This window comes from Tenebrio molitor, chromosome 9 (assembly GCF_963966145.1).
Source record: "Tenebrio molitor chromosome 9, icTenMoli1.1, whole genome shotgun sequence".
Classification (NCBI taxonomy): domain Eukaryota; kingdom Metazoa; phylum Arthropoda; class Insecta; order Coleoptera; family Tenebrionidae; genus Tenebrio; species Tenebrio molitor.
Window position 1 is genome coordinate 12,836,437 of NC_091054.1, and position 267,011 is coordinate 13,103,447.

Below are 267,011 nucleotides of genomic sequence, written 5' to 3' on the forward strand. Positions count from 1 at the left end.
CAGACGGACACGGCCGGCATATGCCCCGCAATTACATCTCTGCGTACTTCCCTACTATTATTATTGCATTAAATTATGCCTCCCACACACGTAGATTTCAGCGAATGCAGCACCTATGACTGTCCCCTCCTCGTAAATCCGGAGCCTCTCTATACTCATAGACCAATCCGGAGTATGACAGGCGTCCGGTCTGCTGAAATAGAAAGTCATTAGCGACGCGGTTTTATTTTAATTATGACGGGCACACGTAACGCCGAGGTTATTTCGCAACGTGACTTTCTTTCGGTTTCGGCCAAATTGCGAATCAAAAATAGAAATTCGGGCATGTATTGTAGTTCAAAGGCTTGACAGTTGTCGCTTGTTGTGTATTTCTGCTGGTTTCGCTTAAAATTGAGAAATTAGCGCATTTGAGCAGCTGCCAGTTCTGCTGAACAAGCAGAAAATTTGTCGGAATGCATATTTGACAAGTCTTGTGCCAGGTAGCCAATTGTGCATATTTTTTTGCACAACTTCTTTATTCTGTTCATAACTGGAACATTAAACATTTACCAAACCAAAATGTAGCTTTACGTCCTGCAAGAGATGCCATACTATCATAAAAAATGGATGACTACAACAAAAATGGTTACAAAATATTAATTAACACGGAAAACATACGTCAAACTTGAACTTAACCCAAGTGGACTTGTTTGTAATCATTTTCGATGCATTTACTAATCTGTGTAAGTTATTATGCAAGTTTCATTCAAAGTGCATTTCAGTGATTCATAAATTTTAGTTTAATGAGTCAAAACACCTACTTACCAATTTGTTACACTTAAATTAAATTGATAACCTTCAATTTATTCTTCTCATCTCAATCATTTCTGCCATGCCTTGAAGGCACCGCTTTTAGCAGATAAGTACTCTGGGTATAACAATTATGAATCAATACGTCAGATGAGGTATCATCTTGAATAACACTCTTTTGGGTATAAGAACACAACACATTTGCAGAATTAAATGTCACAATGTAAAGTTAGGTTAGATAGGATGCTCTACGAAGCATTTTATCGTAAAAAAATCGAAGGTTCAAAATGTAAACTCCATTTTTAAATTATAGTTTGACGGATCAGCAGAACAACAGTTATATTGCTATCTCTTTTCAACATAATCTAAAACAAGCTATTGAAGTCTTGTACGTATGGTATGTATTAAGTGCGTCCCACTATGCATCTCGATTTGGCATGTGCGATTAGAGCAAAACGCGAGTTGTACGTTTATTACATTAGCGATGTCAAATTTTTAGGTTAGGTTTCAACTACATTTGTAATTTTGTTTAATTTTGCTTGACATTTCCACAACGAAAAGCTACGCAGCAAATGGACAAATTCATTTGCAGAATTTGTAATTGCAAAAATAAAATTGGAATTGCGTAGAGTTCTGAAAACAACTGTTTTTTGAAAAACAAAATGAAAACGCAGGAATGAATTTGCAGAAAAACCAAGAAAGCACGAAAGAACACAACTCAAAATTGAAATTTGTAATGACATCTGTCTCAAGTTGCCAACATAAGTTTTGAAATATTGGTAGCACCATGCACTGCTGTCAAATGTCAAAAGCAGACGCAGGTCATGTTGACTTCTTGAATTCGAACTAAGCTCATCGGATTATAATTAAAAAATGGACTCTAAAATACCTTCTTAATCTTTTTTTTGTAAACTATCCAAACCACTTATTTAATTGACAGATCTCACGTATTTTTAATCGTCCAATTAAAATCGTATGAATCAATCTACCAACCGGCGTCAGTGGCCGTCTAACTATTTTGATTATAGAGAAACTCCTTGTCAGAAAGCAAAAATCTTTAGTGACGTCAATTAAGAAATAGACATTTTTTTTATTTTACTTTACGAGCTTTCGGATTCCTTTGTATTAAAACATATACACATAAACTTAGCCAAACCTAAAATATAAATTCCAAAATTCCGCTCCGCCGCTCTTCCTTTCTTCTTTTCTCGTTTTGCCTCTTGACATTCCCATTTGTATTCTTTAGGTAATAGCTTTTCTATTTTTCCCCAGCTCCGTTCCTCTATCCGTGTTTCTACCAGCCCCACTGTCTCAAATTGTCTCACGTAATCCCAAAATTCTTCTTTTTTTTTCTTAAATCTGCTACGTTTCTATATATTTCTCTCACTTTTGCCTTCTTCGTTTCTTTTCTGCTTCTGCCTTCCCCTTCGTATCTTCTCTCTCGTGTTCCCTTTGTGCTTCTTTTTCAGATCCCACTTTCTTTGTCCATTTACGTTTTTCTTTATCTTTTTTCCATTTCCGTTGTGTCCGTTTTCTGCATCACATATTCCTCACCCTACTGAAAAACCCCTAGTTCCCTTTCTTCGTTTCATCTCCACCGTACCTGTTATTTTCCTATATCCCACTTTTCTTTCTTTCCTTTTTTCTTCTTTTGCGATGGTTCTTAGTTTCTTCTGTATCTCTCGTTCTTGTTTTGTCAGGTCTCTGAATATATTCTCTGTTTCCTTGTTTTCTTTCAGTTTTCCTTTTTGTTTCATCACTTTTTCTTTCTCATTCCACTCTTCCGTTTCAACTAGTACTTGATCCTTGTTTTTGACTTGAGCTTCCTCTATGGTTTCTTTTATAAAATTTTCTATGTCCTCTTTTACCTGCTGCTTGCTCTTTCCCTCACCTTTCTATCTTTTTATCACTATTTTTTTTTTCTTCTCCTTTCTTCATTTCCATTTTTCTTTCTAGCCGTGATACTCGTTCAGACATGTTGTTTTTCTCTTCCTCCCATTTCTTTCCTCTATTCTTAAATTATTTCCTTATTCTTTCGATTTCTCTCGTGACTTCTTGGTTCTCGTTTCGCATCTTTTTTATTTCCACTTTCATTTTCTCCAGCTTTTCTAGTATCTTTTCCATTTCTGCCTGCTTTCCTCTCTACTTCAAATGATCTTGCTACGCTTAATTTTCAACAATTTAAAATTGTTATTAAATACATTTATTGTAGAAATTTGTTTGAATTATGTTACTTTAGAAGTCAACAATTACCAGCAAATATCATGGTATCGGCACTCACAAGAAAATAATGATGTAATGAAGATAAATTGCTGATCTCGTACAGTATGCTGTGATGTATCCATAAAGGAATATTTTGCTTCAATTGTTTGTCCAAAAGATCATGGAATCAAAATATTTTTTTTGCATATCGTAATGAAAGTGGCACTTTTTTACACGCAAAATCGTAGTGAAAGCAGCACTTTTTTACACGAAAATTCGTAGTGAAAGTAGTATGCACTTTTTTGCATTATTTTACTCCATCTCCTTGGAGATGATTGTCAAAGCATACCTATTTTTTTTGTAATTTTTCATAAATCCTTTTAGACCAAATTTCTCAACTTATATCGATATGCAAAAAAAATAGTGTGTACAACACGTTATGAAAGTCTCTTTTTTTCACTTATTTGCTTGATTAACTCGGGCTACACCTCGTTAATCAATCTGCGCAAATTCGTAAATAAAATATGACTTTCATAACTAGTAATACAAATAACTATGTATCAGTTATTTTTAAATTATTAATTAAAAAAATGCCATTGTTAAATTTTTCAAATTTTAGATTGCCAAGTAAAAATAACAGATTTATGTCTGGCCAAACAGTTTGATTTTAAAAAGAGTTCTTTGAAATGAGAGAATTTTTTGGTTCTAAAGTTTTTAATTAAGTTGGATTAACAACAATTCTTATCAAGATGATCTTTATGATTTCTCCTACTCTTCGCATAAAACATAGTTGCCAAACAAAATCTATTTTTTTTCTTTACAAATTGCTTAAATTATTCTCTTTCAAAAAATTCTGGTTGAATGACAACCGGTAGATGACAAGTAACATTTCATTTAAAAAATGTTGCTGTTCGTAATTTATTATGTCGCTCGATGTTAATCTCCAGCTACTTAATTCAAATTTAGTTCATGGATAGTTCAGTTTAACAAAAAAAATCAGCCTCAAGTTAGAATGATAAATCAGCAACAATATTTTCGAAGGAAAAACTTGACGACATTTTTCTGAAGCAAATTTTTGGAATGACGCCAGCGAAACAACTTGACAGCCAACATCTTCTTTTGATTCTTGCAAATTTCTTGTTTTCCTTGAATATTCGATTCAATTTTTTTCATGGAAAAAATCAATCTGAATTCATTATTACCATTTTGACGACTCTACACTGTAATGTGACAGAAAAACAAATGTCCAGAATAAACTAAAAAGTTGAAAGAATCTGTGTCTTTCACAAATTTAGCCTTGAAAGACAATTTTTAAATGCATATTGCTTGTTACAAAAATTACAACAGCATGGTTTGCTAAGTACAATCGAAACCGATACAAATTAATTTGAGACATGCAAAAAGTTATAAACAAGATAATAAATTAACGACTTTAAAGATATATAAATATGCAAATACGTTAATTATAATGTTTTGAACAATAATATTGTTAATTAGTTGTAACAACTACTTTGTTTCTTTAATTGAATGTATTGTGTTCTGCTCGATAAATTTACTTACAACGATAATAACTATTATTAATTAAGGCTTAAATGAAACGGAGACAATATTGTTACATGAAATTTCAAAATGGTGGGGATATTTAAAACAAAACAAGGAAATGAAAGGCGTTACTTTGTTTAAGTGAAAAAAATCACATAAATTATGCACTCTGTTGACATGACAGAGAAATGTATGTATTATGCAAAATGGGTGAATATCGTATAATAAAAAATAACAAAAAAAAAGTACTTAAATCTAATTATAATTATATAAATATCGATTTTTTTTTCTTAGGCTTATGTATTCACACACCAAGAAAGTGAAATGTTCGTACAATGGTCCAGTCGGAAGTCCCATAAATACACCCACTCACCTGTCAAATATGTCCCATAAAATTTGGACTTTTGCGTGGAATGTGCGTTAATTTACGACCTCCCGAATAACGCCTTGGTAGTCTTGCACTCCTCTCGGACTTGCATAAATTGTCTCAGTTTTAATCCCAGGCTCGTGTTTATCTCCGAAGCCGTCAAGGAAGTTCGAGCTAGTCAACACATTTATAGATTTATGGCCGTCTTTTACATGCTAGATAGGTATAATATTGTAATCATCCATTTATTATGTGAATTATTTGTGTGGGTCGCATGTTGTATGATTACAAGCACCAGTTGGTATTTATCTGGATGTTTTTGTAGAAATTTAAGAAATATTACACTGGTCTCGATACATAAAACAATAGTCAAGGTGAGGAGTTCCACAAAGCTCCGCCGTAAAACTCGTCGTCTTATTTAATTTTCGCGGAGGGCCCAGGGCGAAACGGCGCAACTGAACATTAGTCAAAGTGTCGTAAACCGTTTATGGGATCGCGAAATAACTACCTCTAGCTACTAACTATTGCAGCCCACGAACGAGATCGCTTCATTACAGGAACTTGTCTAAGTTAGGCTTCCAGCGGGTCTAGCACGGAGAGTGTTAAAGTGGGAAACGCTTATTATCTTCATTGTAATAATTCCAGAGCAAACACCGCCTGCCACGTAATTTAAATAATAAGTTTATTTACAGTCGTGCCATGTCAATACACGCGAAACTGGATCTAGGCACGATAGTTTTTTCTCTTTTACGGTGTACCTACATGTGTTAATTACCAAAAACTTGTTTTTGGAAACGAGATCTTGGGATTAAGATACTGTTTTTACAGTTTTTTTGTTTTTTTTTTTGAGCATAAATTTAAAAAGCAAGCCAAAAACCCACAATTTCTTAGTTTTAAGAAACATCAATAAAAATTTTGCTAATAAAAAATATCTGTACTTATACAGGGTGTCTCAAAAATGGCGCCCAATCTTTTAAGTGGTTAAGATATTTGAAGAGTAGAGTTAAATTTCGTTGTCAATTTTTTTTTCCTTTGGCTAGTTTCCAAGTTATATAGAGTTTAAAGTAAGCAAATGTGGCAACATCGGTTGGTATGCACAATCAACTAAACCAATTCTCCTTTGAGGTCAGTGTTGCAGCTGTTATTTTAGCGTATTTTGGTAGGTCATTACTCTAAAAAGAAGGACTTCTGTGTTGTTCCACTACTCAAAGAGGTCTTGGAAAAATTAAAACAGTAAAGAAATCTATAATTCATCTGGAAAATTTGTTAATAAAGGAGATACATCTCTTTGAAATCAGCATATTTAAGAGCACGTTGTACAAAATCTATTGTTCCCATCAAACTTTTGTATTGAGATTTACCTTACCAGACCTCTATTCTTTAAGACTCTTAGGAGATTGGACGCCATTTTTGACACGCCCTGTATTCAAAATTTCTTGACTGGCAAAGAACTTTTCAAGTGGAATTTCAAATACTTATAACTAATACAATATAAAATTTTATATGGTAATAATTAAAAGAATACTCCAATCGTGTTAGCCTGAAATGTATCGCCTTTCTGTTCTTTTACATTTAAAGAAGTAAAACTAGCAAAAAACTATTTACTCTTTAAGCAGTTGCTAGTTTTAAAGAAATGTTTGTGAGAGCCTAATTTATTAATTTTTCCAACGGAACCAACTCGGGTGAGTTGAAGAATCATGTTTTACCAAGACGTTTCTTCAGAATTTTTCACGAAGTTTAGTTCGATGAAGTATAGTACAAAGTGATCAAAAAGTAAACAAATCAAGAGTGTGAACTCATCTTTTGTTTTATCGAAACGTTTGTCGTAGCGTGATCGTACGTAGAGTTATAATTGTTGCTCATTGTTGTTTTATAGGTTAACAAAAGCGCATCGTTGACGTTTCTTTGATATTTCAGCTAAAAATCTGCTTACCAGTGGCGTTGCGTCTGGCAATAAACCTGGTGAATTACTCATTCTTACGAATATAAAATAATAATAATTCCAACGTGTCAAATTCATGACTTATTACGTATAATTTATTTTAAAATGGCATTTGAGACCACAAATTGTCTAGGCTCATGTATTGAACACTTATTTGCATAGAATTCCGCTACGACATGATCCTCCATAATTATGTGGACAACATCCACAGTTTCTGGAGTGGATACAGAAAGAGGTCCAACATGGATTTTATCTCTGACCTCAATTCTTCTCAGGACCCAATTTTTTATAGTGGCGTAGGAAGGATATTGATTCTTTAGTGAATATCTGCATAAATTTGTTCAACGGACAATCATTTCAAAAACAGGTAGGTAGTATATTATCGACCAATACTGGATTTTATTGAAATAAAAATTTTTGTATGACATGTTTTCTTGAAAATTATACAATCAGCAATGGGTTGAGCTTTTTACAAACAATCTTCATGGATCTATCTAATTATCTTTTAAATATCAGACATGTTTCCCTTGTATATAGATTAGTTTTTGTCGTAGGTAAAATAACAAGACCTAATTTTATTATCGGATAATTGTTTAAGTTTTACGAAAACGTTTTGCTTTGACAATTTTACGAATTGAATTTGGGCATTTTTATTGTGGTTAGGCCCGAGAGCTTTAGCTCGAGGGTTTAACCTTTGAATAAAAATGCCCAAATATCAAGGAGTAAAATGGTCTAGAGCAAAAATCTTTAATAAGTGAAAATTGTGAAATTTATCTGATATTAAAAATTAGGTCGTGTTGTTTTTGGCAACATTAATTCCAGAATACAAAGTTTAACGTTAGGTAATTATTTATTTATAATACAGTTATTCAAAACACAATTATTAAAAACAAATTTGAGAATCTGATAGGAGTAACATGCAATTTAATCACTTTTCAGAGATGAGAGAGTAGTAGGACGTTTTTATCGCGATAAACATTTTTGATTGGATGAAAGCAAACGCTCTGATCAATCCCTAGTTATTTAATTTTTCTCTTCAGAAAACGCTTAAACAGATATATAAACTGTTTTTATTTAGTCCCAGAAATGATTTTTGTAAGATAAAGAGTTCTAATATGACAGATTATTTGTTATTTGTGAAACTTGAACATCAAAATGCCCAAATAATTTACAATTCAACGAAAAATAAGATGAACATTTAGATAAACGCTTTCGTGATTTCCAGAAGCTGAAGCTTCGTACTTGGCATTTCAAACACATGCTCATACATTCCTTACTTTAGTTCAGCGAATCTATTAAGATGTCCGCTATTTAAAACACTGACACGTTCGAATCTCTAACATTTTTTCAGCCTGTTAACAGACGTCCATTAATAGACTTAACTGAATTTGGATTTTATCTAAGACGTCTGTATTATTTTTAACTTCGAAGAAGCTCAAACCCGTACAGCAGTGGTCCGATGGACGGATAAGCAGAAGCAGACGCGGGATTCCTGCGAACCCGGGTCGAGAGAGAGAGGGAGAGAGTTACAATTGCTAAATTAATCAGAGAGATACTTTCAGCAACGAAGAGGACAAAACGAATTTGAGGCGAAGCAGGAGATGGACTCGATAAGAAAAGCATTAGGTGTTGCGTGCATGAATTGGCATTTATAAACAGTGTTCGATTTTTAATGACGATGGAGAGAGATTAGCACCCTTGTCCGGTGTGGTTTATCGATCGTATCTTCGCCACGAGCATTCTGAAACATAATTCAGCAATAATTACAAGTTGTGTTGTTAACAGGAGGATTGTGCAATAGCCCCATTTCGAGCCCGCCACTGGGCTATTTTTCGTGCAGAAGCGGGAGCTTTGCCGAATGATAAAAAAATGGGAGCGTATAATCGATTCGAAGGCTATTGTTATTAAATGGTAGCACTTTACAATGGTAGCACAAGCGAGTGAACAAAAAGGTAACAAGTAGTTTATTGCGTAGGTCGACCCCGCCCGTTAGAAAGCAAATGTTGGTATAGCAGGATAATCGCAGAATCAGAGACGGTAATGTCCTTTGACACAATCGAACTGGGTTTTTCACGAGCGGGTTGAGATTTATTGCAGGCGAGCGAGAGCCGGAGGACATCCTAATGCGTAAAGGATATCCTTATGGGATTTTTTTAATTTTCGCTGGAATTCAATTTGCATTGGTCGGTGCGCGTCTGCGGATAATCCGACTGTGACAAAGTGTTAGCGGAATCTCGATGACTTGCAACGACAAAAAATCAGACGTTTTTACATGAAACAAGAAAAACATAAGAAATTATTGGTTCCGTATGTTTCAGATGATAATTTTTGTGAAGAATTTGAGGTTAAGATTGATAAGTTATGAAATCAAAATAAACGCACGCCGGAGTAGAAAATGGAAAAAAGTGGCCATTAAAAAATTTAAAACTAACACAATACATAGTTACTTCTATAGGGTTATTATAAATGATTGTAGTCCAAGTAGGCGTAAAAACTGAATGTAAAATTTATGGTTGCCGCTCCATATAAAAAACATAAAAATGATGTGAATAAGTGAGTAGGTACACACCGTTCACACGCAGGTGTTAAATTGGGTACAAAACAAATCAATATTTTTAAAATTGGTTGCAAAACAACTCAATATTGTTGGATTCAATCGTTAATTAAAAAAAAATAAATACAACTTTCATCACCGCACTTTTCACCTACAAAATGACAGTGACAGCGACAAAAATTGACAGTTCACACGAGAGCGGCAAAAGTTTCATAACATGGGCATAGCCTGCTTCGACTACAATCATTTATAATAACCCTGTATGACTAAAATGCACGTTGTTTTAGCATAATGGGAGGCCATGGAAATTTTGCATTTAATTTGGTAGTAAAGCTTTCTGTTGAATTAGGTTATGTTTTTCTAATTTTGAGGTTATAAATAGCGTCAATGTCTAGTGCATTGTTGTCAGTTTTACTAGTTTGCAATAGAAGAACACTCAGACATCGCGGGAAATTCAGCAATATGTTATGTTCATTTTGATAGGTCCGCATATCAGGCATTTTAGTGACGGAAATCAAACAATGTGTCCAACGTTAAATAAATAAATCATGGCCTCTCATTAGGGCATATACCACTCTAATTAGGGCAAAACAACGTGAACGGTGTTTAGGACTGTAACTGAAGTTTTCCATCGAAATAAGAAGTGTAAATGTGGAACTGATTTTTTTCGGTATTTAGTGTGAAGAGGAAAAAATTAAAAAAGAAAATGTATTATACATATCTACATATTTAAATTTTACAGTTAATATTTTATGGAACATGAGCATAAAATACTACCGTTTTTTACGAAGGGGAGGTTTACACACACGACCGCAGCGCACAAAAAATGTTGAAAAACTTACTATTAGATTATGATTATCATTATACTGTTAGTTGCTTTGTTGTTATTATAACAGAAGTCATTAGAATTCCTATCTGTTTAATATAAAAAATAAAAATATGCAAAGTTGTTGCAATCGTGAATAAATCTATCAATACATCCGTCTAGTTAGCTTTATTCACACGATTTTATTTCTGCAAAAAAGATTTGTTGGCAGTTGGAAAAACCAATTAACGAAGTTTTTGAACATTACTAAATGTTTTTTATGTTTTTAAACAGTAATAAATCGCATTACACATATCAGATTCTATTTACTTGTACTTTAATAGAAACACCGTAACCACAAGTTATGAAAAATTCATAATGTTATCTTAACTAACGTTATTTTCACACGGTCACTGGTCTAAAAATGGACTGATTTTCTTCAGAGTCGTTCACTTGTCACCAACAGGAAAACAAGCGTTGGCAATTTTTTTCCATTTTACTTCGCATTTAGGGTAATTATTTCAAATGAAAACCTGGGCTGAGTAGGCATTGAAAAAAGTAAACCATTAGGAACAGTGTAAAGTTTGAATTTCCCGCCGTTTGACACGAATGACATTTGCACATCTTTCTGTAATCGACGCATGATTGAATAGGTTTGTTTTCAGCAAACGATGCCCTTATATTATATTTGTTTCGAGAATAGGAATTGCTAATTATTCTATTTTTAATGTAAAACATTGCAAAGAAAGAAAAAACAGGAAGATTTTTTGTTATAAATTTTAGGTTAGTTGTCAACAGGCTCTAATTACCACTGGCAATTTACACTTTAAAAAAGCAAAACAATTGACGGGGTCCAACGCCTTCCCAGCCCAGGATTTCATTTGAACGCTCAATATAATTTTAGTAAGTTAAAAGTTTTAAAATATTTGTCGTTTCAAATTAAAAAAAAAATCTATTTTGGACTTGATTCGGATCAATTTGCAAAAACCTATTGTTGCATCGATATTAGCGACAAACGGATCTAACGTTGGAATTTAACAGTAAGAATATTTATGAGACATAAAATCAGTCGCCTGATTAATTGCACAGTGATACTTAATAGCACATAAAAAACATAAAAATTACGCTCATACCTGACTCACACTGATTTCCAAATGACGACATGTTTATAGTTACCGCCCGTTTAGAAATTCTAAGCGTTTGACATTAATTAATAAATACTTTTTTAAAAGAAGTAGATACAAAAATTTAAAAAGAATGCTGAAGCAGTTACATATTTTGTAAATTTAAGATTCATTTAAGATAAGGAAAAGGAAATCTAAAGACATACAAAATAGGACAAAATAATATGTTTTAACAGCAATATTACAAAATACGAACGAAACAGATAAAAGTCTAAAAGTCTGTGCAAACAGTCTAAGAGTTTGTCTTTATTGAATAAGAATTGATTTTGATTAAAACAAAATGTGGTAGAAAAAAAAGGTAAAACGTCGGGCTAAGACCTTATGAAGGAAAGATAAGTCAAAGAGTTACTTAGTCCTACATCTTTGTATGACTGCCAGGACGACCAGTATATCCTGCAAGTGTTTCCGAACATATCTGTACAGTTGTATCTTTTGCAGCAGAAAGTTTTAATAAAGTTAATGGACCTACAGATAATATCGGGTGTTCATTTAAATTTATCCTCAAAGTTGAAGGGTCAATTGTGAACGCACCACTCGTCAACGGCTGCAGACTAAAAACACAAACAACGCAAATAGTGAGATTAGATTTAAGTGATCTGCAATCAGTGGTGCGTTCACAATCGACCCTTCAACGCCTACATAATAAACAATCAAATATTAATAATTTTATTTATAAGCAAATAGTGGAAAGTGTACTCGTAAAATAGGAGATTATAGAAAGATTTCATAATTTGATTGTGAATTTCTGCCACTTTCCAAATGGTATCAAAGCATGTAAGAATGTTGACAGTTTAACTGTCATATTAGCGCAAGTGCAGTTTTTATAAATTTAGTTATGTAAGATTGTGTAATGTGATTGTAAGAGGTTCGTTTCATTTATCAGTTGATTTATTTTGTCTTCTGCGATATCTAATTATGACCGAACTGGTGTAAGTTTCGCTTGGGCGTCCAGCCATATTAAAATGTGAGGTTAGGTCCGTTTTGTGATGCTAATTCTAAAACATTTAACTCGTGGACGTAGTTGATAATAATTAATGTAGGTAGAGTTCGTGCTTTTTCTTATTGGTAGCTAATTTGCATGCACGAAATGCAAAATAGCTTTGAGCGTTCGAAAAGCATAGGCGGCTCGTGAAAGCTCAACACTGATTTATTTCTTTCCGGTTGGCGGTTTAGTTTGTTGTGAATTCTGAAGCGACTGCTGAAATTTGGCCTCTTCACCCGACATTTATATCTGTCGTGGTCTGGGTGACGTGCAGACGATTTAAGATGTCAACTCGGCCGGGACACATGTACACATTACGTCGTAGGCATCAAGCGCGACGCAAAAATACCAGAGAAACAATGCCCCTTTTAATAATTCATACGTCGTTGTGGCATTATTCCAGCAAGCGAGCCAAACCGAAGTTTATTAACGAAAGCACCGCGATTAGAAGGAGACCGTGGCGGTGCAAGCCGATTCGCATTAGAGAGAGGACGTCGATCGTGTTACATAAGGACTATTAAAAATAATTAGTCCTTTCTTGTGAACGCGTGCCACTATTTCTGATATAAATAACCTAATCGGGGAGGCCGTGCCGTGGTGAAAGTGTTGCACCGACTCGCGTACGACGTTTTACGAAGTGGATCTCCGGGGCTGGCAAAAAATTTCATGCTCCGGTGCCGGCCCTGCTTTCCATTGCGAGAGATGGACGACGATCGGGAACGGATAAGGGAAACGGCATGCCTATAATTGATAATGATTGAAGTGTGACGTAAATAATTTTGACATTTCGTGGTCATTTAAAATCATTAGGTATTTCATGATTTATATATCGAGTGGAAAAGGTTGGAGCACATTGTATTTCCATTTGTGAGCTATTGATACGCTAAAGGCGTTAAGTGTCCATTATGCGGGACCGTAATTACCATCTGCTACACCCAAACGTATCATCCGAGAGATGGAGTGCACTGAAAAAGAATTGTGTGTCCTACAAAAATATAAAAACAATTTACGAAAGCAACTTAAGAAAATGTAAATACAAAAAAATACTGAATTTACTGAACGGTCACAATTTCAAGAAATCAATGCACCACCTTTAGAATAAAATTTACTTGAAAAAGAGTTCTTATATTTTCAGAGATGCTAAGTAAATGTTAATTTTGAGGAACTGGTGGTTGAAAGATTTTGTTATTAGAAGAAGCTTATCGGACGCTAAAGCTGTTAAGCACAAGGAAAATACAAGAACGACAAATGACATTCGCAAATAAGTTAGACTTTAATTGATTAAATATCCTGTCGAGATTTTTGAATTAGTTTAGCTGTTTTTTAAGCTTTAATAAAAATGGCAGATTGCTCTCACCTTTCTAGAAATAGTTATTTATTTAACGAGTTCGTGTGTAATTTTGGCTTTTTTTGGCATGAGTGGACCAGTTTAAAACTCGAGTGAAACGAGAGTTTTAAAGGTCCACGAGTGCCAAAAAAGCCAAAATTACACAAGAACGAGTTGAATACAACGTTTTTTTGTTCGACGAGCCCCTTAAAGGCTCCAAATCGCTAAAAATCTTTAAAATTAGCTTGACGTTTCGTTTTGACAAGTTGTCAAATTTATCAAAATCCGTTCACACAAGCGAAAATTCTCAAATTCTGACAGTGTCGAACAAAAAAAGTAAGTAATTATATTGCATTTGTTAAGGTTAAGGTTTGACTAATTTAAGGTTCGCTTCATCACGTTGACGTGATTTATAAAACAAGCAGATTCTGGACTAAACATTTTGAGAAAGTTTTGAAATGAGAGAAATACGAGGCTGTTCAGCGAAAAGTGAGCTTCAAATATACAGGGTATTTCATGAGTGATAACGAGCCCGACGCAATTGAAAATGCAACCCACAATACATTTGCAAAATCAACGTGGATATTTATTTTTTGATTTCAAAAACATAAAACATAGTTAGCTGTGCAGTTTCGTAAATTTTGACATAAACGTCATTGGCCTGGTTAAATGAAATTGTGAAAAAACAAAGAGTTTTTGGGAAAATGTCTGCATCAACGCGCAACGGCAGAAGGATTTTTATTACATTCGCCGCAAATCGGGATCATGTCTATTTTATCATCGTTCGAATACATTTTAAACGTATTTTAACTTTATCGTCAATGTCAGTTGCGACAAATAAAATTATAGGAAGCAAAGCCATCGATGGGTTCATAATTTCATTTTAAAACAATACGATATTTAAAATAGCCGCGTTAACTTTGGAAATGTATAGTGGGTTGCATTTTCAATTACGCCGGGCTCATTATTATTCGTGGAATATCCTGTATAGAGGAATTTGCGGGACAATGTGTATATACAGAGTATATTAAAAAAAATCCTTAAAGCTGGTAATAGAAATCATCAAGTAGCTACAGCTGATTTTCTAAACGATTTTTTTTTATTTCCCTTCCTTCATTTTGACTATCTAAAGATAAATCAAACTGAGTGAAGATTGTTATCAACAGCCCTTTTTTCTAAAAGTTGACCCACTGCCTGTGACCGCTAATAATGATATAATTATTGAGACAAGTGAGACAAGTGTTACATTGTAGCACTAGTTATTTTTATTCGGTTTAACATAAAAACAATTTGAATAGTTTTCCTCAAGTTTTTTTTTTCTATATTTGTTTGCACTTGCATTTGTTGCATTATTAAATAATATTCAACTTATAAAATTGGTTTTTATTTTTTTAGCACGAATGCTTTGAAAATAATCAGAAAACGTGCGTTGTATTGCTTGCGAAGTGGCTTTCCAAACGAGGTGTCACTTGGCAAACCCTAACATTTGGAAAAAAAAAGTTATGGGTGGTGGCGCACTTCCGGGAGCAGATATTCAAAAACCATATGCGCCAAAATGTGGCAAAAGAAAAACAAAAATTGACCTGTTTCGCGATTTTTTACAAAAATCGCCTATCTCCAAGTTATGAATTTTATTCCAATAAGTTTCCATACTGTATTTAAAAAAAGTTAGGAGCTCGATGTTGATCAATTTATCATTTTTAGGAAGACCGGATTATTTTTTCCAAAACTTTATGATCATTTAAAATGATGGTGGGTGATGGTGGTGAGCACACTTAATGCACGCTGTTGACAATTTGGAAATATTAGGAGAACGGGAACGAATATGTTGTGACGGTAAATCGCAACAGAAAAAGACGTCATGCAGCATCACTTTTAAGAAGTGCTCAGTGTTGTCTTGTCAATAAATGACACCCACATTGAACATTTTTTACAGTTATAGATAAACAAATGGTTATTCCGTGAGATCGAAAAAAAAATTAGAGTGGTCTGTGACCAAAAATTTCAGTTGGAAATTCGTTAAGATTTCAATTATCAGATGTCAGTCTTAAATGTTAGGTTACTGATTTTGAGAACGTTGAAATCTTGATTTTCGTAAAGGTGTTAATTATGTGTGACCTGTCGGTTGTAAAAGAATTTCCTTAGTTAGTGCAATGAAACGATCAATATTCAAAGAGGTTATGTTGTGGGGGCTCTTATTGTCAAGGGGTTTAAATTCATGCACAACAGACACGATAGGGAAAAAAGTGCAAATCTTTTTTAAGGATAAGCTGAACTGTACCAAATGATAGATTAGTTTCTTGGGCTAATCTCCCGATGGATTTATTTGGGGTCTTTGTTCAACCTCTTCAATATTTTCAGCTGTTCTTTTTGTCGGTAGTCCAGTGCCTTTTTTGCGCAGAACATTACCTGTTTCCAAAAACATGTTTATGCATTTGTAGACTTTCTGGGCAAGTTGTTGGTAAGTGCCTTAAAAGTCCGGAGACTTTTCTTGAAATTCTTCGAAAACTAGAGGTGTCGAATAGGACCATTCGCCGTTCTCAAGTCTTTCTCCATTTCTGAAGTAACACTGCACCATGAACATTTTTTATTTTTTTGGTCTAAATTGAACATATTGTAGTAGCAAATTTTAATAGTCAATAACTAATAATTTCTTAATTTCGTTTTTTTTTTTTTTGTTAGCTCCATGTTTCTTTTTAGAATGGATTGATAAGAAATTTAATTTGCTACCTAGGCTTGTAAGTAGATTTTTGGTAATCTTCCTGTGATTTTGAAATCACTGGAAAATATTTCTTTCCAAAAATTTTATTTATGGAAAACTGAATGTAGATGTGTAACAAACTTTTTTGTGACTTCGACGGAAGATATTGAGCATGTTGGTCCAATAAAAACTGTTAATGTAGATGAAAACATTGAAATACTGGAAGACTGTCGAATTTTACATTCGCTGTTGAACAGTTAAAAGATGAATAAAAATCATGTGAGATTCTTTACACTGGTGTCGTAAAGGAGCATAAAGAATTTTGCTGCTGCACAAAGTTGTCAAACGTGATATGGGAAGCAGAATTTGAAGAAATTTCTTACACTATACAGTCCTGATCTAATTCCTAATAAAATATAAAAAAAAATAAATCACAAGCTCGAAATTTTCAACTGAAAGTGAGATGAAGTTTGCTTTGTCAGGGTTGCAAAAACTTAGCTAATAACGATTCAAAGTGATGGTGGATGTTGGCACACTAAAAATAATAATAATTAAAATGAAAAATAATCTCTTAATAATAATAATGATAATTAATACCCTGGGCTCACTTTCCACCGCGCAGCGCTCGTAATAAATGACTAGAAACGATAATCGAGATAAAATAACTTTCTTGGAAAATTGCAGAAACTACAAAAAGCCATAATCGTTTAAGAAAATAGTATCCAGGGATAAGGTATCCTGTGCTAATTAATAGACAATAACCTTTTAATTGAGTAATAGTTGAAAGAGATCGTTTTGATTGGTTTGAAGCGAAAACTGATAATCTAAAAATAATTTTAAAAAACAAAAAAAAAATACGTTCAAAAAATACTTCTTTCTTTTTTCTACGAGTAAGTACATATATTTTATGACATAAATATGAATACACTTATAGTATTTACAAAGGAGTATGTTCCATCTAAGACATTTTTTTATTTATTAATTCAGTAAAAATTTTACTACGATTATTTCCTTCATGTGTTTAGCAACCAATTGCGTGACAAATATTGACCAATCGAAACGAGAAAACAAAAAATAACCCGATAAAATTTCTCTAAAATGCACATGTGCAATAATCTGATAAAAAATGTCAGTACCTGATCTTTTTTTAAATAAATTATTTTGAATAAAAAGGATTGGAAATAATGCGTTTGGGTTCATTCTATTCAGGAAATAATCAGCCGGATACCCCTCGTGCAAAATTTTAATATCGGCATTTTTTTTTGCTAATGAACTCAAACATCCATAAATTATTCGGTCAGAAGACCAATTATTATCAAATAAAAGCCCTCGACTTCGTCTCGTGCTCTTATTTGCTAATAATAATTGGTCTTCTGACCTCATTTATGGATGTTTTCGTTCATTAGCAAAAAAAATTTCTGATAACAAATTTTGCACTTGGGATATAATATGTGATAATTTATCAATAAGTGCTTGCGTGAAAATTAAAAACTGGAAAAAATTAGCACGTGACTTCCGGTTACTTCAAATTTGTAGTAAAAATCTCATTAGAACCCTCTTTTTTCTATAACTTTTTTTGACATCAACTTCTGCAAGTCATATTTTTAGTATTTGGACATTTTTCTCGTGCTCTTTCAGAACAAATTTGCAAAGAGTAACACCTTAAAGGGTAAACTCCTATAAAGTAGCCTTGGTCCAACTTACATAATACAAGCTAAAATCGATAGTTATAAGAGAAAGAGTTTTACAATTATCTTTCGTGGTTTTAGCAACTGTTTTTGTGTTGAACTAAGTCGCCATCTATATTATCTATGATTTGTTGTTGCAAGGAGGATGATAACCCTTGTTTAGGTTAGAGAAACTGCTGATTCTTCGCCAGAAATACCTAGATAACGATCTACGCTATGGTATTTTGAAAGTCACGTGACTACAAACACAATCGAGTGTTTTTAAAGTTTGTGAAATAGCCACTGAACAATGAATCAGTCAGTTAGTTGAAGATTGTTGATTGTTTTTGTGTCGGTAGATGATGATAGGTGGCACGAAGATAGCGATCAGTGTGGGTTTGTTTATGGTATACGGAGCTTTCAACCGACTGTTGTGAGTAATCAATACATCCAAGTACAAAAAGTTATGTTTTGCTCTATTCACCTTCTTGAGTGGGCTAACAAATCGAAAAAACTTGCTTGTTACAACGCCAAACAGTGAAAAACTTATCCACACGTTAAAACTAGAACTCGAGCTTGAAAATAAACGATTTTTGAAATTTTTGATTCATTTGTGGTTGGCGTCGTATCCGTCATGTTTGAAAGTGCCACATTTCTAAGAAACAAATATTTTGCCATCATGCACCACTTTTTGGGAGATCCTTAAAAGTTGCTTTCTCTTACATCTCTTGAGATTATTTTTTATTCAATATATTATCGAATGTAGTCATTGACGATTATACAGGGTGTTTCTGAAATAGGTGCGTTAATTTTAACTGGTAATAGAACTCATCAAAAGGAACAACTTTTCTCTCTGCCATTTTGGCGAAAAACGTTGCGTAATGGCTTAAAAAACTAAGAAAGATTTTCCTAAAACCGTTCATATCTCCAAAACTAAGCTACCTAAAAACGTGAAACAACCAGATTCTCACGAAGTGGATTTTTTGTTATACTTGGGTAGATTTATTTGAATTTCGATTTCGGCGTTAAAACACGTAGTGCTGATCTCAATTAGCCATTGCAGTATTTAGTGGCGTAGGACTATTTTAGTGAAAAATCTCCAATTTTTTTTTTTTTTAATTAAACATCGTTTTTCGGCAAAATGGTAGATAGAAAAGTTGTTCCTTTTAACGAGTTCTATTACCAGTTAAAATTAATGCACTTATTTCAGAAACACCCTGTATTGAAAGATTTTAGTTTTGTCACTGGTAAGATTTATTTAAGAAATCATCGAGAACTGTTTGTTATAGATGAGGTAAGAGTAAGAGATCATATCTACTAAAATGTGTACCCTTAATTGATGACATGTCACACCAGGTACAGCAGTACATTAGTAAAACATGATGATGGTGTGCTTTTTATCTTGAGCAGTAAAACTATCGTTTTTAAATGTCTTATCTTTGGTTTCAGAAATTGAGAAAACATGAGGCGATACGAGTTTAAAGTGATAAATCTTCAAAGGGATAAAAATTTTGCGTAGAAGGTCGCGGTAAGCGTCTGGAAAGATCGCCAACACCCACATCTGGCAGCAATCACTATTATCAACATCAGACCTTAAATAAATCGCAGTCAAGGCGCAAAGAACTATCATTAAAGAGGTTAAGAAAGCTCCTGCGCAACAACCCGTACAGAATCGTTGCGATCATTTCGACGTCTCATCTCCGTTATGTTACGTAATCGGTGTGCTTTTAAATGAATGGGCGTTTGATGCATAGATTGTATGAACTTTTACGTTACGTCTGGTGTGTAATAAGTTATTGCGAACCTGGAGGCACCACAACAACAACAATCATTGTAATCCGATTACGTAGATTGAGGTCTCGGGTTCACGCCCATGATGAACCCCGTCGGGGTCAAATATTCACACACACACCGCAGGGTCAACTTAGCCTAGAACTGATTCCAGAGAAGAATGCGCAACTGGCGGAAGCTCCACCAGATGTTCATGATGCAACGACCGTCTCCGTCTTTGTGTTTCCGCCAAAGAACCAACGACGATTAAAGATGGTTGCGCTCGGAGAACATGTCATTTTAATAATCCGGCCGGAAGGGGTAATAAGGATCGGGAATATTTACTATTGGCAGGTCTGGTTCTGGTTTTTAAATTGAATAAACGCTGAAACAATTTTCAGGTCTTTGACTGGAGGTTGAAACGTAAATGAAGCGTGAAATCGTCTGTGGAAGCGACATTTCAGGACAATTTCGGCGAGGCTTTGTCTCCAAAAATCTCGAGAATCGCCGCAATGATTTTAATGAGCTTTCGATAAAAATATGAGAAATGCGAAGCTCAGACAAGAGATTTATTGCCGACAAAATTGGAAAAATATGAGAATTCGAGGAATTCGTGACATTCAGAGGCTTCTTCTTCATGTCGCCCGATTTGTCTTGACCAACTGTAAATATGATTACAGAATGGCATTTACACGAATGATTGCAGCGAGAATTGTGCAATCTATGCTTGAAAAAGACCATTTTACAGTTAAAATAATCGTCTCGGCTCTAGATAAATTACACTGAAATGCCTGAAAGCTGCATTTAAATTTCAGATTTTATACATCTAAAATTGAACCTTTCACTGAAATGTCGAAAACGTCCGTTTAAATGGAGTCCCACACTCAAAGAGGCCTAGTATAGCGTTTTGTAAACCGGTGTGAATGGTTCAATATCTTGATAAGCTCTTATAAAAGGTGTTCGCTGGAAATAGCGACATAATAAGTAAATTTTACGGCCGATTATGAAAGTGTACTCTTTGATAATCTGATAAGACGCTTTTTGCTAATCGCGACAAGCTTTAGCTTTTCGTTTAATCTGCCGGATCTTATCGGGGCGCACTTTCCCATTTTTAATTGTCGATAATCGCAGGCGGCGACGCTTTCGTTTGTTCATCCGCGGCCGCCTCGATCGTGTGCGTTTATATGGTCTTGTGTCTTATACGACAGGATTAAGAATTATTAAGACCCCGAAACACGAATATAAAAGGTCATCTTGAAGTAACGCAAAACGTTTATGGTTCAACGAGTTATTTATTTTCAGTCGTTTCATTATTTAAAGTTCAATATGAGTCACATGGGCGGCTCGAAAAGGCAAAATAACTTATTGGTAATGATGTGCCGTGTATGACACGATCGCGTCTTCTTAATCGACCACAATGGTGAGCATTTCTTACGTAATACTACCAAGGTGCACTGGGTTAAATTAGTCACGCGCAACCATGGGCCTTTGTCCAATTTGACGTGTCAAGTCACGACTCTGCAGCGTTTTTTCGGTTTAGACTCCCGCAATGACTGTACCATTAGAAAATAGCATATTTTTAGACCGAGAGGGTTAATGGTTAATTTAGCGCGAACAATAACGAACCCACAGCAGTTCCTTGCGGTAAGACCGGCAGGAATTTCGACCGAATATTTGCGGTTTCCACTTGTTGCATAATGAACGCCAGGAGGAAACAAATCCTGCGTGTTGTAGGCCTTATTTTCATTTTAGATAACATTCTGTATCGCATTATATCATTGTATAAATAGATAGCATAATGGTGCGACACTAATTAAAACGTTACATAATTCCTGACGGATTATTGTTGAAAGGAGCAGATAAGAGCAAAATCCGAGATTTCGCGATCGCAAAAAACCACATCCAATTAAGACACCTCCAAAAATTATAATTATTTAAAAAAATGCAAATGACCAACAGGTATGTTCCAATTTAATTGCCTCTTACCCAATGAAGTAGCAGTAACAGTTGTATTTATAGATAAATGAAAGCTGTGGCGATCTAACGCAGAATCCGTCGTCGATTAGAAAAAATCGCGTGCAATTAAGAAAATCGAATGGAATTTTCTGAATGGTTCCGTTGACACTTCCATCGCTAATTAAAACCGCAGAGAGCAGTAAGAAATCCATTAAATCAGGAACGGGTCGATTTCCTCAGCCGCAATGGTCGTTAACAACAGTCTAATAAGTTTAGTGAAATACCTGGTAAATATGCGGCATTACAACATAACCTTTCCAGACAGAATGTTCGGAATGCAATTTCTGCCGATATTTTGTTATTTATGCATTTCCTACTTCGCGCTACTGACGACTGCAATACGTGTAGGACGAACATTGTTTCGTGTTATTACCGGACATTATTTATCCCAACAATTACGATTTAATTGCTTGCCAATGTCGAAATGACGGTAGACGCATAATTCTGCTTAATTTATTGATACTAGGGGGCGCATCGATGGGCTTGGATGCGATTAGATCTGATAGGCGAGAATCCCACTCGGTTTTCCCGTTACACAGTACATGACTGTGCAAGCAACTTTTTTTTTTTTTATTTTGCAAACAGGAAAAGTAAAATGTTTCTTTTCATTTTCGTTGTCACTTTTCTTGCTACGAAGAAATCAAAAACTTCAATGACATCCATCCAGGTTTACTTGGGTAAATATATATTCTTCAGTTGATGAATTATCGCTTCTACAGTCAAGTACCACCTAAGACATTGCACCATTCTGTTAAAATTGCTCTGATTTTTAAAGAATTAATGCATTCTACAGAAGTTAAACTTTTTACTTTTCCAAAATCCTCCCGTTTCAAAGAGCTTGGTGGTCTTTATGGGATTTGGTACGGCGATTCAAATCTAGAAGCGAAACAACTTTCTCTGGGAGATAGCAAATTTAGTAAAAAATGCTTTTTTGCGTTGTTTGTTTAGTAAAACGATTTATTATTTGTAATTGTGAGAGACGATGAGAACATTTTTCAACCAATACTCTTATTCAGTTTCTTTAGATTATGCCAAATTTATCATAGAAACTCTTATTAGACAGTGAAAACATTTGTTTACCTCCACTTCAGATAAATATGGCTGGAGGAAAATTTTATATAAAAGCAATAAATGAAGATGAAGACACAAGTTTTCTCACATCACAGATGCAAAAATAACCAAACTTAGTGAGAGTAAAACAAGGCTGCGGCTGGCATATGAAAGCGTGTCCTGCAATTTCCTCAGGAATTAAAAGACGCAAAAATACAAGTACATATATCAAACTCTTGCATACGATATGTCCTTAAAAATTAATTTTCATTGTTTTTACAGCTTGATCAAAACAGCTTGGCACATGAAATGCGCAGAAGAGGAAACGATAGAGTGTCTGGCTAGGATATGGCTAGGGTTGTAGGTACGGTAGACTCAATGAAGCAAATCTGCTGAACATTCCGAACATGCTGTCCACTTTGAAGCTTGAAGCGTTGTATTCTGTTTATAATATTTTACCCGTTTATAGACGATCTAAACACATCGACAAACAACAATTAAGTGCGCTCCGCTAGTGGGACGGATTTATCCATCAGCCATGTACCAAGCTGTTTTTGTAGAGCTCTATTTGGCTTTCTTTCCAAAAGATGTACAACGTGATCAACAATGCAGGAATCTGTTGGTAACAATGAAAATTTAAATAATTTTGGTACCACTGTTGTCAACTTTGACAGTGTTGACAGGCAAATTTGAAATTTACCATCAAAGATTCATTTTTGGTGCAAAGAAGCCATCGATTTCATTAATGTCATCGGAAACCGACTTATCGCAGAATCAGGCGATTCAAAATCAAAGAAATTCCTTTTTGAGAGGATTTTCCTTGCCATTCAACGTGGAAACGTTGCAAGCATTCGGGACACTTTCCCAGATTCCGCATTATTATTGGACATTTTTGCATTGTAAATCAAAAATGTGTACTTATTTTAAAAAATTGATTTTTGTAATAGTTTATTTATTAAAATGGTTTTTACAGTGGAACACGACATTTTTATTGTGATGGCGTATTTTCGTACCAGAATTTATGATGTTGGCAATATTCTCCCTTTATTTTTAAATGTCGTGTCAAGTTAAAACATCCGGTCAGTGCCAATTACGAGACAAAAAAACACGAATATTTTTCAATTGTTTCATTGCCAATAGACTCAGTCATTGTTGATCACGCTGTAGAAGCGGTTTCACGTGGTGATGGCGAGAGCTTTCATATACAGGCTATTTCACGAGTGATTATGAGCCCGGCGGAATTGAAAATGCAACCCACAATACATTTCCAAAGTAAACGTGCCTATTTTAAATATACTATTGTTTTATAATGAAATTATGAATCCACGATGGTTTTGTTTCCAATAATTTTAATTGTCACAACTGACATTTACGAAAAAGTTAAAATACGAGGATTAAAATGTATTCGAACGATGAGAAAACAGACATGACCCTGATTTATGACGAATATAATAAAAATGCTTCGCCGTTGCGCGTTTATGCAGACAATAAACATTTTCCCAACACTTCGTTTTTTCACAATTTTATTTAACCAAGCGAATGACGTTTATGTCAAAATTTACGAAACTGCACTATATTTTATGTCTTTTAAATCAAAAACCAAATACATATCCACGTTAACTTTGCGAATGTATTGTGGGTTGCATTTTCAATTCCGTCGGGCTCATTATCACTTGTGAAATACTCTGTATAGATACAGCACTCAGGGACAGGCGTTATATTCGTAACGGAATGTTTCTGCTGGCCAGATTGTCCTCATCAGACAATTATTAAAGGAAAGACCTACCAAATAACTTCATTTTAAATAAGAATGTATTCAAGAAAATATGTCATGGAGGTATTATCTATTCACTTTTATTGTGACCGCACCGAAAAAAATAGTAGGCGCTGTTTAGCTGTGTGCTGCATACGTTTTCCAGTAAATTCTTGTGTGGTGCGAACGTGATGTGAAGATGTCAAAACATGACAATGATGGTAAAGCAATGATCTCAATGTATTTGTCAAAATTAATAACGGAAATTAATACCGGGTGATTTTACATGATTGTGACTTTTTTTCATAGATTGGTAATATTATTGCTGGTTATTCTACTTTTTAATGTGATAGTTGACATAAACATAGACGTCCTCGCCTATTTGACACAATTTATTAACACATAAAATGTCAAAATGACGTACAGTCGATGGACAAATAAAACTGGGACAAAAATGACAATCACATAAGTCAAAATTTACAAATTTGCATCGTTTAATTACGGCTTTATCACAAATAGGTTAACTTTGGTATGACATATTATATAGACACTGACAAACATATTGATAATTCAATGGTTTGATTTACATAGATTAAATTTTAAGTGTTCCAGTTTTATTTGTCCACCGATCGTACGTACGCCAATGTGTTGATTAAGGTACTCTCGTGTCAAAAATGGATTACTCCGTAGAATTCGAACTTTTAGGGAAATAACGTTTTTCATGTTGTGTGTAACTAGAATTTTCAAAAGTTATTTTGAATGCCTAAGGTTGGTTACTTTGAATTGACAGATTAAATCCAAATAAATATGCCGCCAATAACCAAAATTGATTGTGAAACGAAAAATCATCTATCACTTTGCGAGAAATTAGTCATTTGCAACTGTTACAATTAATTTGCTGTCTTACATTTTTGGGATATCTTTTGTTTGTCACCAGAAACCACATAGCCTCCAACCTAACCAAATTTATGGCAACCTAGTAACGAATATCCCTAAATCCTAGGGAGTAATCCATTTTTGACACGAGAGTATCAAGTCTGCCAAAATAATTTATGAAAAATGTTCCCAACTTAAGAAAAAAAGTCACAACCATTTAAAATCACCCGGTATTTGTAGTAGGAGCAACTAAAAACGTCTGATTGTGTGATCACGTCTATTGAAAAGTGGGGTTATGTCCAGGTACAGATCATTCAACGTCAAAACCTCAAAATCACCTCATGCAATTCTCAATATAAATGAAGAATGAAGGAAATGGTAATTTGGCAGTAAAAAACGCGAAAAATACCTGGGGATTACTAAAGGTAATCAGAGCTTTCAATTAATTACATTGATTAATAAAAAAATAGATAAAAACTAATCGGACAGCAACAAACATGAAGTTCAAAAAAATGTTTTGTATTGTATTGGCAATGATAAGGTGGTAATCTCAATACAATGTGTCCATGTCTTTGTAATATGTCATCAATTAGATACCGTCTGTTGTTGTGGTTATTAAAGGGTTTAATCAGTTCGTACAGTAGTTTCTTAGTCATAGTCAGGTTAAATGTCGCGTTGTGGAGGGTCAGCCATTCCTGCATTTCACGACGTGGCATTTTCTTTTTGAATTCTGAAATTTCGTACCAAAACTCAATTTTATAGATATGCGCACACAGTGTACGTCGAAAAACGTTTGCCCAAGTTGTTGTGTCAGCGAGACGTTTCTGCCAAAATGGCGCCTCCGAGAGTTGCCAACTGTGTCTGGATTTACTATTATTTAAAATTCCTTATCAATAACTTAACAACTGAAAAGTTGCTGGGGACTGGTCACAATCAAAGTGAATAGATATAAATTATTAAAATTTAGGAATATATTGGTGTTTATCCCCTAAATCGCATTTTTATTGTATGCTTTGAATTCTTGAAAACTGGATGTGACAGAGCAATTTTTTCTTCTGTGTTAGGTGTCAAGTTTATAAGGGCTATAAGAACTAGAAGGCGGTAACAGTTTCAATGATTTACTTCTTGGGATTCCAAGTGCCTTTTTTGGTTAAGAATAAGCGCATTGTCGGTGTCCTAAAACATCTTACCAACTGTACTTTGATTTCCTAAATCAACATTTACAGTGAGTCTAGATTGTGTGAAAAAAGGATCATCATGTTCGTCCACAAATTTCTGGGTTGAAACTTTCACCGGATTAGGCTTTATTTATTATAGGGTAATGGTTCTCTATTCATACACTCCCAATGTCCCAATTTAGCAACATCCCAAATCCCTCTGATATCAATTCGTACGTTTTTCATCAAAAAAATTGTTTTCAAAAAATTTCTGATCAAAATGAGTTTTTCAAAAACGAAATATTTCAAGTATATCTGTTTTGACATGTATTCTGAATATTATTATGATCGATTATAAGTCATCGTATTGATACTCGAAAAATATTGGCTAGTCTCGACAGATATTTGATACAGTTTGATCTAATACTGATTGATTAATACCTTGAATTTCTAATCTGCTAATTTTTTATCGCACAGTAGATACATATTAATATAGGTTCCAAACGTGTTTCATACATAGGTTGATTGCACAAACGTTTTTTTTTTGTTTAATTTTTATTACCATAGCAATTTGTAATTTGTGTTATCTAATAATTACCGTATTACTCATGGTGTGTTGAAAAACTAGGCTTCATCTGTTTCTCCTTATTCTCAAAGCTGTTGTCTTTCTCCGTGTAAGATTTTCAAATCTTCCTTTTGTTTTCACTTTGGTATTATGGAAACCTCAGAACCACGTGGCACTCTCCGCGTCGGGTACAAGGTGCGACTCCGACAGAACAAAGTCCTTGCCACTAATGTGCTCGCCGTCCTGGTTCCATCTTACGCATTCGTCTATGAGTTAAAACATCTCGACAGAGAAACCAGCGGGTATTATCTCCTTAGAGAACAAGGAGGATCGCGTCGTGCTGAATCTTTGACTCGTCTCGTTCCGCCCCATGAGTGGGAAGGGGTTGGAGCCTTCTTATTAGGGGCTGTACGTAGAGTTACCGAAGGGCACGGATTGCAACATCCGATATCAGGAAGGCAAGATCTGCTTGGACAGCACATGAGTAAAGCCATGAACTCTGTACTCTTCAAGCACGTCAAAGAACACAGCCTGTCGATCGATCTGACGTATGCCTTCCTGAAATCGGCAGACAGAAGGGTTCGTCATGGCATGTCAAGCAATTAATACCGAACACCTTGTGCTGTGTGTCTAAAATCCATCCTGAGAGGTCGAAAAAGGTAAAAATACCAAGATCTGATCTTCGAGCTCCGATCGTTTCATCCAGGATGCGAGGTTAGGTTATCTGTTCTGATTGTCAGAGTCCTCGGTCTTAGCAGCTGATTCCACTATGCCAAACACAAATGATATCTCACGGCAACATATTTCCTGTAATTAAAAAAAAAAACATTTTTAATGAAAACGGTAATTTTACGTACTCACAAGCGGACGAAAAGTAACTCTTTTTCTGACATACTTTTTCGGACGCGGACCGTGGCGCCATCTATTGGTCTGTTTAGTAGTTAGCAACGAAACCGACAAAACTGATCATTGTCCTGTCACCATAAATTATGTAAATAAGTATGTAATTGTATTCCAAATAGTAAATTTCCAGTTTTCTTGGCAAGCTAATAACAAATATGCACTATTAAAACAATTGTTAATATGTATTAATAGATGTATCTACATATTTTGAAAAAGGTAGATACAAAATAAATTTGTAATTTTTCCAATGATGTCTTTTGCATTGTAGTTAGTGGGGTCACCTAAAAAATTTAATATGCACCTCTGCCAAAAAGTGCCCTCGCCTGTTGCAAAGCCTCGGCTACGCCTCGGCCAGAAAACTTAGCCTCGGACAAAAGAGATGCACTGTGTGGCCTTGAAACACAAATAACTATTGTTTATACATTCATTTGAGAGAATCAATCATCAAAAGAAGATTTCTATTTTTTAAGTCACCTTTGAAATAAATTTTTTAAATCATTCAATTGCACTACTTGAACTTGATCTTGTCTGTTACCTCGAAAAAATAAAAGAGACAAGCTGTCAGATCAGAACTACCACGAGCTCGACTCACTTTTTCCTGGACAAAATAACCACCTTCAAGCACTAACAATGACATCTTAACTGTGACAAACAGCTCCAGGTGCGGTTCTGAAATTATATTTGGCTAAATGAATTGTCACCATCAATCTCGTTTTACCATTTTCGATTATTTTCCATAATTTTATGTATCCAGTTTGTCAGAAACTGTTATTATGGACGACCAAATTAGGATTTATTGACAAATTTTTGTCTTCAACTTTTTATGCTAATTCCGTTCACATGTCAAATTCCAAAAATAGTGAATTTAAAAAATGCCAAACTTTCATTCCTTTCATTTGTAAATAAATGTAAATAAATTTGTGTCGTTTACATTATAATTTTTAAAAAATACGATTATGCCTTGTCCGTTATCTGGAGTACAAATTTGTACACTAATTAAAAAAATTACCATTAGAGTTTCCATTAAAGGCGGTTCCTGTAACAGGTGCGTGGAACTATAACCGTAGTGGCGATAAATCATCCGAAAAGCTTGAGGGACTAGAAGAGTAGAAAGATCAAAAAGTGAGAAAGAAGTTTCCATCGCAAATTGCAAAACAACACTCAAATCGAGGAAGGCTGAATTGGACCGTTTAAAATATCCACATGACCATCACCTCTGATTTATAGGGCATTGTGTACACATCTCGACTCTTCACATTTTACTCAAATTAGCGAACGTCTTTGAACCGTCCGATAAAAATCAGCAGGCATTTTACGAAAAGCGATGCCTCAGAGGCACGCCGATTTTTTCTCGGTCCGCTTACATAATTTCAGCTGCATATATCAGTCAATGCGTTATAAATAAAATAATTGACCTTTGCAAATTCCGAACTAGCCTATATTTAACTGGCGGGCGGGGTCGTTATCATAGCTATTTAAACCGGAGAATATTATAAATCTCGATTCCTGCGAACGTTCGAAAAAATCCTCCGACATGCAAACAAGCGACGGTGGGCTTTGATGAATGCATCCCAGGCAGGAGTGTCCCGTCTGAAACATGGACTATTGCCAACAAATCGTATTCAAATAACGAGCAATAATGACTCCCGTTCGATCTGATGAAATATTCCGAGACAATGAAAGTAAAACCATTAAAGATGCGAGGAGTCGTGATGAACCCCTGCGGATCTCCGAGCGTTCCGAATGCCCAAAGAAATTGTTATTATTCGATGCTTACATCGGATACGTTGTAAAACGTGTCGAGATCTGTTCGTCCTTTCATTAAGCCGATTACAAAATTATTAGCGAACAAATCCTCGGTTCGTTTTGATCGGGGTTTAATTAAACGCCCCAATTAGGCACCGAGTAATGGAGATGCTAATGCAGGTCTTTATCTCGATCGGAGATCCTCCGGCCAAATTTCACGTCCAATTACAAAAGGGAAATGCTGATTTATTCAAATGATTTTCGATTAAATTATTAAAGAAACAAAGCCGCTCATTGTCGACTGGTTCCAAGGAGAAGGGGGTTACGTAAAGGCTTCTTTTTCTTAATCGACTTTCATCCATCGTTCTCCTTGGTGACCTTAATTTTTGCGTTCTGCAATTTTCATAGGACCGTAAATCTGGTCCGGTCGCGTTTCAGAACTCTTTCTGATTTGCGCCTACCTCGTGGTGGTAATAAAAGTGACACTAATCGTCGAATAAAAACCAACATGGGGCCGGCTTAGATGAAATGGATGGCTAAGAGAGAAAGACATCTGTTACCTAATTTAAAAAGCTGTCAAATTTCAATTTGCATATTTAATAGCAAGATCGTTTGCGCAAGAATTTTGATTAGGTTTGACGAGTTTTTCGAACGAGATGAAAAATTTTTATGTGGTGTCTTCTTTCGTCGGCTTTTCGATGGGATTCTTTATTGGGGTTTCAATCATCCTGGATGTCTCTTCCGGTAGAGCTCGTTAGATTATTCCCATCTATGGAAAAATTTCCAAAACAATTACAAGATTATTAATGTGTTTTTGCCTTTTCTTCAATTAGCAAACCATAGCACCCATAACAAATAACAGTTTCATTAACATTAACATTCAAACAAATCAAGTAAATTGTTAGAAAAATATAAAAATATCTAAAGCATAATTAATTATCAAAAAATATGATTAAGAATAGATAAGCCGATGTTAGAAACTCAAGATAATAATAATGCTTCATAATCTAGCAGACCTTGAAGGCCCAAGAAAGATAAATATAAACATAACTACAATTAAGTGACATAAATAATGTATCTATATAACTGATATTGTTAATGATATGTCAGATAACCACATTGGAGGTATTATATTTCATTGCATTAATACAGGGTAATTTATGAGTGATAATGAGCCCGACGGAATTGAAAAAGCAACCCACAATACATTTACAAAGTTAACGTGGATCTTTGTTTTTTGATTTCAAAAATATAAAACAGATATCTGTGCAGTTTCGTAAATTTTGACATAAACGTCATTTGCTTGGTAAAATGAAATTGTGAAAAAACGAAGAGTTTTTGGGAAAATGATTATTTTCTGAATAAACTTCAACGGCACAAGCATTTTTATCACATTCGCCATAAACCAGGATCATGTCTATTTTCTCATCATTCCAATACATTTTAATCATAATTTCATTTTAAAACAATACCGAAATTTAAAATAGCTATGTTAACTTTGGAAATGTATTGTGGGTTGCATTTTCAATTCCGCCGGACTCATTATCACTCGTGAAATACTCCGTATATGAATCTATTGAAAGTTTTGAATCTAAATAATATAAATCTTGCCAGAAGTTTGTTGCTAATTTAGTTGTTTCTAATTTGAAGTAGAAGAGAACTACTCAGTCAAGCCACTGATTGTGGTACTATAACTTATTGTTATAAACGCAGTTTTGCGAATTGTTGAAAAAGGACAATTTCCCTCTTTTCTGTGTGTTTAAAAGAAGTAATATTTTCAGAGAGAGCGTCAACAGTACTAGGGTTAATGCACTTTATAAACTGGAATTAATCTTAACAGCTGCAAAATTCTGCAACTTCTTGGTGTTAGCCAAACGTTAATCGTTGACGCTTCGTATCCGAGATAAGTTATCTAAAAACTATTCAAAACTAAAACGTGTTAAAAACAAGAATTCACAGTAATTATTTAAAATAAAAAATAATTAAATCCGTATTTAAGAGAAAAAACTCCCGTAAAATCAAAATTTATGATTTCCTAAAAAATGAAAAAATTGTTTCGGATTAAATGTTTTTTAGAAATCTACGGTTTCACTCTTTAGGGGATAATTTCAAATTTGAAGTTTTATGTCAAAGAGGAACAATAAGTAACGTGTAACGGTTTGTTTTTTTTTTCTGAGCCACATTTTATAGAAAAGCTCTAAAAATATTTGTGAGAATAGTTCCAGAAAATATTTTTCGAACTCACTACCTTTAAAATGACATTTCGCGCAGCGACAAATAAATTTCCTGCACTAGTGATTTAAAATCATTAAAAAAGCATTCGGTTTCTTGAGTATTCTGAAAATAATTTGACAAGGGCCATCTGTTCACAAAGGGTACACGACGAATCAGACATAATGTTCGTTTCAAAAAATATTGTACAAACTTCGATGCGCGAAGACATATTCAGCACATTCGCGCAAATGAAGGACTCGCTCCTTCATCGCTCGTGCCTCAAATAATGCGCTCATGCGCGAAAAATGTCGTCTCGTACTCGGTTCGTAGATAACTATTTTCTATGTTCATGCATTTTTCTCCTGATTTGCTCAAAGCATGTAGAAATGGTCATGGGAAAATAATTACCCACTCAGCGCATGTGCATCTCGTATGTATCAAGTGACAATAGTTATTTGTATCGCGCGTTCAAATGAAGCTCTGGGCTGGGAAGGCGTTGGAAACCGTCAATTGTTCTGCTTTTTTAAAGCGTAGATTAATTGGAGCATGTTGACAGCTAACCTAAAATTTAGAGTAAACATCTTTCTTTTTTTCTTTCCTTGCAATGTTTTACATTAAAAATAGAATAAGTTAACGATTCCTACTCTCGAAGCAAATATCTAAGAGTACCCTTTGCTGAAAACAAACATGTTAAATTAAACATAAACAAATGTCATTCGTGTCAAACGGCGGGAAATTCAAACTTTACACTGTTCTAAACGCTTTAATTTTTCCAACGCCTACTCAGCCCAGGATTTCACTTGAAAGCGCATATAACCAGGCCAGAAACGGCACGTTTGCGAGTGCGAGTAAGATTTGCGCACCGAGGCGATAGCCGAGGCTTCCAAATGCGAATAGTCGTAAAACAGTTTCTGGACGTGTGATACACAATTTTTTTTTTAATTTTTGCTAATCATGTTTAGCTTAAAGGAATCAAATGTATTTTTTATGTCCCTTCAGAAAAGAAAAATGTTAATTTTCCCTAAATAGCTTGCTACTCCACTGATTTTTTTATTTCTTATTTAATTTTCAAATTTCTCTGAATTAGTGCATTCAACTCGTCAACAGAAAGTAGATATCGTCATGCAAATAAAAATCTAATAAATACAAGCAAGATTTAACTGCAATGATTAATCGGCATGCTTGTTGGGGTCTGTATTTTTAATCCTCCCAAAAGTGGGAAACAAATTTTCTTTTATAGTTTCGATTAATTTTTTTTTTAAATAAAAAAAAATGTATGTTCAGGAAATATCTTTCTACAAATGCAACAATTTCCTTTTTTGTATGTTAATAGAATATCATCAACTTTCTTTGGTAAAATGAGAATCTATTCGTTACCGCAATATTTCTGCCTCTTCACTAAAAACGATTTACACTACTACTTCGAACTATAACAGTTCTTGCAGGCATCTGTGACAAGGCTTTAATTTGATATAATTTGTATTATTCTCACTATTACAATGTTGTAATTATAATTAAATTAAGTGTTTGTTTAATTCCAATCGTGCCTCTTTCAACACAAGAACAAAAAAATATCTTGCCATTGTTAATAATTACCAATTAATTAAACGATTTTTATTTATCTGTACATATTTTGATTAATTAACTTTTTCATTAATCGATTATTTGATTGATGCAAAAAATCAAACGTTTATAAAAACCGCATTTGGTGTTAATTAGATATCATTATTTGTCAGTGTTAACATTGTTAAATCGAATTTGATTGAATGATTGACGTATTTCTTGCAATTCGACAATTTTGTTAATCAATTATTTGAAGTGATTGATCCATAAATCAGTTGTCAATCAGTTTTAATCTGTTTTGCCATTGTTTCCATTATAGCCCAATAAATTAGTGTTTCAGTGACCGATTCATAATTAAAATTTTGCCTCTTCAATATTTATACACTTGATACTACAGAATGAACTTTACATAGAAATACCATTAGTGGTACTGTTGTAAAAAAAGAATACCAAGAGATTTTGTTTTTTGGGGCTACCGTTTTATTCAAATTTAGGTATTAACTTTCGACAGTTAATCACAGGTCCGATTATAGTTTTTACGACCATCTTTCACTCGTGTAGGCTTAATGGCGCTACAGAACCATAAATATGTTCGGTAATTAAAGATTTTCAAGTAGTCCACACCAGAATCAGGTTTTCTCCACCTCATTCAATCAGGAATTGGCAAAAATATCAATTCCGTCGTGGCAGACCTCCTCGTGATGGGCACCAACCCATCAACTCGTTATAAATTCGCATCAGCATGAGCTCCGCTCTTACTGAATAAGATCACTCTGCAATTAATTAGGAGGAAGGCGCGGGCGTAAGCTGTACCCATTAGCATTCGTCATTATGCTGGATTGAGCTGTTTAGCTCAGATTTACGGCGTTTGCGAAATGAACCCGAGTTTTCTAAATCTGGTCCGGTTTCATAAACGCCGGAGACTGCAACGGTGCGTCACGAAAGCTCCCCCGAAAAAAAAATTCGATGGAAATCGAAAGTCGCTCGAATTTGCATCTGTTGGTTAAAGCATTATAAAAGTGCCAATTAAATTGGAAAAACTTAATTGTGTATGCGCATGAATAAAACATTCAAGACTCCAAATCGATAGATCTCTAATTTATAGGAGCCGAGTCCGTCAGTCGGACCGGTTCTAGCTAGCGTTGAAATTTATTGGTAGAAATTAAAACGAATTCACTCGGTTAGCGGAGCACCAAGGACTCCGATTTTCGCGCAGGTCTCCACACGTGATAACGGAAAATTTCATTCGCCACCATTAAAATTTTACGAGCGCTATTTATTATTCTATTAGGAATAATTAAGCTATCGCTGCTTATATAACGCAAACGCCCATTTGCAGCGTGCCACCGGCCGCGATAACGCATTGTTTGCGCGATTGACGGACGCATCCATCAAACAAATTGGCGGATTCGGCGTTTCCATCTCCGACAGATGAGCCTTAATGATCGACACGCACAAGATGCGCCGTGTAATTTAAAAACCCATCACGACGATCAAATCGTCTCACCTGTCGACCGCTCTCGTCTGAAACGATTTTCAGCAGGAGTGACGTCGACAGGAAAAATGAGGTCGAAACGTTGCAAAATTTGACGATTAGCGCGATTTGTGAAGCCGAATCACGCACGCCATCCGGTATGGAAATCGACGGGTGCGACCCAAGGATACGTTTAAGGATCCCTCTTATTACTACACAACTATCAGGAATCTTTTATTAAATTTAGACAACAACAATGTGGTTCGAAAATATCTAGAATACAGTGGACCTATGTTAGAACCCTGAGGAACTGCTAAAGTAGAAGTTTCACTTAATTTATTACTTGCTAAGATACACAGAGTGAAGTTGCAAAATAAGACCGTGTCCAATTAAATTCCTGAATGACAATTACTGAATTACTTTGCAAAAATGCAGAGCTGTAGGCAGAGTGGGCATGATTGATCTAAATCCTGTACGAAGTTTTTGACTAATAGATTTTCCTTTGTTTCGAATGACATCACCGATATCTATTCGTGGCTCATCTATCAAGCAGACCACTTGATTTTTTTCCTCTGACACTTGTGCTACTGCGTCGATTTATATCCATCCTCGACTGCATTAATCATATTCACACAAATCTCGTTATCTGTCTTCGAATTCTTCCAAAACCGCTAATTACCCGGTCCATCAGCGTTAATTAGCGCTTGGTTGTCGACGTCACGCGTCCCCGTCCGATTGGTTGTGACGTCACTCGTCCCGCGCCAACTTCGATTTTTCCGATTTGTAGAATGAGGCGAAACGGCATTTGCATGCGGCGAGAAAGAGAGAGAGATAGTCGACTCCACAGTCTAGTAGTAAATATCGTAGGCAGGAACAAGATAGGTTATAAAATACGTAGGTTGGCAAGACTGCAATATAAATGTCTCATAAGTTGCAATTATCCTCGCTTTATATCCGTCCTCCCATTGTGCACTGTCGCCAACCTTGCTAGTTCCATAACTAATGCCCCTGGGCTGAGATTTTTTCGAGGGGATCGTGAATTATCGTTATTTTGACTTTGGATCTTCGGGTTGTATGGTCGCTGAATTTGTTTACGATAATTAACATTCCTGGGACGGCTGATTTGTTATGATTCGAGGAAGCATAGTGAACGATTCTAAATGTTAATTGGAAACTAGGTTTGAGGTTTTTTACCGAATTGATTAATTGTCGATGTTAACACAGATATTTCACCAATGTCTCAGCCATTAGGCGATATCGACGGTTACAGTCCGTTAAAGTCGTTTTCATAAATTTCTTGCTCGCGTTTCAAAAGCCTAATTAAGCCTGTAACAATTTTCAATTTTAACCATCCGGTATTTATTGTGAAGTACCTATATTGCTACAGGGTCATTATAAATGATTGTCCCATCGCAGTTGGCGTTGAAAACCCACATAAATTTTGGATGTGCCGCAGCCTCGCAATGTTAGCCAAACTAGTAAACTTGATTTCCACTACCGCCACCACTAGTCTCACTCATTTTATAAGGCTTGCGGCACATTAAACCCTGTCACCAACGCCAACTGCGATGGGACAATCATTTATAATGACCCTGTATAAACGCAACTGAAACACGCTAACTATACTTTTTAAACAAATTCTATTTGTATTCTACCTTTCTGAAACCTTTGAGAAGTTCCTTTTCTTTGCTCAGCACTCACAGAAAGCAGAAGAAGACTCCATAGATTTTTACATAGATCAACAACTATTCATCTATGGACGAATTTCAACGCTTGTCACAGAGATTCGCACAATTAGAATATTGCAGAAACATAACGTCCTTAACCCCTTCTGTATTCTTCTGCACAATGAAACTTCTTAGGTGTCATAGATAAAAAATTATTCTAGATTGTAGGGAGTCGCCTTGCAAGAGTCTTAGATTAAAACTATCTCAATTATTTCTGAATACGTATTAATTATACAGAATACAGAAATTCTAGAAGTTATTTCTATAAGCAAAAAAAGAAAGACTCTCTATTTCTTCACCGACTGTAGATCTTCTTGAACTATTCGTGTCTCTACAGAGTACAGAAGCAACTATTATCAACTTTGTTAACTGCTCCATCCCTTCTGTATTCTTCTGGATAATAGAAGTTCTTAGATGCCATAGATGAGAAAATGCTTTGGATTGCAGGAAGTTTGTTAGTAAGACTGTTGACTCAGAACTGTCTTAAATGTCTTTAAAAGATTTCTAAATACCCAGTAGAACTCCTTTCTAGAAGCAATACAGGGAGGGATGACTGTATTATTTCTTCATGAATTATGGAACTTAAAAGTTGAACTATTCCTGTGTCTAAATGCAGAAATGGCTCCGTAAGCAATCCCCTTAGTTGATTTCGTAAATGACGTATCAGCACAACCAATGGGAATAAAATCAAATCAAAGACATTCAAATAGACATTCTGGATCTATTTATTGAAATTGGAAATGTTCCCTAAACAGTGAGGGTGGCATTGAGATAGGGAATGGAACAGGTGGTAGCAACACCATAGAATGCTAGCGTTGCCAAAATTAATCATTCTGTCTTTGGATGTTGCGTTTCAAGCAGTATCTTGGCAGAGATTCAAAAATGATTCAGAGTGTAGATTAATATAAAATTCTTTGTCTTACATTTTTTAAGGGTTAACCAAAATTTTTCTAGAGACCCCAGTGGTCAACTTTTCCTGACGAACAATGGAGAACCCATATAAGACACTAAGAAGGTAGAGAAAAAAGTGGTGCTTGAACAATAGCAAATTCTAATCCTCCAGCAGCTCCACTGTCTCTGTCAGGGTTTTACATAAGCCGGTGACATGTGCGCACTAACAAGCGTTCCACATAAATATTAGTGATATGAGAGAACGTTGCCCTGCAAAGACAATCAATCTTGGCAATAGTAATTAAAGCGTTTAGCAATATTATGCCGGCCGAGCCGGGTAAAAGTAACAACACATGCGAGTGTCGATGCTGTTATGGATTAGAGCGTAGGATGAATGTGCCCCAGTTGATGGCAGCTGGAGAGCCGCGCCTTGGGCTCTTCGGCTCCGCTGCCGCCGATCGTTTCCACACACACACATGTAGAGATGGAGCACGACCACGCCCGACTACCGACCTACAAGCTTGCGATTTTTGTGGAGGAACTAGATTTAGTGCAACATGCGGATATTGCGAGCGACGACGAGGCTGCGGTCACTTTCGTAGGGCTTTCGCTCAAGGCGCGCTTTTCAGGAACACTCTCGGTTTTCAGGTGGGCAAAAATGGGAAAGCTTTTGTGGAAGACAGAAAACGTCTTGAATAAGATTATAAAGACATCAGTTAAATAAAGAAAATGTTGACGAAAAGAATCAAAGGAATTGACTAAGCCTTTTGGTCCTTTTGGTAGCGTTCTAAGAAAACGAAAAAAATTCAGTTGAAGCAAGAGGCAAAACATACTGAAGGACTGTTTGCTTCTGATAAGGAATAAGTTAAAGACAGGAGAGATAATCGGTGTTTTGATAAAAGAAAGTAATTTTCTAGGATCAACATCAAAAACTCTATCTTGTAGTTTTCCAAAATTTGGTAGAAAGCTTTTTGCTTGTTGTTAGATGTTACAGTATGCTGCAAAAAAGAAAATAGAGGTTTTGGATTCCCTAATGGGCTGTGACCTTGGAAATATTTGCGCGAAGGCGGAGCAATCTGTAAATGATAACTGAAAACGTTGACCACTTTATATGCAAATAGACGAGACAGAGACGACACTAATGTCACGTATGACGACGTTTTCCGGTCGGTTTGTAGCGGCTACTTGAAACCGATATTCGTCGTTTGGGCAGATATGACTCATAGCCCATGAGAAAATCCAAGACCTTTCTACCAAGAAGTGCCACTGGAAGGATTTTCCTTTAGCGTGTATGTATCATTAGTTGGATAAATCGTTATAAACAATTTTTTCAAGTTAATTACAGGTTTAGCACTAAGGAAGACAAAAATGGAATTTTAAAACGACCGCGGAATGTTACTCAGCAGCTACTGAACTTGCATAATAACTTATGATTTTTATACCAGTTGTAACTTTTTTCTTTCTTTGCATTTTTCTTTAATTAAGTAATATCTGCTTGTATTTTGACATAATTGTCAAATTATTCAAGCTTAACGTAGCATATTTGTTTTTATTGTTTTGAAATATTTGCATTTTTATGTTTTTATTTATTTAATAACAGTTTTTTGTGAGCAACTATTGCCAAAATATAGGCACAGGAAAGAGGAAATTGAGAAAAAATTAAAACTGTGAGCGAGTCATAAAACAAGTAGATAACTTAATTTTTATTGAGCAATTACCAAAGAGAATGGAACCTCATTATTTTGGAGTAATAAATTTGACAATCAACGAGACGAAACCATGTAATCTGTTTCAGTCTGTGGCTTCAGTGTGTTACTGAAAAAAAAAATTGCCGTGTGAAGCACAGCCACTAAATTCGATTCTGCCATAACCTTCACATCTCATTTCAGTAAAAAAGTGATTTATGACAAATTAAATTGTAATTTATCGTAATTTTGTGGTTTTCAGCATTTAATAGCCGGAAATGTCATTTGTGGTTTGATTTCGTCTCAATCGTCGTCGCCTCCTCGCTCTTCGATTTCTCACAGCGGCACCTCTGCCGTGGCCGAAAAGTCGTAACAATTAAGTCGTCTTAAGGCTCCCCGCGTGGACAAATGACACAGTCCTACCCCCTCAGCGACCTTCCGCTTATTGGTTTTATCATTCGAAGCGCCCGTAAAGAAAAGTAAGTGGCTCGGACGCAACTCGCGGGCAGAGGGGCGAAGAGGAGGTCTGGTAGCTCTCTGCGGGGGCCGCCGCCTGGGGCCAAGGCGGGGCCCCTTCGGAGATGCTGCCCTTCCTTTCACCGCGTTACACAACAATATCGAGATTGTATGTGTATGTGTCTCTTTACCGGTCCATGGGCGCCGACGTGGGCTCCTTTCCAGCAAAATCATTCTGACGAACGCAATGGGCCGCGCTAATTTTTTAACACACAAAAATGTTTTTTCTCCAGAAATTAGACAATATTAAATTATTCAAGTGGACTAAAGAAAATAGTAGACAAAATAATATCTCAAATACAAAAAATAAAATAAAAACCGTAAAATAAAAAGAATTACTAAGTAATTCCAAACAATTTTTTAACATATTTTCCAGTCTTGATTAATTACTATGACTAATTAATTAATTTGGTTTAGACGGTGTAAAATGTTCGCCATTGACAACTTGACAATTTTTGATTAATTAGAATTGTAAAAAATGTCCTAAAATTTTCTAGTCATCGATCAAGGGATTAATAAGTAAGCGTTGATCCACACCTTATGTGATTGTTTGTCGTAACCAAAAAAAAATGTACTTTTATTTCACCAACAGTTGTTTTTGGAAAGTTTTACGTTGCCAATTGAGTACAAGAAGATAAATATTTTCAAAAAAGAGAAAATTTGTATTGCTTTAGTTTCCAAAACAGTGACTAACAGGGATAATAAGAAAATAGTTGTGTGAAAATATAAAAGAAAAGCATGCATAAAATGCACAAATAAAATGAGAGTAAGAGGAGATTTTGGAAAAGAGAAGTTTTTAATTAAAGGCGAGAAAATAAATATCGATTTTAAAGTAGTATAGGAATGAGGGAAATGAAAGGAGAAAGCCTGGAAGGTACAAGGAAAACTGTAAAGTAATTAAAAATAAATTTCAAAATGTTATAAATTTTCAAAAAATCCGAATTTATGAAAAATTAATCAAATCAAGAGAAAAATCGAGGCCACAGATCAAAAACGATGGCAGATAAGTAAAAATGACCTCTATAGATTTGATTCATAATTTAGTATAGAATCCAAAATTAAATCAAACTGGGTAGGTTCCATTTAAAAAAACATAACTCTAGGGTTTTTTAAATATTGGGACACCCTGTATATATACCTACCGTAATATTTTCCGAATGTGCAGTAGAAACTCAAATGTCATCTAAAAAAAAGAAAAAGTTGATATCTTTAATAACAAACAAGTTATGGAGCTTTTTCGCAACTGTGGGACACCTGTGCATGATAACGTGTGTTCAGAAAATTGTGGCTTCATCAGCTGTCAAATATTTCGTAACACATAAAGTGTTGGACAACCATCAATAAAAATTTCAGAAACGAAATTATATAAAATCAACCGAAAACTTCAATTTGTCATTTCTCACAACAAATAAAGGTAAGATTAAAGTGAGGTTATATATCTGAAGGATTTGTCAACTAGAAAGACGACGTACGTATGGAAATGAGAGAAAACCACAGCCTGCTTGACCACAAATTTATTGGAACACTCGCCATTTTATATTATCATACTTGGCAAAATGTCTCTTCAAAAACCAATTACCAAAAATTAAAAAAATTAATCAGGTGCTCTTCTTGTTTTTTCTAAAGACTAATTCTTTTTCTGTTATTCAACTTTATTGCATTGGAGGTCATATCAGTCCCTCTTGAAGGATTTCCAACACACTGTGTTAAAAGTTAACAATTGAGTCTGTTGGAGATTTCAACGCTCGGTCGGACGCCCAGCCTGCCGAGCCGCCTCTGCCTTCTTACAAAACGGGCCCAATATTCGCAATCGATTTGCATATTATGTGGAGCTCGATGCAAATAGATACGACTGGTTGGGTGTAATGTGGTTTCTTGAAAAGGAAAGGACGATTTTGATGCCATAATTACCATTTCAAGGTGTGAATACAATTTTATTGGCTCGTTAGATTTTATTGTTTGCGAAAAATATGCGGCGACCGGTTTGATTCATTTGGACTAAATAACGCGACAAACGAATCAATTTCTGGAAAGGTTATTGAATCGGGAATTAATGAGTTTTTTACGGTTGTGAGAGCGAGTCGTTCGGGTCGAGTTTTACACCGGAAAAATTTTAATCTTTATCGTCGTTACTCAAATTGCTTGGATTTTTTATCTGGCCGTCGTGGCATCCGATGAGAAATATGCGACGGGTCGTGTTATAAATCCAACAAATTTCACATGTGCTTAAGAACTTTGGGACCACGATGCTGACTGAATTCTCTATGTGTAAGAAATTTTTAAATAGTTGGTTGTTAAGTTGATTTGTTGTAAGAAATTCTTGAAACGGCTTGAAGGGACATTAAGTTAAAAATAAAAATTGTCTTCTCTGTTTGGGCAATTTGAATAATTATTACTTAATCGTGCGTTTATCGGTTTAGAATATCCAGTCGAGACGCCTTATCACGGTTCGTCGTCCATCCATTTAATAAAGAATTAACAGAGTGGCAGATGTCCCAAAGCACCCAATAAAATTTTATGAAGCCGCATAAATCCCGCGACAATTTCGAGGAAATTTAAACAATTTCCAGAATTAGAGTCGAATCCTGTCATTGTAAAAAATTCCACTTTAAATCGAATAATCGTTTTTTCAGGCGGCTGAAACCGCCTGAAACGCTCCCATCACGTCAACTTTCCTTATTATATCATCGGATGACCGGAGAAAATGCTAATTCGCCGATATCCATCATAAGATAAAATATTTTAATTTTGTCAATAAATTAGATTTTTATTAAGTAACAAGGCGTGGCCACCGAACAGGGGGGCCATCACAGGGGTTCCCTCCAAATTAAAATGTGCATATCTGAAACGCACAAAAAATCACCGACATTATAATTTCATAATTTTAATTAGTCGAATCTGTCAAATGATAAAGCCAGTTGAGATGTGCGGTGGGCGTTGGGACTAAAAAACGTAATCCGCCGATGATTCTTAAATCTCATCAAATTTCATCGAACCGAAAGCGAAATTTACGACCGACGACGGGATTTCTAAAAATTTTGAAACTGAGCAGATTTATGTGATTTTGAACCTTTAGGACACCGATTGTATCGAAACTATGACAACAATTTACGAAGAGACAGTCCAGCATTAATTGTTTTGAAATGTTTATGGACAGACAGTGCCATTATTCACAAAAAATCGGACACTCTCACGTTTTGAACAGGTTTTTTGCTAAATTATGACGAGCTTAAATGCCGCCAAAATTAAGATGTCCCTAATTAAAAATTTTTCTTGGCCTTGTTCCCACCAGTTATATTTTACGACCGCATCAGCGCCGTCATCTCGGCCGAAAAGTGTGCACCGCTCTTCTTCGACCCGATTATTTCCTCCGTTAATGGAAGAAGCGACGCATGTGCCCATCGCAATTTAAACACTGATCGAATTTGGTATCGTCCCATCTTACGCAAGTTTTTCTATTACGGAGCAGTAGCCCAGGTTAGCTAATAAGCTATTGTATTCCAATTTCTTTCGATACGATGATGTAAAAACCAATATAGTGTCCATAAAAAAGTCGACTACTGTGAAATCAGTAGGTGTAGAAAAATTAAATTAACATATTCGAGTTCGTCCAATCATTTTATATAATAGTGTCAACTTTCAACACTGTGCTCTACTAAATCTCGATTTTAATTGGACACACTGGAGCTTATTGTAATTTAAAACGTTTCAGCTACTAAAAGTGATTTTCGTCGATGCTTAAAAGGTTCCCTGAATTATTGGGATTTAGAGAGTATCAGGTTTTATGCCGAGAAACTGAATTTTATCGACTTCGTTTGTATCAAAAGATTTAGATAAACGAATTTTATATCGGTTTTTTACTACACTACACTTGGTTAAGATAGTGATAACTAATAAATGATAATGCAGCCACCAAGAAACAATTTACGCTAACTTTGTAACGTTTTTGTAAAAGAAGAAAGTGTGTACAACAAGTACACCTTTTTCGGCCGAGTCTAAGTTTTCTGGCCGAGGCGCAGCCGAGGCTGAACAGATGAGAACAAAAGGCATTTTTAGCAGTGGTGCACATTAAATTGTCTAGGCGACCGCATAAACTACAAAGAAAAATTGGAAAAATTGCACTAATATTTTATTCTTCAACCAGTATAATTTTTTTTTGAGAAATGTGGAAAGTTAAATCCATCGTGTTTGCTTTAATATTGAGTTATAAAAGAAAAGATGATTTACAGTAGTAATATGTGTAGTAAGAACATCTACAATAGCAGATGTTAAAGTGTGCTTTTGTCTATTCAAACCAAATGGTCAAGTAGCATTTTAACCACAAAGGTAGATAAAGTAATTACGATTTTAAAACCTGACACGATTAGTAATGATTTAAAAAAAATGTTTTAATAATGAAATACAAATGCTATGGGAAAAAATTGAATATTATACACGACGATAAAATTTAAAATTAGCGTGTCGACTAACGTCTCGACGTTAAAAAAACGCTCTGGAAGATAAAATACGATTTTATCGTCTTGTATAATAAGTAACTATTATTTTAAGTCATTTTGCAGAATTACAACAAGTCTTACCATTAGATTATCGAAAAATGTTCTTTTCCAGATTGTTAGACATTGAAGGAGCAAATAATGGAGAACTATTTATTATAAAATACCATAAATATCACTGTGTTAAGAATAAAGAATATGCTACATTATTTAACTATGTACATAAGATTTAGAATCAAAAATAATTATTGTTGCGTAAACACTTTAAAAATTAGGAGTAATATTCATAATAAATATTTCCCGCTTCTATTTTAGGACAGCAGATGTGTTGAGCAGATGACTAAAAATATTTTTTAAGTTCTTACTAATTAGATAACCATTATGCTATTAATTTGCGAAATTACCGATGTATTAAAATAAATAACACATAAAATTAATGTAAATGTATAAACTAAACCTAATTTAGGAAATTTAGTTGTATATGTAATTGACAGTGGCAAAAACTAAATCGTCTTATATTAGTTAGCAAATTAAATATTACGTCACGAGTCTAATTGGTGTGTTTATCTTGATTTTTTTTAATATAATAACTGTAACACAACACAACAAAAAAAAAATCAAAATTCTAACTATCGTCTTCTCCGACAAAAACAGAATGGTGTTAGAGGTGACAAGTATCGGGTGTTCATTTAAATTTCACCTCAAAGTACGCGTTGAAGAGTCGATTGTGAACGCACCACAGATTACAGATCACGGATCGGCTGCTTAAATCTAACCTCACTTTTTGGGTTGTTTGTGTGTGCGTTCACAATCGACTCTTCAACGCCAACTTTGACAGGAAATTTAAATGAACACCCGATAGAATAATACGTGACACAAACAAAAACAGGTTTTCGGAAAAAAATGTGATGCTTTTGTTTATATTGTTGCAGATATCTGAAATTGATCTGTTTGAATAGAAATGCCTGCCAATTAAATGGTAGCCAGTCTACCGTTTAGAAAACTTGAACGAAACAATTAAAATCGAATAACAATAAATATCGCCAGATGAAGAAGCAGAACCATCACGCATCTCCATCGACTGCATAATCGGTCGATTTCGACCCACACTGGTCCGAGCCTCCGAAAATACCAATTTTTGCAGTGGGCGACCGGAAACTCCGGACAAAACCCCATCTAATCCTCAAAGCGACCATCTGACACTTACAAGCGACCGTTTCATAATTATGTTGTTAGAAAAATTATCAATTTCTTTTCGATGCAAAAATGATCCCGACATATAAATCCACTTAATGATCATTTTATTAATGAATTTTTTATCCATGATATATTGCCAGCTTTGACCTCAGCTGCCCTGCGAGCCGATGAAAATTCCTGCTATAATTACGGCCGGCCAGCTTCCTATATGTTTAAGGACTCGCTTTAATTACAAGGATAGTTTCAATTGACAGGCGTCATTAAGCGCCTAATTTAAAGGAAAAAACTTTATCACCTTTCATTAAGCTGATTCGTTTTAATTAATCGTTAGTTGGCAATTAACCGGCTTAATTAATATGGCGGCAATTAGCATTGTCATAATAATTCAAATGATATTGGGATGAGTTTTGGTATTGATAAGTGTAAAATGCAATCAATATGTCGCGGTCATTACGAACATTTAGAATATATAACTCAAGAAGGAGAAATCATTAAAAATTTAAATAAAGGAGAATTTTATAAATATTTAGGTATTAATCAATCAAATCATATTCAACACTCAATTATAAAAGAAAATTTAGAAAAGCAATTTTATTTAAGAATTAAATCTATTTTAAAATCAAAATTAAACGGTAATAATTTAATTAAAGCAGTTAATACATATGCTGTTCCATTACTGACCTATTCTTTCGGTGTTATAAAATGGTCCAGAACTAATTTACAGAACATAAACATTAAAACTAGAGTTCTTTTTACCAAATTTAGTAAACACCATCCTAAATCTGCTATTGAAAGATTTAATTTACCACGCGAAAACGGTGGTAGGGGTTTTTCAAATCTAGAAATACTGCTAAAAAATCAAATTGCTTCACTAAAAAATTATTTCCTCAATAGAGCTCGTGATAACACCTTTTTCAATGCTTTGGTTTCAGCCGATAAAGGCTACACACCTTTAAATTTAAGTGATAATATAATTTCAGACATTGTTAAGCCAAATATACCTGACACAATAGCAAATATAAAACAGAAGTCTTTACATGGGAGATACTTTAAAGAACTGGAACAACCAGAAGTTAATATTCAGGCATCTCATGCATGGCTTAAGAAATCAAATATTCACCCTGAGACGGAGGGTTTTATATTTGCAATACAAGATCGTGTTATAAATACAAGAAATTATAAAAAACACATATGCGGTTTACAATCGATAATTGATAAATGTAGGATTTGCGGAACTGAAGGGGAAACAATTGAACACATTATTTCTTCTTGCACCGTTTTGGCTCAAAGCGAATATAAAAAACGACACGATATATTCGCTAAAATTATACACATGAATTTAGCTGTTAAATTCAATTTATTAAAGAATACACAACCACATTATAGTTATTGTTAACATTATTAGAATGAATGTAATTTGTAAATTTTAAATTTGCCGCGTAAACTGTGTCAATTGTTAACCTAGAAAAGTCACTCTGCGGCATTCGTATCATGTTAGTGTGTGTGTACACGTGTTGTCTCGTCGTTTTGTTATCGTCCAACTTGTACAACCAACAACAATAAAAATCTCCCATTATTATCGGTAATCCACAAATATTTATCGATCCCGGACCCCGATCTCAACAGGTTACGGGCCCAGAAACGTCCAGCGATAAATATTTTTGATCCGTTCTTGCCGCATTGCGAAAAATTTTCCGCCTCGTGCAAAAAGGGAAAAAAATCTGTGCATCGCATCATGGAGAACGAGTTAATCCGTATACCGAAGCTGAAGGGGATCGAGAATTGGGCCGTCTGGAAGTTTCAAACTCGAGTAATACTGCAATCAAGTGATGCTTGGAGTATTGTCGATGGCAGTTCAGCAATCCCTGTTCAGGGTCAGACCATCGACGAGACGACCTTCAACCGCACTCTGGCAGCCTGGAAGAAAAATGACAGCATCGCCCAAAGAATCATCGCCACCACCGTCGAAGAGAAACCTCTCCTGCACATTCTCAACTGCAAATCTGCGAAAGACATGTGGGACAAACTCATTCAAGTATATGAGCAAAAATCTGAAACGAGCATTCACATGCTGATGCAACAGTGGTATAACCTTCAGATGAAATCTGACGACGATATCGCCATCTATGTTGCCCGACTCGAGGATTTGGCTCATCGGCTGGAAATTATGGGTGAGAAAATTCCTGATCAGATGCTTATCACCAAATTATTAATGACCTTACCACCGACATACAAGCACTTTATCAGTGCGTGGGAGTCAACGTCCAGTGATCAGAGAACTCTTGCCAATCTGATATCTCGCCTTACTGCTGAAGAATCTAGAATGAGTACAGAAAATCCAGAGAATGTAGCTTTCGCATCCACCAAGGTCAACTGGAACAAACCGGTACTCAAGGGTACCTGCAACTACTGTAAAAAACCCGGGCATTGGATTCGAGATTGCAAGAAAAGGAAAGCAGCCAACGAGAGGAAAGCAGCAGCACATCATGACGGTCGGAATGAAGCACTCATCGGGGAAGCCCTCTCAACCGTGCAGGACAGTGAGAAATCATCAGAAATTTGGTATTTGGACTCCGGAGCGACAGATCATATGTCAAATCAACGCAGATGGTTCCAGAATTTCAAGCATTACCAAGAACCAAAATTTGTCCGAATTGGCAATGGAAAATTGATTCCTGCAATCGGATCTGGAAATATTGATATACTTGCTTATAATGGAGAAAGTTGGATTCCCAAATTTCTCTCAGATGTTTTGTATGTGCCCGATCTGACTTATAACCTCTTTTCCTTAGGTGCCACACTTGATAAAGGCATCCAGTACCAATCAGATGATCGCACATGCAGATTATTTAAAGGAGGAAATGTCGTTGCAGTGGGAGAGAGAAGAAATAAATTGTTTGAGATGAAATTTCGCAGCAGAATCAGCAATCCGGAATCTCAAGCAAATGCAGCAGCATTAGTGGACTCTCTTCAGACCTGGCACAACAGACTGGCACATCAACATGCAGGGCAAGTAAAGAAAATACTCAGAAAGTCGCAAACACCTTTTGATGATCAAGATTTTCTTTGCAAAAGTTGTATTTTTGGGAAAATGCACAGACTTCCTTTTCCGAAAAGCATTTCAAGGTCTTCAAGAGTGGGAGAATTAATACACATGGATTTATGTGGACCCATGCAGGAAAAATCTTTAGGAGGAGCTCGCTACTTTTTGCTGTTGAAGGATGATTTTTCACATTGGAGAATCTTATACTTCATCAAGCAAAAATCCGATACGTGTAAAAATCTTGAAGATTTTTTAAAGAAGACTGAAAAACATTTGCCAAAGGGTGTAAAAATTCTAAGATCCGACAATGGTTTAGAATTTATAAACGCAGAAATCAGGAACATCACTCAACGTTACGGCATAATTCACCAGAAAACTGTGTCCTATACTCCAGAGCAAAATGGAGCAGCCGAACGGGAAAATCGTACAATTGTGGAGCTCGCCAGGACGCTTCTTCAGGACAGTGGACTTCCGATGAATCTGTGGGCAGAAGCAGTCAACTTTGCGACTTACAATTTGAACTGGACAGGAACGAGCAGTCAGTCCAACGTTTTTCCGAGTGAGCTCTGGCTGAATAAAAAACCCGACGTGAAAACCTTCCATTTCTTTGGTGAAAAATGTTACACACACATTCCGAAAGAAAAGAGAAGAAAGTGGGATCCAAAAGCCGAAGAAGGTTATTTTGTGGGCTACGACTTGGACACGAAAGGATACAGAGTTTGGTTTCCATGCAAGAATCAAGTCAAAACTCATCGCGATATAGTCTTCGTGAATCAGAAATATCAAGATCACCAAAGGGACAACGACAAAGACGTAGTTGAAGTGATCGTAAATCATCCACATCAGGAGCCGGAACACGAAGAGCAGGAAGCGCCAGAAAATCAGAAATTAGCAGAAAGCGAATCAGAGATGTCCGATGAAGAAGAGGATGAATCAATTCACGATTCACTGCCAAAAACTCGAGAAGAGTCAGAACAGGAGCAAGATCCCGTGCAGCAAGACACATACAGTCTACGAGATCGTTCAAAAATCCGTAATCCGGAAAGATTTGCAAATATTTCGATTTTAAATGCTGAACCTGAGTCATTTGAGGAAGCGACATCCAGCGGAAATGCCGAACAGTGGAAGCAAGCCATGGACGAAGAAATACAGTCGCTCAAGCAAAATCAAACATGGACGTTAGTCGAACCTCCGAAAAATCAGCAAGTCATCGATAACAGATGGGTCTACAAAATTAAAAGAAATGAGGACGGCAGCGTGCAGAAGTACAAGGCAAGATTAGTTGCTCGAGGCTTCAGACAAGTTGCAGGAGTTGATTACAATGAAACATTTAGTCCTGTAACCAAATTTGATTCAATTCGAATGATTTTATGTGTTGCAGCATCAGAGAAATTGATTCTTAGGCAGTTTGACGTAAAAACTGCATTCTTGTACGGAAATATAGATGAAATTCTATATATGCAGCAACCAGATGGGTACCAGGATGGAACCAAGAGAGTATGCAAGCTGAACAGGAGTCTGTATGGTTTGAAGCAAGCCTCCAGGTGTTGGAACCAACGTTTCACATCAGTACTCAGCAGACTCGGATTACATCCCACAAATGCAGACGCTTGCGTTTTTACCAACGGGGATCCGAAAAATCAGCTGATCCTTGCTATACACATCGATGATGGATTAATTGCAGCTTCAAGACAGAGCGAAATCGACAAACTACTTCAAGAACTGCACCAGGAATTCGAAATCACATCCAACCCAGTGGGCACATATTTGGGACTGCAAATCAAGAGAATGGATGACGGCTCAATATTCCTACACCAGAAAGTTTACGCTGAGAATGTGGTTCAAAGATTTAGAATGGAACATGCAAATTCCGTGAAAACCCCAGCAGATCAGCATCATCAAATGGACCCCGAGATGCACACAAATGGGGACAAAGAGACTGACAATAAACTTTATCGTCAAATTATCGGCAGCCTGATGTATTTGTCATTGGGAACGCGACCTGACATAACGTATGCTGTTAACAAAGCTAGTCAATTTTTAGAAAATCCACGAAAAATCCACTGGAAGGCAGCGAAGAGAATTGTCAAATACTTAAAAGGCACGATTAATCATGGACTTTATTTTCCAGTGAAGCAAGAGGGGCATGTCTATGCGTTCAGTGACGCCGACTACGCTGGAGACGTAACATCACGAAAATCCACAACTGGAATTGTTGTAAAATTGGGCACAGCAATCATCGCGTGGAAATCTACGAGACAGAAAATCGTTGCGTTGTCAACAACTGAAGCAGAATACGTCGCAGCCTGTCAAACTGTCAAAGAGCTAATCTGGCTAAAGCTTTTACTTTCAGAGCTCGCTATTTTTGAGAACTTCAAGGCCACGTTGCACGTAGATAACGAGAGTGCGATCAAGCTCATCAAAAATCCCGAGTTTCATCAACGAAGTAAACACATCGACGTGCGTTACCATTTTATAAGAGACAAGTACACCATGGGCGAATTCAACCTGGTTCACGTATCGTCAAAGCAGCAGCAGGCTGATATCCTCACGAAGCCGTTGCCCAGAGTTGGATTCGAAGAGCAAAGGAGGATGTTGAACGTTCGGGACATAAAGGACATCGACGAACATCACCTCCAGACCGCCGGACCATCCTAATTTATTGTTGTTTGCTATGTAAAGACATGTACAAATTTTTCATTTAGTGGGAGTGTTAACATTATTAGAATGAATGTAATTTGTAAATTTTAAATTTGCCGCGTAAACTGTGTCAATTGTTAACCTAGAAAAGTCACTCTGCGGCATTCGTATCATGTTAGTGTGTGTGTACACGTGTTGTCTCGTCGTTTTGTTATCGTCCAACTTGTACAACCAACAACAATAAAAATCTCCCATTATTATCGGTAATCCACAAATATTTATCGATCCCGGACCCCGATCTCAACAGTTATACACCAGAAAGTTGTTTGGAAAATGACAGTTACAAGTTATATTTTGATAGAACAATTTTAACTGACATTCATATTAAGCATAACAGACCAGACATTATAATTTTAAATAAACAACAAAAGCAAGCATATCTTTTAGATATAGCTGTTCCAAATTCACATAATATAACACAGACATATAACACAAAAATTAATAAATATTTAGAGCTCTCCGTTGCTATGAGAAATCTTTGGTGTTTAGAAAAAATTTCGATTTTACCACTTGTAATTTCAGCAACGGGAATAGTACCGCAATCTCTTTTTAAAAATTTAAAAATTCTGGATTTAGATAACAAATTGGTAGTTGAAATTCAAAAAGGTATATTATTATACTCATGTCACATCGTGAGGAAGTTCCTTAACATTGACACAGAACATAATACACAACAAAGTCAAAATGCGGAGGCAAGACGCCGGTAATTATGTTGATAAGCACTGCACTATTACTTGATAGTAATATCCGTAATAGTGTATGTACTCCGGCAAAATTGCCGTGCCGCCGGGTGGAGGTGGGATAGTTTGATTTCTGCAGTGTCGTCCACCTGGACCGTCATCTACTTGCGCAACCGCCAGATTTTTGCTTTCTTTAATGGCACGAGTCCGACGACTAATTAAGTGATTGACACAAAGGTTAGTTAAACCCGTTAGGATTACTTAAGCCGGCGAGTCGCCCTGCGAATCGCGCCTTCCTCCAAATCTCACATCTCCTCGCCTTATTTGCGCGCCATCAATTTCCAGCCTATCTGAAATTTGATCTGAAATTGCGAGATTTTGATACAGTCGTCACAATTGCACGCCATACATTATTAATTAATCTGAACGTCGATTAATCTCGATTCCCGGACATTCGATCTGCTTCTCCTTGTTCTCGGACCATACGAGACAAGTTTTTGTCGACGTGTGGTAAAGTAAGTGTTTTCTCACAGACATAACGGTAAAAATAAATACTGAATGTGTGTGTAACACTGTTACACGTAATTGCGCGACGCTAATTTATATTGTTTGCATTTTTTAATAAGGCCCGACCTTGCTCAGAAAACCGCGTTTGCTTGAACTTTAAAGATGAAAAAATCGAACTAGTTCTTGCCTAGTTATTATTGCATACGAAACAGATTTATTAAATAAAATAACAGAAATTATGCCCGCTCGGACACCATCTCGATGATACGAAGGACGTTGTCATACTAGCGTTTAATTGGCGTCGAAATACCACGCATGTTTCGGCTGCTATAAAATTTTGTTAACTAAATAGTAACCTTTGAAAGGCATCGACGAGCTGGGAATTCACCTCATCGGATCCACTTTAGATATTTTATTGGATTTTTTGCATTTTGGGCGGATTTTTGCTACCGAATCATCGCATTTTATACCGCCGAGAGATTAATTTTTTAATTAATCCGGGGCCACACTCGGGTTCATATACCTGATTGGTGACACCCAAGGGTACACCTTGGGTCCCATTCTATGTTCGAAAAAACGCCACACTGACCGATCTGTTAGTAGAAAGTAAGAGAAAATGACAAGGAGATACGGAGTGTTAGCATGTTCTGAAGTCGAGGTGGAACTGTCTTAGGAGGAGTAGTGCGGCGACTTGTATAGACTGATCGAGGGCAGCAGACATGCCCCGGGCAGTACCAAACGTTTAAATTGTAATCTAACATTAACTAAATTATTCCAATTTTATTTAAGACAGTAGTTTATAGCAAGAGTTGCAAATTGTTGCATGTTATATTTCCATCAAACAGCTTGACAAAAACAGCTTGGCACATGAAATGCTCAGAAGTGACAACGAGAGAGTGTCTGTAAGGCAAGGATATGGCTAGTGTGAGTTGAAGGAAAGAAAAGGTGAGAGGATGTATATAGATGAGGATTAAAGAAGTGAAGAAAGGAAAACACAAAAGAAGTTAATAGAGGTGGCTAGAGAAGAAAAAGGGGAAAATAGGATACAGGAAGATACAGATAAACGGGGAATGGTTTATATGGGATGAGAGAGAGGACAAGCTGAAGAAAATTTTTTTAGAAGAAGGACAAAAGAAGAGAAGGCGAACCGGCGAGAAAAGGTATAAAAAGAAGATTAATAAAACGGTAGATGGACCAAGAAAACGGAAACCGGAAAAGAAGCACAAAGGGGAAGGTCGTTACCAAAAGAGTACAAATGAAAAGGTCAAGGGGCAAAAAGAGAAAAGAAAAGAATTGCTACCGGGGAATAATAAGAAAAGGGAGAAGAAGAAGAATGCATGGAAAGAAAAGTGGATATAGGCAATAATTGGTGGAAAATAAAGACAGTATACATATAGTAAAGAGGTGAAGACAACAAGCAGACGTGTCGAAGACGCAATGAAAGAAAACAGGTCATATTCTCTTAGGAAGAGAGTTCAACGCGAGAATACGAGAAAGAGGAGCAAGAAATTGGGAAGAGGAGTGAGAGAATGGGAAAAGAATTGACAAGGTGGAAAATGCAGAGAGGAAGAGACTGATGGGATGGATCGAAGAAAAAAAGGTATTAAACGGGAACAAACAAGGCGAGAAGGAAGGGGAATGGACCTATGATGAAAAAGGCCTCAACCCATAACTTTTTTATTTATTACCCGATTTCAATGAGCAAAAAAATCAAAGATATGGTTTTTCAAGCGCTACTAGACAGCCATAAAATGTATTTTTTTTGGCGTTATCTTCAATAGCTAACGATGTCAACTTTTTTTTTTTTAAATAGACACGTGTAGTTTTTTAGGCTTGGTCTGGTAAGGTTTTTTTTTCTGAATTTAATGATGTATTGAAAGTTATCATTTGGTTCATAGCTAACTGAAAAAAAAATACAACATTTTTTTTTTTGGTTCAGCTTATTATAAAATTTTTAAGAGTGCTCTGGAAAACAATCGGAATACAAAGTACGATAAATGTCATCTAAACGTCAGCTTAGAAATTTTCATCTGCTTTTTTAAACTTTTTTTATTTGAGTATAAAATAACATTGTCAGTCATGCAGGATAGCAGTCATTTGACTATTATTTTATGTTTGAGTGTAATAAAAATCGTAATTCGTCAAAAACAAAAAGTTAATAGAAAAAATAATAATTATTATTATTATTATTCATGTTTTCTAAGAAAGTAATAATAAAACTCTTCAAGATTGCACCTGAAAATTTTCAAACTCACACTTGACATTTGTTGCTATTTGTATTCCAATTGTTTTTCACGGCACACATAATAAGCTGAACCACAATTAAAAATTGTTTTTTTTTTCAGTCAGCTATGGACCAAACGATAACTTTTAATACATCGTTAGATTCAGAAAAAAAAACTTTACCAGACTGAGCCTAAAAAACTACATGTGTCCATTAAAAAAAAAAAAAGTTGACTATCGTTAGCTACTGAAAATAAGGCCAAAAATTTTTTTTTATGGCTGCTTCGTAGCGCATGAAAAACCATATCTTTGGTTTTTTAGTTTATTGAAATCGGATAATAAATAAAAAAGTTATGGGTTGAGGCGTTTTTTATCAAACAGCCTGTATAGGTGGCAGGAGGGAAACAGTGATAGATTACGGAATAGAAAACGAAGAAGCATATGAAAGAGTACAAGAATTCAAAATAGGGGAAAGAGTAGAGTCGGACCATCCCGAAATAGCTTTGAGGAAGCGAAGGGAAGTGAAGGAACAAAGAAGGAAAGGGGTGGGGGATAGGAATAAACCTGTCTATTTTAATTTTTTTGGAATTGCTGTTTTATATTTAAGGAAATGTAATCATGAATTGGAAAGCCCGTAGGGCAAAATAAACCATTCTATGTAATTACCATTTTAGAAAATGTAATAACCTTCTTTAAAAGATCTTGTAGTGACAAGTTTACCAGACTTATTTTGTGCTGTGAAGCTTTGATAAAAATCAAAAATTATGGTGGCTTTTGTTCAATTATTATTTAAAGAGTTAAAAAATTAATTAGTGTTTTTTTTTTATTTTCAATTAAAATACATTTTAACCAAAGAATTTTCAAACGATTTATATTCTTAAGATCTTCAATTAACAAGTTTTAAGAATCGTCAAAAAACGTAATGGTATAAGTACCAAATTGTAAAGATACTACCTATTTAGAAATAACAAATTAAGAATCCTTCACACTTACTAAATAAATACTTGAAGCCTGAGGGTACTTTTCGGCTATTTAATTTTTTTCTACAATGTAAACAGAATTGCAAAATATTTATATAATAATTTGTTACACGAGTTCTGAATGATTAATCGCTCGTCCGGTGTTTTTAATTGATTTTTGTTTCTTTTTAACTTAACACTAAATTTTTCTCAACTTACGTAAGACAAAAAAAATGACCCATGAAATTTCTCAATAAAAAAATTCTGAGTGCGGCCAATTTAAATTAAAATTTATTTTATCAACAAGTTTACGACAGAAATGATCGCAAAACACATAAATCTCTGATTAAAAGTTTACACTTTTATATCAGGTTAACAATTTTAGTTGTTTTTAAGCGACTTCATTTATTACTTAATAAATTTTTTCCATTTTATATTCTCGTCTCATGGCCACTTGCACCTAAAGGAGTCCACCGGAGAATGCAATTACACAGTGATTTCCAAAAAATACAAAAATTTTGGTGCGTCACTCGCCGAACGACTTTGGTCTTCGTTTTGTTTTTTGAGTTTTTTATTTACATAATAATAATTACATCAATATTAATTAAAACGCCGTAACAAATTATGTGGACTAAAAAAAAATCAATCAATTAACTAGTTCAGGTTCAATCTTGAGAAATATTAATTTAGATTCGGCGCTATAAACGGAAGCCGGGCACCATATGCTCCACATCTAACCCCTGGCGAATTTTTTTGGACGGTGATGAAACCACAAGCAGACGTTTTTACCGCCTCCTACGTTGCAGATTAAGATATAAATTTTAGCAAGCCGGTATGTAAAATTATGACCACGTGCTTGGTGATGCGCTTCTGTGTAATAAATTACAAGTTATGTCATAATCGCAGTTTAAATAAAACGTTAGAAAAGAACGTCCAGGTGTGATTTTACTATTAATTTATATCGCCGGCGAGGTTTATCATTTCAATGAAATTAATCGCCTATCCTGCCCCACTTTCCTCTACAAACATCATTAACTGAACTAGTTTTGTTAATCGTTTATTAATTATTATTATAACATCGTCGAATTACAAAATTGCGATGGATAGATTAAGATCTTGAACCATTTGCGAACCTCTTAACTCTTAAATATGTTGTATATAAAAAAAAACATAAAACAGTTCTTTAATTATTAAACTCGTTTGAAATTATAGATCTGTGGGTTGAAAAAAATGCAACGATTTATAGTTTTCTTGTAGAACGAAGAACCAGCTGGTATTTATTAAAATGAATTTTTGAAGTCGCGCTTAGACAAGTTTCTTTTCTTTATTTAATTGCTTTTAGTTTCAGGAAATATTAAATTCTTACAGGCCATGACTACAGCGAATTCCAAATATTTTCAAGTGGGTTGGTGTCTGCTAGTTTTAGCGGTAATAGTAGCATACCACATTTTTCATATTTTATTGATGGGGCCCGTTCCAGCATTTCATCGCTGATATCTTTATTGGGCTTTCACGATTTGTAAGCAATCAGCATATGAATCGACTTTTCAATACGTTTTCAGTTTTTTGATCGCGATTACTGTAGCCTTCACTCATGGCAATTACTGATAAGAATTTATTGCTGTCATGTCAATCATAACATCTCATGAATACAATATTGAATTATTTATTAGGTTCGCTGTTTGTTCTTAGAGAATCGAATCCTAGTGTTTAGATTTTTTTTCACGTAGCTACAACAATGTGTGGCTACTGAGTTAAATACTAGTAGTCGATGTTTTCAGTTTTCATTTACAGATTTTTCACCGGTTTATCGCTCTGCCTTCGCGCAGAGATTTCCAAGGTCACACCCCATGAGAGAATCCAATACCTCTGTACTCCAAGGCCAGTTAGTGGTACTAGTAGTATTAAGAAATTATCTTCTATAAAGACAGGAGTATTAATTTACAATTTGTTACAGCCCACTACATATTTTATTTTACAGTTTTCCAATAAGTTATCTAAGGTAATACGATATTTTTATTAGAATTCGAGGCTTTCTCGTCGAAAACAAGATAAATGAATCTACAGAGAAATCACCGTTTTGAAAGCGTATTTAGTCGTGAATGAAAGAGAAGGTCTCCAAAAATAAGAAAAATTTGTGTATTCAGAGTAGTCCAAAATGCGTGATTTATTCGGGTTGTTCAAATTTGGGCTGCGTCCGCTTTCTTCATCATCAAGGAGAAAACGGTACATTAAGAGAATGGAAAATGTTGATGACCAAAACTTGAAATAAATCACCCAGAATCAGAAGATAAATTTCAGCCAATATTTCATTAAACGCTGAATAGAGTCCGAGCCTGTTTATCTTTCCAAACGTCACCATTAGAGAGTTTGTTGCGAATAACAGGAGTGCCATTTTTGCGTCGGAGTTGCCTTTCCAAATCTCCAAAACCAATTTCAGACCAAAAGGCGTAATAAAATCTGGCGTGGAATCGAATCAACGCTAAGTAAGCGATAATTACATAGATGAAATAGTCGCGGACAGTTTTATGTAGTAATAAAATGTAATAATAAATTATTTCTCGCCACAATTTTCCATCAAGATAATGTAATAATTTACAATCTGTTTGAATAATTAAGCTGAAAATTCAGATTACGATTGTCTTGGCTCGTAAAAAACTTGTCCTAATTAATTTCGGATAATTTATTTAGTTGGGAGTCGTCCGGAGCCCGCGAAGACAATTAAGGCGACTTTCTTGTGTCCCAAAACCGCGTAAAGAATGTCACCGAATTTTGCAACGATCTCGTTGTACCAAGTCGTCCATTTTGGGTGTGGATCCGAGGAAGTGACGCAACAGCCGATCGAATTGTGTAACGAGAGATTTTTTTCGAACAAATCCGTTGGCTCATCAGGACCTTTAACGAGAGTCAAGGCTGCAAGTTCAAAAGCTAATTTGACCATCGGAATTGGCATATTGTGCAACGGCCCCACCCACATCTCACGATCTATTACCGTTGCCCAAAATCGAATCGAGCTACTTCTTAATTGATCGCTTGCGCAAACGGTGCCATTGTCGAAGACTTGCCGAGAAAAAGACCGAAACGAGCCAAAAATTTAAGATTTCCTTGACTTTTACCGATGCTCATAAAGTACTTTTATTGCTCAGGTGATAATTGTGCATGACCACAAAGCGCGGTTTTCATTTTTATTCGGGATTTTTTCCTCTTTAATTAGATTAATTAATGCGAGACGGCTCTTCCAAGGCTGCTATCAATCAGCTGTTGGATTAATTAGCATATCAATGGGACGAAAATGCGCTTATTTATAATAAAGTGGATAAATAACGCGCATGAAACTCGTCCTTTTCATCTGTTTTCTAAGACCGCAGTCTCATTCGAAAGCTTTCAGCTTACCTAATATAGTCGGATGAAAGCTGTTGGACTTCCGTCGTTTTTGTCTAATAAAATCCACTGAAGAATTTCATCTGCATAAATATTAACAGTCCAGTTCACATAATTGCTCAGAATTTCGCCCCACGGCGTTTAATTAGGATCGATCCTTCTCCATTTGGCAATATTGCTCTTAATTCACCGCTAATTATTTTATTAAGCCAATGATAACGGACCACGTTTCCATATACAACTAACAAGAAGAATATATCAAAGAAAAATTGTTTTCGCGGCGTGGGATATTGTTTATACAGAGTTGTCGTCTTTCAGCCAGTTCAGAATTCATTAATTGTTTAAAAGTCAGAAACGAAGTTTGTTAACGTTCGCATGATTTCTTCGAATCGCCTTTGTAACGGCCGTGTTATAATTATATACAATTTGCTTAAAATGCTTTTAATAGCTGTCTGTCATGCATGCACGTCTGTCAGTGCATAAATTGTTATTTGGGCCTTTCGGGCAATAGACCCAAATATCACACACAGTGTATTTGTTCAGCAAATTAGACAATTATGTAATGATAGATACATTTTTTAACTTTTATTCTTTTAACCAAATTGAGCAGAATTAACCTAATATTTCTATTCTTGGAAGGTCCGGGCCCGTTGTCAATTTGGAAAGTCGGGGCCCGTTGTATTTTTTGGATGGTCCGGGCGCGTTGTCGGTTTTGAAATGTCCGGGCCCGTTGTCTTTTTTGGAATTCAAAGTTATTTATGCACAATTTTATTATAATTTGACAATTTTGCACAAATTTTCTTGACATAAACGTCTCTTTATGACCCAAGGACCACTTTTTGCCCGTGGACCATAAAGATATGTCAAATAAAAGTAAAAAATCTTTTAAGTGAAATTCCGAAAAAAATTTCCACTTACCTTAAACTACCTAATTCCGAATTATATACTGGGCACTCATTTCTGCCGCTTTCTCAACCTCGTTCATCATTTCGTTAATGAATTTAGAACCGAAAATTGCAACTGGCAAAATGGATACGGTTGTTTTCACTGTTCTCAAGGTTTTCTTGCCTAAACTATTGACAGACGAGAGAAATGACAAGTGGTAGATGTATACTTTAGTTGATATCCTTCTATAGCCCCTTAACAAATGAGCAAGGTTGTGCAGACCAGGGATGGGCGTCGACGCGTCGACTTTATTTGTCGACATCGACACGTCGACAATACGTCATCAATGTCATCAATGTCGACAATGTCGACAATGTCGATAAAACGTCGACACTGCGTCAACAATATCGACAATGTCGGAAATTGTAATATGTAATGTGAGGTTATGTATGACTTAAATCTCACATGCACTGTCGTATATATGCCAACAATTTATTATACAACATTCACAATTATTTCAAATTCGAAATGTCTATGAAAATCTGACATTTAAGTTGGCAATCAATAATCAATATTGTGATTTAGCATAATAAATCTATTTTAGGTTATAATTGAATTGTACTATAGCATATTATGATACGAGTCTTATAAGAAGCATTTTATCGCACGCACGGTTTTAGAGCACGACGAGCTTGCGAGGAGTGCCCTAAAGGAGTAAGTGCGATAAAATGCCTTATAAACGAGATGTCATACAATATTTTTTCTACTTTGCCACTTTTTCAATGAAAAAAATTATTTAAAATTTAAAACCGTTAAAGGATTCCACCCAAGGTCACGTCTGCGGTCTGCCGCGACACCACAGTATCCGTCAAAATTAAAAAATTAAATTTCACTATTTTTAGTATTATTATTATATCACGCCTTTTCCTATTACGATACGCAAAACAGTATCGTAATAGCATCAGTACGAACGCAAAGTAGAAAAAATCAATTACGGAATTGACAACAAAACGAATATTTAATAACGAAAGGTCATATGACGAGACCTGACGCCAAACTAACAAAAAAATATCTTGGCCTACTGCGTGTTTAAATCAATCGTGAACAGCTATTTTTTTAATACAATTGCTCCTACTCGTACTTCATATTAACTGTGATAAGTGTCATACGTAGGCAGGCAACTATGTAAATACGGAAGCTTTGTGCGGGTGCCGGGTGGCATCGGAGAACAACTAATTGAAAGCCGTCAAAGGGTCTGCAAATTGTTTTCTCGGTGTTGCATTTTTTAGGATATTTATGTGACTGAAGGCCAGACTAATAAACCGATGGGACACCAGATAAAGATGTTGGTACCGACTGTTTCATTGTAATTTTACCTTAAAAATGTTTTGCCATAAGGGTCATTTTTGTCTCATTCATAATTCTTGTCAAATCAGGTAGAAACTCCGAACCCACAGTCCTTTCCTCAATTACAGGGTTCTTTGTAAATTCAGATTTAATTGTAATACTTTGGGAAATACACCTACACAATGCCTCTCCCTGTATGTGGTGAATATTATAGTTTTATTAGATCGGCCTTCAGAGTCAGATAAATATCTTATATCTTGAAAGTGTGCAGCACAACTGCTGCACTGCTAAACATTGGATAAAAGTGTCATACTCGGCATTGAAATGTTTATTAAAGGCTTTGTTTGGGTCGGTGTTGTTTACAACAATTTGGAGCGTTAAAGGGTGCAATTTTTTGAAGCTGCCAGATGTTCGGTTTTGCCTTGAAATTTTCTACCTAACTCGAACCCGACCGGCCGCAGTCCCGTAGCGAAAACTTTTCTAATAATATAATTTTAAAACATAACGGTAAAAATGAATTTCGTATTTGGTTTCTTAAATGATAGGTAATTGTATAAATTTGGCGCAATCCTCCAACCAACCAACCAAATTGTTAATGCGGACCATGTTCGATTTGATTGTTTTGGATTTTTTTTTAAATTTACATAGAGTGCATTTAAAACCGTCACTTTTCTTAAATTTTTATTTTCGGATGTTTTCTGAATGCAATTAAAAGTTTAATTATCGGAATCTCGACATTGTTGACATTGTCGACATTGTTGACATTGTTGACAGCTCCCAATTTGTCGACATCTAGCTAATTGTCGACGCGTCGACAATGACATAGTCGACACAAATTGTCGACACCGCCCATCCCTGGTGCAGACAACATTACAACTTTGCTTAACATTTATTGCGAAGACAACCTTGTGGGTTAATGTAACAAACTTAACATTGTGATAAGATAACAGTTTCTACTTTGCTGTCTTCTGGAAATCGCTCTTCACTTGGCAACGAGCTGAGCAAAAAAATAGCTAGAACGCAGATACTACTGCGTTGAGTGACTATTTTGAGTGGTGTTTTGGTGGTGAAAATGGAAGTTAAGAGTAGCACATTATTTTTGATAGATACATATCCAAAAATTCTACTTTTGTTATAAATTTAAGAGGAGATAGAATCTACAAGAAAAAGTAAGAGAAAAAAGTGGACATCTAAGATGATTGCTTGAATTTTTAGAATTCCGGAAGAAATCAGAAAATCGTAGCTACATTGTGTATCAAGTACGAAATCAAGTCAATATCTCACGAGTGTCAAGAGCTATCACAAGAGTGAGAAATAGGACTTTGCGTACGTGTTGTGTAGACTATAGTTTTTCTACGATCATGTAAATGATTGATAAGAGTGATAAGGTAATGATAGGTTAATTTTTTAAATCAACATAACCAACAAAAAATGAATTGAACGAATTGCACTCTTCGGGAAACTTGATGATCTTTCACAATTCTTTACTTATGAAGAGTTATAAGAAGAATTGACGTGAACTTTTTAAACTGTTTTAGGTTAACTGGATGCATTATAATTAGTGAGAAATAAACCATCATGATTTAAAGCAGGAGTCAGTATACGTAATGAAACCACCTTAAGAAGTTTAAAGTTCAACACCTGCTAGATAAAGTTATAGTTATGGTCTTTTGGGATTTCTAATTGACTATTTACAAAATAATTCTACTATAAATGGCAAATATTATGCAGAACAAATTGCCCATAAGTAAATCATAAAACTAAAGGCAAATATACTTTACACATAGATTTTGCCGCTTTCCATTTCACACAACTGAAGTGACAAGGCTATATGGGAAACAGGGTTTGAACAAATTAACGATTCACCTTCCTTCCAGTCTTGACGCAACTCCCTTTTTAACCATTTTCCATTACAAGACTTGAAGAAAAATTGCAGAATTTTTCCAATTGAAAATAAGATGCGTCGACTACTACATTGCAGAAAAATCTTTCGATAAATTTTAAAAACTCGACTGTGGTTATCAACGTGTAACGACCACCAGTCTGTGGATTCGATGATTTAAAAAACTTGTAGAAAACAATAACAACTCATTTATTGCTGATTAATCATTTATACTATAAACTTTGACTTCCCACTGCAAATAGTATATTAAAAAACAAGTTTCATAAGACCAGTCTTGAAGCACCAATTCAAGTTTAAAAAACGAGTGGCGTAGCCACGAGTTATTTTAAAGAATGAGTGCGTCAAGGTCTTATGAAACGGTTTTTTAACTATTTTTTGTAATTCGCCCTTTTTAATCGTTTTTAAACAAAAATGGGATTTTTGTGGCGGTTGGTAATGTCTTAATTATAAAAGTAAAAATTTGATCTAGTCACCTTTTGTTTTATTCAAATTCTGTTACCAAACACGAATATGGAGGGTAATCAAGATAAACTTGCATGTACACCCTTTGGAATACATGAAATTGCTAAAAATACGGTCAAATTTTTTCACTGTACACTTCTTGTTTATGACATTTTCGTATAACGCTTGTTAATCACCGTCTTCAGTCACCAATAATTCGTTATTGCTCAGTCTAAACAACTGACTAACTGTAGCGATGCCGGCTCTGTCTGCAACATTCCAGGTAGGCCTCGGAGCTTCGCTTCTTTGAAATCGGTGGAATCATCATTCGAGAAGTTACTCCTTTGGGACGCTTCTGGACACGTCTCGATTGTTATTCGTAAATTTAATACAATATGTGTTAGACTTCAACATAATCGTATTGCTATTATTTAAATAAAAAGTCAAAATTTATTGAAAAGTTAAAATTTACATACATAGTTGCATTGACATTTATATTATATTTTAATATTAACTAGTCACATTTTATTACTGCATTTTAGTAACAAGTTTATCAGTTTCTTTGTTAATTGGTTAGATTCTTTAATAAATGAGATTCCGTTGATATCTATCGAATTTCATCATCGACAATTCAGAACAAAATCCAAGTTAATTTGGAATAAAAATCAGACATTTAGCGAGCACGAACAGATATTTTGCAGACAACTGGCAAGAACCAGAAAACTTCTATTGTCACTTTTTGTGGTAACGGATGCAACCATCATTAAAGACGCTCGACACGCCAAAGAAGACATTTATTACAATAATGACTAAAACGTTTTGTGCTCCATTTACTCCGCACAACTCACCCAAAAAAATGCCATCGATTTCCCCGCAATCTCCGAGAACCATTGAACGTATGATTAAATCCAGTCTTCCGCGCTATTATCTTATCTCGCCAACTAACTAGATAATTTACATATTCTTGTAGAAAGGTGGTCGTACCAGCAGCTTTTTGCCTGAGCACCAGTAAATACGATGATCGTTCTGCTTTAGTGGATTAATGTGCGCCGAGTTTCGCTCTTCGGACTTTTTGCCAGTGCTTCCATCGCATTATATGCAAAATTGTGATTGGCATGATAAGGTTGTAAATCAAGAATGCTCGCATGTTATTATTAATTACGATTGTTTACGTTTTCACGTCTAGCCTGATTTTATATAAGCGGTTATAAGCTTATTTATGGAGCATTATATGGTAATGCGCCTTCACTGTTAATGAGCAAAATTGTGCGACAACACTCGAGGGGCTTTCAGGAAAATGCGGACGATTATGGTCGTCGACAGCATCAATTTCACGCTTGCCGTCTTGACCACCGAGGAAAAATAGAACGTCATGCAAAGTGAGCTATTATGGACATGGCGGCGAGATTATTTCTTCTTACTTTGCCACAATCTTTATAGAATTATGAACAGTAATACAAAAAAAAAATCAAAATTAAAAGAATAGCAACAGTGTCTTCGGTACAATAAGTTATTTGTGTATCAAGGTCAAAAAGTTCATATTTTCCTTGCGGGTCTGAGTGTTCTGGCCGAGGCGCAGCCGAGGTTTGAAAACAGGCGAGATCAAAAGGTACTTTTTGGCAGAGGTGCACACGAACTACAAAAATTACAAATTGATTTTGTATCTACCTTTTTCAAATAGATATATTTATTAATACATGTTAAGAAATTTTTCATAGTTTTTTTTATCAGCCTGCCAACAAAACTAGAAATACTTACATATACAATTTACAATACGATTACTTACTTACACAATTTACGGTAACATGACAATTATCGATTTTCTCCATCTCGTTGCTCACTTACTAAACAGACCAACAGATGGCGCCACAGTCAGCGTCCGAAAAAATGCGTTCGAAAAAGTTACTTTTCGTCCGCACGGATTACAGATGACCGATCAGCTGTTTAATTCTAACCTCAGTTTTTGCGTTGTTTGTGTTTTTGCTCTGCGACCGATAGATGGCAGAGAGGGCAATATGTACAAACTATTCTAGACTGCAAATAAGAAGACAAGAATTTGTATAAAATCGGCTTTTTCGCGTTTTTGTGTTTTTTAAAATGTATCAGTTGCAGGAAATCATACTGCACTTTACCCTATTTTGAGTCTGTAATTATGATTTTTTTTACTCTTGCGTTTTCTCTTTTTGCACCGCGTTAAAAATGGTGTACAATTAGCGTAAAACATGTCCCAAATAATAGGTCTTGTCCGTCTGAAATTTCTTTAAAAAGAGATTGTAAATTTCTTCGGTACGGTACTTAAAGAGCAATTCGTTTTGTTGTTTCTTCACGAAAAAGTTTCACAGATAAATCGCTGTCGGTGAAATACATGGTGATCTGTGTAATTAATCCTGCCACGATCTTGAGTGTTTTCTCGAAACACGTTGTTGCCGCAATAAAACAATAACGAGCTCTCCGTGACAAATGACATTAAATGCGCCGCACTGTATAATTAATTCGGATGTCCGCGCCGAGAAAATCGCATTTTCGCAACTGCAGTCGAAAAAGAGCGTGTTGCGACATCATCCGATCGATATTGGCAATAATTGATAGGTTTGCAACACACCTGTGCCGAGTCAGATAAATTTTATTTGTTTTGTAAATGTCAAGCGATATTTAATAATCGCAAATCTGTTTCCTATATCCTTGTGCCAGGCTAATGAATTGCGGCGATTTTGCGACGTTAATGGAGCACAAGGCACTATTTCATAGATTGCCAATTAACGGCGAGGCGGGAAAGCAATGACAAAGCTGCGCTTGTTCTTTAAAAAATCCTCAATGGTCTCTCGCCGCGGCGATTATTTGGTTTTGTCGGGAAAAAATCTCACGGCGAGCGCGATTCCGCGAAGAGGATGGTTTAATTAAGTACGGTGTTCTTGTGCACTTTTCGGAAAAATTTATGCTAATTATCCGAGAAGCTGTAAATTTAAATAAAAGGTTTGTACAGTTAGGAGGTGTCACGGTGTGAGATCACGGCTTTTTAGGCTGCTCTTTGACAGGCGCTATTTGTACCATCTTTATCGGTAACAGTAAACATTTTTTATGGGACCTGGTTGTCGTGCGCCATTAAATATGGAGGTGTCTCGAAAAATGAAAAGCTGCATTTGCATCAGGAAGAATAGAAATTGATTTGTAAGAAAATAAAGAAAAACCGAAAATTGTGTAATGGAAGTGCAGACGGAAGAAAACTATTGATTCCGTTTTTGTTACATTTAATTAATAAGAGAGTTAAAAAATGTGAAACTAATTAACGCGAGACGCCTAGATAAGACTTGTGAAGAAAAATTACAGCGAGAGAAAACGTCTCAAGTGCAGAAAAACTATTTCAAAACAAAACTAAACAACTTAACGGGAGTAGATATCTAGTGAGCAAAAACACAACAAACTCGTACCACTTTTACGTAAACAACTCCACAAATGTACGGGTGAAAAAATTTTTTAGGCACCCGTAATGAACACGGTCATTTTACGTCCTCACAAGCGGACGAAAAGTGACTCTTTTTCGAACGCACTTTTTCGGACCGTGGCGCCATTTGTTGGTCTGTTTAATGAGTTAGCAACGAAACCGACAAAACAGATAATTGTATAAGTAATTGTATTGTAAATAGCAAATTTCTATATTTGTTGGCAAGTTGATAACAAAACCTATAAAAAAAATGTTAATATGTATTAATAAAATCATCTATTTGAAGAAGATGCGAAATAAATTTGTAATTTTTCCAATGATATCTTTTGCTTTGTAGTTCGTGCGGTCTGCCAAAAAGTACCTTTAGTCCTCGCCTGTTTCAAGCCTCGGCTGCGCCTCGGCCAGAAAACACAGACTCGGTTGAAAAAGATGCATTTTTGGCCTTGATACACAAATAATTATTCTCTGTTGGTACTTAATAAATTCATATTATTTATTTCTGCTATACACCCAATGACACGGCATTCAGGCCGGATTTTGTTCCAACAACTCATCTGGATTTTTCTGCGAATATCAATAAATTACCCAATATACTACGCAGCTACTTCGTAATATGCAATAAACATCACATCCAGTCCGGGGCACTTCTTCAAATCGTCGAACCGAGTCGCTACCAATTCCGAATTGATTTAATTTACTTCTTATCTTCGGATCATTAATGTCAGTTAAAATTACTGGTGTTAATTAGATTTTATTAATGTTTAAAAATATAATAAACTAATTTACGATCCAGCACTATCAGCTACTGGAAATATTTGACAGTGGGTTCGTTAACCTGACAACGTCACATTTTGTCCACAAAGTGCACTGCGACAGTTGCAGTCTCGGGGACCCCACAGGGATCTCCGCGTGACCCGTTTCTGTTCACACTCTCCCAAATGACGAAACACTAATTGGAGGGCGTGATATTTTTGGTCTGCTGATTACACGTCGGACCCGATCATTATGACATATATGGCCAAAGTAAGCGTGTCTGTTACTCATTCGTTTTTTCTTCGTTAGGATGAATTAGTGGAAGGTCATCCTTTATTTTGGCACGAAAATAAGTTCCATATTTTTCGATTAGCCGCTCTATTATTGCGATTTTTTCCAGGCGTTTTTCTTTCACAATACGTACTCCGTTCTAAAGGATTTTTTCCGTTCTTGTGAGTTTACAATCAATTTACTTCGACAAAAAGCTGTTATCTGGCTACAATTAACGCGCAATAGAAAGAATTAACGAACCGAATAAACCCGGACGATGACAACGTAATAACAACATTCACTTTTGTCCACAGAGTCGTACGATTTATGCGAGCGCACCGACAACCTGTCCCTTAATCGCCGGTCGGCTGGACGCCCGGAGACCGGAGTTCTCACAGCGGAGGCAATTGCAGGGCGCGCCTCTCCGCGTCCGGTGACCCGTTTTCACCCGAATTTTGGCCCATTGTTGGTGAAACGCGATTTCGTAAGGGTAATTAGCCGCGGCCTCGGCGAAGAAGGTCTCGCGAGCGAATCCGAAAAAACCGATTCTTTCAGTCGCGGTTATTTATTGGAATCGTTAGGTTGACAGAGCTGGGTCCCGCAACGCTTCTAATAAGCTATAAATAACTTCCATCAGCATTAATGTTTAGCATTAGAGGAAGTGGGTAGATATTATTATTAATTGCTCTCGATTATTATAATAATCACCGGTATCATAGGCGACTTTTGCAATCGTTCCGACGCAAAAACGCGATTTTTCAACCTATACAGCGGGCCGAAGGAACTGTTGCAGATCGACGCCAATCAGTACGTCTTGAGATGTTAATCGCGACGCATCAACATTAATAATCTGTCGCGGTTTGGAAATTTATGGCAGCTCGTAAATAACTTTTTCACAATGTTCAGGAACACGCACTAGTAGGAAAGACAAATTTATTAATAATGTATAAATCAATGGAACATCGAAAAAGCGGTCTTTTTACTATCTCAATTTTTCGCTGAAGTGTTATGCAACGATGGATTTTTATGGGACCAGATCCGGACTCGAGTTTGATTGATTTCGGTTTAATTACGTTCATTCTGCAGGTGATTAAAAGATAATCAATCTAATTATTTGGTTCTGAATCGGACGGAATAATAGCTCTAATGAATCTTGACGCAAGTGTCGGATTTTTTCGCTTTTTAATTATTTCGCTTTTTTGCTGGAAATCTCGTCCAGGATGGAATCCTTTTCGAAAAAAAATGCGCTCGTGAAACAACGCCCGAAGGCTAATGAAAGCGATTCAGCGACTATAATTATGTATTGTTTTAAGCACACACGTTAATTTCGCTCCGAATGTTTAGGTATTAGCCAGATCCGGATTATAATAACCGGATTTTGAAATTATCGGGAGTTATAATTAATCCTCTGTTTTTTACCGTTCCTCGTGTCTGTCGCTACGTTGTAATTTATTTTTAGTCATTGTTGTACTTGACTATAATTCCATAATTGCACAAGTGTTGAAAAATGGAGAATACGTACAAATTGTCACGAGAGACATAAGAAAAAGACACAACGTCGTTTAGTAATTAATTCCGAAGCTTAATCTTTGTCGAATTTTCCTAGAAACAATATTTCAGTCAATAATTTCATCTTTCAACAGGATAATGCACGCCTCCACACTACAAGATTTATAACACATTATTTGAAAGAGACAAACGTGATCTGCCCCCTCAGTAAATTTGTATTAAGTTGAATGTTAAGTGATCTACGACTGCGGATTGAGCAAGTTTGAGCACTGTGAGGTTCTATGTCTGAGCAATAAAACAGTGAGTCTCAAATACAATCTATTTTGGCGTCTGAACATTATAAGAATATTTGGAAAAGATATTTCAATCTTAATTTCGTATTTCAACAAGATAATGCACGCCTTCACTACAAGATTTATGATGTGTTAGTTGATCGGGACAAATGCTTTTTCTTCTTAACAAATTTGTACTTCATTGAACATGTGTAAATGATCTATGACAGATTACGGAACTTTGAATTAAAGCACCAAAAGATACAGTTTTTTTATAATAATGACCTCCCGAGGGAGGCGGGCTGCTGAGGGTTAGTTCATTGATCCAGCATTTGCCTTATCTGTGATATGTGACCTGTGCTCATATCAAAATGTGGTGGTGTAGAAAAACCCTTGAAAAAAACCACATCAAATCAGGCGGCCGTGGGATATGAACTCGGTACCTTCCGATTGCAAAGCGGCGCGCTAAGCGCTTGGCTACCTTGCTCGGTAGAATTCAGAATTATGTTGTGGGTCTTGAGTTGTGGAATATTCTGGAATACATCTCAGAACGGTATCCTTAGAGAGGAGTAATAGAGAAACTGGACGTGTAAGGCAAGCCAAATTAGACATGGTTTCGAATAGAAAAAGTAGGCCAAAGTTTAAGAAAGTAATTAAATTTTACGTTTTGCATCTAACTACTCAAACTAGCATGTTTTGTTCTTGTCGAAATAAACCAAGTTACGTTTGCTATATTTGTGTAAAAAGTAAAACAAACATTAAAGAAATCTGTTGGTAGTGTTAGTTACAAGAACTTTTCAGTTGGAAAACAAGACAAGCTTCTGGCTTCAAAGATTTCTTGTTCAAAGATGTTAAGCAACGGTTCAAGGTATTTAATAGTGCGGTATAAACTAGGAAAACATCTAAAGAACTGTAATATTTGTTTGGTCAATATCCAGCAACGTGTTATTTCTAGTACCAGAACTAGAACCAGACTCTTCAGAAAGTCTTACACCAGAGGACCACCTAATCGCTCAAGCTGAATTGGACAGTCTGTTCAGAGATATTACTAAACAGCTAGTCGCTTTACGTCCCTTTAAGTTAGCAGAGTCCCTTTGATGAGAGCTTTGTAATGGCCCCGCTGATGAATGGATTTGGTGATGAAGAGTGTGGCGATTGTTGTTTTTGTCTGGTGGCCAGTTAGCAGCTTTAACAAAGGTAATCCTTCCAAACAATGGCAAACTGGAGGAGAATGTTTTAAATCCCCACTGACGAAATGTCAAAGACGCACCTTTGTTTACTATTTTTCTTTTCTATGACATAATAAATACGGGTTTTTTGCATAGCTCCATTTCAAGTACATCAAACTCCTTTTTAAAACCAGTGCTAACCGTATTGTAAAATCTCCTTTCTCCAAATTTGGACAATTCGAATGTAATGTATAAGATACAAGAGTTTAAGTAAAAACAAATTAAAAGAAAATTTTAAAATAATAATTTGTTTCACAATTCAATAAGTTAAAATTGTCGGATAGTGTTTTCATTGACAAAAATCGTAAGCAGTTGAATTAATTATAATAATGGTATTAATTAAATTGACGTTAACAACCATAGACAAGATTACTAATTATACAAACAATAGAAAAATAAACAAGCCAATAAAGAAACGCCTAGTCCAAGTAACTTTCATTATTACAAACAGAACTTTTTGATACTTCTCCCACTATGTTAAGTAAGCAGTGACCTTCGCAAGGTCATCGATGTGAAACCTTTAATTATCACATGGGTTCCACCCTTTACTAAACTTGAAATCAGTTAGGGCGCGTCCACACCGACGCAACTCTTCCGCTCCCTGCTAGCGCCTTCTCTTTGGACGCGACTGTCAAAATACAAAAGAAGCCCGGAATGTCACGGTCGCCTCGGACCTAAGATCGCAACTGGGCCGTCCGACTCCGGTTAATTACGAAATTTATAGAAATTTAATAACAGAGTCTTTCTAAGATCCGGGACAACAATGAGCGAACCAGTTTGTAATAATTAGATACGAGATAACAATAAAAGAACGTTCTTCATTGCCACGCTTAGACAATGATCGTGCGTTGCAGGCGGTTGTTTTGTATGTGGTTGTTTTTCGAGTGGTGTGACCCCGCCCATGTCCCTCGTCAGGGTGAACTGGATCTAATTAGGCGACGTCTCCGTTTCCAGAAGAATCCTTTTCGAAAAATCGAGAGGTGAATCGAGTATAGCGTGCCGTGTGTTGACGGTAACGGGACCCAAGGCCCTGCCACGCCGAGCCCCCGGGCTAACAACTTTCCTCTCGCAAGGCCGCTCTTCACCGATGTAGCAAAGCGCCTTCCGAGTAGTTGTTCTGCTGCTGACATTGACGCACGGACACGCAACCGAAATATGTAATTACGGACCATTGCAGAAACCGCTGCACTCCAGCGGTGACGTGGCCGATGAACGTTGCGTTCTAGAGGACTTTCTACCTCCAAAAAGGGGGTGAGAACTTCGATTTCGTCTTTTAACAATAAATGCGACGCAAGTTTCTTGGATGTTTCCTCCACATAAAATTAGTATTGATTTAAATATTAACTAATAAACACTTCTTATAAAGAATTAGCACGATCTCTCCCATTTCTGTCAAAATGGCACGTATACTATACTATTCCTGGTTTAATAAGATTATACAGAACTCCCTCCTGTAGCACCAAAGCGTCTGCAGTACCAAATAAGCTTATTTGACGAATAACAGTATACACAGAAGACTAAATTTAACTACATTTAATTTTTATTGCATCTTGCCATCTTGTGCTAAAATGTACATATATACAGGGTGGACGACTGAAAATCAAAACAGCTCAAAATAGATATCTGAAATATGTTTTTTCAATTGTTTTTTTAGTTATCATAACAATTGCTAATGACAAAACCATTTTTATTTCCAATTCAAAGCGTACAAAATCAAAACCAATCTACTTTTAACAACAAAGATGACAGATGTTGAAATCATTGTGAACGATAGCTGAGTTCCATTTCCAGCAAATTTCTCTATGTTAATAAGTCAGAGCATAGAACGCATTTCATTTTAAAATTACTTTAACCTTAATTTATGTTTTGTTTTTCCAGTAATAATACACAACAAAATAATTTAGGAGGGATAATTTTTTTGTAGGTAGTCGTGACGAGATTTTATCTTCAAGCGGTCGAAAATCGCGCCTTTGTGTATCTCTACAGAAACGATTGAAGTGGCTTTTTTTTGTAACCGAAATTAAAGCACTTCAAATCCTAGGAGTTGAAATGTCCCCAGGCGGTCTTTTTATGCTTCGCCCAGTTGCCGACCTCAACTTCGTCTCGGTCTTCAATCTTTGAGCTTAGCACAAAAAGACTCACTTCTACTCCTAAGGATATAATCTACTCTTTTTAAACCTGGTACTATCGGTACTACTGCTAGAAATCTTATTGCAGTAACTTATCTAGTAACTAACAGAGCATCTAATTGATTAGTATTTCGACTTCGAAGACTTGGGTAAAAATCATAAAAACGATAATTTGTCTAGGACAATATGACGGTTGTGTCATAAATTCAGATTTTAACTGTGTCAGTTTTTGCAGCGTTTCTCATATTCTATGGAATTTGCTGACCATGCTGGAGCCTTTTTTCTTCCATAGATTACTTTAGCTCTTCCGTTGATGTAGTAGTAGCAGCTGGTAAAAGGTAATTCCATCCATGTTTCATCAAGCTTGCGTCAACATTCTTGGGGATGGTGTCTCTTTACGGTTTCACAGCTTAATATTATAACATAAATCACTCATAGTTTATTCACTCTTGCTGTAACGTTCTTGGCCTGACGAACCTCCCAAGGCAAAACATGCCGTACATTAAAGTTCAACACATCCAGGAGGTTAAGAATTTCTTTAAATTGACGTATGCACTAATTAAATTTTATTCAGTTATGTATTAATAGAGCGCGGATTTCTAGCTATTATGCCTTACGTGATTTTTAATAGCAGGGTAATTTTAAGTTCATATATATCATCTATACAGAGTGATCAACAAGAAACCAAATCAAGAGTGCTACCTCATCTTTTGTTTTATCGAAACGTATTTCTATCATGGATCAGCCGCTTTTATTTACTTGCTGTGGACACTCGTTTTGTTGGTTGCCTACCTCTCAAAAATCTATCATTAATTGCCTTTATAAATTTTTTGTAATTCATGAATAATAGATTTAAAAGCAAGTTATAATTAATTATTATTTATTATTGATTAAGGAAAAAACACACAGTTACACAACATTCCTTCATAAGGCACAATCTTGAGTTACAAAATTTTAAAAATAATTATTTTTCACAATTCTTTGTTTTGTTGTTTTCTGTAAGAAAAGTGTAAAAGTTATTATTCTCTAATTTTTGGGTAATTGAGAACTTACTCGTATCTTTTCTAGCAGTGTTTAAAACATTTAAATTACTGCAAGGTCAAAAAATAAGTTTTCACAAAAACTGCTCAAAATGTTCTCCATTGTGGTCCAGACAGAATCAAACTCGCCTCTCATAATTTCAAAAACCCTTATGAAGCTGTCAATTTGTTTAGGGTAATGTGTGGGTTTTATTTCTTGCAACACACAAAGGGAAACAAATTAATATCCTTCTTAAAAAATTTCTGATAAGTGCCATAACACAATTTAACTTGTTGTCTTAAACGCCTTATGGAAGTAGAGGAATGTTCCTTGATAATTTGTTGAACATTTTGCACCATTTCTAAAACTTGAACTAAGGACTGACCTGACTTCTTCTTAATGATGGGTTATGATTTGCTAAAATTAGGCACTATAATTTTAAGACATTGATAAACTTGTTGATAACCAATACCATCAGGTTCGGACATCTGGCTTAAAATTCTTCGGTGTAAAGGGGTACAAAGTAAGTCAGTCTTCATTTTCTTGTTTCACCCTCTTTCGAAAATAATCTAATAAAAATGCCTTCTCTTTAATGGTAAAACCCATTTTACAACTTATTCTGGGATAATTATTGCTTACAACTTCAATAAACGTCTGTAAACTTTGCCGAAATCGAAGATTTGTTTTCTAGGTTAAATCACTTAAATTGTCACCAACAACAACCTTGAATTTTGAAATGTGACAATTCAACGAAGCATCTCCGTACCAGTAGCGTAGCGTTTGGCAATAAAGATGATAATTTACTTACCCTTACAAATGTAAAATGTTGCTCTTGTTAATCTTATAAATTGTTTCCCTTATCTTATAATAATAATAAAATGAACAATTATAATTCCAACGTCTAAAATTCATAAAGTATGATTTTTATTAAATAGCGTTTGAGACCATAAATTGTCTACGCCCATGTTTTGACCGCTTATGTGCATATGATTTTGCTACGACGTGACCGATAATTTGCAACGCTTGCTCTGATTTGGATTCTTGTTGATCACTCTGTATATATAAAACTGAATGTCTGTTTGTTTGTATATTTTGTATGCAAATCTACAGTTTTACTCCGATCTTGATGAAATTTTGTACACTTGATCTTCAAAACAAGAAAAAAATTACTGTCTACTTTAATTTTACAAAAACCAAAATTTTTCTATAAAAATATTATATTAAATTAATTGAATGGTTTTTATGGATATTTTGTTCAAATCTGACAAACTGTATCGTTTGTATTTTGCTAAATATTTAACCTCTCATAACTTTATAATAAGCTTATTTCAGTTTTCATGCCATTTTATATGCTTTATTTAAAAAATTTTAAAGCTTTTTAAGCGCTTATTTTGGAATTTTTTAGGCTTAAAAATCCGCGCTCTAGTTATTAAGAAAAGTCCTGTTGTCCTTTTACTCATTCCGATAAATTAATGAAATGCCATAATTTCTCTTTTAGTGTTATCGAAAGCGAACGTATTTCTCAAATGGCCCCACTTATACATTTTTGAAACTTTTCGGACCTGAATTGGACGTCTCAGTCATCATTACCTGTTCCACAGCATCGTCACAACACTTTCCAATTCCGACGAGCTTTTACGTTAAAATGTCCACCAGTTTTCCATCTTTCAATATGCCACCGGTTTCCAAAAAGTCACAACCATGCAATACAAAGTAATTCGTTATCCGCGTGCGTTGCATAACGATTGGGTGTGATAGTGATTTGCATGAAATCGGATCAAATACATTTTTTACGACGCACACTTTTATGTAACAAATGAAAAAGAATAAGGCAAAAAACAAACAATCGTCCTATAAATGGTTTAGAAAGGACTTTATCTCCACCTCTCGTTTCGGTTTCTCTCGACGAAGATGAATTAACATAAACAAATAGTCGTACAAAGGAACGTAACACAAACAAAAATATTTATGACATGCATAAGGGGTCACCTACAGCAACACACAAAAACCTTATAAATAATTATTAGGATGACTTTACAGATCTGATAAGCAGCGACTAAATGTGCGGATGTCCAACAAGAAAAACGGCTCGAGAGAAAGGCGTTCGATTATTTCAACATTTTTCCGCAGAAACTCGACAGAGAAAAATGATGACGAGTCACCACTGGACGGACACATTTTTTTCGTTGTCTAATCTTGTAATAAATTCGTTCGCGGTTTTACTGTTTTCATTTAGAGAAGTCCATAAATCATGCTGTTTTAGCTTTCCTGTTCTATTAATTATTATGCTAATGCTCCCCGGTCGGACGCAACGTAATTCGCAACGTAACGCATTATGTCTAGTGCATTATACATGAAATCGGATTGGGTTTTTATGAAATTGAAAAAGTGGGAGGAAAAATACTCGCGGATTAATGCATGGAGCGCTGGGTGGGTTTCGTTACCTACACGATCACCCATTGAAAATTATTTATCGCAAGTGATTGCAAAAAAATCGCTTTTTCTGTTTTTGCGGTGCTGATGGAGGCGATTTCGGTACGGCACAGTTTCGCTAAATATGACTATCTAAATTTGTTCGAGATTGCATCAATGATGCGTCATATATAGTTATAACAAATGAGAAATATTCCATTAACCTTGTTGAAAACTCCACTACAAAAAACAATTTAGATTAAATAAAATATTAAGGACATTTTTTATGATGGTATGTTGTGCAAACGCACAGATTCAATTATCTTCGTTTTCAATAGATCGAATGAAGATGCAGACGCGTGATTCTTCCGAGGCTACGCCGCTGTCTCTGATTGGATCAACTTTTTTTCTACAAGCAAGCAATTTTTTCGACTGCAATAAAAATTTCTTTCGGAAGCTTTTCAGTGGGCTTTGGCCTCGCCCGTTTTACTCACTCGTAAAATCAAAACTGCTAATTAATTTTTATTGCCATTAGTGTTAAAGCAGATTGAAAAGAGAATCGGGCGGCTGCGGTAGCGCATTTTGCACATTCATACCACTTCCGCGTGCCCTTGAAGTAGACACATTTTTTGTCAGAACAAATCACAATGGACTGAGATGAAAGTAAACAATTTGGCGAAAAACGTCTTCACTCGGTGTGAAATAAACTAGCATTGTTGGTGGAAATTTCCAAATTAAAAATATCTATTTGGAAATTTTCAGGGCAACAATGATAAAATAATTAAACTAACTCAATATGAGAGAATTTCATCTAGAAATCATCAGTATATCTAGGATGAAGACTCACCTACGTAGCAATTTTTTGAGATAAATTTTCAGTCATTTTCAAAATCATTAAGGAATAAAATGCTTATGCATATCCAAAATACTAAAAATATTACATTACAAGTACTCCATTGATGACTACATGGTGACGGCTGCTACAGGGGTATCTTGGAAAATGTAAAATATATAGACTTTTTTAAAAGATACACCACCAGTAGCAACAAGCAAGAAAGCAATTTTGCGAAAGATTGATAATGAAGAAAATGTGGCTTAAAGAAACGATATCATCCAACCAAAAGTGCCTTTTGTCCTCGTCTGTTTTGAAACCTCGGCTGCGCCTCGGCCACAAGTCTCGTACGAAAAAGATGCACTTTTTAGGCTTGATACACAAATAACTATTTTGGAACCGATTTATTGATTGCTTCCTTATATCATTGACGTCTCTTCAACGATTAATAAATACATCTCGTTATTTCTTTGATTTTATTTGCTGATACAGTCATGCTTTAGCCAAAAAAAAATGTGGAAAATGATGTTTTAATTGACTTTTATGTAGAGGAAAAAGATGGTAAGGATTTTTTTTTGAGTTTTTATTGTACAGTAAAGGATGCACCGATTTTGATTAATTTAAAAAAATGATTAAAAATTTAACGAACAAGTTGTACTTTAGAAATTTCTTTGTGACACTTAAAATTTTGAAGGTGAAGAATTTGATTTCATAACATTTCTTGTTTCTAACAGTTCGAGGTGTTCCCTGTCCATTTTTAGCGATTCCAATTTTGTGCAAACGTTGCCCAATTCCGACTACAACATCATCCTTGATCCTTGCTCCTTCCTCTAAAAGTCGTGTCGGCGCCCCGAACTGTTAAAGGATTCAATTTAAGAAAGCACGAAATTCTTGTAGTACATTCGCTCCTTTTGGAAATGTCTTCCCGACCACGCCGACCATCAGACACACATCAAGCAGCAACCTTAAAAAAATAATAGCCATTTTCAAGGTATCGGCGAGTAATTGTTTTATTGAAGTACAAGACATTCTCATTATGACTATAATTAATCTTGAGATGCTAAAAATGAATTTGTTCAGTACCACACCTTGATTTTAGTACTACAGTTATCTGCTTCGCCGACCTCGAATCTTGTACACTCGACGATTAACATAATGCTGTTGAAAACGAAAGTGAAAAAGCGGCCGTTCTCAACGGAAAACTCGAAAAATGATGGACGACACCAGTCCAATAAAAATTTTTAATGGACGTTTACACGACGAACGTTGCTTGGTGTCATTTATTAAAAACGTTTTGCTAAATGGGTATGAATAAATAACGCTAATTACTAATCATATTTGAAGCGAGACTAGACAGTAATGGATCGCGCTAATTTATAACTTATTTAAATCGGAATCTGTGGAATATTCGGAATTTTTTCGCAACCAGCTTTCAGGCAAACGCCCAAAATTATTAATTGTCGAATATCGCGGTTTACGAGCGAGTTGCGTAAGGCGAGTAGCTATTATAACGCGTAAGGAGTGCTGTCTTGGGCAGAATTGATGGCGATGGGCGCGGTGCCAAGAACTCAAAACAAGATGTAGCTATTTTGAGCAATTACTTACTCTACCATAATTTTGAAAATATAAAATGACAACCAAGTGAGAAAAGGTAGAATTAAAAAAAACAAAAAACTTAAGAAAAACATCCAAAATGGCTGAAACTGAAGTTTGTGAATTTATTTAGATTTCAACATTCTAGTTAAACAGTTTTTGAAAATTTTCACTAACAGGTTTGAAATTATTTTTGGCAGTACCTATGTATTTTTTTTAAATAACATTTTGAGTTTTCTGAAACGAAATAAAACTTAAGATTTTATAATAATAGGTAATTCAGAACATTTCTATAGATTGAAATTTACACCTACATATTTTTAAAAAAATTTGACTGGACAATTTAAAATATTTTTTTCAGTTTCTTGTGAATCCTGTTTCAGTGTTTTGATGCCTTTTCCTGTTTTGAAAATGTGTCAAATAAATTTTGGGAGTCACCCAGGGCGCGCCTTTGAGTCCGCTACTATTCGCCATCCCACGCGGCATCAATTCTGTGTAGCGCTGTACTCAAACAAGCGACCTTTACCAGACGAGACGAGGATGAAGAAATCCACAAAACAAACCTGCTGATCTTCATATCTGTTACCTGAGGATATGCGTCAATCGGCGGGCGTTACCGGTAAATGTCATCTGGTTACAATTACATTTCTGCATTGTGACCTACTGCACACACCATTGGCGAAAAATACCTCGAGATTGCACCACCCGAGCGAGTTTAACTCGTCCACGATCAAGGTTTCGCTCGCAAATATCATCTCTTTAACACCGGTCGGGAAAGATTTCGGCGCGTGTGTAGTCCGGGCGGCGCTCCGGGGGGTTTGACGGGAGTCACGTGGGTGAAGGACGGGTTGCGTCACGTGGTCGATCTGGACAATGTATGTTGCTAGGTGTCACCTAAACCGCTTAGATGTTTAATTGGAGTGCGAGTACAATAAATAAAACCTTTCTAATATTGCAATCATTTAATACTGTATGATTTATGAATTGTAACGTAACGGACGTATTTTTCAGTCGAGATTACATTGCTGAAGAAACTAGATTCTATTTTGCGTCACTTGAAATGGGTGGACTTGACTCACAATTAGACTGTTTTATTATGGTAACAAGAGTGTAATCGGATTACTCCAAAGAGCAAATCGGTTTTAACTTGTTAAAAATATAAATCGCTACAAACAAACACGACCTAATTCCGACATTAGCAGAAATGATTATCCACAAAAGAACAACACGCGGGACCAGTAATGGAATTCTGCGGTATTCAGTGATGAATTTCATTTATGCTGGATGCATGATAGTCGTTATAGACTCAGAAGACTTCGTCGTGACAGATAAAATTTGTCCTCTTCGTCAAGCGTTGGAAACCGTCAATTGTTGTGCTTTTTTAAAGCGTAGATTAATTGGAGCATGTTGACAGCTAACCTAAAATTTAAAGCCAAAAAAATCTTTCTTTTTTCTTTCTTTGCAATGTTTTACATTAAAAATAGAATAACTTAACGATTCCTATTCTCGAAGCAAATATCTGAAGGCACCCTTTGCTGAAAACAAACATATTCAATGATGTCCCGATTAAACATAAACAAATGTCATTCGTATCAAACGACGGGAAATTCAAACTTTACACTGTTCTAAACAGTTTATTTTTTCCAACGCCTTCTCTTGAACGCATGATATAAAGTAGTCGATGTTTTCAATTTTCATTTACAGATTTTTCACTGGTTTGTCGCTCCGCCTTCGCGCAAATATTTCCAAGGTCACAGCCCATGAGAGAATCCAACAACTTTGATCACTATTATTTGTAGGAGAATTTTGTAGTAGGTATTCTTTATTTGGATTTATTTAAGATGACAATTTTCTTTTATTCTAATGAAATACTTCTTCGTCAAAGCCTGTGCCAAAAAAATACTTCTAACTAATAAAATCGTTGCAGTCTCTTCCATAGTGTTAATAAATATTATTTCTTTTTATCTGAGTTGGCAACAGATATCAGTAGTTTCATCTGACGGTAACAACAAGAAGTGGAGTAGAACTGAGAGGAATCATAAAGAAGAGGAATTATAGTTAGAAACAAAGAAAGACGCATCAAATAAAAATGATTTATCAATCGATGCTAAGAGTCCGAAGAGGTAAATTATTGAGGTAATAATAACGTGGGTAAAGATAAATACATCTGACCATACTTGCAGCACCAGGACGACTTTTTCGTTGCATTTTATGAGCGTGTCGAATGAAAGTGACCAGGACTACGCCACTGGTTGTGTAATTGGCGATGATACCGGAAGACTTTTCCCAATAAATTAGGGAAACGAATTAATTAGTTAGGCGACGTCGTCGAAACCAAGTCAACTTTCTTTTTTTGCGACTCGTCAGTGATCTTATCTACGTCCATATTTGCTCCGTCGAGTTAAACGAACTGATTAAAACATAAATTTTTAATTAATCATCTATTCTATTATATAAATATGGCAACATCCACATCGTCCAATAAGGCAACATGCTGGGTCGGTGAGACACTGTCCATATTCAATAACCCATAAATAACTTACGACTCGGACTGGTCGACTAAAGGTTATATTACAAGAAATATGAGCCCATAACGTTACTAAATAAAGACACGCATAACTAAAGATAGGAGGCTTGTTGACATATTGCTTAAATTTATTCAATCAGATCGATATTTATTTATGTTATTGCTTCTGTTCGTCGTTCCACTTCTCGCTATAATAGAGATGTGGCGTTGTTTATGTGGGATATTGTGCAACGGAGTGCACCGAAACGCACACCCGGAAAAGTTCGTGGAAATTAAAGAACTTTCACCGCAATTAACGGCACACGTAAATTTCAGCGCTTAATTATTATTGTGATCGCTTGGAAAAAAAAATAACACACACTTTGACAGGTTACAATCTTGACCTTTAAAAAAGCGGTTTAATGGCTCGTTCTCGGTTACGTATCTCACGCGAACATCTTTTTTACTTTTCAATTAATCGAGAGCGCGATGAGGAGACACTTTTTTCCCAGACGAAAATTAAGAAATCGCTCGTTATTCACTGTCCCTGCCAAATTCCGGGTTAATTAATGTTTTGATAACGGAATTTCTCTGGCCATTCAAGGGCCACACACCTCTCACGGGTCTGGTACAAAGGAGAAGTCGACGCGTTTGATTTGTAAACACTAGATTTTGATTCGAAACTAATGGTTTTGTTATTCTTCAGTAATGCTTGCATTTGGAGAACGGATTACAAAAGCTTTCTGTTTGGAAAAATATTGCTCAAAAGTGCTCAAGTGTGAGAATAAAACCTTCCTAGTGCTTACAACATTTTCATATCGGCATGGATTTATTGAAAACAGATTAACTTTTACTAATATAGGAAGCAATGCTTCAACTTCTTGAAATGTGTCATTGTTTTTTTCCGTAGTAACAAGATTTTGATTTGTAAGGTAAAGGGCCTAGGCTAACTAGATATCAATACTCCCTCGTAATACCCTATTCTTTAAAAATTCAACCCTATAGTTATGTTTTTACGCTACCACTGAAGAAAATATTCTACTCAGATTTTCAGGTTTTGCTTATAAAAAAATTCTGTAGACATGATTTTAATTGTTTATGTAGAAAACGCGAAATATTATATTAATCATATTGAAACGACGATGTCAAGGAAGCCCAAGATTTTTTGGCGTCATTCATTGGGCAACCATTTGTAACTATTGGAGAAGATTAATTTAATTCCTTTTTTCTTTCATACTCAGATAAATTACTCGTACCACTTCTCCGAATCCAATAAGTCGTGTGTTGACAATAACAACATTTGTAATTCTTCAAATTATCACTTCATTTTAATTAGGAACCAATCTTTTCAAAAGCCTTTCGAAATTCCTGAACAAGTAAAATTAATATTCATGAATATCCATTTTATTGCCGATGAATGAAGGTTCATCATTAATTTTATTACTGGCTTTGCATAATAAAAGCATCTTATCAAGGAAGAGTTTCCAACATTATTTCTGTCCCTGTGAGGTTAAATTTCGGATGTCCACTTTTTAAGAAAATCGAGGTTTTCATAGATAAGCACTTAGCTTTTTCAGCCCTTTTAGTAAAGTTTGAGACTACTTCTTTATGCTTTTGAAACTAGTGAAAGATGGAAAGGTCACATACAATACACTAAAAATGTCCAAATAAATATGAAAAAAATATTGTATCTACTAAAAATGTTTGAAATGGGACATTCGACCTTTTACCTCTGAGGTACCGAGCTTTAAAACGTTATTCAATATTCGTGCGCTGTCACTTTTCAGGTATTCGGCCTGTTTTGCAATACTCGGCTACGGCCTCGTGCTTCAAATTTCGGCCTCATACCTGAAAAGTAATCTGACAGCGCTACTCACATGAAAAAACTATGAAACTATTTAAATTTTTTTTACAAATACATTTAATGGGTTTTCAATGAATTAGCATCCAGCATATAAAGGTTCCATTTGTCTTCTAATTTACGTATTGATCCAACAGCTTTTAGAATTGTAATGCACCTTCGTTGACAACATGATGCTACTTGCGTCAGTTTACTTTGTAGCTAAGTAATTTAATAGAATTTAGAGAAACAAATGAGGCTATGAAGTCAGATTCCTTGGACTAGTTATATACATATATTAAAATACAAACAGATGATTCTCTCATTAGCAATTAATAATAAGTCAGTTCATTTTTTAATATATACTTAAAATATTTTACAAGAAGATGTATGTGTAAACAAATTTTTAATGAATTGGAGGCATTAAATAAAAAATAAAGATAATTTTTAGGAAACAATCGCTCACAAATATTTTTCTCCAAAATTTATGGTGTTTAGAAAATTTGTTTTTCCATGATTATTGGATTTTAGTGGTTTTTGCTCACTGAAAATAGTTAGCAAAGATGGCAATTGAACCTAGTGGTTCAAGTGGTAGTGAGGAAATAATATTTTCTCACTAGTGAGCAAAGAGAACGTTTTGAGAGTTTGTGGATACAGTGCGCCAAATATGTTGTACTGAAAGTTTTTTAAATCTGTTTTAAAACACTTTCTGAATATTAGTAACTAAAGCTTGTCTTATTTTTGACTTATTTAAATTTGTAACCTGTTATTTAGATTTCAATTGACGAAAAAACGTGAAATTGTTTGGTTGCTAAAATCAGTAAACCAATCACAAACACACAACATAATCTCTTTTGTTTCGAATTTTGTTGATCCACGTTTTGTTGTGAAAAACCGTTTTCGTGAGTTCCCTGTTGAGCTAATTTTGAAGAAGTTATTGTTTCAGTGATTTTAACAGTTATGAAAAATAGTGATGCAGCTAGGTAATGATACGTTAATATAACGTAAATTTTTATTCTTCTCATGTTTTTGTCATTTTGATTTATTTACATTAAAAAATAGTGATTTGCGGCATAATTAATTAATTCCAAACTCACACCAATTAACTTAAAATTCAAAAATGACAAAAAAAATGGAGCCCGAAATTTCGATTCCGTGACTCTATTTTATAATCATAGCAAAAATCAGTTGTACGGTTGGGGTCCTCGCCTTCGGCTCAGACGCCCAACTTCCGTACTCGTGATTAAATGCACTATTTTGCGCACTTGTATTGAAAATAGTATTTAGAGTTTGAAATGATACGTAATCTTTGAGAATTATTAAAAAATCATGAAAACGACGTGACACTGAAAGAATTTGGGCGGAAAGGTAACAATAACTGTTTGTAAGTTTCCAACTTCATTAGAGATCCAATTTTTACGAAAAAGATTATTGAATACAAAGAATCTTCAACTATAACACTTGATAATGTAACATAACAACAACGTTTCATAATAGTGATCCTAGCTACAATTGAATGTTAGATTTAATTTTTTCATTCGTTTCTTCATAAAATTTTACTAGATTTAGTCTTTGATAAACCTTCTTTGCCATATGTTTTCGTTTCCAAATATGTTTTCCATCTTTATCAACTTAACCTCCTACGCTCGCATCCATTAATTAATAATAACGAAACTGATAAAAAAAAAATAGGCGAGACCAACTTCCAAATACACACATTTTTCTTAATTTATACATTAATATATTACTAAATTTATTAATACAGGGTAATTCACGAATGATAATGAGCCCGGCGGAGTTGAAAATGCAACCCACAATACATTTGCAACGCTAACCTGGATATTTTAATATCGTATTGTTTTAAAATGAAATTATGAATCCATGATAGCTTTGCTTGCAATAATTTTATTTTTTACAACTCACATTTACGAAAAAGTTAAAATCCGACGATTAAAAGGTATTCGAATGATGAGAAAAGAGATATGATCCTGATTTAAGGCGAATGTAATTAAAATGCCTCTGCCGTTGCGCATTCATGAAAACAATTATTTTTTCCTAAAAACTCTTTGTTTTTTCACAATTTCATTTAACCAAAGCGAATATGACATTTATGCGAAACTGCACAGTTAACTATGTTTTACGTTTTTTTAAATCAAAAAACAAATATCCACGTTCATTATCACTCGTGAAATATCCTGCATATTATACCAGTGGTCCAACACTTACCATTTTTGCGATTACCTACGCGGTTTCTATTTATCGAAAAAATTTGACGCTTGGCTATGGAGAGACATACATATGGAGCTATAAGCCTGCCCCATTTATAATTATAATAATAGTTATTTATGCAACGAGTTTCTGTGGAAATTGGGCTTCTCTAATTGCCCAAGGGGCAAGATTAAAACACGAGCATAGCGAGGGTTTTAAGGCCTCGAGGGCAATTAGAAAAGCCCAATTTACCCAGAAATGAGTTGCATACAAAATTTTATTGCTTGAAACGACGTCCCTGAAGCTTCCGAATCTTTTAAAAATGGTTTCGCATTTTTTTTGACAGTTTTGACAAATTTTTCAAGACCTATCAGAAATGTGACGTTGAATGTGTTGTCTAGGGCAACGGTTCGTTATCTGCTCCTTTTTGCTTTAGGGCAGTTAAGAGGTAGTTTACAAAGGAGAAAAATGAAAATTTTACGACAGTTCAAAACAATAAATAAACAAATAAACTGATTTGATATGTATTGTGTTCGAAAGCTTTTAATTTTAAATTTTGAAGGATGAGCAAAAAATGCGCTAAACGATTAAAAGCTCAGGATTGCACTTTAGAGTTCTTTAAAATTTTTTGAGAGCCTTCGAGAGAAGATTTTGGTTACTAATTTTATGAACCAAAGGAACTTGACAAGATTTTGATTATTTGTATTGATTTCTTGATGTAAATCATTCTTAATCAGAAGAAGCTTTACTTTATAAAAATGATTAGTTTTGGGAAAAGCATCTCCAGTGGCTCCAGCTTCGCGTCGTGTATCCAAAATCAGTAAATTTGTAAATCTCGAACCGGAAGCAGTTTTTTCTTCGGCACGTGTTAAGCGCGCCTATTTTTTGCAAGAGCGTAACGAATCGAAGGATACTGTAGATTTTTTGCGACGTGCCTTATCTAAGGACCATCGTGAAAAATCCGAAACGTCGAGAGCGCCTTGTCAAGGTAATGTGATAAACACACATTTGAAAAGTGTGAAGGTCCTGGCTCTCTTTTTCTAATTCTGGCCACGCCCGTCTCAAATATGTGACAACGCTCGTATTAAGATCCAGTATACGGTCCATAAATTATGAAACTAAGAATCCACGGATACCTTTCAAGGCTATGTTTCACTTTTAAAGAAGGCTAACCAATTTACCGCGAGATGAGTCAACAAGATCTCGACCAACATAGGAAACGTTGCGTCTTTTCTGGCTTATTTGTCAACGGACTAACCGCCGGTCGGCATTGAAATTTCGCGCAAAAAAATCCCTCTAACGCTATTTTATACACATCGAGAAATCCGATTGTAACCGCAAATAATTATTGAAGGTGTGCTACTTTGTTTCGTTTTGTAAACAGCAGGAAGGAATAGGCGCAATCTCATTGTGTATATTGAAATTTTATATTAAAACGAGTGTTGCAATTCTGCGGTTTGCGAGTCGATCTTCAATGATTTGTGCTTTTTTACGCCGATTGTGGTGTAAAGTAGTGTAATCACGTTGAGAAATCTTTAGGGACGTGATGGAAAAATATTTTGCTCAATCGATAAAGTACGTGTCTAGTTGTCGGCGATTTTTTTCAGACCGCCACGAAATTGTGCAAATACGACCCTGCGATTTCTGCATAGAAAATTGATTCCCGTGTCGAATGGCGTTTCTTAACTGGCACATTTTTAGGACGTTGGCAAATTTGTGCCAAGGTGCGGGCGACACAGGGGCGGACTTGGGTTTGTTTGCCGCCTGGACGGGGAAAAAATGCGGGTTGGGCCATTATATGGAAATTATTGCGAGGTATATCGCACATTTTCCGTTACCGCAGAAATGGGTATTTTTCTATGGAATAATTATTGTCTCGGTAATGCATGTACACCCATTAATAACACGCTCTTTATTATTGCATTAAAACAACATCGAAAATGATAGAGCTGAATGTCAGGCGGTACATTCTAAACCAGTGGCGTCAGGACGAGGAATCATACAACAAACACTTGTCAGTCAATCTGTCTTACCAAAAATTTTACAACGTTAAGTTTTCTAAAATTCAACTTTTTAACAGCAACTGTATCAACACTTGAGAACGGGTTGAGCGAGGCTAAAGTATTTTAATTAATTACACAGATATGGCAACAAGAAATTTATTAAACACTGATGAAATGTCGATCTTTCACAAATTTCGATAACAACGTCTCCTTCACCAACAACTGATGTTTTTTTTTGTTCCCTGAAGACAAATAAAAAATTTCACATTTTTAAAAAAATAATAAACTGCACATGGTGATAATTGCATTTATAATACATTGCTTTCTCTGATTTGCTTTGGTAATACACTTTGTTTGAGATAAATTAAAATATCTAGTACACGGGGAAAGTTTGTAATTATTTAAACATTTATTATTTGGGTTTTAAAATAGTTATCTATAAGAACACGCAGAAAGAAACAGTAAACTTACTCCAAAAATTATGGCAACTATGTACAATTCAGAATAAGTGGCATCGCGATAGGCGTGGATTTTGTAAAATGAGCTTTATGTTATCTCAAAAAGAAAAAGAACAAGGAGAAGAAGGGGAGGGAGAAGTACTACCAGAGGAACGAGTATGCCAGTGAAGAAGTGGAAAGATTAAGAGCAAAAGGAAGATAGATGAATGTAGAGATGAGTGAAAGGGACAAAAACGCGGACAAGCAAGAAAGAAGAGAGAGAATCAAAGAATCAAGGTAAAACAGGGATTTTGAGAGGTGTATGACAGAGGAAATACCGGAGTACCCGGGGAAAAAGAGTGCAAGAAAGAGAAAAAAGATGGCGAGATTCAGATGTGGCAACGTGGAGAGAGCAAATAAGTATTGGATGGAAGGAGAGGAAGGAAGGTGTAGAATGTCCTATAAAATGGTCTACAAAAAACGTTTATCCAGACTGTTTAAAAATAATAGATTATTTTGGAAAAAACGAATTATTTTCCCAGATTCACTTTGCTTTCCGTATTATTATTTTATCGAAGGCAAAATAGCAAGACCTAATTTTTTTATTTTTCAATTTTACGAAAATTTTTGCTTTGACAATTTTACGAGTTGAATTTGGGCATTTTTATTCTGGTTAGGCCCGAGAGCTTTAGCTCGAGGGTTTAACCTTTGAATAAAAATGCCCAAATATCAACGAGTCAAATTGTCTAAAGCAAAAATGTTTACGCGAAAATTGGGAAATTTATCAGATATAAAAAATTAGATCGTGTTATTTTTGGCAAGATTAATTCCAGAATACAAACTTTAACATTAGGAAATTATTTATTTGTAATACAGTTATTAAAAAGACAATTATTAAAAACAATCTGACAGGAGTAGCATGAAATTTTAATCATTTTTGACAGATGACAGAGTAGTAGGACGTTTTTATCGCCATAAATATTACATAAATATTTTTGATTGGATGAACGCAACCTCTCTGATTGGCTGAACACGCACGTTTGATGTACGTGGGAATTAATCAATGAAATATTTTAGTTAACTTAATTTGATAATTAATATCATGTAATATTAGCCAATTAGATTAAAGGGGCAAGATGATATGCACCAGTGGAAAATTACAAACTACTTCTTATGTTGAAAAAAAAAAGCACAGTATGCTTCTGGCTACTACGCAAATGTTTTTTTTTTTGTAAATCATTTGAAAAAAATTGATGACAGTTTTGACAGATACATAAAACTTAAGGTGTTTCTCATATAATCTATTCGTTTAATTCACCAACCGAAGATCACTCAATTTCACCTCTTGTCTGGTAAGGATTATTTTTTTTATATTCGCATTAGTTGCTGGAAGGCAATTAAATAAAAAAAAAATTGAAAAAAATGTGTTCTCGTTTAATGGTTGAGCAACCAATGCTCATTAAAATTAAAATCTTTCAGCCAACAGTTGAGTTCTCAAGATTTCTTACCTCTGATAAGATTTTATTCTAATATGAATTATCTATTTTATTATGGATTGTTTATTGTTATTAGTAAGTATTATTTACCTACTCATATTTTTCTGTTTTTCTTTAACGTGTATAATATGTAAAATTTTTCGCACAAATAAACGACTAACTGATTGTTTTGTTTTAATTTATACGAGTATAAAGGAAAATTGAAGGCAATATTTTATTTCGTTGATATCCGTTTTCATTTTTCATTTTCTATTTGCTTTCTCGAATAGAAAATTTCAGAAAAACAGGTGACCTATTCCCACATAACGGAATTTTGCATAATATGACATAACGTCCTTCGAGCTCTTGTGCTATAAATAATTCCTGTGGTTTGAGACTTACGAGGAAAAAGCTTCCTGTTTAACCTAAAAATGATATCAACTATAAATTTATTGCCACGATCGTGCCAGGGGACATAAAGATTTTAATCGAATTAATAATTAGCAATTAGACTAAATTCTAACATTGTACTTGGACCGAATATGCAAATCGGTTGATGGTAGATAATACGGTGCTATAAAAATATCAATATCTTAATTTTACAAAAAAGTGAACTGGTATATTAGGAAGCCTTGAGGCGACGGGCTATCACATGGACTAATAATAACAAGACAATGATAATTTGATATGTGATAGATGATAGATTAGTAATGAGTTGACGTCAAGTTGGTTTTGCCCAGTGGCATGTGGTGTTATTAGAGCGTAATTTAACAATTATTCATTTAGGAATTTTATAATGAAATTTTGTAGAAAGTTGAATTAAATTGAAAAAAATTGTTTGCGATGTTTCATCATCATTACCGTCACTCTAGCAATTTGTTTTTTTCCTAAGAAATTCTTATTTGATTTATATCTCGTCGTAATTATAATCTTTCACAGCTCAACGGTTGACTAAAATGGAGCTTACACCTTACACGGCCGGTCGTTGATGGACTGTACAAGATCATTCTCATAAAAGAAAGCTAATATTTTAGTTTCTTGTAAAAACGTCTTGTTAAGAGTGTTAACATTTAGAAACAGACTAATTCCCATCAGAATCCGAACGAATCGTTCACGTAACACGAGAACACGAACAACTTAATTTTGTCAAATGTTAATTAACGGCGGAGTGCACCGTTGTAAATGAATTCCTTGTGAAATCTCAACTGAAACGTTACGACTGCAAACCTCTTCCAGTTTTCAAGTTACGCCCCTGCAAAAATAGAACAAGCCAAGCGATTTATGGAGCGATTGTCGGTCGAGGCACAAAAGAGGCGCACGTCGCAACCAACCAGACTATGCACTATAGAAATAAGCTTTTTACAATTCCGTTAAACGTCTTATTTACCACTGGGACTAGATTTATCTCCATTTTGATCAACGTCAATTAAACTGACCGAGAAGTGGTTGAGATATGAGGAAATGTAATACCGTTGATCGTGTCAGTTTTACCAGAAATTTTTGTTAACGAGGAATTGAGTGTCGGTTCGTATATCATAACGTTAACATCGTTAATACTTGAATTCCTAAGACATATTTCTGCCTGATTACATTTTTTATGGTTGATGAAACTTCTCTATAACGGACACCCACGGGGAATCAAAATTATCCGCTATACAGAAGTGTCCGCTTTAATTAGGGGATGGACCATAACTTACACAAAACATTAAAAAAAAACGAAAGTGTATGTGTATGAGTATTGCACAGTATATACACAGTATTTCACGAGTGATAATGAGCCTAACGGATTTGAAAATGCAACCCACAATACATTTGGCAAACCTGGATATGGACGCGGAAAATAATAGGTACATATGTATTAAAAAAACAAAGATAGTATGTACATACTATGTGTAAGTATACAACTCTTTGTAAAGTGGCGTCCGTTTTAGAGCGATTTTTGGATTCAGAAATTCAATTAAAATTGAAAAGGCTGTCCGTTATTAGGGGTGTCCGCTTTATAGAAGAATTTAATGTGAAGAAACATATGGAACGACGTCGAGAAATTAGAATTTGTCGACCGAAGGGAAGTGTCCGCTTTTCAGTGTCCGGTAAAGGAAGTTTCACTGTATTTCCTAAATAGAAATGATGCTTAGAGCACGGTTATAAAAGTAAAAAGTGAGCTGTCTGACATTGGAAAAAGCAAAAGCGCAACATGAAAACAAAAATTTTGGTGCAAAGCTTTCCTAATTACTTATCCACATAAAGGGCCTTCAAATTATTTTTATTTGGAGCAACCTATGGAAATTCAATTGTTTGCAACATTTTTCCAGCGTAGAAAATGACACAAGAAACGTCTGACATTTTAACGAAATAAAATTAGGTTAGAAAATATTTTTAATTTTTGTAGTGCATTCTCCACGGAATATGAAAATATGAAATTGAGAAAAAGCTTACTATGTAACCTGTGTAACTCCGGAGAATAATTGGTTACCTACAAAAATTACTTTACACTGCTTACAGAATTAGAATGTCGCCTACGCCTACTCTAAATATATATTTATTTGAAGGCCCGATACATAGAAAAAAGATGAGAAGCTAATTTGTAATAGTGATGTTGTACAGGTTCAAAAACATGTTTTCCATTGCCAAATATCAGATTAACATTTCTTGAAAACCATGAAAAAATTACATTCTGTAGCATGCCAACAGTTGTAATATAATGGTTTTGTCTTCCAAAAAGGATATTTCTTAGAAGTGGAGACAGCAAATGGCTTCTCTTCAGGTAGGACAAGCGCAATAAATCACATCATTGCATCTGGTTTTGATGTTTCAGACGCTCATTTGTACCAGACCATCAAAATTGATAACCAACAAGCAATAACTCATCCATTAGTAAAGAAAGTTAAAAACAATCCCGATAGATTTTAATTCTTCCAGTGATACTACTCCGGTTAGTCAATACGCATGTAGGTGTGTTGGATTCTCTCATGGGCTGTGACCTTGGCAATATCTGCGCGAAGGCGAAGCGATAAACCAGTGAAAAATCTGTAAATGAAAACTGAAAACGTCGACTTCTTTCAAATTCGAATACATACAAATAGCCAAGAGAGAGACGAAACTAACGTAACGAATGACGATGTTTTCCGGTCGGTTTGTAGCGTCTATTCGAGATCGATATTTGTCGTTTGCGCAGATATGGCTCATAGCCCATGAGAAAATCCAAGACCTCCACCTATCCACAACTGCTGGAGAGATTCTTCTGCTGAGACATTTATTTTGAATTCGAATGCTTCATAATCCAAAACTTTTAATCCATTTTGGAGTAATTGAATGGTGGAGCTAACCAGTCCGTCAGAGAGCTTGAAGAAGTTTTTAACAGGGATAATGAGAATGAGACTGCTGCCATTACTGTAATAACTAATGGTGTAATGACTCGGAATCAAGGTAATTGTAATTAGAGAGATAATGAAGATGACATTGCTAGTAAGCAGAAAAAGTGTCCCCGGAAGACATATGGATCCACAGCAGTGACCATAAAAATATCAACAAAAACCTAGTCATATTGACATTACAGCAAAATTTGGAAATTTACTTGGATTGTAATGGAGAAATAATTTTACCATTTTGATTATTATTGATTGATTTGTAATTTTGTATTTTTTTTTAATTTTTTGTAATTTTTTGTAATTATTTGTATTTTTTTTTGTAATTTTATGTAATTTTTTGTAATTTTGTAATTTGATGCAAAGAAACCATCGATTTCATTAATGTCATCGGAAACCGAGTTATCGCGGAATCAGGCGAATCAAAATGAAAGAAATTCCTTTTTGAGAGGATTTCCCTTGCAATTCAACATGGAAACGCTGCAAGCATTCGGGGCACTTTTCCAGATTCCGCATTATTATCGGAAATTTTTGCATTGTAAATCAAAAATGCTTTGTAATTTTGTAATTTTTTGTAATTTATTGTAATTTCATTTAAAACAATGCAAAGTCTTTGCTGTTGATAAATTGTGAAGCTTTTGCAACATTGTAACTAAGCTAAAGTGGGTTTTCGAACTTGAGCAAAGTCAGTCATTTTTGATGATAATAATAATAATAATAATTTATTAAATTATTATAAAATAATAAATTTATTTTATAATAATTTAAAAACTATTCGAATTGGTAATCAACGTAGATTCGCGTGACATAAATATTATGCGCTATTTTTAATACACCCTGTATAATCCAATGAATTTCGAAATTTTGCTATATTTATAGCCACTGCTGTATATAAAGTAGTAATGATATGATACTGATATTGCAAAACCAGGAAGGAATATTTTCAAAGACCTTTAACCCTTCTTAGAGCTTTTACATCCTTCTTTCTCATCCGTTTATAATGTTTTTTCTAGTTTTTTGTATTTAGCAAAGATTAAAAATAATAAACCATTGATGTGTGAAGAAAATAAAGTGGTCTGAAAGTAGAACCCTGCATTATTTTAAGAGCTGTGGGACCATCATCATGTCATGAAACATCACCATTAATCAATACTCTGTAAAATCAGTTGTACAAATAAGGTGGCAAAATTTGCAAGTTTGCATTTCATCCTGTCGATTTTTATTTGTACTAAGAAACCACAAATCATCCAATTAATTTTCACGGCGAAATTAAAATGGTGACTGTGTGTCCGATCAGGGGCTAGAACAAATGAAACGCTCCACAGAACCACATCTTGCTCATTTCACACATGATAACCTTTAAGGCGAAACTTTCTATCGCCATTATTACTTTTTGGTTTCGTGAAAAGCACCGGTTTCGGTCATTAATTAGGTCTCAACCCATCAGCCTCGGGCGCTTTTTTTCAAGTATCATCCTTGGACAAATGGTACAGATCTGTCAACGTATAATAATATATTTCACATCTCACGTGTCAATGAGTAATTTTGTGTTGCCATCATCAAAATATTTTTGCGTGCCGTGAAATAATTGTGATTCGTAATTATAGTTGTGATGATCATTGGGCAAGAAAAATTGCCGGCGATTAAATGGCCGCCGACTAGAACGTGCCATTCGTTATTGTTAATATTGTTGTCCGGAGCACTTGCGCAACCAACCACTAATAAAAATGTTAATGTGTAATTTAAAAGCGATTTATCTTTGTGATGCGTGTTGCTCTTGGGCCAACGTTTTAATTTTGACTTAGCAGGATAATTGTTGTAATTTTTCCATTTCGGAAAATAAGAGCAACCAAACATATTATGAAAGTGAAATTCTGTAAAAGGCTAATAACGCGTTTAGAAAAATCAATGATTAATGTTATCACTGCGGAAACGGTCGGTAATTTTTCGAAGGTGGCATTAATTATCATATGACTCTGGTTTTTCATCTATCAAAGTCAAATTATTTAAATAATGTGCGCGAGCGCGATTAAACTTGATCATTTATTTTGACTATTATTATTATTTATTAGTTGCTATTCGGCTGGACTTAGCGGATTTAACTGACAGGCATTAATCAAATTGTCCAACTTTGAATTACTACCGTTCTTATTCTGGCACAGAGGTTTCCTCATAACGTCCTATTTTTCTCTTAGATGCCTGTTGCAATTCTTATTGATAAAAAAAATAAGACTAGTTCGGAGGCCTTGATCTTTATTTTTAATTGATTAGCCGAGCAAATGCTTAATGAAAGAGTAATTGTAGTGGTGCCATATCAATGAGGAAAATCGTAGATACTCGTGAGAATATTTTTATTCAATTCAAGAAAAATATGGAGTTATGCGGTAACACTGGTACATTATATAATAATATTGTAATTACAATCATTAAATTTCCCATGTTTATAAACCTGTAATTGTTATTTACGCAGATTATCTGTAATAATTTGTTTTATTTTATTCTGTATCGATTGATTCCCTCGTGTACTTTGCATTTTTCATAAACAAAGATGTTCTTGTTAGGAAATGATAATTACTTGTTTTGTTCCATTGTGCATCGAAATATTCCAATCAATTTTGCACAATATACATATTTATACAGTTTTTATTTAAAAAAACCGCAACAACCATTCTTGATATATTTTTTTAACCTTTATGTATTTAAGTATCTATAAAAAATAACCAGGTTCCGGCCACTAAAACCTTGACGATTTTTCCAAAATTTTAATTCTTTGTCTCTTTGCCTTTCATTTGTAATATTTCTAAATTGGTTAGAGTAAAAGAAACATTAATAAGAGAAGAAGTTTAATAAAACATTTTGAAAATCTTTACAATTACGAGTAACAAGATCGAACGCGAAAGAGCCACGGATAAAGCACATATCAGAGAGATAGTGAGGAAAGCAAACAAGGTAGTGGGATGTTTGTAGGGAATAGGACAGAGAAAGTGGAGAGGTGATTTCAGGGGGAGAGTGATGATGTTTGAGAGCATGATAGAGGGGATGGAAGGAACAAGAGAAGGTAGAGAAAGTGCAAGAAAAATATTTGACATGGGTACTAGGAGTGGACAGAGAAACGCCAGGTTACATAGTGAGAGAAGAGTGCATGAGGAACAGGCTGAGAGTGAAAGCGGGAAAGAGAACGACAAAGTTTGAGGACAAAATGGATGGAAGGAAAGAGTGCAGGATACTGACGGAATGCTAGAGAGACGAAAAAGGACAAAGAGAAGAAGGAAAGAGAGAAGTACCACCAGAGGAACGGGTATGCCAGTGAAGAAGTGGAAAGATTGAGAAGCTAAAGGAATGGATGAATGTAGAGCTGAGTGAAAGGGACAAAGACACGGACAAGCAAGAAAGAAAGGAAAGAAGCAAAGAATCCAGTTAGTATGAGAGAAGGAATTCCGAAGTACCTCTGGGGAGAGCGAAAAATAAAAATTATGGCGAGATTCAGATGTAGGAATGAGGAGAGAGAAAGCAAGTATTGGATGGAAGGAGAAGAAAGAAGGTGCAGAATGTGCTATGAGGAAAGAGAGACAATCGAACACATGGAAAGGAAAGGAGAGAAATATTAAATGAAGACGAAAGGAAGATAAGAGATAAGGAAAAGGAGGGAAACGATAGAGGAGGAGAAGGGTGGGGATAGGAAAATCTTATTTTTGAAAATATTTGGAATTGATATTTTGGGTTTAGTTTAGTTTGAACAAATGATATGATCATAAAATGTAATGATAAAAAAAGCTGGGTCAGATGGTAGAAGATATTTTTGTATAGTTTTATAATTAATTAAAGGATATAAAACTAGCTTATCGTTTTTACGATACCTCGTGTGAAAAACATATGTAAACATTTTTATTTCCTTGGATGTTGTTAGGCTAATGTTTCCACTAAACAAGTCAAACAAGAATATTGATGTTAAATAATAAATAAATTAACATATTAAATATTAATTTAATAAAAACAATTACAATTATTATAAGAATTATTTTAATCAGAATAGAAACAGCTTGTTACAACGAAGTCGATCTTGTACTATGGAAATATTATCATTGAGCTTTCGTGCAAGGTATTTTTGAGCTTAAACAAAATTTTTCATGAGAGTATTTTCTTTATATCAGCGTTAGAAACTACTTCAAGAAAAATTTTTCGTGCGTGAAATATACTCACAAACAGGAAAAGGATAAGAACAGAAAGATTCCTTGAAATGACAGATGGTAGTGCATCCATCGCAATTGCATTTGAAGGAACGATGTTTTACCATGACCTTCTTTGAAAACGAAGAGTCATTGGAATGATATCGTTCGGGTTCACTGCCTTCCAAGCAAACAAACCTCTTCAGAAACTAAGTCATCCACCTTACAGTCCTGAATTGGCATCAAATTATCTATATTTCATGTGGATGTAAATTAATGGAGGAAATTATTTTATTCTTCTAAGAATCCGTTGCTAACAAGAACAAAAAAGGGAAAATTGAAGGGAGGTGTACTTTGTCGATAAACAAGTCAAAATGTCAAAACGTCAAATGGGATCGTGCATGTGCACAGGAGATCGGAAGATTTTTTAATAAAACGAAACCACACTTAAAGCACGTTCACGTTGTTTTGGCATAATGGGAGGCCATGATTTATTTTTTTAACGTTGGATACACTGTTTGATTTTCGTCAAAAAGTGTCTGGACTTGTCCAAATGAACATAACACGTTGCTTAATTTCCCGCGATTTCCTTCTATTGCATCATAGTAAAACTGACAACAATGAACTAGACATTGACGCTATTTATAACCTCAAACTTAGAAAAACATAACCTAAATTTAACAGACCAAATTAAATGTAAAATTTCCATAGCCTCCCATTATACCAAAACAACGTGAAACATCTAAGATTTAGCTGAACGTTCCTACGGACAAAGATCAAAGCTGCCAACCATATAAAGCTGAAACTATCAAAGATAGCTTTGCCAACTTGACTTTTTATCTAGTGGACGTAGAGTAATGAAGTCAATTTTATATATGGTTCGTTATGTAATTAGTAGGAGTAAGTGACTGTACACAAGTGATTCATGTGTGAACCAGCCCTTAATTTGGAGGCGCTGTGTAGTGACTGGTTTGTTGTTACCATTCCAAGACATTGCAGTAAAGTTTATGGCATCTCGCCATCATTTTTCATCTAGTTAAAATTATTTGCAGATCGTGAGGCTCCAGTTACGCCACTGTTACAAATCCGGTCGATTCTGTCTTTGATCCTTAGCAATCGCCTCTTTCGCAACATCTGTCACCTTTAACTCGTGCACCCGCATTTTGAAATTTAAAATTATTGTTAGCCGATAATTAAATAGCGATAATACGTTTAATTTGCTCTTACAAAAGCGACATAACGAATTTATTTATTGCATCGTCAATGAGCTCCATTGTGCCCCGACCCACTTTTTTCCATTACACCGCCGCTGATTCCCATCTCGATAACAACAAATTCATCCGAGATGCGATAGTGTGGTCGACGATCCCTCCCCGGTTTTGTCAGCGCGACTAAACAATAACTAATAACACAAATTTACCAGTTGTAATTGATTGTTAGATCTACCGTGTCTCTGCCGCCGTTATATTGAGCTGTCTGTGATTGTCAGTGAGGCTGACATGAAAAAATCGCCGACTGAGCATTGTGTAGTTCCAAGGTTTATCTCGTTTATTATCAGAAAGTGAAACCCGACAAGAGTACCAACCACATTCAGTTTTTGCCTTTTACGATTATGATCGAATCGTTTAAAATTGTCGAATCATTTCGTTTATTAGACTTTCTATGGTGACGTGTTGCCAACAACAAAAATCGATCTCGTTGCGAAACTGTCCTCGTTGGCAGCTGGACCGATGTGAAGATTTCGGTGCGTGCCATACGCGCTCTCCACTTAGAACAATAATCACCAAAGCTTCACTTTAACACTAAAATTCTAAAACGACACCGCTTTTTCTTCCATCAAATATACATTTTTCATAAAATTTAAAACTGTGACAAGGAAACTTTTACTTAAAAAAAATAATTCAGAATGTAAGTACTCTGCTAGTTCAAAACATTCCCATAATAAAAGATTTAACTTTCATGACACTCTCTAGTTAAAAGATTCGAATGATTTTTTGAAAAATCGGTACTTCAGAACTATCGAAAGTTGCCACAGATCAAAAGTCCTTGTCCTAGATCTTTAACTGTTGTATCTGATGTAGTAACATATTTTGCAAAATTTTGTTATCTTTGTCATCGAAAATATTGCTGCAGTTTATTTATAACATATTCAGAAAAGTATTACGTTTCTAAATATGAACATAAAATTAAATCAATCCGATGAATCAGTATTAATATTGGTTTTGTTTTTTCCAACTGTACCAATTACAATTAAAAAAGGGGACAAAAAACACCGAACACCGTGGGTGCGTGTCAAGCGCCCCCGCTTTTGGTTCGGGAGGTTCGGGGTTCAAATCCCTGCCCGGACTGTTGTTGGAAGAGGTTTTTTTCAAAGATTTTCGTCTCTAGTCCTGTGGACTCATACACAAGGAAGCAAATGCTGCTTTTACAGTGACCACATCCTCTGAAAGTACTCGACTTTGACAGTGTCCCACTCGCGGGAGACTTCTTTTAACGAAGGATCTCTACCGAGGGTTGAACCGGGGTCAAGTCATAATAGAGTCCAGTGGTTTGTTTAATGGGGTCTCATCAATCCCTTATCCCTTTTTTTCAATTTTTTTTTTTAATTTTCCATTTATTTCTATTGTAGTGATGTCAAATTATACTGTCAAATTTTTAAAGAGAAACCATGTTTTTCACTGTACTGTTATAACCAGGACCCAAAACTTCCCAAAGCTCTGGAGGCCCTTCCACATTTAGAATTATTTTTTTGTATCTTCTTGAACGTGTCATTCTACGGAATGTTAAAATAAATACACACGAGGACACTTGGTTTCGATATAAATATGTATATACACAAGTGTCAAAGATGTACACGCGCCAAGTAAATTTCAATGTCTAGATCGGTGTCGTAGATGCAATGTCACAGCTTTGCGACTAACGCGTTCGCACTATAAGAGGTGGTACACTTTTTACCTCCTGTGACCTGTGCAAGCTCCAGCTATGATTTGACAGGTCCCAGCATGGGACTACTTAAAAAAATAATAGATGATAATCCTTTCCGATTCCTGTATACAGTTTTATCTAAAGCAATGACAGTTCCCAACAAAAACAACATTTTTCTTTCTATCCCCCATCCCTTTCTTTTTCCATTCTGCCCTTCCTTTCGCATATCTCTTTCATCCATCCGATCTCCCGTCCGTCTTCATTCAGTATTTCTCCCCATTCCTTTCTCTCATCCATTCCACACGTGCTCAATTGTCTCTCTCTCCCCTCATAGCACATTCTGCACCTTCTTTCCTCTCCTTCCGTCCAATACCTGTTTTCTCTCTCCTCGTTCCCACATCTAAATCTCGCCATCATTTGTCTTTCTTTTGCACTCTCTCTTCCCAGGTACTCCAGGTACACCCTGTTGTATCTGGATTCTTTGATTCTCTCCCTTCTTTCTTGCTTATCTGTGTTTTTGTTCCTTTCACTCACTTTTACTTCTTTTTTACCTCCTGTGGCCTGTGCGCACTCCAGCTACTTGCGTGCGACTTATTTTTTATTATTTCGCAAAAAGCTGTCCCAACCGTTCCAACCCTCGTAAAAGTATTAGTACGTTATAAAAACTTGCACAAGTCGTTCCAAATATCGTTTGCTCCTACAATACCCACATTGTTTGATTGATTCAGACAGGGTGATTTGGTGGTCACAGAATAATAATAATTAATAAGCTACCATAATAATCTTCTTCACTAATTTAGTGTTCACCATGTCTACGAAGTATTCTCTTATTTATTGAGACAAAATGGAAATCAACACTAAACTGATGCTTCAAGACAGAAATCGTGAACACATTACACAAACATAATCTTCACATTCAAGATCAGGTTTAAGTCCTTGCAAAATTCTTCCTGAGATATGATCTTGAGTTCCTTTCACTTATCTGGGTCTATTCATGACATAGTTTTCAGATGTAGAGTTTCAAAAAATGAAGATCAAAACAGAAAATAATCAGATTCTGTGCCCATCCAAGTAAACTTTCTTAAAAAGTTAAAATTCTTACCAAACCAATGAATGCTAGATTATCTGAATTGTTGGTATCAACAGCGTAATTGCATCACATGAAGAAAGAAAAATATCGACAGCATCAACAATGAAGTGAAGTTGCATAAAAGCTGCGGTTTGCTCTAAATACTTAGTTTCATATTGTCCAATTATGAAGGTTGTCATTGCTGTCAAATACCGAAATACGCTTTTCCCAAAACTTCTTATCCTCGATTTCACGCTACTTAAGAAAACGTCACGCATTTAGTGGGACCAATGGCTTAACTTGATTTCCGGATCACAGAGTGTGCGTTAATTTTTTCCCCTTAATCGAATTTAGCTGTGCAAATCATTTCCAAATAACAGTCCGAAGAAAAGCGTCATTGCTAAATCCTCGAAAAAGATTGCTCAAACGGTAGTTTTTAGCAACCATCGCATGCTAATGACAGAGGTTAATGTTGAATTACGACTGCGGAGCAATTACGAAAAGATGATTCTATATAATTATCGACAGTTCACAAGATCCTGATCGATTTATTTTGGCGGGCACCTTCTAATGGCCGACAAAACGACTCCATTTGGCCCGTCAAGATCGCCAATTACGAATTATCCACCGTTAAGGCGAGTCCACACCGAACCACGTGGTTCATTGTCACAAAGACAAAACCCTAACTGAGGAAACGAATCGATTCCGCACACTTAAGCAAATCAAGCGAGCCAGCAAAAAGTTGACAGATCGCGGTTGGCGTTGTTACGAAACTTGACTGTTTCAAAAACGCCAACTGGATCGAGCGCGGCCTAGTCCGCGAGGCCGGATCGTGGGTGGCTGGGCTCATCACCCCTGCCAACCTCAACATATGAACATCGTACTAACAAGTATTTGAGATGCACGATTGAGTTGCATGGCTTGCCGGGATTGATTCCGGCCGCGGGATGATTAACGGGGCTCAATTCGGAAAAAGCGGCGGACTGCGAGAGCGAAGGTCGGGATTGATGAAATCGACGGAAGGTGATGGAAAAATGGCAACAATAAGGAAACTGATTGGCGTTCGTTAACCTGCCGTTACGAAATGTCATTTGCGTTATTATACACCTAATTATTGAATTCATTTAAATTTTAAAATAACTGGGTGATTATACGTTGCGTGGTGAGACGTCAGACAGTGGCGTAGAGTGCCCCCCGTAAAATATCAAAGTTGCACACAAAAAATCGAATTGTCGACACAAATTACGACCAACAACCGACTAACTATGCTTTTTGCAAACATTTAGATGCTGCATTTGTAAACAACTATTTTTGCTCTTAAATTGACTTCTTTCTTTCGATGTTAATGTGCACTTCTTCTGATCTTAATGCGCTTGTATATGGTTCTCCGACGTGCGAAACATCCTTAATGGAATTAAAGTCTCTTAAAGGACAATATGGATGTGATTGCTCAACCATAATACAAGCGTGTGCTCGAGAACACACGTAAATAAATAAAGGGAATCACTTTCGCCGTGCGAAAAATACATTTACAAGAATATGTATTACGTTTACTCAAATGTTATTGGTATTTTCAAAAAACACTTTTTAAAAATCCAAAGAATAAAAATAAAGAATGTCATGGACCAATAATGATCTAGCTTGCAACCTTTCACGAAGCTTTTGCATCTAGATAAGTTTCCGTTTCTAGAAGTATTTAAAGTAGAGGAGTACCGCCTTCTTGAAAACGATCATGCTATAGGCCAAATAATAATTATTATAAGTTTTCACTTGATTTGTGACAAGATATTTTCAGAATAATATTGTACAGGGTGTTTTTGAAATAAATCTTCATCAAAGTATCACTTAGGAAACATTTTTGGGTGCTATTGCACTACTTGGGGAACCAGCTGAAAGTCAGAATCTACCACCTTGTTGAATTGTGCACATTAACAATTATTTCCATAAAATGAGTGAATACGGTAGTGAAAGTGATAATGAAGCCAGATATTTTACAAGAATTTTTTAAAATGTATTTTCTCCACTTTTTTGAATTGAATTTTTGAATTGGTGATTTGTTTAATTTTGATAGAAAGTCATAAAATTAGAATAAATTGTCTGAGATTGATCAGAACGATCTGCTCGTAATTTATACAAGGTGATTCACAAGTAATAACGAGCCTAACAAATTTTATGATGCAACCAACAATACATGTTTTTTAATTTGTATTTTTATTGATTATTCGACATAATGATTTTAATTAAATTTGACAAATGTAATGTCCAGCATATTGACTACGAGTATGTTGTATAAAAATTAAAATATATTTTTTTTAAGTCCAAATGTAATGTTGGTTGCATCGCACATTTCGCTAGGCTCATTATTACTCGTGATTCACTCTGTATAATATTCCAGGTGGATCTACCAAGTTTAAGATATTGAAACTTCAACTTCAACGGTCAAAATGTTTTCTGAACGCAATTAGCTAATTTCGGTTAATACGTTCCTGCCAAACATAATTATTAAAGTATATTTTTTCCTGGGAGGAGGTTGCACGCGCCATTTACGAAATCCTGCAACGAAATCCGACCTCCCTATTGGTTAGTGGAATAAAGTAACCAATAGGGAGTTTGCATTTCCTGGGAATGGAATCATATTAAGCCTTGGTGGATTTATATACGAGTGCATACTCGTATATCGGGTGTCCATTTAAATTTCTCCTAAATGGCAAAAAACTGAAAAAACTCTTATTTCTGCTGAGAACTTTCTTTAAAGTGGCTCTAGGGCATTGATACCTAAAAAGCTAAAATTTTGTGAAAATGGCGCGTTTATTTTCGAATAGTGAATACATAGATGTTGGCGTATGGTGAAGCGTGCGGGAATGCTCCTCGAATCCAGAGAATTTTTCTTATTGTGGGGGTACATGAAGGACTTGGTATATTCGATCCCAATTGATACAATTGAAGTTTTAAGAGAACGGGTGGAAAATGCTGCCACAACAATTCGTAATAACAGGGGTATGCTGGAAAGAGTGGACGAATCATTACGTTGGTGCCTTCATTATTGTATTGACAATACAATTTTGAAGACTTCGTGTAATGGTTAGTGATTACTTTGATTACTTCATGAAAAATTTTACGGATTAATACACTAATTTTACGAGACATTTTGTCATTATCTTAGGTATGGGTGATTCATTACTTCATTAGGGTCAGTTTAAAATATTTATTATTAAAATTGTTTTCATTTAATATCTGCCATATGATTATCTTTTTTCTCTTCCACCCTTATCATTATAGGTCACAGAAACAGGCGCAGCAGTTATCCGTTGTGCATACAAGTGCAACAAGTGAAAATTTTCTTGCATTTGATATTTTTTTCTTCGTTTATCAGCATTGGCGAAGCAAATAATCGCCATAGGCGGGTAACGAAATTTGTGCCACATTTTTCAATAATTTTAATTGCATAACTTCAAGGTTTAGGAAAAAAATATATTCAAATATATTGCTTCAATTAACGAGTTCTATTACCAGTTAAAATTAATATACTTATTTCTGAAACACGTTGTATGTATATTGTACATTTTTAATCAAAAGCTAAATATAATTCAATTAATTTTTATTAAAAAAATTTGAAAATGAACCAATACTACGGAGTATTTTTAATGGAATCATCATCTTCCTTTCGCAAGTAAATAAGTTTCATATTCCAATTTTGTGCCTGATGCATCGTTGAAATCTCCGTTAAGATTAACGACACCGGCGCCGTTATTGATTGACGCAACTCGTTGACGTTTAGAGCACCATTTAATTAATTCCCAGCCAATTTAGGTGGAATTTTCCCATATTTTCGTAAGATAAATCGGTTCCATCCTCGAGTTATTCCAGATAATTATCTCTAATCTGACCTTTGAGAATATAAATTCGGTGTCGGCTCCGTTGAAAAATTGCTAACAATGTAAAATTTCGACGTTTCCGAGTGAACAATTCCGAGACTGGCATCCAAGACCTCACAAGTGTCGATTAAAGGTTAATTACGTTATTATTTATGAGTCGTGTTTATTGGATTAAATACATGTTCGACGTGATTTTTTCGGTGTAATCGAGTTCGGCATTGTTCCGGCTGTTGGTTTTAAAGGAGCTCTTATTCTAAAACAAACATTTATTGTGCTGTGTGGACAGCAGAATAAGGCGAAGCAGGTGGTCGAATACAATGCAATTATCATCAGCAAGATAGTTAGATGGCTATCTTGGGCTGTATGTATTCATACAGCACGCTCGATGTATAACAATTAGCAGTTTAGATAGAGCTTGTCCTGTGGAGATTGTAAATATCATAGAAATAAATTGGCAGCAGGAATTTTTTCCTGTTTTAAGTATGCGGATTAATTTCGTACCTCAGTTTTTTGTCTCTGCATTTACTGCATTTACTTTCTATGACCTTTGTGTTTTTATCCAAAAGCTACACTGATTATTTTCGGTATGTAAATACTTATTTTGCCATTACTTTACGTCGCGGTGTGAATCGCGCTTTAAACTTAGCGTTAGGCGGCTGTATCGGGCGTGGATCGTTCAGATGCATGGCGAGAGTGAAGGGTCATAATGTAGGTCAGATGTTGGCACGCGAACACCACGAGTCTTAAGCACGCGATTAGATTCTTCTGGTCCTAACACATTACCAAACGTCTTTCCTCTCTAATCCAACGACAACTCACGGCTAATAAATCCGCGATTACGGTAACGAAACGCGACCGTTTCTTAACTGAATAATTAGGGTCTGAGTCGTGAGGGCACACTGCACTGTAAGGGTCAGCTTGCAGGACCGTGATCGCAATACCGTTACGCAATCGGTAACCGCAGCCACACCCAGGGAAAGTGCCGGAACCGTAGACGGAGCGTCGCACTGTCACGTGTTCGCTTGTTGTTGCGGAAACTGGACGACGGCCTTGCCGAAAATGAGACGCACCCAAATAAAAATTGACAATAAATAATAACAACAATAGAAGCGTTAAATATTAGTTCAGGTTTTGATTTGTAAGTTTTTCGTTGATGTTTGTTTCTTTTCTACATATTGCGTAAAAGAAAAGGACAGATCTCTGAAGACAAACAAAATAAAAATCTACACGATAAGAGAGAAACGATGAAATGTTCCGAATGAAGAAAAAAATAGACACAGATATTAGATATCGTAGGGCATATTTTTAAAAGAACTACAAGATAATGCGCTCGTGCGCGAAAAATGTTTTTTTGCACTCGGTTCGTAAATAACTATTACATAGAGTTAACTGGCTCATATTTGCTATATACCTACTCCTTTCTTTACGTGTTCATGCCTAACTTCCCAAAAGATGAAAACAGATTCATTTGTTAATTATACAGGGTGCTATAGAAAAGCACGTAGAAAATTTAAACCACCAATACAACTCGTCAAAATAAGCATCATCTTTATTTATCATTCATTCCGAAAACTCCTATCAATTAAGTCATTTTACAGCGCGCTCCCCTTACGTGCCTCAAACAAAGTTGTCGCTCTGTAAAATTCGACTTACCGCATTCGACTGTAAATAGCTATTACCGCACTAGTGGAGTAAAGTGCAATGTTTGTACTTTATCACACTTGCGTTAGTAAGAAAGTTGAAATCTTCGTCTATATCGTTTATTTTATATCGTCTGCATTTTGACAGTGGTGACAGAAAAACAAAACGTGTCCAGCCTACTACTTACATTTATGTGATACTATATTTTCCTAATTAATAATTATTTCTTACGATAATAATAGCTCATAAATAGCAAGCATATCTTTTAGATATAGCTGTTCCAAATTCACACAATATAACACAGACATATAATACAAAAATTAATAAATATTCAGAACTCTCCGTTGCTATGAGAAATCTTTGGTGTTTAGAAAAAAAATCGATTTTACCATTTATAATTTCAGCAACAGGAATAGTACCGCAATCTCTTTTTAAAAATTTAAAAATTTTGGACTTAGAGAACACATTGGTGGTTGAAATTCAAAAAGGTATATTATTATACTCATGTCACATCGTGAGGAAATTCCTTAACATTGACACAGAACATAATACACAACAAAGTTAAAATGCGGAGGCGAGACGCCGGTAATTATGTTGATAAGCACTGCACTATTACTTGATAGTAATATCCGTAATAGTGTATGTACTCCGGCAAAATTGCCGTGCCGCCGGGTGGAGGTGGGATAGTAAGAACATTGTACAGGAAGAAGTAATGAAAAATATAATACATATATAAAAATGTCTCTTGTTGCTTGGCCCCAGAAGTCTGCGTTCGTGTCTTGACCCATCGTTGCGGTTCCCTAATAACTTCTTTATACGCAACGACTATTATGTAAAATGGCCGCAAGGATCGTTGTTGTTAATAGAATTTCGGCGCGCCAGTAGCTCTAACTACTTTTTTCTAGTGCGGACGCCATATTTTTGCGTCATCGTATCGACAACAGCACAAAAAAATTGCTAATCATTGGCTGCGCGTCTACATCCGTATCACGTCGAGATAACGTTGTGATACTCAAAGGCCGGCTATTAGTCATCCCGCGTTCTGTTATTATCAATCGGATTAATTGTTGTTGCAAAAAAAAACAAAAAAATCGAAACTGGTCAAATCCGGGTTAGTTCGATGCGAAAAAATTTAATTCGAGATTGTACGAGTAAAAACCGGCGTAATTCTACCGTAAACAATTATTGGGAAACAAGAGTGTTGATATCCAGAGTCGGGCTGAAAAAATTATACGGTTATGTGAGATGTCTGGGGCGTCAAGCGTGTCCGATTATTATTTTACAAGGTATTCGTGGAGCAAGGATGCTGGAAAAAATAGCGGGAATTTTTCTAAAAAATGACGGGGAATTTTGAAGGTTTTCCGCATGTCTGGCTCAAAGATGAAATGCACGAGGAATTCTATTGTGTGGTCAATGATGATTGATTCGATTTATAAAAAAATATTTCAATGATGGTGACAGTTACAGTTTTCAAGGTGCAGAAAGTGGTTTTGAAGAACTAAGATTTTTCGTTCTAGGTCGAAGCTGTTGAAAAATTTTACCAGAAACGACACAGTTTTCTTTAGAAATTTAACAGGAAAAATGATCAACCATCTCTTAACTTTAAGCTTGTAGCGTTCAAATTAAATTAATTATTTTAATACCCTAAAAAAAAATGTAAAACGCCAGAATATAATCACCAAGGTAAAGGTGTTGGATTTTCTCATGGGCTACGAGTCATATTTGTGCAAACGACGAATATCGGTCTCAAGTAGGCGCTACAAACCGACTGGAAAACATCGTCATTCATTGTCTCTCTCTCGTCTATTTGCATGTAAAGATTTTCCACAGGTTTATCGCTCCGCCTTCCGCAGATATTTCCAAGGTCACAGACCATGAGAAAATCCAACACCTCACCTAAACCAACACCTAAACTAATTATTTCACTGTATCTTTTTTAGTTAACTTAGACCAGCAAGAATTGCTATTGCTAAGTAGTTATTTATTAGAGAAAAAAATTGTTTGGTATTAGGAATTATTGTGTTGGTAGCTTAACTATTATATGTAGTTATGTTCTTCTCGGAATTGAAATTTTATTTCTTCCTCCAGTCGTAAAATCTATTAGACCCGTTAGGAAAAACGTCCGAGAGTCATTTGCGTCTATTGCCACACACAACTAGGTCACAAAGTTACACTTGACCCGCGAATCGAGACCCTCTTCATCAGCATAGATCAGCAGCTGTGGCATATTCTGTCAGGTAGCCGCTTTAAAAATGGGGTCATTCCGACCACACCTTATAATCACCGAGTGCTCTCAGCACAAAGCGATGAGGCAACTTCTCTATCTCTGTTCGGCGAGACAACGAGTGGTGACTTACGGCCCCTTCACACTTGCTCGGACAACACCACCATCTAAATTACAAATCTAAGTGGCCGCTTTATGGTACATGTTTCGCTTGTGCCGATCTGATCGAAGCGATTTTTCTCTACCTGTGTTCTTGGGCAATCCTAGCTCGCTCCCGTTTCGCCCAATTTATCGCCCCGAGGATCAACAGGAAGTCGGCGAGCAGCATCCAATGTACAGTTGTTGTAATGAGTGGAGATGTTTGAAGGCTTTCCTTGTAATTTGTCCGCAGGATGAATGAAATTAGCATAGGCGTAGGGTATGAATAATGGAAACTGCTAATCAAAGCATATCGCCTGACTAAGCATCACTTGACGACCCGGGGCTACGTATTCTAAGTAGCTCCCTAACTGTTCTGCATGTTAACACTTGGGTCAAAACGTGCTTCAATTCTATAATACAACATATTTCTTCAAAGAACGTTTGGGCAATTCTAATTCAGTTGCAACTGTAACTCATGTTTTCAAGCCTCGGCTGCGCCTCGGCCAGAAAATTCACACTCGGACCAAAAAGGTGCACTTTTTAGCTTTGATACACAAATAACTATTATAGTGCTCCATGAGACAGTTTAATTTCATAAGACTTCTTGCGTCGTATGAAAATTGTAAATTATACATTTTTGTGTGAATGAATTAATGATTGATAATTCATTTCCTTGAGTAATTAATAGGGTCTTGACTTCGCCTTCATGATACTAATTTCTCTTCTTTGATTCTGTAATTAGGAATGTAAATTAATCAGCATCAATAACCGACATGGAAATAAAACACATATCTTTTTTAAATCAGACTGAAACTTGTTATTCAACATAGCAAGAACATATCATTATCATCAAAAGAAAATTAAAGGTTTCCCTTTTTTTAAATATATTATATTTTATTTAAACAAGCAATAATAACAATAACAAAATGGTAGAAAATGAGAATTCTATTAGAGAAGTTTGTTAATAAATAATAATCATAAAATAAATCATGGGCGTTGAAAAAATTAAAGCGTTTAGAACAGTGTAAAGTTTGAATTTTCCGCCGGTTGACAAGAATGACATTTGTTGATGATTAATCGGGACATAATTGAACATGTTTGTTTTCAGCAAAGGTTGCCCTTAAATATTTGCTTCGAGAATAGGAATCGTTAAGTTATTCTATTTTTAATGTAAAACATTGCAAAGAAAGAAAAAAAGAAAGATTTGTTGGCTTTAAATTTTACGTTAGCTGTCAACATGCTCCAATTAATCTACGCTTTAAAAAAGCACAACAATTGACGGTTTCCAACGCCTACCCAGCCCAGGATTTCATTTGAACGCGCGATTTTACTTGATAAAAATGTATGTGCCTTCTTTTTAAAATTAAAAAAATGATTCTTTTTGAAAATCAATCCCTTTTATTTTCTCGAACCCTCCCTTTCCCGGTAAGATCCGGTATTGACCAACTCCGGCAAACTCCACTCCCATCATTTATCTTCCTTGGCCATACCTCCGCGGCAGCACTTAACCATTTCGATTTACTCTTGGGCAATATATCTTCGCGTGTGGTGAGCGCGTCCGATGGTTTCAACACAACAGAAAAAACCATATTCCTTGGCATAGCGGATGTCGATCTAATAAATTCTTGGCGGAGACTTGCGCTGGCTCGGCTAGTGGTAGGTTAGGTAGCGCGACTCGAGGGCAATAACCGTATCAGCATTGACCACCTACGCCTCGGCCGATAAGACGCACCATCGAGGAGATCGAAGCGTCGCCGATGGAGTCCGGCTAATGATCTAAATTACGAGATAGACCATCCATCAAATTCGTAACAGCTACCATTTAAGTAGAATTGCGGCGATTAATCAACGGTTATTTCGAGAGTTCCGCCGATCTTCTGCGAATTTTACACAGTCCTTTACAAATCAATGCAAATCAACGACATTATGCAGGCGTTTCATTATCTGGTTGGATTTCGTCGACGCCGCGACCTGGTTTTCCAGGCTTGAAGGATCTCCGGTTGGCCTTTCCGGAAAATCGCCGCTCAAAAACACTGCGTGGAAGAAAACGCGGACGTTTGAGCAATGACGACAGCTGGTTCTTGTGCCCGGAGTAATTAATAGCGGGAATTGTTATTGACGCGGCGATAAATTTCATTGTTAATGGTAAATTTTATATTCCAGAGCGCAGATTTAGTGATCGCCTCTGGCACGCCGAAGGAATAAACTGTTGACAGCAACTCTGAGAATTGCAAAATTATGAAGATATCGCCGGACTAACAAGAGGAAATTTAATTAGTCACAGAAATATGGACATAATAAGATGTCAGCATAATTTAAGAATTAAACGAAATGTCAGGGACCTTTGGAAAATTAAGCAAATTTCCGTCTTAAATTGCCGACGTTTTGCAATGTCGTTAAGTGTTTCTTCTACAGAAGTGCACCCATTTGCACAAAAATCTGGATTTATAACCCACTCTAACCACTCTATTTTTGAATTTCGTCGTTGTTTCAAAAAGATTAAATGGTTAGCGTCGTGTAATTAATTTTTTTAAATTAACTATATTGATAATAAAATTAATGCAAAATTTAAAATATTATACATATATGATAAATTCTTCTCTTCTCAGAAGTTCCTGTCGTTTTTTTTTTAATTTTAAACACTAGAACAAGATTTTTAACCATTTCAAAGAACAAACAGCAAACATTTAATATTTTATTATTCTGACGCATTCTGAGGCAAATTTAATAGTTATCAACCAGGTTCTGGTGTTTTTTCTTTTTAAATTTTTATTAACATATTTTCTTTCTATTTATATTCATCGTATTATAGAATAACACTGTACAAAAAGTAAAAACATGAAAATAGCTTAAAGATTAGGTATTTGACTTTCACATAATTTGGAAAAAAGAATAAAAGTAAAAAAGAAATCAATACGGTTTGTTACAGACGATCAGATTGTTTCATTAAATTCTCACACTTTCGACTAGACACACTAGTTGTAGTTGCGGTTAAGCAAAACCACATGTAAAGTGAAGAAACTCCAAGATCCATTATACAAAAACCCATTCGCAGTAACCACCAGGGAGCCCACCATCCAACCAAACAGTCAATTAACCGATTAACCGGAAGCCGCTCGCTTAATTTCGCATTGTTTGTCCTAAGCAATCGCTTTTTTCGCAAAAATATGATTAATATAGAAGAAAAACGGACACAATCAATAAGGAAGAGAGTCTTTTTAGCCCATTTAATAAAAGAGCATGACTGGCCGGCGGTTCAGGTTTCCGCGAAAAGGTCCGTTTCCGGTCGACCGGAAACAGTCACCGGCGAGTGGCCGTTCTGGCGCGAAAAAAACTATCTAGGACAGTCGTCCTGATGAAACGCCACTCGATATCTAGAGTGCCTTGCTGGGTGTGATAGTCACATGGCCTTGGTGACGCAAGTCGGGCTACCGCGGTGAAAGTGACTACACCCACCCCACCCACCGGCGTGCGTAACGCTCTATCCATCATCGACCAAGCTACCGGAGCCCCTTTCAAGAGTGTATCATTCCGGTGGTTGCGCAAATGCTCGAGATACAAGACAAAAGAGTGCGGACGGGGTCCAAGCCAGTGGCGGCGGCAGGGAGGCTATAAGCGAAAAGGCGAAAATAAAAAACCACAAATATAAAATACCTACCATGAAAGCTTTTCTAATTTCCTAAGCAATTTCCATTGCCATTTTGAACCTTGTGCATTTCTTTGTCCCCACTTTAAATACCATAAAAATGAACCCATACGTTACTTTTTATTTTTATTGTTGCAACAACCAGATCATGATCACAATCATATCGATAACCTACAAAAAGGTAAAACCATGAACAACCTCACATATAATAGGTAACATATGTAGCTTCAGCGTCGAATAAATTAGCTGGATCTTAATTGGTTAATTAAAACTGAAATTTACTTGAGAATGACAGTAATCTTCAGCAGACCAGAATGACTGTGCGATCCGGTCGTCTAGGTCAGTTTTCTTTCCAGTGGGTCGACTAATCCTCGTAGGCAACAGATCGCGTTGACCTTTAACTGGATTAATCCAACCATCAGCACCTCATTTTTGGCGAATACGGAAATGAATAATAAATAATTGAAAGATAATTAACGCCCATCGTAACCGGTAATTAAAGTGGGCAGCACTCCATTCAATTAAAAATTCACTTTGAAAACCATTATTCTTCACGGTTTTGGGTGTCACAACTGTTTTTCATTCCTGATCTAATCTCTTCATCTGGTGTTTTCAGCATCCCGAAACCTCCTACGTTTGATTTATCGAGTTCCTGGTGGTATTTATTAATCGGAGGAGATTTGGAGGGCTGTCGAGTCGACTCCGTTAAAAATCGCGGAAGAATACAAATGGCGACAGCGGTGGATAATGAGGATCTCTTCAATGGTACATTAATTATCGAAAGTGTAGCACCGGATCAGAAACTCCGGAAATTACAAATGAAACGCGCGATGATGGCCGGATCATCGCTTTTAACATTTAGAAATTACTAAATCGGTCCAGTGGAACGGCTTAAAGAGCGTAATTAAAGCGTAATTTCGAAATAAATCGATAAAGTATCAAACAAGAAATCGACGAAAAATTACTGGCTGTTAGCCCGTTCCAGATTTATTCAGTTACTAGCTTTTACCCGCGGCTTCGCCCGCAAATTTCAGAATGTTTTAAAATTATGTTTCTACTTTCATGTATTGTGATGATAAACGCAGTAATTTCAATATGAAGTTTGTCTTTTTACGACGAATAATTAAAACTTTACTGTAGACTACTTTTTTCTTCGACTATATAAACAAAAAGATCAATACGAAGAAACTAACACTATGATCACTTACCAATTCATGAAAATACGCCAACATAACACTTTTATTTTCAGTTGTAACCTTATTTAGATCCTCCTATTGTTTGATTGTCTCGTTTGATTTCAGATACCTGCCTTTTGATTTTTCCGGTATTAAGCTATTTGAAGCTTGTTCTGCTTCATTTAAGACATCTTCCGGTAAAACACAATCATTCAAACACATTTTGCGAAATTGCTACTTTTATAAACAACCAAATGTAACTATAACACCTGAACATATCATGCAAACGCGATTTCCAACTCGAAAAAACTGTTTTTGTGCTTAACAGCCTTAAGAATGATAATAGGGGTTGCTTTTTGTGGGTGTCAAGCGGCGAAGGTGACAATATACTCAGAGGATGAAATAGGGGTGAAGCGGCGAAGGTGAGGGTATTTCCAACTCGAAAAAACTGTCTTTTTTTCTTAACAGGGTTGAAAATGGTAGTAGGGGTTGGTTTTTGTAAAATTAAAGTAGACAGTAATTTTCTTCTTGTTTTTAAGATCAAGTGTACAAAATTTCATCAAGATCGGAGTAAAACTGTAGATTTCCATACAAAATATACAAACAAACAGACATTCAGTTTTATATATATAGATTAAATTATTCAAGAATTTGAAAATTTCTAAGTAGGAAAACTCACCCGACTTAACTCTGGGAGTTAGAGGGTGAGAGTTAGATCAAACATGTCTTTGGGAGACAAAGTTCTTTTGTTTGTGTCTCGAATCACCATTTTACCTTCGTCATTTACTGAAATTTACACAAATAAGTACCTAGTAATTACTGGGGGCTAAATCTGGCAAGTATGTGTGTTGCTTCAATATTTAAAACCGGTAGCTGGAGCGTTGTCCTGGTGTAACAGCACATTTCGTTTCAAATTTCCTTTTTTTTGGAAATTAATTTACCTTGCCATAACCTTATTTTGCTCACACGATTAATAATAGTCAATTTACAGATTTTTCACTTGTTTATCGCTCCGCCTTGGCGCAGATATTTCCAAAGTCACAACCCATGAGAGAATCCAACACCTCCAGTAATGTTTCCAGTGTAACCACCCTTAAGCAATAAAGAATGTATTATTGATCATTGCAAAGTCCATTCTCTAATTATCTATAGATGGTTTCTAGTTTCTATATTTCGTAACACACCTACATTTACTGAGTGATAATATACTACAACTAATTGTTTAATTAAAAATTATGAAAAAAATTATAGTCGAAGAACTTGCTTGTTCGATACGTATCAATTTGTATTTCTGGTTGTTAATTCTTCGCACTATAATAAATATCTTAGTTTCACACAATTAATTTGAACAAGTTAAAAAAAAACTAGAAAGTGGAGAGCCACATTTCCCAAACTGAAATACAAAATACATGCTGACTAACAAAGATATAAAAAATTTAAATTATTACAGCTGACGTCTATTAAAAATTCTACCCAGAACAATTCCTGATAATTATTAAAACACTGCTACCCAATTCCGGCAAGTGATAATTTAATATTAAATGTCATATTCCTAGAACTGACAATTTTGGCAATTCTTGTTGGTAAACAAGATGTAAAAACCAGAGACATCTCGGAAAAACTGGCAATTTGTCCCCAAAAACAACGAACCCACTCGATAACTTTCTCTGCGACGTTATCGTCGCCAGAATTATGAATTATAGACAATAAACAGTTATCAAGTCGCTGATTGCGAATATTCCGCTGAATAATTATGACAAGAGGAAGTTCATCGGAGTTATGTTAATGATAAGCGAGAACTACATGTTCTCTTTTCAACATTTAACAGAAAGTCGCCGTTGTCGTCATAAATATGCGTTTCCTGTGTTCGTTTTTGCGTTTGTGGTTACATCAAATCACTGATGAAACAGATACATTTCACCGTATAATTAACAGGTGTCGATAAAAATAACTATCTGTTATGTGGAAACGTAAATACCATAATCGCGACCATCTTCACTGCGAATTGTAATTACAGGGCGTTAAATAATGCTTCAGTTCAGTTGATTCGCGATGAAGAAACTATAGTGTCTGGTAATAAATTTATTAATTTATTTTACATTGTGATATAGGTGTCTAATATATGAGTGATTTAAATGAGTATAAACTAGTAACAAACTATAAACTAGTACGTTTATTATTCTAAACTGAAACACGTTTTTGTACAAAAATTATCGTAACTTTGGCTGAATTTGACTCTCCTAAAATTATAATTTTAAAAATTTCACTATAGTACAATTTCCGTTATTAAAAAAAAATCATAAGTAACAAAAAACATGATGGAATTGTCCTAGATTATGTACAAACAACAATGGGAAATCACACAAAATTTACCACTCTATTTACAAGACGAACAACTTACAACTATTTGATATCTTAGATTTGAGTAGTGTTGAAAAAAAATTGCGAATTACGTGCTACAATTGCTTAAGTCAGTGCAATAAGAAAGTGTTCTCAAAAATTGACAAAATTCGTGTAGGAACTTTAAAAAGTTAATGTTTTTGACTCCAAGTCTTCGTATTTACAATAAATAACACTAACCTACTCTAAATTACGTTGATTAGCACAGGTATTCAGTTCTAGTCGCACTAAGTGGAAATTTTTAAAGTCTGGTCGTTATTGTTCAGCACTTCGTCTTCGATTTTGTTCGAGGGGAACTCCTCCAGCGGCGCCTCCTCGGAGTAGGTCTCCGAGTCGTCGTCGTCCTTGCCGACGACGTCGATGACGTTGTGCGAGGGGGGCGTGTAGATCCTGGTCTGGTTGTACGGGTCCCCCGAGTACGTCACCTTGCCCATGAACGACCGGATCTCGTCGAAGCACGCGTCCTCGCGCTCGTTCTCGTTGCTGGAGCCGGGGGAGTCGGCGACGGCCACGCCGCCGCTGCCGTCGTCGGCCTCGTGCTTCTTCAGGTGTCTGTCCAGGTTGGTCTGCTGGCCGAAGCAGCGCTCGCACAGCGGACACTTGAAGGGTTTCTCTTTGTTGTGGATGTTCCGGACGTGCCTCTGCAGGTTGCTCGAGATGCTGAAGGAGCGCTCGCAGTAGCGACACTTGTAGGGCTGCTCCCCGGTGTGCGTCCGCAAGTGTCTGGTCAGGTTGGCCGAGCGCGGGAACACCTTCCCGCAGAACTTGCAGGCGTACCTGTCCTTCATCTTCCCTTGGGCTTGCTGCTGGATCATGTCGTGGAAGGGTTTACCCCCGCCGAGCTGCAAGCCCGGCCTCAGCAAGTCGATGCGATGGGGTTGGAGCGAATTCAAAAACGGAAACCTGGGCGGTCCGAAGGGTGGCAGCAGTCTGTCGTTGTTTTGGGGTTGGAAGTTGGAGAAATTCGGTCGGTACATTTCGAGTAACATGGGGTGGATGGGTCTGGGGTACGCCATCGGCGGCGTCGACATCACTTCCTTCTTCTCTTCCTCCAAATCCACAACTTCGATCTTCTCTTCTTTCTTCGGTATCAAGTCTCGAATCTCGTGCTTGATGAACGGCTTCTCGTGCGGAACAATCCTCGACTTCTTCCACCCCACACTCAAATCCAAAGGCTGTTCTCCCTCTTCGCTGCTGACAGATTGCGGCGTCTTGGTCTCGCTACTCCTCGACAAGTCTTTCGGAAAGTCCTCTTCGTTAGCTTGCTGCTGCACGCTGAGTTGGTCCCTGGGATTGGGGAGGATGTGGTTAGGTCTGGCCGGCGAAGGGGTCAGATTCGCCTCTTCTGCAGTCGGGGGACTGATTTTCGCCGAAATCGATGGAACTCGAGGCGGTGTGAAGCGCTCCTTAACTGGCGAGAATCTCTCGGGGCTCATCGTCCTCAGCTTCTTCGGCGGTGAACCTTCTTCTTCAGTCTTGAGCTTGGGCAAAGGATTGAACAGGAGAGGATTGATGAAAGGAGGAGGAGGTCCCGAGGGATGGAAAATCTGTGGGTAAGGAGAGAAATGCGTCGGGAAGAACGGGAGGGGACAGGCTGGAGGTCTGTACATCGAAAAAGGGTTGTTGCTACCCATGGGCAGTTGCTGTTGGGAGGATAGAGATGGGGTCGGGGTTGTGGAATCACAAAAGCGTTTATGTTTGGATAGAGATGTGACCGTTGAGAAGGATTGACCGCACTTGACGCATTTGATCTGCATGCGACAGTCGGCGTGCATTCGTTTGTGACGACACAGATTCGAGAATTGGGTGTAGGCCTGAAAAATACAATAAAATTAATATTAATAAATCATTTAAAATTATTCTAAAAATCGTAGCAAATTGGTTTAATATACAAGATTCTTTTGAGGACGTGAAAATTTAATTTCTATTCTTTCATTTACGAATAATTGGAATTTTCTCAGGCCATTAGTATCTTTCAAATTTATATATGGATAGTGGTTGTTAATATTGACAAGAAAATATTTATTTTTGTTTAAAGTATAAAGTTGGAAAAATTAGGTATGTCGTGGTTGCATTGTACGGAATTGCTAAATTGCACTAAATTATTCAGAATAATAGAGAATCTATTACTAATATCGACAGCATAAGCGAACGTATTCAAACTATCGGTAATGAAAATCTCGTTATTGTGTATATTTAAATCACTGCACATTTCAAAAATAATTCATAATCAGTGAGTGTTACCAACGTTGGAATGTACAAAGAAATATAATTTATCACAATTTCAGTTGATTAATCCAACATTAACAAGATCTAGAACTGGCACATTACAAATTGTGAAAACTCGGACTTAATGCAACAAAGCGAACAATTTTACTTTGGAAAGATGTAGAATTTTATTTTTTCCCCATGCCGGTACCTGTTAATTTCGGAATTACATAATGTATTTTCCTTAACAAAATCTTCTTTCTTGATCGACTGTAATACACAAAACTACTTTTGTGTCCTGTTTATACTGGCTGTCCCAGAATGAACCAGCATAATTTTAACCACGAGGTACTGGCTTCACGTAAAACTCGGAAAAATATGAAAAAAATACAATGTCAAAAAATAAAATGGCATTTAATTTTTGAGGTACATTTTTTTTACTTGCTTTAAGTCTTCTACGTTGTCCTACAACCTTCTAGGTAAAATTTCGGCACATTTTAAAAATACACGCTTGTATATCATATTTTATAAAATGTACACCAATGCGGTTTCCTGTTTTAAAGCATATTTCCTAGAACTTACTCCGCATTGGTGTACATTTTTATAAAATATGTGCCAAAATTTTACCTACGAGGGACAACGCAGAAGACTAAAAGCAATTAAAAAAATTGTACCTCAAAAATTAAATGTCATTTTATTTTTGTACAGAATTTTTTAAATATTTTTCCGAGTTCTACATGAAGCCAGTAACTCGTGGTTAAAATTATGCTGGTTCATTCTGGGACAGCCTGTATAGGATGTCTCCCAAAAAAAACCCGATTTAAGTAAACAAAAATAAAGAGGTTCTCTTTTGATTTTTTTCAACATCAACTTTAATGTCAAACAACATTTATTTAAAAAAAAAATCTGCACATCCCATTGAGGCATTTTTTTTTCTTTTTATGACGATATCAAATTTTTATTTTTCTGAAAACAAGGGCCAACTTGACACAATTAAAATGTTGCTTCAGTTCTGCCAACTTGTATCATCGTCAGTTACTTTATCGAATTAGGAATGTTTAATGTTTAACCAAAATAAGTCAACAGGTGGTGGATCTTTGATGTGTGAACAGGCTATACGTTTGGCCTGACATAACCATCTGAAGTTCATGGCAAACCTGTCATGTCTTTCTTCTTCTTCAATACCTCTTCAAGAAGCATTTTGCGTTTAACAGCAGTGAAGACAAAACACACCTCTTGTTCGATACCACCTCGAATTGCAACTTCCTGAATTGTTTTAAAATGTAACTGTTAGCATACACCAACGCTCTGGGTCCTATAAATATTTCCGATTATTCTGACATCCTGTTGGTTTGGATTAGAATGATTTTAGAAAACTAATCAATATTATGACATCATATTTTATCCAAATCTCTCTTCACAATCAGCAAAACTTAAATATACGTTCTTATCGGCATCAGTGTTGTACAAATACACATGTAATAACAAACAAAACCATCTATATTCTCAGACCCTCCTTAAATTCAAGTATTGACTCGAGATCTTCATTACTCTCTATCTACTACAGTGCATTTTTTAAGAATATTGTCAAAGCGAAGCTGATCAAACTTGTGGTTCCATAATCTTTGCAGAGTTGATGAAACGTTTTTTATTTAAAATAAAACATTGAATCTTTAATTTAACGATCGTGTTTCTGACTCTGCATACTGCATCAAAAAAATTCTCCAAACTTACAAAATTTGATGCTGTTTTATTGTAAATTTTACTGTTACTTATTTTCAATTTAAAGGCAAATGACGTCTGATGTAGACTTAATTTGGATATTATTTTTTAGTTTTTCTACTGTCACATTGGTTCGTTATGACCCATTTAATCACCTCTTGTATTCCCTTGCACAAGCTATATTTCATCCATCTTGTACTTATCAAACCTTCAAACTATTTTAATTATTTTTTTTTCTGTGCATTTGTCAGATTTTCTATAATACTTCTTTGTCTTTACATTTTTTTTCGATGACGTCCTTATTTTTATATATTTTACTTATTCTTCTTTTTTACTGCTTAAATTCTATTGTATTCCCTTGCACAAGCTATATTTCATCCATCTTATCAAACCATCAAACGATTTTAATTTTTTCCATTCTGCGCATTTGTCAGATATTCTATACTTCTTTGTCTTTAATTTTTTTTTTAATGACGTCCTTATTCTATAATTAATCAACTTAAGTACATAACATTTTTGGTTTACAATACAAAAATTTCCGATAATAATGCGGAATCTGAAAAAATGCCCCGAATGCTTGCAGCGTTTCCACGTTGAATGGCAAGGGAAATCCTCTCAAAAAGGAATTTCTTTGATTTTGAATCGCCTGATTCCGCAATAAGTCGGTTTCCGATGACACTAATGAAATCGATGGCTTCTTTGCACCAAGGGCCTAAGGTTTCAAAGGCTAAACCTTTATATATTTTACTTATTCTTCACGTTTTCTTTTTTACTGCTGAAATTCTAATTTCTTCCATGTGGTTTTTCTTTTAACTTTTTTGATAGATAATAACTCTAAGTAGTCCACTTTATTTCTTACAATAACTTTAAAATATTCATATCTGAGAAAACTTTTCAATATTATTTCCCTTAAGACCTGCGAATTTGTTCCAAAGATATTAAAATGCAGTCAGTCCATCTTTGACGTTTTTTGATGTTCACTTGCTTTAAAAAATCCATTGTGGCGATTACTTCGTCACTTTTGACTCACTTTGAATTAAAAAAAAAATCAAGTCTTGTAGTAGAGATATTTTCATATTTGATGGCGGAAACAAAAGACCGAGAAATGTCACAAATTTATATTGTCAGTGTCAAATTTCTCAAAGACGTTCGTGATTTCGACAGAAATGCAGCAAATTGGCAATAAGAAAGTTATTCATCGTCGAACTAGAGACATAATTTGTAATACGTTTGATTATATGAGAATAACTTTTCCTTTTGAACCACTGACAAAAATTGGTTTCCTGAGAATTTATTTTTTCAATCTATTTAGCGAAAATTTAAATTTACCGAGACATTCCTTTTTACGGCGTTTATGAGAAATTTGACACTGACAATACAATTTTGTGACATTTCTCAGTCTTTTGTTTCCGCCACTAAATATGAAAATACCTCTAGTACATTTTGAAAATTGGGTGGATGTAATACTGGATCAAAAGATTTTCAAAATATTTCCCTCTGATAGTCTTCTGACCCTCTGGAACGTAATCAATCAAAAACTGACGCCTGTGTCTTCTTTGGAAGAGGAGATTTGGCACGTAGATCCAGATTTTATCAAAACTGTACCATCCTCAGTCTTTTGCAAGATGCCGTGCACCCATTATAGTGACATCTGTACCAATTCTGGAGTTTGGTCATATTCTGACCATTCTGACCACTAAGCTTGAAGAAAACTGTTCACTTTTTGAAATGTTGGGCGAAGAAAAAACAGACACAATCATTCAAATAAGCTTTGATTTCCTCTTCAAGAAATATTTGGTTACGCCAGGATGCTCAATAATGTTCTTCTTTAGAAATTGCTTCGGCACCCTCTCTTCAACTGGCTACTATCAATTTTCAAAATGTTCTTATATGCCTATCAGATATCTAACCTTACATCGCATGAGAAACCAGAAATCTGTGCTTTCGGGCTCACAATGGTCGTGCAGACATTTTTCCAGAAGTATATTGGAAAATGATTTCAAAGAAAAAAAATCTATAAAAGTTTATGACTGTTATGACATAGTTTATGTTGATTTTCAATAAAAATACCAGTGTAGTTTTTAATTTTTGATATTTCAAATCATTTGAATCAAATAATTCATTGAATTTGAAATGATTGTAACAATTGAGAAAAAATATACTTATGACGGTACAATGCTTTTCACAACACAACGTACAGCGCGAATGATACATTGCTTGTTAAAGCGCTTGTGCCATTTTATCATTCAGCTGTCGCGAGCGTTTCTTTTCGGAATTTGACAATCCTCACCTTGAAGCACACCTCACACTGGAAAGGCTTCACGCTCGAGTGTATATGCGTGTGCTGCTTAAGCCCCGACGACGTGGCGAACGTCTTTCCGCATTCTGGACACGCATGGGATCGCGCGCCCACGTGATGGGTCCTTATGTGCCTCTGGAGATTACTGGGGTCGGTGAAGATCTGGAATCCGACAATCAGACCGCGCTCCACTCTAACGACAGCCTCACCTTTGGGCAGTTCTCGCAATGGTACTTCCTGTGCTCGCCGTGGATCACCGCCCGGTGCTTTATGAGGCAAGGGCGATGCGAGTAGGCCTTGGGGCAAAGGTCGCACCGGTACTCATCCCTGCGGTAGTTGTGCTTGACGATGAGATGGTCGTCTAATCTGGAAAACGGATTGATGGATGAAGTGACACGTCAAATGGCCCACTCGAATTTGAACGAGTGACGGGTTTTTTCTCTTTGATTGCCGGCGATGTCACTGCTGCGATTATGGGGAGGAGACACGCGAGGAGGCGGCGGTAATGGATCATCAATAACACTCCGAAATGTCAATTAATGAATTATTGAAGGGCAACACCGCGTGGTGTCATTCCCATTATTATGGAAGTCGGGATAATTGCTTGGTTTATGAATTTCGCCGATATTTCCGGCGCAACGAATACAAGCAAAATCCAGGCACACTTTTACATACTTATTATTCCATTTGTAATCGCAAAAAAATATTTCTTCAAAAACAGGAACCAAATTATCAAGCGTCTTTATTTTTATTGCAATTTGTAAATTGCTTGAATACTTTTCATTTCCCCAGAAGTCTCAAATTTGTTAGGGGTCTTGGATTTTCTCATGGGTTATGAGTCATATCTGCGCAAACGACTAATACTGTCTCAAGTAGGACCTACAAACCGAGCGCAAAATATCGTCATTCGTAGTCGCCGTTTTCATTTACAGATTTTTCACTAGTTTATCGCTCCGCCTTCGCGCAGATATTTCCAAGGTCACAGCCCATGAGAGAATCCAACACATATCTCTACATATACCAAAACAAGGAGAAAAGGAAGCAGACACTCTAGTGGCAACAGAGACATGTCTTACTTTCTGATTTTTTTTTAGAATATATGATGACAAACAACACATGCTTTTTCTCACTTTGCACTTTAATTTCCTCTATTGCTTTAGGATCTAAGCATACATCAGTGTCCTAGTTTCAATGAATATTTCCGATTTTCCTAACATCCTGTTGATTTAGGTTGTACTGATTTAGAATTCTAATAAGTGTATGATATCTTTCTTTATCAAAAACTCTTTTATAATCAGCATAACCTAAACATACGTTGTTATCAACATCCCGGTAACGTTGTACAAATAAGTAATAAAATATGTAAGAGCAAACAAATCTCCTGTGTTCTAAACATTATTTTTATAAATCTGAAGTGAGTATTGATTTCTTTGATATTTTTTAGCTTTTTAATTTTTTGAAAACTGTATAACTCAAAACTAAAAATTGTTACCATTGGAAGAATTTACTAAAGCTTTGACCTGTAGATTAGGAACTACTAGATGTTTCTTCAGTAGTAATCAAGACCTTGAAGACATAGTTTTTTGTCAAAACCCCTCCGCGTTCCCACTATATGCGAAGACTTACATTTTTTGGAAAACTCTTTTTGATTTCTTGCCTCGGTGAAGGGGTGCTCTGATCTGTGGATCAGGCCCATCGGTCTTCATTTAGTTTGGTAAATGGCCCATCGACCAGCGAAAAAATGAAGTGGGCATCAAGCAAACAAATATTTACCCTTAGGCCGATATAATTTACTGGGAGGACATTAAAACCATATAAAGAGATAATGAACAGGGGAACATTACTATGGCAGACTTATAAATAATAAATTGGACACGGAGTGGAGCATCACGTCACGTTTCCAATGTTGCCACAAACATACATTCCGGCCGATAAACAGCCACGATAACAGAGTAATTACTAATTAAGAGCTCCATGAACTGGGCCGATTAGCTGAATTATTAATCGAACAGGTAGACGTAATCCTCGCGGGCTATTTTAAACCCCATATTTACTCACTTATCTACGTCGTTGAACGGCTGGTCACACACGCAACAGCGCGTTTCGGACTCGTCCTCTTCGTCGTCTTCACGCTCGTCCACAGTGCCGCTATGCTGCGATGCTGTAACAAACTCACAGTCAAAATCCGCCAAAAATCTCCCCGAGAAGACTCCGTTTTCGAATTGTCCGCGCCAAATCGAGTCGCGAGCGCCACCCCCGATTTACAATCCACAGGTACCTCAAGACACACTAAACAACAAATATCAAGTCACCGTGGCATATTGCACCTCCACCTGCCACCCCATTGGCGGGTCATAGTTGAATGTTGGCGTCTCTTTTCAACCCCGTCGAAGATACGGCGATTGTAATGGTATAATTGGGGATTGGTGGGAGGTTTCCGGTGAGAGGGGGCAACGTCGGGGGTAATTTCGTTTTAACCCTCGCACGTGATTCCGATTGATAAGTGATTTTATTATCAACGGTTTTAGTCGCGACGTGCTCATTATGCGGAACGGGGAGTTTTTACGGTGGAGCGGCGGGGTGGGGGCAGATTGACCCCCTGGAATCAGCAAAAGTTATAACAAAATTTACGATTTGACCATTTTTCATTTTTTTAAACCTAGTTACTGAACATAGGAAAGTAGTAGATTATATCATTAAGAGTAGAAGTGAGTCTTTTTGTGGTAAGCTCAGAGATTGAAGACCGAGGCGAAGTTGAGTACCTAACGTTTCAATGAGAAGTTTTTTTAAAACCAATTTAACCAATAGAATACCATCCTAAGGGCAAAAAAATATTCACATTTTGTTGAATGAAGTGGTGATTTATTTTAAATTATCAAAATTGCATGAATTTTGATTTTCCTTAAAAGTTCTTGTAACTCTTGGTTTTCAATAATTTGTATATTTTTGGATTATTGCAAAAAGTTTTGAACATCACAAATATCTTGTAGCAACTTGCTCAATTCAAAAATTTTGTTTTTTTACGAGTCTAAAGCTGTAACTTGAATAATACAAAAGATTTCACTTCTGAGGGAACCAAAATGCCAAAAACCACAGATTTAGTCGAAATATTAGGATTTGTATTTTTTGGAATGACAGATAAATGAGAGAACCTTTCCAAAGGTTGGAGAATCTTCCTGAGTAAGGGGATTCCCACCCTCGGTGGTGTCCTTACGGGTTGATTAAATTATCGCCTTGCAGGGCGCCTTCCTCCCAACAGGTGTCCCCGGTTCCAGCCCTTGAGTACGTTACGGTTGCGTTCTGGTTCGGAGGCGGCACAGGTGCTCCTCGCCGCCGTCCCATACGGCACACAATTCAAATTAAAACCGAATTACAGTCGCAGTGTGGGAATTGTGTTCGAAATTTCCAACAGCCGTTAAAACTGCACCACCGACCAGAGGTGTGAAGCCGTTTACGTAACGCAATCAATCGTCGTAACACACACCATTAAGTCGTTACGGCACCGATGAGTGACTGCTCAATTTAATTGTAAGCACGGTCAAATGCAAATAAATCACAGAGTCATCGTTGTGGGTTCGATGCAAGCCCAGAAAAATTTCCTGAATAAATTCGACTAATTGGCGAAGGCTGGGGGACAATTGAGAGGTGATGGGTGGAAGATGGGTGAGGAGCGATTCATTTTTCATACCGGCCGACCTCAAAACTGTCACGTGTCGTCTTACAACTCACACACAATTTTTGAAAATCGCAAGAAAAAACACAAAACATGGCGGTTTACGTACTCAGGAACGTAGTGGTCTTCTGCATTGTGCGGCTGGCTACTTTGCCCAATTTTCATCACTACTTCAACCTTACTGATTAGATATGTGTTAGAAGCGATAGATGTGTATCTGACGCGATTAAGAAAAATCAACTTGGGTAAACAGAGACATGTTTCAAATTCAAAAACAGATTGGTCTTATCAAAATAATTACAGTATTAGTCTGCCACAGGTCTGTAAAAAAAATTTGCTACGATAATAATAACAACGACAGAGCATTAAATTGAAGGTGAGGGTCTGTAAGAATGTAAATACCATAATGTTATAGGCCACCTGTTAATGTTTAGCTTAATTTAATGTTTAATTTATTATATTATTTATTTTAATTTGTTGGCCACGCACGAGCATAACTCTTGCTTCCATATGTGTACACAGCTTCTTATTTATCATTTATGATATTACAATTTCTGTTGTAATTATTATTAATAAACATAAATAAATACCATTGGAATTATGGAAATCGATTATTGTGTTGATTTATACGGAACGTAGCGGCAAATCAAACGGTTAAAATACAGAGGGAAGTACTGCATTTCTTGAAGCAGTTTACACGATATTACTGTTAATCACATTTTACTGTCTTCAGATATGTGCCCATTATGCCATGAGAAGTGATCAAAAAGGTCAATATTTTTCACTGTTTTTTAATGATGACCAATTATATTTATTCACGTTATCAAATCAACTTGTAAAATAAGAAAACAACGCAGTGTACGATAAAATTTGGAACTGATAAATCAAGAAAAAAATTGCTTTCATTAATTATTAAAATAAAACATAATTTGGATCAGCGACGCCTTAAGAAACAGTTTCTTGAGGTCAAGGTGTTTAGTATCTATGTCAAACAAATTTTTATTTGGTAAATTATTATTATTTGATAACACCGCTGAAAATTTATCAAATGACAAATGTTGGACTAGTTGCGGTGCGTTATCAAAAAATTAGGTACTTCTGATGGAAAACACATTTTTAAATTTTGATCCTTGGTGTTTCGTTACTATTAAAAACTTTGTTCAATTAGACAATTAAAAAAAGATTATAAAAGTTGAGTGAATCTAAATTCAAAGGATCTGGAATAATTGTCCTGTTGTAATTTGTTCATAATCCCGCAGTATGTGTAAAGAACATCTCTGGGGTTTTTGATGACACCTTCTAGAAATTAAATAAATATAAGGGGGAAAAATGTAGGAAGACCTCTTGTTTTAGAATGAGAAACTGTTAACGCCTTAGGTGTAAATTAAAGAAAAAAATTTGGAAAATGAGATTAAAAAAAATGTAGTCAATATAACCAAAATTAAAATTTCAGGCACAAAGAAAGCAAAATATCCTATCGCAGTAGAAGGAAAAAATAAAGAGTAGCTGAGAAAAACAAACTTTTTGAAAATTCGCCAAATATACAGTGTGATTTTAAAGTTGTGCAGATATTTTAACCTGAAGTAGTACCTATTAAAAGAAGGCAAAATAACCCAACTTGCTTTGTACACATGTTAATGGTTTACAAAAGAATCAAAGGAATCTGTTCGTTTAGAAACCGCTGAAAAGAATCTTTGATAAAATTTGCAAAGTGATGATAAAATAGCTCCTGCAACTTATTCAGAAAAGGCTTAAACAACAAAGTAAAAAGACTGTCACTGTGAGTAAAAGTATAAAATGAAACATCAAAGAAGTTGCTCAAAATACCTGCCAGAATATCTGTTTTAACAAATTTCATGAGCGGCGTTTTGAACTCGCAGCCAAACTACAAACTGAGAAACTCGCAGTTGATTTGCAAAACGCCGAGTACTTATTTGTGGCTGATTTTCAATTTCGTGAAGAACTTCTTCTTCTGCAACTAAAATGCGATCTTCTCATTGGCGGTCAAGATCGCGCTTATTGATTTCGAAACGCCCGAAATCGCGAAGATGCTGCACAACGTTTACAAAGGTTCGTGCACTGGGAAGTATCTTTGAGGAAACTTTTCACTCTAGATTTGCCGTGCTAGCTCTGAATGTCCACGGACTTCGCCATTGATCAAAACCACATCGGTTTCCTCCAGGTTGGTGAAAGCCATTTGTGATTTAAATTGAGGTCCTTATCAAAGTGATTTAATTTTGAATTAAATGACAACAAAGAAATCTACTATGATTTTTTTGGACCCATTTTTTCATAAAATTCAGTGGTTCCCAAAGTTTTTTTGAAAAAATGTTAGCCCCTTTTCTCGAAACATGTCAACATTTCTATAAGGCATTATTGGCTCAATCGTTACCTATTGTAGAGTTCTACCACTGGTTAAAATATCTGCACAACTTTCAAAGTCACCCTGTATGTTTACATGAATTTTACTTAAAAAAATTTTCACTCGAGAGTATGTACATAATATTCATGACAAAATACAATTTTCAAAATGGCAACAAATAAAATGCTGAATAAATTTATTTCTCACAACTTTGTTGGATTTTTGGCAAAACATCTCTTCATCATCGCAGTTGCTATGATTGAAGCTTTCTGAAGTTTTGCTTCCCATAACCGCCCAGTATCTCTTCTTTTGTTAGTCAGATTGTATTTATAATATTTTAGTTGTGGTCTGTCATATTTACGTAGTAGAATATATTTTATCAGATTACCGTTTTTGCCTTGAATATTTATTTAGCCGTTCTTATCGGCCCAGGAAGACTGGTATGAACTACAATAGATTAAATCAGCAAATTCAAGAGCAATCAGTTTGTCAACTAAAAAAAGTTAAAAGCAATAAAAGGAAGTTCAAGAACAGGAAGCAATGAGTAAACAATCTGAGATTATTTGGGGACTCGAAGCTAATATTAAAGCAATCTGGATTAGCAATTTTAAAAGCTTCAAATGGCAGAATGGCAAAAGTAAAATTTTTCAACAACAATGTACATTTGATAGGTGACATTGTAAAAGCTAGAAAAACATGTTTTTTGTTCGAGACTGTCAGATTTTGAGAATTTTCTCCTGTGTGAACGGATTTTGATAATTGTCACAACTTCTCAAAACGAAACGTCAAGCTAATTTTAAAGATTTTAAGCGATTTGGAGCCTTTAAGGGGCTCGTCGAACAAAAAAACGTTGTATTCAACTCGTTCGTGTGTAAATTGGGCCTTTTTTGGCACTCGTGCCATTAAATAAACTACTATTAATTTAATAATGTATTTCACAAATATAAATGAATTAGATAAATTGATTGATTCGAAAAAGCTCTGTCTGTTAAAATTCATGATTTTATTGAACAGTAAAGCTCTGAATCTGTCTCTTTTTCATCATTTTATATCGACTAAGTTTTAAAACCATTTTAAATATTTTTCATCGCTGTCTTTAAATAGAATGGATAGGAGGTTACGAAGCATGTTTTTAAATTAATAGATTTGTATCTAAACTTATTTCATACAACAGAAAAGATGACACCGTAATCACGAGCCAACCGTATGAAAATGATAAGTTATCAATAAAAAGTAGGTGGCAACGTGAGATAAAAAAAATATTTCACCTCACCCCAATAAGTGTACATCTAAATACTAATTGTTATTATTAATCAAAGAGATGACTGTGATCATTTATGAAATCATTTTCCACCACATTTTATTTACTCATTTTTCCAACTTATGATACATTTATACATTTTACATGATTTTCTTTGTATGACCGTCCGCACAAAAAAACCATAATCACTAATCGGCGTGCATTTAGATGCAAAAAAATGGGGCAGCACGCCTCTTACATGTGTAACCCCGGCGAAGACCATTAGCGCCAAATAATAAATATGTCACAGAGGCGTACATAACAACCCCACGCCAACAATAGCCGAACATATCCCCGTAATAAATCCGATTAATCCCAGCTGCGCATTTTGCAAACATTTTAAACTGACATATCAACCCTTAAAAAACCCTCAACGGGCTGGGGTCCGCATCTCTCGACTTATTCCGAGTCATTTGAAATCGAGATGTTGACGTGATTAGCCACCGGGGGTCGGTTGAAGATTTCCATTTTCGATATTATAATTCGGCGGAAGCCGCATCAAAGATGGCGCGCTGATAGCACGCCGGTGCCATATGGCGTTGCTTTTGTTTTTAATGATGAATTAAAGGGGTTGTGGGGCAGATGTCAATTGGGGCTAAACAGTACACCTGACTTTTTAAACCGCCAGATTTGGCAGACCGACGAACGAATTTGTAAAAACGTGTGTCTCAGGGTGGGACGGTACAAGGGGGGGTGGGTCCACTCGACTGTAACAAAGATGTGTTCTTCGCTCATCACATCCGATCATTACGGTTTTGTGAGAAGTGTAGCACAAATTTGAACAAATCTAAAGTTTCAAAATTTTGGAAAAAAAGTCAAAAAAAATCTGATTTTAGTTTTCGTTGGGAAATTTGTAAAGATCGGTGATACAGTTGAGTGGCAAAGACTTGAGAAAGGAATCAAAGTGTGCGAGGAGAACCCTTTGTCCTTTACAAAGGGTGCCCCTTTGGCCGTTACCTCCGCATCTCCGGACGCAATCGCGTGTGTCTCATTAAAGCAAACGCGCCCGATACACGCGAACAGTTATTTTGATTTTTCAACGACAAACCGGAAGACGCTGACCATATCCGGCATGTGCCCCTCTTGACTCCATTTGACAGGATAATTGGCGCAAATCTGGGGTGCCCTAGACAGGACGCGACCGCTGACCGTTACCGAAATTGAAAAAAAAAATCGATTTTCTCAATCAATCTGCGACTTAAGTCTCTGGGGGAAGAAAACAATGGTCACGTGACGCGGTCCGTGTCAGCGCCTACCCGGATTACTGCGGCCATTGTGGCCCGAACCCTTTCCGATATAGTTGTCATATCGTACACGGGGCGTCAAACATTATTTATGGTAGCTACGTGTTTATTATGAGTAATGTGGTCGAGGACAGATGGGCCTAGTCATGGATCTTGCGTCATATAACACTGATAAAATGGGTTACGTCGCCTTTGGGTGATGGATGGGGGTGTTTTGCCGATCGGGACAATTATCTGGACCGCGATGGGTGTGGCGCTTCGCGCGAACTATAATTTCGGACCGCGGAGCGAGTCGGCTGTGCCGCGAATTACCTGTCTCTCTGTCGGATTTTTCGTCGGCGGAAGTGGAGTCTCCGAACATGTCCTGCAGGTTCAAGGGTTCTCTGGGCCCCAGCACCAGCTCGGTCCCGTGGGGGATGTCCACGCAAGTCTCGTACCATAGCTGAAACCGCCAAAGATGAAAAAGTGTGCGCGTTCATTTTTCAACGCCGACGCCTTCAACCTTTTGTGTTGATTTATCGGCTCAACATCACAGTCTGACGGAGAATTATTCAAACACAAGATGCTAAAGGTTACGGTTTTCGTTGTTCTTCCTCGTGGGTACGATTTTAGTAAATTTGCGAATTCTCGGTTTCACTCGTCTGCCCTGACACTGTTTTGCAGTAGTTTTTTCTTGGGCGCGGAAAAAATTTCAATTATAGCGTTTTGACCCAAGAGAAAACATGAAGGTGAACCGTGCTTTTTTAATCTAATTTAAATTTAATTATCGACGACCTAAGGCAACATTTATGCCAACTTTCGACCACAGAACGCTGTCAAACCACATGTTATTATTTCAATTACATAAAAGATTTTTTGCTACTCTTGCGGACAGCAATCAGGAAGAAAATCGACGAGAATCTGCATCAAATGCACTCTCCTACTTTTTTATTTATGGTAACTAGTCCATCGTCACCATTTAATTGTAAAACGAATTAACTTTCTTGGACTTTCATATTTTCTTCGATTTTTTGACAATTGGAAACCTTTTTGTTGGAGAATTCCACTCAGCGCCGCATTTATCACACGGAATATATGAATTGAAGATTAACTTCTTCCTTTTAAAGATACCGTGATTATGTGAGGGCTGGTTCAGTGTAAATAATACTTATTACATAGAGTTCCGATCATGACTATTATAATCTTTCGGTTAAAGCAACTATCGATTGAAAAAGAGGCTCCAGGCAAGGTTAAATGTTAAACGAATCAAATAATTATTGCTCACTGAAAACTTCCATCATAATGAGAGTTTGATGGCGCTAGATATAAATTACCGTGTTGCAAATAAATCAAGTGAAGAGAGCGCTGAAAAATCTGGAACCTTTCGAAATCGCTCCGAGCAAGGCTAAGTTGTGTGAGATAAGAAGAGATAAGATTAACACCCCAAGGATATCCCATTGTGCTCCTGATATTTATTGTGCGTAATTGAGGGGTTCCAGATCCAGGGCACGAAAAATTCAGTTTGTATTTCTTGCAAGTGGAAATTTCCAAGATTGGATGGAAATTTCCATTTTTGCGGTAGGGTCTCTCGGTGTTGTCTCTTGTTTTAGTTGAGGCGCACCAATCGATTCCCCAGTTTTAACAAAACACACTTCACGCATATCATGTCATCAAAATCTCATTTCACAGACATAAATTAATAATCACATTGTTAACCACGGCGAGTGAGCACGCGACAGCGGCCGCGAGTTTCATGAATTTTTCAGCCTTTCAGTCGATAATCGTTAGCACTTCAGGTGTGGAGTGAAAAAGTGTCGGCACTCACTTGCCCTCCTTGGAGATAATAGCGCATGTTGGCCGAGCTCTTGGTTTCGGCGCTGCGGATCAGCTTGAGCCAGTTGTGGTGCTCGGAGGAGCCGTCCAGCCATCCCCGGACCCCGTTGCCAGCCACGACCTGGAACACGTGATCCTGTTGAAGGAAGCGGATTCGATAATGGGACGCCTTTCATGTCTCTTTGCAGGATGTGCAATAAAGGGATTAAGGATCGGCCCATTAGGGTTGAGGGCGGCCGCTTCCGACAATTAGAGCCGCCGCACGCCCTTGCGGCGCCCTCGACGCGACCGGAGCTTAATTGCTGACACGCCAGCAGATTTTCGGACGGAGGCCCCGGAAGAAAGGATCAGGAGACGGTGATTGATGGCCACTGGCCCGGAAACGGGAACTCGGGGTTTGTACTCCAATTAAAAACAGATAATAAATGGCAAAATAAATAATTTATGGTCCACTTGATGGAGCTTATCGGGAGTTGAGGACCCACAGAAAGTACAGAAGTGGACGATAAATCTGGGAAAAGTCCGAATTAACAGGAAACAATAACGCACAATTACCTACACACTAAATTACAAATAATATGGTACAACGATTACTGAAGAGTAATAAAAAATTCCAATAGATAAATTATACCCTAGGAAACATACGTTTATATCAGAGAACAAATAAAAACAATTAATTACTTGAATAAAATTAGAATGCAACATAACATATGATTTTCAAGCCACTTTCACCCCCGTTTTCTTCAGCATTTGTAATAATGGAAAAATCCAAATTTATGCGGTCAAAACACATTAGTGTAGTAGTTATTCATGTATACTCGTATCTACCTTTAAATTATAGTAAAATGAGATAATTACAGTTACAATAATGATTACATTGGACAAGACACTTGGTGAAAAAAAAAAAGGTGAAAAATGCATTCAGGAAATGCAGCATTATCCTCAACAATTTTAATTTTTTTGTTCCTGTAAAATGGCAAATTACCAAATTAATCACAAAACTGACTGATTACATATCTTTATGTTTTTTTTAATAAAAATAAATACTAAAGCAAAATTAAATCAATCAGTCTTGTAACACTTTTGGTTCAGTCGAAATGAAATCTACTACATATTTCAAACTGAAAACACTAAACGTATTTGATTTGACCGTTTGCTTCAAAAAATTTAATATAATCAGAATCCTGCCAAATGAACATTTGCTGTGGAAAATTTCTAAAATTCGGATTTGGCACCAATCTACTGGACTAAAATAAATTTATTGAATAAGACATTTTCCTGTATGTAAATTAATTTTTTGAGCTTTAAATTTTTTTCAAAACAATGGCAAAATCTCCAAAATATTACTACTGAAAACTTCATATTATAAGAGAAGAAATTGTTCTGCTTCAACTATGTAACTGAAGAAAAAAATATTTCGTACACAATCCCTAATCATTTTAAAAATGTTGGGAAAATTTTAAGATTTTTTGGAAAATTTACTTTTTAACCTGTACTGCATTAGCCTTTCAGCTTTCTTACAAATGTATCTGTGCATTTTATGCTAAATTCAAAAATCTTGCAGACATATTTACAATACTAATTCACACTAAAGAAAACTGTCTTCAGATGAAAAGCTACGATCAATAATGATGAAAAATATTTTTTTGCATATCGTACTGAAAGTAGCACTTTTTACACGAAAAATCGTAGTGAAAGTAGTACTTTTTTGCATCATTTTATTCCATCTCATTGGAGATGATTGTCAAAGCATAGCTATTTTTTTTTTGTAATTTTTCATATATCCTTTTAGAGCAAATTTCTCAACTTACATCGATATACAAAAAAATAATGTGTACAACACGTTATGATTATGAAAGTCTTTTTTATTATTTGCAATTCTGCAATTCGTGAAAAAAAGTATGACTTTCATAACTAGTTGTACAAATAACTATTCTTAAAAAGTGTAGAGATATTTTCATATTTAGTGGCGGAAACAAAAGACTGAGAAATGTCACAAAATTGTATTGTCAGTGTCAAATTTCTCATAAACGCCGTAAAAAGGAATGTCTAGGTAAATTTAAATTTTCGCTAAATAGATTGAAAAAATAAATTCTAAGGAAACCAGTGCTTCAAAAGGAAAAGTTATTCTCATATAATCAAACGTATTACAAATTATGTCTCTAGTTCGACGATGAATAACTTTCTTATTGCCAATTTGCTGCATTTCTGTCGAAATCACGAACGTCTGTGAGAAATTTGACACTGACAATATAAATTTGTGACATTTCTCAGTCTTTTGTTTCCGCCATCAAATATGAAAATATCTCTAGTAGAGAGAGAATTTTTCAAAAACAAAATGTATAGATTCTGAATTTTCTTATAGGCCATGAGTCTACGTTTTCAGTTTTCATTTACAGATTTTTCACTGGTTTATCGTTCCGCCCGCGCGCAAATATTTCCAAGGTCACAGCCCATGAGAGAATCCAACACCTCTACAAATATGTATTGAATTGTTATTCAAGCTTTCTGAACTGGTCACATGGCAATGACAATTGTAAAATATTTCAATGAGGTGGACAAAATCTGGGCTCATTTTCGGATATAGTAATCCAAAAAAATCTAAAATCCGTAAACAATGTAAAAAAGACTTTTATTTCATAATTCAACTAGTCAAACTCTTGCAGCTTTGTTATGACATCATAATAATCCCATAATAAAATCCAAGTTTCATATTTTTTATTTGATTCTTTTTTTAATTTTCTTCTTTTTTTGGTATGTATAATTTTCACTCTCATTTTTGGAAAGCCATTAATAGTGTGACTAACGTATTTAAAATTTTAAATAGACACAAAGAATTTTACAAAAACATAAAATAAAAATGTTCGATGAATTAACTGTGATTAATGATTATAATTATCTCTAGTAAAAATCACTATTTGACTTAGTTACCTTATACATCATCAATTAGTGAATATTTGGCACATATTTTCACATAAACAACAACTGATTGATACACCGGTTTTAATATTTTTATCAAAAAATTGATAATTTTTACGACAGTTCATGGTTTAGTAATTGCGTCTTGCAAAACATCGACAAGTGTGTTTGTTAACAATCAATAACTTGGCAAGATCGAAATTTTAGACACCAAGATCCATTTCAAAGCGGATTAAATCGTATAATAATAAATTCGTGCATCTTACAAAACAAATCCCAATTGTATTTATTTTGAGATAAAACAAGACAACACATTGCAGCACCTAATCTTTTGTCATTGTCATCACACTCTTATCCAAAACAAAAAATAAGTAATCATCATCTGATACGTCCCCCCCTGCACAGTAGAACCGTAATGTTTACTGCACTTTCAATTAAAGAATTCAAAAACCAACCCCAACTCATCCCCTTCAAGTGATACGGAGAAACCGCAAGGCGTCAAACCCCCGGCCGCCGCCGCCGGGGTTCCTCGTGGGCCGTAACGTGCCGGGGAGTGATAATTGATAATAATCCAGCCGAAGCTCGCTCAGATTCAATTTTTATGTAGTCGTTCGGCTCGGCTGAGCGCGATCGATGCCTCGATCTGTACCACTCTTGAGGAGGGACCAAGACAACGAACCAGTGCGTGTGAATTGACCACGACGGCTTGCACACTTTCCAATAATTGTACTTTCTATCCATATTTTACGCTCGTTTTTGTCCCGATCCTATGAATTATTTAATTAATTGAATTAATTGACATTTTCTAGTCCGCGCATACACGTCTTCTGATAATTGCATTCACCGCTACTCTAGCTTTATTTATGCGTTATGGGTTTGACTGGTTAATTGCTTCGACTGCGCTTAATTTACTGCAACCTATTTATTTTGCATTTTAATATGCGAACGCATACAAAAAAAAAAACTAACGCAAAATTGAAAGATCGAGACGCCAAGTCATGCGAACGTTTACTGGGGAGATTCAAGTGGCGTGGCGCCACCTCGCGGACTCATCCACAACGATCGCGTACCTGTCACTTATCGAAGCCACCTGTTTACCTGAAGAGCCGCGCTAGCTTGTCGCGGCCAGGTAAAGGTGGCAGCACTCGACGATTGCTTACTTACGTATCTACATGATAAATGGGAGCGGAGATAAATTTGGCAAAACATAAAACAGAAGCGATTAAAATAGAGTATGCTATCGGAGAGTTGTAGCGAATTGCATTACTAATAGCACTTATTAATAATTTTAATTATGATTGTCATCAATCACGGTTTTAACTGCTACGTACGCTGTGTATTAAATTATCAAAGTGATTTATGTTTTATTATGGCAGAGACCATAAACTGATTAAATTTGAAGACACGGGATTCTTTCTGGAACTGCATAACGGTGAAATAAACATCACAATGTCTTAATTGGGCACAATAAATCAAATGAGAAAAGAAGTGTATGGGCGGGGCTGTAATTTACACAGTGTCATACAGATTTGACATCACGTGACGTACTCTTCTCGTTTTGGGTAAGATTTTGCAAAAGCCACCCTTGTCCAATAACGCCAATATAAACAGCAGATGTCACTTAACGCAGTGTAAGGGCCACCGATAACATTTGTCGCGATCCCATAAAGGTCAAGCCCATATTGTTCCAGTATGATTTATTCGTCTCGTTCTTGTGCATTACATCAGCAGCTTTGGCGCTAATCCGGCCAATAAGTTGGTCAAATCGAGTTTAAGCCGTTCGACAATTAAGGCAAGACGCCGAGGGGCGGCAATTTCGGGGGTGGGTCGTGACGTCGTCGCAATAATCAAAGTGTCGCAGCGGTTATTAGCTCGTATATCAGCAGACAGCTGCCAATGATGGCAGTTTGACCTCTCGCTGTCTCTGTCCCGACGACCCTTTATCTCCCTTTCCGGGGGCGAACCGTACCTTGTCTTATATGATCAATTATCTACTTCTTGTTTTGACATTTAGGAAATAACTTTTAGATAACTTGAGATTGAATACGGCTCCGAGCAGAAGTTGATCGTTTATAACGGGGCGAGGGTTGGCTGTTCGCGATGGATCAGCCCACCCCTTCGCCGACGACTAATTAAAATAACAAACAAGAATTTCAACAGATACGGGGCGGGTCGAACACTATTTCTCTCACTGGAGGAATATTCTACTCCAACATAGGGAATTTTCTTCATTTTAGAGATTTTTTTTTACCTCAAGAACGGATTTTTTCGAACAAGTCTAAAACAACAAACAGCAGTCTTTTCATTAAACCAAAATGGTTTAAATTAAATAGGTGACGAAAATACAGAATATCTAGTGTATATATTGACAATCAACTCAACTCGAACACTCATAGATAATACATAGCAAATAAAATTTCTAAAAACACTTTTTTGCTCAGAAATATTTCAAATAATCTTAATAGGGAAACCCCTGTGCAACCCCCTCCCAGGCGCCGTCTTAATAAAGACTCATTTACAACACGGAATTTGAGTTTGACGTCTTTTTGTGCTTCGTCTAGTTGCCTTCAATCTCGGGGATTACCACAAAAAGACTCACTTCTACTCTTAATTATATAATCTACCGCATATTTGCTTTCAAATACATTTAATTTTAATGTACGTAAAATACGAAGTGTCTATAAAAGAATGTATGTCAAGAGTCCTGTGGAACTGTGCGGCTCTATAATTTTATTGTGTCGAACTATGTCGAGCCGTTAAAGCCGTCAAATCAGATGTCAACTGTCAAATGTACAATTATTAAATCTTAGCGTCAGTTGTCAGTTCGATGTCTTAGTTGTTTAGCTTGTGACTTTTTCAGTTTTCTATATTCTAATTACATTTCATTTATCAACAGTCCTTATTAAAGACCTGTCATTAACGGACTTACGCAACCTCTGTTTTTCTATTTGGTATCACAATATCCTATAGAGCGGCAAAAATCAAAAATATTCAAATTCCACAGAACTCTTGACATACATACATTCTTTTATAGACACTCTGTACTGAACGTGTTATGATGCAAATAACCTTTTTTGTTTTCACACTAAATTTGTTTAAATTACCGTTTCTCGATAGAGACCCACTGTCGAAACTCTGTTCTTTAAGGAAAAGCTACTAGAAGATCGATTTTTTGAAATTCCTATTGTAGAATATCCGTTAATCAAGTTATCAGCGACCGTCATCGCGCCAGCATTGACCACGAAGATTAATGGAGCATTGTCCAGGGGACCCATCACGGGACGAAAATCGCCATTGTCCCCAGGAATTTTGTCACATTCACGCACCTATGCCAGTAGGTAGCCGTGTTAGAGACAACAATCGGAGGTATCTCTTTCAAAGCGGGTGTCAGTGTGAAGTGCGAAAATATCAGGCTGTCTCGTCCCTCGAAATAAGATTTCTTCAGGGCCTAAACTTGCGGAAAGGTATCGAGTAATCGGGTTATTAACAGTCGAACGCTTACATATCGGAAGCTCTTTGCCATATTGATCGAATCTATTGAAAGTTGTCCGGTGGAGGCGCCCCTCGCGGTACTGAGGGTCGCCCGGGGTTGTTCACGGCGACGACGTGTCTGGCCCGCTGTGGGCATTGACAGCTGAAGTGATGCATCTGTTCTCGCGTAACAAAAGTGACCCAAATGGAGACACTGATTGATTTTTCTGTGTCTTTTCAGAAAAAAGAATTAGTTTATATGTTTGCTAGTTTCTGGAAAGGGGATGTCTTGTCACGATTGATGTGAATGGAGATTGGGGATTTAAAAAAGTCGCAGGGCAGGTAGAGGTGCGAATTTGGGGCGAGTTTGGGGTTTCACAAAAACGGGACTTTTGCATTAATTGGCAGATCCGGAGAGATAAACTGTCGGAAAAATTTATGACCTATTGCGAAGCGCACGTACTCCTTTTATCAAATTGCCACTAACTTGATGGATTACTGTGATCGAGCAGGATTACCTACAATAATTGTGCAAATCTAATCCTGTCTTGCCTGTTTTGTCTCTACCAAATACATTATTTCCGTAATAAATGACCGATACAGAGACGGAGGTGAAAAAACTGAGTTGCCAAACAATTCTAAAAATAATTTTGAAAAAGTGAAAATCTAGCTCAGCGTCTGGTTTCATTTCAGCCGTCCATTTCGCCGATCCCATAAGTCATCAATGTTCAAAGATGCTTACTTGGAAGTCAGCTGCGAATTTCCCGCATGATTTCCCTTGATTTTTCTCGGCGAGTTCTCGCCCAATTTCCCCCATTCCGCAACACAGAAAGAAACTTCCCTCATCCACGAATAATTAATGAACTTCATAAGGTGAGTTAGGTGAGTGCAATATTAAATTTTTGAAATGTACACAGCGAGGGAACTTTTTCCGCTTCGCCTCTCGCGAAAGCAACTTTACCGCGACGTCACGGGGGAAAGCGCTCCGGAAAACTTCGCCATTTAATTGCGCCGACCAATTAGGGCGTTCGAAAAACCCCGAACACGGAAAGTAAATCACAATCGGCCGATTTTACATCGAGATTAGGGCGACAAAAGAGGATGTGAGCATGTCTAAGCCCTCGGGACGGAGCTTTGCCGTGTAGATGTCACTTTAGACACCGCGGGAGGCCTTTCGGAGGTGTCAACTGTCCCATGATCACTTATTCCCATCCGCGCCCTCATAATGTGACCCTCCCCGTTTCGATACCGTCGCCACATTGTCACAGTCTCACCAAACGGTAGCATCTTAAATTTCTTTGCCTTCGCCGAAATCTGACATAAAATGGACCGTGAATGGGCCCCGATGGTATTGTCCGAGATCGTGACGGAATGTCGCTAGTTTCTATTAAAAATCACTGGCGGATCTCGGGAGATAAATTAAGTCATTATTTTGGGGTCGGGGCACGGGGATGATGTATGCGCGACTTGGATGGATGGGGTTGTAAAAAATTTACGTCTGCGCCAGCCCGGGTGGTCATCAAAACGGGTTGTTATGTAGCATCTGCACGGAAAATAAACGGCTCATCTGACTAATTGGTCCAGTTTATCAATTATTCGAGGGGCGGCGTTCAGCCCAACATTTATAGCTGATTCCTTGGGAATTTTCACCCAGCTGGATAAATTGCGGTCATTTAGTTATTATAAATAACACCCAGCAATACGTCGTATCGAGAAGTTTTTACAGCGCATAAGAACTGTCAAAACTGAGCTTTAAGTAAATATCTGTTTATCTATGGTCCTACCGCTGATAAGTTTAGATATCACGGAGAAAATTCCTACCATAACTGGGCTATATCTAGGTTTAAACCTATTAACCCGGAATGCATGAAAAGAGTTGTTTGTATGGAAAAAAAGTATTGAACCTTTTCTGCAAGAAATTTTCTGATCAGTCATTAGAACAATAGATGAAGAGATATTTACCAAAAACATATTTTTTGTGCAACCGTACGCGAAATTAGCATTTCGCGTACCGCGAAATCCAATTTCGCGGCTGGTGCCTTAACGACGGCCGTTAAAGTAAACGTTATTTAATATTTGATACAAATCAGAAAGACTGCCGTTTAGATCGCTATCGCTGCAATTCTCTTCGGACATTTTGACAGTGAAGTAATTTTATTTGTTCATTTTATAATAATTACAAATTTTTGGGTTGCACAAAAAATGTTGTATACACCTTGGCCGCGAATTCCTTTAACATCCTCGAGATTGTTTGCGTCGGCCGCAAGCGGCCTCGGCGACAATTTTTCTCTCGTTACGTTAAGAAAGATTTCGCGGCCTTGACATACAAATAACCATTTGAGACTACTTTAGTGTTTTTTACTTGATTGGTGTAACGAACTGAATTTGGAAAATGGTGAAAAGGCGGTTGCGTCAAACAGGAATTGGCATTATGATGCAAATTGGCGGCGCGAATTTTTCCCACAGGCTGTCCATCAGCAATCGATGCTTGACGATCGAGAGGAAGTCCAGCCTCCCCTAGCTTCCGAAGACGACCTCGAATAACATGTTTGTCCACGAAAGCGGTCAACGCGCGTTCTCATGCCGCTATGACACATTTGTGACATGTTTTGTGCTTCCAATTATGTCACAATGAAAAAATATTTAGTCTCCCTTGCACATCTTGACCTCGCGTCCGTTTTCTTGCAGGGGAGAGCGTGCGCGTGCGAACCGACAGGACGAGTTATGACAACAAAAAAATTACAATACCTGATCGACGGTGAGGACAACCATCCCAACCACCACTCGCGATTAGACTAAATGAGGGCCCGGCTAATTGCCTCGCATTTATATATTCCTACAAGATTAGCCGATATGATTTATCTAAGCCAAACATGAATCGATAATGTGATTGAGGAGGCGCGATTGTACAACGACTCTTGTGAATGAATCGTCGGTTCCACCTGGTGTGGAGATGATTGACAGGGAAGTCGCCGAAAAGGGGTTTTTCTGAACGAATCTAAGGAAGATCGATAAGCCGGGATGCACGCCGATGGACCAGACATAATGCACCAAGGGCTTACGGTCTTGGGCCAATTAGGGTGTGAGGGTTTATCAGCGAAGAAGGGGGTGCAAGTTGGAGGTTCGTAACGCTGTTATCGGACGAAAATCAAAACTGCGACGTGATCGACGAGCTTATCAGCGGCAAAATATTTACAAAAGCGACGAAATTGACCAACGAGGACCTCAGGTCGTGAAAACGGAAGTTAACCGCTGACTGAGTCATACGTTTCAATGCCTTCTAATGTCAAAATAAAAGGAGGTCAGGTCCATCAATCAAAAAAATTAGTCACATTTTATGCTTGTCTATCAATTTATAATTTATCCTCTTTATGTCACATGACAAACAAAACCAGACTAAAACTTTGTTCCGTTGATTTTTTTGGATCTTGCGAAGAAAAAAACATTTATAAAATTTTCAATCTGATTCAAATTTTACTTTTCGGCTCACAGGATAATTACGAAAGTGAAGAAACTAATTTATAATAATATTAGGAAGATTTTTCGTTTCCAAAAAAATTTCCAAATTATTCATTTCAAAATTCTCTTCACTAAAAAAATATTTTCAATTCTTAGAAAGTGTAATTCTAACTTTCCGCTTCATTTTCATAAGTAAATTATAAATTTTGGTTCAGTTTCCCTCACACATGTTCAAATTATGTAACGGTTGTTCAGAAAGTAATTCGTTTGGTATTTAAGGCGTAATTGGCCTTTCGTTAATATTCGTAAGAGTCATTTTAGGTTACGTAATGATAGGCACGTTCCAAACCACAACCACCTCCAAATATGTCACTTTTTGAACACCCGTTAGCGTAATGACAAGCAGAAAAAGCGGTACTTTTACTTTCAAATGAAATAAACTACCTCAAATCAAATTTATTTAAAAAAAACTACTTAACTTTCACACTCAAACTAGTAATATGAGTATACAGTTCGTTGCAAAAAAAACGGGAACTGTCAAAATAAAATTGACACATTTTTCCATAGTGTGAAACCTTTTTTTAAAATTACTTGATAGGTATTGTCAAATAGACAATTAATTGACAAATGGACAAAATCAAATTTACATTAGGAAAATTTTCGTTTCCCGATTTTTTTGCAACCAACTGTACCTACTACTTAGGAAAAACGTGTCTTATCTACAGCCAATTGCATAATACTTTGTTAATCCTAAGTCACAAATAAAACACAAGTTCAAAATAAGCTTCCGCAACAACATTGCTCTCTGGCAATTAATTTACTTCAGAATTTCCTAATCTACCTAATTAAAAAGCTGTTAAATTGAAATCTTCTGACTTTCTAAACGTCATTCATTTTCTTCTTCAGAAAATATTGTTTTGGGTCAAAATAAATTTGAATACTTATTTTCTCAGTACTTTATCTCAAATTTAAAAAAAAATTGTGGATTCTTTATTTACAAAAACTATATTTGTAAGCGCCTATATTGAGGTGTTAAGTCATCAATGATCTTATAACGTAAATAAATTATTTTAGATAAATGGAATCAACAGATAAACAATCGTAAATACTTTTTGTAGATAGTTTCGCAATTCCAATAAATTCCAAATATGGGAGTATAAGTATGTAAGTTATATAAAATCTGAATGTTCATGTGGAGGAAACCGGGGCAACATATTTCACAATGCCTCAAGTTTTCCTCATTTCGTCGTAATTGTTTTTCAAATCGCGAAACTCCTTCCAGCGTTAATTATCTATTTATTGCGTCTATCGACAAGGCGATTTCTCTTATCTGTACCCCCTGTTGATGATCCATTTCATAGCCAAAAATAATCACTATCAGAATTCGATCTTTGCCGATCTTACACCTTGTCGGTAGTATGTTTGTCCTCATTGATAAATCAAATCGAAAACGGTCTTATCGGTGACACAATATTTATTAATACAGACCGTTTTCATTCAAGGCTTCCACTTCAATGAACCAAACCGAAAGAAAAAAAAATCTGGTGAAATCCTCAAGTGCTCGCGACACAACAACTACAAACACGTAAAATAACACTTTTGGCAGTTACGCCAATCTCCGGTTACTCGATCAATTGGGGTCGTTTCAATTTAGGGGTGCGAATTGCCAGTATTTGTATAAAGTACACATTATTTCCTAAAATAAGGGCGCAATAATCCGGTGGGGTGTGAAATTACCAGAGAAAAAATAATGCTCACCTCCCATGCGAACCGGGCGTCTTGGGGTACCCCAGCCCACTTTCCTTGAAAAGGGCCGTATCTGGTCCCTTTGGGGATGAGGCTCTTGGCGACGACGCCTTCCTTCAGCTCGACCTCGCACGGCACCGCCCCCGACGCCGCCACCACCTCCTTGCACTTGGTGTACGACAAGTCCAGTTTGAGGCCGTTGAAATATTTATCATCACAGTTGAGCTTCTCGTAGAGCTGGTCGGCCGGCTTCAGGGTGAGTTTGCTGGCGGTGTCGTCCAGGTTGTTATTCGAGGGGTAGTCGGACACCTTCAGGATCTCGAGGGAGTTTTCGAGTTGGGGTGGGACCATCGCTCTGTCCATGGAATGGTCGGTTTGCTGGTTCTGGCTGGACACTTCTAGTTCATCTTCGCTTCCTTCTGCAACAAAACGACAACGTGAATGGTTCTCTTGACAAACAAGACGAGAACGGCCCCATCGATGGGACTGCCGCAACGTACACCATCTCTGTTGTGTCAATATTGGGATAGATATGTCTCAAATCTCGGTGGAATTGCCGAAACATGAGAACTGCGGCATCATTAGGATTGCACCGGTAATCGTAGACAAACAGGCGGCTAGGGATCACTGTAGAACAACTATAAACTTGTGTTTTCGGACCGATATCTGAAATAATCAACGCAAACAAACCGTAAAAGGGCCTTTATTAGTTAGCGGGGTTGTGCCAAATTTCACGAAATCTAAGAGACTTAAAAAAATACACTCGTTATCTCAGGACCGCATCTGCTGTCGCCGCCGCCTCTTCGGAAAACAAAGCTAATCGAAATTGGCCCCAGATTCATGTTTGCAACTGATAAATGAAAGAAAGCTTGCGGAGGAAGAGGGGACATTTGCGGTACCGTGCCGGCTAGGACCATTTCCACCAATGATTTGTGCAATGCCTCTTCGCGATAACTGATTTAGTTATTTACGAACCAAGTGCGGGAAGACGATGTTCCCGCATGAGCGCATTTTTTTTAAGCACGAGCGACGAACGAGCGAGCGTCTTTAATTAATGCGTGAATGCGCGGAAGTGGCTCGTACAATATTTTTTGTACGAACATTAAATTATTTTTTTTTGTTTTAATGCATTAAACATAAACGAACATAAAGCCAATGGGTTATTAGAAACAATTGCTTCCCTTAACATTTCAATTTTTGCAAGAATTTGTGAGTTTTGTTCGAAGATATTTGTGCAATATCTACCTATTAGTGATATTAATGATATTTCTTGTACTCCTCCCGAGATTATGGAAGCCGCAAATGTGGCCATACAAAAGTTTATGAAAAATTTAATAATAATAAAATCTGGTCATTTCTCCAATTTGGATGTTGAAATTTGTACAGTGGTGTAAAGACAAAAATATCAAAAATTATACTGAAAATTGTTTATTCGCATATTTTCAAGGCTTTTCTAGCAAAAAGTCATTATGAAAATCCAGGGAAATTGTATTTTTTGAACCACATTTTATTATTATCAAGACCGATTTTTTTTTTGCATGTCTTAAACGGCCAGTATTTTTTGCAATTTTTACATTCGAGTCGATCGGGAAAAACTCGTTGCTGATTGAGCGTTGGATGTTGGAAGCGTCACTTCCACGGCTGTGAGTACAAAAAAATTATGTATTTTTAAATCAGGTTTCTCAAAAATACCGAAGAAAAATGTATTGTTTTTATAGAGAGGCATTTGATAAACTATTGTATTTTACCTTGTTTTTTAACATATAAAAGACTTTATGTCTTCATGTTTGAATAGTAATAATTAAAAAAAAATGTCCAATTAACAATTAGAAATTATTTTTAAAATTTCCGGAAAATCTTTGGTACGTGGTAAATATATGTAATAACATCGGTATACTAAATTTGGCAAAAAATCTTCATAGTTAACATTAAATTATTAGATAAAACGTAAAATGTTGATATAAATTTGCGACAATTAAAAATTTTTTTGAAAGAATTACAGAAAGAAAAATAGGGCCACGGCATAAACCACTTCAAAAACTTTGGTTTCCAATTTGCAAATACATAACACAATTAGCAACTCACAAATTTGTACTTTTCAAAAATAAAATTTCAGCACAAGTAAATCGTTTGAAAAATAGTTTTAAAAATACATAGGTAAATTTTCTTTTGAGAAAATTTTGATACAAATTTTTCAAACAGTACTTAGTAAAATCATTAATTTTGATGTTGTTTCCGAAAAACCATATAAAATTTTAATTTCACAAAATCATTAAGATAATATTGAAAGAATTATTCGTATTTTAATACATAATTAATTAAACAAATAAAATTATTAAAGCACGTCATTTTAATAAATTATTAAATGCATAATTTGTGTAAAACATATCAAATATTAAATATCGGGTGTTCATTTAAATTTTCCGTCAAAGGTGGCCTTGAAGAGTCGATTGTGAAAGCACCACTCGTCAGTCTGTAGAGTAAAAACACAAACAACGCAAAAAGTGAGGTTAGATTTAAACAGCTGATCCGTGATTCGTGGTGGGTTCACAATCGACTTTTCAGCGCCTACTTTGAGGACAAATTTCAATGAACACCCGATATAATAACAATTATAAAAAGTAAATTTTCAGTTTCTTGTATTATTCATGTTTTGGTTAAAATTGAAGACTTTTTTTAATATAGAAAGCTTCATAAAATGTTCTCCACTTGTGTTTTTATAAATGTAGCTTACCAACATTGAAAAATGAACGAATATTTTTAAAAAGCACAGTTTTTACTGGGTTACAGTTATTTAGTCGATACAGTTTTAAAAAATCTTTTGCATCTGCACAATAAGAAACGTTTTATAATTTTTTATGAAAACTATTAATTTCAATAATTATAACACCGATAGAGCTATATCATTAATAATGTTATAAATAATAATTATTGAATTAATTTTGATGTAGACTGTTTTATGAGTTATAAATGCAAACCAAATTATTTCTGGTTTATCTGCATGAAAGAAATATAAATTTGTTATTTAGTAATTCAGTAATTTAGCACAATTAGAGAAAAATATTCAAAATTCAAATTCAAACTAGTTTGCCTGTCAGGAACAGATTGAGAAATTTCGAATAACAGAACCTACAAATTTGTCTCTATAATAATTTGTCGATCCCGTTTCACACCAATTAAAAACGCAAATTTAAAATAATTAAAGGAAAATTTTCAGTCTAAAAATTCTTCAACCGTAATTCGAGCAAAATTAGCAATTTCCAATTAATTTACAATCGGCATGTAACTAGAACTCGTGAGAGGTTCATTCAGGGAGAACTATTGTCAATTAATTAATACATCGAAACCGTTACCGATTCCTTCTAATCTGAAAATCTTCATATATGGATAATGAACTTACGCTTGGAGTTTCCGACGACTGAAACTACAAAACGTAAACATATTAACTTCACACACCACTGTTTTGTAACCGAAACTTGAATTTTTACATCTTTCGATGAAGGTAAATTAAATCTCACTATCACAGCTAAAACTTGCTTACACATTTTCAAATTCCGTAAACAAATTTCTCCTTGATAACAATTTATCTTTTACCGTTCGCATCATTTCTCTTGACAAAGATTTTGCGTAAAATGAGAAAAAATGATTTGATTATGTATTTCCGTTGATAATCTAAATTCCGTCTAACGTATGCGAAAAACCCAAATTCACTCGAAAAAGAACTTATTCAATGCAAATCTCCACTTATCTGGCATTATCAGATCGGCGGCGGATTTTTGTCATGCAGGAACTTCTGCATCTTATCTGGGCATGTGAGTAAATCAAGCCCGAAAATAAAATGGCATTTCGAGGAACCGGCAGAGAAATAGGTTGCGATTTATCGCGCGATTAGACACAATATATATAAAAAAATAATCTTATCTGCGTTAGCGAGCAATTGTTTATCAACAAACGCCCCACAAGAAAAACAACCAACAACTATAAACCCTCATTGTTCCTTTGAAGACACGTCCGGCGCGACTAAACACCAAAGACAATGGCAAGCATGAAATTTTTGCGACGATGCGTACATTTCCGAAAAGTAATATCTTGTATTCATAACCAAGAGATATGAATGGGATCCAAGCCACAACAATATCAATCATTATATTACCGTGACGTCACGTCTGCGAGTCCTTTGTTGCACCTTCATTAGCAATCAACCATAAGTTAACTTTTGTAATGTAAACAAACACCTGTGAACGCGAAAATCTTAATCGAAAGCTCAGACCCGTTGCTGAAAGCTTGAAAGTGGACTTTTTTTCAGGCGAATCTAGATCGGGCACGATCCTGCGATTGTGGCCGGGTCGTTGTCCTGTTAAGATAACAATAACATATTGTTTAGTCCTTACTGGCACAAAATATTGCCATTGTGCTAGGTTATGTCGCGATTCGCAGAAACGCGCCACTAACGTAACGTATTGTTTACGGCGTTTTGCAATTAGGACCAATTAAGTTGTTAATTAACAGGACGAAAAGACATCAGTTAAGCTCTGCGGTTAGCGGTTAATTTTTTATTCCAAATTAACCACCAACAGATAACGTCGATGCTCTATCGAAGGATATCCGTCTAAATGCATTTTACTACTAATTAACGCGACACACTTGATTTTATCACTGCCAACGTTAAACGACTCTAAAACGGTCGATTCCGCCCGATCGATGCCTCCAATCGATCATCGACAAATCACCCTCCGAGACTCAATCTACAAACCTGTCATAGTCTTCTTGATCATCACACGTAAGCGCAACCCAGACACAAACTCAGCTACCAAAAGATCTCATCGCGAAATGTACGTAGAACTAGACGCACCAACTGTCCATCTGGTTTATCTCTTAATTAGAATCTTGTGGACTAATTCGTTGCGTTACGTAACGCTGGTAGACGGTGTTCGGTTCACAACACACTGACTTTCAGGATGCTCCAGGATCCGGGACTCTCCTGTCATGGGGCGTGTTTTAGGGTGGGGCGAGTAGGCCGGGCTATCCCACAGGATAAACCCCCACCCTGTTTTTCGGTTATATCTCTGATAGTCACTACGGCTTGTCTTATTGACGTTGATGGCAGGTTGGCCATGCTGCGCTTTAAACTTATTCACTTGTCTAAGGAGAGCTTTCGGTGCTCTTTGATCGATTGGAAGCTAATCAAATTGGCGGAGGTGGGTGGAAATTTTCACTTGCTGAAACTGACACACTGGTGGCTTTCGAAAGCTCTATTCCTTGGGGTAAACACGGTATCCTTACGTTTACAACCTTCGTTACAGTCCAACAAATACGACATTGTGTTTTCTGCGACTGTATTTACTTGTCCACTACTCTTTTTCCCTCACAATTGTTTAACAAAATGACGCAGTGCTTGAATTTCTTTATTATTTTGAAATTAAGAACAAGAAATATTGGTGCAAACGCCCACGTACCCTGGAATGTTGTTTTGTCTATTTGTAGATGGTACCAGCTTTGTTACCTGCTACTGGTACTTTGTTAAAAATTTGTTTTGAACGCGCACAAAGAAAGGGTCACTAAGACGTGCAGGACTAGTTCGTAGAGAAGGATAGAAATATTGTGCAGGCAGTGAATTAAACATTAAATCATCGTCAACGAGTTTTTTATGAAGAGATATAACTCGCTTAATTGGTGGGTTAAAATTGGTAATCGATTAGTACTAGTTGTTATCGATTGATTTTAAAGACGAAATCGATTAACCAAATGGAGTTGTATTTATTGATCGCGCTTATGCCTGAACTAATTGTAAAATGAAATTAATATCTATTAAAATTAATAACTATAAACTGACAAATTATTCATCAATTCATTAATCACTATCGATAGTCATGTCAATAAATACACCAGATAAATCGAACAGGAAACTGATTAGTGCAATTTTTTTGTGAGACGTTGTTATTATGCACTTTCACAAAATAATATAACTTTGTGTGATTTTTTTATAAATTTACTAAGAAATATTTCCTGGACGAAAAAAAAAATTAACCAAATCAAAGTGATATGATTTGGTCTTGAGTATTGAGAATTTTTGTCATCTGTAAGTTAGAATGGGAACATTTTTGCCAAAATCAGATCGTCCCAGATCTATTGTGATATCATTAATTTATCATTGAGATTATGTTGAACAATACACATCATTTATAAATGAATGAATGAATTGCTAGGAAAATTTTTTAATTGAGAATCCTTGGTATGTCATCGTTTTAAAAAAAAAAAGTATTTCCAGTGAAGGTAAAATAAGAAGACCTAAATTTTTTATCGGATAAATTTTTCAATTTTAAGAAAACTTTTTGCTTTGACAATTTTTCCAGTTGAATTTGGGCATTTTTATTCTGGTTAGACCCGAGAGTTTTAGCTCCAGGGTTTAACCTTTGAATAAACATGCCCAAATTCAACGAGTAAAATTGTCTAAAGCAAAAATGTTTAAGTGAAAATTTATCAGATATAAAAAATTAGGTCGTGTTATTTTTGGCAAGATTAATTCCAGAATACAAACTTTAACGATAATTATTTACTTACGGTTATTGAAAACAATTTCAAATCTGACAGGAGTAGTATGCAATTTTAATCACTTTTGACAGATGACAGAGTAGCAGGACAATTTTTTTATCTCAGAAAAACTGTCTCAAGACATATTGCAATAAAAATGACGAAGGGTTAGTTTCATGAAAACGACGTATAATTTTTTCTACAAAAGAATTAAGTGCTCTAAAGGTTTCAGAAAAACGCTCTACATCAGATTTAATCAAAAAGGAGATTAAAAATCTTGTCCTAAATATGTATAATGAAAAGAATGCAAACAAAAAGCAATTTTACTAGTGTCATTTTTCCTTCACTTCATTTTTATTAAAACAGGAATCTCCAGCTAGTAAACATTTAAAAACAAAATAAACACCGTTCACGTTGTTTTGGCATATTGGGAAGCCATGATTTATTTTTTTAACGTTGGACACACTGTTTGATTTTTGTCTAACATGCGGACGTATCAAAATGAACATAATATGTTGCTGAATTTCCCGCGATGCAAACTAGTAAAACTGACAACAATGCACTAGACATTGACGCTATTTATAACCTCCAACTTAGAAAAACATAACCTAAAATTCAACAAACAGTTTTACTACCAAATTAAATGCAAAATTTCCATGACCGCCCAAATTTGTTGATGTACTTGTGAAGGTGTATTCGTTATTAATATTTTGCTGGGGCTTATCACGTAATTCCTGTTTGGATTCAGAGTATCTTTATCAACAGAAACAATAAGTTTGTAAAATAAGGTAGGTAAATGAGGTGTTTTTAATCGAGTTTTTTTATTATTTAAAAAAAGTTATATGTATTTTCGCGGAATCAGGCGATTCAAAATCAAAGAAATTCCTTTTCGAGGGGATTTCCCTTGCCATTCAACGTGGAAACGCTGCAAGCATTCGGGGCACTTTTCCAGATTCCGCAATATTATCGGAAATTTTTGTATTATAAAACAAAAATGTTTATGTAATTATGTTATTAATATAGATATTTCCTTTTTTATTTAATTTCTATTCTTCCGTATTAAGTTTAAAATGATAACGATATCCCTAATTTTTAGCAGATGTTAATCACTTGAATTTTTTTAACATGTATGCAACATGTGTAGACAATGTTGGGGAAAATGGAAAAATGTATTGATTTATTTCCTCCATATTGGAAAGATTTTTTGTTCAAAACTTTGGCTTTATACAAAGTGAAGAAAATCAATTAATGCAGATGAAACATTTTTGCATCCAGCATTTTGTTATTTTTCTTATAAAATAATAATTTCACAAATGCTAAAGCAATTTGGAACCTGGAAATATCGTTAAGGTAAGTTTTTTGTTGTAAATGTGGAATGTGGAATGAGAAACGTCAACAAATAAAATTTGTGCAGTTACGTAACGGGTGGCCCAACACTTACGATTTTTGCGATTACACATTTAATAATTGTCGAAAAAATTTGACGCTTGGCTATGAAGAGATACACATATGGGGCTATAAGCCTGCCCCATTATTTTATTTATTATCAATTGGGTTACGGATGAAAAGTTGCTGAGAATCGTTTCTACAATACACTGGAATTTGACCAGTACGGACCTGAAAAATGGTTTCGGCGGAACCGACACTCCTGCGTCAAAAAAATTTGCTGGATGCCCTCATCATTATAAGCTGTCCTATTCAGCTTGGTCTTGGATTCCAGCTTTCTATAACTGGATATTTGATCGCAATTTTCACTATTATCTCATATTAAATCGCTATAAAGTTAGTTCCATCACACAAATTTAATGGAAAAAAGTTGATCATGCTCAATCATAGAATACTAATTGTAGATTGTGCGAGTTTCAGAATTTTTGGACAATAATTAAATGTGTAATCGGACAACTGGCAAGGGTTGGGCCTCCCGGTATATCAAGTCAGTCAACAAACAAAAACAATTTTAGGCAATTGTAAACGTGTGTAGAGTCAAGTTTGGCTATGGCGTAGATAATTTTATTACAGAGTCCTAGCAAGAATTCAGATTTACGCCTCATTGAAATGTTATGGTATAAATTATGTAAATAAATTGAAATGAAAATTCTACTTTAGAAAACTTTCCTACATTTTTTTTTTTGCTACCATCGTTGCTACAGATTGCATTGTACAGTTCAATTTCGGATTATTAAAACCTTATTTTTATCAATAACGAATGCACTTGTAATAATGAGAAATATAATTCCTTTTAAACGATTTAATTGGTCGAAATAGGGTAACAAGAGAATATCACAGCGACAATTTCGGGTGGTCATCTAAATTTATCTTCAGAGTCGATTGTGAACGCACCACTCGTCAGCTTGCAGAGAAAAAACGCAAAAAGTTAGGTTAGATTTAAACAGCTGATCCGTGATACGTAATCCGTGGCGCGTTCACACTCGAGTCTTCAACGCCTACTTTGAGGATAAATTTAAATGAACACCCGATATAAAACTAAAGAATCTGTCACCTGTATCTCGGTCCGTTTCTAACGGTAACGACATTTGTCAAATTTGACATCTAAAATGTAGAGTAGACTGATATAAGCTTCCAAAAACTGGAGTCATCAAAAGAGCAAGGCCAGTGGCGTCTATTTGGGGATTTAAATATTCTTTATTTTTCACTTTAGTATAATTGCATGATAACTCCTAGGATACGAAATACGTAAATATGTCCATAACAACCGGGGAATAATACAGGGCGTAATAAGAATAAGCGGCCGTAATAAGAATAAGCGGCCGTAATGAATTCATAACGCCCTCATCAATTCAAAATTGTAAAGATGGTTTTTTTTTAAGAACACGTATAGTGAAAAATAAAATTTTGTATGCACCACGGCGTCACCGAATGATTACGCCCATCGAACGATATCCATCTCTTGGGCTAAAGCCCTCGAGCTGGATTCATCGTTCTCCGGGCGTAATCATCGTTGTAACGCCCTTGGTGCATAAATAGCTATTACTCATGCATTATATTCTCTCACCAAATATAAACTTGTGATGTGATTAATAATGGATGATATGACTAGTGAAACCAAAGCAGCGCATCGAACTCGTTCTACCGACTCGTTGAATCTACAGCAGTACATATTATTGATAATAATTGATAATCATACCACTTTGATAATTAATAAGCAAGTTTTGAAGTACAATTATTGTCACATGAGTTGCCGCTTTTTAAAAGAGAAAGCGCTTCAGGATAAGGAACTGTGTCACTGTTGAAAGAAAAGTATGAAGGTATTTTCAATACATTATCTTCACTGCAAAAGAATAAAATCTTTTGAAAATCTCAAAAACTCTAATCCAGGGTCTTTGATGAACTTTTGTAAGTCGATATAAAACCGAGGATTGGCAACCAAATCAATTAACAGCGGGAAGTTTAAATAAAGATACAAATCAACATCTTAACTGACTAGAATAACTAAAGTTCAAAAAATCATGTCCCTAAAATAGAAGAACTAAAAAAAATTTATTTGTCAATACAATACAATTTGTTGGATAAAAACGTTTAATAATTTTTTTTAAGCCAGAATTATCCGAAAATGAAAATTTAATTTATCTACTTTGCGTTACTAATGGGCTCATTATTATATCGAAAACAGTTTAATAATGGATCGTATTGTCAAACTGTGTTTGTAAAGTGTGAAGCTACGAAGTAAATTTAATAAATATAATCTTACATTTTTGTGAACAATTTTTGTTACCAACCCACGCAAAAGTCCCTAGCCTGATATGGAAACAGCTGCCGAAATTTCAGAATATGAGTAAAGCAAAGTAGATAAAAAAGTATATTACACTCGTTTAATAATACGTATTATCACACTCGTTCCATTATCACACTCATGTGATAATAAAGCGTCTTATTAAACTCGTATAATAGTATCTATTGAACTATTTTCGCGGACGACTATTTTATTCACCATAATCATGTCAAATTGTCAAATTCTGAACGTATACGTATTGAAAAATGAGTTGTTGAAGACAAGTTCAAAAAAAGTTATAACTTCTTAAAGAATAACAAAAACTCAACTAGTATTGTTACCGTTACAATAAAGTCTAGGTATCCAGTTTTTCAAGAGCCTACAATAAGCGTAATCAACTTAAAAGTAAAATATATCTGGTTATGTGTGAAGTTTATCCCCTGTCGCCAGTGAGACAGCAAATTTCAATCATATTGAGAATTCCTGGTAGTAATTTAGGGCAACAAGCATTCCAAATGTCCGTCCCTTGTACATATTTTGTACTTTTATTTATTACATGTTCTCATGTCTTAGTGTTGATGGTAAAGAGAATAAAAACAAAAAAATAAAAATAAAAGTTGTCAATCATTAGAAAGACAAGATAATCACTGTGAACCGGCAACAGCGAGAAAGAGGATGCCGGCATTTGCAGTTTGTTAATTACTTTCGTGTCTTAATGAGCATTTAACAATTTTATAGCGTACATGACAAATTCTGTAAACTCGGATCTCTAGTACAATCGAGTAATGTAAATCGCGTTTATCTGTGGCACGAGCTATCTTGAAAGCAGTAACAGTTGGCCGATTAAAAAATATCATCTGGTAAAACCGATTGATTTATTAAATCGACACGGTCATTGTTTATTTATATTATTAAAATAAAATAAAGCAAGAAACGTAACCGATGATGCGTAAAACATTACGCGACATAATATAAACAATCAGATTGTAAAATCGCTAAATTAAAACCCAATCAAACATCGGACAATAAAATCCCTGAACATCTCATCTAATGGGCTTTTAATTGTTTTCGAAATGGACGCAGCTGGCATAAGATATGATACATTTGCTGTATCACCTCCTTAAACTTGATGTTCGATTGTTTTCACGTTTCCGCCTCGTTGACCACCCGTCAGAGTCGCCTTTTCGTGGTCATAACTCGCTCGGCACGCGCATACGCCGTAATCATCGGAACTGACAATAACAATAAATGCATTTCAATAGGTACAGTGGGCAAAAATTGCAGAAAAGTGCACCCGTGTTATCTGGAAGGTCGTTGGCACGCGGTGCGGTACAGCATCGGTTCCAAAATTGCACCGCGAGGCGCGCCGCGCACAAACGGTTAGCACCTTGGTAGGTTTTCCGAATTCTCGGGAGCGCAGGACCCTTTCCCTTTCGTGACAGATCCATAGATTTCTGGTCCAACAAAGGGCGAAATGGATGGCCGTGTCTTATCTAAATGCGCTTTAAAGTCGGGACCATTGCATTTAAATTCGGTCATTTGGCGAGCGTGGCCGTTCGGCGCGATCGAACCAACGCATCTGGAGATTCCCCCGGGATAAAGAAATCCCGAAGTTCGTTAAATCCCGCGGTAATGACCGGGTTCGCGCCCCCCGACATATTTCGCCTTTATAAAGAGGCCACAACGACATCGTGACTCCGATCTGATCGTATTCAGTTCCGCTTTCTTCGTGAAATAAAGGACTTCCGCGCACCTTTATGCTTCCAATTCATCAAGGGAGGCCACTAATAATATGTCGGACTCGTTGATCTAGAGTGCGCCTACTGTGCATTGTCTGCGGGAGGAGGGACGATTTTGTTTCTTAAGGACGACGGGCTTGAGGCAGAGACGGTTTAGTGTTTAACGTATTGATGTCTCGAGAGTGCCTCTTTGATTTTATAACCTCTTGATTCCGATTAGAGCACTGAAGCGACTCCCGAGGTCGTTATAACAGACGCGACGACAAAAAACTACCAAAAACGAAAAATCTAGATTGTAAAGATGTCAAAAAAAAACAAAATAATTAAATACAAATTCGTTTAGTAACAAGTTCTAACCGTCGTTTTGCATTCAGGCCGGACTAACTTGCCGATAAATCATTAAAAAATTGGTTCACAACTTAAAGGATTCGGAAGTGTCGTTATCAGTGTTATCGCATACGTGATGTTGAAAAAAGATAGACGGTACAACGAGAATGAAAATGTTACGAAATGATAAAAAAAACCGTCACATCAAGTGTGATTAATGCACCGTTAAATTGATGCCAAATTTGAAAGAAATTGCACATTTTCTGCATGAAAAATATTCGATTTTTGAATTTTAGCTCAACGATTTCTGAATATTTCATTTTGGTCACGGAACGCCTCCAATATGGCCGAATTAAATTGTAACATGAAAAGAACATCGTGATCGACGACAATAAAAGACATGATTAATGTGTCTAGTGAATTGAAATTTATTAATTGGCGGAACACTCCCACTTTAACGCCCATTAAAATAGACGTATGACTATCACATTCAATTAGATACGAGTTTGGTTCTTGAATATATTAGAAAAATTTTTTCAATGTTATCAATTTGTACATGTATGTGTTATCTTAGATTAAGAAGAAATAAAACACCTACAATTAATGCGCGACACCAATAGTTATAACCTTTGGTAGGAAAAGGGAGGAAAGTGTTTGTTATGTGGGTGAAGTTTCAACTCAAAGGCGTAGCCGTAGTAATCGCACAAGGGTGGAAATAGCACTTTACTGTTGAGGTATACATGGTATTTCTTCCTGCTATCTTGTCTTTATTTTTTAGGAAAAAAATGTAGAGTTCAAATTCAACTTTCTCAAAACTGGAAGCATACTTGCCGTTATCAAATTTGATTAGATTTTTTGAAGAAGGGTTTCTGGTAGTAATTTTGATTTATTACCAAAAAGACCTAGGGAGAAGTATGATGTAATGGAATAAGGTACAGGGTTACTATAAATGATTGTAGTCGAAGCAAGCCATGCCCATGTTATGAAATTTTTGCCGCCTCACTGTGAACTGTCAATTTTTGTCACTGTCACTGTCATTTTTTAGGTGAAAAGTGCGGTGATAAAAATTTTATTTATTTCTTTTTAAATTAACGATTGAATCTAACAATACTGAGTTGTTCAACTCCTCTGTGTGAACGGTGTGAATTCACTTATTCATATTATTTTGAAAATTTTTATGTGGAGTGGCAACCATAACTTTTACATTCAGTTTTTACGCCAACTTGGACTACAATCATTTATAATAAGTATAACCCTGTATTTAACAAACGGGTGACGGAAAGAAACGCCAAAAAAATCACGGAAGACGTAATTCTGGATTATCGTTCATCCTCCAAAACGTAAAAATTTTAAAAAATATGTATCTGGAATGAGTTTTATTAATGTTGTCTTTTGACCGATTTTTAAATTTCAATTTGGCATTTTTCTTAAAAGACTTAAAAATTTTCTGTTGTAATCTCCCTTGTGAATGATTTCCGAAATTGGAATGAAAAAAATGAGAAAAACTTTACGGAAACTAATCCACATCCACGCTAATTCCAGCGCTGCACATTAAAAAATTCTAAAATAAAAAAAAAGAAATCGTAAGAAAACTGAACCTATCACATGTTTATTACAAATGGATATGATTTTCTATGAATACATCATGTTTAATATTTTTTGTTCGATACCTCCCTAGAAAAGAAAGTGAGTTTGTATCCATAGTTACCAGAGAATGAAGGTTTCTCTTTCGTTCACTTTACTTTCGCTCACTCGCGGCACTTGCCTCTTCCAGGACATCACGAGAAACATATAACTCTTCATCACCTATTTCCACAATTTCCACAACCACTTGATTGACGTTACAGAACTTTGTATTCTATTTTTTTTTTCATAGCAACAGATCCGTCCAAAAATGTGATTTATTTTTATTTAAAATTTTTAATACAAAGTTACAGACTCACTTTCTAAGAAAGTATCGAACAAAACCAAATACAGCAGGTCGAGAGTAAGGCAGGTTTCGTCTATTTGAATTCGCAATTCGCGTGAACGAAAGCTTTGCCTTCTTTACGAGTACTCTTGCTGTAATGCATGTGATATTTTCAGGTTTCACTTAGAAGTAGAAGTTTGGCACAATTCAAACTTTTAATCACACACCTATTGTCAAATATCAACACCTGCTCTAATTTGAAATTTAATTCATCATTACACAAAAAGCACAAGACATGTCCGTAAAATGTTTAGATAATTATTTACAAACATACAGGTGATTCTGAAATAAGTTTGAAAAAAAAATGTGGAGTATCCTTGACACAAAATAATTCTGCGTAAATGACTTTTGAAGGTGAAAGCAAAAGGAAGGAAATTACCCTATATCCTTGAATTTTCAACGCCTATGAATAGGGAAAATTTGTCCGAATTTTTTCACTTCATTAGCAACCATTGTTACATCAACTCCCCAATAAAGGTGTAGGTGCAAGCACACTGCTTTGTAAATGTTTCTATGGAAATGATCGAGAGGAGTAAGGTTACGTTTGTGACTGACGGGCATCTTTGATTATTATTGTTGCTAAACTACCAAGATAATTGGATAATCATCTTTAACTCAGCAGCGTACTAGCAATTTTGACCAAATTTTCAATCATTTGTCTCTTGAAAACGAAAAAACTTTTATAAGAAAAAATTTTTGTCTATGACTTCTTCTTATCATCACCAATTACCGTTTTTTTTCTAAACTTATTTCAGAATCACCTGTATTTTTGTATCAGAACTAACTCTAAATCTAGATGAATTCATAGAGAAGCGATCGATTAGCATCAATCTAGCTTTAGCAAGAACGTCAAGTAACGTCATCGATGCAAACTTCCAAAAAGTACTTAGTCTGACAGGTTATGTCCTACTGAATAAATTTGACTAATTAGGTTTCTCGATACCACTAGTTGTGCTTTTGCAATGTTGCTTTCAGCAAGAAATGTCTCAATTATTTGAACTTTTTGTTATAAATCTATTTTCCTCATGAAGGGGTCCACTGGGGTACAATTTGGGACCTCTCTTATTGCTTACATTATTTGTCAACGACATCGATCTAAAACTGTAGGAATATCATAATTCGAATGCAGTTGTTAATTAATTGTAATCTGATGTAACATATTAGAAACCAAATGTCCTTGTGTTTTGGCATAATTGTATTGGCGGGACTTTTTTGAACCGAGTTGTAGGGTCGTAGGTATAATCGTTGATCCAAAACTAACCTTTAATGAGCGTGAATCGGATGTAGTTAACAAAGCTCTGAAAGCCTACGTTCTTACAGGTATCTACCAACTGCAGAACACCATAACTTGGACAATTTCACAGTTATTAGATCAACATTCAAGATACAAGATGTGCTGATCGAATTGAAACCGTACAGAGCTATTCTTAAAATTTTCAAGTTGTTTGTTAAATGGAGTTTATCGTGTGAGAGTTTATGACCGTTCAATTTAAATTTCGCTGTATTTGACAACCGTCAAGTTTCTCTATTAGACTTAAATATGTTTCTCTGACAACAACAACATTTTAACTAGCGCTGCCAACTGTTCCTTGACGTCACGGCTTATTTGCTTTTTTTTCGATCACACTGTTTGTTGTAAGATGCATAATAAATAACACAAGAGAGTTTCCATAGACGATTATTTGACATTTTGATTTTTCAAACTCACCATAAATGTATTAGGTTAGATTCTTCTATACCAAAATGTCTCAAATTTTTTTTCGAATTAAGAATTTTTGTCATGTTGAAAACACTACTCATCCAAAATTGTTTTTTTTTACAGTTTCTGCAATTCATATCAGTCAACAGAGTTGGAAAATGTGCTTGAAGAAGTTTAAATGAATGCAAGAAACTGTCGTTTAAAACGAACAAATATCTCCTCGGAAGTATGTAGATAGATATAAACCAACAATTGCGGTCAATCTCCCCATAACGCAACCGACTTTCCACACACAAATGTCAAAATTCCGTACCTGAACACCCATCCTCTCCAACCGATTTCGTCGATTTTTTTATGCAAAAATGTCCCAAAGTATTGGATTTCGGGTTGACTTCTCTTAAAAAAATCTCTTCTCAGTACCTGACTTTTTGACATGCAAATCATCTCTAGATAGAGTTTTAAAAAGCGATGTGTAACAATAATGTCAGCGGCATTGTTCTGGGATGTGTAAGCTTAACCCTAAATAGTAAATTTAGTGCCTCTGTGACGTTTCGCGTTGTTTGCCCATAATAGATCATCCTGAATGCATTCGTGCGCCAGTGCGAAAGAAGGAGACGGGGCTGCCTCCCCTTCGGTGCATATGTCGGGTGTAATGGGGTTATCACCGTGTTTGCATGTATATTAGACGCATATATGAAGGTTTTTTTTTATTTATGGCAACGTTTATTGCGTCATATCCGGAACGGTGCGACTATTTGCCATTGCCATTGTCTTTCTCACGTACTTTTTCATCATTTGCTTAATTGGTTTAGCGTTTTCCGGTTCTTGGAAAGCTGCTGACAAAAAATTCAAAATACAACAATAACGGTTATGTCACTCTCCATTTTGTTCAGTACAATTAGAACTGAGTCACTCTACCTCTACAGAGCACGTCTTGGCAGCGCAAACAAATAAGAAAAATTTCAAATGACTTAGTCTTCCTGTTTTACGAATGCAGCGTTGAGACCGACACAATTAAGTATGTCATTTCTTGGAGACAGTGCTCGATAAGCTCTTGTACAGCTTTTCAAACATCTCTTCTCAATAAAACCTAACCAGTATCTTTTTTCTTTGTCTCATTTACCTCAACTGGAATTTTCGAGTAAATTTTCAATGCTTCATATCTCAACAACCAAAAGACTCTTACTAGAAAAAATTTGTATTTAACTTCTACTCATAGTCACCAACTACCGACTTTTTTTTTGACATGAATTTCGACAACACCCTGTATATCATTTTCAACAATAACTGCATAGCAGGAATTAATTTACTGAATATTTTTTACGATTTATTATGATTAAACGTGGATGCATTAAAAATGCACCCAGTTTAAATGCACTGGATGTTCTAACTAATGTTGTAACGCAGTGTATAGAACAGCCGTTGCGGCAATACCTCATTAGTTTTCCGAGATAATTTCGCCCCCAACGTCCCACTTTCCCCCAGGCGAAATTCCGCGAGTCTCCCAGACAACCCTGTCACGAACAAGTGTCAAAATCAAAGAGTGAGGGTGTTCCGTCATCACCTCACTCAAAATCTAGTCGACGGCGAAACATTCGAAAGCGTAGGTGGGCGCCTCCTGCGATGGCACATCTACAAAGCGCCATTTTAATGCGAAATTGAATTTGTTGAGCGCATTTTCTAACACTTTGATGCTTCGGAGTCCCGCTGGGGATTTTATAATTACACATTCTGCGGGTTCCATCTGCTTTTGAAAGGTCCAAGACGTTTCCCTTTTCACATTTATAATTACACCGAGTGATTCCAGTTCGACAAGTCCCATCGAAATATGTACCTAGTCGGTTTCCGTTAAATCTGCACACAATGCGTTTTAATTGTGATTACCAGTTTCGATGCGACACCCATGGGTGCTTATTTTTTACGGCGAAGGGGTAAATCTGGTGGAAATTACCTGATCTTGTCAGTGACGATGAAAGGGTTGGGGGCTCGAGGGCCCATTCTTATTTAAAAGCGGTTGCGCTGCGGTTACTTCCGGATTTATACAGTTTTAACGAGATTGCGGAAAGGGTGAAACTACCCCGATTCTTAACCCTTATGGTGAGCGTGTGAAATCGATTTTTTTTTTTCAAATCCAAGAAATTCAGGTACGAGAGGCGTGAAACGGCGATGACACGAGGAATTTTCACAAACAACGCTAAATTGTGGGAATGACGATCGTAAATCTTCAACTGATTTTGCTGTCGCCAAAAAAAAATATTGCTTCTAGAATTGATTTATTTCTGAGCCAACGCTTCTGACACTTCCTCTTAACCCTTTCCGACGCGGTTTTCCCTATTAATTATCTCCAGTTATCAAACCACAAGAAAGTGTCTTCTAAACTGGTAATTAGCACATCCTCTCAAGTGAGTTCCGTTTCCAAAGTGATCACACGGTTGCCGGAAGCGATAACACAATCTGCGTTTCAACTGAATCGATTCCCGAACGAATTCTTTCGCTCCCGACCACCTTATCTGTCTTCCAACTTCCATATTACATCCATAAATTACCCTCTTAGCATTCGCGATTCCTTCGATGAATTACGATTCCGATCCCCAACGACATTTTCCAAAACATCTGCGCGTGTCTTTCCAAATCTGAACCTAATCGAATCCGAATAAAGACTTGTCGTTACACAATAACACTTCGATTCCGCTTTTGTTCTAACTGGAGTGGCTCCAACAGATGGCGGTTGGCGAATCCGGGAACGCCGGAAAATTAATTGGGGACGGTTTAATTGCGTCATTATGGTTCCGGGCTTGCTGAAGGTGCAATGACAGTGACCCTCCGACTGTCAGACGAAGAGATAAATGATGGAAATCCATTAGTGCTATCGCTGTCGAGGAGTTCACGGCTAGAAAGCCACCCTCCTGATACAGATAACAAACGGCCGAGGAGTCGATGCGAAAAAGACGAGCAACATATGTTTAATAAAATTACATTCGCGATTTATCACGACTTTGACCCCGGGGGAGCGAGCGCAGTTCTTGACAATTAAATCGGGGGAAATATCGAGTTTTGATTTTCTGCAGGTGGCGGCCTGAGGAGGGGTCTAAATACAGATATTTTCAGATAAATAAAATCGACGAAATGTTTTCCCAACTTCTACAACAAATTATTATTATATTAATTGTTTTAGGGCACTCATTAATTATTGTGTCATCAGATAAATAAAACTGTTGCAGATAACAACACATCCAAGAAAACAGTACAGTACACAATTTTGATATTAATTAATATGTTTAATCTGACAAAAGTTTGGTAGATTTAAAATTGAAAATATGTTTTTTTATTATCTGTTAATTAAATAACTGATCCGTGATAAATAAGATCATCTGTAAAAAAATTTATAGATACTTTATATCTATTTCTATTGTCATTATTGTTTGTGATAATATGATACTACTGTTTTTATTAATAAAAAATAACTATTTGACACAATAAATATCGTTGGCCGTCTCAACAATTGAAAAAGAACACACCAGGTCTAATGTAATATTGAAGGACCAAAGACAACGAAAGCTAAGGGTTGTGTTTGCCGAGGATGAATAAAAATATATCAAAATCCGAAATGGAATAGAGAATTTGGAGCAGTTCATGAAAGACTAGACTAACTCCTTGAGACGAATTGTTAACAGGTATGAAGCATGGTATAGTGTGTCCAGCGAGAGGTTGGTTGACATAAAAATCACTAAATTCTACGTAGATAAAGTTGTACCTAGCGCACGTAAAATTTGAAATATATCTTTCAAGCAGTAACATTTTTGCCCTGAAATTGTGCTCTAATTAATGTATTCTAATGCATTTTGTAGTGTTGGGTTAATTTAATAGGTACAATTTAAAATCTTCCAATCTCTCGCTGGACCAAGTATATCATCACTATATTCCCCTATTAAGAAAAAAATGAAAATGGTGGTACCTTGCTAATTTGCCTCCTTCGAAGATGACAAAACCATTTGCATTTGTTGGAAAACTCATCACCACTTTTATGTGATTACTGTATTCCTGGGAAATAAGCGTCATGGACCACTTACAAAGAAGTAAATCAATGGAAAAAATCTTCTAAGGTAATTAGAAGAACAAAACCACCAGAAAGTGAATGCCTTGGCAAAATGTATGCATGGTAGGAAATGGTACACAACCATTATACTCCCCAAATATGATCCCTCTAGCCTCTTCCGATTTTCTAAAAATGAATCACTTTGTGGATGGAAAAAAATATTTTACAAATCAGAATGTAAGAGTTTAGGAGAAAAAGCTGGAACTGAATGTTGAGAAGACGAAAAGGATGATGTTCAACAAGAGAAAGAGTGAAGAAAATGAGTGGAAGTGCGAAGGAAGGAAAATAAAACGAGTTCAAGATAGTGAGGAAAGCAAACTAGCTAGTGTGGGATGTGTGTGGGAAATAGGAGAGAGAAAGTGGGGAGGTGATTATAAGAGAAGAATGATGATGCTTGAAAGCATGATAGAGAGTATATTGATGTAAGGAACAGAAACCTGGGGATAGAAGGAACAAGAGGAGGCAGAAAAAGTGCAAGAAAAATATTTGACAAGGGTACTACGAGTAGCAGTGGACAGAGAAACGCCAGGGAAGAACGCAAGAGGTGTAATGGACTGAGAGTGAAAGCGGGAAAGAGGGCGGCAAAATTTAAAGACAAAATGGATGGAAGGAAAGAGTGCAGGATATTGAGAGAATGCTGGAGAGAAAAAAAAGAACAAGAAGAAGAAGGAGAGAGAGAAGTACTACCAGAGGATCGGCCATGCCAGTGAAGAAATGGAAAGAGAAGAAAAGGAAGACGGATGAATGTAGAGCTGAGCGAAAGGGGCAAGCAAGAAAGAAGGGAAAGAATCAAAGATTCCTGATACAACAGCGAGTATGAGAGGTGCATGACAGAGGAAATTCCGAAGTGCCTGGGGAGAGAGAGTGCAAGAGAGAGGAAAATGATGGAGAGATTCAGAAAACACATGTGAAATGGATAGAAATGGTAGCAAAATGATAGAGAGGGAAGAAAAGGAGCGGGAAGATAAACTTAATGAAGACGGAAGAGAGATAGAATGGATGAAAGAGATATGGAAGAGGAGGGAAAAAGGATATAGAAGGAGAGGGGTGGAGAATAGGTATTAAAAAGGTTTTTTTTGTAATGTAATGAAAGTAGGTGAAACACAGAAATAGTTATTTGTACAACTAGTTATGAAAGTCATACTTTTTTGACGAATTTGCAGATTGATTAACGAGGGCGTAGCCCGAGTTAATTAAACAAATAAGTGAAAAAAGAGACTTTCATAACGTGTTGTACACACTATTTTTTTGCATATCGATGTAAGTTGAGAAATTTGGTCTAAAAGAATTTAAGAAAAATTACAAAAAAAAAAAAATGGTATGCTTTGACAATCACCTCCAAGGAGATGGAATAAAATGATGCTAAAAAGTATGTACTACTTTCACTACAATTTTTCGTGCAAAAAAGTACTAATTTCACTAGATACGATTTTGCGTGTAAAAAAGTGCCACTTCGATTACGATATGCAAATATTTTTTTTATATAAGATTATACAAAAGCCAAAAGAACGAAAGGTTATGAAATGCAAAATATTTTTGAAAGCTAGAATTTTATAAGTTTAAATAAAATCCATCATATTCATCGAAAGTAATAACAAACAATAACAAAGCCATAAGAAGTAATAGCGCATCCTGGGCTAATTTTCGCAGCACTTTCAGTCATCAAATAATTTAAACAATGATTACGATATTATTGTCATACAATTACAAGTACGAAACAATCTGGCCATGCAAAACAATTTTGACTTATCTTTGCTTTTTGAATTGAGCGAACCAATAAAATTCTACGTGTCACGAAACAATAGTGTGATCACCTTAAATATTTTTCACAATTTTAATTTACAAAAGTGAAGCGTACAAACGAAAAAACAATAAACACTTGATTAAAAATAAGGTGGTGTTACCAAACACCAAACACTCTAGATGAATTTGAATTAACAGTGTTGCCAAATAACTAATAACTGAAGAAAATTGATTTATCTATTCCACTTCTAAATCTTTGCAGATTGCGCCAAAGCAAGTATGTACTGCATTATCAATAATTAATTTAAATGCTCTTGTTCTAAGATATCACTCTGTTAATTACGTTGAAAAATGAAAGGTTTAGGCAGATTACTTGGTCTGTTAATAAATCTCACTGAATCTTGTACCTAATGGGTAAAAGACCTAATAATGGGAGAAAAAGATACGAGCCAATTCACAATTTATTTTAAAAACAAAAAACACTCGTAGGGAGATAATGTTTATATATTGATAATAATGATTGTGATAGCTGAAAGATTGACCTCCATTCGAATTCACGGAAAGACCCCTCAGACCCCCCAGGAAAAACAATCGCAAACAATCCATTAATAGATACAGATAATTATTACATTAAACTAGCCGATAAGATTTTTATACAATGAAATTTAACAACTGCGTGTATATTCTCAGAAGCGAACTTTTAATCCCTATCTCTTTATCAAACTTTTCTAATCTAATTAATTTATGAATAGGAGATTCCAATCTCCCGTTAGAAGCTGTTTGTTTCGCAAAGTAATCAGCACGTACAAATCAAAAGAGCCCACGCTGTATATGCGCAATTGTCTGGCCGCCGTCAAACATCAACCCCCGTACTGCCGAGGGGCGCATCACCGGACGCAGCCAATATGCTCCACTGTATACAGCGTGAATAATTAAAACCTCCCCGAATTAGCCCCCCAGGGCGCTCTCGGAAGATTTTACACCGCAATGAAACGATAATATCCAATTGGCGTGTTATTTGTTGGCTCATTCTATTTTGACTTAATAAAACTCGACCAGAGAGAGATTTATTTCCAGAGGATATAAACGCTAAACGAGATGGCTGCCGTCCAAAATATGTATCAGCTATAACCCGCTCGTGCCAGGACCGGACTGGACGTCATCTCCCGATTCCAGGAAAACCGATTTTACCCGCGTATTATACTTGACAGATCAATCGCGCCATGTAATTCATGTTTAGGCCACTCGAGATAAGCGGCGGGGGGTACGGAGGTGTCTTATCGACGGATTACGAAAGCAAACAAACAAGTGTCTGGTGCGATAGTTTTGCAGAGGGTCATCCAGGTCCGGCGGCCACTACGGCCCTGCATTCGAAGGAACGGATCATAAAATCAAAGCGAAGTCATAACCAGTGATCAACTGATTCCTGAACGTGACTCGAGCCGAATTCTTCATTCAGATTCTCTTTGTTTAAAGGCGAACATAAAGAGAAGCAAGTTGTCTGGGAAATATTAAATTTATTACTCATGCAAATTATGGCGAATCTTGTTTTGGAACGCCAATCCGAAGAGAGGACGCCGTCACGTGACAAGACAAATGAAGAGATCTGCTGGAAAATACACTTTCGGGGCCAATTAACAGCCGCGCCGCGGCTGTGAAACAAATGAACCCACGCGATAAGGACTGTGGGAACGTCCTGCTATCTCCAGAACACGTCCGATACGATCCTGTTTTTTTTTAGGAATAATTACGCCAACCGCGACCAACAAACCGAAAACGAGACCTCTTCACCGCCATCTGCATCGTTCATTTGTCTGCCAGCGCTCACTTGACGAGTGCACTCGTCTAACCGCGCGCTATTACAAGAGTGGATTGCAAATTGTTAATAATTGAGGGAGGCTTTGTGCTCGCCCCTCGGATCAGGGCTGGCGGGTCACGTGACGTTTAGTTTTGCGTTTCGCAAGTCGTTATCGCCACCGATTTTTATCAATGAACGATTCGGCGAAAGCAGATAGGAACATTCCGACATCTAGGTAAAAATATTTATTGGTTCATGAATGAAAAAGATGAATCGGGAAAAGTGTGAGAATTCGCTATCGTTGGGAATGAAGTAGTCAATTTGAAAACTAGGTAATCTAGTGGGTGTTCCATTAAAAAACAAGATTGCACGTGTGGCAATTGTTCCAGTCGACTGTTTATTGTTTTCCCATTGCGATTCCAAAAGTATGGGAACCATCGGTTCTGTTTAATTTTAATTGAAAACAATTATTGCCGCCGGATTTTTTGTGAGCCGATGGTTCCTATCGAACGGTATTATCGCCGGAGAATAAATTACCAGGCGATTACTGATTAATAAAACAATGTAAGGAGGAAAGTAAATGGACGGTGATAGGTTTGTAGCAATTACCATCGCCGTAAATATATTACATGGAGAGAACGATGTGGAGTTTCAATATATCTTGCGTTCTAATTAAAATCAGAATTGATTAATATGTCCGGTAATTCCGTATACAAATAAAGTGGCATTAAATTGGAGAATTTCCTTGGTGTTGTTGTACTTTTCGTTTCATAATGGATTGCAGATAATGTCGTATTCTGCAAATGATATTGAAGAATTCGATCGCAATTATACGCTATTCTAATTTAAATTGTATTACATTTAATCATCAAATTGATTTAATGGCAATTTATTCTGGAAATACATGTAATGAGCGTTTTCACGCCAGATTTAGAACACCAAGCTCAGGAAGCCGACTCTAGCGAACGAGCCGAGACCGTTTACTCAAATCCACTTTTTACCTTAATCTTCATCTCTTTCGCATTTCCGCGCCCACAAACTGGCTCCGAACACAAATAAACGTAACGTGTGAAGGACGCCAGATTTGCAATGCTCCGGTAAGTGAAAGAAAAAAATTTCTTTTAATTTCATAATGAGATGCCTCCACAATGTTAAGTGCGAGAAATCGCAATTATATGGTGAAAGCAAATGATAATCACGGCAAACGAGCTATCATTACAGTATTACAGTGACAGCTTCAAGGCTTCATAAGCTACGACATACGGGAAATAAATTAAATAAAATTTGAGAAGAAGTACATATGTACTTTTGACCAGAATTTTATTCACAAAGACATTGGAAAGTGAAAAAAAAGAAAAATGTAAATCCTCTGAAAAGTCTTACTCTGTAGACATCTTAATCTTAACAATATTATGATAGTTTATAGTTAGTGTATAAATTGATGAAATGCATGAAGCATTGAGAAAGTTGCAGCTCGTGTTGCTGACCGGAAAATTGGACCAGTTAGGAGATACAAATCTACCACATCCACCCTACTTCCCTGATTTGCCTCCCACGCACTACTACATCTTAATTACTTCTTAGATTTTTTTTTTTCCATAAACACAATACATACATACTTACTTCCAGAAACGTATTTGAAGAATATATTTCTTTCAACATGACAGATTTACAGAGTTTACATAGTTAAGAAGGAATGTGTTGATGACTGCGGTTCCTATTCTGATCAAATACTATTTTTTTTAACTAAAATATTTTATTTTTTATGGAACAATCCAATAATCACCTATTACAACTTAATTTTTTAAGTCTACTGAATTTTGAAAGATACGTGAGTAATAAATATCAGATTAGATTAATTTTAAAGCGACAATCTGCATAACCATAATCTCTTCTAAAAAATCAAAAGCAGTGAAGATAATTTCTGAGCTCTTCAATGTGGCTAAACAACATATTTTGTTGAAATACTTACAATTAATTGATTAATTGTTATTTTTCACTGTTAGTTAGGTAAAGTCCATTCAAAAATCAAAAAACCACCACCTGTTGCTTTAGGTTGGTAAAATTTAAAAAACCCTAGGTAGTAGACAATGGTAGTACTATGTTGGTAACTATAAATTATGACATTTATTTGATTCAAAATAAAATTCAATTGCTTTGAATTTCGTTCATATTGTTCTTATTATTTTTACTTAAACATGCCCAGAAAAACAAGACACTTAATAAACATTTAACCTCAAAATTACAAGTCTCACCATATTTTACACTAGACAGCGTTGCCGATAGTCATTATTATCGAGGAAAATGCGACGTTGGTGGTTTTTTGATTTTTGAATGGACTTTATATTGGTGAATCAAAATTATTGTGTACGAAAATTTATGTGGCAACTGTGTGGGTAGGATAGAGTTGACATTTTTTGACAGTTCATAAACGCACACTTTTTAAAATTGTCAAGTCAATGTGCAATGGTAAAGAAAATCAAATGCACGCTAATGAACTGTCATACAAACGTCAACTCTACCACACCCACACAGTTGCCACATAAATTTTCATACATAGTTGCCATATTTATCCACAATCATTTTGAATCACTCAATATGCAGACTGATTGACATAACTTTCCGATCCTAACGAAAGTTAAATGCAGCCCGTAATACGTTATTCAGTGATAACTTGATTCCTTTATGTACTATTTACAGTTCATTTTGTATAATTGTGAAATAATTATTTTTGTTAATATAAATAAAATAAATAAATAAAATGTGCTTTAATGACGAAAGGAGCGATATGATATTGACATATGATGAGCCAGCTTAAAAAAAATATTGTCGCTTAAATTGCCATTTTTAAATTTTTATAATTGAGACTTGTGAGGGATGTCCAAACCATACAAATGTTTAAAATAATTCATGTTTTTGAATCAAGTTATGAATGAAAAACGTATGGCTGGTTGTATTTAAATTTCGTTACGGTCGGAAAGTTATGTGAATCAGTTTGTATAACGAGGTTTTTTTTCTGTGTTTGTTGTATTTTTAACTTTAAGACACCATTTTTAATGCATCATACAGAAAATCAATATATTAAGTAGAAAATATAAAACATACATTTCAAGCCCTAGATGACATTTTAATTTTCACCAATTATTAAAAGAGAAAGACAAACTTTAATTATTATAAAGTCGCTAGTGTTTACTATCTCAATATACAGTGCGTAAAGTTCGGAATAAATTCGATAAAACTGTAAGTGTTAATTTCTGAGAAAAATCCTTGAACAGGTCAACTTTGTTTTTAAAAAGTCCATATTGTTCAGTACTTTGCTTATATTGACAGCTTGTCATCCCCTAATAACGACGTCATCAATAATTTTTTTAAATGACAACCCCCATTTTTTTCTTTTTTTTCGAACTAGCTAAACGATCAATGAAAAAAATTGACACCTTACATAACAATTTTTTTGAGAACATGACAAATTTTACTTCAAACAATTTAATTTAATTTTTAACGTGTTATTTTTTCCATAGATTTAGTTACAATGGAAGGTTTATTTTAATAGACCAAACAATTTAGAACGATTTGCGGTAGAGAATTCGCACTGAAACGGAACAAATAAGCCCTGACATTATTGAGCGCAGTGTACAAAGTGTCGGTGAGTGGCAAATAGTTGGCGGGAAGCAAATTCAACATTTGCGTTAAATTTTATTGTTAACCTGAGATGTTTGTTTGCTTTTGTTTTACATTTACGTATGTCGTTTCTTGAACTCCACGCTCCAATAAACACAGCTTGAAACACAGGTTAGATCTCGACATATCAATCGCAAATTCATGGATGACTCGATTACAAATTAATCTGATCTCTCATATAAACAACGCTGTGAACAAAATCCAATTTTTTTAAATAATTATTCGTCTGTCAACCAGTTTAAATTTGGATAGATTTTGTGTAATTATGTACAAGTTTCTTGATAATATCTTATTTATTCATTTCAGCTTTCAATATGTCAGATTCACAATTTTAAATGATTTAGCTAGTTTACTTTATCTGCCGCTTGTCACCTCATCAGATGCCATGTCAATGAATGAAGTGACACTTTAGCATTATCAATCCAGCAGTAGGTATGTCACATTTAACTGACGTTTGAAGAAAAAAGATATTAATATTTTTTTAAACGCGATTACTATTGATATATTTATTAACATTTTGTAAACAAAAAACGTATTTTGTTTTAGGTGTAACTGATCTATTTTATTACTCTTGGTATCAATTCCATTTGTCTTTATTATCTATATTGAGTATACCAAACAAGATTGAAATTCACTCTTGACATATACATACTGCGTAACAAAATGCATTATGTACTATCACTAACAAATTGTTTCCTGTTGACCTTATGAAATTAGTAGATGCACTTGAGTTGGAGATATACCTATTCAGTTGTCTACAAAGGAAAATATTACTTTTCCTGTTGATTTGCCATTTTTAATTTATGTGGTTCTGGACAAGCTCCACTCCTTAAAATCGAAAAATAATTGCTTCAAAGCGACTGTGAGATGGTTAGTGAACCTTCTGCTTTACTGACAAAATCGTGAAAATGATTTCTGTGTTATTCTTGAGGAATCGTCTCGTTGCAGCGAATCAATCTTGCTGAGTACAAAACTTCTCTTGGATCCAACGAAAAAATCTGCATGATGTTTTTGCGTTACACTTGATTAATTTTTAATTTTCTTCCGACAAAACCAAGAGTCTTTCTAAAGAAGCATTGATATTTTTCCTCGAACTCCACTGTGTCTACTTTCCTTACATTCAAATTAAAAAATACATTCATATATCCAAGTTTTGTTTCTATTGTATCAAGCCTACAACAAATTCGCGTGACTTAAGTAAATTACTCAGTACTTTATATTCCTTATAAGTACTAATTTACATCAGTTTTCTAAAATTATCATACGCTAATCGTAACATGAGTTTCCTGCAAAGAACTGTATTTAGGTGCAAGTACTTTCAAGGTACTTCGGTACTTAAATAATTCGAATATATTTGTAATACCAAATCGATTATAGAGACTCTTTGTAAAAACACTTCATCTTATTATTACCTACTTCGGATCTCCTACTGTATCAACTACTAGAGCACTTTTTTGCCTCTCTTCCTCCAAGTGAACGTGCAATATCTTGTTAACAGCACATTCTTCTTATTATTCTATAAATACCTCTGTTATCTTCTGTCACTCTTCAGGCAGCTGCTGTCATTTCTTTACTGGCAGTAGAAATGCGTATTTATTCAAGGAAGTAGTTACTAAGTGAAACTGTCTCAAACTTTATTGTACTAGTTGTAAACAGGTACTTCACTGATAACTGTAGAACGTAATCTCTCGATGTACATTTCATAAATAAATGATATAAATATATCATAATAAATGATAATTGTAACATTTTCATGTGTTAATTGCACTTTTACCACACAGGATGTAACTTAAATTTAAAAAATCCCCAGATATTATCTGAATTTTTCTACGAAAACATTCTAGTTAATTGAAAACTTCTTTGTATTGTATCTCAGCGATAATCTGAACATTGTTAAAAACTGCCTTATCTTACTCTGTCAGTTTACCAGAATAAGTCTTTAAAATTAATGTATATCATCATCATCATGATATTCCAAACTGAAGATAAATACAGTGTACTCTCTCTTTCCGGACACTCCTCATAAGCGGACACGGACACTCAATTTTGGTGTTTAAAGTCTCACGAACCTCTCTTATGCGGACAGTCAGTATTGTAAAAATGTAAAAACATCGGGATTTTCCTTGAAGTCTGCTGACGGGTGGAAACGGAACGGTCTAAGAACTGCGTGCAGTAGTTTTACTCGACGAAGCAAACATGTCGCAACCAAAAAAAAACGCATTCTTACGCTTTAAGAAAAGTAAATGTAGTTGAATTTTATGACAAGCAAAAAGATAGTGTTCGTGCTCTAGCCGGTAAATTTCAAATTGGGAAAACACAGACGACGAACATTAGAAGCAAAAGGGTGAATTTGTACAGAAGTGGAATTCCAATGAGTACGTCCAGCGGCGGCCCTGGGGTAAAGCGAGAGGAGAGGGTGCTCTAGGCGCCAGGTGGGAAGGGCCACCAAAATCAGATTTTTGAAAATATTTGTGTTTTATTACCAGAAACCGAATTATAATTGATTTGAAGTTATCGACTAAAGGGCGCCAAAAGACAATCTCGCTCTACCCTGATAAAGGGCTCGGGCCGCCGCTGAGTACGTATTACATATTAAGAAAAAAAATCCTGTTGAACGGACACCTCTATTAAACGGACACAATTTCGGGAACCGCGGGTGTCCGCTTAAGAGAGAGTAGTTAATCAAATTCGTTTTAGCAACTCTTATGAATGATTGAATTTTGAATGAATGAATGTTTATCCGTCGTAGTCCATATATTGCTGTTAATAAAAATTAGAACAGATTAGATTGTAAATGATCAAAATCCACCGAATCTTCCATAACCGGTTCGATCCGGTCCCTACAATCATAAACGAATCTTACGCAACAGAATCGAAGATAACCGAAATAATGAATGAAACCGACAAAGAAAAAAACACACATGATCCAGGGTGTGACAGGGTGGAACAAGTCATTCTCACCCACTGCATTTCGTCGTAATCTTCAGATTTAGGTTTACAAAGCCATCCCTGCTATGAAACGTTTCCGACTGCGCGTCGCATAACTTTATAAAATAGAGGGTAAACGACATCAAGTCACCCCCATTCTCACCCTAAGTGTGAATGCATGTAATGTCCGAAGGGATGCAATTTTAAATTTCAGTCTCCCTTAACTTCGCTAATGTGACCTCAAACGTTTCGATTATTCCGGATGATGGAAAAACAATAAGGTCGTGCGGGGCGACATCTAACGCGGCCGGGGGCAATTAGCGGAATCATAATAGTTCTTAAAGTTGGCGTTGAAGAGTCGATTGTGAACGCACCAGTTGTCAGTCTGCAGAGGAAAGACACAAACAACGCAAAAAGTGAGGTTAGAAGAAGCTGATCCGTGGTGCGTTCACAAACAATTCTTCAAGGCCAACTTCGAGGAGAAATTTAAATGAACACCCGATAATCATACTTTTTCCCTTGAAAGTGAGAGCTTCTTCTTCTACCAAAACAAAATTATGATTTTGAGTTTTTTGAGGAATTTTCTGATCATTAAGTGAAGCAAAGATCTAGTCAAACAGCTTTGAGGTTAGTTAAGTTGAGATTAAATTCTCATTTGGATCATTAAGCGCTTGTGTTCACCTCTTTGGAACCGTTTCCTTCGCCAGTATCGTGAATAAATCAGTCCGGAACCGTGTAGTAAATTTCGTTCGGATCGCGTTGTCTGCGAATCAACCCCTAATTCCCGTGTCCCATCCAGTTCAAAATTAATTCCGTTTTGGTAGTGCATTGTTTGAAGGAGTATCGATCCTGTTTCCCGTCGCAAATTAGCATTCGACACAATATCCCGTAACGTATCGGGCCGATCATAAATTCATGATCGCCGCCGTTGAATGCGATTTGTTAATATTCATCTCGGACCATCTCCGCCTAAAATAACAACAACAAGTTAATTCCATTTCTGGATGCGGCAGTGACAATGGATGTCGGGACCCTCGAGCCGACGACGAGTTTGGGAGTTAATCCCTTTGGTGTTCGCGTTGTTAGACATGGGGTGTATCGCGTTATTATATCCATCAAACAATTTGGCATCCTGTGTGAAATGACGGGAAGTAAACGCGGCCCCGTAATGCCCCGGTCACGTGCCGTATTCTCTAAATTACCACGGGGTCCTGCTCAAATTGTCTGCTGCCAGAATCACATCCTCGGTGAAAAATTGCTCATGATATTAAGAGGCGAGAGGCGAATTTATGAGACGTGCGAGTTGGTGTTGTCGAAGTCGGCGGTTTGGCCGGGATGGCAATTTTACGGGTTATACCGGTGTTCCGGATTGGCAGCACAAATGGCTTTTTCTACGGATGACAGTGGTGTTTATTCAACAAAGTCTGATGCGTGAGTTAAGCGACAATTTCTAAAATCAAGCTTTCAAAGCAAATGAAGAAGTCTCTTAAGAAGCTGTTAGTATTTTATAATTAATATGAGTGATGAAAGTGTCAGAACAAGTCCATCTTAGAAACCGTGTTTACGTAGCGATTAACCATTTTCTCAGGGAGAAATACTATTTATCGAGCAACAAACGTTAAGAAGAACGAAAAACCGCCAAAAACTGGACGATCAAGCAAGTTAATAGTTATTTACCGTAAGAGTGAGGAAGGCAAAGCTTTCGTTCACGCGAATTGCGTGTTCGATGCAATTCAAGTGAACAAAAGCGGCCTTACTCTAGAGTGCTGTATTTGGTTTTGTTCGATATTTTTGGACGGATCTGCTTCTATGAAAAAAATAAAATACAAAAGAAACAAATTTCTGTAACGTTTATAAAGCGGTTGTGTGCACGTTGTGGAAATTGTGGAAATGGATGATGAAGAGTTATATGTTCCTGATGATGTCCTGGAAGAGACAAGTTCCGCGAAAACCAAATGTGGACTAAAAAAATCAAAATTACGTTATTATGTAGTAAGAATTGAAAAAATTTGGAGCGAATGAAAACCAGTGAGTGAAAGACAGTGAGCGAAAAACGATGAGCGAAAGTAAAGTGAACTATGAATATGGCAACTATGAATACTGACTCACTTTCTAGGGAGGTATCGAATATGTATTTTTTTAAATTTGTTGTTTTGAGAAATCACAGCGTCTTAACACGAGTGTCAACAAAATCAACGTGTCTCATCTTGTACCGTGCGATCGAAAATAAAAAAACTCGAGAGGGCCATGATTAATACACTTCAACTTCAGTTGGCAGCACGTAAAAATTTAATTCAAATGTCATCAGATGTCATTAATTAATAGTAACTGTCATTTCGGACTTTTAAGGCACTTAGCAACAACTTGCCTTGATTATTTTCTTTTTCCATACCTGAAGAACAACGTGTTCAAAAGCAGGCCTGGCACAGTTCCCGAATTAATGCAAGTAATTATGTACTGATAACTGCAATTTAATTGATGTCCAGACTTTGCGAAGGTCATTTGAAAACATGAAGCGAAGAAAGTAGCATTATATTTGGAAGCTGAAGGCAGACATTTCGAACATTTACTCATGATTCTTTTACAACCGACAGGTCACACATAATGCACCCCTTTATGAAAATCAAGATTTCAATGTTCTCAAAATCACTAACCTAACTTTTAAGACTGACATCTGAGAATTGAAATTTTAACGAATTGCCAACTGAAATTTTTGGTCACAGCCAACTCTAATTTTTTTTTCGACGTCACTGTATTTTCAAAAATTTGCAAAAAATAGCATTAAAATACAGGTGACCCAACGAGAGGGAACAAACTAAAAGAATTTCTTGGATCAAACAAGAATGCCCCAAAATGTGTTCCCCTGTATTATTCAACATTTTTTTGAATTTCTCAAAAAACAAAATCGGAAGTTATTTAAGGCCCGATTTTTGTTGGGACACCTGTATACTAAATATAAACAAGCGAAGTCGCCCACATACAGCGAGAGGCAACCTTGTAAGGTTGCAAAAAATTTGGGAACATTCTTTTCATTCCTATTTTGTCAGTTGCAACAGTATAATTCTTCTAAGCGTGTTAAAAATTTGTTGATAAAATAGATGTATTGTTCTGTATGGTGTTGTCATTAAAACCCAAATCAGATCTTAATAGACCACACTGATGGTGTAATTAATGTCCAGATTTACAGCAATTTAATTAAACACTTCGGCGTAATAAAGAATGTTTGGAAATGTTTGATGAAATTTATATTGATCCCTTGATTAAGCCTACACTGAAATTTCTGCTGTTGTTCGTAATAGCACAGATTGTTGTTTGTAAAGCCGATGAAATTACTTATTTTGATTTATATTCCGGAAAATACAAATTTAAGAAATAATTATATTTCTTGGTATCTTTGTATCTGCTATAATTCATAACGAACGTAATTATACACACTATAAACTGAATAACCTTGACAAGGTTTTCTCATAATATCGTGATTCTCAGCAAAAATTAATCATAATCAATACCCAATAACACACATTTTACCAATTTTCTGATTGTCAGTATTTTGTAAATCTAAGGAATAAAAACTGAAGGATTATAATTTATTTGAATAGGATAGCCAAAACATTAAAAATGCCATTTATGGAAACAATCTATTTGGATTGTTCACGCTCTAAATAAAGTGATTACTACAAAGTGACTAGTTTGTTTCCAAATGTAGATAAATCACTTTCAAGCACAAAGAAAAATTCTTCAAAACAAATATGATTTCTGCCATTCTGTGGCATATTATTAAGTATCAAGAACGGTAAGGAAAATGTACCGACAATTGTTTTGAGGAGGAGCGCAGCGACGACCGCTTTTTTGCGGCTATTTACGTTTCACTTTATTAGAGATTCCAGAAGCGTCTCGGTCGGGATGGAATTAAGTTAAAGTTAAAAAAAGTTGTAAATTTAAACTTTTTGAAGATTCTATGGTTTACATATTATGATGCATTTCAATTTCACCCTGTATATTAATTACAAGTTCAAATATACTGCTTAGGTCCTGCACCTATTTTCACATGGCCCTTTAAATCTTTTTATAGAATATTATTGAAGTTTACATACTGTCAAGAAAGGGGGGGGGGGGGGATTTGTTGGTCCAAACTTTTCAGAAATTTTATTATATTTCAAAAAGCTCTTCGACTATAATTAAAAATAATGCAGATCAATTTACGAGTTGATTTTAATTTGTGCAGTTTAATGTCAATGCTCTTTGATGAAACCCCCCCTGGAAACTAGCACCTGATCCCTAAAAGCTGCAAACGAATTCCATTTCACAACTATCTGAAAATAGTAAAGTTTAAAATGGCATTTTATCGAGTTCAATCGCAACGTCAAGTCCAGTGATAAACCTAATTTGCTGCGTATCTGCATTTTGAATAAACCTCTCGAATGTGACAGTCAATTCAAAGTTTATAAAGTGACCATTGGTCGGCCGTCAATATGGACAGTTGAATGCGCGTATGCACAGCTAACTTTGTGCTTTGTACGGCCACGGTTGGTAACTCTGTTTGTGACACGTGGGATTTCGACCGCAACGCTTTGAACTACATCACAATTCGCCCAACTCGTCCATAAAATTCGACGTTTTCATCCCCCGAACAACGCACCACTGGAAAAACACGTCTTTTCGAATTTCTTCCCCCGAAAGAAAAATTTTGTTTTGTTATTTTTTTACGCTGCGCAGAGGAACGTGCTGAAATCCCGAAAACTGAAAATTTCCTCCTTGTTAAATTTATTGGAAGAGAAACAGGAGCGGGATCAGAAGAACAAGGCCACTTTTCCCCTTGCGCTCTATTCATAAAGGGAATAATTTTCGCGTTGCGAGCGAAGTCCTACGTTCGGAGAAAGTTTCTTTTAAATCAAAGCTTTCACGAATCCCAGGACCTTGTTGGTGTCGATTCATCGCAGGAAGCCCTATCGACGTTTCGTGATTATCCGGAAGCTTCCACCGGCACTCTAACTTGTGATTAGCGGCGACGAGGGTGCTCGTTTGGTAATTTAGATAGGATCGAAGTTGTCTGTGAAACAACCCCTAATTCAAACACACTCATAACGGTGTTCTCTTGTAACCACCTCTGAAATTAATTCCGGTGAGACTCGATATTGTTGTTTGGAGAAGTATCGATCCTGCCCTACCTCTTATTCGATGATGTTCGTTAAATGGAGAATATTTCGTCTTACAAATTAAAATTCTTGAAAATCTCACAAACAATTAATACAAATGGGGCAAAACAAAAAGTAACATTTATTCGGCGAATTCTTAAATAATAAAAAAGTAATTACCAAAAAAAATTGAGACAATTATGATGAAAAGTAAAAAAATATATAAATAACAAATGAGGAAAACTATATATGTACTCGTATAAGAAAAAGAATACAGTGAATGAAAGGTAAAGATAACGATGTTTTATTAATTCACCCAATTTTCAAGAATAGAAATGAAATAGACACAAGAATCAAGTTTTGAGAAATGAAAATAAACTTAATTACATAACAAAGCTTCTCTACACGAAAAATATAGATTTAAGAAATCAGAACAAAGAGAGACATTTAGCAAGTAGGTACATACAGGGTGATTCATATAGTTTAATAAATATTTTAACCAGTGGCAGATTCAGGTCTCAAAAGGCTCTTGACAATAAAATTTTGAGTTATACATCAAAAATTACCATATCGGTTTTTTCACTATTAGTAAATGCCATTCTTCGCTCAATTATTCCACTTTACGTCCAATGCATAACAAATGTCATAAATGTCATAATAGAAGCAAACAATTGTTGCTATAGAGAAAATATTGGTATTATAAAGTTTGCTTTAGTTTCATTTTGACAACAATCAATGCCCGACAGTTTGTTTCAACGTAAAATATTTTCATTTATCTGCAGTTCTTAAAAGGTGGTAGTATAATCTTCAACATGCATTACCTTCAACAATTTTAACCTTAGAACCTAGACATTTTTGTAAGAGTATCTAGGGGTTGGAATCTACCACCGGTTAAAGTTTGTATGATACTATGTATATGAATGAATCACCCTGTACATAGTATGAAAAAATGTAAATGAATATTCCCAAATATATCTACATTAGAAAGGAAAGAAGAGAAAAGATCTACTAAGTACAGGAATTCAAAAATGTATTCTAGGAAAAAGAGAAATCACTTTGCGAGTATTAAGGATTTTAGTCATTTATAAAATCAACCAATATTTATTAGTTAATTTAATTGCGAAATACCTATATAAAAATAAAAAATTAACCATTGGAGAACAGCTCATTTTTTTGAAATATGTATGTAACTCATACAAAATATAATTACGTACATACATATACAGGGTGTATCTGAAATTTGTGTGTTAATTTTAAAACGTAGCAGAGCTCGTTAAATGAAATGTTTTTTCTATTTGAATTTTTTACGAAAAGGTGTTACAAATTGATTTAAAATTTGGAATAAATTACATTGTTATAGAAAAAAATAAATAATTAAAATTAAAATTCTCATGGTTACAGAAAATAGAGACTTCTAATCATACAAAACGATTTTTGGGAATTTTGCAAAATGTTATAGAGAAAAGTTTCATAAATTCACGAGTTCTTCCACTGGTTAAAATTAATACAAGTATTTCAGATACTGCTGCAAGCCATATCACCGTTATTTATGGCTCGATTTAAATAAAACAAAAACTGGAATAAATCACTTTAAAAACACCATAAGCACAACATAGATTTTTTTAAAAGTCATTCAAGGTCAGATGATGGTCAACTTTATTTTTTCAAATAACTTGGTATATTTTTTAATTCCGATTTTGAAAAGGATTATTTTTCTGAATCCAACGTCATGTTAGAATGCATTTAATAGTAACCGCAAAAATAAATAAATAAAATAGCATTATTGGAAATGTTTTCTTCGAAAAAAATCAGATGTACCTACAGTCGCGAGCAATAAATTTTGATCGTCAAGGTCATTCTTTGACGCAATCGAAAATGCTCCATTGTAAAACAGTCGTAAATATCATAACCTATCATCATGTTGTATGACATTAATTGTCATTTTTTTCTCAATTTTTTGACACTTTGTTGACGTGGGCATAATCAGGCAGGGAAATTTTTTAAATTTGTGACAATCTAACCAAATTTTGAAATGACATTGACGACCAAAATGTATTGCTCGCGACAGTACCTACTATGGAAAACAATCCTGTTATTCATAGTTTTATTTTTCAACGAAAAAAACGAGCAGAAAAAAAATATGACAGAAAGTGTAATAAATATTGCGTTTAGGATTGTTTTCCATAGCATACTTGATTTTTTTCGAAGAAAAAATTTTCAATAATGCTATTTTATTTATTTATTTTCGCGGTTACTATCAAATTCATTGTAACATGTGGGATATCGTTGGATTCAGAAAAATAATCTCTTTCAAAATTGGAATAAAAAAATATACCAAGCTATTTGAAAAAACAAAGTTGACATCTGACCTTGAATGATTTTTTGAAAAAAAAAATCTATGTTATGCTTATAGTGTTTTTAACGTGATTTATTCTCCAGTTTTTGTCTTATATAAATCGAGCCATAAATACCTGAGATATGGTTTGCGACGTTTTTCAGTAAACAGCCTGTATGTATATGTATTCTCAATGGACGCGTAAAAACAACTCTAAGCTATTGTACCTACTTCTTAAAAGATTAAGATTGCATTACTCATTGAGAAAATAACAATGTTTATTGCAAGTAAATGTCAACTGGATACTTCTTAAAATCTATGATATCATAGCATTGTATCAGATAGATTTTATCCATTTTTCCATATTTCATAAATGACAGTTCTGATTGACTTAAATCTTGTTCTGATATCCACCACAATGATGTAATGATCATAAATAGGTTAAATTCCGCCCGTACCGTTTCGTAGAAATTCATAGAAAAGCTAAAATAATTATTTATTTAACGAGTTCGTGTGTAAATTGGGCTTTTTTTTTGGTATGAGTGGGCCGTTGCACTCGCGTTTTAAAGGCCCACGAGTGCCAAAAAAAGTCCAATTTACACAAGAACGAGTTGAATACAATGTTTTTTTGTTCGAAGACCCCCTTAAAGGCTCCAAATCGCTTAAAATCTTTAAAATTAACTTGACATTTTATTTTGACAAGTTGTCCCATTTATCAAAATCCGTTCACATAGAAGAAAATTCTCAAATTCTGACAGTGTCGAACAAAAAATTTAAAAAAAAGGAGAGTGTCGTACAGACGCACGATAGAAGTGAAACTTTTGTATTACAGGAAAATCAGAATACAGGGTGATTCAAAACGAACGCACCAACTATTAGCAGTTGTACTGAATACAGGGAGAAGAATATAAAAAAATTGGAATTTTTTTTTCCCAGCTTCAATTAAAAGTTACAGCGTGTTAAATTTAGAAAATTTTAATCAAAAATGTTGAAAAAAAATTTTTTTTGTTCCAATTAGGTACATTAGACGGAGTATTCGTTCAATTGCAATAACATTCACTAAACCGAAATTTAAAATTTTTGTTCCACAATTTTTGAATAAATCTTAGTCAATTAATCATGTGCTTGTATATGTCAACAAAAAAAATCAAAATTTCGAAAAATAAGAAAAAACAAAAAAGCATCAGGAGAACATTTGTATTATTTTTTTTGACGTTCCTCTCACTACTTTATACGATTACAAGTACATAGTTGGTGCGGTCGTTTTGATACACCCTGTATTGTAAATTATCACTGATAGGTGCAAGAGGAGGTGGCTGAGCCGAGGTGCTAGTTGCTGGTTCATTGTCTTTATTACTTACACCGTTTTTTTCACATTCTGAACTGTCACTTCACTCGTACGTTTTCTCTCCCGCCACGCTCTTGTTCTTTCTGCGCCTGACTTAAGCATATTTACAACAAAATCGTATATTTTAACGATAACACTAAACAATATCGAAATGCGTAACTCATTGTTCATTTTTAATTAAAAGAGAGGACATTATCGATAAATGCCGTGAGTGTGACAAAGACAGAAGTATACACAATTTTAAGGGATGTTTGTATCGTGTCAAACAGATTAATTTACATAATTAGACTCCAAATTAAGTGAGATGGAAATATTGGCGCAACCGTTGTGCGAGACAGTGTTTACCCCCACCACTTTTCGTCACACAAAAAGGTTGCCGATCAGAATTTCAAACCCCTCCCATAAAAAGTTTCACTTCAAAAAACATTGCAGGGAACTGAATTTTTAGAATTTACAAAATTCGAATCTAAAATGATTTTCTTGAGGTACATTGAAGTAAATTCGAAAAAGCTTTTCAATACAATTAACAGATTTTCAAGAGAAAATGTCTTTATACCGCCACTTTTAGTAGAATTTGGAATCTGTTTCATAATCTTGAAACCATTACGCTATTGCTAAATCTAGGCTCTCTCTCTTGTTTATCTGTCAAAAATAACAAAATGCATCGATGAACCAATCCATTTAAATCTGTCGTGGTAATGATAATATCAAAGACGATTCGATTTTTAACTACAGTAATTTATCATTATTATTAAGTATTTAAAACCTTCACTACGACTTTGATGTGATTTCTGAAAAGTTAAACTGCAGCTACAGAAGCTACAACACTTCTTCCAACTGTATCATTTTTATCATGTTCTGTACAGGCTTATGGGATTAGTAAATGCACTTCCAAAGCAAGATGATGTTAAATCTATATACATATATAAAACTGAATGTCTGTTTGTTTGTATATTTTGTATGCAAATCTACAGTTTTACTCCGATCTTGATGAAATTTTGTACACTTGATCTTCAAAACAAGAAGAAAATTACTGTCTACTTTAATTTTACATAAACCAACCCCTACTACCATTTTCAACCCTGTTAAGAAAAAAAGACAGTTTTTTCGAGTTGGAAATACCCTCACCTTCGCCGCTTCACCCCTATTTCATCCTCCGAGTTGATGCACAAAATGACACAATCTTTTAAAATCGTCTCATTTTATTAAAAAAATAATCTTAAGCAAATGAAAACCCTCTGCTGTCACGTCCCGCTTCCTTGTCATTTCCTCGAACGACCCCTGTATATCCATTGCCATTCGTCGCCAATTAAACCCGATTGCGGCCATTATCAAGTTTTCAGTTATTAAATACGAGACAAGTAATGGGTCGTATCTTCAGCGGATTTTAATTAGTACAGCATGTCACAGTTCGTCGCCGACTCGTAATTGAAGGAATTGCAGAGATGTGGCTCCGGTCCCGCTTCTGTCTTAACTCTCGCATTGTCTCGCTCCGAAGTTATGGGGCCCAAGTGGCGTCTTAAATTGCGCCGATTTTAATTTTCATCGCGCAATTAACTAATCCGGATCATTCCGAGACGGCACCAGACGCTCCTTCATTTTTTCCACCCTCCGGAGAAAAACGCCCAGTCCAGAACGAATTCCGACAATAAAATCGAATGTTTACGGCACAGGCGGGGTGAGGTCTCTTGACACCCTTGTTTTAATGTCGGGGACATGTGTTTATCTAAGACGGCGGTACCTCTCTTCATACGTGGTTTATGGCCTTTAACAGCGATTATCATAATCCGGACCGACAACAGTATCGGGTTCCGTTCGCAGATGAGGTGTTGCAAGAGATCCGACCGCGAGTGACCGCAGGAGGACTTACACGGTGACCAAAGAAAGTCACGAAGAGCCAGAGAAACAACGAAACTATTTAGTTCCAATTTTGGGTTATAATCATTTTTCCACTTCTGTTGGATAATACTGTAATTATTAAAGTGTTTTTCATTGAATAACAGGATTCATTGCCCGTTAATGCAATGGTCAGTTTCAGTTAGTCTATTAATGAAACTTATTTATCAATTTCTCTTCATAGTCGTAGAAAAAGCATAGTATTCTATTCGCGGATAATGGCTATTACTCGCTCGGATGAATTACGCCACTCGCCCGCGTCTCGCACACAAAATGATCCTCATGAGTCAACATTACTAGTATTTTTAACTTGGCCTAGAATGAAGATATAGGTTCTGTTCAAAAATTCAATGACAAAAAACTTGTCTTCTAAAACCTACGCACCTTGTAAAATGTTTGAAAATCTAGTATTTTTCACACAACATTAATTTCTACCTCTCACCCTTTGTCTTTATCTCAGGACAATTTTAATAAATCCCATACTGCTGACAAGATAAAACGTACAGTGAGATAATCGAATAATTATTTCGATATGAAACAAATCACGTTATCAACGCTGTCACTTTGATGCGCTTATCAATTATAACGATGCAAAACAACAAACGAAATATTTAAATTGCTCTCGAACTTAACATCGATTTTACTATGATTAACGACCGCATTTAACAAATTTCAATTTCTTTCAGAACCTGAAACAAAATGCGTTTTTATCGCCTAACACAAAAGAAAATTAAGCATGAATTATCTCCGCTGTCGGATCACACTTATTGTTTGTTATCGAGATGTCATAAACGACCATTTAACACCTGAGTGTGGGCCCATCACACCTCCAACAGACACTAAACGACCCAAACAATACTCACTCGTCTACCACCCACCGGACGTAAACAAATCCGATTCAATTAGCAACAATGTATGATAACCAAGTCGGTTCTGTCGATTAGCAGCAGCGAGAACGTAAACATCTCAATTCTTCTGAATTTTCATCGAAGCGTGTGACACAAGTCGCTGCAACGGTCCCTCTCTTATCGATCTCGTGCAAAGTTAATTCGTGGAAAAAGGGATCGCCAATCCGCATCCAAATAATTCATATCTAATAATATTCACCCATAATTTACCATATAATCTTCAGGGTGGACCAGCCCGTGGAGCGACCCACCCCGAATGGGACCAAACCGACCCTCCAGTTGGTCCACCGGTCCTTTTCAATTCAACTCTGATAGATACCGTTTAAGGTCGCACGCGCACTGTTAGTTCACGGATTTGAAAGGAACAATGCGACATCTGTCGCCGTGTCATCGACACAAACATAACTCATTTTGACATCTTCATCGCGGAAAAATCCACCACCGATTAAGATTTCGTCCTTGGTAACAGCCACCAGGCTCCCTCACCTTGGCGGCACGCGTGTCTTCCTAACAGACAGTCGGCAAGAGCTAGTTCCGCGCCTCTTCCGGCTCCTGACAGCCCCATTTCCGGCATAAGCTCTTATCCTGTCTGTCTGTCCGTTTTTCATCCGCGCGGAGGTAAATTGCGTCGGCGATTGAAAGCCAATTTTGCCCAGAAGAGGGTTAGAAAGGGCCAGATTTTTGATGAGGTTAATCGCGTAAAAAAAGGGATTTTCTTATGTAAAGGGAATGTAAGCATTTTTCTTCTCTTGTAATTGTTTCCTACACCCCATCCCCGTAACTGCCCTCTCTCTGGCCAATATCTGTTGCATAAAACACTCACTGAGCTTTATCTATTATCTGGCTTCCACAAATCGCCGCGGGGTGCGAAGTGGCGCTCGTGTACCTCAGCGTGAAGCTCTCGATGATAAGAACACCAAAGCTGACATTATGTCCCGTTTGATCTATCGTCACCTCGAAGGCGCTTTATCGATGTACGAGCACTCGAAAGCTCGACTTAATTGCCCCGATAAAGCCCCCGGTTAATAGCACGGAGCGCTACCGGACGATGATAACACAGAACAGCTAATTTGGTGATGGGATTTGAGACCCATTGACGCATGGTAAGTCGCGGTGTCGGCGACATTGTCCGGACGCGTCCAGGTGTTTGCCCCTGAATAGAGATGTTAGATAGTCGTGGATCTTCATGCCCCTGTGTGCGTGTCGTCAATGGAAGGGAAGCGATATATCTCCTGTGGGGAGCGCGTCAAAAGAGGAATGAATAACAATTAACGAGACACAGGATCGAGCCCGGAACGGAACCTTGCGGCAGACACAATAACGAAATCAAAAATCTATTATTAATTGGTCGATCTCCCATTTCAATATAATTTATGTAATAATTAAATAAAGAAAATAACATTTTGACCGCTGTACACCGAGATGTAGCCGTCACGCGTCACAACAACCAGGTTCCGCGAGTGGAGCCTTGCGGGACGCACGGTTGACTTGCTTCGAGTATTGGAGATCGTTAAAATGATCGATGCACCCCTGATACGATGACATTGACGGATTCTTCATTTGTTCTCTCGCGAAAAATTAATTAGAATTATAGAAACAATCTTAGTACGCCCCGCAGCAAGCTTAACAGAATGATTTCGATTGTTTTAAAGATATGGTCAATTAAGAAAGCTTTTTAGCCAATATTATATTTTTATAGGTTCGCCATGCCTACTTAGAATCTTAACAATATGCAATTGTTTGGTTGTATTTTGTTTAGTGGGATTCAATCAAAGTGTAATATATTTGTTTCACGAAAGATTCATCACCTGTCATTGGTGACACGCTTTGTCATCTATCACCACGCCCCAGGATAGAGTTTAATGGGTCTCGGCGCTTCTGGGTTATTAATAAGGCAAGGTTACAAGACTGTTGTGACGAATCACAGACTTTAAAAAATTTGCTACAGGTTCAAATTAGATACAGTCTACAGATAATAGTGATACTACTTGGTACTTTGTGCTGTCCTTGTACCTTTTATGGGAACAGATTTATTGAATAAAAAAATAGATTTTTTGGAATCTCTTTTTCACATTTTGGTTCGAAAACATAGCAGAAAAGTTGGAAAATAATAAACTTCTTGGTTTTTAAGACAAAAATTTAAAGTTCTCAAAATGTTGCGCTTGCAGATCCATTGTCTTCGTTAATGTAAATCAACGACCACAAAAGGTATTGAGGATCATCTATGGAGAATCTGTCAGCAGAAAAAGAAACAAATACACATCAAAAAATTTTGTAGTCAATAATAAAAACAAAAGCTTCAGGATAAGCTTTACACACAGAGAATTTCAGAAATCCATAAGGGCTCACTGAGTACGTCTTTTACAGCGCACTCACTGGAACTGAAAGCTCTACAAACTGCAATTCCTCTTCGTCACTTTTAAATTGTTGTTTTTGTTATTGTTGAATAAATTTGTGTTTACATTTCTCTACAGACGCACCAAAACACATCCGCCAAGTACTCATAATGTTAACAGGAAATATGTATGGCAGATCAAATGAAAAAATTAGATTTGACAAAAAATGCAAACAAACATTTTCTGTTTATTTAAATAGGTTAAGAAATAGTATATTATACACCAAGGTGAAGAAGTTCATGATTATAGCCAGAGCGCCAAGATTAGAGCCCGAGGCGTGCCGAGGGTTCCAAGGCGCGAAGGCTATAAGGGACTTCTTCACCGTGGTTTATATACAATTTTTTCACTACTAGATACGTTAAAACCCTTTCTGATAATAATTATTAATCAAATTATTTTGTCTGATGCGATGATCCGAGTTCTCATTTTTCAACGGTTGCTATGAAAATCGTCTATGTTAACCAATGAAATCAACGAAAATCTTTCGTTGCTAAGTGACAGCTGTTCATATATATGTATGACAAGAATATTTTTCAAAAAACACTTGTAATTGTAAATTACATCTCATCATTTAGATCTAATCATTCATGAGAGCATAAATACTGTAAATTTACAAGAGAATTTAAACAAAAATCTAATGCAATTGCTGCTAAATCTATTACCATAGAGATCGTTGTTCTAATACATAGTTGCTAAATTTAATTTAGCTGTGACTAAAAAAGTTAAACCTTATAAAATGAGCAAGACAAAATCGATCAAAATGCTATACTGCTTATCTGGATATAAATTAAATTAGCTTCTGCCTTATTACTAGATATGTTTATGACGCCATAGAATGGATCGATATAATCAGATGATGTTTCCACATGTATTCATTAATAAAAATTGTAATTTAAATGACTGTTTGGACTAGTTTTAATTTGTCTCATGTTTAAATTTAAAAAAAAAGAAAAACATGAATTTCAAAAATTAATTGTTGTTTTCTAATCTTGTCGAATTGATTTATATTTATTTAGGTAAAAAGTCCACATATTTATTGTACGTAAGTACAAGGTCATTATAAATGATTGTCTCATCGCAGCAGGCGTTGGTGACGTAGATGAATGTGCCGCAAGCTTCATAACATGAGTGAGACTAGTATCGCCGATAGGTGGCGCTACTGGCGGTAGTCAAAATTTTAAAATGTCGTTTGTATGAGCGTTGTTAGGGTAATAAAAAAAATAAATTACATTTTAAAATCTCGGTAATACGAGCGTTGTTAGGATAATAAAACAAAATTATTTTATCCATCCTTGCTGTTAAAGTGGCACTTTATCTACTCTTACGGTTAAAATGCTACCTGATTTCAATAGATAAAAGCACATTTTAACATCTGCTATAGAAAAAAGTTTTTTGTTTTGTTTTGCTAATCATGTTTGTATGTATGACTATTTAGTGAATGTGTTGTGAATTACGAGTAGTTTAGTTACAAAATAAAAATATAAAGAGAAAAGCACGGTACTTTTCTTGTCGCTACGTGATTGATTGGGTTTTACCAATCAATTTCAAAAACAATTAATGATAGTTTAACAGATTAACGATTAACCTATTTTTATGATGTATTCGTTTAATTTTTCGACGAAATATTACTCAAGTTCAACCCTTGCCTGGCAATATTTTAATTGTTTCATGTTCGCATTAGTTGCTCAAAGACAACAACAACAACAACGACAAAGTTTCTAGAAACATCCTTCGGGCCAAGGATGCAAGTCTTTTCGTCGATTTGTTCTCGTTCACCTGCCAATAAAAAATAATTACAATCTTTCCGATTAGAGCCCTCGTGATCATATTGTTGATCCACGCACAAATAATAATTTCTATTGGTGATTAAATTTATTATGTGGACTTCCATAACACCCTGTATAGATGTCCAAAAACTTCAGGATTTGATAGAATTAAATGTACGAATATTTATTTGTCTTCCTGATTTTTCCGGCTATCGAAGAACCTGAGATAATACTCGTATGTTTGCTTTAATGTATTTATTTTGTATGTTTGTGCACTCCTGGAGCCTTAAATACCGAACCTAGTTCGATGGGACTTTCACTGAAGGGTAGTTCATTTATCCAGGAATGACACAGGATATATACAGGGTGTCTCAAAAATGGCGCCCAATCTCCTAAAGGTCTTAAAGAATAGAATTCTGGTAAGGTAAATCTCAATACAAAATTTGATCAGACCAACAGATTTTGTATAACTTGCTCTTAAATATGGTGATTTCAAAGAGATGTATCTCCTTTGTTACCAAATTTTACAGCTGAATTATAAATTACTTTACAATTTTACAATGTTGCCAAATTTGCTTATTTTAAAATGTGTATAACTTGGAAACTAGCCAAAGGAAAAAAAAATCACAACGAAATTGAACTCAACTCTTCAAATAGTTTAACCCCTCAAGAGATTGGGCGCCATTTTTGAGACAGCCTGTATATGACACCGCGCTATCTTAATAGCTTGTGGAGTAGTAGGTACCAGAACTAATAAATAGAGAGAGTATGTACATTTTCTCCCTCCCCAGAGTTACTACGCCGTTTATCATTAAAAATATTTAATGTAGGTATAATATTAATTGTGTACTCTATTCATTCTGTCGATTTTCCAACCACTCACAATACTTAAAAAAATTGTAAAAAACGTTGCATTGACAAATCAGTTCCATAAATCTGCTTACGAAGGATACACTTCTGGCAACATTACAATAGGCAACAAACCATTATAATTTTATAGATAGTTAAGTTCAAAACAGAATAAGTGAATGCTAAGGATGGCTTCATCCACGTAAAAGCAGAAAAAAAAATTAAGTCATAATCTTGAATATGATGCAGACAAACAATTGATGATTGTAGCAAAAAAGTCCAGTGTGACTCAACACTAGAGAAAACTTCTCTAAGCAATGCAAAAATCATATCGCAAGAAATAGAAATTCATTAGTTCGATTCCTTCATTTCAAAAATACTTAAAAGTAGCATTTTAATACTTGTTCATTAAAAAAATGCATAAACTAATCTGGTCACATTTGTACAGTTTTTTTTTACAAATTGCAATTTGTGATACAAATAAACCCTGGCTGCGATCTCTTAGACCCGGTCGTCGTCACTGGCGACCTTCCGCAGAAGCCCTAGTCCTGTATCCCGGTAACAAGGCAATTAATGGTCCCATTGATAATGAGCTAATTAACCTGTTTGTTACGTCACCTCAAAATCGAGCCTTTGACAGTATACAGCTTCCCGCCCCCCGCCACTGTGACCCCTCACCTTATGCCCCCCTCAACAAAATCGAATCGTCGACGGTTTAATCCCCAGCTCATCTCAAAATAAAATAAATAACGACAAATAATTCGGTGCTCCCCAGGTAGAATCGCCCACACTCCGCTATAAAATGACGAGACATCCGCCCACGGCTGCCAACATTTTACAATCATAACTAACTAAACTTTGCCTTGCTTCAATGAAAATTCAATTATCTCTAGCTGTATCTGAAGCCACATAAATTAACCATTACAAAGCCGACCAAACGAGTTGGAAGCTTGCCTCGGCCCGAGACGAATCGACGCGTACAGCTGGACTACAATAACTTCCCCGTGTTGTCACGGAAACCAAAACAATCGCGCCACGTTCAGGGATATTTGTCTAAAGCTCAGGACTTATTCCCGATCGAATTAAAGCGACGTTCAACGGGGCCTGTCATGGTTTGATGGGAGCGGTGATATAGACGTCAGAAACGAAATTTTAACACAGTTAGTTACCTTCTTGTGGAAGCTTTCAGAAATTAGTAATCGATCGGCAAAAAATCTTCAAGGAATAAATTCCCAACACAAACAATTTACATTATTCCAACAAGGTGGAAACAAAATGCTAAAATGCTACTTTTCAATCTGTTAGGACGGTTTTCTTCCAGATGGACCTTATTTCTATGGGTCAATTCAATCACACGAGTAATGTTTTTGCAGACGAGATCCGTCTAGAATTTAGATGTTCACACTTTTGTATTATCCTTTGTACCGTTCTCACAATCAGACTTGTCCGAGTATTGACGGTTTCTTTGCAGTAAAGTGAAGAATTGAAGTGCTCGTACTTCTTCCCCCTCTTTTAGTAATTACTGTTGTAACACCTACGTAATTTGTCCATAATTTTCCACACGAGATCTGCAATTGGACGTTGAGTTGACGCAATCTATCTCTTAGACTCTTAGAGTATGTCGATTGTGAACGCACGTGATCCCTACAGTGCGTTCACAATCGACCCTTCAAAGCCAACCTTGAGGATACATTTAAATGAACGCACGATATATTTAAGGTGATTACGGTACCACTCACAATTCTACTCGTAATCACTACTTCCTAAGTAGACTTACAATCACAAATCAGCGCTTATCTCATATGAAAATATTAATTTCTCAGATTAATTACGTGTCGCTCTTTTTCGTGTGTGAGGTAAGATTGTTCTAGGAAATTTTGTCGATTTGTCAATTTTATTAATCCTGTACCGTGTCTTGTTTCGATTAGTTTGATAGACGATAACACTGTATTTTATAAAAATACATTATCGGCACAAAGAAAATTAATGCAGGCATTAACAATTTGTCACGAAGTGTATAAAACATAATTTCTTTTATTACAAGATTTGCCTTACTTCAAAAAAATCTGTTTTGTCAGTGTTGTGGCGGATAAGCTTACTTTCTGGTTCGCTGCACTGTGTTATGGAAATATTTTTTTTTGTAAGTTACAATACTTAAATATTTTGTTATGTTATCATATTTTTCAAATTTGCGAAAAATTCTATGTGCAACAAAACATTTTAGGAAGTTTTTGATTGTTACTCTTTCCATTACTCATTGCCGTCTCTTTCCCTTTAAAATTAATTTCAGTTTGAAAAATACTGTGAAATTTTAGTGTATTATGTAATTGAAGATCCAAACTTCCATTTTAACGACTTATTGTTTTTTTATTTACAGCTTCTCGAATGTTTTAAATCTTCCCTGTTACTCTTATCTTTTTCATTTCCTCCTCCACCTTTTTTTCTTGTGATATGTTTCAAACTTTTCAAATTCCACTCTAAAAAAAATCTCTGGTATTTTAACCAGATAAACCTCTGTATTTATGATGAATTAATTTTGTCTGCTCTTTCATTATTCGATCCATTAACAGCAACAAATCAAAATTATCCCTTTTCTATGTTTATGTCAATTTTATGCAACAGAATTATTTAAAAAACAGATTTTCCTTTTTAGTTAAAAATTTTCCCAGTAGTAGTAGTCTCAACCAAAGCATCAAATTTTATTTTTCTTAAATTTAGAGAAAATTCTAAATACAAACAGAATCTGCCAATTTTTGAATAATCTTGTCATATTAAATTAATGGTTATTTTTTTAAATTCTGTTCACTTCCTTGGCACTTTTTACATTTCAAATTACTTTTTTTTTAATAATATACAGGCTGTCCCAGAACTCGCTCCCCAGAGAAATCTTTATGAAAGGAAAGAAATAATCCCAAAGAAAAATGTTTCTATCTTGAACAATATTCAAAAAAAGAACATTTTAATTCGACCAATCAAAGCGTTTTAAGCCATCCAGGTTCAGGAGCGAGTTCTGGGACACCTGTATAATTTTATCTTGTAATACATACTACGAAACGTATCACGGAAACGTTAGATGAACTATAAGTATAGATGGATTTTGACCTTTTTGTGATAAAATGTTTCTGATGTTGGTGCTTTCTTTCTTTCTACTCCTCTTCGCATTCGTCTTTATTCAAATTTTTGAAAAATGACATTTAAAATCAATTGAAAATGTAATTAATATTCTTAAGACAAAAACCCAAGTAAAATATTCTTATTCATCTTTATATGGGCTTTCCACATTGTCTTGTTGATTAATTGCAATTAACATATTTAAAATAAACTACCTCATAATGTCTCACTCTCTTACATTCCATATTATAAAAATATTTGCCAACGTTTTCATAATTTTCTCATTGATTTTTGCGTGTATAACTCTACATCTTTTTCCTCTCTGCTTTTCTTCCGATGTCCCCTTTGTCCGAATTAAAAAAATTGTAGCATTTCAAAAATTAGTTGAATATTATTGTTAACAAGAAAAATTAACTTGTTTTTCCGCCAAAAATCATCGTAAGTGAACTACATATTTTGATTTAACCTATTTTTAATTTCTATCCAATTATGTATTCACTTTTGTTCACTGTTCTCTGTCCCACAGTTACTTATTAAAATTTTTAAATTTCACTAATATCACTGTAAAGAAAAAAATATTTTTTTTACATCATTTTCATGTCCTTTAGTATTGTACCTGCAATTTCTACATTTCGAAATTGTAAGCATGCCATATAATTAATTTTTGTCACACATTTGTTATGTACTTAGAAATTTTTGTTTTCCAAATTTAAAGAGATTTTTAAATAAAACATTTTTTTTAATATAATGTTTGTAATTTGTTTCTAAATTAAATTTCCTATTGTTCCTATTGTATTTGATACATTCCAACTGAAACTATGTACTTTTGAATTTTAAACACAAATATAAACGCTTTTAAAGATCAAATTGCTTCTTCAATCAGAAAAACTTAACGAAATTTTCTAAGTTTGACTAATTTATTAATTATCATTATCGAAAACAACTTTTATGGCAACGTCTTTGAACTGTAATTTTTCAATTTTCTTTTGTTTCATCTTGCAAACCTCCCCTTACACTCCGACTTCATACATCATTTACAGGGTGCAAACATTTAGGGTTAGCATCGCACATGTCCCATAATCAATTTATCAAAAACACATGTGATGATCAACTATTAAACATCTTATTGAGGATGTTCACTCGGCCGTACTCTCCACCCAAGAGGGGTAGCTCCGATCTATACTCCTCTCCGACGTATCAACACCCCCCACGACCCACCCTTAACAGCACACACCTAACACCCGACTATACCCGCTCTCCGAATTGATAAACACGGTAGCGTCCGGGGTGCTAAATGATCGCTCAATCAGGATCACCCCCGGCCGGCAGATGTTTCGCACCCCAACAACACTGGGATGCGTGTTAATTTACGTTTTTTCAGTGTAACTTTAGCTTGTTGATTGCTTTTGTGGATGTTTCGAATTAACAGGTTTTAGTTGGAACAGATATTAAATTAGTGGAAATTGCCGGAGCAGGATTGAACTCGGCTCGTAATTAGTTCTTCAGTGCCGACAACGAGAGCTCGACACGCGATCACGTGAACAACCCCATCCGGAATTGTATGACGCCGACTTGTACCCCGCGGATTTAATACAACCCCATTCAAGAAGGGATTTGAGGGCGAAAACGCAGAATTGGACGGTGCGGAATTGCCAACGGCCGCTTTCCTGGAATGACATTTTTAGACCGAGCTTGCAACGTTGCGACATCTTTGCATGTAATGTCTTCTGGGAAAGCTGTGGGAGTTCTTCATTCAAGTTTAACGTTCACGCTCACTTGCTTGGGCGGAAGAATGAGGAAGAGCAAAAGTGGAAATATGAGAAGAGACATGAAAAATAACGACACATCAGGTGAACTCCAGCAATTATTTTAAATACAACTAAATTTATTCGTAAATATTAATAAGAAAAATTTATTAACAGAAGTATAAAAAAAACAACCAAGATTCTTTCCTAGATCAATAGAGGAAAAAAAAATGTAAATGACCATGAGCCATTTGTGTTTGAAAATTATTTGTTTTGGGTCTTTTTTTAATAATTTCTCTTTTACAAGAAACTGTCTGACGGAGTTTGAAAAAATTTCAGAAAAACGGTGTAAGCTGTGTAAAACAGAGATCGATTCTTAGATTGATTCATATGACCAGCAAGTGTCAAAATCGAAGTAGGTCAGGAGCAGTAAGTGTGACTTGGTTCACCCCTCGCGGTCGAATCCCTTCTTCAGTTCCTTGCCCCCGATCCACTTGAAAACGGAATTGCCGCCACTACAGGTGTAGTAAAAAGTGTCATAAATCAAGCCCCACGAGTACATCATATAATTAGAGTCATTCTTCGTAAATGGATTTTTTGTAAATTGTGCTATCATGGGAAAGCGTCGAAGCTATTAAGAAGATGTGTCGTATCTGTCACAACAGCCCCGTCTTCTGGTATCCCCGACCCGAAAACAGAACCACCGTTGTTCCCTCGCCACGATAACAGCCCTCGAGTGGTCCCATAACCGTAATCAACCACTCGACGATTAAAACACCAACAACGCCAATTAAACCCAGGTGTTAAGCATACAACAAACATGTCCTATCTTCGGCGATTTTCCACGCCACTTTGCTACTTTGTAACAATTTAACTATCTATTATGCATAATCGCTGGCACGTACTGAATTGTCTCGACGCCTTCGGCTCTGTCACGGTCAATATAAACACGTAGAGTCAAAACACGGTGTTATCATCGTGGATGATAAGCTAATGACGCGACTTGGTAACAGTATCGACACCGAGAAATGCGATCGATGGTTATTTCTGTGACCGCTGCTTGTCGGAGGTCAGTGAATCCCGGGATTCATGATTGCCACGGCTGATTCTTGAACGAGTTAACGTTTTAAACCGTGTCAATTAGGCTGGTTTGTTGAGTCTGTTCGGGTTATTGCGTGTACGTGTTGCAGGATGGTAACGGGAGAAGGAATCGAATTGAGGATCAGGTTGCGGAATCTTCGACTCCCTGCAGAAGCTCAGAGTGCGACTGGGGAAAATGCAAAAATGTGGAGCTACCAAAAACGGCACTCATTCACAGTTTTAGGAGAAATATGTAGAAAGGAGCAAACTGAGAAAAAATAGTTCCATTTTCCTGACGAAATGTTCAAAATACTAATAGCTTTTATTTTTTGTAACGAATAAGTCAAAAATATTTAAAAATGAAATTAAAAAACTAAATCATTTAACATTAGTAACTTTTTTACTATTGGGTTGGTAGTATCTTCCGCGCTGCTTACTAGATTATCAAGATATCTAGAAAGAATGTCAACTTATACCTGCAACCATGCAACTACGTGATCCAAAAACGAACGCCAGATGTGACATTTCGGGGACTGTCACTGAACTGTCAAATGTCAAGTCGAACGATAAGAAAGTTAAACAAAATGTTATTTTTTAATAAAAATTGATACCTACAATGAGTAAAGTTAAACAAGTTTTGCAAGCTTTGCCAGCTTTGCCTCTTTTTGGCAAGAAAAACACATTCTTGTGATTAAAAACTACATGATTATTGCTTTCGTCAATGGTTTTTCATGTTCAGAATCAGAACATCCCACAGGACTATGAATTTTGTGTTGCTGGATTTTGAACAATAATTTTGTCCGCGTAAAGTTCCACCTCCAAATGTCATATCTCAGCGCGGGTTTACTCTGCCAAAGCCCCAGTGTATTTTTAAATTTTGTCAGTGCATACGTCCCTAGAAGGACACACAAAGGGATGAGACTTACAGGGATCTGGTATGCGAAAATAACGGGATGTTTTCTGTGGAAGGACCCGCACCCAAATGGGGCGTAGGAATGGCATTAGGTGCTAAGGTTCTTCGAATTAAATTTCGCTTTAAAATGCTACCATTAATGTATCGGTCACAAAAATGTTGCATGCAGATAAAGTCTTTTGACCCTAATGTAGTTCCACAGGCTTTACTCCACACTTGGAGCCATAGAAAATCCCCTTGGAGCTTTTCTAAGTTCTGCAAAGGAGAATTTTAAAAAAATTGGCTTGGTGTTGTCAGAATGCTGTCAGTTTGACAGTCCCTCGCTACTATGGCGACACCTGGCGACCTGGCACCGGTTTTGAACGGCAAAATGGCGTCGAGGTGCAATACCATTATTTCTAGATATCTTGTAGATTATTAAAATTTAAAGCGTCGGTGGCGTCTTCTACGATCACACAACATATCGAACAAATTCTTCCTCTTCACTTGCAAAACAATGATAATTATTTTCGGGGCCCTGTTATTATTACTCTTACCTTTTTGAATTGTATTCTTATTTGTTTTATAATAAAATTACGTATTTATTGTGTTGATGAGAATTAATGTTACAATTGCAAATGTGACGAAACGTCCATTTTGTTTAATGTGAACTGACGTTTCCGTCTGTCTACGTCATTAAATACCAACCTTACAATGCAATGCCCCTAGTTTCTGCTGCAAAGTAAAAAACACCGCGTGCGGGAAATTTCCCGCGCTCTGAGGATAACCGAGAAACATTTACTTTGGGCTATGAGTACAAAGTTCCAAGATTTAGATAATCATCTGAAGGAAGTAGCAAAAGGATAAGATTAAGTTCTACGGCTATAAGAAAATGAAGAACATGGTCTAGGAACAAACTCATAAAGTTGACGCAAGTTGCAAAAAACCACTTTGCATTTGCAACAGCACTTTTATGGCATTAGTCATTTGAAATTACTTTAAAACTGTACTTAAGTATATGGAAAATATTGAACCCAAACTATGATTTTCTGGTCCCTTTGTGCCTCTATTTGGTTCAAAAATATGAAAAAAATGCTGTTGCAAACGACAAGTGGTTTTTAGCAACTTGAGTCAACTTTATGCATCAGGCAGGTTCTGATCTTCCTAGACCTATCCAGGGAGGCGACCATTTGGTATTTCTGGGGTGAAAGATGGAATATATAATTTGGGTTAGAACGGCGTACAGTAATCATTGGTGGAGTTATGGTGTGCAGACCGCATGCGTGGAAAGTAAGTCACTTTTAGTATTCTTCAAAGACTGTTGAACAGCAAAGCGGAACACAAACGTTTGGACACAGAGATTCTTTTGGCCAGCGAGGTCTGCAGATTTATCGCCAATAGAGCGTTTGTGGGGTAGCTTGGTCGAACTCTTCAACGATTGCCTCAGGCGCTGACCATGCTACATCAAATTCAGGCAGCAGGGCTGGGAGCGCTTACCACGAGAAGACATATAATTTGAACCATGCCTCCAAGAGTTAGACTGTTCTAATAACCGCGGTAGACCAGGAATTATCACCACTTCATAGAAATCTCTCTAATGATAAATAAACCTGGTCTGGATGCCGTGCCCCCTTTATTATGCAGGGTTATTATAAATGATTGTAGTGCAAGTAGGTGTAAAAACTGAATGTGCCGCTCCATATAAACAACATCAAAATGATGTGAATAAGTGAGTACACACCGTTCACACACAGTTATATTGGATGCAAAACAACTCAATATTTTTGGATTCAATCGTTAATTAAAAAAAAAATAAATAAAATGCTCATCACCGCACTTTTCACCTAAAAAAATGACACTGACAGCGACAAAACTTGACAGTTCACATGAGTTTCATAACATGGGCATGGCCTACTTCGACTACAATCATTAGTACAACATTAGTACACCACACTAATTGCCAAAAAATAGCAACCCTAGATAAAATGCAATTATGGAACTTACAAAATTGATTGCTATGACTTGTAGCTATGCTATGTTGATAATAAATTTTCTGAGACAAAAAAATTACGTCTGAAGTAAATCAAGATTATACAATTTTGGAACCCACGCAAATGTAACCCGTAACTGATTTAATATTTTTTACAAAACAACACAAAGAACAATTTCACTAGTTAGCTCGGTTTCCAAATTAACGAGCTCTGAAATTTTGATAACGCATACTTTTACAAAGGTTGTTAATTATACCTGAATCAATTTGCAAATTGTTGTTTTGAAATCATTGGTTACTTTATAAGTTTTGTTATCGACGTACATTCGACGAACAATTTGTTTTTCGTAATATTTAGAATTGGGAAAGGCGCCGACCCATATCTACATGCTGGTATTGGTTTTAGAGCCATGTTGTTTGACAGGTACTAGATTAAACCAATTATTATCGCTTCTATTAAATCTTCGCCGGTTGATTCAAATAAAAAAGGGTACAATGTGGATTTGTAAGATATACTGAAGAGCTCGTCAATGTGAGAAGAATCTTGGTATACAAGTACTGATCGCACCCCAATCATCGACTCCTCCGCCAAACTACTAGCCTCGAAATTCATTTGAATCAATACCATCAAACTTTTTTGAAACCTTCTGAACGGAGCATCGTCGAAAACACAATTTATGTAAAGTTAGAACGTAAGGAACGGAACAACTAGACAGCAAAACAAAATAAGTATCGGGTGTTTTTTTACATTTCACCTCATAGTAGGCGTTGAAGAGTCGATTGTGAACGCACTATACAGGTTACGAATTACGGATCAGCTGTTTAAATCTTACGTTTTACACGAGTGGTGCGTTCACAGTCGACAATCCAACGCTTACTACGAGGTGAAATTAAAAAAAAAAAACACCCGATAGATATAGCGTGATCAACAACGACTGAGTCTGTTGACAATAAAACAATAGAAAAATATTGGTGTTTTTTTTTTGTTTCGTAATTGGCACTGACCGGATGTTTTAACTTGACACGACATTTAAAAAAAATTAGGTTATGTCGGCTATGTTTATGTTGTTACAAAAGTGACCCTTTGATGGTAAACGTCAAATTCGCCTTCAACTCTGTCAAAACTGACAACCGGAAATGCGTTTTGATTTCAGTGGTACCAAAATGATTCAAATTTTCATTGTTACCAACAGATTCAGTCATTCTTGATCACGTTGTACGGTCGATGGACAAATAAAACTGGGACACTTAAAATTTAATCTATGTAAATCAGACTATTGAATTGTCAATGTATTTGCCAGTGTCTATATAATATGTCATACCAAAGTTAACCTATTTGTCATAAAGCCGTAATTAAACGATGCAAATTTGTAAATTTTGACTTATGTGATTGTCATTTTTGTCCCAGTTTTATTTGTCCATCGACTGTACAGTGGCGGCCAAAATAAAGTAGGACAATGTTTTTTCGCTAATGTAAATTTGCTTGCCCTTTCTATGGTTACTATGAAAATATTTATTTATTTATTATAGTAATCCCGGTTTACAAAACTCAATTTTGGCTAAATTTCTTAATAAGGCTTGTCCTACTTTATTTTGGCCGCCACTGTACCTCATTAACATTGGTCTTATTCTATTTTCTAGTAGAAAAATCGTCCTTAACAACTCTTTTTCTTTTCCTGAAACGAGCGTTTTAACATATTTTTCCAATATTGTCATTCACGCCGATGTTTAGATTCCAACAGTAATCTGACGTCATATTAACATTTCAGCTGCCTTGTTGTCCTATTTATATTTCTTCGGTATCTTGATAAAACCCTTCACCGTGTGAAAATAAAAAAATCAATTCTTAGACTCAGAGTTGTAACATTTTTTCTATTAACATTTTGTACGTTTCCCAACAAAATATTTAGTGACAGTTTAAAAAGGTAACTCTTTCATACCATCCACGGTGTGTGAAATCCCCAAAATTGTATTGTTCCGAATAACACGACTTTTAGTCTTTTCGCAGTTGGAAGCAGCACCAATGAGTCTTCCTTCTCAAGAAATCAAAATTTTTGGACAGAACGGTTCTTATTACCAGAAAAAGAACGAAGTTGCGAAACATTAAGCCGACTTGGTGAAGAACAAGAATGAGCTTCTTTTGGAAAGAAGTGCACTTCTGAACACCTTAATTTTCTAGAATGTTATCAAGTCATCACACTCTTTATGGGCTCAAGAATTTACCAAACGTGATTTAAAGTGGTTAAGAATTATATATTACCGTATTTCTTCTTTTGGTTTCGTTTCTTTTTCTTTTTGTTGTACTTTTTCAGAACATTCCGGTCTGCAGACAGTTTAGGAGATTTACTTATTTCAACTTTTTGGAATATCCATCCTAGTTTCCATTTTCCTTTTCCTTATAATATTCTCTCACAATTCGTGGTAGCCTTTTCTAAATTTTAGTGCTTTATCCGTTCTTTACCAAAGTGTACCTTTATTGCTCTTTGTCGTCAGAACTTTTTAGTGTACCTTCTTACCCCTCGGTCACAATTAATAGTGTTAAACATATTCTGTTTTCATCCCCTCAGGTTGGTATTCGAGTATAATAAAAACTGTTAGTTAGTAGTATGTTAGTAATTTTGGCACATTTCTGTCTTCTTTCGTATTTTCCCAAAACGCTTTGCAAATAAAAATGCTGAAGAAATCAAAACGGTATCTTTCCTAATATCAGCCAAAACGCCAGTATTCAATAAACACAAATGACGGAAAAATTGATTGAAATGATTTTGTTTCATGTTAAATAAAGAAGCAATTTAAATACTTTAAAGTTTATTTATAACTTGCATTCAAGTTGTTTTTAAGCAAATACAACTTAGCAAAATAATTAATTTTGATAACGCGGTCAATTAAAATAAACGTTAACCAAAAATTGCGTGAAAACAAAACTAAATAAGAATGGTAAAATTTTAGTTGAATGAACACAGGTCGCCATTAAAAGTAAAATAAATTAAAATCATAATTGTAAACATTTATGACTGTGCTTGTGGTAATAAATCCGTTAAATAAACACGAGATTATTAATAATTAATCCCGTCATAAAAGACGCCGAAAGATATGTAACCAAATATACTCGAGGCTACCATCACTACGCAAGTTTCATTACAAAGTGCGGTCTCACGCAAATAAAACTGTTCAAGCACATCAAATATTGTTACTAGTTTGATTAAAGTAAATTGGAAAACACAGTAATAAAAAAATACACAAAAGGAAAAAAATGAAAATAAATAATTTAGGAACAAAATGACGAAATTAGCTAATGAGAAAAAAATGTATCTGCAAAAACTTTTAATTCATTTATTATTTAAAGAGGAGTCTGAATCCGAAAACTCTTGTGTGAAGCAAATATTATGACATAACCTCAATATAGTTATCTAGGGTGCAATGGAGGAGGTACAGCCGGTCTGTATGTGAATGTTTTATGGTGATACAAGCTGGTTTTTTTCCTTTATCTTGACACCAACAATTATGTGTAAAAAACGAATTGGATTACATGATGCTAGTTTCTCATTAGTTATAAATACTACGAGAACATTCATTCTATTAATTTGTAGCAACGACTGGCGGAAAATACGAATGCGAGAAAGTAAGGTTAGGACGTGGTTTGTTAACGTCCTGTGTATACATATGCTCAGCCGTAATTTGGCCAAGAACTGACATGGAATTAATTATACATCAGCAACAATTTAGTAGTTTTATGATTAAATCTGCTCAGCAGAAAGTTTCCTAAAATCAGGTAAAAAACTAAATCTATGCTACAATTTTCAAATTCGCCGTCAGAGATTTCCTGATGTCTTACGACTTTTGCTTTCATGCCTAAAAAACAACAAACTGAAATTACTGCTTTTCGTGAAGCGACCAAGATAAATGCTTTGAATGATCCGAAAAGAAAAAAATCAACAAGTGGTTTTTGATTACATTAAACATGAAACGACTTAGGAGAGCTTTAAACGTAATACAATCATGTTGCAGTTTTTGCAAGCTTTATCTTTATTTATTAGTGCTGCCATAAATAAACAATCATGATACGCCAACTAAGATGGTAATGTAGTTACATAGATAGTTTAATTTAAGTACCTGCACTGTGATATAACTAGAAGGATAGAGGTCGTAAGATATTACCTTGCGGTACACCTGTTATCTAGTTGAAACTTTGATGGGGTTCTTTAAGACATTAAGACTTTGTTGTTGTCAGTTATGTATCATTCGCTCTTCAATTCTGTTACAATGTATCTATTAACATAATAAATTAATTGAAGAAACATAAGGTGAGCTGATGAGGAAATAATAGCATCCATCTTGTTATGTTATTAAAATGAAAGAATGAAAATTGTATTGAGCGATTATTGGTGGAATATTAATGGTGATATGTAAAGTACACAGAAGCTTATCATCTATTGGTCGAGGTAACCGCGTAACGTTATTTAGGTTTTATTGTGGAGGTAATTTTAAGAATTTCATACATGAATCTAGTTGATAGGTAATTAATTATTCTACAATACAAAATCCCGTGCAATTTAATTTTTTTCAATTACCTCGATATTGATAATCTTAAACTTTGTTTAGTTTCGCTCCGGTGATCCAATATCAATTCCATTTCCCGAAGACAATGCGATTATTATTTTAGAAAGAATTTTTCATTTATTACCAAATCGGGATTGGCTCAACTACAAAGTAAGCAATATTGGCCAGGAATCGATACAACAAAAAAACCTAACAGCTAATAAAGTCGATTGTCTCAAGTGCTATTTCGCCGTAAACATCGACAAAAACGTCATGGTATTGAAAAATTGAAAAGAAATGTTTGAACACACAAACCCATAAAGATTATGGGAACGAAATCCGCGAGCACAATTTTAAGAGCCGTGCTTGATTGGAATGCTTTTAATCGATTTTATAAGGCCATAAACAGATCGCTATTGCCGAGATATGACACAAATTCCATGGGAAAAAGGCGACGCGCGAAAACAAACGGACGGGATGCAAAAAAGCCACACGAAATCGGCCCCGATCGAAGAAATTAAAATCAAACGACGACAATAATAATGGAACATGACCACCACAACGATTGATATCAGGATTGCATCAGTGGAGCTGCTAGCCGAGTTATTAGGATCGCGACCCCAATAATCCCTGCCACACCAACTAATAGATTAATTTTTTCACAGGATCAGTAAAAATAATCACATGAAATTTTAATCTTTTAACAATAGTTTGTGGTGCAGTTGGGATGCCACGCTTATTTTCAGCGAAGAAAAAATTTGGGTGTTGATGAATTATCGAGATGAATAGTTGGGCTCTTTCAAGTGAACTATACAGAGCAAAATATATATCACAAAACGTTCTGCTATTTAGAAACAGTGATAATAAAAACGTAACAAGGTGTCGAAAGAAAGATCTCTTGGAATTCAGATAATGATCAGTGCTTAGGTAATGAGTGTGCTCGAACAATTTAGATAGGAGCAACGTGAATTAGGAATTATTCCAGATTTAATCAGAGTTGATGATGCCACCAGCGTCGACAAAAGGTGCCGATCAAAAAAATAACAAGATGCTCGACACACATCGAAGCCTCTTATCAACAGTAAAACATGCTTGCTTTTTGAAATATCAACGGTTTCAGATAAGGGCTGATAGCAAGCTTTCGTTAAAATATGTATGTTCAAAAATTGTAGAAGAATTACAACAGTAGCAGCAAAAAACAAAACAAAAATCAGAAAATATGATAACTTACAGGTGCTATAATTGATCCTGAATAAAGCTCTTATTAGTTTCGGAGATCCCATATCTCTCGATATTCAAAAAATTGAATAAATAATTTACGTAACATACAGGTGTATGTTAAGTGCATTAATTTTAACTGGTAATAGTACTCATCAATTACAACTTTTCTAAATATTTTTTTTCGAAAACAAATTCTGAAGGGTTTTAAAAATTAATTTAAATTTACTAAAACTTTGCTTTCCAGCACCATCAAACGATTTTAATCTAAATAGCTACATTTGATAAAGAAATAAAACAAGGTGGTAACAAAAAACAAACGAAAGTGAGACCTTTTTATTCATCAAATGCAACATTCAGTTTTTGCGATTCCTATTTAAGAAAATGTTCAGATTTATAAAATTGCATTCAACGTGAACGTCACGTCAAAATAAAAAGTAGACAAATGGCAATTCAATTTTGCAAATTCAAAGAAATTTTATTTAGAAAAGTTGTTGTAATTGATGAGTACTATTATCAGTTAAAATAAATGCACTTATTTTTGTTACACCCTGTATAAATTATTCGTTATTTAATGAAAATCATACTAAAGGTGTGCAACTGGACAGTTCATCAAGTTGGCTATGACTTTCTGATAAAAGAAGACAGCGAAAAGGGGATGCCATCTTTGACAGATATCAGTTGTGTTTTGCGTCTTTTTTTGAGTTGAGTTTCGTTTTCTGTGGAATTATAATAAACCATCTGCTTTCACAATTACCTAAAAAATTGTGTGTACCGGTCGAAAATCGCGCCTTTGTGTATCTCCATAGAGACGGTTAAAGTTTCTTTTTTTTCTGAGCGGAGTAGAAGGTATAGTCCATTTTTTTTTTAAATCAATTGTCAATGTCAAAATTCCCTCAAAGACCAGGCTGTACCACCCTAAAACCTTTGCTTTCGGGACACCTCTATCGTAAAATCTCCCTAGATCAGGTGAGGTTAATCAGTAATTTTCAAATGTCAGAAAAGTTTCAGGTGTAACCAAATTTTATACCAAAAGACAAGAAATAAAGATGATAATCACACTAAAAAGTGCAACTTAGCATATACAGGAAAATGGGAATTTATTTAATGGGTTATATAAGCAGTTTACCTATTCATTTTCAGAATCTAACACCCAATTGTCTTCCGAATATGATTCTATGGAAGAGGAATGTCCTCAATTGGTAGATTTCCCATCAATTTTTTCCAGTCCTCTCTAATCAGTTCCTCGCAGTGACGAACCCATATATTAAAAGAAAATACCTCGAATATGATGTGTGCATCTTTACTGCAATTTAGCATGGTCGGTTTTTCTGTCTGCATTTCTTCACGTAATCTGATCATAGCCAATTTTTCTCGTTGTGTTAGATCCTTGTTTGCGGAAACTCATTTACCTTTGTATTTTTATTTAAATGTAATTACGCCTTCAATAGCGCAAGCGCCTTTACATCAAAATGACTGACATATAGTTGACATTTTACGTTGCCAATCTAATAACTATCAAATAACCAGTGGTTTATACCAACATGACAACACTTTGACAATTGATTTTTTTAAAAATTGGAGTATACATACGTCAAGTCCTAGGAGTAGAAGTGTCCACAGGCGGCTCGACCGGGTCAAATGTAAGGTCATTTGAAGTATTTGTGACGATTTATTTATCAATTACACGAAATATTTAATAAATAAATTATCCCCATTAAGAGAAACCCGCAAAAAAGCGAAATAACGAAATTATTATCCAATATTTAACCGATTCGATTGTGTTTAAAGACGAGCTGCCCCTTGTGGGACTTGTGGGCGTGTCCGTGGATGTCAGATCAGATGTCAAACAAATGTCAAAAATATCGCTAGATTGCTCTTCAGTGTTAATAGGTAAACAGTTGTAAGTTGTAATCGTTTGCTATTTACGTTTTGATAACGTTTGTTGTAAGTATTTAGCGAACATCTGAAGTGTGTACTGTTAGAAAACGAAATGCACGGCGAACGACGTCTCAAAATTGATGCAGATCGCGGCAAACTCAATGTAGATCTAATACCATCACAGTTCTGGGCGAAAAGTGTATGATTTCTACATAATTGCTCCTGATGCAAAGTTTCTGGCTACATAGGTATAATTTCTGAGTTTGCTAGTTAATTAATAATTATTATTGTAGCGGTTAGGTCTTACTTGTCACAAAGTGTGACCGCTTTCGATGCAATAAAATCACCAATTTGACAATGAGAGATATCGAAGATTTGGGCTCTGGTATTGTAGTAAAAGTTCAGCATACTAAAAATTACAAACCGCGATCATTCACCATTTTGGGAAAGTTTTACGTAGAAATTTGCAGAAAGTGCATCGGATAGAATGGATAGCTTTGTAAACTTTACTAATATTATCGAAAATTCAAGTACCAATAACAAGGGAAGTAGAAATTACTACTGCCTTAAAATTTGAAGATTGTAACTGCAGGAAAAGAAAATAAATAAGTGAGTTCATGTTTGATTTTTTTTGTGATCCGTTTGAAGATTAAATAGTGTATGTCATTCAGATTAGAAGCTCTTTTTGTGCTTCGCCCAGTTGCCGACCTCAACTGCGTTTCGATCTTGAATCTCTGGGCTCAGCACAAAAAGACACTTGTATACTCTTAATGAAATAATATATGTACTATTTTCAAACATCTGTCGCAAATTTGGTCCACCTACAAAGAATTCAACATAAAATAATGGAAATTAACAATTATCCGATGATGTTGGAAAATGTGATGAGAAATTTTCATCGTAGAGTTTTAAAATGTATCGATGAAGGTGGTCAACATTTTCAACATCTTCTATGATTTTAAAATTGTCTTGGTGTCCATTTAATGCTTTCAACATAAAAAAAAAAACATCTAACATAAAAAAAACATCTAACCTAAAATTTTACAGATTACACTTCGCTGCGACTTTCATTAAATTAAGAGGTATTCAATGTTACCAAACGTGTAGCCAGAGACATCTCCTGCTCTAATTATAAACCTCTTTGATAACCTGGCACTCACATTGCATATAAAATAGAATTAGTCAAAAATGTCAGTTCTTAACGTAGTCCTAACCTAACTGTTGTCATTAATCTGCTAAGATTAATTAAGGTTACTTAATGAACTTTTCAATTTAACACTCGGTATTACATACTAAACTTAACCTTAGTTTAACGGATAAAAATAATTTAAAAATTATTACTTTCTTTTTTTTAATTTCATTTCTTTAATTATTATTAATTAATCTATTCTTTATTCTTTTAAAATGAACAACGGTAGAGCAGTAAATAAAATGAACTAGTTCCTTGATAAGATTAACACATTACTTACGCAAGTAAATAATAGTTATTTATGCAACGACTTTTTGTGTAAATTGGGCTTTTCTAATTGCCCGAGGGACAAGATTAAAACACGAGCATACCGAGGGTTTTAATGCCTCGAGCGCAATTAGAAAAGCCCAATTTACCCAGAAACGAGTTGCATACAAAATTTTATTGTTTGAAACGACGTCCCTGAAGCTTCCGAATCTTTTAAAAATGGTTTCGCATTTGCTTTTGACCAGTTTTGACAAATTTTTCAAGACCTGTCAGAAATGTAACGTTGAATGTGTTGTCTAGGGCAACGGTTCGTTATCTGCTCATTTTGCTTTAGGGCAGTTAAGAGGCAGTTTACAAAGGAGAAAAATGAGGATTTATGACAGTTGAAAACAATAAAATTAAATAATTGTTTTGTTCTATTCTTTATAGTAAGTCAAAGATATCGTTTTACATACAGGTATCTTGTTTTATTAAATTCTCAATTTAATGCATATAATTCGTTCTGTAAAATGACTGCATCTACAATAAATACAAATGATAACATATTTCTCCGAGCATTGAGAACGGAATATCTTATCTTAAAAATGAAATCAGGATTAATTATGAGTTCGTTAGTAATTGTTACTTTTGTTCTCTTTTATGTGTCAGTGATAATTACGTCTCCACATACTTTTATAATTGCAACGTGAAATATTTGAAATATGTACAAGATTATTGGAATGCTGTTCGTATTGTGATTTTTTACCTTGTTAATCACCTCTCTATTTTATCCCAGCTTGATGGTTTCAAGAAGTATTAAATTTGGCACGCTTATTACATTATTTTTTTAAAAATAGAAAAAATGCAAGAAAATAATCAAAATAGAAATTTCCAGTTAACGAAAAAATCTACGACCATTACAAATCTATAGTTATTTAATGATTGTCAATATTAGTTTTTTGCAAGCAAGAAGATTCGTTTTCAATAAAAACTGTATTTTGTCCAGAGTGCGTTCATATTGAGAAGTACATGGGCGGTCCTATGATTTACGTGAAAACCAATTAGGCTGGACACCACGTAATTTTCAAAACTAATGGAACAAGAACGATCATAATCGTAGAGAAATTTAATTGTACACATTTAATTATGCATTAACGAAAATAAGTCAGTGAATATCTAAAGAACTGTTAGAAATAAATCATTATTGGTGTTGAAAACACTTTTCAATACCAGTTGCGAAAAATGTTTATTTTCTAACGAGTTGCTAAAAGAGTGACGTTCCGAAACTTCAGTCAATTTTGAAAAGTGACACATTTTACATGTCAAAATTAGAATAATAAAATTTTATATACTTACAGAAAAGTTTTGCGAATTTTTTTAAAATGGTATAGAAAAAAGTTTCATAAATTGGCGAGTTCTTCCACTGATTAAAATTAACACACGTATTTCAGATACACCCTCTATGTCGATAGCTGTGATTGTCTATCACACTTGGAAATCTAATCTGTGAAAAATATGTTCCATTTAGAAGAATGGAATAAATGTCGAAACCCTAAAAATAAAATTTACAGTTTCATTCATAAATGTTATTTCCGTACACGAAAAATAATTCAAAAATATGTCAAAATCATTAACATAACAGAAAAAATTAATAACCTTGGACATTTGTTAGTCTCGGCGACTTAACAACGTCCCAGCAATTTGACTCAATTAAGTGAAAAGCGGTGGCTTTCTTTACGAGCCATTACTTTGCGCGATAAGCGTCATACCTAGACAAAGACCGTCTCGGGGTAGCAAAGGGGTGCGTTACAATAAATTTGTCATGTGATATTGATGGTCCAGTTCTGTTGCGTCGGCTTGAATTATAGCGTGTAAGACCGCGGCTCGCCGTTATCCTCTTACATATCGCACCCCCTTCGGCCGGGGATGCCAAGTGGGAACGGGGGTGAGCACTAAATCACCGGACATGCGACCGGACAATCTTATCGTCGACACAAAGGACAATATGGCGGAACTCGCGTGCGATGGCCAGATTGCGTGTCTCGTCGCGGGCTTTCCTCGAGCTTTCTTGGAGCTTTCTGGAGGCGCCGCGCTTGTGCTTTTCACGCCTCGGGACCGCCTCGCGGAATTTGTGTCATATCTGGCCGGTGGTCTCGGGAAATTGATTAGAAACAATAAAGCACCTGCGAGGTGGCGCGGCAGTCAGGCCGCCTTTATTTATCGCTAGATAATGCCGCGAAAAACGATAAATTCTCGAAATCATGACCGATATCGTATTAAACCAGTTGCGTGTGTCCGAAGACGTCTAATACTTTTAGTTTTTCATGTTTGGCCAACATGTCAAGACTGATTTTTTTTGCAAAACTAAATACACCACACTAGGTGTCATGTAGATTAGAAAGTCCACTATAGTTACAAGAAATGAGCATGACCTCACACCCAGACATCAAGATAGTACATAAGTGTGTTAAATTAGTGTGAAACCGTAAAAAAGACTGTGGTGCTAGACAGGCTTTTAAAGCCCCTAGTTTTTAGGCAACCAAAAAATCACATCAATTGACCTTCAGGATAGTATAGTTACACTATGCAGGTAACAAATTTCTCAACCAACCAAGATGTAACAAGCATTTATAATAAACCTGTATTTTTTGTTATCAAAAAAGAGATTTGTGTTTTTACAAACTGATCACATTTCTCTGATTTTGCTCAATAAAATTATGGTGGGCTCCATATGTTGGTGATCTAGTTTCTATAAGCAGAACATATATTATATTTCAAAAATAATATGTAGGTATATGTATTTATAATTTTACAAATCATTAAAATATGTCTCCTGTAAACCTCTTCCATAACGAATAGAACGCCAATGCACATTCAGTACTGCTATTGTGTTATACAAAACCGTAAAAAGAATAAATTTAAGACGTCGATTAAGCTACGAATGTAAGCTAAGCATAATGATGCAATTAAAATCAAGACAAAAATACAAATAAAATTAATAATTGTTAAGATGAAGTCAACCGAGTATAATTTTAGTTTTAATACAAATTTCTTAATGGTTCATTCAAACAAATGGAATTTTGTTGTGGTAAATATGCAACCAATTATCTTTTTCCAGTAAATGCACCTACATACGCCGTACACCTACTACAATTCTTTTTATTTTCCTACTTTCCATAAAATATTTATTTCAAGCTTAATAACATATTTAATCTTCCATTTAAATGTATTCTTTTCTTTTCGCTGTGTAGGTATCTATTTTTAAAGAATCAGATTTTAAGAACCAAAACATTTCCTGTGGCAGTAAAAGTACGACAGTTAGTTCAAATGTGTATTTTTTTTACACTTTAATCTTTCTTTCTGTCTATCCCATCAACAGTTATTTACATAAGAGGACGGTGGTGGTGTTTTACAGCGCGAAAACTAGGTTCCAGGCACGAGGCGAAGCCGAGTAACGCGTACATACAGGGTGTTTCTGAAATAAGTACATTAATTTTAACTGGTAATAAACTCATCAAAAGGAACAACTTTTCTCTCTGCCATTTTGGCGAAAAACGTTGCGTAGTGGCTTAAAAAAATAGGAAAGATTTTCCTAAAACCGTTCGTATCTCCAAAACTAAGCTACCTAAAAACGTGAAACAACCAGATTCTTACGAAGTGGATTTTTTGCTATACGGGTAGATTTATTTGAATTTCGATTTCGGCGTTAAAACACGTTTTCTGGATGAAAATGGATGTTTTTTTCATATTAGCGCTGATCTCAATTAGCCATTGCAGTATTTAGTGGCGTAGGGTTATTTTAGTGAAAAATCTCTCCAATTTTTTTTTGGAATTAAACATCGTTTTTCGGCAAAATGGTAGATAGAAAAGTTGTTCCTTTTGACGAGTTCTATTACCAGTTAAAATTAATGTACTTATTTCTGTTACACGTTGTATATTGGGTGTAGCGAATTCGCCTCTCTTATTTCAGTTTCATTGATTTTAATTTAAGCGGTGTGGGGTCGTGTCACATCTTATGTTTCTTTTTTCATTGCAATCACAAATGTCAGGTTTTAATTTTTAATTTAATTCTTATTTTGATTTCTCAATAGTCTAAGGTACGATTATTTTCTTCATTTTTAATTACTTTAATTTCTTAATTTGTGCGGTAGGATAGGTAAGTTGATTTTTTATATTTGTTTAAATCTACTGTAGTTAGGCATTTTTCCTTAACAGCGCTTCAGTAATTGGTAGAGAACAGGAATCTTTGAAAAAACTTTAAAAAAAAAAGAAATATGTAACACAAATAAAATAACAGCATCATAAATCAAAGAAGTACTACTTCTGAGCCAGGTTCAACAAATCTGGATTTTTTGGTGTATTTTCAGGAGTTTGGGAGTCAATTAGTCTGTCGACAGATCCAGCACTCCTTCACGTAAAAGGAGTAGCGCAAAAGGTTCCCTTTCTCCTCGTGACAGATGAATGAGTAGACACATTTAAAGCCTCGCATGTCGTTCTGCGTTTCCGAGATAAATCGGTATCAGCATTTCGTAATTTGGCGTTTTCCCCGCGTTTAGAACGGTCGTAAAATTTCCGCGATTCCGTGGTGGAAACGTCCGAATGTCACGTAGTATTGATAGTGTCGAAGATTAGAATAATCCTGGAATGGTCGATGCACGAATGCACCGGTTGCGACCGTAAATCGACATCCCGTGCAGGAGGAGGCAGAGAGCAGAGGAGCGAGCGAGCGGAGAGCGTCCGAGAAGGCGATTAGGCACACAGGTGTTCGATGACTCGTTAAACACCTAACCAACCTATTACACATCATATCGGGAACCATTATGCACGGATCTACATGCACATACCATCACGATGTCCACAAATCACGGTGATTCATTATGGGCAAATGCGCAAAACTGAATTTCAATCATCTTAACGAGTTCACTGATAACTAGAACGCTAATAACGGAGACGTTATCACCAGAATAGCATCATTTCGTGAATCAGCGACGACGTGTGGGTTTTTAGTGCGAAGTAATATGTTAAAATTTGGCTTCATGGATTCGGCGGAAAGGACGTCCGCAGGAAGCAGGCCAGGTTTAGTGCATCGCTACGACATTTCTTTCTTTTCTTATTAAAAATCCAAATAGTAGATTATATCATTTAGAGTAGAAGTGAGTCTTTTTGTGCTGAGACCGAGACGAAGTCGAGGCCGCAACTCGGCGAAGCACAAAAAGACCTTCAAGATAAATTCTTTTACATGTGTCATTTGGAATACCTTACAAGCAAAACGTTCGTTTATTTATGGGAAGTGATAAGAGACAATATAAAAGGAAGTTATTTTTAGGGTGAAAGCTCAAGAGGAGCTTACTCGCTCCTTTTAATCGCACTTTAATCATATAAATCCGCTTAACCGCAGTGTTTCGTTATTGTCTGTTGACAATTTCATTATGAGACCGAATCAGGAGCAACATTGTAGAATCAGGGGGCCACTCACCGATCCGAACAAGTGTAAAGAAGGGGTCTACAAATCACGTCGAAATATCAAGTGGTGTTTATTATTCGAATCGAAACAGCTGCACGAGACAATAAATATTTCAAGACAGACAAGAGGATAAAAGTTGTTTAAAACAAAGATTTCGCTTGTGTGGATTTAAGTGGAGCCCCAACCCCACTACCATCGAAATCAAGATCGAATTGACGGTTAAGACTTACCGCTAAATCAATAAGGCCGGAGTCGCGCCATTCATTCTTTTGATTTGGTTTTATTTCGAAAGAAGCTCCTCATCCGGTATAAACAATCCGCCTGTTTCTCGGTTAGTTCGCACATTTCCGTCGGCGAGCCCTCTTTTCTTGGACAGATACCATCCTCCTCTCTCATTCATCCTCGTATTATTTTTCAGGGGTTTGCTTTCTTTCAGTTGTCTTTAATATCTCTCAAAGGACATCCTGGTCTTACAGCCCGGGACCATATCACGATCTTTTTTGTGATGCGGCGACGGCTCATTCATTCATTTTTGGTGGGAATCGAATTTTCGCTTGGAAACACGAAAATTTCCCTGAACAAGAATTTTGAACATTGCCGAAGGTAGTTTTAATGAACGAATATTGTTTTTCAAAATGTCGAAAGGGATTTAGCACGTTCTTAAACATGCGCAACACTGAAACTTTCAATATGTCGTAATAATAAAGTGCACGTGATAAAATAACTGAGTTACAAAGGCTATTTATTTTACCAGCTAACTTCTAGCTTTAAAATGTCCATAAATTACAGATTACGATTATGCTATTGTACGGAAATGACACCGTAACTGCTACACCAAACACTAGAAATGTGTCGATTTTGCATAAATTCCTCGAATTCACTGTCATCTGTTTGTTTCTGTTCTTTGAGGTATCTAATTGATTTACAGATTTCATTTTCGTTCAATTAGAAAAAACATAGGGTGATAAAAATTGTGACAATTATGAGATCGACCACAATAAGACTAATTAAGAAAGATTTAGCCAAGTTATTCAGAAAAGAATTATTCAAAATACATATTCCAATACATCGGGTGTTCATTTAAATTCCTCCTCAAAGTTGGAGTTAAAAAGTCGATTGTGAACGCACCACTCGTCAGTCTGCAGAGTAAAAACACAAAAAGTGAGGTTAGATTTAAACAGTTGATCCGTGATCTGTAATCCATGGTGCGTTCACAATCGACTTTTCAAGGCCAACTTTGTAAAGAGATAAATAAACGCCCCATACCTATAACATGTCATGTGAGTCATGTGGACAAAAGGTTCTGTTATTACTGACACTTCTGTACCTACTCATCATATACATTAAATTTGTAAATCATCCAAGCAATTAATAATTGAATTGACGATAACATCGTTAAGAATTAATAATAATAAAAATATATTAATTTGTTTTATTAATGAGTTCATCTCATTATATGGATTATTTGATTGTTATAAATATTACAAGAAGTAATTAAAAGTGACAATCAATCCGATGATTTGGGCATTATCGAAATACGGTGGACAATTAAATAGCTATTTATGCAACGAGTTGCAAAATGAGCGTCTTTTTTGCACTAGACATGAAAAAAAATAGCAATTTTGCTGCGAGTTTCTTACAAGATTTTTTCTAATTTAGTTACGAAAAGCACACATTCTAATTAAAATCCTGTTTAAATCTGCTATTTCAATAATTTTCCGGGATAATATTACTAACGTCACTTTTTAATACTAGTGATAATATAATGTCACTTTTTAATACTAGTGATAATATAATGTCACTTTTTTGACTAGTTATTAAATGAAGCACGTTTGACAACTAAAATGACATATCACAATGGTTACTTTTCGTAACTGAATTAGAAAATAATTATTTTAAATAGGTATTCAGTTTTACTGAAATAGATATTCTGAATTTTTCTCACAGGCAAAATATCTGGAAACCGTCGATTATTTTGTTTTTTTAAAGTGTAAATTGAAAGTCTGTAATTAGAGGATGTTGATAGCTAACCTAAAATTTATAAACAAAAAATCTTTCTGTTTCTTTTCCTTCTTTGCAATGTTTTAAATTAAAAATAAAATAACTAGCGATTCTTATTCTCGAAGCAAATATCTTGCTAAAAACAAGCATGTTCAATTATGCGCCGATTAAACATAAACAAATGTCATTCGCGTCAAACGGCGGGAAATTCAAACTTTACACTGTTCCAAATGGTTTACTTTTTTCAACGCCTAGGTACTCAGTCCAGGTTTTCATTTGAACGCATGATATATTCAGTGACTTAGTAAAAATAACAAGAACTGTGACCTATCCTAAGGTAATGAAAGGTTGCTAGGTTCACCAATTCCTGACGCGTTCAATAACAATTTGTTTTTTTAATGACTAATAAAAAAGTGATAAAAGAACAATAAGGAATGAACAATGAGATAATAAAAAACTAAAAATGGAAATAGTCAACACCAGAGAAAAAAATAGGTATGGAGAATAACATTTTCGTAAGAGAAATAAAAAGAACAGGGAAATTTGACAACAGTAATAACAACCAATTGTTAATTGAAATTTACATTTCAAAACAGTTATTAATATGTAGTTATTTCCACAGCAAGTGAGTATGTAGAAATGACTACCTCAAAAAAAATATACAAAAATATACATAAACAAAAAAAATTAAATTTTCGATTTTGTGAAAGTTTGTCAAAGCAGAAAGAGTTCTGTAAATAAACATCTGCAACCAGACATTGAAGTAAAACATTTTCATTCAGAATGACGAGTCAAATATCAATTAACATGTTTTTTTCCTTTATGTATTTACTTTAACCTACTCCGTGCGGTAAAACGTTTATTACCACATGACGTGCGATAAGATACGTAATTACATGTCTGAAACGCGTGGGATAAATAGGACGAAAAATGATTTGCAAAAATCAAAATTTTCGTATTTACAAAAATGTTATTTCATGTTTTGAATATGTATTCATAGAACTTAAGTATAGAGTAAAGTGACCTAATATGGAATAGGTACTTAATATGGAATACCGTAATATTTTCTTTAATACTAGTGGCATCTAACAATTTCATCAAGAAGTAACACCCTGGAAGCAGTAGTGTGGTGCCCCAAACATTTTAACACTTTAGTACCAGAACTCACCACATAAACGGTAATTATTTGTTTTCGTGAGATTTAAAACTATTTTGTCGGGTGAGTAAATTTTATTTTAGGGTGCTAATAACAGGAACTTCTTCATTAGGTACCCTATAATCATGAGCATGCAGTGGGATGACTGTTAACATGCCTGATACTATTTTTCACGAATATGTAACCGATGTTTCTATAAATTTTGTTCATTCTCAAATTATGTTAGTTCCTAATATGGAATATATATTTCGACGTATCTTTTGACGTTTTTTTTTTTAAGAAAAACATCCAGATATGTTGTTTTTTTTTTAATTTAATTATCTGTTTTTATTTTATTTAAATATTTTATTTGATTTGTTTGTTATTGTTTTTAATATTTTGACGTTTTTCAAGGAAAGCATCTAGAATTGTTTTTTTATTTAATTATGTTTTTATTTTATTTAAATATTTTATTTGATTGATTTGTTTGTGTTTTTCTTAAAATAATAAAGCATTTAATAATTTTTTATAATCATAATTTGTAGTATTCCATATTAACCATAGCGGTACACTTTTTTTACTAACTGCAGAAATACTTTTTTGAGGATATTACGATTTACTGTTAAATTTTAAAAGCCTTGTTACCAAAAATGCTAGAATTGGCTTCATAGTATCTCCCCCAAATACTTTGCATTCATATTTTTTAATTTTTCCTAAATTTTCAACTTTTATTAATAAAAATAAAAATGGTATTCCATATTTGGCCACTCTACTCTAATTAAATTTCAAACCAACAAACTTCACAAATGCTATAGTTTGTCCAGCGAGAGATTGGTTGACATAAAAACCATGAAATTCTACGTAGAGAAAGTAATACTTAGCGCACGTAAAATTTGAAATATGTATATCCTTCAAGCAGTAACATTTTTGACCTCAAATTATGCTCTAATTAATGTATTCTAGTGCATTTTCCAGTGTTGGGTTAATTTAATAAAATTTAAAATCTCCCAATCTCTTGCTAGACGAAGTTTACCACATCGTTATATCATTCATTCTGTTTTTTTTTTCCAGGAGGTATTTATAAATTGCACATTTCAAAAATTTTTGCTTTCATAATAGTAAAATACTACAATTAAACGGGCAGTTGCGTTGAAACCAATAAAACCATGATTACTACATAAATCCAAAGTTAGTAAAATTCATCAACAACATTTACAACATCATTGTACTTGTTCACATAAGGTAATAAAAAGTAAAGAAAAAAACATTATAAATTGAAGAAAACACAAATAGTATATTATTATACGAGTTTAACAAGACGTTGTATTATTACATGAGTGTGTTTAAAGCTCGTCGTGCTTTAATGGAACAAATGTAATAATACGTCTTATTAAACGAGTATAATATATCATTTTATCTACTTTGCTTTACTAATCCCTGAAATTTCGGCTGCTCAAGCTTTCATACTAGACTAGGGACTTTCGCGTGGATTGGTACTAGACATCTGTCACTAAAATACATATAAGGTTATATTTACTAAATTTACCTCATAGCTTCATTCGTTACCTTGACGCCTGACGTCAAATGGCTGATGTTACCAATATAACTAAAGCTAAAAGTTACCAAAAACAGTTTAATAATATGCTTCATTATTAAACTGTTTTCGGTATAATAATGACCCTATTTGTAACTCAAACTAGATAAAATATATTGAGTGATTCAAAATGGTTGTGGATAAGTATGGCAACTATGTACGAAAATTCATGTGGCAACACTGCAGGTAGGATAAAGTTGACATTTCTTTGACAGTTTATAGTCGCGCTATGCAATGGTATAAAAAAAATCAAATGCAAGCATATGAAATGTCATACAAAAATCAACTCTACCCCACCCACACAGTAGCCATACTATCCAAATCATTTTGAATCACCCAATAGGTACCTATCTTGTTACGAGTTTGCTTCTTTTTCTGTTTTCATGAATTACCTGTAATACGGCTGAAGATTAATTTTGCACATTATTTCAAGAGGGAGATTCTTTCTCACATAAGTAATAATAATCAGTTGCAGCTACGTATGTTGGGTGTGCACATGATCCTTGGAGATGTGTACGAAACTAGGTCACAGGTCCAGGACCGAGACATTGACCCCAGTTTAGTTTATTGGTTTTTGGAAATATGAGCTCTGAAGTGTCAAGAGCAATTTCAAGTGGATGCAATTCGTTTATATTAAAATCATAACAAAAGATAATTTTTTGTGTTTTTGTTATCTCGCTTGAAACAATAATATACCGGTAGACAATAAATTAAAATTCCAAGAAAACCCATTGGTAGCCTCACGAGAAATAATTACGATCTGTTTGGACTAAGAATCGGCATTTTTGGCGCCACCATAAATGCTCTGTCTGCGAATCTGCGTTCGAAAATAGAGCGAAGATGTGAAGATCGCACTTGTGCGTTTCAATATCGTAAAAAATCACGGATAACGTCCAGCTATTACGGTAGTTCAACTAATAAAAATAACACAATACAATCATTAAAATAACGAGCGTAAATAAAAATGCAACAAATTGTCAATAAATAAAATTTAACAATGGGCAATGTTGTTACGAACAAATAATGATCTGGCATACAGGGAATTGCTTATCCTTATCGACCCATAAGGCACAAAACCATAATGACTTCGAAATTACGGCATCAATTAACCGTAAACTCTCAAACACCTATCGCATCGGCGTGATTTTATCATAAACATCTGCAAATCGACGGGGAAAAACAATCCCACTCGCCTGCAACCGACTGCACTTTTTCATTGCCAAACCCGAAGAATAGAACAATTAAACATTAATAACGGGAGTTATTGTCGTTTTATGCCGGTATGACTGAATATTAGTCAGTTTTATGGCCTCGTTTAAATAGCAGTTTTAAGTGGCCCATTTTTGCAAAGAATTAACTTTGATGAGGAGACGGACGTCACCGCAAATAATCGATTACCGGAGCGACCGCTCCTGCGGCCAGCAGGAACCGCGTCTCATAGGCCGAAGATGAGCCGACGAGACACACCCAGCGTGAAGACGAGTCGAAACGGCGCATCCTTTGGGACAAAGGCGGGGCCAAAGTCCCGCAGGATCGCAGGAAGGAGACGCGCGGTCCAGGTGGATCGAACGGGAACTGCAAAAATTCCAATTTGTGCCGGTTTTACCGGGGATGAAAGGCTTTTAGTGCACAAAACCGCAATGAATGATTTATAAATAATACAATTTTCACAATAACATCGAAATACAAGTGCGATACTCTGTCAATGTGCACAAAATTTATCTGAAAAGTGGAAATATTTATGTATTCACATCGAGTGGAGCTAAATTAAATTTTTAAAAATGGATTTTACACTACACATGTCATAAAAAACTTCCTGCCCTGCTACTAGTCTACTAAATTTAAGTCTAAACTTGCGTTTCATCAAGCTTTCATTTGTGTCAAGATCTCCACTGCGATGTAATAGTCGTTTAAATTTAGTCTCCAATTAAATGTTTAACTGCTGTAGATTAATTGAAAAGTTAAATTTAACTAAGGGTCAGATTGTGTCCACTTTTTTAAACGCGATGAAAGGGGACTGTGAAATTATCATAATATTGTGGCGTTGCACCGAGAAAGATTTGTGCAGTACTAGCCAAGACTAATGTTGTTTAGGGATAAATATTTAGGAAACACAATAAAACGTGCAGAATGTAGTTGATGATGGAGAATGCAGTTTTAAAATCTAGGCGGCGATTGTACAGTAGCTATTGCTATTGTCGTGACGAATAAAAACTTCATTAAAATGAGAAGAGCAATAAAAACGTAATTGTACCGACGTGTACAGCGACCTTCAAAGTTAATGCCATTAATCGATAAAAATGTACAACTTTCTAAGATTGTACAGTGACTTCTAAAAGTAATGTTATCAAGTAACTGCAGTTATGGAAGGTGCAAAAACTACCAATAAGAATATATTTAAAACGATATGTTTCATTAAAAATCTGTTCAAAACGTAATTAACAACTATGTAATTAATTTTTTTATTTCACAGTTGGTAATTTTCTAAATAACAATTTGAAATAGTTATTTATGGTACTAGTGTGTTAGAAGGCATATAAGTCACGCGAAAAAATAGGTAAACCACGAGTTGAAAACGAGTGGTTTAGTTTTTTCCCGCTAACACACGTGTGCCATGCATAATTTTATCCAACACCTCCAGAATATCCTTGAAAAATGATGACAATTGTGACATTTTTATTTGACAATACATATTACATATTTGATAATATAATAATATAATTATTACCATAGCATTTTTTTTTAGATCACTAGTGACTTATATGCCACTTTATTTGTTTCGAATCACCATAGTTACTGTCCTAGTATGTATGAGGTGTTGGATAAAACAAATTATTTGTCCAGTTCTAAAAATTGTTAATGATAAATATATAGATATGTTAAAAAAATATGTATAAACGAAAACACTCAAATTAAAAACAAGTACCCACTGTCTTTTTTTTAAGTTAACCAATTAAAATCTCAATACATAAAATGTCTAAACAAAAGAGATCATCATCGAACAGCATAGGAAAATAAATGAAAAACTAGTGCGTATCTACCCCAAGAGTCCGCTTTTAGACCACTACTAAGAAAGTCCAAAAGTTTTTATAAAATGGGTATCGAAAGCAGCGATTACGTGGTAAAGCTCACACAAAAAATAGTACCTATATTGGCGGGAAAATTTTTAAAGTCACCAAACAAAATTGTTTGACAATTGCACCTAAATTAAAAAATGATCAGGACACTTCACTAAGCATCAAGGATTCACCGAATTGGTAAATCAACAAAAAAAAATATCATAATCGTATCTACATGTTGTTTTCTGAAATAGCTTTCCGCTTCATTCTAGAAGGAATTCAAAAGAATCAAAAAATGATTAAGACCTAATATCGAGTTTTTAGAATAATGAAAAAATCGACGTGTCAATCAAAACATGAAAAGTACCTATTTCCTGTTAAGGTATAAAATAAGAATTCATTTTAAACAGTCAGTTATGAAAAAATATTTTGAAAACAATTTCAGCGTTTTTGGACAAGAAATTCAAAAAGCCGTATCAAAATTGTTGGAAATAAAAATTATGTAGTTTGTATTTTAGTTGAAACGAGATGTGTCAAAAGCACTGACGTTAAAACGTTTAATAAAAAAAAAAACTAAATTGGGAAAACTGAGCGATTGTCGGGACTAAACTTGTACCAGTTAGGTTAATTTGTTTTGTTTTTGCGTCTCCCCTCGAAGAAAAATGAGTCCTTCGTCGGCCTGAATGCCGCAATTTAAAATCCCTTTTTCGCCTGTTCGGTAACTGGGTGACCCACATTCGTTTTTCGACATTTGGCACTTAAGAGATGGCGCTTACCTTGAGCCGTGACTCTTCTCGCAACAGACTTGGACCTCATCGTCGAGGCTCATGCACCGCGAACTCGCACGAAACCCGTCTTCATATCATGAACTGACACACCGGACAGCTGCGTCAAGACGGCTCTGGACGGAGACAATAAGAATCACGATCGTCTTTTTTCATGCACGCTCAGACCAATCACAGGCCACTATTCGCTGTCATGTTTTATCACTTCTTCGAGGCGACTGTGCTGTAATTTTTGATTTGGATCGCGGTTGCCGTGTGGTACAATAAAAGACAAGCGACCGTGGGTCCGTTCGCGTCGTCTTAACGCGATCGCGTCGGCCGTGTGTCGCGCGTGCTTCTTTTGTTCGTGCGCAATTGTTTGCGCACGGGCACGCCCCCCGCGATGCCACGCCAGTGGTGGGTAGATAAGAGCATCACGGTCGATATTCCGGGATAGTCCGGGTATTCTCCCGGATTCCCGGAGGGCTGTGTACCCGGCCCACTGGATTGATGCATATGTAATTTGTTTGTTCGGGTGCCGGTGCGGCTCTTGTTTGGCTACGGCCACGCAAACAGATGCTTGCGGTTTGCAAGTTTATTAATTTGCATTGCTGTCTTTGCCGTTCCGTTAGGGGTAGGCACGCAAACAATCGCCTCTCGCCGGAGACCGCGATGGGGTCGGGGTGGGCGCACGGCTTGTTCGTTCTCATCCGCAAATATGCGCCCGCCGCACTACACTCCATTCATTATTAAAACCAAGGAGAACTGTCAGCTGTCACACCAACGGCAACCCAGAACGCCGAGGGATATTGCCCACTGTCATGTTTACATCACACATATTTATTTAACGCCTACTATTTAACTATTTTGTTTTCGGCAATGCCTCCGAAAAAAATTCAACAAATGGAACAGGTCTCCGTAACGAATAAGTTTTCAGCTGTCAGAACTAGTTTGGCATTTATTTATTCTGAAGATATACTGTACACACTTATAAAATTCAAAAATCAGTGTATAAAAATGTAAATGTTTATTAGTGGCTCGAAAGATGACAAAGTATTGAAAAATGTACTAAGAATGTAATTCTTGTTGATACTAATATTGGGTGATTCAAAATGATTGTGGATAAGTATGGCAACTATGTACAAAAATTTATTTGGCAATCGCATGTATAGGATAGAGTTGACATTTCTTTGACAGTTCATAGTAGCGCAATTTTGAAAATTGTCAAGTCAATATGCAATGGTATAAAAAAATCAGATGCACGCATATGAAATGTCATACAAATGTCAACTATACCTACCCCACCCAATATATGTATAGTTGCTACATTTGTTATTCCTTTTATTGCGACATTAAATACAAAAAGCAAATTCGAAGAATGAATAAAGAAGAGGAAAATGAAGAAAATTAACTAGAGTTCACACTCACAGTATGTTGTTTCCTCAGCAAGAATCCTATGAGATACCTATGAATACATAATAATAGGTTTTAACATGAAAAGGACGTGTTAATAGTAGACTGGGCCAGTTTACAACGCTCGTTTCACTCGCGTTTTAAAGGCTCACGAGTGCGAAAAAAGCCCAATTTACACAAGAACTTGTTAAATACAACAAATTGTGAAATTTATCAAAATCCGTTCACACAGGAGAAAATTCTCAAATTCTGACAGTGTCGAGCAAAAAAAATTATTATAGTTTACAATATACTTTTTTTTCTGGAGTTTCTGGAGAAAACAACGCAATTTGGAACTAAATACTTAATTGAATAGTAAATTTTATTTTAGCCACTCTGTTTTTAGGTATGTATGATATTAATTTTGCTAATACATATAACAAAAATATAAGAACAAGCAAAATGATAAATTCGTGCGAAATAAGGTAAAGTAACCTAAACAAAATTTTATTCTTTATTCTTTCATTTGCATCAAAATTACAAATTATGTACAAAAATTACCTTAGAAATTGCTATGACAAAAACAAGACAGAAATACTTAATAAACAAAAAAATTGCAGTTTTTGCTTACCGCCTTTCTTGTTTATTAGGTTATCATATTTTTCAGCCTTGTATAGAGAAAAATAATATCTTGAAAATATTAGCAACAATATTTGGTAGGTAAGAAAAAACTTAAGAATGATAAGCATAATATGTGATTACAAATTAGGGGAAACCGGAGCATATTGACACCAGGGACAAAACAAGCACCGTTCGCCCTTTCGTTCTTATAGTCGTCCAAGAACTTTAACGTTGTATTGCAGACCCTATCCTTAAAAGGTTTTAACTAGCTTAGCAAAGAAGCAAGTAATAGACGTAAATAAACAGTTTGTGATTTTTAAAACAGTGCTGTTTTTCTCAGGAGGAGATATCAAATAATAAACTTCTTATTATTGAAATTGAAGTGTACTATATTGACAATACATACTTATTTGATAAGAATTTTTATGTTTAGGCTTGCAGTACTCCCAGTGTTAGAAATTGAGATAATTTTTTTAGACTTTTTAAATATTTTGTATCGGAAAATGATTTGAATTGTTTTAAAAGAGTCTTGGGAATATCCTGAAATTTTACATTTCGGTAACTTTTGCGATAAATAGGATAAGAAAATTACACAAAGGTGTATAAGACTGTGCACACAAAATATTAACTGTGAAAATACGGGATGATTTATTAAAATTCCGGTTTAGGCGTCTATGACTTTTTTGATAAGCACAATTTAATTATATCACAACAACGTTAATTTTGAAATTAATTTTTGGCGTTAATTTTTTTGTAAAATTTCCAATAATTGCTGGAAATCATACTCTGATGCCCGTTTGCACCACATATCAGTTTAATAAATATTAACTAATGTAGTATTAAATTTAATAAATACCTAAATAATTATATGATTGCACCATCACAAAATGAACGAATATTAACTAATATTTTAGTAAATGATTTTTTAATTCGAAAAGGTGCCTAATGACATTTTTTTGCGTCATATATCAAAAAAAAGGAAACCTGGGGCAAATTTTTCCACTTTTGAAAAAAGCACTCATTTAAACTTGGTGCATAAATATAAAAATATTGTTTCCAACAATAAAACCGATGCAGTTGCGGTTGAAGAAAAGGAAAAATGTTGGAAGAGAATTACAGAAGAATTCAATTTTGAATCCCCTAATGGTATTTTACCATTAGGGGATTCAAAATTGAATTCTTCTCAAGACTCAAGAAACTCTTCGAAGACTTTTCCTTAAGGGTGGGGTTTACCTGATTTGAAATGGTCGAAAAACGGTGTTTTTAAACATCCATATCTTTAAAACCACAACAGATGAAGGCAAGGTCCTTTTTTTATTTGAAAGATACGTTTTTCCTCTAGAGCCCCATACTTTTCTTTTTTTGATTTCGTTATAAATAACAATAAAATAAATTGCAATTTGAGGACTATCCAGGAAGCTGTAACACTAAAACCTAATTCGAAATTAACAAAAAAAAAAGTATGGGGCCCTCGGAAATTGAATTTTAAAGTGTTTGGTGCCATCACCGTGCTTCCAAAAAAATCACAGATCTTATTTTACATAAACATACGTACGTACGATTTTACCACTAAATTCACATTTGAACGTTTATTTGGGAGACGAAAATATCTAAAAGCTTAGTAATGAGATTTGCTGATTAACTACACCTTCTGGCAGGTACTTACGCATTTCAGGTAAAAGTAGGCCAATTGAAAAGCCGTTGATTTCATTTCAAACATTTCAAATAATGCAACCCAAACTACACGAATTGTGAAATTTTCATCAGGTAAACCCTACACTTAACGTAGTCCAAACTACAAGAAAAATTGCGGCTGTCGAAAGACGAGAACATTATAAAATAGGAGGAGGAACTAAATAAATTTAAACATGTTTGTTTCGTTAATCAAAATCTTCTATAGAATGTAAATTCATCCATATCGTGAAAATGAGCAGATCTAACACAGCACAAACGAGGAAATCCGATATCGATAATTTCTAATATTTCGAAATCATCTTCAAATATATCAACGTCATCAAATAATAAATTCATTGTGGATAAATTAGATTTACGTAATTTATTATACTGTCATATACGTCAACTTATATTTTAATACTAATTTAAATAACCAAATTTGGCTATTTAATTTAATTTTAAATTTAATAATAATTAAATTGTTTTTAAGGTGCGGTGCAACGTAAAATGAAATTTTAAATAATGTTAAAAATTAATAACCTTTTAAGTAATATTAAATAGTGTGGTGCAACTGGGCATGAAATACCTACTCTGATCAGAGCCTCTATTGAAAGTTCCAAACTCTTGTCTAAATTTCAGTTTTACACAATTCATCCATTGTGTGTATTGGTTGTTTAGCGATTGTGTTTTTTAACATTAAGAAATAATCTAGTCTAGTGGCATCAAATCAGATGATCCAGGTGTTTAGATGTGGTCTGTGTGGAAGCTAATCAAACGATCGTCGCAAGATTTCCTTAGGTGATTTAACATCGTCGGAGCTGTAGGTATGAGCCCCATCCTGTTGCAAATAACCATCATGTAACTCATCGAGGTGAAGTTGATTAATAAACACTTCCACGTTGTTCTGATATCGTACAGCTGTGATAAACTCTTCGTCCAATTAAACAAAATACTTAAATTTTTTGAGATTATAATAGTGATAAAAAAAGGAGTTATCTGCACTCTACATCAGCATATTTTGTGAGTTCATATATTCTGAGACATGAAACCAAGCTTCGTCGCTGAAGAAAGATACATTCAGAAGGTTCATTGTCTGATTCAGGCAATGAGTGAAAGGCATTCTCTTGGAAGAGTTTTCCTATAGATTCATCATTCAGTACTTCTCTCACATTTTCAAGAGTGTCTTCTTCTTGATGTTCTCTTAATGCTGAGAGTTGCAAGGAACACAAAAGGTAGCAGAAACAAGGTTATGTTATGAATGAGAAAACTGTCACGGAAATGTAGGCGACCTTAGGCAAATCAAAACGGCCTATATGTGAAATTTAAGAGAGTAAACCAAAATGTGACAAATTCTTGTCAAAACAAGTCAAACAAAAATGGTTAAAAAAAGACGTTACAGTTTGAAAAAAGCTGTTGCACATTGCAATCTAGATGAAAAACTGGGATTAAGACAAATGAATTTAAAAATTGTCTACACAGTGTGAACATCATGTTTGGAACAAAATTCATGATAGCGTTATGTGATTGTTAAGAAAAATCTGTCAGAGACACAAAGGCAATGATGTTGCAAATATTTATTAAGTTAATATAAAAACATAAAGCACTTTTTAAGCATAGGAACACAACACTCGTTGCGTCATTATCCCACTTATCAAAATAGTTATTTTCATATGAGTAACGCTGTCAGATCACTTTTCAGGCATGAGGTCGAAGTTTGAAGCACGAGGCGTCAGCCGAGTGATGCAAAACAGGTCGAATACCTGAAAACTGACAGCGCACGGATATTGAATAACGTTTTTCGTGTTCGTTTGGTCAAAATCTTAAAAAAACATTAATTAATTGTAAATTTTGAGGTTATCTTTGACAGATGTCAAGTTAGGTATATAAACTGAAAAGTTTATTTATTTAGTTATATACCACTTTTCACGTTATGTATCTCGGGAAACGAACAGGAAAATAATACTTTGTACACATGTTGCATTAGTATGTAATAATTTTATTTCATTAATCATCAATACGTATGATAAGCAGCAAAATTGTAATATCACTTTTACAGCACCATCATCAGCAAAGAGTACAATATTCATGATTATTTCATATGGAAACTGAACTCATATTTGTTACACCACTGAAAACTGTTACTTTCTGTGTTTAACTTTTTCAAACAGCAGACTAAAAATAACTGAAAAATGTTTGCATTTTTCTTTTTAAAAATCTTACTCTTAACCTTAAACGTCATCAATAAATTCAACCCTATCGTACATTTAGTTCGACAGTCATGCCATATTTTACGATCCTGAATTTTAATTATGTCTGTTAATTCCACGACTCAGAACAAAAAATCTGCAGACATATCGTCCACCATTAACACTACTCGAACTCGGTCTTACTATTTTTATGAGTTGGTCGAAAGATAAAGGACAAAGCCTCCATTTACGGTTATTGCTTCAGTAAAACGTCGTTTATTTCCGATGCCATTATCGAAACAGCAGCTTCATCCTTATAGTCATCATCGTACTCCATCGCACCCCTGCAATAATAACCCCGTCGATAAACAAAGTACACGGGTTATTTGTGGATCGAAACGATCAAAAAATTGTTGTAGACGAAATGACGGAATCTATTCCTTGAACCGACCAGACAGGATAATTTAATCCTGGAACTAACATCGCGTTAGCACGCAATTTCATTGTCGCCGTAATCACTCGAACAACGCGAAACCTGTTTAATTAAAATAATGCGACTCCTGAAATGTGTCACATTTTCACCATTTCAGCGTCTCACTTCAGCAGCGGAGTAACAGGTTCACTTATTATGCTAATAAATGAGTGATTTGCCAAGCTCCGATGGAACAATTAGCAGCTGCCTCCGATTAATAAAGGGCTTTGTTCGGCCTTCCAGTGGCGTGCGACTCACACAAATGGTGGTAGCTTTGTCAAAATGTCGTCAGTTAAAAAAATCCAATTATGTATTTTCTGCATCCAAAGAAAACTATACAGGGTGTATCTGAAATACGTGTGTTAATTTTAACCAGTGAAAGAACTCGCCAATTTATGAAACTCCTCTTTTCCAAATTTTTTTGTGTCTATTTTTTTGTAGCCATGAGAATTTTAATTTTGATTATTTAATTTTTTCTATAACAATGCATCTTTTTTAACGAGGCTCCGTTTCTATAACAACAGAAAATTTTGATCCTTACCCATAGGCGGGTATACATTTTGATGACTAATTTATTCCAAATTTTAAAGCGTGATGCTTTTTCGTAAAAAAAAATAATTTAATTTATAAAGCTCTTCTACGTGTTAAAATTAACACACGCATTTTAGATACACCCCCTATATAAAATTAATCAAATAAATGGAAATATTTTATGACAATATGATGTCACTAAGCCGCGCAGATAAAGATACTGTAGCAAATGTAGCGTAATGAGTTCGCCTCTTGTATTTTTGTTTCGTCGGTGTTCAATTGTCTACGCTAACGTCTGATCTTTTTTAACATTGCCTTTATGGTCCAAGGCTATGGTTTTTAACCTATTGTTCACGAACTTTCAAGGCGCTGTGATACCCTAAAAGAAAGCTCACAAAGAATCAGGAAATTTTATGAACTTTTACAGTTAAAATGGAATAGCTATTTGTGTAATAAGTTAGGAAATGTAATAAGTCTTTTCCGAATTAAGTATGGGATTTTACCTGTGATTTTCGCACTTGTTAGGAAATATTCTCTTTTTCCTCACCCCAATTAGTATTCAAATATGTATGTTAGTTTTCCAAACTCTAAAAAAAAAAGAATTTTCATTAGCGCTTAATTAAAAATTAGCCTGTCATACAAAATGTCTCATTAATCTGAAGCATCTTTCGAATGATTTTTTCCCCGTTAAATAACGTCGATAGTTCCCACAAGTGGTGACCTTTTTATGGAGACGACTCGCCGTCATTTTTCGGTCAATCACTGAGTCTGTGGGCGTTCGGCGTTGAAAATCGAGATCGCGTCGCGTCACAGCTGATAAAAATCCTGCTTATTATTAGCAGGATTTTTTCGGAGGGGCGTCGCACACATTCTCGCAGTGTGGTCAGTTATTGAACCTGCAGTACAGTCTTAATAAGTAGTAAATCTTGTATGTAAACGGATCGGATAGTCGGGTATATTTAGACACAAAGGCATGTCTAAATTGAATCGCGGTTGGCGGTGGCGTTGACTACAACGTGCACTCCGATACGCTATGCCTTGACGATCGCGGGCCGAGCACGTACCCAATTTATGAGCCCCCTCGTAATTTCAAACAAACTGCCTCGGGATGCTTAAACGACTCGAAAAAGAGACGGCTTTTCGGATATTTACAGGGATGTTTGCCGAAATCAAATGAACGAATAGCACGCTGTGGAAGAACGAGAGGCAACTTGACGCTAAGTTACGTCTGCTGTATGCGACGGTCTGTAACGTAGAATAATTGAATCAACCTGTAACGCAAACGTCACCTATCGAATACGGGTGTTAATTAGCATTTTTAACAAAATTGAATTAATAACCACCATTTAAAAAATTGTGGTCAAGCAAGCCGTGGTTTTCTCTCTCGTCTTTTTAGCTGGTATGCTTTGACATTTCTCTGAGATACATAACCTCACTTGGATTGTAAATTAAATCATTACTTTTTTAAAATCTGTCATGTAGGTACCGCAAAGAAAATAATTCACGTCACTGCTTGTTCAGCTACATAACATTTGACATCTATGATTTGACAGATGGTGAAGCTATGCCATATATTAACGGAAACAAAAGCAAGCACCAGGTGACCTGACTACAACATTCTTTGAACACTCGTAATTTAGGTAGAGGTGTTGGATTCTCTCATGGGCCGTGACCTTGAGAATCTCTGCGCAAAGACAGTTAAACCAATGAAAAATCTGTAAATGAAAATTGAAAACGTCAACTACTTTCAAATTCAAATACATACAAAAACATGATAATGTTTTCCGGTCCATTTATAGCGCTAGTTGAGTCCGATATTAGTCGTTTGCGCAGATATGACTCATTGCCCATGAGAAAATCCAAGACCTTTACTATATCTACACTGCGCACCATCCGTACATAAGTATATAGTGTGTGTTTTTGAAACCCAAATTAAAACATAAAGTTCCAAATCGCAATCAGATATTAAGAACCACCGTCCCAAATTCCGTGCAGGACACACAATAACCAAGATGTCAACCTGCGATAATCCATATCTTTTCCTAAACATTTGAAAATCGCAACCCGACTGAAAAATTTTATTCCGTCCGTTAGACTTCCGCTTCTACTTATTTTTTATTCGAAAGCCTTGAAGGTGTTGCGGCATTAATTTGCGTTTATGTTTTTTCGTGTCTTGAGAAGGCTAGGGCGGCGGTTATCGCTATCGATGGAACTTGATGTCGTGATTGTCACGGCAGAGGGCGTGGATGACGGTCATCAGTCATAACTTGCGGTCATGGGCTCTATCTGGGTCCCCCCTCGGCCGGCTCGCGTGACCGTCTCTCTATCTCAGCAAATTATACACATTGTTTACGGGTCAACTGTTATTTGTCACATGTCCGTGATTTCATAACGCATTACCCCCTTACAACCCTCACATCGCACTTACACAATGCGTCTGTGTCAATAAATTACGCAAACACTGCGTATATGCGTTTTTTGCACAGCCATATCGATCCTGTCGCCCTAACGTCTTTTTCTTTTTTTGTTGCTCATTCTACGCAAGATCTGTCTATGTCGGCTGACACGAGGACGACTTGTCTTCGTTTTTATAATAGATTTCTTGCAGTTTTCTCGTTTAATCTTCATCATAAAAGATATTATGTATTTTTTAAATGGAATTGTACTCTCTTAATTATAAACACTTGGCGAAGACAAATAAAACAAATGCATAAAATAATAAAAATACTAGAACATAAATATACCTTGTTGCGGCAAGTTTTATTTCCACTCCCAAAATCACGACTTATAACTAAACAAAAGTAGCTAAATTTGGTACATACAGTTGCGGCCGTTGAAATCTCAGACAGGAAAGATTTAAACACTCTCTATAAATTCCGAAATTTGATTAGCGTAAACAGGATTTTCATCAAGGATTATAAAGTCAGTGTCAGTATTTGACATATTAGGTCAGAATCGCGCGTAACTTTTGAAATGCCGCAATTATCTGATTTGCAAAAATGTGTTTGACTGAGGGACGATGTAAGTATAAGAGCCATTGCGAGAGAAATTAATGTGGATAATGTTTGAGTGACATTTTGAGAAACGTCACTTTCAATACCATTTACAAAGCTAAAAGTTTGGCGTTGTCAAAGTGTCTGAGTTTTCAACGGCCGCAACTGTACATAATATAAAGGACCTTCAAATAAATTTATATTTGGAGCAACCTATGGAAATTCAATTGTTTGCAACATTTTTCCAGCGTAGAAAATGACACAAGAAACGTCTGACATTTTAACGAAATAAAATTAGGTTAGAAACTATTTTTAATTTTTGTAGTGCATTCTCTCTATTCCCCATCCACGGAATATGACAATATGAAATTTGGAAAAAGCTTACTATGTAACCTGTGTAACTCCGGAGAATAATTGGTTACCTACAAAAATTACTTTACACTGTTAACAGAATTAGAATGTCGCCTACGCCTACTCTAAATATACAGTGTGGAAACTACTTATGGAATAAATTCAGTAATTTCAAAACTAATGACATTTGTCAAAAACGATGAAACAGGTAAATTTTTATTTCCTATAGTGCTTATTTGAAGTTTTGCTTCACTTGTTCGTAACGTCAACCATTTTTGAGCTTGACGTCATCACCAATTTTTTAAAATGACAACCCTCATTTTTTTCTTCTCTTTCTGAAAGACCTTTGTAGTAGCTAAACGATGAATGAAAAAAATTGGTACCTTCCATAACAAGTTTTTTGAGAAAATGACAAATTTTACTTGAAAAATGTAATTTAATTTTTAATGTAAAAATTCTTATCGTATGGATTTATTTAAAATACAAGATTTATTTTAAGAGACCAAACAATTTAGAAGACTTACGGCAGAGAATTCGCACTGAAATGGAACAAATAAGCCCTGACATAATTGAGCGCAGTGTACAAACTTTCGATGAGTGCCAAATGGTTGGTGGGGGACAATTTCAACATTTGCATTAAATTTTATTGTTAACATTAGATGTCTGTCGTTTTTGTTTGAGCTCAATTAAAACTTTTAAATTAAAAATTAAATTAAATTTTTGAATTAAAATTTGTGATTTTCTCAAAAAAATTGTTATGTGACGTACCAATTTTTTTCATTCATCGTTTATATAGTAGCAAGGTCTATCAGAAAGAGAAGAAAAAAATGAGGGGCGTCATTTAAAAACCTGCTGATGACGTCATAGCTCAAAACTGGATGACGTCATGAACAAGTGAAGTAACTTAAAATACGCATCATCAGAAATAAAAATTGACCTGTTTCAGCGTTTTCGATAAATGTCATTAGTTTTGAAATTACTGAATTTATTCCATAAGTAGTTTCCACACTGTATATTTATTTGAAGGCCCGATACTTTACTTTATCCATTGCTCGTCAGCGGAGGTAATCACTTTATCTGCCGCTCGTCAGATGCCATGATAATGAAACGACACTTTAGCATTATCAGTCTAGCAGTATGTTATATTTTACTGACGTTTAAAGAAAAAAATAATTTGATTAAGTTTGTTCAATTAGTAGTCGCGATTTTGGGGGTGGAATAAATTAAATGTATTTAATTATCGGAATTGTGACAATTTAAATTCCGGACTATCATCATTGGATAACGTAGTGTTTATTTTCTACAGGTGATCAGAAATGACTGACTATTTAATTAATATTTTCTACGCAACACTATTTACTCTTGTATGTTTTAATACCTCATGAAGGATATAAAATGTTAATTGTCTTATACCTCGATTAATGACTATGTTAGTCAACAAACAATTTGTAAAGAAATTAAACGATTTGGTCATTAAGTTATTGTGAGAGTGATTTAAAAAACAGACAAAATAGCCTCATAGCCTCAAGATGATCAGAAAGAATTTTTTAAGAAAAGAAAATTTCTACTTTCTTTCACATTTTTCCCTTTATTGTTAGACAATCGTAACTATTTTTATCCCTTGTCCTAGGAAGTCTAAAAGTGATTTGAAGAATAGCGGAACGGAGTTAAACAGGAAATTAACCCCCGCAACAACAACACTCAATCGGTCCGTAATTCACCCCCGTCCAACGAAAACCGTTATCGCTCTGCAAGAGAGACAATTAAGCGTTGATTATCTGCACCACCGTAATATTCATCGTTGGGCTTAATTACCCCCACGGCCCCCCGAGTTAATTTCACCAAATGACGTCAACGGATAATATTCATAGACAGTAAAAATGTCACGGTGTATATTGACTTCTGACCCAGATACTCGACAGCAAAACAACCCTTAAGGTATGCGTCGCAAGGGCGCTTTTCCTCGGGGTAATCTCTTATGTAAATCAGGTCGATTAAAAATCACGACACAACAGAAATATGATGCACGGTAGGTTGGCTTATCGGCGATCTACCCCTACGAAGCCCCGCGAATGGACAGTGGACGATGTGGGCGAGATAAGGGTCGAGATAGTGTCGAGGACACGGAAGAATGACTTCGACATTTTTGCTGTGAGAATTATGACGTGTGCCAGATATTGCCGGATTTATGAATGATAAAGTGGCGAGTTAATGTTTGTGTTGACTTCGTGGTAGGCTTGGGCGAGGGGGTTAATGAGCAACCGATGCAAAGTACCTCAAATCATCCTTCCAAAATTCATCCACGGTACTGAATGCTACAGAAAACAAGTACCAAAACGGTACTGTGATAGTACATCCATCTGAATAAACTAATCACTAATCAGTCTTGCACTGTTGGTGAGAACCAATAATCAATATTTTCACACACCACCCGTGACCACTTCCTCTTTGCCAAACCCTGACACAAACACCTTATCGTCTTGTTTTGCTGTGCACATCCGGGGTGAATCTGTATAAAATCGGAACGGAAGCATTGCTAAATCAGTTAGTTCTTTGCAGCTAACACAGTCTCATCGACAACTTCGACGATGTCCGACGTGAAGAATCTTCTCCTGCTGCTCGAGCACCCCCAGGAGCCCGTGTTCGTTCCCAAGGGCTCTAAGGGGACCGTTTTCGACGTCCCCACCGACTACCTCTCCGACAAGTACAGACCTTTGGGTCAGGCTGTGACCAGTCGTTTCGGCGCATCCACCGGCGAAGTAATCAGAGTCAACAAGATTTCGACCCCTCCGATCGACGACATCTTGGAACTGAAACGCGACGAAAATTTCTCTCTCTTCTTGCCGAAACATCGACAACTGGCTGGGCGTCTCACCGAGATCTTCATGCGTATGCACACCGTGGATGATCTTATTTCCATGGCCTGTTACGCACGAGATCGCGTCAATCCGTACCTCTTCAACTACTCTTTTTCTGTAGCATTGTTGCACAGAGAGGACACCAAGCATGCGGACCTGCCATCATTCGCCCGGTTGTTTCCCGACAAATACGTCGACTCCAAGTTCTTTACCAAAGCGAGGGAAGAAGCGAAGCTTGTTCCGGTAGGCTCGAGGGTGCCTCTGAAGATTCCGATGGACTTCACGGCGACGGAGAAAGAAGAAGAGCATCGACTCGCTTATTTCAGAGAAGATCTTGGAGCCAATTTACACCATTGGCATTGGCATCTCGTCTACCCCTTAAGCGGGGGCAAGCAAATCGTCGCCAAGAATCGCAGAGGTGAACTGTTTTACTACATGCACCAACAGCTCATCGCCAGGTACAATTTCGAACGTTTCTGCAACAAGTTGAACCGTGTTGAGAGACTGAAGGACTTCGATGAACCGATCAAAGAAGCTTATTTTCCCAAACTAGACAGCGTCGTCGCGAGCAGGTCGTATCCTGCCAGGGTCGCCAACATGAAGTTGCAAACTGTGGATCGAGTAGTAGATCAAATTAGACAAGATGTAAACGATTTGAAGATGTGGAGTAACAATATTATAAATGCTATCCATAACAGGACTGTCAACAATGTAAGTATCAATACCATTTAGGTGACACATTATTAACTGAAGAGTTATAGGAAAACGGACAAACCATCGAACTGACTGAGAACCAAGGTATTGACATTTTGGGCAACATTGTCGAATCCAGTGAACTCTCTCCCCACAGGACATACTATGGAGATCTACACAACATGGGACACGTCTTCATCTCTTTCATTCATGACCCCGATCATCGCCACTTGGTACGTTGACTTTAAACCACGAACTCTTGTTGAATTAATTTTTCAGGAAAACTTTGGAGTAATGGGAGATGTTGCCACGGCAATGCGCGACCCAGTCTTCTACCGTTGGCACGCCTACATCGACGATATCTTCCAGCAGCATAAGAACACACTTCCACGCTATTCAGAATCTCGTCTTAACTACCCTGGAATCACTGTTTCTAGTGTTGAAGTTCAATCGAAAGGAGTTCCTTCAAACATGTTTAATACGTTCTGGCAAGAATCTGACGTAGATCTATCTAGAGGAATGGACTTTACGGAACCTGGTCCCATCTTTGTGCGCTTCACCCATCTTCAACACCAACCCTTCACCTACAACATCATCGTCGAAAACGACAATCCAGCTCCCAAGATGGGCACTTGCCGTATCTTTTTAGCTCCGAAGTTCGACGAGAGACGCAGAGAGTGGCTCTTCCGTGACCAGAAACTCATGTTCATCGAACTCGACAAGTTTACTGTGACCCGTAAGTAGCTGTTTACTATTCATAGCTGTAATAAACACCTTTTCAACAGTGAAACAGGGAAGGAACGTTATCACTCGTTCATCTCATCAGTCCTCGGTAACCATTCCCTTCGACAGAACCTTCCGCGATTTGGACAGCCACCGTCCCCACGAAGGACAATCTTTGGATCAGTTCAATTTCTGTGGATGCGGATGGCCAGAACACCTACTCATCCCTAAAGGAACTCCGGAAGGAATGTCCTGCCACTTGTTCGTGATGATTTCTAACTATGACGATGACAAAATCGAACAGAGCATAGAGGGGATCTGTAATGATGCAGGAAGTTACTGTGGGATCAAGGACAAACTCTACCCCGATCGAAGATCCATGGGATATCCATTCGATAGATTGCCCAGAGAAGGAGTCGCCACTCTGAGACAATTCTTGACGTCAAATATGCGTGTAGAGGATGTCACCATCAAGTTTACCGACAAGATCTTTCGCCCCAAAGAGTTAGCTTGATTAACTTCTCACATTCTGTTCTTTATGGCTCTGAATACATGAATTATGACTTTTAATGGAAATAAATTTATATCATTGCAATTATGTATCAATGTTTATTATTTTAATTTTAAGATACAAACTTTTCGATCCATCCACTTGATTATCGAACTGTCATTAAATTTTGAAAGGAGATTCTTTTTTCAAAAAGCCAAAGACATTTTGAATTACCATGGTAATTCACAAAGTGTTTACAAACGGAATTTCATTATACAGGGTGTCTCAGAACTGCCTCCCCAGAGAAAAAAGGAAATACCTTCATATTTAGGTAAATGTGATAATCTGAATTTTAAAGAAAAAAAGTCCTATCTCAAGCGATAATCGAGAAAAGACATCCTAAATTTGACCAATCAGAGTTGAGGACGACCAAGATAGGATAACCGCAGTTTTGCATTGCCGGGGTTCCGAAGTCAAAATTTGAAGTAAAGTTTTCGTTGATTGTTGCGATATCAATAATTATTTCTGCTGTCTAGCAACCTGTCCGATTTTTTAGTAATAACTGAGGACGAGCTTTTGGGATTCGTGAAATTAAAAACCTTATTCTTATTATATACTCGGTTATGTGAGCCACAGGAAAATTTATTTTAGTCATCTTGGAATCTTTTGCTGTCTATACTGACAACGCGAAAGAAGTATTGGTTTGGAAGATATTTCGGTTACAAACAGTGTTTCAAACACTACTCCATACATCAAAATTGATTTTTATATGATTTTTCCTCTTTATATTAGGTATATATTCCTGTTTGTCATACATATTTATAAAATCTTCTCAGCTTATGATGAAATTCTTTAAGAACCAAATAGGTATGTACGGGGTCATTGTAAATGATTGTCCCATCGCAGTTGGCGTTGAAAACCCACACAAATTTGGGATGTGCCGCTAGCTTCGCAACGTTAGGCAAACTAGTAGACAAATTTACACTACCGCCAGCCGCGCTACCTATCGGCGATGCTAGTCTCACTCATGTATTAAAGCTTGCGGACATTCAACTACATCACCAACGCCTACTGCGATGAGACAATCATTTATAATGACCCCGTATATGTATACATACATAGTTAACAAATACCTACATCTGTATCAGTATTTGTTAAAATTAATTAAACAGTCTCTGTCCTGGACCAATGAGAAAGTATCAGGTCTAAAGTATGTGTACTCGTAGTTCGTTGAACTTTTAACTTTAATTTAAATTTACTCAGTATGTAGTAGGAATTAACAAATTAATATCTATGATTTCCCAACACTTGAGTAATGAAATCAGCAATGTCAGCAGCAACGACTTCCTGTTAAGCCAAAGTGAAACGAAAAGCAAGTTAAAAATGTGCACCACATCCTTTCAGAATCTATAAAAACATGCAGCAACCGTTCTATTGGTAAAGGTAAAGGTAAAGGTAAAGGTAAAGCAGAATAGTGTTCCATTACGTCTGCTTCGCTTGCGTAGTGCTTAGATCATAGATGTAAAATTAAAGAAAGTAAATTTCAGGTAAATGTAACATTTTGTGCTTTAAAAATATACAAGGTTATTTATTCACGAGAGGGGTACTTCTGAATTTCTTTTTGTCGCAACCCATTATACGCATTGCAACAATTTCTTGATTTGAAATTTTGAAAATAATTATAACTGAACCCACGATGGCTCTTACTTTTGTATCTTTGACATTAAAGCAAAAAAAATTTGTCAATTTGAAAATAGAAGTTTATTTAATGACCTCGTTTCACTCGCGTTTTAAAATGGCCCACTAGTGCCAACAAAGGCTCAATTTACACACGAGTTGAATACAAGATTTTTTTGTTCGACAAGCCCCTTAAAGGCTCTAAATCGCTTAAAATCTTCAATATTAGCTTGACGTTTCGTTTTGACAAGTTGTGACATTTATCAAAATCTGTTCACACAGGAGAAAATTCTTTAATTCTGACAGTGTCGAACAAAAAATGTATTTTTACAATAACGAGGAAATATTATATGATTCTCATTTACGGAGAGTGTGGAAAGACACTAATAGGTTGTCTGCCAATGTGACATTTCTAACAAATCTATCCAACTTACTTTGATTTCTAATTTAAAAGAAATATTATACAGGTTATTCACGAGAGACTTCCGATGAAAATTTCGTTATATGAACCCAAAATACAAGTAACCCCTAGAATTTGATATTTTGTTTAATTCGAAATTAATTAGCAATCCAAGTAGCTTGACGAATAAGATTAATCATGACACTTTCTCTTGATTGAGGTTATGAGCAAAAGTTTTTACAGCAAACATGGAAATCGCATTCTGTAAATAAATGCAAATTGCACACCATTTTTTTACATTATCCATATATGAGAATCATATACAGTGTGGAATAAAATGATTTACATCTAGTTACCTTTGCATTATCCTTGTAAAAATACGAAATGCCGCTCTACAAAAAAAAGGAAGCCTAACCTCAAAATATATATCCAAATTCCAAATGTGATTTATTGCGAAGGGATGATATGAATGCAAAGTTGAGATTGAAATTAAAAAGGAGCTAACAAAAGCAAGTCACAGCTAGTGTTGAAAGTGGCCACCAACGTTTGTTAATTCAATTTAGTAAATTGTAACAATTGTCAATTCGATTGATGACATTTATTGACACAACTAATAGTCCGGCACTTCGAAAAAAAAGTAGAGCGGTACAGGAAAATTTACATGTGCAAAAATTCCAAAGGTAACTAGATGGAAATCATTTTATTCCACACTGTACATTATGTTTTTTCATCTTTTGTGTAAATGATGAAAAAAGTCTTGAAAAATTATGATAAGTTAAAAATGTGAAAACTGACATGACAGATAATACTGCCATGACAGACAATAAGGGTCAGCAATCGTTGATTTAAGTATTACTTTTTATAAATTTAGGAAGCTAGAAACAATTGAAACTTGTAGATTCGGTTGCATATAATGAAATTTTCATCTCAAGTCTCTCACTTTGGTTTAACAGGTTTGGATCTTAAAATTAAAATAATAAACATTGATAATTGCAATGATATAAATTTATTTCCATTAAAAGTCATAATTCATGATATTCAGAGCCTTAAAGAACAGAATTTGAGAAGTTAATCAAGCTAACTCTTTGGGGCGAAAGATCTTGTCGGTAAACTTGATGGTGACATCCTCTACACGCATATTTGACGTCAAGAATTGTCTCAGAGTGGCGACTCCTTCTCTGGGCAATCTATCGAATGGATATCCCATGGATCTTCGATCGGGGTAGAGTTTGTCCTTGATCCCACAGTAACTTCCTGCATCATTACAGATCCCTTCTATGCTCTGTTCGATTTTGTCATCGTCATAGTTAGAAATCATCACGAACAAGTGGCAGGACATTCCTTCCGGAGTTCCTTTAGGGATGAGTAGGTGTTCTGGCCATCCGCATCCACAGAAATTGAACTGATCCAAAGATTGTCCTTCGTGGGGACGGTGGCTGTCCAAATCGCGGAAGGTTCTGTCGAAGGGAATGGTTACCGAGGACTGATGAGATGAACGAGTGATAACGTTCCTTCCCTGTTTCACTGTTGAAAAGGTGTTTATTACAGCTATGAATAGTAAACAGCTACTTACGGGTCACAGTAAACTTGTCGAGTTCGATGAACATGAGTTTCTGGTCACGGAAGAGCCACTCTCTGCGTCTCTCGTCGAATTTCGGAGCTAAAAAGATACGGCAAGTGCCCATCTTGGGAGCTGGATTGTCGTTTTCGACGATGATGTTGTAGGTGAAGGGTTGGTGTTGGAGATGGGTGAAGCGCACAAAGATGGGACCAGGTTCCGTAAAGTCCATTCCTCTAGATAGATCTACGTCAGATTCTTGCCAGAACGTATTAAACATGTTTGAAGGAACTCCTTTCGATTGAACTTCAACACTAGAAACAGTGATTCCAGGGTAGTTAAGACGAGATTCTGAATAGCGTGGAAGTGTGTTCTTGTGCTGCTGGAAGATATCGTCGATGTAGGCGTGCCAACGGTAGAAGACTGGGTCGCGCATTGCCGTGGCGACATCTCCCATTACTCCAAAGTTTTCCTGAAAAATTAATTCAACAAAAGTTCGTGGTTTAAAGTCAACGTACCAAGTGGCGATGATCGGGGTCATGAATGAAAGAGATGAAGACGTGTCCCATGTTGTGTAGATCTCCATAGTATGTCCTGTGGGGAGAGAGTTCACTGGATTCGACAATGTTGCCCAAAATGTCAATACCTTGGTTCTCAGTCAGTTCGATGGTTTGTCCGTTTTCCTATAACTCTTCAGTTAATAATGTGTCACCTAAATGGTATTGATACTTACATTGTTGACAGTCCTGTTATGGATAGCATTTATAATATTGTTACTCCACATCTTCAAATCGTTTACATCTTGTCTAATTTGATCTACTACTCGATCCACAGTTTGCAACTTCATGTTGGCGACCCTGGCAGGATACGACCTGCTCGCAACGACGCTGTCTAGTTTGGGAAAATAAGCTTCTTTGATCGGTTCATCGAAGTCCTTCAGTCTCTCAACACGGTTCAACTTGTTGCAGAAACGTTCGAAATTGTACCTGGCGATGAGCTGTTGGTGCATGTAGTAAAACAGTTCACCTCTGCGATTCTTGGCGACGATTTGCTTGCCCCCGCTTAAGGGGTAGACGAGATGCCAATGCCAATGGTGTAAATTGGCTCCAAGATCTTCTCTGAAATAAGCGAGTCGATGCTCTTCTTCTTTCTCCGTCGCCGTGAAGTCCATCGGAATCTTCAGAGGCACCCTCGAGCCTACCGGAACAAGCTTCGCTTCTTCCCTCGCTTTGGTAAAGAACTTGGAGTCGACGTATTTGTCGGGAAACAATCGGGCGAATGATGGCAGGTCCGCATGCTTGGTGTCCTCTCTGTGCAACAATGCTACAGAAAAAGAGTAGTTGAAGAGGTACGGATTGACGCGATCTCGTGCGTAACAGGCCATCGAAATAAGATCGTCCACGCTGTGCATACGCATGAAGATCTCGGTGAGACGCCCAGCCAGTTGTCGATGTTTCGGCAAGAAGAGAGAGAAATTTTCGTCGCGTTTCAGTTCCAAGATGTCGTCGATCGGAGGGGTCGAAATCTTGTTGACTCTGATTACTTCGCCGGTGGATGCGCCGAAACGACTGGTCACAGCCTGACCCAAAGGTCTGTACTTGTCGGAGAGGTACTCGCTGGGGACGTCGAAAACGGTCCCCTTAGAGCCCTTGGGAACGAACACGGGCTCCTGGGGGTGCTCGAGCAGCAGGAGAAGATTCTTCACGTCGGACATCGTCGAAGTTGTCGATGAGACTGTGTTAGGTGCAAAGAACTAACTGATTTAGCAATGCTTGCGTTCCGATTTTATACAGATTCACCCCGGATGTGCACTGCAAAACAAGACGATAAGGTGTTTGTGTCAGGGTTTGGCAAAGAGGAAGTGGTCACGGGTGGTGTGTGAAAATATTGATTATTAGTTCGCACCAACAGTACAAGACTGATTAGTGATTAGTTTATTCAGATAGAACATAAGCACATAAGCTGCTTCACCTAGAATTTCCTTTTTTGTTCTTCACCTTCACCTCCACCTGCGTTATCTGACGAGCCGCCACTGATATAGTGGAACATATAAATAATTCGTGCCGTTGTGACAGACACTAAAAGGTTTGGTGTCTCACCTTATAAAAAATAGTTGCGGATGTACGAGTCGGACCCCTAAATTAATTACTTCGCCTTAATTAACGGTCAAGAGGGTAAAAATGCAAATCCGCCTAATTTAAGTCCTTGAAACGGCATTAAAAAAATCGTCTCCGACACGCAAAGAAGTCCAACTCTTATATTGATATTTAGTCTGGGCGTTCGCGTTTTCGCATTACGTGTGCAATAAACCAGAGGACATATTAAATTCTTCTGGGATGTCTGAGCGTTACTGTTTTATAGACGTTGTGCAGATGGCGTTGGCTCTATTGCGGTCATAAATTCACCAACTTTCCACCAGGATCCGTATAACTGTTGTCCCGTATGAAATATTATAGCATCGGTATCGGTGTGCGGTGTGAAACAATAAAAAATATTATCAAAGTTCCCGACATTATACGGGACATGACGGGAATGGATACCCGCCCCTCGGACTTTATCCCGATGCTGTCACGGGGTGTTTCCGGGGGAAATGGGTTATAATATGAAGCTTTCAGGACGCGATAGTAGTAAAAGCTCAAACTGCTCATTGCTGGAAAATTATTCCTCAATTCCGAAAGTGCACTCTTCAATTTACTCGTAACAAAAACAAAACGTGCAGTTCTTACTCGGTATACAGGGTACTTCCAAAAGACATGAAAACTTTGCTATTATGAGTACGGGTAAAGCGTGAAGTGTAAAGTCTTGCAAAAAGATTCCTGGTCGAGACGACGTGTCTGCAGATGATCAGATAAATGTAATGTTTGATGAAGTGGTATCATAAAAAACAAATTATTAAAGGAAATGAATCGTGAACTCGGGAGTAAAATTATTAAGCATGAAAAGGAGACTGACAACTTAAGAGCTGAGAAATGTGTTGGTAAATTAGAGATTTCAAACGAAATGGACCAAAAACAGGTTCAGTTAATCTTGAGACATCCTCAGCTTCATTTTGAAGAAAAAATATATTTAGTAGAAACTGATAGACAAGTAATTGACATTACAATGTTTTTATTTTAAGTAGGTAGTATTTAGCAAATCCAGGTAATATCCTTATAGTGACTAAACTGTGCAACTGAATAATTTATTGGACCTTATTTCAAACAAACATCTTGTTCTAAATCAACTGTGTAAGTAAACAATGACATTAAAAAATCTCGTTTATATAAATGAGGTTGATCTGAAAAAATTCACATAAAACTAATAGGATTATGAATATTGGTTACACTGGAATGAATATAAATAATGGCTTTATGGTGGTAAAGCGAATTATATAGCTTCAACTGGAGTTATTGTTAAATTTTCTAACGGATAAATGCATACTTTCTTATATTCCATTCAATGGTGAATCCTGTTGCGTGTAAAACGCAATATGTATTCAATAATAGTAGATTATATCATTAAGAGTAGAAGTGAGTCTTTTTGTGCTAAACCTAGAGATTGAAAAGACGGAGTCGAGATCGACAACTGGGCGAAGCACAAAAAGACTCACTTCTACTCTTAATGATATACATATACTATTTTATCACAAAATAAAGTCGGACATGAACTCATTTATTTTCTTTTGCTGCAGTTACAGTAAAATGACAATTTTCAAATTTTAAAGGACCAGTAATTCCTAGTTCTCTTATTGCAATATTGTTAATGCTTACTTGAAGATTCAATAATACTAAAAAAGTCTAAAGTTTACTTTTTAACGTTGAACGGCCATCTTAATATTTTTGATTTTGACATTTGTCATCCGTGCACATGGGCGACTCGTGTTACACCACAGTGGTACCGGTTAAATATTGGGTAATAATTTCCTTGTTTCGCGTTTTTAGAGGTTTTTTCTAATAGGGATAATTTAATTATTAAATATTTCGTGTAATTATTGATAAATAAATCGTGGGAAATGCATCAAATGACCTTACATTTGACTCGGTCGAACCGTTTGTTAACATTTCAACTCCTTGGATTTGAAGTGTTTCAAGTCCGGTTACAAAAAAAAGCCACTTCAACTGTTTCTATAGAGATACACAAAGGCGCGATTTTCGATGGCTTGAAGACAAATAGTTTTTATTATTTATTATTATTATTCACTTTCTGAACTGAAATTTTAGATCGATGCCACCCCAGTCTTCAGCTCCGCTTGAATTTACCACCGATCCGAGCGGAAACCACCACCACGATGTTCATCTGCATTTTGCAGCTGGTCCCGTAATCAGCCCGGACAAGCGTAAAGTTCGCAGGTCACATTATCCGGACATAAATAAGGCATCGCATATGCCCCCGGCAATACTTCTTCGACAAAAGCCGCCGAGAGAGGAAGAGGTAACATGTTCCGGCGAAAAAACCGAAATCGATGGTGTCCCGGTGACGTCACCAGACTGAAACGAGCTGGTCGTCGTGGCAACGGGAAGAGTTGCTTATCCCGGTGTCGTCACGGGACGCTTTCTTGACTGACATCGGCGACGGGAGCGCTTCTTGCGGAAGAAAAATCGCCGGTCGATATCGTTCGAGGCCTGGAAACGAGAGCTTTCGCCCGATCGAATCCGTTCCGGGGCTGCGAAGTGAGCAATTCAGGGGAGGTGGCGATATAAACTTTCGTGAGATAACAGAACTCTTTCTTAAAGCTTCTGTCGGTTTGCGTTAGCTCTCTTATCTGGAAAGCACACGAACTGCCGAGGTCACCTCCAGCATGGAAATGTCACTGATTTATGGGGCGAGGACGTGAAGGAACTCGTCTGAATCGGAAATAGTTAAAAAATGGATCGTTTCAGTTTAATTAGCTGAGAAATGCTTAACTTAAACTGCGTCAATAGGAATTGACCGGTTTCACGTCAGAAAAATATGTATCGCAATTGGGATGTAACAAGTAATAAACAAGGCAATTCCATAATGAAACCAAAAGCTCATTAAAAAAATCATTATCAAAATGTACGAAGTTTGCGTAATTTTGTTTCTATTGACAATCATTTGCTTACACTGGCTAATTTAGATTAATCTTTGTTTTCTTGTAGTTCAATGTAGACATTTTGATAATTCCTAGCTTGTATCGGATGTTCATTTAAATTTATTCTCAAGGTTAGTGTTACAGAGTCGATTGTGAACGCACCATTCGTCAGTCTGCAGAGTTAAAACACGAACAACGCGAAAAGCTGATCCGTGATCTGTAATCCGTGGTGGGTTCACAATCGACTCTTCAACGCCTACTTCAGGATAAATTTAAATGAAGACCCGATACAATATATTCTACCATTAATGAATTAAATAAACAGGGGACAGGACATCGAAGCGGGATTTATTTATCATTTATATTTCTATCAAGTAATGATAATTCCTTTGAAAGCACTATTTACATTATCATTTATTTTTCTATCCGCCCACTTCTTGCACGACATCCAAGTAGGAGTTTGTTCACACGACATTACGAACTGCAGACAATACTGAAATCAAGTAATGAAGCTACGAAGTACTGAAATTACAACGAAATGTTCTTTGTCCTACGCCTACCTCTCGAAACAATAATTTTTTAGGAGAAAATGCACATAATAGATGTAGTAAGAGTATTCAAATTCAAAATATATGTATTGAGAAACTACTATTATAAATTATTGTCCCATCGTAGTTGGCGTTGAAAATTCATACAAATTTTGGATGTGCCGCCAGCCTCGCAACGTTAGACACACTACTAGACAGATTTCCACTACCGCCAGTAACGCCACCTATTGGCGATATTAGTCCCACTCATGTTATGAGGCTTCCGGCACATTGAACTACATCACCAACGCCTACTGCGATGGGACAATAATTTATAATGACCCTGTAGATGTAGAACATTATCTCCATCATTTCTGACAGGAATTGGGGTCCCGGTTAAATAAATTAGGTAGACATATTATTTAAATCCTTGTTGACACAGTCTAGTTGGTGAAAGAATAGTAGATTATATTATTAATAGTAGAAGTGAGTTTTTTTGTGCTAAGCCCAGAGACTGAAGACCGAGACGAAGTCGAGGTCGACACAAAAAGACCTTCTACTCCCATAATAATATAGGTACTAGTTTATATTCAAGCGGATAACAAAAAAAAATCGATTTTCGACCACTTGAAGATAAAAATAGTAGAAAGAGTGCAGAATAAACTGCAAAAAGTTATTATTGTGTGTCTTGCGTTTGGGCTAAAACGGATTTTCTGTAAAATATTACGTTGGATCCCTGGAAAACACTGAACACTAAAAATGAGAAGCCAAAATGGAAGTAAGTAAATTCTTTTTGTTGGCAACACGGAAAAGCATATATCTTTGTAAGGGTCAGAATTTCGTCATTTGAATATCGTTTGTAAGCTTAAGTGATATAGGGTAATAATGACGTATTTTAACTGCATGACCTTATTATTCACATGAAATGACATGTTGAGATTATGAGTATAAAATGGTGGCAATAATTCAGTGTTCGTGATGGTCGTACAAGATCAATCAGGACGCCGAAGCAAGCAACTTACCTAACATCAAATAACTATACCATCACGCAAACTATTTGCAATTTTTATTCCTTAAAGTTATAGCCACCCCTTCGCCATAACTCAACAAAATTAATAACAACCAGATCCATTTCGCACGCGTTTTCCCAAAACTCCGGGGGGCCTAATCAAGATCGTCGATAAGTACTGTATTTTAATAATAATCTTTATTAGCATATCCAGTGAAAGATACTTACCAAAAAAAAATAAAAAATAAGTAGGTAAACTGTGGATAAATAAAACGTTTTAACATAATCTGTTAACGCAGTCGGTTGATAAATATTTAAATTTTTTAATGTTATTGCTGCTTTTTAAATCATCAGGTTGGAAATTATGGGGTTAAAAGGATATGAACTGTGAATGAAAATCTGTTGAACATTGTAGAGAATAATATAGAGCACCAGATGGTCGTAAAAAAATGTCAAAACTTGCATGACCCCAAAGCTAATGTGGATGGATCTCCAGCTTTGTGTATCATGATCATAAAGTGGACAGCTCCAACGTGACTCTGAAAGCATCGAATATGATCCCAATAGTGGCAGGCTAAAAACTATCTGAGTACTGTCTGCACCGAAAAGTTGCAAAGAATAAAAAAGAAGTGATTCAAGAGAGGTGTAGAACATTTTTTTAAGATGAAATCCGAATCGATTACTACTTCAGAGCATGAAGACGCTTCAAAGAAGTGGATAGAGATTCATCTGCCCATAAGGCAGATCACCCATCACCCGTTCGGGGCTCCAGATGAATAATAATGATTGACTATTATCTGACAAGAGGTCAGACACCATCGGAGAGTACAAAGCTTCTGAGTCAATTTGCCAAAGAAATTCGCAAAAAAAGATCATGAATGCCGAAGAGAAAAATCCTTACATTACCAGTGGGGGAGACGTCGTTGATATAATTATCAAAATGCAAAGCCAGTAGTCTCTGTTTACGGATTTAAGTGTTTCTCATTTATTATATCCTCTCATCAAATGTAAATTCACAATATGATTGATAATTGTTGATATGACTCGTGATACCGCAGCAGCACATTCAAGTCGTCCTACGAACTCGTTGAATCTGCGGCTCGGTTTCACTAGTAGATAACATCGATGATAATATTGATAATCATACCACTTGTTACATTCTAGCTGTGAATGTATGGAATAAACGTAATATAATAGTTATTTACCTAATTATTGGGATAAAAGCAATATTACAGCACTCGAGTGTGAAGATTGCAGATGACGAGGGCGTTAGCCCGAGTTCATCTGTAATCACACGAGTTTCCTGTAATATGCTTTAGCCCACGTGTTATGTACAAAATTGTATCTAAGACCGCCCCAAATAAAAAAAATTAATCTTATCTATTGATTTTCGCCAGTGAAATAAATGAGTTTCATTACCGCACTCAGTGGGATAAGAATTTACTTTTCCCACTGAATGCGGTAATAAAACTCATTACCTCACACAGTGAGATAATGAAAATGCGTGAGGTAATGAAGTTCTTATCCCACTCAAAATTAGTGGGATAAGTGTCATTTATCCCACGGGATTAGATAAAAAATATTGAATGAGTAGATTTGAAACTTCTGAATATTGTCTTTTGGTACTGTATTTTCCAGTTGTTTAAAACGTTTGTAATTGTAACACTTAGCTACTTTCTAGAAAGGTTGTCACATGTTTCGCCGGAACTACTCCTTGTATACTTTCACTCTTCGCTTCCGTTTGGTAGAATTTTGAGAAGTCACCAAGAAACCGCCAAAATGACACTCGATTGCGGCAAGACCTTATTCCGAGCCACTTTCCCGAGATAGACATCCTGAATGGCGCGTTAAGTGTGCAGAATGCGGAATGGGCCTTAGGTATGAGTGATTAGGGTCGATTTCCGTCGGCACGAGAACCGGAAGTGCGTGTCGGGGCGACACACGGACAACGCTAATCTTCCGGGCTTCGCGTGCGCCCTCTGTCGGTAATCTGCTCGCATATCTCGGGAGATTAAGCGGCTTCATATACTTACCGCAGCCACTAACTTATTATTTATTATTTCATAACTTTAACTCGTATTGTCATGCTGCGTTATTGATTGTGAGCCGAGGAAATATCTTAGGTGACCTGGATTTTCTTTTTTTTTTTTCATTTTAAATTCCTGTCAGGGATTTTGCAAGAGACCGTCGCGTGATGGTTAGTCAATGGAAATTCAAAATTTAAGCGGAATCAAGATTATTAAAATTAGTTGTTTAGTCATAATTCGTAAATTCGGGGATTGAAAAAAAAAGAAAATGGTCTTATCAATTTTTTTCGATATGATAATTATTTTACACAAATTACTTCATGCAAACAAATGTCAGATAAGCGTAATGAGATTTACTTCGTCTTGCTGGCCATTATTGTCGTACAGGGTAAAGTCCATGTTCATAACCGTTAATATTATTGCACCACCGTGTTTAATTCACCCCTTGTGATTCCTGCTGTTAACTAACAAAGAGTAGTAAGTACATTTGAATGACCTCCTATGATATTAATCCTTAAAGAGAGCATAAGAACACTAAAGTAGGTATTTGATGAGATAAAAAATTAAAAAAGAGAATGTATGGGGTGTTCATTTAAATTTCCGGTCAAAGTTGGCGTTGAAGAGTCGATTGTGAACACTCTACGGATTACGGATCACGGCTCAGCTGTTTAAATTTTACGTTTTTACATGAGTGGTGCGTTCACAATCGACTCTTCAACGCCAACTTTGACCGGAAATGTATTATCTCAATGTATGTATGTATGTATGTATGTATGTATGTATGTATGTATTAAGATCAGTTCAAAATGTTTTTCTCCATAATGTCTTGGAAAACGGTGGTTTTCTTGAGAAATTCTTTTTTATTATACCTGAATCATAATCCCTGTTTTTGACACTAAAATGCGTGCGAAAAAGGGCCTTTAAAACACTAAAGCTCCGCTACGCGTCGTGCTCTTAAACTCGTCGCGCGTGCTTTAAAGGCTTCCTTATAAACTTGTATCATAATATACTATTAAATCACCGAAAATTATGACTCTTAAGTCTTAACGAATACATTTTTTATAATTTGTATAAGCAGTCCGAGATACTTTTTTCAGTGAACTTATTATTGCTTAGCCGTTATCAAGTGACGCCACTGTAGAATTATTCCCATCCCCTTCATTTTCCACAGGATTCTTGTTGGTAAACAGATCTTAATTTAAATGAGGTGAAATGATTTTGGCGCGAATTGAATTTTGTGAAACACTGATGCATAGGATAAACCAACCTCGTCAACCGTTTGCTCTTTTCTGATGTGTCAATTTTCTGCTTAAATGGACATGTTAACCGCCATAACTGTAGATACTGGTCAGACAGAAATCTCATTGGATGGAACAGGTTCATATGCAGCGTCCACAAAAAAAAATGTTTTATGCAATATTATTTCACATTACCACATTCGGTTCTTTCGTTATTAACGCCAATTTGACATTTGAAAGATATGAACATTTCCAGGAAATTTGATAAGGTAACAATTGAACCAGCTGAGTTACCCGATTTGACTCCGCTTGATTTTTTCTGGCGAGGTCACGCTACAAATCGGGCTTATGTCAAAAGTCAAAACTGCATCCACTTTTTTATTACTACCTAAAAGTTTATGGAGAGGACTTTGAGCCTTTGCATATCTTATTTTATACAAAATATCTCAAAACTTGGTATTTCATAAAATACAAGTTATTTGTGTATCAAGGCCAAAAAGTGCATCTTTTTCGTCCGAGTCCGAGTTTGCTGGCCGAGGCGCAGCCGAGGCTTGAAAACAGACGAGAACAAAGGGCACTTTTTGGCAGCGGCGCACATTAAATTTTTTAAGCGACCGTAAGAATACAAAGAACAAGACAAAAATTACAAATTTATTTTATATATACCTTTTTCAAATAGGTACATTTATTAATAGGTACATACATATGTATTATGTAACAATTTTTATTGCAGTATTTGTTATCAGCTTGCCAACAAAACTAGAAATTTACTACATATTTGCAATACAATTAGGTACTCATTTACATAATTTATGGTGGCAGGACTATTATCGGTGTTGTCGATTTCTTTGCTAACTTATTAAACAGACAAACAGATGGCGCAACGGTAAAAGTCCAAAAAAGTGCTTCCGGAAAAGAGTTACTTTTCGTCCGCTTGTGAGTACGTAAAATTACCGTTTTCATTATGTGTGTTAACAGTTGGTGTAATCTACCCAACTCTGCTTTGGTTGTTTTTCGATTTTTTTCTTTTAATGTTATATTTTTTTATTGCAGCTTGTAATAGTTTTCCCATTCTAAAAATTAATAATTGTTCAATAAAACATTTATCGCTCTTTACCTTCGATAGGTTATTAGTTTTTGTCTCGTATTTGTTTATCATTCGACCGTGGGTAGGTAATTCATCATTGTTATAACGACCCGAACGCCAATGAAAATAATAGTCTATTTAATTGGGGCCGTTTATGAAAACTAATGATGATCTTACCCTCTTGATATAACGCGGTCGTAAACTTCGACTACATAATTCATTGATCGTATTTTAATTGGAATTCAAACACAATACGTGTCTTATTTGTCAGATAGAATACCAATTATATCCTGCATGGGAGGGTAATCACTTTGTTTACATTAAAACGAGGAAATAATATCCCCATTGTTCTTACTGACTTGTATATCGGGGTACACCATCAAAACATCGCGTGGCCTTTGCTCTTGAGAACACCATCCAGTGGCGTGCGCAGCCGAAAAAACAACGTCCATTCTTTCTGACATTTGTTCCGCTTCAAATCTATGGTAAATGTCTTTTTCGACATTTGTCGCCGCTCAATAAAAATCAGACGTCCTCGGAGTCAACCAACGCTCACTAGAATCTCATTTTTTCGGTGGCAGTATTGATTTCACAGGGTAAAAAAAAAATGGAAAAAGTCGAGCCGACATTCATGTTTCCACGCCCATCTTGATCGTCCCTGCTCATGCAGAATTAACAGTCAATGAAGAGTGACGAAATTCAAACGATCCGCAAAACCGACAAAGATCCGAGAGTAAGATGCCATCTGTCGGGCCACACACGTGCACCAACAGGGACGCAGCTTAAGGAGGAGAGCCTCCCACCACGATCAAAGCTTGTTAGCGGACAAATTTCGGAGATACAGTGTGGCGCGAGCTTAATCAACAATTTTATGGTGTGACGGGACCAGTCTTTTGGGGAGCTTTTGGTTTCAAAAAATAAAACAAGGGACTAGTTAAGTTTATAGACAAAGTCACGTGTGCAGCTTTTAATATTTGGTCGGTCCAGCCTTTCCATAAATCTCCCATTTAACGGTTTCAGTCGGCTGAAATTTCACAAGATAATGAAAAAACCCCAATTTCCGGCGCTCAAACATCGACTTTTCCCTGTCTGAACTCGAACCACCGACGACTTGGTAATAAAACGAAACCTTTTGACATCATAACTCTGCGATCATAAAACATGACATTAAAAATACGCTCTAATATTTCAGTCCCTTCAGCCAGCCGGCCAGCCAGTTTCCGTCCCCGCTTCGGGCTTTCGGTGTCATCGACTCGGCCTGGGCCGCTGGCTTTTCTTTGCAGACATGAACGAGGTTCATCGGAGCGAACAGTGCATTTTAACCACTTATCCACTTACAGATATCGCCCCTCCGCTCAAAAAATTTCCTTCAGGGACGTAATGAATTGCGCACAGACCGCGCCGACTGATAGCGGGATGCGTCCACATGGCGCATGTGTTGCATTCCATGGCCTACTGTGATTCGCCGTCGGAGATACAGGCGAATTGTGGGATGAGCACAGATAGTAGGAACATCACCACGCCTTCGTTCGGACAAAATGGCGCCGGCGGGATTCAGTTTCGGGGTTTCGGAGCTTCTCCAGACAAAAACGAAACCACTTTCACGATATTTTTCGTCACTCGTTTAGTTACATCGATCAACTGAAACAAACTGTTTTGTTTAAAAAGTTGTTGTACAATACATTTTGAAATGTCAAATGTGTTAGAATCATCCAGGTATTTTACATCCAAAGCGTCTCTCCAGTTGACTTGAGCCAAGTTGTGACTAATGTTGATAGATTGGTGATACTTGTTTTGTCAAAGCTGATGGTTAAATCAAGACACTGGCGTTTTGACTTTTATTACGAATAAATTTTCTAAAATAATAAACATTTCTAAAAATGGTTTTCACTGTTGAGCAGAACTTATTTATTACAATGGTCTATTGGCGGAGCGGTTTTATTAAAGGGAATGGTTATTGGGAATATTCACGACAATCGATACATCACCATTTGTTGTTTTGTATCCAAAAGAAGAAGTGGAATGTCGTATTTTCTTGCGTGATTGTGGAAGATTGGTTGCACGCTTTTTAAATACTGGCACTGAAGCTATATGTAGGTCTACTGGACAAGTATATAAAGAGCGATCAAATTAATTTGTAATCGAGTTATCCATGAATCCGAAATCGTATGTCGTTACTTGAACTCCACGCTCCAATAATCACAGCGCGAAACACAGGTTAGATATCGACGTATCAATCGCAAAAGACATACGGATTCAAATTCATGGATGACTCGATTACAAATTAATTTGATCACTCGATATAACTGCACCAGACGTTTCCGTGCGTCGTAGATCTTAACATAAAGGAAGATCGTAAAAAGAAATGTACATTTACCTACATTTCAACAACTCCCACCTCTTGATTTTTTTCCACGAATCTTCATCATTTGACATTTGTAGAACAACACTTACTTAATAATTTAAGGCACTACTTTTTGCTGATCAGGCTTGGTTTCACCTTTTTAGTCAAAACTAATTGTCAAAGTTGTAGAACTTGGTCAGCACATAATTCCGACAATGTTATTGACGTGCCATTGCATCCAATTAAAATTGGTTCTTTAAATGGGGGGAACAAAAAGAAATCAAGAAGAGTCAAGTCAGGTGTTCGCTGGGACACAACCCTGCACTTATCAATCGGCTTGGAAAGAACTCCTTTAAATATTTAATTGTTGCTCGTGACGTGCAAGCAGCAGCTGAATCTTGTTGGAAATAACCGTTTGTTTGTTCCACATCATCCAGTTGATATAAATGGTTCACGAAGAAGTCTTTGCTATCTTTGAGCGTTCATATAGTTTCATCAAAGAACGTTCGGCCAACAATGAATATTTATTTTCTCATTAAAGAAATAATTCCTTGTGAAAATTTCCGAGTAAAATTGTAATTTTACTGCCACTTTGTTTCAACAACTGATCTATCAATAACTATGGTCCAAATGTCATAGATGCTGCGTGGGCATAAATTAGAATTGAATAATAATTTATTCAAATTTGGAAAAATGGGGGTTGTCAATTTAAAGAAGGGCAATGAGGTCACACACCGGAACGGAAAGAGGCAGAAAAATGAAAACTAACGAAAAATGTTTAGCTTTTTATAAAATAAATTGACCTACCTGAGTTTTTTCAAAAAACTGAATGAGAAATTTACAAATTGAAATTATTAACTTGACCGGGGATTATCATAATAGGTACATATTGGGTAATTCAAAATGATTGTGGCCAAGTATGTACGAAAATTTATGTGGCAACTGTGTGGATGAGGGAGAGTTGTCATTTGTATGACATTTCATAAGCGTGCATTTGATTTTTTTGATATCATTACCACGGCCTCCTAGATTCATAAGAGACTCGTCTCTTATCCGGCCTGTCGCATTCGATAAATGTCTGTTTTTGAAAATTCCCCATAGACAAAATAAGAACATATAGAACGCAAACTCCCTATACATTTTTTGGGCACAAAGCGTTTACCGCCATCTCTTATCCTGGTGAGGGTGCAAAATCACAGCCTACTGGATGAGTTTACCTTTCCTTTGATTTTTTTTATCATCGCAAATTTTCACAACAAATTAAAACGCCAGCAATACTTTCGATATTTTATTTTCAACCGTTTTTTATACAATTCTGCTTCATTTTTATAAATACATATTATCCTAAATGTTACCGTTCTCGTATCCTACCACTTAAAATTAAATTTTACACCTTAATGTAAATGTGGTTAAATGAATTATTTTACCAATAATTTCATCTTCAATTTTATTTTTAAGTGAACGAAAAATTAATATTAGGTACTTATGTTTGAATTACCGTTGAAATTTTGCTTTTAATGTTATCGGCCGAAATTATGTTACTGAATATAATTTTGAAAATATTATGAATCTTATTAACATTTGTTACAAACTCTAAAAAACTCACACTTGCCACTTTCTGCTAAATTTTAGTATAAATCCAAAAATCCTTCCAATGTTTTCATTAAATTTTTTTTATGGAAGGAAGTGCTGTTTTTTTAATCCAAAAAATTTTCCAAAGTAGGTACATACTTATTGCGTAAGTGTAGGACTGCTTCCTGCCAAAATTTTGTGTGCCCCGGATTTTTGTAAACTCCACAAGCAAGAGATTTCTTGCAACGTGGGCGAAATGTCTCTCCCTCCAGATTATTATCAAAGAGTTTGTCAAAAAAGTTATTGTTTTTGCAGTTCCCAAGTCTTCATCATTTAGGTTGGTTCTACCTGTTAGTTAAAATATATATTAGATTATTAACAACAATGTTATTAGAAATTACCACAGTTAACTAATAGCGTGATAGTTGAATTAATCATGATTATGACGACTCAAAACTTAAGTTGCATAGGACATCTTTTGGATCTTATCTGCATGTCCGTAATTTTGTAGAGGGCTCTTAATTCGCCCCACGCTGAATCATAAAGATAAACCTTCACTATATGGTCCAATTTCACACTTAAAATTTCTTCGTTTACTTCCCAAACTAAATCTTTTGTTATCCTATAATTTCTAATTCTTTTAATAAGATATGGTGTATCAAATAATGGTGTAATCTCTTGGTCTTGAAGTATTATTTTTCTTTCAATTTGTTGACTGTTTTCTATATAAATTTTGCTTGATTCTCTCAACAACAAATTTAGCAATCTTAGCAGCGGTACTACATTATTTGTGAACGTGACACAGCCTCATTTTGAATTACAAGATAGTGACATAAAGATTGACAATCCTTTGACTGATTTTTAGATTATTGAGATTACTTTGATTTTAAAGTTTTGACTTTTTAAAACATTTGCGCCCTCTTGCGGTGTGGTGAGGGTGCGCTAAACGATTTTCCAAAAATTTATTAGGGACTTTTCATTCTATAGTATTTTATTTTCTCTATGAAATTCCCCGTATAGTATGTCCATCTAGCGACTTTAATGTGATCCATATATTAGTATATGCAACTAAAAATACGTATGAATAATGACATTTTATATAATAAATTGTCAATTTGAAAAACTAAGTGCAGTTGAAACTTTAAAAAATGCCACAAACAAAGAAAAAATGTTGTATTAGTTCACGACATAAAGTTAACACTTCTTATCATAATCTACCCAATGATATCACTTTAAATGCGGCATGGAAGACACTCGAAGACAGGACTGAGAGATCATATCATGAGTGCCGCAGAATATGCAAGTAGTAAAATTTTACCAAGATTCCAAAATTTAAGGACCAATGTAAATATTTCAGTCACCTTGCAAGATAGTTCTCTGGAAAAACTAGAAAAATTGTCTTCTTTTAATTATTTGCCAAGTACCAATTTTCAAATTGAGACGGGGGCAACAGCTTTTTTATTTGGCTACTTAATTATGAAAATAACGAAGACAATCCATGGATGTGATTATTGCTTGTCACATTTACAAGATTCAAATTCGAAAAAGAAAATCCCGTTACTGGAATTAATTTATTACTAAGATAGAGGAAGGCTAAGTTACCCCAATGATGAATTTGTGGGTCTAGTATAGTTTGGGAATGAGAAATTGGAATTTTAGCTTCTTCACTTGCATCTTGCAATGGGTTTTGGGTAGGTTAAACATTATAGATAATAATGAAGATTTACGACTATGAGCAGTTCATTCCAGGAGGGACAAACAATCTGCATTTTGCCGATATTCGGCATCCCTTTTTAGTAACTAGCAATATTATAATCTTTACAATCTACCCTAAACCCATTGCAAGTGAAGAAACTTAAATTCCAATTTCTCGTTCGCAAACTATACAATTTACAATAATTTCAATAATAGTAGAAATTCTACCAAGCATTCCAAAGGAAAATATAAATTTTGTTTTGAAGAATATCTTGGCCTCATATCTTTAGGGAAATCCACTAATTCATTGTCCTGTTCATGGTAAAATGTGAGTGAGACACTTATTTAAAAATTAGAACTTCCTGTCATTGTAAATTGTTGTAACTTGCACTCACAGACAAATAACAAAAAATAATAAAAAAGAAATTTGTTGAAATTAAATTTACCGTTCATAAAAAATGTTTTTGATTTGAGATTTTGAAAAAGTGTCAGATGTATGTGTGCGTTAAAAATGTTGAAAAATGTTGAAAACACCTCTATAAAACAATAATTTCCTGCAAGGCAGGCAACCAGTACAACACATAAGCCCCGTATTGTGGCGCACCCTATAAAACAAAAATAATGCTTAGAACTACGAATGCGGCAGGCCGGATAAGAGACGAGTCTCTTATGAATCTAGGAGGCCGTGATCATTACACATTGATTTGACAGTTTTCAAAATTGCGCGACTATGAACTGTCAAAGAAATATCAACTCTACCCTACCTACACAATTGCCACATAAATTTTCGTACATAGTTGCCATACTTGGCCACAATCATTTTGAGTCACCCAATAGGTAAGTGAATAGACAGCTACCCTGAATCCAATTTCGAACGAATCCAACCAAAAAGTTTGACACTAAAATGCGTGCGCAAATATTAAAGAACGAGTTTTATAAGGGTTGATTTGGCGCACGAGTTTCAAGTGTAGAAAACGAGTCGTAGGGGAGTTTTCTATGGGACGAGTGCGCCAATGCCCTTATAAACCGAGTTTTTTATGTTATTTTTTAGAATTTGCACCTTTGTTTTAATTTTTAAATAAAAAAATTAAATGCCCAAATTCTAGGGAATTTTGTATTAATTGGTAATTCAAGGTAACGGATGCAAGTACCTCTGCCACAGATGTTAAAAAGTAAAGTTTGAACATTAATATTGGAAGTTTTTTGGTGTAAATGACAATAATACACTGAAATATTGATAAAAATTTTCTTAGAGATCTATTAAACCACGAGTGCTTTAATAGATAACCATAAACAACTCCAAATTGAATACAACAATAGATCTAGAGACGCAAATTCTAAAAAGGGCCTTTAAAACATATTAAAGCTTTAAGGGTTGCTTAGGTAACAACAAATTCACCTACATTTTGAACAATGATAAATAGACATTTATACACAATTTATGATAGCAACGAAACAACAACAAATTGACCATTTCTACATCAACGATTAATGACACAGATTACTTTTTTTGTTATAATTTTCAGATTGCAGTGCTGGTATAATAAAAAATAGCGTATGATACACGTTTATAAGGACCTTTAAAGCGCTTGCGACATTAAAAGTTCGTCGCGCATGCTTTAAAGGCTTCCTTAGAAACTTGAATCATAATATACTATTTTAGGCACCCTTAATGAAAAAGGTAATTTTATGTACAATCGCGGCCATCCAAAAGTGAACGATAGCTTGCGAAAGTTTCCGTATTTTTCGTTAGATTAAATCAGGCTGTATTCATTGGCGTTCGTGCAGCAGGCGTTACTATTTTAATAATAAAAAGTTGTAATAATAAAAATGAGACTGAGAAGTAATTAATACATTATTAAATTGAAAGTAAACATTAGTAAAGAAACCTTTTCAACACTTATTCGCATTGGCCTCTCAAGTCTGTTTTCTTGCCAACCCCTCTTTATATTGAAGATGCAATGTAATTCTCTCGCCACAGCAGCCAACGACCAATTTTCTTCTAACTTTGCAATAGCCATAGCTGTCTGCGTCGGAGTGAGATGTGGCATTTAAAAAAAAAATAGTTTCAATAATTTTTTTATCGCTATTGTCAAACTTTGACATTTTAGGACGCCTATGATTTAAAGTAAAAATCAAACTATAAACAAAAACCGTTCACTTTTGGATGGCCGCGATAGTACTCCGATGCGGATAAGAAGTAACTCTTTTTCGGACGCACTTTTTCGGCCGCAGTTTTCAAGGCATGGGCCGTGGCGCCATCTGTTGATCATGCTCAATCATAGAATATTAATTGTAGATTGTGCCTACCGAGTTTCAGAATTTTTGGAGAATTATTAAATGTGTAATCGCAAAAATTTTAAGTATTGGACCACTTGTATGTAATTAAAAATTACAATCCAATTCTTGGATTTCTTTAACATCTGTTAGATGTTGGTCAAAAATAGTTTGGAATTTGTAAAGGTCCCATTTTTTAAATCCATTATAAGTACCTGGTTTCCAAAAATTTCTTTAATGATCAAGTCACCTGTATTCTTGGAACGTCGCTTCATCAGGATACGAAGTGTAAAGGACGCACGATCTTATGCTTACCTCAATGCTCAGTTAACTAGACTACATCCTACCGTGCAGAAAGGTTTAAACATTCAAAGATATTACATCAAAAGTACCTGCTGCCTTAATGCCCATGAAAGTGCTCATAAAACAAAATTAAAAAGAAAAAAATTTCCTGTGTTATACTCACAATACAAATTATTAAATAATGGCAGTGGGGATAATAAATTAAATAAAAATATATTATGTATGTGTTCTAAAATAAACTACATATATATTTATAATTTGTAACATATAATGAAAGAAAACTAAATGGTGGCAACAGAAAAACGATCGAAGTAAATATCTTTTGCTGAACAGCAACCACGACGGAAATTAAATTTAATAAATCGATCGAATTATTTCTGTGCAGGATCCACTTGACTTCACATGTTTTAATGTTATCTTCTTGTAATTAAGAAAAAAACTCTGGAAAACATAACAAATCGAAATAAACTTATTATGTACTTATTACTTATTTACTTAAGTGATCGTGCTTCAAGATAAGTACCTAGTACCTATTGTAAATGTTACTCTTAGGCTAGATAAATATGGGCACATTAAATATTTGTTATCAAAATATACAAGAAAATATTGAAAAAAATCATGGTTTAACCCTTCGTTAATATCATCACGTATTTGATGGCTTACCTTTCGTTAAAGTACTAGAGTTGTACGGTTTAAGTGGTTTAACCAGATAGAGTGGTTGACTTGGTTGATTAGCTAGTGATTAAATCGATCAAAAGTCAAATCATCTGAAGAAATTAATTGGCTAACCTATATGGCTGATTAAATATATGGCTAAATGATAAAAGGGTCTAACGTGGTTAATTAGCTGATTGTGAAACTAGTAACCTACCAACTTCTTCTAATTTTTCTTCAACCGTTTCTATCACAAAATTGCTTATTAATTTAAAACATCAGCTACCAACTATTGGAAGATTACCAAAAGCTTGTAGACATTTAGCTGCAGATAAATTAAGTTCAATTATTAATAATTGTCTTTCGACCAAATCAATCTCTTCATTTGAGAATCTTTTGCTTTTCTCCCACAGAGCTTTCAATGTAGCCCAGAAATCTGATAAGTCATTGAATAAGCATATAAAAGAAAATCTTTCTAATTCTGAAGTACCTCAAATACGAACCGCTTCTAAGAGACGTACACATTTATCACTAGCTAAGAAAGTGGAAGCAAAAGTAGCCGATTTTGATAATAAAGAAGCTGTTAAATTATTGTCCTCGGATGACTCATTAGCTTCATTCAATGAAGATGTTGCTGAAGAATTTTAAAAAACCATCCTTCACCATCTCGCGAACTTTTTTTTCCGACGCTTTCAAAACGGGAGACTTTTCTTTAATAGTCAATGCGCAAAACGTTCGCGAAGCTATCAATTCCTTTCCTGCCGGTTCTTCACCATGCTTAGATGGCATGAGACCACGCAATACTTGAAAGATATTATATCTTTTTCAGCAGGCACTAAGAGCTTTAACAAAACTGTGCAATTTTTTATTGTCTGGCCAACTTCCTTCAGAAATTTGTCATTTATTATATGGTGCGTCTTTATGCGCCCTTCATAAGAAAGATGGAGGAATTAGACCGATCGCTATAGGAAACTGTTTAGGAAGATTGACTTCAAAGCTAGCCCGTTTTCAAAGTCGTAATATTGTAAATTCGTATTTATCTCCACACCAACTTGGAGTGGCAACTAAGCTAGGACGCGAAGCAGCAATTCATACCACACGAACCTTTGTGAATAACGACCAAAACCGTGGCAAAGTTCTTCTTAAATTAGATTTCAAAAACGCATTTAACTCAGCGAACGAATAAACTACCTCGGCTTAAAAAAATGTCTTCTCTACCTTGGCGTATAATTACTATTTCATTACAGTTGCTTCGTTTCTAATACATTGAGGCATAACCTTTGGAACAATGAATATTCAAATGGTAAATAGACGAATTGAATATACCATAATTATTATCCTACTCGTATACAGGGTGATTCTGAAATAAGTTTGGAAAAAAAAAACGGTAATTGGTGATACGAAATGAGAAGTAGTTATAGACAAAAAAAAATTATTATAAAAGTTTTTTCGTTTTCGATATACAAATGATTGAAAATTAGGTCAAAATTGCTAGTACGTTGGTGAGTTAAAGGTGATTACCTGATTATCTTGGTAGTTTAGCAACAATAATTATAATCAAAGGTAAAAGGTGCCCGTCAGTCACAAACTCCTCTCGATCATAGAAACATGCAGGTAAACACCGTAAACGTGAATTGAGCATTGCTAAATCACATTATGTTGGTTATATGCATGTCACTATTTACAAAACATAATTACAGTGCCAAAATTTAAATTATTTGACCTTGAAAAGTTCAATACAAAATGAATGGACTTTACAAAGCAGTGTATTTGCACCTAGGACTTTATTGTGGAGTTGATGTAGCAATGGTTGCTAATGAAGTGAACAAATTCGGACAAATTTTCCCTATTCATAGGCGTCGAAAATACAAGAATATAGGGTGATTTCCATCCTTTTGATTTCACCTCCAAAAGTCATTTACGCAGAATTAATTTGTGTGAAGGATACACATTTTTTTCCAAACTTATTTCAGAATCACCCTGTATAGGTATGTTGAACTGGTTTTACGTGGTACTATCGAATTCATGAAAAACTAGGACAGCAAAACGTCGAAGTTGTGTCAACATTTCAAAAATGTTGTAGTGTACCGTTTCTACGTATATACTTTATTTTAACTGGTTACTATGTTACTAATGTCAAGTAGATAACCTAAATACGTTTGACGTTGGATTGAGCATTGCTAAATTCGAAATGTCATAATGACAGACGTTGATATTTGACATTTTCATGTAGCCCCATTTACTCCAACAAAATTTTGTTGTACTAGTTTTTCGTGAATTCGATAGTACGTAGTGTAGATGAGTTTATTCAAAATTGTTTTTCATCAACACGCTTATCAAGAAGACGTAGGTGTTCCCCTAGAAGCAGATCGGGCAATTGTCGATTTGTCGTCCCTTCAGGTAGCCTAACTTCAAGAACTCACTCATTACACGAGGTTTTCACTAATTTGTGCCAGACCACCAAAACCGATACACTAGCATGCAATAACTCATTCGTGTAAGTGAATATTTTGCCTATATTTTCACACACAAAAATAAAACAAGAAGCAGATTGATTGACAATTGTTAATCCCCCCATCTTGTTTCGAGCAGTTCTGTAGTTAAGTACCCCAACATCATAGGACACACTTTAGCTAACTGTTAGGGGCCTGTCTTAATATTCACATCATAATTCTCCTGGACAGTTTGATAATAACGATAATTGTTTCTGAGTAACAGCAAAAGTGTGGTGGACGGCCAGTAGTCAAGTTGGACTGGGGTCTGGGGTTATCATTGTTTCACATAATTATCTATTTGCTTGTTATTATTTGGTACTTTGGTAGCAGTATCCGGAATGACAAAGTTCAATCCGAATGACGATTAATTGCTGGGTCAGTGATGGGAATGAAAATGAATTATTCTAAAAAAAATTTTTTTTTTATTATTATTATTATTATTTTAAATTTAAAGTAACAGTAGAGTAAAGTGTGAACAGATTATTTTCTTTGTACTTTGTCATTTCAGCTTTTAGTTTTGTAAGATGACTAAGATGGAAAAAACATACAAACTATTCATACTCTATTTGCAACGTATTTCCTGCATTTGACGCTCCTCTAGGGATCTGCACCAAGAATTTTCACTTCTCATTTATTTCAATAGGTGGCGCGCCTCCAGCTCCTCTGAACTGGAATTTTCAATTTGGTTTCTATTTATTTCAAGTGTAAACAAGAAAAACAAGTCCTGAATTAAGAAAGTTAAAAAATAGATGACAAAAATAATGAGCAGCTAAATATTTAAAAACAAAAGGTTAGTGACTCGTCCACTAGAACTGGGTAAAAAGTAGAGTTGAGAGAGTTATCTTCTACAGGATTATTCTAAATGATTGTAAAATTTATGGTTGCCGCTCCACATCAAAAAACATCAAAATGATGTGAATAAGTGAGTACACACCGTTCACACACGGGAGTTAAATTGGGTGCAAAACAACTCAATATTTCTGGATTCAATCGTTAATTTAACAAAATTAAATAAAAATCTCATCACCGCACTTTTCACCCAAAAAATGACAGTGACAGCGACAAAATTGACAGTTCACATGAAAGCGGCAAAAATGTAATAACATGGGCATGGCCTACTTCGACTACAATCATTTAGAATAACCCTGTATAATAGTACTATCGCGGCCAAAATACTTTGGTCGTCACTTTTTGACACTTCAAATGTAAATCAAGTATTAATGTCAATATACATGACAATTTCAAATTATTCTTGTCAAAAATATGGCACCTTCAGTTTTTGATAAATGTAGAATCGTCTTACGTGCTTCTGAAGGTTGTCTAAACCGCGACCATGTTGATCTTTTGCTTTTGAACCCTGCCTCCGCAGCTGGGATTTACCCCACCCGTATGACACTAATAGATTAAAATAATTTTGACAGTAGTAAAAAATAAGGTTAAACATCCTAAAGTTTGCTTTACAATTGAATGTCATTTATGTCACATTGACGACCAAAGTATTTTGGCCGCGATAGTACCGTATATTACGCTATAAATTTGCCAAATTAGATTTTTATTTTGGAACAGATTCGCTAGCAATTGCATCATTATACCGTGCAATTGACAATTACTTAGATAAGGGGCGGCTATGACTTTGACAGTGTGAGATTTTTCGTATCTTTTCTAACTCAGTTAATAAACGTCAAACAACTGTCACTATTAATCAAATTTTAACGCAAAAATGGTTTTTACTTCAAAACATAAAAGATTCATCATTTTATCTCATTTTCGTAATGGTGTTTTTAATAACGGAGAATGGACATACATCGCTGTTGCCTGTTTGACCGAGTTTTAGCAAACATTTTCAAAGTTAAATTGAAACAGGTATATGCAACCAAAAATACTTCCATGCATTCGAGAGAATAGATGTGGACATACGTCCAAAATCTCAAAGGCTTCTTTGATCTAAATAATTATCAAATATAATTAAGTTAATCTACAATACGTATAAGAAACCGTTCCTTTGATCGTTTTTATGGTTTTCTGTATAATAATATGTAATTCCATCATACAGGTATTCCCTGATTCCATGTGTGTTTTTGAAGTATATTAGAGTGTCTACTTGTACACTAAACTGAATTTAGATCCATACAATTACCTAACTTAAATCATTAAGTAATTTTCCATGGCGTGACATATTCACCGTTTTATAAATTAGTACCCAAGTGTTTAACAAAAAACGCAAATTATAAGGCACGTTTTTAATTATTGCTTGTAGGTATAAATAATCTAGATGCGAAATTTAACAAAATTTAAAAAACGAAATCTGATAAATTAATAATTAATTACATTCCTTAAATCTTTGAATTTGATTTATACAAAGCCACCGACGTTAAAATTTATAATTACATTGTAATTTTTCCTACACAATTATTTATAGTGTTAAATAAAATTAAATTAAGGTAAATTGATTACATTTGGTATAATAAAATGCTTACATGCAAATGTCAACCCGTTCAGTTTTTTTCTCATTTTTTGTTCAGTCTAGGCAACCTACAATACACTTTAGTTTTTATGGTTGTAGAAAACTACATTATCGCGTCTATTTTTAACGCGTTCCTATTTCCCAACAATTTATTACTAATACTAATAACCTTATCTTTAATGTTAACTTCAAACATATTTATGAAACCAGATGCTAAAATGTGATATAATAAGTGTTATAATTAACCGTCGTACAATTCCATATTTACAATTTACAATTACATTCGTCATTCCTTGAAGAAATAACTAAAGTCACTGGACCAATTAACTGTTGCACACGAATTGGCCTTATCAGTTAATTGATTAGCAAAACTGGATAATAGTGAAA

The 267,011-nt window shown here is 35.7% G+C and overlaps 3 protein-coding genes across 3 annotated transcripts; 1 reads left to right on the forward strand and 2 right to left on the reverse strand.

Annotated features, from left to right (window-relative positions):
* Positions 1-115,951: 115,951 nt before the first annotated feature.
* On the reverse strand, positions 115,952-223,506 carry LOC138138315 (transcription factor hamlet-like). The gene is given in 8 exon segments (XM_069058153.1): positions 115,952-118,098; positions 122,505-122,701; positions 122,704-122,879; positions 124,572-124,674; positions 131,405-131,534; positions 132,897-133,025; positions 144,512-144,918; positions 223,294-223,506. Coding segments are annotated over 8 exon segments (2,769 nt in total). The 5' UTR covers positions 223,334-223,506; the 3' UTR covers positions 115,952-116,511.
* Positions 223,507-236,062: 12,556 nt separating this feature from the next.
* LOC138139238 (phenoloxidase 1-like) lies at positions 236,063-238,377 on the forward strand. The gene is made up of 4 exons (XM_069059440.1): positions 236,063-237,070; positions 237,121-237,285; positions 237,332-237,788; positions 237,838-238,377. Exons 1-4 carry the CDS (start codon positions 236,090-236,092, stop codon positions 238,287-238,289), a joined length of 2,055 nt encoding a protein of 684 aa, XP_068915541.1. The 5' UTR covers positions 236,063-236,089; the 3' UTR covers positions 238,290-238,377.
* A 2,952-nt stretch (positions 238,378-241,329) lies between these two features.
* On the reverse strand, positions 241,330-243,721 carry LOC138139330 (phenoloxidase 1-like). The gene is made up of 4 exons (XM_069059568.1): positions 242,634-243,721; positions 242,419-242,583; positions 241,916-242,372; positions 241,330-241,866 (listed from the first exon to the last, which is right to left on the reverse strand). Exons 1-4 carry the CDS (start codon positions 243,612-243,614, stop codon positions 241,415-241,417), a joined length of 2,055 nt encoding a protein of 684 aa, XP_068915669.1. The 5' UTR covers positions 243,615-243,721; the 3' UTR covers positions 241,330-241,414.
* Positions 243,722-267,011: the final 23,290 nt, after the last annotated feature.

Bases quoted from the DNA above. Each gene is read 5' to 3' on its own strand.
- LOC138139238 (XM_069059440.1), top strand. From the start codon at position 236,090: ATGTCCGACGTGAAGAATCTTCTCCTGCTGCTCGAGCACCCCCAGGAG. The intron at 237,286-237,331 runs GTACGTTGACTT...TTAATTTTTCAG, and splicing joins ACCCCGATCATCGCCACTTG to GAAAACTTTGGAGTAATGGG. The intron at 237,789-237,837 runs GTAAGTAGCTGT...CCTTTTCAACAG, and splicing joins CGACAAGTTTACTGTGACCC to TGAAACAGGGAAGGAACGTT.
- LOC138139330 (XM_069059568.1), bottom strand. From the start codon at position 243,614: ATGTCCGACGTGAAGAATCTTCTCCTGCTGCTCGAGCACCCCCAGGAG. The intron at 242,584-242,633 runs GTAAGTATCAAT...GAAGAGTTATAG, and splicing joins ATAACAGGACTGTCAACAAT to GAAAACGGACAAACCATCGA. The intron at 241,867-241,915 runs GTAAGTAGCTGT...CCTTTTCAACAG, and splicing joins CGACAAGTTTACTGTGACCC to TGAAACAGGGAAGGAACGTT.